This window comes from Ornithorhynchus anatinus, chromosome 11 (genome assembly GCF_004115215.2).
Source record: "Ornithorhynchus anatinus isolate Pmale09 chromosome 11, mOrnAna1.pri.v4, whole genome shotgun sequence".
In the NCBI taxonomy this organism is placed as follows: Eukaryota; Metazoa; Chordata; class Mammalia; order Monotremata; family Ornithorhynchidae; genus Ornithorhynchus; species Ornithorhynchus anatinus.
This window is the reverse complement of record NC_041738.1, coordinates 37,638,620-37,853,233: the sequence shown is the minus strand read 5'-3', so window position 1 is coordinate 37,853,233 and position 214,614 is coordinate 37,638,620. Positions and strand designations below refer to the sequence as shown.

Below are 214,614 nucleotides of genomic sequence, written 5' to 3'. Positions count from 1 at the left end.
TGACTATAATAATAATAATAATAATGATGTTGGTAGCTGGGAAGCGCTGACTAGGTGCAGAGCGTTCATGCATTCAATAGTATTGATGGAGCGCTGACTCTGCGCAGAGCGTTCATTCACTCACTAGTATTTATAGAGGGGTGACTATAATAATAATAATAATGATGATGTTGGTGGCTGGGAAGCGCTGACTAGGTGCAGAGCGTTCATTCATTCAGTAGTATTGATGGAGCCTTGACTCTGTGCAGAGCGTTCATTCACTCACTAGTATTTATAGAGGGGTGACTATAATAATAATAATAATGATGTTGGTGGCTGGGAAGCAATGTCTAGGTGCAGAGGGTTCATTCATTCAGTAGTATTGATGGAGCACTGACTCTGTGCAGAGCGTTCATTCACTCAGTAGTATTTATGGAGCGCTGACTATAATAATAATAATGATGATGTTGGTAGCTGGGAAGCGCTGACTAGGTGCAGAGCGTTCATTCATTCAGTAGTATTGATGGAGCCTTGACTCTGTGCAGAGCGTTCATTCACTCAATAGTATTTATGGAGCGCTGACTATAATAATAATAATAATAATGATGTTGGTATCTGGGAAGCGCTGACTAGGTGCAGAGTGTTCATTCATTCAGTAGTACTGATGGAGCACTGACTCTGTGCAGAGCGTTCATTCACTCACTAGTATTTATAGAGGGGTGACTATAATAATAATAATAATAATGATGTGGTGGCTGGGAAGCGCTGACTAGGTTCAGAGCGTTCATTCATTCAGTAGTACTGATGGAGCACTGACTCTGTGCAGACCGTTCATTCACTCAGTAGTATTTATGGAGCGCTGACTATAATAATAATAATAATGATGATGTTGGTAGCTGGGAAGCGCTGACTAGGTGCAGAGCGTTCATTCATTCAGTGGTATTGATGGAGCGCTGACTCTGTGCAGAGCGTTCATTCACTCACTAGTATTTATAGAGGGGTGACTATAATAATAATAATAATGATGTTGGTGGCTGGGAAGCGCTGACGAGGTGCAGAGCGTTCATTCATCCAATAATATTCGTGGAGCTCTGACTCTGTGCAGAGCGTTCATTCATCCAAAAATATTCGTGGAGCTCTGACTCTGTGCAGAACATTCATTCATTCAATAGTATTTGTGGAGCGCTGACTCTGTGCAGAGCGTTCATTCATTCAATAGTATTTGTGGAGCGCTGACTATAATAATAATAATAATAATGATGATGTCGGTATCTGGGAAGCGCTTACTCTGTGCAGAGCGTTCATTCATTCAGTAGTATTTATGGAGCACTGACTCTGTGCAGAGCGTTCATTCACTCATTAGTGTTTATAGAGGGGTGACTATAATAATAATAATAATGATGTTGGTATCTGCGAAGCGCTTACTCGGTGCAGAGCGTTCATTCATCCAATAATATTCGTGGAGCTCTGACTCAATAGTATTTATGGAGTGCTGACTATAATAATAATAATAATTATGTTAGTATCTGGGAAGCACTTACTCTGTGCAGAGCGTTCATTCAGTAGTATTGATGGAGCCTTGACTCTGTGCAGAGCGTTCATTCACTCAATAGTATTTATGGACCGCTGACTATAATAATAATAATAATGATGTTGGTATTTGGGAAGCAGTTACTAGGTGCAGAGCATTCATTCATTCAATAGTATTTATGGAGCTCTGACTCTGTGCAGAGCGTTCATTCACTCAATAGTATTTATGGACCGCTGACTATAATAATAATAATAATGATGATGTTGGTATCTGGGAAGCGCTTACTCTGTGCAGAGCATTCATTCATTCAATAGTATTTAATGAGCGCTTACTAGCTGCAGAGTGTTCATTCATCCAATAGTATTTATGGAGCGCTGACTATAATAATAATAATGTTTGTATTTGTGAAGCACTTACTCTGTGCAGAGCGTTCATTCACTCAATAGTATTTATGGAGCGCTGACTATAATAATATTAATGATTATGTTGGCATCTGGGAAGCGCTTACTCTGTGCAGAGCGTTCATTCATTCGGTAGTATTTATGGAGCGCTTACTATGTGCAGAGCGTTCATTCACTCAATAGTATTTATGGAGCACTGACTCTATGCAGAGCGTTCATTCATTCAATAGTATTTATGGACCACTGACACTGATTGTATTTATTGAGCGCTTACTGTGTGCAGAGCACTGGACTAAGTGCTTGGAATGGACAATTTGGTAACAGATAGAGACCCTCCCTGCCCATTCATTCAATAGCATTTATTGAGCTCTATGTGCAGAGCACTAGACTAAGCGCTTGGAATGCACAATTCGGCAACAGACGGAGACAATCCTTGCCCAACAACAGGCTCACGGTCTAAATGGAGGAGTCAGACAACAAAACAACACAAGGAGTCAGGCATCAGCACCATCAAGATTAATAAAATCATAGATAGATACACATCATCAACAAAATAAATAGAGTAATAACTAATATAGACAAATAGGCCCCAATGCTGTGGGGAGGGGAAGGGGGGAGAGCAGAGGGAGGGAGAAAGGGGGATGGGGAGAGGAGGAGGAGCAGAGGGAAAGGGAGGGCTCAGTGTGGGAAGGCCTCCTGGAGGAGGTGAGCTTTAAGTAGGGTTTTGAAGAGGGGAAGAGAGTTAGTCTGGCGGAGGTGAGGAGGGAGGGCATTCCAGGACAGCGGGAGGACGTGGGCCAGGGGTCGACGGCGGGACGGGCGAGAAGGAAGCCCGGTGAGGAGGTGAGCGGCGGCAGAGGAGCGGAGTGTCCGGGCCGGGCCGGAGGAGGCGAGAAGGGAGGTGAGGTAGGAGGGGGCCAGGGGATGGACAGCTTTGAAGCCAAGAGTGAGGAGTTTTTGTTGCATGTGAAGGCAGATAGGCAACCACTGGAGGATTTTGAGGAGGGGAGTGACAGGCCCTCGCCATCATCTCCCCCAACTGCAATACCCCGTCCCCGAAGGGCATTTCAATCTGCCTGACCTCTAGGTGACCTCCCCAAGCCCACCCTGCCCCGGTGCCCCGGGCCCAAATCTCACCTTACTCCATTTGATCGTATTTATAGGGCATTTACGGTGTGCAGAGCACTGTAGTAAGCGCTTATAATAATACTAACGATGGCACAAGTGCTTATTATGGGCCAAGGACTGTTCTAAGCACTGGAGGGGATCCAAGGTCACTAAGGGGTCTCACATGGGGCTCACAGTCTTCATCCCCATTTTATAGATGAGGTAGCTGAGGCACTGAGAAGTGAAGTGACTTGCCCAAAGTCACACAGCTGACCAGTGGCAGAGCCAGGATTAGAACCCATGACCTCTGACTGCCAAGTCCGGGCTCTTTCCACTGCTTCTCTTTTCCTAGGCAGTCCAAAGTGATGCCAAAATGTGAGGCGCTAAAGGACAGAGGGTGACAGCCCTGCGTGAGAATCTCTGGGTATTCCATCCTATTAATTAAGCGCTTACTATGTGCAGAGCACTGTACTAAGCTCTTGGGAAAGTACAATACAAAAATAAAGAGCAACAATATGAACTCTGCTCCAGATTCCTCACAGCACTTCTTCACTCCTTCAATTGTATTTCTTGAGTGCTTACTGTGTGCAAAGCACTGTACTAATGCTTGGGAGAATGCAATATAACAACAAACAGGCACATACCTGTCCACAATGAGCTCACAATCTACAGACTCATGCACATATCTTTAAATTATACATTATAAATGATTTATTTGAATTCATGTCTGCTTTCCCTCTAGACTGTAAGCTCATTTTGGGCAGGGAACCTGCCTGCTAATTCCACTGTACTCTCCCAAGTGCTCAGTACAGTGCTCTGCACAGAGTAAGTGCTCAATAAATACCACTGACTGAGTTTGAGTTCCCAGGTGATAGCCCCGCGATTGATCAGTGAAGCTTATTGAGTACTTCCAACATAAATGTTGGAAATCTGAAATCGGCCACGGCCACTTCCTCTCTCCAACTCAGGAAACGGAGGTGGCGGTGCAGAGGTTCCTTTAATTTGATTAAGAGGAAGGTAAAGTGCAAGGAAAGGTGAAAGTATTATTTGCCCAGTTACATCCTGAGTCATCGACAGAACCGACCGGTGCTTCCATATTTCCTGTTCAGCATTTACTCCCCCCCCCCCCCCAATCTGGCACCAAAACTGCCAGAGCAGGATTTCAGACCCTAAATGGGACCAAGGTCAGATTGTTTGCCCATAGGCAGACATGGGCACCTACCTAGCTGGTTTTCGGCCATGACTAAACGGAGTCAAATGCCACAGCGGGAACATTTTTACCTGCTATCCTTAATGCTTGTCTCTCTGAACGTGAGGTGTGTCCACTCCCACGGGGGCATTTCCTTAAGTCGCCATGCCAGCTGGTTTTCTGGTTTGTGCTCTAATCCTAAAAGGAAAGGTATATATATATATATATATCAAGGCTACTGATCTGTATCCCGGGACCCTTTCCTTATTACTTGAGGCTTGATGGCTTTTCATGGTAGGGAACTCTGTAACAGCAGACTTATTAGTATCATTAATATAGTAAAACTACTGATAATGAGAATCAATCAGTGGTATTTACTGAGCAGTTAATGAATGCAAAGCACTAAACAAAGAATGGCCCAAAGTTCCTGTAATTTAGATAACTGGCAATGATTTCAAAACAATTTTAAAACTCCCAGTTCTTTCTTAACTTCAGGAAATCTGTCTAAAATCTGTCTACCTATTCTCTCTACTGTATTTCCAATTCCCGCCTCCTTATTTGTGTCTCCCCTTCCTTTTCTATCTGCTGTATACTTTCGGTCTCTCTCACCGGTGCTCTAATTTGCTCTAAGGGATGTGAGGGAAAAGGTTCAGTGAAGAGGAATTTTGGACAAATGGGGAATTTTAGCTACAAATGTTCAAGTTAGGTTTGTTACTCCACTTTTTTTTTCCCACCCTTCAATTCTTACCGAGTTCCTGAATTTCCTTGGTCTTCACCTGGCCCTGAATGTAGGGACTTGACACCTGCTTCCTTGTTCTTGGTAAAAACTTGCTGTACTAGTTTATCTTCTCTCCAAGCACGTGAAAGTTTCTTCCCAACTCCCCGTACGATATAATTTTCCATGGGTGTTGAGTGCTTTGCTTTGTACTTTCCCAAGCGCTCGGTACGGTGCTCTGAACCCAGTAAGGGCTCGATAAACACGCTTGAATAAATTAATTTCAACTCTTTTAGCATAGGAATTCAGGCTTTTGGGGGTGTTGGAAGGCAAGCCGTGCACCCCATCACCTGGGAGACCATATGTGTTATAAAGTAGATGACACAAGTGAGTGGTGTGGAAGAAAAACTTCAGGAACTCAGCAATTTGTTTAAAAAGTGAATGTCAGAGATAAGACCAGCGCTGCTTGAGTGGCAGAGATTTCCCTGCAAGTCAAGGCCAGCTTGGTTCTGAGTAAACCAGAGCTTCCATTTATACAGTACTGCATCTAATTTAATCAAAGTACAATACATCTGGAGAAGACACTAATGCTAGGAAAAGTCCAGGGAAAATGTGGAAGAGGCAAACCAGCAGCTAGATGATTAGAGACAATAACAAGGAGAACGGAAGAACCATTAGAAAGGTTTTGGATATGGCAGAGGACAGGACCTTCTGGAGAAAGTATATCCATGGAGTTGCTATGAATCAGAAACACCTCATAATAATAATAATAACAACAACACATCAGGATGGGCAGCAACACCCCTTTGGCAGGGTTTTCTACCTTGTTCTCAAGACGATTAAACCCACCCAACCCCACTGAAGGAGTAGTTTCATCTTTTCCAGCTACTCCTTGAGAACCAGACCGGAGTATGAGTATGGCCAGATCATTCATTCAATAGTATTTATTGAGCACTTACTATGTGCAGAGCACTGTACTAAGCGCTTGGAATGGACAATTCAGCAACAGAGACAATCCCTGCCCAATGTTGGACTCACAGTCTAAACGGAGGAGACAGACAGCAAAGCAAAACAGAACAAAACAAAAACAAGACAACATCATCAAGATAAATAGAATCGAGAGAATGTACACCTCATTAACAAAATAAAAAGGGTAATAATATATAAAAGGACCACAGTGCTGAGGGGAGGGGAAGGGGGAAGGGGGAGGAGCAAAGGGTGATTAGTCACAAGACTAGTCACAGTACTCTGGACATAATAAGCACACAGTAAATACACTGAGTACAGTGCCAGGCACACAGTAAGCGCTTAACAAATACCACACATTATTAAGTTTGTGACTGAGATTAAGAAATGATGGTAGAGGATATATGAAGGTAATAATACGGACAGCAAGAAAGAGGAAATAGAAATTGGATGTCCTGACCACAGTGATAAAAAACACATGGAACAGTCAGATCCAGCAGCTTGGAATGTAATGGGCAGGAGAACAGTCAAACTTCACCCCTTCATAGCCCTACTGAAGGCTCACCTCCTTCAAGAGGCCTTCCTAGGCTAGGCCCCCTTTTCCTGAGCTCCCCTTCCCCCCACCTCACTCCGACTCGCTCCCTTTGCTCTACCTTCCCTCTGCACCCCACAGCACTTATGTATATATGTACATATCTATAATTCTTTGTATTTAATTGATGCCTATTTTACTTGTTCTGATGTATATATATGTCTCTAATTCTATTTATAATGATGCTATTGATGCCTATTTACTTGTTCTGATGTCCGTCTCCCCCCTTCTAGACTGTGAGCCCATTGTGGGCAGGGATCGTCTCTCTTTGTTGCTGAATTGTACTTTCCAAACGCTTAGTCCAGTGCTCTGCACACTGTAAGTGCTCAATGAATATGATTGAATGAATGAATAAACATTGAGAACCATTTCTCTTCTTAGAGAAGCACTGTGGTCTAGTGCAAAGAGCACAGGCCTAGGAGTCAGAGGACCTGGGCCCTAATCCTAGCTCTACCACTTGTCTACTATATAACTTTAAACGAATCAGTTATCTTCTCTGTGTCTCCATTTCCTTAAAATGTAAAATGGGGATTAAATCCTACGCCCTCTTACTTAGACTGTTAGCCCCAGGTGGGACAGGGACTATGTATCTACCCCCAGTGCTTAACAAGTATTATCATTTTATTCAGGAATAGTTGGCAGAAGATTTTCTTTTGCTGAACTCTGGGAAGAAATACATTTCTAACTGTGGAAGAAGGAAGCTCGGAGAGAACTGAGTTGGGAGACCTGTAATCGTGTGACATTTTTAGAGTTTGAGGAAGGAAAATAGAGTACTTTGAAATCTATGGTTAGAAGAATAGACTTTAGAGATGATGATCGGTTGCCATGAAAATGAGATAAGGGTGCAGTGATATTCATTCAGTTGTATTTATTGAGTGCTTACTCTGTGCAGAGAACTTTACTAAGAGCTTGGAAAGTACAGTTCGGCAATAAATAAAGACAATCCCTACCCAACAACAGGCTCACAGTCTGTTGTTACTGTTGACCCTTCAGAGATCATCTGTTCTGTACCATCGCATCTCACCCATTCTTCTCCTTACTAGCAATCTCACGGTGTGTGCCACAGCGAATAGGCTGGGGATTGTGGTTAGCTCAGTGTGGACCCATCACGGCTCTGCAAAATCAACTTAAGCCCGTGTCCTGTTGACAGTGTGACAGAGCTTTTCCCTCTTAGCTTCAGCCGTCTGAGAAATGCTCATCCCAAATGGCACGGGGCCAGAGAAAATCATGGACACAATGTACAGAGGATTCTCAGTGAGATAAATCCTCAGGGACATAATCTCATCGGCAGCATCGTCTTCAAACCAAAGGACAAGTGTAAATACTGGGGTTTGTGGGTGATTTCTGCTGTTGGACCGAGCAGCTGTGAGTCATTCCCCCCAGGATTGCTCGTCCCTTCTAACACTGTCCTCAACAGAGAGCAGGGGAATTGCACGTAAACAATTTCAGTCAAGAGGAAGGGCAACTTTGTTGAATGATTTTAATTGGAAATGTCAACCCTCAGGTAGAAGCGAGAGATCTGCTCCCTCCAACTGGAAAATATTGGAGAGCAGAAGAGGAACAAAAAAACTACACACAGGAAGGTTCTCATTTGGAAATATTGTGCTTATTGCCCTGCAAGCAGGGTGGAGGATTTGGGATATCAGTAATCAGTGGTATTTATAGAGTGCTTACTCTGTGCAGAGCGCTGCACTAAGCACTTGGAAGAATGCAATACAATAAAGTGGGTAGATGTGATTCCTCCTCACAAGAAGCTTACAGTCTAGGGACAAAGATATGTGGAAGCCCACAGGTTACAGCCACTGGGAATTTGCAACGGATGGGCTCTGAAAGCTGCAGGAGAGCCAGATTTGCTTACACTTTTTTCTGGAGATGTGCGGTAAAGTAAGGATATTCAGATACTCAGTTAGCCACGAGAGGCAGTGTGGCTTAGTGGAAAGAGCAAGGGCTTGGTAGTCAGAGGACATGGGTTCTAATTCTGGCTCTGCCACTTGTCTGCTGTGTGACCTCGGGCAAATCATTTCACTTCTCTATGCCTCAATTACCTCATCTATAAAATGAGAATTAAAAGCGTGAGCTCCACGTGGGACAACCTGATCATGCAGCGTGGCTCAGTGGAAAGAGCATGGGCTTTGGAGTCAGGGCTCATGAGTTCGAATCCCAGCTCTGCCACTTGTCGGCTGTGTGACTGTGGGCAAGTCACTTAACTTCTCTGTGCCTCTGTTCCCTCATCTGTAAAATGGGGATTAAGACTGTGAGCCCCACGTGGGACAACCTGATTTCCCTATGTCTACCCCAGCGCTTAGAACAGTGCTCGGCACATAGTAAGCGCTTAACAAATACCAACATTATCTACCCTGTAGAACAGTGCTTGGCATATCATAAGCGCTTAACAAATACCATAATAATAATAATTACTATTATTATTATTAGATGATATTGCCAAGTTTGAGTCAGCTCTTTGCTGTCCAGGCCCAAGGTCATGCAGTTCAGATGATCAGTCATTCAAATCTTCCCCGATCAATGCAATAGTTTGAGCTGTGTTGGTGTCTAGCTCAGCAACTGTTCCTGAAACCTGGATCCTGCTACCCCAGTAGGTCTCTGATTATATCAACCTCTGCCCCCAAACTGAATCTTCCCTCATAAGTAGGGTCCTCAGTTTTAAAGAAAGAAAGAAGGGTTGGTCGTAGCTGTGTACTTCCCAAGCAATTAGTTCTGTGCTCTGCAAATATGATTGAATGAATAAATGAATGAACTGGCTGAAGGATGAGACAAAATGGGACAGAGCAAAGGAGCAAATTTTGTGAAATGAGGTGGCCTGTGATCAAGTGCTTATATAGGAATCCTCAAAAAAATCAAATAACTAATGTCAAGTGCATTTAATTGATAATGCCGAAACTCACCAGTGGCTTAATGATTAGTGAGCTGTTATTATTATTTTGTTTTTACTACAAGGCTGTCAACTAATTATGGTGTATTTTAATGACCACCTACATCTGGATAGAAGGAGATGCAATGTCAGAAGAAACTTTGGTATTCTGTACTCTCCCAAGCCCTTAGTACAGTGCTCTGCACACAGTAAACACTCAATAAACAGGATTGATTGAAGTGGTGGAGCCAGGATTAGAACCCAGGTCTTTCTGACTCCCAGGCCTGCGCTCTATCCATTAGGCCTTATAACAAATACATATTTGTTAAATATATATTCTGTCATTTTCAGGCCAATAGACATAAAACATGTGACTTCTGCAGTAGTACCCGGTGTATTTTGGGCAGAAGAATGGGACGATCCTTGGTTGTCACCTGATGGCTTCATATTCTTGGATTCATTAAAGGGCAATTCTTCTATATCAGAAATGTAATGTCTTGGAAATAAAAAGAAGATGGACTCTGGATTGGAAATAGCTGAAACAAAGAGCTCAGAAAAAAGGTCAGGGAACAAGCCTCCTGACTGAGCACATTCTACTGGCACAAACTTTCCTGAAATCCCACTTAAAAGTTCACTAATAATTGGCGATAGGAAGGTATGAGGTGGGCTTTCCTCCCCAACAATAGTTTCTAAAAGTTTTTGGCAGTAACTACCTCGGGGTGATATAGTAAGCAAAGAACGGGATTGAGAAAGTTCCTTTTCTAGAATTTTCCCCAGTGATCTCTGAGCGTGTGGAGCTAAATCTAAATAAATCTAGGTAGATCCAGTGAAACTTCATTCGATTAGATGGGTGTTTGTAGGTCAGTCCTTGATTAGGGCAGTCTTCCTTAGATTATTTCAGTGAAGGAAGACAAGGGAACCATGATCTAATTGCTAGATCAATCAATCAATTGTATTTATTGAGCGCAGAGCACTGTAGTAAGCACTTGGAAGAGTTACAATATAAAACAACTGATAGACATGTTCCCTGCCCATAACGAACTTACAGTCTAGAGGGAGAAACAGACATTAAATTTAAATAAAAAACAGAGAGCAATGAGTCAGAAGTCTTGGGTTCTACGCCTGAGTCATCGTCTAACCTTAGTACTATTTCGGTCCTAAGCCTGTTTTTTTCCTCATGAAAAGAGGAATACGAAGCTGACCTTTATCACAAGGGGTTTGAATTAGATCCAATATGTAATGCATCTTGCTATTTTTGTAACAAATATGCTAAAAACCATTGAGGCATCAAGCGTAAGCATTGCACAGCAAGGAAGTTTTGAGACATAATTTTCATTTGATATGAAACATTTTAAGTGGCGCTTTGGCTGTTTCTTTCAGAATTCACTTAGCAATGTGAAACAGTGTGGGGAGCATGGATGAATCTACTACTCTCGGGTCTTGGATCTTGACAGTAAAAGCAGTGTGCCCGAGACTCCCTAACACTCATACTCCAAGGACAGTGGGAATGCTTGACTGTTGGAATTTGCACTTCCAGGGAGTTTCTGGGTTTCTTCCCCTCCCCTCCTTCCCTCTTCTGCCCTGGAACTTTGGATTAAACCAATAAACATTCTCCTCAAGCAAGTGGTAGGCTGGGTTGTTGGAACAGACTCAAAAGGAGTTCCCCCATCACTTGATAAGAGTAAATTATATGAACCACAAGGGTACGAACCGCTCTGGTTTTCAGTTTTATTTATAGAATGAGTGATTCTAGTGATAACAACCAAGTGCAGCCTCCAGCTGCGTGCCTCTGATTTGCATCATTGTCTTTTTTTAATACATTAGACTATTCCCTATTCTCCCCTTTCCATTTTCCTTGAGATTCTCATATTTATTGAGCACTTACTGTGTTCAGAGCACTGTGCTAAGCGCTTAGGAGAGTACAATATAACAGACACGTTCCTTGCCCACAGTGAGTTTACAGTCTAGATTTACTTTGATTAGCTGAGCTCCTTGGAAGTCCTGCTTAATACAGAGACTTCCCTGGAGAAAATTCTGGCAATACTCTCTGGGTAGAAACTTGCCCTATCACCCCATCTGCTAAGAGGCTATTCATCTAGTGGAATCACTCAGAAACTAAATGGCAAATCTGCATCCCAGGTGAATGGACTGGGCAAAAACAACATAAAAAAAGAAACCTCACCTATTCTTATGGCAACTCTTGAAACTCAGTTCTCAGTGGAGATTTGTTTCAGGTGAATTTTTCCCCTCCTTTCTCTCTTTAGTCATTCCTAGCTTCTTTTTGGAATAGCCACAAAAGGAGAAGTAGTGTGGCCTACTGGATAGAGCAAGGGTCTGGAAGTCAGAAAGACCTGGGCTCTAATCCCAGTTTCACCACTTGTCCGCTGTGTGACCTTGAGCAAGTCACTTCACTTGTCTATGTCTCAGTTACTTCATCTGTAAAGTGGAGATCGAGACTGTGAGCCCCATATGGGACATGGACTGGGTCCAAACTGATTAACTGTATCTTTCCCAGCACTTCATATGGTGCCTGTCACATAGTAACTGCTTAACAAATGCCTTTTTAAAAAAAAAGAGTACCACAAAATCTTCAGTAAAGTCTACTGGGAACCCAGCTCAAGAACTGTTTTAGTAAAACACTGTTATCTTCCTTGGTTTCAACAGAATCTGAGGCACCCAAAGTAGCGTCCTTGCAGAGGTTGCTTGCAAATCCCAAATACCTTCTCACTGTGCCTCATTCTCTCCTGTCCCGCTGTCGACCCCTGGCCAACGGCCTACCTCTGGCCCGGAACGCCTCTGGCCTCCTCAAACCCGCCAAACAATCACACTTCCCCCCTTCAAAGCCCTACTGAAGGCTCACCTCCTCCAAGAGGCCTTCCCAGCTCCCTTTTCCTCAGCTCCCCGCTCTGTGTCATCCCGACTCACTCCTTTTGCTCTACCCCACTCCCCACCCCACAGCACTTGTGTATATCTGTAACTTTTTTAATTGATATTGATGGCTGTTTACTTGTTTGGATGCTTCTCTCCCCGCTTCTAGACTGTAAACCCGGTATGGGCAGGGATTGTCTCTCGTTACTGCTGAATTGTACTTTCCAAGCGCTTAGTATCGTGTTCTGCACAAAGTAAGCGCTCAATAAATGTGAATGAATGAATATTTTAGTTGTATACAAAGTCATTTCACATTTCTCTAATAAATCAAACATTTATTTTAAGGGTCTGGATTTCATTCTGAGTGTTTGGAGCTCACCCCGAGAAACAGAACTTCATTTTTTTAGTAGAAATAATACTTAGGGAACAGGAACTGGGGGTGATCCGTATGATCCATTTCCCCATGCCACTGGGGGAAATCAGAAACGCATAGCGGGCCCGGTTCTGTTCAATCTATTCTACGGAGCTGTACGAGAGGTGTTTAGAACATGCTTTTGCTCTGGGAAACTGTTCTTTCCAGAAGACTTCCCTGTCTACTCCCTAATATCAATCAACCATTAAATCAACCAATCCTATTTATTGAGCAATCTGTGCAGAGCACTATACTAAGCTCATGGGAGAGTACAGCACAACATAACACACATTCCCTGCCCACAACTCAGTCCCAACCTGTCAAATCCGCCCGCAATTTCCATCACTTTTATATTTATTTATATTCCTCCTCTGCACTTGGGTATATGTTTATTCAGTTCTGCATTTGGTGATTTTTATTATTTCAGTTGCAAATGTTTTTATGTAGTATCTCTCTCCACTCGGGGGGTAAACTCAGTGGGCAGGGAAGGTGTCACTCCTTTGTTTTGCACTTAACACGGGCACTTAGTGTACTCTATTGCACCCAGTGGGTGCTCAGTAAATACCATGACAATGACTTTTCCAACTCAACAGACATTAAGCACCTCCCAAGTCCTTCAGCTAGTCATTCCAGAATTTCTGTATGCAAATGACTGCACCCTATACGTACACACAAAAGACATGGCAATTACTCTAAGTGGTTTTACCAAATCAGTCACACATTAGGAAGGGATGGTAAGTCTAAAGAGAAGCGAGAGATGTATCAATCTGCACCAGGGAAGGCGTACACTCAGTAGAAAGTCCACATGGGCAAGTAGGGGCTTGGGAGTCAAAGGTCATGAGTTCGAATCACGCCTCTGCCACTTGTCAGCTGTGTGACTGTGGGCAAGTCACTTCACTTCTCTGTGCCTCAGTTACCTCATTTGTAAAATGGGGATGAAGACTGGGAGCCCCAAGTGGGACAACCTGATTACCCTGTATCTACTCCAGCACTTAGAACAGCGCTCTGTACACAGTATGCGATTTACAAATACCAACATTATTATTATAGAGAAGCAGCGTGGCTCAGTGGAAAGAGCCCGGGCTTGGGTGTCAGAGGTCATGGGTTCAAATCCCGGCTCAGCCACTTGTCAGCTGTGTGACTTTGGGCAAGTCACTTCACTTCTATGGGCCTCAGTTTCTCCATCTGTAAAATGGGGATTAAGAGTGTGAGCCCCACGTGGGACAACCTGATCACCTTGTATCCTCCCCAGCGCTTAGAACAGTGCTTTGCATATAGTAAGCGCTTAACAAATACCAACATTATTATAGGGAAGCAGCATGGCTCAGTGGAAAAGAGCTTGGGCTTGGGAGTCAGAGGTCATGAGCTCGAATCCCAGCTCTGCCACTTGTCAGCTGAGTGACTGTGGGCAAGTCACTTAACTTCTCTGTGCCTCAGTTCCCTCATCTGTAAAATGGGGATGAAGATTGTGAGCCTCACATGGGACAACCTGATTACCCTGTATCTACCCCAGTGCTTAGAACAGTGCTCTGCACATAGTAAGCACTTAACAAATACCAACCTAAATGCTGTTATTTAATTCTATTATATAGGCAGCACTCCAACCAACAGAAGACAAGGAAGAAGAAAATTAAAAAGGCCGGCACATCCTTTGTCTTTGTTTCTCCCGTTCTCTACCTCTTGCTCACACCTTCCCCTTGCCTGGAAATCCATTACTCTCCATATCAATCAATCATTTATTGAGCACTTACTGTGTGCAGAGCACTGTCCTAAGCACTTGAGAGAGAAGCAGCGTGGCTCAGTGGAAAGAGCACGAGCTTAGGAGTCAGAGGTCACGGGTTCTAACCCTGGCTCTGCCACCTGTCAGCTGTGTGACTTTGGGTAAGCACTTAACTTCTCGGTGCCTCAGTGACCTCATCTGGAAAATGGGGATTAAGACTGTGAGGCTCACATGGGACAACGTGATTACCCTGTATCTACCCAAGCACTTAGAATAGTGCTCGGCACATAGTAAGCACTTAACCAATACCAGTATTATTATTATTACTACAATATGAGTTGGCAGACACATTCCCTGTCCTCAAGAGGCTTATGGTCTAGTCATATTTGACAGATCTCATTTTTCCCCGTCTCTTCAAAGCCCTCCTGAGATCACATCTCCCCCAGGAGGCTGTCCCCCAAGTACTCTCATCTCCCTTCCTTAAATTCTCCAAATGCCACCTTGGCCTTTTGGCACCAGCTAAACCATTAAATTATCATTGACCCCATAGGACTTATAGACATGTCTCTTATGTTTGACAACTTCTCCAATCGGTAATTTAAGTGCCGGTCTCCCCCACTAGACTGTAAGCTACTTGAGGCAAGTATTATATCTTTTAACTCCTTGGTACTCTCCCAAAGACTTAGTTCAGTGCTCTGCTACCAGTAGATTCTCAATAAATGCTACTGATGATGAAGAAGATGATGATACGGTCTTACAAAATGTGACGGCGATGGGATGGCTCCAGGCCGAACAACAGTTCTTAGCCATTAGACTTTCTTTAGGAATCTGAGCTCTCCTCTGACTCCTTGAACAGGCGCACTCGCACATTTCACTGTCAGTGAAGCCTTTTCCGTGACAAAGGGTAAGGTACACATCCAGAATATTTAGTTATTTTTAATAAACCCTTACCTTGCTGGTCGGGTTGCTCACTCGTGGCAGATAACTCATAAAAGCACTGTGAACTTTGAAACCAATAGAGAAAAAACAACTTTCAAAGTGAAAAGAAAAATGACACCCTGAAAAATTCAGTGGACCATATGTACTCTATTAAGAGAAAGAATTGCAGTTTGTGATGTATATCTATAATTCTACTTATTTATATTGATGTTTAGTTTACTTGTTTTGATGTCTGTCTCCCTCGCCCCCACCCCCAGACTGTAAGCTTGGTGTGGGCAGGGATTGTCTCTCTTTACTGCTATATTGTACGGTCCAAAAGCTTAGTACAATACAATAGTACAAACGCTCTGCAGTCAGTAAGAGGTGGAAAGAGCAAGGGCTTGGGAGTCAGAGGTCACAGGTTCTAATCCTAATTCTAATTCTAATTCTAATGCTAGCTGAGTGACTTTGGGCAAGTCACATAACTTCTCTATGCCTCCGTTACCTCATCTGTAAAAAGGGGATTAGGACTGTGAGCCCCACTTGGGATGACCTGATTACCCTGTATCTACCCCAGTGCTTAGAACAGTGCTTGGCACATGGTAAGCACTTTAATAAATACCAATATTATTATTATTACCCCAGAGCTTAGAACATTGCTCGGCACATAGTAACAAATACCACCATTATTAGAAGGGGGAGACAGACAACAAAATCAAACAAGTAGACAGGCATCAATAGCATGTCAGCTGGGTGATTCTGGGCAAGTCAAATAACTTCTCTATGCCTCAATTACCTCCTCTTTAAAATGGGGGTTAAGACTGTGAGCCCCAAGTGGGACAACCTGATGACCTTGCATCTTCCCCAGTGCTTAGAACAGTGCTTGGCACATAGTAACAAATAACAAATAGCTTAACAAATAAACCATCATCATTATTAGTATAGATATGATTGAATGACTGAATGAATGAAATTCCACTCCTTTCCCTCGTGCCATTCACAGCATTGCTCTTTTTCCCTCAGTCTCCCTTGTCTCTACCACTTGTACAGGAACGTTCTTGTACAACGTTCAAGTACATTCTTGTACTTGCCTGTCTACTTCTTTGGTTTTGCTGTCTCCCCGCTTCTAGATGGTGACCCCCCCCTTAAAAAAAAACCTCCAGTGGTTGTCTATCTACCTTTGCATGAAACAAAAACTTCTCACTCTAGGCTTCAAGGCTCTCCATCACCTTGCCCCCTCCTACCTCTCCTCCCTTCTCTCTTTCTCCAGCCCACCCCGCACGCTCCGCTCCTCTGCTGCCCACCTCCTCACCGTCCCCCGTTCTCGCCTATCGCGCCGTCGACCCCTGGGCGACGTCCTCCCGCTGTCCTGGAATACTCTCCCTCCTCACCTCTGCCAAACTCACTCTCTTCCCCTCTTCAAAGCCCTATTGAAAGCTCACCTCCTCCAAGAGGCCTTCCCACACTGAGCCCCCCTTTTCCTCTGCTCCTCCTCCCCATCGCCCCTTCTCCCTCCCTCTGCTTTTCCCCCTTCCCTTCCCCACAGCACTGGTGCAGATTTGTAGATATTATTTATTACTCTATTTTGTTAATTAAGTGCATATGTCTATGATTCTATTGATCTTGATGGTATCGATACCTACTTGTGTTGTTTTGCCCTCTGCCTCCCACTTTTAAACTGTCAGTCCGTTGTTGGGTAGGGATTATCTCTGTTGCCGAATTGTACATTCTAAGCGCTTAGCACAGTGTTCTGCACACGGTAAGTGCTCAAAAAATACGATGGAATGATTGGGCAGGGATGGTCTCTGTTGCCCAATTATCCATTCCAAGTGCTTAGCACAGTGCTCTGCACACGGTGATCGCTCAATAAATATGGTTGAATGAATGGGCAGGGTGGGTATCTATGTGTTGCCCAATTGTGCATTCCAAGCGCTTAGCACAGTGCTCTGCACATAACGCTCAATAAATATGACTGAATGAATGGGCAGGGATGGTGTCTGTTGCCCAATTGCCCATTCCAAGCGCTTAGCACAGTGCTCTGCATATAGTAAGCGCTCAATAAATACAACTGAATGAATGGGCAGGGATGGTGTCTGTTGTCCAACTGCCCATTCCAAGCACTTAGCACAGTGCTCTGCACACAGTCAGCGCTTAATAAATACGACTGAATGAATGGGCAGGGATGGTCTCTATCTGTTGCCCAGTTGTACATTCCAGGCGCTTAGCACAGTGCTCTGCACATAGTCAGCGCTCAATAAATACGATTGAATGGACAGGGATGGTGCCTGTTGCCCAATTGTCCATTCCCAGCGCTTAGCACAGTGCTCTGCACATAGTCAGCGCTCAATAAATACGATTGAATGAATGGGCAGGGATGGTCTCTATCTGTTGCCCAGTTGTGCATTCCAAGCGCTTAGCACAGTGCTCTGCACATAGTAAGCGCTCAATAAATACGACTGAATGAATGGGCAGGGATAGGGCCTGTTGCCCAATTGCCCATTCCAAGCGCTTAGCACAGTGCTCTGCACATAGTCAGCGCTCAGTAAATACCATTGAGTGAATGGGCAGGGATGGTGCCTGTTGCCCAATTGTCCATTCCCAGCGCTTAGCACAGTGCTCTGCACATAGTCAGCGCTCAGTAAATACCATTGAGTGAATGGGCAGGGATGGTGCCTGTTGCCCAGTTGTCCATTCCCAGCGCTTAGCACAGTGCTCTGCACATAGTCAGCGCTCAATAAATACGATTGAATGAATGGGCAGGGATGGTCTCTATGTGTTGCCCAGTTGTGCATTCCAAGCGCTTAGCACAGTGCTCTGCACATAGCGCTCAATAAATACGACTGAATGAATGGGCAGGGATAGCGCCTGTTGCCCAATTGTGCATTCCAAGCGCTTAGCACAGTGCTCTGCACAGCTGACTGTATTAGTCCGATGGAAGCAAAAGAGGGAGGGAGGAGGTGCTCAGGCGCCCGGGTCCGGCTTCTCCGCCCCCTCGGCGGAACCAATGTGGTGGAGGCTCCGGGCCCGGCCGGGCCTCTTTGACTGCGACTCCCCGCAGCGGTGACTCGGCAGCGGCGTCCGGCGTCACGTCGCGTCACCGCGCGTCACCCTACGTCATCACTGACAGCCCCGACGCCCCAACGCTCGGCGCCTCACGCCCGCCGCGCCGGCCCTTTCGCCGCGGAAAATAGTCCCGGGAGGGAAGCGGCGTCTCCGCCGTACAGGCGCGACGCGGAGGGACACCTCCGGTCCGAGAGGGAAAAGCGGCGCAGAGCGAGATTTATAAAGGGGCGGGTGGGGGAGGGGGCGGCGTCCCGGGTCGGTCGGCGCTTCTTTCCCTGCCCTCCCCGGGTGGATCCCTCCGCCTGCCGTAGCGGTGCTGAGGCCGAGGGAGCCGCCATTTTGGATGTTCGGTTCCCGTCGCCGCCGCCGCCCCCGGAGCTCCCGGTTGCAGTCGAGGTTTGGGGCCGGTGAGTGTCGCCGGTCGAGGCCGAGGCGGGGGCGAGGTTTCCTGGCGGCTCCGGGGAGAGGCCGGACCCAAAAATCCTGTCAGGAAGAGCCGGGGGGGGGGGCGGCCGGTCCCTGAGGAGAAGGAGGGAGGCCCCGCCGCCACCTCAGCCTCCTCCAGCCAGGCTCCTGCACTGCGCTAAGCGCTCCGAGTGGACGACGGGGCCCCGGGACCATCCCCGCCCCCTCCATTCCGTCGTAGTCGCTGAGCGCTCACTGTGTGCCGAGCGCTGCGCTGGACAGTTGGGCAACACCTGGAGACCGACCCTGCCCGTCCGGTCGTATTTATTGAGCGCCCACTGGGTGCTAAGCGCTAGGACTGGACGGTGGGGCAACACACAGACACCGACACAGTGCATTTCATCGTATTTACTGAGCGCTCACTGGGTGCTGAGCGCTTGGGCTGGGCGATCGGGCAACACGTAGAGACCAACCCTGCCCATCTCATCCTATTTACTGAGCGCTCACTGGGTGCAGAGCACTGGGCTAAGCGCTTGGGTGGCCCACTTGGACAACACGTAGAGACCATCCCCTGCCCTTTCCATCGTATTCATGGAGCGCTCACTGTGTGCTGAGCGCTGCGCTGAGCGCTTGGGCTGGACAGTTGGGCAACACATAGAGACCGACCCTGCCCATTCAGACGTATTTATTGAGCGCTCACTGTGTGCTATGCGCTGAGCGCTGCGCTGGACAGTTGGGCAACACGTAGAGACCAACCCTGCCCATTCCACTGTATTCACGGAGCGCTCACTGTGTGCCGAGCGCTGTGCTGAGCGCTTGGGCTGAACAATTGGACAACACATAGAGACTGACCCTGCCCATTCAGTCATATTTATTGAGCGCTCACTGTGGGCTGAGCGCTGCGCCGAGCGCTTGAGCTGGACAGTTGGGCAACACATAGAGACTGACCCTGCCCATTCAGTCATATTTATTGAGCGCTCACTGTGGGCCGAGCGCTGCGCTGAGCGCTTGGGCTGGACAATTGGGCAACACATAGAGACTGACCCTGCCCATTCAGTCATATTTATTGAGCACTCACTGTGGGCTGAGCGCTTGGGCTGGACAATTGGGTAACACATAGACTGACCCTGCCCATTCAGTCATATTTATTGAGCGCTCACTGTGTGCTGAGCACTGCGCTGAGCGCTTGAGCTGGACAGTTGGGCAACACATAGAGACTGACCCTGCCCATTCAGTCATATTTATTGAGCGCTCACTGTGTGCTGAGTGCTGCGCTGAGCGCTTGAGCTGGACAGTTGGGCAACACATAGAGACTGACCCTGCCCATTCAGTCATATTTATTGAGCGCTCACTGTGGGCTGAGCGCTTGAGCTGGACAATTGGGCAACACATAGAGACTGACCCTGCCCATTCAGTCATATTTATTGAGCGCTCACTGTGGGCTGAGTGCTGCGCTGAGCGCTTGAGCTGGACAGTTGGGCAACACATAGAGACTGACCCTGCCCATTCAGTCATATTTATTGAGCACTCACTGTGGGCTGAGCGCTTGGGCTGGACAATTGGGCAACACATAGACTGACCCTGCCCATTCAGTCATATTTATTGAGCGCTCACTGTGTGCTGAGCACTGCGCTGAGCGCTTGAGCTGGACAGTTGGGCAACACATAGAGACTGACCCTGCCCATTCAGTCATATTTATTGAGCGCTCACTGTGTGCTGAGCGCTGCGCCGAGCGCTTGAGCTGGACAGTTGGGCAACACATAGAGACTGACCCTGCCCATTCAGTCATATTTATTGAGCGCTCACTGTGGGCTGAGCGCTGCGCTGAGCGCTTGAGCTGGACAATTGGGCAACACATAGAGACTGACCCTGCCCATTCAGTCATATTTATTGAGCGCTCACTGTGGGCTGAGCGCTGCGCTGAGCACTTGGGCTGGACAATTGGGCAACACATACATAGAGACCGACCCTGCCCATTCCACTGTCTTCACGGAGCGCTCACTGTGTGCTGAGCGCTTGGGCTGAAGAGTTGGGCAACAGAGACCAACCCTGCCCATTCCATCGTATCTGTTGAGCTCTCACTATGTGCTGAGCGCTGGGCTAAGCACTTGGGCTAGACAACTGGCTCAGTGGAAAGAGCATGGGCTTTGGAGTCAGGGCTCATGAGTTCGAATCCCAGCTCTGCCACTTGTCGGCTGTGTGACTGTGGGCAAGTCACTTAACTTCTCTGTGCCTCAGTTCCCTCATCTGTAAAATGGGGATTAAGACTGTGAGCCCCACGTGGGACAACCTGATTCCCCTATGTCTACCCCAGCGCTTAGAACAGTGCTCGGCACATAGTAAGCGCTTAACAAATACCAACATTATTATTATTATTATTATTATTACAACTGGGCAACACATAGAGACCAACCCTGCCCATTCCATCGTATTCATTGAGCGCTCACTGTGTGCAGAGCACTGGGCTAAGCGCTTGGGTTGTACACCTGGGCAACAGATAGAGACCAACCCTGCCCGATCCACCGTATTTATTGAGCACTCACTGTGTGCAGAGCACTGTGCTAAGCGCTTGAGCTGTACAGTTGGGCAACAGATAGACCAACCCTGCCCATTCCATCGTATCCATTGAGCGCTCACTGTGTGCAGAGCACTAGGCTAAGCACTTGGCATGTGCAGTTTGGCAACAGTGATGATCCCTGCCCACTCAGTCGTATTTATTGAGCGCTTACCGTGTGCAGAACCCTGGGCTAATCGCTGGGAATGGACAGTTCAGCAACAGAGACAGTCCCTGCCCATTCAGTCGTATCTATGGAGCTCTCATTGTGTGCATAGCACTGTGCTAAGCGCTTGGAATGGACAGTGTGGCGACAGGTAGAGACCATCCCTGCCCAACAACGGGCTCCGAGTCTAAAAGGGGAGAGACAGAAAGCAAAACAACACAAGTAGACAGGTGTCAATATCATCAAGATAAATGGAATCATAGAGACACATCATTAACAAATAGAGTAATAAATAATATATACAAATAGGCCCCAGTGCTGTGGGGAGGGGAAGGGGGGATGGCAAGGGGAGGAGGAGCAGAGGCAAAGGGAGGGCTTGTCCTCGACTTACCCTTCCACCCTTAACGGAGTCTTCCCATTTCTCCCGTTTCTCTCAACCCCCGTGGCACCCAGCTGTTCTGCTTTGATTCCCTAGGAATGTGAATCCCTTATTTTCCACATTTCCTGTATTTGAGAAGCAACGTGGTTCAGTGGGAAAAGTCCGGGTGTGGGAGTAGGAGGTCATGGGTTCTAATCCCGGCTCTGCCACTTGTCAACTGTGTGACTTGAGGCAAGTCACTTCACTTCTCTGGCCCTCAGTGACCTCATCTGTAAAATGTGGATGGTGATGATGGCATTTGTTAAGCATATACTGTGTGCAAAGCACTGTTCTCAGCTCTGGAGAGTTACAAGGTGATCAGGTTGTCCCACGTGGGGCTCACAGTCTTCATCCCCATTTGACAGATGAGGGAACTGAGGCACAGAGAAGGGAAATGACTTGCCATGGTCACACAGCTGACAAGCAGAGGAGCTGGGATTAGAACCCATGACCTCTCGACTCCCAAGCCCGGGCTCTTGCCCCTAAAGCACGCTGCTTCTCAGGATTTAAACTGAGTTCCACGTGGCTCAACCTTGTATCTACCCTAGCGCTTAGAACAGTGCCTAGCACATAGGAAATGCTTAATAATAATTATGGCATTTAAGCGCTTACTATGTACAAAGGACTGTTCTAAGCGCTGGGGAGGATACAAGGTGATCAGGTTGTCCCATGTGGGACTCACAGTCTTAATCCCCGTTTTACAGATGAGGTCACTGAGGCACAGAGAAGTGAAGTGACTTGCCCAAAGTCACACAGCTGCTCACCAAATACCATCATCATTTTCTCAGGACGGTGGTGGTGCCGCCGCCGTCCCAGAGTTTGACAGGCGATTGGGAAAGACTTGGCCAGAGGTACTGGTGTCTAGTTGCTACGGATTGCTCTCTTATCAATGACCGGGTAAAGCAAGGGCAGTTTTCATGGTCATGGGTTCGAATGCTGGCTCTGCCACTTGTCAGCTGTGTGACTGTGGGCAAGTCACTTCACTTCTCTGTGCCTCAGTGACTTCATCTGTAAAATGGGGGTGAAGACTGTGAGCCTCACATGGGACAACCTGATGACCCTGTATCTACCCCAGCGCTTAGAACAGTGCTCTGCACATAGCGCTTAAATACCAACATTATTATTATTATTTTCGTAATCTTCTAGTCAGAGTGTGTTCCCTCTTCGGAATAGCCTAACACTTCTGTTCTCATAGAAAAGGCTAGTTTATGGAGGAGTTTCGTGGGCCTAAATTGAAAGCTCCAGGACTTCAGCATAAGGGAAACAAGCAAGTTGGACCTGTTAGTGGCCTGTAGTTCCTTGATTTCCTTTCCTGTTGGAAACCTGTGACCTGTTTTGAGATGTGATGAAGAGGAGCCAGAAGCTCAACCATTGAATCATTGCGGGGGAAACCACTAAGCAAAACAACTTTCCTGTTTCCATGTACTTAGAACCCCAGGCTAGGAGAGGGATGGGCATCAACAGCATTGAGTCCTCACTCTTTGACAAACAAGTCACAGAACTTTGGCGGGGAGAGTTTCGACATTCAAGCCAGTCGAAGGGAGGAAGACAAGGAGAGAGTCGGGAGATGAGCTCGGCAGTCGTTTGCCTGCTCAGGTGTTAGCGCCCTGCGATAACCCCTCGGGCTCTCAAATCCTCACATTAGTTATTTCAAAGTTGGGTGCGGCGAACCCTGTTTTCCTGGGTCGGTCATATCACTGTAGACATCACCACCCTCCTTCCCGTCTCACTAGCCCTTGACCTCGGCATTAGCCTTGATGCCTCGCTCTCATTCAACCCACATATTGAATCTTTCACTAAATCCTTTTGGTTCTATCTTCACAGCGGATAGAGCCCGGGCCTGGGAGTCAGAAGGTCCTGGGTTCCAATCCCAGCTCTGCCACTTGTCAGCTGTGTGACCGTGGGCAAGTTGCTTCACTTCTCTGGGCCTCAGTTACCTCACCTGTAAAATGGGGATTGAGCGTGTGAGCCCCATGTGGGACAGGGATTGTGTCCAATCCTGTTTGCTTGTATCCTCCCCAGCACTTAGTAGAGTGCCAGGCACATGGTAAGCACTGAACAAATACCACCTTATTATTAGTATAAAAATATATTCTGATGGTGCCTAATCCCACCACCCAAGTAGATGAGTAGCTTTCCTGACCCTCATTCAGGAGAAAAAAGTAAAGGGTGATTTCTTTGTAATCTTTACTTTCAGGACCATAGTAGTACTTGTTTAATGCTCTCCGGTGACTGATTTAGAGAATGTTCAGAATTCCCATAACAGTTTATTCTTTAGGGGAATCGTTATGTTAATGAAATAATTTGCAATAGCATATATCGTAGAAGATGTAAATTGTTGATGATTGTAGTATTTAAGAGCTCCCAATGTGCTAAACACTAAGCACTAGGATAGATACGAGGTATTCAGGTCGGCCACAGCCCCCGTCCCACATGAGGCTCACAGTCTAATTGGTGGTTCCTCATTTCTTTTGAGGCAGGTGAGTGTAATTGACTCATTGTAATTTTACAATTGGAGAAACCCAGGCCCAGAGAAGGTAAATAATTTGCCTGAGGTCATACAGCAAGCCACTTACATAAACCAAGAATTAGAATGGATGTCTATAAATTATCACTGCTGCTTTAATCTATGTGCTTCATTTTTCTTATAAAAATTGTTGCCAGATTATGATAGTCTTGTGAATTATAGTGTGTATGCCAGTCCTGTTAGAAGACTTTAGTATTTTGAGTGTGACAAATAATGAGATGCATTGTAACTTTTGGTGTGTAACTTAAACTTATGAAGTATGTAGAAAGTGATTCAAAGGTATGTTAGAATGAGGAGTGTGAGTTTTCCAGGTTTTGGAATCTTGATTCTGTTTTGGCTCATGGGAAATATGAGGACAGTTTCTTACAGATGAATGATGGAGTGCCACTATATTTTAAACAGAATAAATTATGTAAGGAGTGCTGCATAATTGGATTAATCATGCATTTAGGAAACATTTATTGAGCCCTGAATGAGGACTCATATCATTATGAACTAGATTGATTTATTATTCTCTGAAGGTTACCTCTACTGTATATCTATTTTGACAGGTGCTTTGCCTTTACCTTGAGAATGTTACTTTCATGTTCTAGTAGAAGTAGTTTGTGGTGTTAACAGCTTCTGAACTGCTGATACTAAGTTAATTTGCCCCTGGCCCATTGCCAAACTTCAAGTAACTCATGACTGTTCCATGTGTGTTTTTTTAATCACCGTGGTCAGGGCATCCAAGTTCTATTTCCTCTTTCTTGTCGTCCGTATCATTACCTTCATATATCTACCGTCATTTCTTAATCTGTCAGGAACTTAATAAGTGTGGTATTTAAGCGCTTACTGTGTCCCTGGCACTGTACTAAGTGTATTTATTGAGTGCTTATTATGTCCAGAGTACTGTGACTAGTCTTGTGACCAATCACCCTTCGCTCCTCCCCCTTCCCCTTTCCCCTCAGCACTGTGCTCCTTTGTATATATTATTTATTACCCTATTTATTTTGTTAATGAGGCTTACATCCCCTTGATTCTATTTATCCTGATGATGTCTTGTTTTTGTTTTGCTCTGTTTTGCTTTGCTGTCTGTCTCCCCCGTTCAGACTGTGAGGCCATCACTGGGCAGGGATTGTCTCTTATCTGTTGCCGGATTGTACATTCCAAGTGCTTAGTACAGTGATCTGCACATAGTAAGTGCTCAATAAATGCGACTGAATGAACAATTTAAGTCCCTAATTGCCTGTGAGCACTCAGATTTTCAGTTGATAGTCCCTGTAATTACCAAAGCTAATTTTTGATATATTTGGTGAAGGAAGTTTAAGAACTATGTCTTACCCTCTTAGCTGCCTTTGTCACACTGACCATTCTCTTCTACACCTTATCCCTTGGTTCTCTGCCTACTTTTTCAGTCTCTTTTGATGGGTTTCACCCTTTAACTGTGGAGGTTCTGTTGTGGGTTCTAGACTTTACCTCTGTAGATTGTCCTCTCCTCGTGGGCAGAGATTGTTTTTGTTGATTTGTGCTTTTCCAAGCTTAAGACACTGCTTTTGCACTACACTCATTTTTGTAACTGCTCGAATGGGCTTTAACTGTCCCCTCTGTGGAGGAGCCCCAGATCTACCTTGCTAGCCCCAACCTCATACCTGCTTTAGATTCTTTTATTTCCTTCTACCTTCAGGGTAACTTCACGCAATGACCAGCTGGTGCCTTAAACTCCGTATAACAAAAACTTAATTTTCAACTTTCCTCCTAAACCTCCTCCTACCACCATCTTTCCCGTCAGAAAAGCTCAAAACATTGGTATTATCTTTGCCTCCTCGTAGTCTCTTTCACCTCCCACATTGTCACTTTTTTACAGCCCACTAGATTTCTTCCATGGTCTTTTCTGAATCTACTCCCACCTCCCCAGCCTTCTGGCTACCGTTTTCATCCAAACCTTGGTCACCCCTAGGCTGGGCTCATAATAATTATTACGATAGTCAAGTGCTTGCTACATGCCAAGCACCATACTAAACCCTGGGGTAGGTAGAATATAATCGGACCACATACATGGCTCACAGTCAAAGTAGGAAGGAGAACCAGTATTGAATCTCCACTTTGCAGATGAAGAAACTGAGGCACAGAGAAGTTACGCAACTTGTCCAAGGCCACATAGGCAAGTGGCTGAGCTGAGATTAGAACCCAGGTCCTGATTCCCAGGCCCATGCTCTTTCCACTGGGCCACGTGACTTCGGTAAAGCATCGGCTCCTTACTGGACTCCCTCATACAGCTTTTCCCCTTACTGGTGGTTAAACTGTCTTTCTAAAATGGTGTTCAGATCACAGGTTACTTGCTTGCAGATTCCCCCCCCCCAACACATTTCAAAAAATGTAAAACTTTAGCATTTACTTATTGCTCTCCTCATCAAATAAAAACTCCTATCCATTGGATTAAAGACTCTCCATCAGCTGCCTCCTTACTTTTTGGCTCTCTTCTCTCAGCGCACCCCAGCTTGCACTCTTTGCTCCTCTAATCAATCAATAGTATTTCCTGAGTATTTTATGTTTGCAAGACACTATATTAAGCTCTCAGGAGAGTTCAGTACAATAGAGTTGGTAAGTATGATCCCTACCCACAAGGAGCCTACTATCTAGAGAGGGAGAGAGATATCAAAATAAATTACAAATAGAGCAAAATAGAGAGAGGAAGGATAGGTACAGAAGTGCTGTAGGACTGGGGATTGGGCAAATATTAAGTGCTCAAGATCTGAGCAAAGAGATGTTGCAGAAGGAAAGAAAAATACGGGAAGTGAGGGCAAGTCAGGGAAAGCTTCTTTGGAGGACATATGATTTAAGTGGAACTGCATCTTGCATTCACTCAACTGACTAGTTGCTTTTGCCTTCCCCTGCGTGGAACTCCTTTTTTCCTCAAAACTGCTAAACCGTTTATCTTTCCACTTTGAAAGCCCTTCTAAGAAGCACCATCTCTCGGAGGCATTCTCTGACTATTCCCCATCTTCCTGATCAGAAGACCTCCTGTTAACCCTGGCATTTAAGTGTATATTGTGGTGTACCAGTTATATCCGTGTTTTCCGTTGTCTGTATAATCACTCTGTCTACCTGGCTCCTCCTTTATATTGTAAGCCCCTTGAGGGCAGGGCCTGTTTTCTGTTTTTGTTGCATTCTTCCACATGCCAAGTACAATGCTCTTCACCAAGTGATAGTCATAGTATTTATGAGCACCTCTGAGTGTTTAGTGCACTGGACTAAACATTTGGGCCATACAAAGCAAGTAACCTGTTGCTTGCCCACACCAACCAATTAGTGATATTTACTGAGAGCTTACTGTATGTAGAGCACTTGTAGGCAGGGATTGTGTCTGTTGTATTGTGCTCTCAAAGTAAGTGCTCAATATGATTATAGTCAAATACGATTGATTATATGAAAGCACTTGGGAGAGGACAGCACAACGGAGTCGATAGACACTTTCCTGGCCCACCAGGAGCTTACAGTCTAGAGGGGGAGGCGGTTATTAAAATAAATTACAGTTATGTACTGAAGTGCTGTCGGGCTGAGGGTTGGGTGAATAGAGAGTATAAATCCAAGGTAAAGGTAACACAGAAGGGAGAGAGAGTAGAGTACATGAGGGCTTAGTCAGGGAAGGCCTCTTGGAGTAACTGTCATTTTAATAAGTCTTTGAAGGTGGGGAGAGCGGGGGTCCATTGTATAAGAAGGGGGAGAGAGTTCCAGGCCCGAGGGATGGTGTGGGCAAGGGGTCAGCAGCGAACTCGATGAAAAGGTGGTCCAGTGAGTAGGTTGGCATTGGAGGAGTGAAGCCTGTGGCCTGGGTTGTAGGAAATCAATGAGGTGAGAGAGGAGGCGGCGGCAAACTGACCGAGTGCCCTAAAGCTGACGGTAAGGAGTTTCTGTCGGTTGTGGAGATGGATGGACAACCATTGTGGGTTTGTGGGGAGATGTGGACTGGAATTGTTTTAGGGAAATGATCTGGGCAGCAGAATGAAGTAGGGTCTGGAGTGGGAAGAGAGAGGGAGGTCGAGGAGGGTGATCAGTAGTCAAGGAGGTTAGGATAAGTGCGCAGATCAGCATAGTAGTTGTTTGGAGGAGAGGCAAGGGTGGATATTAGCGATGTCGTGAAGGTAGAACCAACAGGATTTGGTGACAGTTTGGATATATGGGTTGAAGGAGAGGCGATCTGAGAATAATGCCAAGGTTAGGACCTGTAAGACAGGGAGGATAGTGTTGTTGTCTATAGTGATGGGCAAAGCCAATGGGAGGACGGGGTTTGGGTGTGAAGATGAGGAGTTTAGTTTTGGATATGTTCAGTATGAGGTGTTAGCAAGACATCCAAATAGAGGTGTTATGAAGGCAGAAGGAAATATGTTGCTGTAGTAGATGAGGAGAAAGATCAGGGAGAGACGAGCATAGAAGTATTTACAAACAGTAATCAAAATACGAGATTGAATGTATAATTGACTACATGTATATACCTAACTGCTGAGAGTATAAGTAGGCTCTTAATAAGCAGTGATGATACGTTAGTAGATTCAAGCCATTCAAAAAACTCCATAATGTATTTTGAATTACTTCCCAAAATGCATATCAGGAATATGTTACTTATAGAACATTTTGAATGTTCATATATAAATAAAACCCAGGTTACCGGTATATTTGTGATGATGAAAAGCTTTCATATGATGCATTTTATCTGTTCCCACTGCTGCCCTATTTGGATTGTTATATATTCTCCCACAAGGTACAACATGAGTTTTAGGATGGATTTTCAAAGAGATTGACATATGCATCTACTTCGTGTAATTTTGTTTACTCAGGGCATACCAAGAATTCAGGAAGCTGTTTAAGGTTTTATAATTGTTGAATTAAAAAGCTATTCACCTATTTTGCCAAACAGTTAAGATTGTAACCAAAAGCTTAAGCTGACCGAACTGTATTAGAAACCCAAATCAGGAAAGACTACAGTTCTCAGCTGGGGTCTACCCAACTTCATCACATTTATTATGGTGGACTAGGGTGTTTAATTTTTATGCAACAAGGTGAGTTGATATCACTATCTAAGAGGGTTTTTTGGGGTGGTTTTTTTTGCATTAAAAACATGAAGTATACTGTATGAAGTGCTGTGGTAGGTACAAGATAATCAGATTCAGACATGGACCTTGTCCCACAAGGGGTTCACAGTGTTGGTGTGAGAACAGGTATTGAATTCCCTTTTTACAGATAAGGAAACTGAGGTACAAGGAAGTTAAGTGACTTGCTGAAGGTCACAGGGCAGGGAAGTGGCAGAGTAACTTGGATTCTGAAAATCCCATCCTTCTACCTAAAACAAATTGCTCACCTGTTCCATATTCCAACATGATTTCTTTATCCTATATGCATTTCTGTTTCCAGTTTGCCTTTGATTTTTGGCTTTCCCTTAGTTCCTCTTTATTCTTTAGCTGTTCCTTGGTTGTTAGTTGCATTAGCAAGATTTTAAGGGAATGTACAGGGAACATACCTCTTAAACTGATTATAATTTCCATCTTTTCACTTGTAATTTGTCATGTACATTTATTCAGACAAAATACAAATTTGTATTTTGGAGTCTTTAATTTTTTTGTGTGTTGTTTTTTGGTGTGGAGGAGTGTTTGTTAAAAGCATGTCTGAATGGAGGACATGGGAATGGAAGATTGGGCAAATGAGTAGTTTTCGTTTCTCATCTGAACACTTGCAGACCATCCCAAATTTTAAGAGTTCAGTCCTCTTGGAGGAGCAATTTCCAGTTGAAGTTTGAAATAAAAACGTTTCAAGGTGGAGGAAAAAAATTAACTTTAGTCAGCTTCTTTTAAGGCTTTCGTAAAGACAGATAGTGTAAAGGGGTAGGGCATGGTGGTGTTGTGAAAGGCAGGCAGAAAGTGCACTTTTCTCCCTTCCAACCCTGTAAGTTTGCTGCAGCCTTTTCAGTCTATTGGAAAAGCAGAGGTAATTAGAAATCATATGTTAAGCAAAATATTTTTGAAATTTATGTTCTAATTTCTTTGTGAGTTGGATTTTGGGGGGCTAGGGATGAAGGAATGGGAACTTTGCAGGGAAGGCATCTGAAGTCTTCATTCTCATCTGCATGTCATTTAAAAACTTCTTTTAGAAGGCATGAACTTTTTGTTACAATAACAAGTAGCGTCACCTGATACATTGTTCCATAACCACCTTGTAACTAGTGTAATTGTGTTTTACAGGGTGAGTTTCTTCCGCTTTACAACTTGTTAGGGTTTGAGATTAATACTCTGAACTATGGGAATATGGAAGTGTCAATTTTTTTGAGCATTTGGGGATTTTTGTATTTTTTTCCCTATCAAGGCTTAGGGATAAAAGCTTCAATTAGGGTAGAAGGCATAGTACATTTGGCGTTCATTCAGTTACAGTTCAGATTGAAGACACTAGATATTCTGAAACTTTTGGGGGGCTGCTACTGTTGAATGAACTGTATTTTATAAGTAATGGGGGTTTCTCCAACATGATTAGTGAAGATTTTCCCCCTTGAACCTCAGTATTGAGAAATAATTTCTTGTTCATCTTGAAACAGAGCAATTTTTTTAATGCTTAGACTGTGAACCCTATGTGGGATAGGGACTGAGTCCAACCTAATTAACTTGTTCCTATCTCAGCACTTAGAACAGCGTTTGACACAACGTAAGTGCTTAACAAGTGCCATTTAAAAAAATACTCCTTTCAGAATACCCAAACACTTCCCATCCTTCTTTGAAACCACTAAAACATTTTTTTGAACTGAAATATTAGAATGACGTCTAGCTAGGATGTGGGTTCTTGTTGTAAAGGGAGCAGATATAGAAGGCTACTATTTTGAAAAGCAGTTTGAGGACCCTGCAGTATAATGAACTGAAGCTCTGTGGTTTTTACTATGATTATGAAACAAGGGCCTTTTTAAGCTTCCCTTTCCCCTTAATCTTGAAAGTGCGAAAGGAGATATCGATCATGTGCAAACTGCACCCAAATACCCAATGAGGCCACACCTGCCGATGTTCTTCATCTTCATCTACTCCCCCAGTTCTGTATTTGAATCTGGTTTCTTTTCCCAAAATGTGACATAAGCTTTAAAACATTTTAAACTCAGAAGGAATTAGCAAGGAATGCCCCTGTCTTGGTAGGAAGTAGGAAAAAGAGGAACCCAGGTTGGGAAAGTTATTGCTTTGGCCGGACTCCATCCTGGCTTGCCGAAAAGTGATTTAATTCAGAATGCGTTAGCTGGACTCAATTGTATACGAATGATTACAGTGTGCAGAGCACTTTACTAAGTTGCTTGGGAGAGTACAGTATTACTAGGTTGGTAGACACATTCCCTACCTAGGAATGCTTTGTTGATAAGCAGCACATGACCTGGGAATCAGAAGAGCTGGGTCTTATCCCAGCTCTGCCCCTTGTGTACTGTGTGACCTTGGGCAAACCACTTAACTTCTCTGGGCCTCCATTTCCTCATCTGTAAAATGGGGATTAAGACTGTGAGTCCCGTGTGGGACATGGACTGTGTCCAACTGGATTGACTTGTATCTACCCAGCACTTATTTCACTGTCTGTCACACAATAAATTAACAAATACCATTGAAATAAAAAAAAAGGAATACCTAGGTTACACATTTCCCATCTAGAGCAATGCTAATTGTTGTTTTTATGTTTGACAATTCTGGAGCATTTTTGCTCGTCTAGTTATCATCCCTTTAACTCTCAATAGTGTATCCCCAAGATTAAGGGAAAAACTCACTCAGCTGAGAGTCCTAGAGTAGGTATTTGAAGCTATTTCCCAGAGACTCTCACTAGACTGATATTCGTCATACCCACTGTAACTGTCTCCATTTGTATTGTTTATATATGTGTCCATTAGTTCTCAACCCTTTCTTACACAAAGTATAAATGCAGTTCTCATCATTCTGCTACGTCCTGAGTTTCACCTCGGAGCATTCATTCTCTCATGGAAAATATTGTTTTTGAAGTGCTTTCGTGTGCTTCTGGCTTGGGAAGCTGGACAGAGGCTATTTTCACACTAATCAGACTTGTCCTGCAGCACCCCCCACACTTTCCGGGGGGGACAGGAGATGGTAGGGGAGTTGGCGGTATGGCTCACCCTCAGTGACTCTCCAGTTGGGAACAAGATTAGCCTCTTATCCCATCACTAATCTCAGGCAGAACAAGAAAAACACTCTAAGTGTAGGGACCAGGCTGGAGACTGGAGTCTGCACAGCCTGAGACAAGTGGAGCCCTGTCACCTCTTTCAACCCTTAATTGGCTCCAAGGGACAGAGCATTGGTTACAGTTGCCCACCTTCCCTGAAAAGCTGTAGGTTAAAGCTGTCGCCTTCATCCCCCAGCCCCGGGCCAGGCATATGGGAATCGGGGGTAGCCCTCTTGCTATTTTAGTCCCAAAAGAGCCCTTAGGTAGAGCCTACCTTCCTCCTTTGCTCTCTGCTGAGGACTCCCAGTGGCTGGATGGGTCGCGTGCCGTAGCTGTGGCGTTATTCTGTGAACGAGGTGGTCACTGCAGACTGCTGTGACGCTTCAGAGGAACAGTTACAAATGTGTGAGTGAGTGTACTCTGCATTGCATTCCCAGCAGCACGGCCCTTTCTGGGGTGTTGGGCTGGACCAAATTGTCCAGTTCCAGGCTTTATTATAGGCTCTGTGGGGTTATTTTTTGTTGGGGGGGTGGGGGTGGTCTGGGCAAGCATCTTTGCTGAATATAAATCCTTTGTCTTCCCACTAGATCTTAGAATAATCCTCTGCCTACTTTAATCTTTGGCCGGGAGCCAGATATCATCTAATTCTCTTGGTCCAGTCATCACTTCTCTGCATGCCTTGGTAGTAGGAGCCCTCTACTCTTCCTCTCCATCCTAAATTGAAAAAAAAAAAAAACCCAACCTCTCACAGAGCAAGTGATCAAAAAGAAAGAAAAGAAACAAAAGCCCCTTTATTGTCTAACTCTCCACTCCTCCCCCATTTACCTCATGTTTCCAGACCAAAAGAGAAAGTTCTGGGGAGAATGGGGTTTAGGTGAGACGTTGAGTACTTCTGTTTTGAACACGTTAAATTTGAGATGTAAGTGGAACATCCAAGTAGAGAAATCCTGGATGCAGAAGGAAATACGAAACTGGGAAGAAGGGGAGAGGTCAGGGCTGGAGAGGTGGATTTGGGAATCACTTGACTTCTCTGTGCCTCAGTTACCTCATCTGTCAAATGGGGATTAAGATTGTTAGGTCCACGTGGGACAACCTGATTACCTTCTATCTACCCTAGTGCTTAGAACAGTGCTCGGCACATAGTAAGCGCTTAAATTCCATCATTATTATAACTATTAATAAATACATTTAAATAAGTAATCTTTATTTCTACGGGGACGGAAACAACCAAGAGGTGCAAATTGACAGCCGAAATAGAAATCGGAACTGCTGGAGGATAGCGTAAAACCACAATAATGTGGTACAGAAATAGAAGACAAAACAAGGAAAATGAAAATAGAGTATATATTAAAATCTCTACAGAATAACGTCAAAAGGGCCAATTTTGGGACAGTGATGCAGTAGTTCTTTGGAGAGCATTTAGAGAGTTTTGCCAGGTGGGCCAACTAATTCTAAAAACACATGGACACCGAGAGCAGTAGCAATCTTTCGATTCAGCCACCGTATCCTGCCAATCCTAGCAAGTTAGAGGGGATGTGAGATTGGAGGTTTCTATAGGAGCAGATGACTTGGGATAAATTGCGACTACCTGAGTAGTCAGGATACTGGGAGAGATTACGGAAGCACCTGGGTTGGGGAACGGGAATGGTTATAAAATTTGCTAGCCTCTTAGGTCAAGGCCTAGTTAGCCTATGGTTTAAAATCCACTATTTATTGAAGGGTTGATCTAACTCATCTGCACTTACCAGTAAAAATGCCTGCTCCACTTCTGCCGTCAGAAGTTTTACACTCCACGTTTTTATGTTGCAGGGAGGATGAAGCGGCAGCTGCTGGTGGTAGAGGTATGTCGTAGAGGTGTCTCTGTAGAGAAGGAGGGATTTTTGAATAGGTGTGAATTAGAGGACTGTGAGTACTAGATACAGTACAGAGCCCTGCTGTGGGTCCAGTGAAAAGGGTCACTGTGTTCCAGTCTAAGCTAGGTGCCTCAGGAATGCTGAGGTTTTCAGAGGAAAAGCACTGGGCGTAAAGGAGCCAAAGTTAGAATGGTATGGGTCAGGTTTGCTGAAAAAAGGCCCTCTGGGAGAAAACTGGATAAGCAGTCACCTTAATCGTGACTAATCTATTAAGTGAGATCTATTAAGATCTATTAAGTGGGTTTTAGGTGGGTGAGTGGAGCTAAGGGGAATGCCTTGGTTATGGGACTGCTGTCTCACAATGGACGGAGACGTTTTACAGCCCAGCATCCCTTGTCTCACCTCCTTCCCAATAGGACTCTTATAGAGACATCAGGGATGGGAGCAGCAGTGATCTGGGAAGCCCTCGCGTATTTCGACCTCTCCCCAGTGGTGGTCACCCCACCCCTCCTCCCAAAGTCATCAGTGTTCCTGGTTGTGGGTATAAATAGCCCTCACCGTCTCCCACCGTGGAGCCTGGTTTTATTGCTGTTGCCTGGGGTGGGCCTGGCTCTGTCACGGTGGATGAGGAGGACCCGACTTGAGGCGGAGGAAAACTTCATGTCGCTCCAGTGGCAGGTCGGAGGAAAACTTGATGCAGCTCCCGTGGCACTCCCTGGACTGCCTGCAATTCGATGACCCGCAGCTATGGGTGGGGGGCCTGTGTATATCCATATGGTAACGGCAGGAGCAGCTCAGGATCCACCTTACAGAAGTTGCTGAAGCCCAAGTGGCGCAAACTGCACAGAAGCCACTGACCCCAGGGCAGGCACAGTCTGGAGGGCCACAGCCCCGGCAGGAAGGCCTGCGGCCCCTCCGGCAGCCTTCCACCCTCATCACCCTCCCGGGAGGTCAGGCCTAAGCCCTGACAGGAGGGGGGGTAACCAGCACTGACGGCCCAAGTGCCCAAAGCCTCCTGAGGGCAGCGAGCCCTGCCGGAAATGGAGCTGCCGTTGGCAGCTCCTCGCAAATGCCGGGCTTTCCGGCTTTCCGGTATCGGTTTTCCAGAAGGTGTAGAACAGAGCTGCCTTCATCCTAGAATTGCTTTTAGTTGTAAAATAGGAATAAGTTCTTTAAAGCTTTATTGAGATCTCATCTCCTCCTAGAGGCCTTCCCAGATTAAGCCCTCTTTCTCCCCGGCTCCCTCTCCCTTCTGTCCTCTCTACGCCTGGATCTGTGACCTTTGGACACTTGATGTTTGCCCCACCCTCAGTTCCACAGCTCTTAGGTGCATATCTATAAATTATATTATTGTCTCTCCCCCTCTAAACTGAAAGCTCATTTTTTATGGTATTTAAGCCTCTGCTCTGTGCCAGGCATTGTACTAAACACTAGGGTAGATAGAGCAGGTTATCATAGTCCATGTCCAACATGGGGCTCCTAGTCTTAATCTTCACTTTGTAGATGAGGTAAATAAGTTAAGTGACTTACCCAAGGTCTCCCAGCAGACAAGTGATTGAGTCAGAATTAGAATGCAGGGCCTTCTGACTCCCAGGCCTGTGCTCTATCCTCTAGGCTACACTGCTTCTCATTTGGTCAGGGAGTGGGTTTACCAACTCTGTTATGTTGTACTGTCCCAAGCACTTAATACAGTGCTCTGCACACAGTAGAAGCTCAGCAAATGCCACTGATGAATAGGAAAAGGCAACCAACTGAATAAACAGGTTGTGCAATCAGAACATTGATAATGAAAATTGATTCGTGTCTGTACGTTTTGCCCCTGACCTCTTGTGTGGCTTGGATTGAGCAATGGTTCTCTGTGTTTGATTACTCTTCTGGGAAGGAGGGAGTCAGGAGACCCGAGTCCTAGTCCCAGTTATGCCTAAAGGTGGCTCTGAAGACTGCTCACACCCCCTTGCAGTGCCTGTGAGGATCCAGAGAAGATTTTGGATTCCCCCGGATTGAAATTAGGACTGCTTTGTGGTGTATCGTCAAACTGTGGCTAACAGATTTGACCACCCCTAGCTCACCATCATCCAAGGCAGAGGTGGACTTCAGACCTCTAACTTTGACTGAGCTACACCCACCAATAGTCCAAAGACACAGCACAGTCATCTTGTGAACCTCTCCCTCCATATTTTCTCTACAGTTCTTGCAGCGTTCTAGGACTGGTAACACGGGCTTGGGAGTCAGAGGTCATGGGTTCTCATCCCGGCTCCGCCGCTTGTCAGCTGTGTGACTTTGGGCAAGTCACTTAACTTCTCTGTGCCTCAGTTCCCTCATCTGTCAAATGAGGATGAAGACTGTGAACCCCATGTGGGACAACCCGATCACCTTGTATGTCATATCCCCCCCCCCCCCCGCGTTTAGAACAGTGCTTTGCACATAGCGCTTAACAAATACCATCATCATCACCTAGGAATCTGTCCTAATCAATAGCCTGTATCAACTCTGGCCTGAACTGAGCAATCCCTGCAGACTGAATTGAATCTAAAAATACCTACCAATGACACCTATAGCCAAGTTAACCCGCACTAGTCCTTTTTTTTTTAAAAAAAAATCCCAGAGTGAGAGAGAACTTAGTGCAAGCAATGGATCAGACTCAGACCCTAGGTCTCTGAGGACAGGATTCAGACTTCCCTGCCCAGATCCCAGCATAAAAGGGCCAAGGTGTTCAAGGTGCTATTTTTGTTTTTGTTTTTTTTTTCCTTCTTCCCTCTCCAGAGCTTGCTTCCCCTCCGCCCACGCCACCCTCCCCATAAATCGAGATGGGTGGGGCAGCTCTTCATCCTATTGGTTGATAAACCAATTCCTTTCCACATCATTCCAAAACACCCAGGAAGGGGGGATTAGGGTTAATAATTGAGGGTGGGATAGAAGGAAGGGCTGACTCCCATAATCCCAAACATAGGCCTAGTTAACACTGCCTTACTTGCTCAGTCCATTCTGTGCCTCAGTGGGAGTGACTGTCATGGGTGAGAGAATGTGTGGAGCTGCAGAAAGCACTAGAAGCACTTCCCCTGCCCAGCTTCTTGGTCTTGATGTCTTAAAGACTGTCCAGATTGTGGGGAGGAGGTCTCATCTTTGGGTTGGAGGCACTGGAAGGCCTCAAGGAGCCAAGGTCATCTGGAAGTGGCAAGGGCAGATTTCCTCCCTTACATGGGGTGGGTAGGGAAAGAAAATCACAACCCCTCCGAGAGGTCTTTCCCAACTAAGCCCTCTTTTTCCCCTACTTCCTCTCCCTTCTGCATCACCTCTGCACTTGGATCTGTACCCCTTAAGCATTTGATATTCACCCCACCCTCAGCCCCATACAGTGCTTATGTACAGATCCTTCTACTCTGCCATTTCCCCTCTCTGTAATTTGTTCTGTCTCCTCCTGTAGAGTGTGAGCTCACTGTGGGCAGGGACCATGTCTACCAACTGCACTGTATTCTTCCAGGCCCCAACTAGGCACTCAGTAAATTCCATTGGTTGATCGGCTGGTAGCCGATCTTGGGAAAATGCCAGGCCAGGGGAAGGGAGGAGGCGTTTTGGAGCACCCTGCCCCAGATACTAATCGTCCTACCTGCAGTTTTGCAGCAGGAACCCTTGGGTTGGGTCAGATAAAGGTCTTTAGTGTGAGTTACCAGTCTACCCAAGAGGTTGTTGTCCTAAAATTATAATGCAGGGGTGTCCCTTGTTTTATATGAGTTTTCTATCCACTCTGTGGCCATTGAGAGTGTATTAAAATTAAATTGCAAGCTGCATTGTCCAAGGAAAATCTTATTACAGAAAGGCTTTTGTTTAAGGAAGTTCTCTTGGGAGAGTTTTTATATTTATTCATTCTATTTTCATTGAGAAATGTTAGAAAATGCTGTCTTTTTGATAAATCTTTAGTGACTGATACATGCAGACAATTCTACTCATCTGATGTATTTGAGATAGAAAATATTTGAATATCTGTATAAGAATTTAGTGGCAATTGGGAGGATTTTCCTTCAGTTTTTGTTTGGTGATACACTCAGCTGTCTTATAAATGAAGATCTTATGTTCCTGATGAACCCTGAATTAAGGAATAGTTCCACTGTGTGCACTTGACTTGATTGACGCTCCGTGCATGTGTAGTTTCTCTAAAGACTAAAGTTCCTTCCTTTTTTGGTAAATAAAATGAGCATCGAAAAACTAGCTTTTTTCAAAAATGTATAAGGTGTTATCTGAGAAATTAGTGTATAGCACCACATTATTCTGATCTAGTAGAGAAGGAAAAAGGGTTGTAATACAGCCAGTGACTGACACTTGATTCTAGTTTTCCAGCTCTGGCTTTAGGGATTCATGAATGAAGTATCCCTGTAATTAAAAACTTTTGATGTTGGATGGAACTCTGAAGCCAACTAATGGCTTTTACTCATTCCAAATTATACCTTTTCTGGGGCACACATTCCACTTAAGGCCCACATCTTGTAATTTTTCCATAAATATTAAGTGAAGTCCTTCTTGGAAATATTCAAGAAGATCCTACTTGGAATATTAGTTATTGTAGATTAATGGTTGTCAAACTCTTTCATCTGGTGACTCTTTCCCACCCTCCAGCATTTTCTGTAGCTTTCCCCTCACCACCTTTTCACCTCCCCCTCAAAAGATGGGTAAAGATGTACTCATTAAGGGAAGCCTAGTAGCATCCCATTTTATTTTTTATTTTTCGGTCCCAGAAAGGAAATGCTAACTAAGAACGATGGGTCAGCCAAGGAATAAAGGTAAAAAGAGGGTGGGATGGAAGTAGAGCAATTGGAAAAGAAATATGATGTTTGAAAAAGTTGTTGGAACAAACTACTACTAGTATAAACCATTGGAGCTCTAAGTTGCCAATGCCCATTCAGAATTCTTGCTAGTGAAATGCTGTTGTGAGTAACCTTCAAAATTTTGGAGTGGGTCCCTGGATAATACTCAGCTCCTTGTGGGCGTGGAATTCGTCTTCGAACTCTCTTATATTGTATTCTCCCAAATGCTTAGTGCAGTGCTCTGTACACAGTGACATTTTACTGTAGTGTTGATCACTCAGGAATCCCAGTATATTGGGATAATTTTCAATTTGTGTACAATAGAAAACTTTGGTCTGGCAAATAGGTCGTGATGGGTAAGCAAAAATAATCTTGCATGCTTGAGCAAAACTGCAGATGACCTCCCATTTCTGTAAGGAGGAAAAATTGAAGCATATAGAGGATGTTCTGGATGGTGGTTCAGTAAAACTTTCCTCCTTAAGAATTATCACATCGTAGTATTGATAGGAGACTCTGTCATCATCCTGAGCAGTGTAGAGAGATTGAGGTGCTTCTAAAAATTATTTCCCCTTTCCGTTCTTTGTCTTTATTCTCAGTAGAGTTCTGCTTTGGCTAAAAGTCAGGAACCTGATCCGTTACAAATTGAGCCCCAGGAGGCCCAATCTCACTTCCCAGGTGGGTCGGCCCTTGGGGGTAAAATGCTTTATTTGCATGCATTTTTGTATGGGCTGCTAAAATTTCTCTGAGCATTTCCACCTATGTGTGATGGTGCCTTAGCTTCTGCAGGGTCCCTGCCCAGTCCCTGGAGCCTTAAAAGAATTTGGAAGCATAAGCCACCGGCCTGAGCTCAGTCCTTCCTTCCGTGACTTAACCCCCAAAGCTGGGCCAGTACTCCCTGCTCAATCCTGAACCCATACAGAACTTGAAAAAATTGCCATTTCTTTTTCTGGCTTCCTTTTGTGCTCTACCTCTCAAGTAGTTGGCCTTTATAGGTCACTGCTAACATGACAGGAGAAAAGGTATTTTGGAGAGCGAGGCAGTGAATCCCCATAAGCAGTAATGTTTAGTAATCTATCGGTAGTATTTACTGTATGCTTATTGTGTACAGAGGCCTTTGGAGAGCAGAAGTCAACCACAAGTACCCTGCTCACCGAGGAGCTCTGTTTGAGTAGGCAGACAAAAAATAATTTTTAAATAGAAGGAGGAAGTGCTCAAATAGTCTACTACGTAAGGACCACAAGAAGTATTGAGCGCAGAAGTGCTACGAGGACAGTAGAGAGATATGCTGTGAGACCTTGGGCAAGTCACATAACTTCTCTGTGCCTCATCCGTAAAATGGGGATTAAGAATGTGCGAGCCCCGTGTGGGACAACGTGATTACTTCGTATCTATCCCGGTGCTTAGAGCGGTGCTTGGCACATAAATACCATAATTATTATGATCCGGGGAGAAGAAAAATTAATATGGGGCAAAGCCTCTTGAAGGAAGGGCTTTCAGAAGGGTTTTGAAGATTAAGGACAGTTATGGTTGGGCAATTTTGAAAGGGGAGGGGGAGCTTCAGACAGAAGGAGATGTGTTAGAAGTCTTAGGAGAGTTGAGAATGAGGTACACAGGTGATTTGGAAGGAATGGAGAGTGCAAGCTGGGAAAAGAGTGGCTAGGCAAGAGGGAAAAGAGCTGATAGTGCCTTCGAGCCAGTGATCAGGAGTTGGTGTTTGATGTGAAGGTGAACGGGAAACCCGCGGATGACTTTGGAGGGGTGAGGAGATGTGTGCAGAATATTTTTAGAAAGATAATCCAGTCAGCCTGGTGAAGTATGGACTGGAAAGAGGAGGGAGCTGAAGGGAGGGAGACTTGTGAGGAAGCTGATCTTGTAGTCAAGCCCCACCAGATATGACTAGCACCTAGAACAGGTGACAGCTGTTTTGCTTTAGAGGATATGGGAAATGTTGTGTTCTTCCATGTGTGTGGTACAGTAGAAGGTGGTCAATAAATACAATCGAATGAATGAAATACTTAAAGTGCTTTTCTGTAGAAGACTCCTAAAATTGGACCCTTAATGTGGTTCATGATCTTTTTTAAAAACCTTTCTAAAAATGATATATTCATCTGTTTAATGTAAGTTTTTATTACAAGGCCTTTATATGAAAGTAGGAGTAAGTGACTTTTTAAGGCAGAAGATTGGAAACTTTTCCTGAGGGTTTTTGCATAATTGTATTTTTTTAAATCCTCAGAGGATGCCAGCCCCCATTAGACTACGGGAGCTGATCCGGACCATCCGGACAGCCCGAACCCAGGCAGAAGAACGAGAAATGATCCAGAAAGAATGCGCTGCTATCCGGTCTTCCTTCAGAGAAGAAGATAACACCTATCGCTGTCGGAACGTTGCAAAATTACTCTACATGCACATGCTGGGCTACCCTGCACACTTTGGACAGGTAAGTCTGGAATGAACTGTGTGCTTGTGGGCAGCGGAGCCATAGGTGCCCACTCCACGGGGACCAGTGCCCCCCACACCTGTTCATTAGTGCACTCACAGACTTCCTCATCCCAGATCTCTGACAGGACTTGAAAGTTTCTCATCAGGGTTGAAAAGACCCCAGAGGGTGGCTCTCTTGCCTGGGAGCTCTCGAAGTCTGTACCCTTCCTGTACCCATCTCCCCCCACCCCTCCCCAGATCTCTGCCTTCTTTTCACCTCCATGCTCAAAATGAAAAGTGAGCAATCAGGGTTGTGACATTTAATCTGCGCACTCTTCCTCTTGTTGAAGTTTCTTCTGTCCAGGCAGTAGGTGTTTGTATTTACAAATGACAGCTGGTTTATTGTAACATGTTGGCGCTCAAGTTTTTCCCACAAGGGTTCCTGCTTGACAAGAGAGAGTGGAAATGGAGGGATCTCACTCAGATCGTAGACCCGGACTAGCCAGTAAATCAGAAGTTCATAAATTCTTGTACTGGTTTTGCCACAGACTGTGCCACTGGACAGGCGTATTGATCACACTGTGCCTCAGCTTTTTTTATTCAACTGCAAAAAGAAGATGTTCTAAGTAATAGGGTTGGTTTTACATATAGGAATGCTGTAAGATGAGATATAATTGGAAATAGAGTGGCTAGGTAGTAAGGTTTCATTAACATCCCCTTGATTCTGTTTATTGCTGCTGTTCTTGTCTGTCCGTCTCCCCCGATTAGACTGTAAGCCCGTCAAAGGGCAGGGACTGTCTCTGTTACCGATTTGTACATTCCAAGTGCTTAGTACAGTGCTCTGCACATAGTAAGCGATCAATAAATACTATTGAATGAATGAATGAATGAAAATTACTTGGATTTTACCTTGGATGTCAAATTAACAAAAGGAGTCAGAAGGGTATGGGATGGCAGAGACAGTTTCCCTTCTCTTGCAAGATACTCAGGGAGAAAAGATCAGCCCCTGGCAGGAGTACAGGATAGGCAGAAGGAGCATTTTGAAAGTTTAGAAGATTGGGAAGTTTATGGCAGTTTCTTTCCAAGAACCGTTTACGCTGAGCGGTGAAAGGAGAGGAAGTTTACTAGCTTCCATATTTTACTGCTGAATTTTTTATTTTTTATGATTATTAATGTTATATTTGTTAATCCCTTTATATGTTTCAAGCACTGTTCTAAGTGCTGGGGTAGGTACAAATTAATCAGGTCAGACAGCGTCCCTGTCCCACATGGGACTTAGTCTGAGGGAGAGCAAGCACTGATTCCCCATTTTACAGATGAGGAAACTGAGGCGCAGAGAAGTGAAGTGACCTGTCACATTGTAAGCCCCACAAGGGGTAGGGGCCATGTTTAATTCCCACCTGTATATTTTCTCCCAGTGTTTACTACAGTGCTTTGTACACAGTAAGGGTTTAATACTCTTCTCACCCGAGGTTACACAGTAGACAACTAATAGAGCCTGGATTAAAACCCAAGTTTTGATTATGGAAGCTCTTCTCTCTAGACTGTAAATTCCTTGTGGGCAGGGAACATGTCTACCAACCCTATTATATTGTACTCTCCCAAGCTCTTAGTATAGTGCTCTGCACATAGTAAGCACTCAGTGAATTCCAGCGATTGGAATTGTTGATTGGATTGTACCCTTTTTTATGGCTCCTTCCTCCCCCTTCCAGTCCAGGGACCGGGTCTGAATTTAATTTCACGTATTATCCCGGTGATTAAAACAGTGCTTTGCACACTGTAAGTTCCCAGAATTGTTTGCAGTAATTACAGTTAGTGCTTGAGGGAACACCTGAGCAGGTTGAAGCTTAGGAATGAACATATTGGAGGCTTTTTTGAGGCCAGGTTACTGGTGGTTCAACTGAACAGTTGTTGGAGAGCCTGCTTTCCCCTGCATCGGGCGTGACTAGCTTACAGTTAGGAGCACAGATCTCGATGTGGAGTCTGTTTTAGTGGCTTTCCACTAAGCCCATCTCCTGAATTTAGACCTGAATCTTTCATTTCTTCCCTTGAAGTGAAGGCATGAAAATAAATCAGTTTTGATTTCTTCCATTCACAGCATTCAGAGAGAACTTCAGTTAGATTCCTTTTTTAGATTCCGATCCAGGATGAAACGGAGGTTGGAGGAAACTGCACCAGTGCATTCGTGTCCCATTGGCTGGTGGCGGAATAGAGATCAGCTTCTAATATTAGTTGGGCAACATCTCAAAGTCCTTCCCAGTTCGGTGGCAGTTCAGAGGTACCCCGGGATTACCGATTCGGGAGACAGCGTGACTCGGTGAAAAGAGAGCACGGACTTGTGAGTGAGAGGACCGGGGCTCTGATCTTGGCTCCTGCCCCACCTAACTGCTGTGTGACCTTGAGCAGGTCACTTCACTTCTCTGTGTCTCAATTTCCTTATCTGTAAAATAATAATTATGGTACTTAAGCGCTTCTAAACACTGGGGGTAGATACAGGGTAATCAGGTTGTCCCACGTGGGACTCACGCATTTTACAGATGAGGTAACTGAGGCACAGAGAAGTTGTGACTTGCCCAAAGCCACACAACAGAGAATGGGGATTCAGTACCTGTTCTCCCTCTTACTTAGACTGCGAACCCAATGAGGGACAGAGACTGTGTCCAATCTCGTTGTCTTATATCTATCCCGGTGCAAAGTACGGTGCTTGGCACGTAGTAAGCGCTTAACGGTTACCACCACCGTTATTGGTCTTATTATTACTGTGGCCTCAGTGGCTGAATTAGCTGGGGGAACCTTGCTACAGATGTCCCCTTAGGAAGTCTGGGGAGTGTGATGCTTATAATTGAGACACCTCCTGCAGGCTGGAGTAGTTCTGGGCTACTACCTCGCTTGAGCCCTCTGTTGGGTTTAGAGAGTGGAAAATACTCAGAGAAACACAGGTGGAATTGAGGTTTGGGTACTGGGGTCACCCCACCCCCATGAAAAGTCTCTCTTTCCTGACTCCTGGGATTCCATGGTGGTACTCACTTGAGTTGTAATTGTCCAGAGCTCCTCCCTGAACCCACCCCTGTTCCTGTGGCCATCCTGTGACACCACTAATTCTCTATTTTATTTATTGGGAAAAAGGGGCTATTGTTGAAATGAAGCAGCTCCCAACAGTGGGCAGAACTCAAACCAGTAAAATCTCTTTTGCAATATTTACTGAAAACGATGACCTTGAGAAATGAGCTTGTCCACTGTTTCCAACAATGGAATATGTTCATTTATTCAGTCATATTTATTGAGCACTCACTAAGTACTTGGAAGAGTACAATACAGCAGTAAACACAGCCCCTGCCCACAATGAGCTCACAGTCTAGAGGGGGAGATGTAAATAAACAGAATTACAGAAATGTATACAAGTGCCGTGGGGCTGGGAGGGAGAAGAGCGAAGGGACCAAGGGCGACACAGAAGGGAGTGGGAGATGAGGAAAGGTGGGACTTAGTCTGGGAAGGCCTCTTGAAGAAGATGTGTCTTTAATGAGGCTTTGAAGGGGGCGAGAGTAATTGTCAGATTTGCAGAGCGAGGGCATTTCAGGCCAGAGGTAGGGCATGGGTGAGAGGTAGGTGGCAAAATAGATGAGATCGGAGAGTGAGAAGGTTAGCACTATAGGAGCAGATTGTGCGGGCTGCGTTGTAGAAGAGAGGAGGAAGGTGAGGTAGGAAGGGGCAGGGTGGTGGAGTGCTTTAAAGCCAGTGGTGAGGAGTTTTTGTTGGATGCAGATGGGCAACCACTGGAGTTTTTGGAGGAGCCGCTGATACGTTCTAAAAATTTTCATAGAAAAAGTGATACTGGCAGCAGAGTGACGTCTGGACTGGAGTGGGGGGAGACAGGAGGCTGGGAGGTCAGCAAGAAGCCTGATGCAGTAATCGAGGCGGGATAGGATGAGAGATTGTATTAACGTTGTAGAAGTTTGGATTGAGAGGAAGGGGTGGATTTTAGTTAGCTAGGTTGTAAAGGATTTAATGATGGATTGAATATGTGGGATGAATGACAGAAAGGATTCAAGGGTAACGCCACGGTTAGGGGCTTGTGAGACAGGAAGGATGGTGTGCTGTCTTGGTGCCGTCTACAGTGATGGGAAAGTCGGGGAGGGCAGGGTTTAGATGGGAAGATAACGGCTCTGTTGTGCACATGGTAAGTTTGAGGTGACGGGAGGACATCCCAAAGGAGGTGTCTTGAAGGCAGGAGGAGATGCGAGACGAGAGAGACAGAGAGAGATCAGGATTGGAGATGTAGATTTGGGTATTCCATTATTATAGAGCACTCTCTGTTTCTATAGATAAATACATATGGTGGTTCTTTGTATTCAGAGATGATGCTGCTGATGGTGAGGACCTATCCCCAAAATACAACTCCTAGGCTCCTTAGTTCTTGAAGGTTAGTTCTCTAAGTAGCCAGAATTAAACTAATCTTCATGAGAGAAGGAAAATGTCACTAGATGGGTGGAAAAGTTGTCATGTTTATTCATGAACTTGTATTTTGAACTTGAACTTATATCTTAGATACACTTTATGTGTCTGTTATGCCTGTGAAGCAAATGATTATGCAATTCCAGTGTGAATTCTTTAAGTGAGGAACTAATGCCAGGGCCATGCCGTTAAGGCTAATTACCCTTTTGATAATATCTGCCCGTGATATAGTATTTGCCTGAGAGGCGAGAGATGGGATATCTGGGGATCTCAAGTCTTACACTAAGCCTGTCTTGGCCCGCAGTCCCAAAGGAAAATGATCTGGGCCTTGGACCTTTTGGATTGAGGCAGGCTGGCCTCATTCCTTGGGTTGTTTCCGAGCCCGGGAAGACCTCGGCGTAGGTCATCACTGTCAGTCATTCGTATTTATTGAGCACTTACTATGTGCAGAACACTGTAACTAGAACTTGGGAAGGTACACTATAGCAGTTGGTTACTATAGTTACTGTGTATCATGGTTACTGTGGCACAGTCCTATGTGTGGTAGTCTTCATGCATGTACTTGCCATGTATTTCCTATCCGGGGACATTTGTACACGGAGGGTTGTGAGATGGACTTTAACATATCCTTTGTCTCTTACTCCTTCCCACTGACTCCCTTCCGGAAATCCGGTCTGACCCAGTTTGGCCTAGCGAAAAGATGAGTGAGCGTCCCCTTGGATACAGAGACTAAGTTGTCCAACTTCAACATCATAAAGGTATTGCCTCAGTCAAGGCTGGATGAGGCCTGAATTTTGACCTTTAGAGGTCTGTAAAATGGGTCACTTCGTGGAGCTATCTTAATCACAATCAGTAGTACTTATTGAACACTTACTCTGCACAGAGCCCTGTATTAAACGCTTGGGAGAGTGTGCTAGAGTTAATAAATATGATCTCTGCCTTCAAGGATCTTACAGTCTAATAAGGGAGACAGATATTAAAGCAAATTATAGATGGGGGAAGCGCTAGAGACACATAACTTCAAGGAGGAGTTGAATATCCAAGTACCTAGGTGATTTTGAAATCCTAAAGTGGCAGTAGAGCGGCATTAAGATGGGTCAGTGAGAGATTAATCAGGGAAGGCCTCGACTTCAGTAAGGTCCTGACGGTAAGATGGCAAGAGCAGTGGTGTGCTGGATGTGAAGGGGGAGGGAGTTTTAGTCACAAGGCAGGGAGTCAGGTGAGGTCAGTGGGAGGAGAGATGAGGAGGAGGCCCAAGACTAGGTTGGCTTGAGAGGCCCACAGTTTGCTAACTGAGAAGGGCAGGGCGCTGCCGAGTCAGTGCCCGAAAACTGATGTTCAGGAATTTCTGCCCGAAGCGGGGAGGAATGGGCCACCGGTGGAGGTGTCTGGGGAGCAAGGGGATGAGCGGAGAAGGATGTTTGAGAGAAATGACCCAGACAGCAGAGTGAAGTAGGAGGCAGAGAGGGGAAAGGCTGGAGTCGGGGAGGCCTGGGAGGAAACTGATGGAAGGGGTCAGGTTGGGGCCTGGACCAGAGTGGCAGCAGTTTAAGTGGGTTGCGGAGATGTTGTGGTGGAAGACTCCTCAGGATTTGCTGACAGACTGAACGTTGGGGTTGAAAGAGGAGTCAGAGATAATGCCAGGATTGGACTTGAGAGGTGGGGAGGGTCACCAGGGTTGGAAAAGTTAGAGTTTGGAGAGAAGATGAGTTCATTTTTGGATATGATGAGCTAGAGTTGCCGGTGGAACAAAGAAGCAGCATAGCTTAGTGGAAAGATCGTGGGTTTGAAACCTGGCTCTGCCCCTTGTCAGCTGCGTGACTTTGGGCAAGTCCCTTAACTTCTATGTGCCTCAGTTACCTCATCTGTAAAATGGAGACTAAGACTGTGAGCCCCACATGGGACAACCTGATAATCTTGTATCTACCCCAGCATTTAGAACAGTTTTGGCACATAGTAAGCGCTTAACAAATACCATCATTAGAGAAGCAGTTTGGCTTAGTGGAAAGAGCCCGGGCTTGGGAGTCAGAGGTCGTGGGTTCTAATTCCGACTCTTCCACTTGTCAGCTGTGTGACTTTGGGCAAGTCACTTAACTTCTCTGTGCCTGTCACCTCATCTGTAAGTGCTTAGTTCAATGCTCAGCACATAGTAAGCGCTCAGTATATACTATTGAATGAATTATTATTATTAGAGATGTTTCAGAGCTGGGGGAGATGAGAGGACAGGCGTAGTGAGGTGGATTTGGTGCCCACCCATGTAAAGATTGTAGGTGAAGCTGTAACAGCAGATGAAATCCCCAGTCATTGGTATTTCCTGAGTGTTTACTATGTGCAAAGCTCTGTCCTAAGTGCTTGGGAGAGTACGGTACAAGAGAATTGGCCAATATGTTCCCTTGCCCACAATGAGGGGGAGACGGTCATTAATGTAATCTATAATATGTAATTTAAAGACTTGTTTATGTGCAGTAGGGTTGACGTCGGGGCAGATATCAAAAGCCTAAAGGTCACAGATCCAAATGCAGGGGAGTGTGTGAGAAAGGGACCTAGAACTGAGCCTTGAGAGGCCTCCCTAGTTAGGGTGTGGGAGACGAAGGAAGAGTCATCGTAAGAGGTGAAGAAGCAGCAGCTAGATAATAATGTTGGTATTTGTTAAGCGCTTACTATGTGCAGAGCACTGTTCTAAGCGCTGGGGTAGATACAGGGTAATCAGGTTGTCCCACGTGAGGCTCACAGTTAATCCCCATTTTACAGATGAGGTAACTGGGGCACCGAGAAGTTAAGTGACACAGTCACACAGCTGTCTAGTGGGAGAGCTGGGATTCGAACCCATGACCTCTGACTCCCCCGCCCGGGCTCTTTCCACTGAGCCACGCTGCTTCTCTAGAGGTAGGAGGGGAATGAGGAGAGGGCTCTGCCAGAGAAACCAAGGTTAAGTAGTGGTCCACAGGATCAGAGGCGACCAAGAGGCTGAGGAGGATTAAAATGAAGTTAGTCCATTAGATTTAGCGAGGAGGTGGTTATCAGTGACCTGAGGAAGAGCGGTGTCAGTGGTGCGGAGGGGGCAGAAGCCAGGTTGTAGATGGTCAGAGAGGCAGTTGCAAGAGACACGGAGGCAGTGGGTGTCAATCCTACTGGGTGCAGAGATTCTGTCCTGAGCACTTGGGAGACACACATTAGAGTTAGAAATAATAATTGTAGTATCTTTTAAGCGCTTACTATATGCCCAGCCCTGTTCTAAGTGCTGGGGGATACATTGTAAGCAGGTTGTCCCCTGTAAGACTCAGTCGTTATCCCCATTTTCATTCATTCAATGATATTTATTAAGCGCTTACTATGTTCAGAGCACTGTACTAAGCACTTGGAATATACAATTTGGGAACAGATAGAGACAGTCTCCCTGCCCAGTGACAGACTTACAGTCTAGGTAACTGAGGCACAGAGAAGTTGACATGATCCCCACCCTCAACGAGTTTGCAGTTTTATATTTAAAAAGCTAGTTCTTGTGCATTTTTAGTTTTATTTCTCGGTTTCTCTTTTGACTGTGAAGAGCAAGAATTCTAACAGATTTATTTGGGGGAGCATTTTAGCCTGTGTTTATTTTGTGCAACCAGTCCATCCTCAGTGTGGTCAATCTGGGAGAATAAAATAAGGTAATATTTAAGATTTTCTAAAATATTCTTTAAATTTGAATGGGCACAATTCAAGGACTTGGATGGGCATTAGGGGACTTGCTAAACAAGTATTTCTGGTATATAATCTCTGCTCTGTCCTGCAGAGCATTTTAAGACTCGATAGTCAATCTGGTGGCTACCTCCTTCTGGAGGCTTTTGATAAGGTCCTTGGAGCAGAATATTTCGGCTACTAAGAGGTTTTATTTGCCAGAAGAAAGTATTCCCTGACCATTTGTGAAATGTAAACACATTTTAAAAGTGTTTCTCCAGACCGTAAGCCCCTCGTGGGCAGGAAATGTCTACGAACTCTCTTACATTGTATTCTCCCAAACGCTTAGGTCAGTGCTCTGTACAAAGGAAGCAAGAAATTAAAACAGATTTGTGCCAATGAATTACTGACTGCAGAATTTACTATTTTAAATTGAATCTTGTTTGACCGTTTATGGAAAATTTTCTTTCCCCTGCTTTGAGTTGTCAGTGGAGGTCTTTTCTCACCAGAATCAATTCATGCATCCAGGTGATTGTGACTTTTAAGCCAAGTCGCTAGAATAGATGACTCAATAGTCCTTGGTGTTTTGAGTTGGGAGGTTTTGTTTATCACCAATGGTAAAATGGAATGGGGAACCTCAGCAAACTACATTTTGATTGTTCCAGAGTCTTAAATGTTTCTACTTATTAATCAATGTATTTCTAGTCTTTACAGTTTTGTATTTGAATTACCATTTGAGCTTTGATTTTGTGAGTATATTTTTGCTAATTTGTGTGAAATTTTTAATGAAATGGTCTGAAATTCACACAGTTGAGTGAAATCATTGGTTTGCTAATCAAATGTCTTATTCAAGATTTTGCAGGTCAAGCTTGTTTTAGTTTCCCAGCATTGACAACTTAAATTAAGGCCCAGAACTTCTGTTTTAATAATATGGTGGATGATAGTGATATGTTTTGTCATAGCAGTTCAAATGTCAGTAAAATTGAGCATATTTGCAATAATGGTAGTACTAAGTAACCCAACTTTATAGTGTATTTCTGTTGGATGTTAGTTCATTAAATAAAATTTTGCATTTGAAACGTCTGAACACAATTTGCCCAGCACCTAGGTTGACGTCTTTATAGTAAGTTAAGCACTTGAAGAAAATTAATTCTTTCACACTCTAGGGGATCATTTAAGTGCATTGTGGTAATCTATGAACCGATCTCTAGAGGATTCTGAAAGAGTTAATGTATCACTCTAAATGCCCTCATTTTTCTTTCATTCATTGTTGTATTTATTGAGCACCTAATGTGGGCAGAGCACTGGACAGCGTGGCTCAGTGGAAAGAGCACGGGCTTTGGAGTCAGAGATCATGGGTTCAAATCCCGGCTTGGCCATTTGTCAGCTGTGTGACTTTGGGCAAGTCACTTCACTTCTCGGTGCCTCAGTTACCTCATCTCTAAAATGGGGATGAAGACTGTGAGCCCCACGTGGGACAACCTGATTCCCCTGTGTCTACCCCAGTGCTTAGAACAGTGCTTGGCACATAGTAAGCGCTTAACAAATACCAACATTATTATTATTATTATTATTACTAAGCGCTTGGGAGAGTACAGTACAGCAGTAAATGTATATATGTTGCCCACAACGAGTTTACAGCCTAGAGCGGGGAGACAGATATTAATATAAATTTATAGATGCGTACATAAGTGCTTTGGGAAGGGGGAGAAAGAACAGAGGGAGCAAGTCAGGGTGACCCAGAAGGGAGTGAGAGAAGAGGAGGGGCGGCTTTAGTCAGGGAAGGCCTCTTGGAAGAGATGGGCTTTTAATAAGGCTTTTTAAGGAGGGGACAGTAAAGGAGTAAATTGAATAGTTGGAGAATTTTCATTCACTCCGTAATACCTGTTGAGCGCTAACTGTGCAGAGCTTGGGAGAGGACTGTACAGTAGAGTTGGTAGACACAATCTCTGCCCTCAACTAGCTTACAATCTAGTGGGGGAGAAAGATGTTAAATTACCGATAGGGAAAGCAACTGAGTACTATATAAGGGCAGGGAGAGTGTTTTGCTCTCCCAAATGCTTAGAGCCACGCAACTTCTCTCAGTACAGAGAAGCAGCATGGTGTGGTGGATAGAGCATGGGCCTGGAAGTCAGGAGGTCATGGGTTCAGATCCTGGCTCTGCCATTTTTCTGTTGTGTGACCTTGGACAAGTCACCTCACTTCTCTGTCCCTCAGTTACCTCATCTGTAAAGTGGGGATTGAGACTGGAAACCCCCTGCGGGACAGGGACTGTGTCCAACCTGATTTGCTTGTATCCTCCCCAGCACTTAGTACAGTGCTTGGCACATAGTAAGCACTTAACAAATACCACAGTTGTTATTACTAATTAGTAATTACTAATTGCGGTGGGAATGGGATGAGTATCAGAATGCTTAGGAGGTTCAGATCTAAGAGCATGGGTGACACAAAACAGAGGAAGACTAGCATAGAGAGATGAGAGGTTAGATGGCTTCTTGGAGATAGGATTTTAGTAGGGTTTTGAAGGGACAGTGATGTTTTATCTGATACGAAGGAGGGAGGGAGTTCCAGAGAGGAGGGAGGATGTGAACAAGGGGACAACGGCAAGAGTAGTGAGGGTCGGGTTGAAGCGAGAGAGGATCAAGATGAGGTAGGAGGGAGAGAGCTTATTGAGTGCCAGTTTGAGTGATTGAAGCCAATGGTAAGGGGTTTCTGTTCGATGTGGAGACAGAGCAACCTTGGGGGAGGAGAGATTTGAAGAGTGTGGCAATATGTGTGAAACACTTTTTTTTCCCTGAAAAAAAGAGAGAAATATTCCAGGCAATGAAATGGACTGGAGTGGGGAGAGGGAGGCGGCTGATGCAGTAGTCAAGGCAAGGTGTGATAAATGTGATCATCGTGGTAGCATTTTGGATGGAAAAGAGGGAGTGGATGCTGGAGATGCCACAAAGGCAGAACCCACAAAGGTTAGGTGACAGGGTGAATATTTGGGATAGAGGAATGATGCAAGTCAGGTGATGCCAAGGTTATGGGTGTGTGAGGCAGGGAGGATGGTTTCTACAGTGATGGGGAAAATCTGGAGGAGGAGAGAGTTTGGGACAGGACATTTTAGTCGGAATGATGAGAGTAAGCAGGTAAAAAGGTTGCGGGTGGAGAATGGAAATTGAGAGTTGGTGAGGGTTGAGATTGTACTGTGACTAGAGATGAAGAAATCAGGTGTGTGATAAAGTTGGTGAGTGGATGAGATGGAGCAGGAGATCTGTGAAGAGTTGAGGAGTGAGAGGAAGAGGATGGCTGGAGGTTGCTGGAAACCTCCATGTGAATAATGAACTCCTGGAGAACTATGTGTGTTAGACTTATTGGTGTCAGTAACATTTGTATTTAGTTATGACAAAAACCTCTTTTCCCATGATGCTGATTTGTAATGTGAAAACCCCTTTTTTAATTGATACTGATTGTCTCCACTTTTAGTTCATTCTCACTGACTTCGTTTGAGTTGTTGTCATATTAATTTTTTTTTTGTCATGGTTCCCTTGCAGTTGGAGTGTCTCAAGCTTATCGCTTCTCAAAAATTCACAGATAAACGCATTGGATATCTAGGAGCTATGCTACTGTTGGATGAAAGACAGGATGTCCATCTTCTAATGACTAACTGCATCAAGAAGTAAGTCTGGTCCTTTCCTTCCCTATTTCCACAAATATGTGGTTATTTTAGGGTCATAATTAAATCGGCCACAACAGCATGTCTCCACTTTGACAAGATTACTGATTATATCTGTAGTGCCCAGAATGAACTTGAACGATTACTGTTAAACTTGCTGTAAAGAGGAGCTCTGGGAAGTTGTGGAAGTTGGTGCCTATATGATGTTGGCCACAACGCCTTGGAGGTAACAAGAATGACTATCCCCCCAGGTTTCTGAGCTGGACTGCTAGGATTGCTTATGTCAGGTTTCTGACCAGGCCTGAGAATTTCCAGTCAGGCCTGAAAAGACCTCAAATGATGACTTGTTTTAAAGCCCTTTGCAGCCAATCCTCATTGTCACTAAAATCTCTGCCCCCATTTTGCCCCTGTGCTTAAAACAAAAACTTGGCACTCTTGACGGTGATTCCCAGTGAAGAACAGGCATCTGGTTTTGGAGCAGTAACCACTCTTGACTGCAGTTGTCCCATTCAGGCAATCAGTGGTATTAACTGAGTGCTTATTATATGCAGAACACTGTACTAAGTGCTAGATTCATTATCATTAACAGTTTTCAACCCCTTTTTCCAAGTAATGTTCATTAAGCGCTTACTGCCTTCCAGCCCTGTACTAAGCCCTGGGGTAGATGAAAACCTTTCAGTTGAACACAGTCTTTGTCTCACGTGATGCTTACAGTCTTAATCCCCTTTTTACAGATAAGGTAATAGGCACAGAGAAGTGAAGTGACTTGCCCACGGTCACCCAGTGGACAGTGGCAGAGCAGAATATGTGCAGGATATTTCTCTAGGTGCAGTGGGAAGTTAGACCAAACAAAACATGGACCCTAATAGAAGACTTAAAACACTCTAATTAATTGCAGTAAAAGAACACTAACTTCCGGCAGAGGATTCTCCCCCACAAATGAAACAAGTCGCTATAGCAGTTAGGTTGAACAGCCTACCAGTATGGAGAAAATGGATTTTACACACCAATCATTTAATGATTCATTTGACCTATGTCAAAGGCATGAAGGCTTCTGTAAGAAGCAATTTTCCAGGGCTTTTCCTTTTTAAGTCTGACTCCCCTTGGGAAATTGGTTTTCTGTAGAACATGACTATTTGTGGGAGGGGGGAGTGAAATTTACTTGGTTTTTCCCTAGGTACCACAGTGCTTCTTTAAATCGACAGATTTCAGTGTATCAGCTCAGGTTGGGGACTTGGAGAGCAGTAATGATAATAATGATGTTGGTATTTATTAAGCGCTCACTATGTGCCAAGCACTGTTCTAAGCGCTGGGGTAGATACAAGGTAATCAGGTGGTCCCATGTGGGGCTCACAGTCTTCATCCCCATTTGATAGATGAGGGAACTGAGGCTCAGAGAAGTGAAGTGACTTGCCCAAAGTCACACAGCTGGCAAGTGGCGGAGCTGGGATTGAAACCCGTGACCTCTGACTCCCAAGCCCAGGCTTTTTCCACTGAGCCACGCTGCTTCTCTAAGGGCCGTCAGCTTCACCTCTCCATTTTTTGGGGGGCAGGAAGAAAAGTTGTAGCTAGCCAGTGCCCTGGGACCTAGCCTCGCCTGACAGTGGATTTCCTGGGCCTGATTCGGATCGAGCACTCTGGGCTTTTCTGGTTTCAGCTGGGAATGTGTATTCAGGATGCTGCCCAACCCTTCCCTGAGCCAGTAATTAACTGCTAGTCCAACCTCCGCCCCTTTTCTTTTCTTTTTGTCCCTGAGCCTCCATTCTGCCGTTTTTCCCCTTCTTGCCTCCAAATCGAGTTACACCACTAGCTCAATATTAAAAGTTGGCACCCCTGCTGTGGAAAAGGAAGTGAAAAGGAAGGAAATTAAATGGAGAATGTATATTTTATCGATAGGTTAGAAGACATCTGTCATGGAAGCATGCGGGACGGGGTCCATTTTAAGTGGAGAGTGCATGACTCGTTAATTTCCACTCAGGCTGTTGTGATGGCCTCTGCATTAGAGCAAAGTCTCCATGGGAGTGTCTTTAACTGTTGTGCCTTGAATGACCTACAGCTGCCCTTCTTATTCATGTGCTCAACCATGTGGGGATCATTTGGCATTCCTGCTGGCAGTAAATTAATGCTAAGTTAAAACTAAACTTAAGTTAAGGTGCTTGGGCTGGGAAATTCCAGAAGAATTGAAAGTCTGTGCAAAGGGGAAATAGTCATTTAGTGGAGCTGTTGCTCAACCCTACCATAGTAAATAGTAAGTAAACAGTCCAGCTTTTGTCAGGGTTGAGTCAAGCTGTATAATAGAGTGGCTTTCCGATAGCGCTTTGCTAGTGAGGGCTGTAGGAGTGATCTAACTGCAGTTGGAGGAATTGCTGCTGGAGACAGATTTTTTGATGTGGACAGTAATGAGGAGAGAGGCAGCCGTTGGGCCAGAGGTAAGGGTGAGGGCAGAGATACTCAGGTACACGATGAAATGAGTATAAATTAAATTATTTTCCCCTAGAATGTAGACTGACCTAAAAGTCGAGTTCATTCCAGTGGCTAATACAAGTGGTTTGGAAGTGATTAATTCACCGATTTAATGCATTCAGCATTCTTTGACTTATTCAAAGGGTTCTAGCATTTAAACTTTTCAGATTACTATTAGAGTAATATTTTTTGAGCTTGTGCGATTTGGAATTGAATTAATGCAGTTCATATGCTTGGATAACTAAAATATTCAACCTTTGATTATTTGTTCAATGAATCAAATTCACAGATAATCCAAAGCCCTCATTTTAGTCAGTGCAGGGAAGCACAATGGCCTAATGGAAAGTGCGTGGGCTTGGAAGTCAGAAGACCTGGATTCTAAGCCAGAAGCAGAATCAGAAGAAGATTGAGAAGCAGTCTGGCTCAGTGGAAAAAGCCTGGGCTTGGGGGTCAGAGGTCATGGGTTTGAATTCCGGCTCCGCCACTTCTCAGCTGTGTGACTGTGAGCAAGTCACTTCACTTCTCTGGGCCTCAGTTACCTCATCTGTAAAATGGGGATTTACTGTGAGCCCCACGTGGGACAACCTGATGACCCTGTAGCTACCCCAGTGCTTAGAACAGTGCTCTGCACTTAGTAAGTGCTTAACAAATGCCAACATTATCATTATTATTATTATAAAACCCAGCTCTGCCACTTGCCTGCTTTGTGACCTTGGGCAAGAACTTCACTCATCAGTACCTCAGTTTCCTCATGAGGTTAAAATCCCCCTCCCTCCAATTTTTTAAATTTTTTATGTGAGCCCCATGTAGGGCAGGGATTGTGTCCAACCTGATTATCTCGTATCTACTCAAGCACCTAGTACAGCCGCTGGCACATAATGAACACTTAGTAAATACCGTAATTATTACTTCTAACCTTATATCAGGGCCGGTGACAAGAAATTTAGTGGGAGAACAAGTGATGGCTGATTAGCAAGTGAAATAATCTTTTGAATAGGCAAGAGGTGGCTATAAATTAATTTTAGATACAGATTTTTATATCTAATCCTAACCAAGAAGTTTTTCTTGGGTAATTTGGGAAGAAAATTAGAGATTATGAATGCATCGTATGATTATTGATCTATTTCATTGCAGTCATTCAGAATTGTTCCAAAATGGTTAGTTCCTCTTTTAGTCTATTTGTAGAAACCAGATATAAAAATTCAGTAGCATGACAGAAGTGCTTTTAATATTCAGCATAACAAAACTTTAACTGACTCCTATTGCAAAATCTCCCTGTCGTATGTTTTGGCTGTTGTTTTTTTCTTTGTTGTTGGGTGGTTTTTTTTTTAAATTTTGTGTGTGTGTGTGTGTGTGTGTGTGTTGCATTCCTGGGTTCCTTTTTCTAATTTTGTACTTTGTAGTGTTCTTGCTCAGTGTATGTCACCTATCCTCTTATTTTCCTTTTTGTCTGGTATCTCAGTTGAATGTAATGAGTACTTACTATGTGCAGAGCGCAGTACTAAGCACCTGGCGAAAGTCAGTATAACTAACAGACACGCTCTGCCCACAGGTAGCTTTACAGTCTAGAGGGGGAAGCAGACATTATTACAAATAAATTACAGATCTGTACATAAGTGCTGTGTATTAGGAATCTATGTTGTTTGGGGCACCGTTCTAAGCCCTGGCTTAGATATAAAAAAAAGTTTAAGGTGCAATCCCTGTCCTTGAAGGGGTTGGCAGTCTGAGTTGTGGAGGACAGACTCATAAGGAATAAATAGGCAAGAAAAATTGAAGGAGGCAGGCCCTCAGACTCCTCATTACTCTCGACCAATAGTCTGTTGATAAACTACCTCATGTAAGGTTTTTCTAGGCTTCACCCCCCACAGGGTCAGGAGGGAAGCAGCCCTGACTATTGGGTGTTTTCCCCGCGATCCCCTGTGACCCCCGAGAGTTGATTACAGGGAGGAGACTCCAGCTAAGTGGATCCTCTTTCTGCCTAATCTCTGCCGCTCTCCTTTAGGCTGTAAACTCCTTGTGGGCAAGGAACATGTCTACCAAATTTGTCATATTGGACTCTCCCAAGAGCTTAATGTAGTGCTGTGCACTCAGAAAATACAATTGCTGTCGCAGAAGTCAAGGCATCACTTCCGCAATATTGGGGAGGAAGGGGAAAAGTCCCCCCACTGTCAGGCAGCTCCTTGAGTCACACCCTCTGTGGACTCCTTACTACTGCATATAGTGAGTTATCTGAATTTTCCAAAATGAGAAACTGAGAAGAGTATTTTTAGTTCGAAACAGAGAAGTAAAATGTCACAGAGAGTATTCTAGTTTCCACCCTTGAGGTCTTTGGGTATTTGAAAATGAGTTGCCAAGAGACGGAAGACCTTCAGGGCTCCTCAATTATCTGCCGTGGTGTTACCATCTATTGGCAAGTTGGAATGAATGCCGGTTCAAGCAGTCATGGTATTTGTTGAGGCTTACTATGTGCTGAGCACTGTTCTTTGTGCTTGGGAGAGTACAGTACTAGAGAGGGTGGACACGTTCCTGCCCATTTTGAACATGCAGTCATGAGGCTGTTCGTCCTGCGTGCTACATCTCAGGTCTCTAGATCTCTCAGGTTGGAGGATCTCCAGGGCCTTTAGGTAGGACGTATTCATGTACTCTTTTTTGTGTGTGTTCTTTTGCAGTGACCTTAATCACAGCACACAGTATGTGCAGGGGCTTGCACTCTGCACCCTTGGCTGCATGGGCTCCTCAGAAATGTGCAGAGATCTTGCGGGAGAAGTAGAGAAACTCCTCAAAACCTCAAACTCATACTTAAGGAAAAAGGTAAAACCGGTAAAATCAACGCCGCATCTTCGAAGGGGGCAGCCTGGAGGGAAGAAAAAAAACCCAATCAGTCAGTAGTGTTTATGGAGCGCTTACTTTGGGCAGAGAGCATTAAGTGTTTGGGTGAGTACAGTACGGTTAGACAGGATCCTTGCCCACAGGGAGTTTACAATCTAGGGGTTGAGGCGGGCAGACAAGAAAATAAATTACAAGTAGGAGAAGCATCAGAGTGTAAGTGTCTTTTGGGTAGGGTGCAGAACTCTTTCCTTGTGCATTGGATCAACTAGTGTGTTCCCGCTAGTGGTCCCTCAATTTGTTTTTGGAGAATTGAAGGCTAAACACTTCCTAAAGAGGGTCCCCATTTCTGCCTTGCCTGTTCCAACAGGACTCCAACTTAATACTTTTTAAGAATAAGGTGGTAAACCTATTTTTTTTTTAAAAAAAAAACACCTATATAGGAAGAATTTGAATGGTACCATGTGGGCTATATATTTTTTGTGGTTCCTGCCAGTCTAAATAAATTTAAGTGGTATTTTATTGGTATCCTGAAACTCATTATAAGGTACGATTTTAAAAGTCCAAGGCACAATTACACACATTTTTTAATTTAATTTTTTTTTTCAAAGGAGTAGAATCCCCACTAAACGGCTAATGCATTATAAGCAAATCTTAGGCTCTTATGTTTCTCAGTAATAGAGCCAAAAATTTAACCAAGATTTATAGACCATTAAGCTTGTGGCTCAGTGGAAAGAGCCCGGGCTTGGGAGTCGGAGGTCATGGGTTTGAATTCCGCCTCTGCCACTTGTCAGCTGTGTGACTGTGGGCAAGTCACAACCTCTCTGTGCCTGTTACCTCATCTGTAAAATGGGGATTAACTGTGTTCCTCACGTGGGACAACCTCCCCCAGCGCTTTGAACAGTGCTCTGCACATAGTAAGCGCTTAAATACCAACATTATTATTATATTGAATAAGCCGTTTTGATTTTTTTGAACAAGTGCATTCGCTCATGTACCTCACATTTTCTAACCGAGTAACACCTAGTTTTCTTGTTCATTCAGTCTTGGCATCTTCTCTGAGGCTGCCAAAAAGTGAATCATTTATGTTGTGGTTTACTTCTGCTCATTGTTACTCAAACCAGCAGCTCATTTAATCTGTCAGCAAGCAGGATGACTGGGTACAAGAAGTCTGAGGGTGGAAAGCCTTCAAGTGTCACAGTAATCTTTTTTAACCATTTGGATCTTCAAAATGGTTATTCATTGCATGCTTTTATTTTTTTTCTTTATACCCACTACCCAGATGCATATTCAGTTGGAGTACAGCTTCCTATCCTATACGATGATGTGCAGTGAGGGGCGGTTGGAATCTGGGTGGAAGTGAAAGAAGTTTTATCTGTTATTAACATTAACTTTCAGTGCCTTGCATTGTCTGGTGACTATCCCTTTCTGTGTTCCTTCAGGCACCATTTTGTGGGAAATGTCTAGACATTGAAAAGACTAGTCATCTTGTCTACCTTTTTAGGTTGTTTTTTTTTCTCCTGTTGCTTAATATCTGATGTAGCTTGGGATGGGACAAACCTTCAGATAATACAATAATATTATGATGTTTAGTAAGCACTTACCATGTGCCAAGCACTGGGGTCTGTACAGATTAATCAGATTATGTGCAGTCCCTGCTTCACAAGGGGCCTGCTGCCAAAGAGGGAGGAGAAATGTATTTTATACCCATTTTACATATGAGGAAACTGAGGCAGAGGAAGTTAAGTGACAGTAGATGAGTAGTGGACCTGGGTCTAGAACCCAAGTCTCTTGTGTCCTCTCCACTCGGCCACATGGCTTTTATTGTAAAGTGAATGGGTGAGGATTTTACATAAGATTAGTTGCTGTGGCCAGGGGACTAATCTTGTGGTCTCTGTTTCTTTCCAGGCAGCTCTGTGTGCTGTGCATGTCATCAGAAAAGTTCCCGAACTCATGGAAATGTTCTTGCCAGCTACCAAAAATTTATTGAATGAGAAAAACCACGGTAATGTCATCTTGGGATGCATGTCATACAGGGGTTCCCAGAATTTCAGGCAAGAGGGGTCACTTAATAGTTGGGCCACAAGTGAAACTCCAGGAAGCAATAAATATCATGCGCTATATATATATATACTCTGACAAGCCACTTTCCAAACGCCTACTTTTTAACCAGTATTAGTTATTATTGACTACATTATGTGAACCGCACTTACAAGTGCAAATTTATCTTTTGTCCAAATGAAGTGCATCATTATGACCAATTTATAAAACCAATGTTTTGACATGAGAGTTGATAAAACTGTAACCGAAGTAACAAAATATTTAACATGACACTCCATCAAGTTTAAATCAGTACTTCTCGTTATTTTGGGATCTTAACGAAAATTATTACGCTTGATATTCACAACTGCTTTCATAGTGCTGCTTGTAATAAATTCACCACCATTAAATGGTTTGTTCTTGGTCACAATTTTATGAGCCAAGATGAAACTAGCCTGCCCTTGAGTTCATTGCCTTGAGTGATTTTCTTGAAAGCAGTTGGGTGGAACTGCAACTTATCTCTATAGTCCTAGTTTTTTGCTTTTGCTGATGACCCACAGGTGCATTGTAAGAACATTGGTTTCTCTCATCATGATAATTGGCACACTATTGCATATGAATCAGACCTTTTCATCTTTTTAGACAATAAATAGGAATTACTTTCCCATTGCTTTGAAATGTCCTATTCTCTTCAAGAATGTAATACCTTTTTCCCAGAAATTCCGCATTTTAAGCATAAATAAAACTCCTGATGAGGAAAGGTTATAATGGTTGAGAAATTACCGTGATTGGCCGTAGGCAGCAAGATGGGGATTTATTATGTATTTTTTCCAAAAGATCATGTTTCTTCACATTGCCTCCAAGGCATAATTGCCCCACACAGATTTCTAAGAAGGGAATACAAGATAATTCTTTTGTACCTAGGTACATAGTACTGGCCACTGGCCCGGTGAGGAGGACAGCCAATCTGGTGAGGCAAGTTGACTCTTGGGTGCCCCGGGAGGAGCAGCAGAAGAGAGAGAATGAACCAAGGACTAAAAACTAGGACTAGAGAAATAACTTGTAGTTCAACCCAACTGCTTTCAAGAAAATCACTCAAGGCAGTGAACTCTAGGCAGGCCAGTTTCATCTTGGCTCATCAAGGGCCCGTTGCGTGCAGCACTCAGGATGGGTAGCGCAGCAGAAATAAGAAACGTAGTCCCATTCAAGTATGCTCCCAACCTTCCTTTCTCAAGCAAGTGCACTCTCACCTTCCTTTTCCTTCTCCACTCCTTTAATGCTTTTTGAACTCCTTTATTGCTAGCCTTAATTCTATACGACCTGCATAATCGGCCCACTCTGCCTTGATGTTACAAAAAATCATCAAAAGTAGGTTTACAGTTAAAGTGATATACCGCTCTTCATGTCTACGTGATGATTAACACGAATATACTCGTTCTTGCACTGTTGTGGTGATGTCCCAGCGGTTACCACGTCGTATCTCAGGGACCGTTGTTGGCTCTTTGAAACTGCATTAGTACCAAAGAGTGAGAAGCAGCCTGGCCTAGGAAGGGGCCTAGGCCTGGGAGTCAGAGGACCTGTGTTCTAATCCTGCTTCTGCCTGCTCTGTGACTTTGGACAAGGCACTTAAATTCTCTGTGCTTGTTTCCTCAACTGTCAAATGTGCATTCCATACCTTCTCTCCTTCCCATTTAGACCTGTTGATTGATTGATTGAGCCCCACTTGGGACAGGGACTTTTTCTGATCTGATTGCATTCTATCTGCTTCAGCTCTTAAAAATAGTGCTTGGCACATAGTAAGCGCTTAACAAATACTAGTTATTATTACCAATTTTAAGGGCAAAGCTGACTTGCTATAGTACAAGTCAATCAGTTCTAATAAAGTATATTCCCTCAGTTCCCTTGAAATGCAAGGATTATATTCTTAACAAACCCTGCATTAAGGAAAACTTATAATAGTGTGTGTGCACACCATTTTTTCCTACATTGTTGTCATGGCCTATGTAGATAATAGAAGAATTCCTAATTCCCGAACACATTCTATCCCAAATGTGTACTGAAAATATGCATTAAGGGAGAAGTGAGTATAGATAGCGTTATAAATTGGGAGGGCACCCAAAGTGCCCTTGCAGGTCATATTTGGTTCAAAGTTTGGGAACCCTGATAGAGGGGAATGGAAGGCTGCCAAATGATTGGAGCAGACATTTGGTATTCAAACCTGACCTTTTTGTGTTCAGAAGCTTGCAATTACCTCCTTATTTCAAGAGAGGAAATGGAGAACTCATTCCATAATATAGCAAAAATGTTGTTTTTTGAATAACATGAAGTGGTAGCTGTACTTGCAGGTAACCTGCAAGAAGCCTCAGAAGAATTCCACATTTTTTTCTTTTATTTACTCAAGCCTTTGTGATTTCAGTTTTGAGATCATTGAAGCAAAAACTAAAATGCTCCCTTTTGCCCAGAGCACTGTTAAAGGAAAATGATAAAAGAACATTTCATTTCTTGGTGAGCTGATTCTCAAAATTAATATTAAAGCTGATATTGAGTTTTTCACTCTTTTCCAAAGATAGGCATTTCACTGTAGCAGTCCCAAAATTTTATGACCTGAGGTGATGTTTTGACATAAGCATCACTTGGGAATTGAAAACCCACTGCTGCTTTCCATCAAAAATGATTAATCGTGTACCACCTGAGTGGGGCAGATGTTTTTCAGTTGACTGTGTCTATTTTAAGCATATCCCACGGATGCTTCTCCTCAGGTGCTTTACCAAACAGATAGAAGTGCATTATTGTTTTTCATTTGTTAATAATTTAAGCTGATTTTTTGCAAATGATAAATGGGTAGGAAAAATAAATTCTATTAGGCCTGAAATTCACCCTGTGATCTGTTTGTGAGAGTAAGGTGACTTTGTTTGCATTTGCCAGTTTATTTTGTTTTTCTTGCAGGTGTTCTTCACACATCTGTTGTTCTCCTCACAGAGATGTGTGAGAGAAGCCCAGATATGCTGGCACATTTCCGAAAGGTAAGTGCACCTTTGCATGACTCTCTTTGTTGTCAAAACTGGAAATGCAGCTTCTGAGTCTTGGCAATTTTGCAGATGTTTCTCACCCTCGAACCCTTTGCTGAAAGCAGTTGAATCCTATCGGTGGATTTAACTAATTTTCCTGCCGGAGTTGGGCACGGAACCAGCTTGGGTGGTGAGAGCTGACTGTAGGATAATCTTTTGCTTTTTTCACGGTAGCAGAGAGTTTTTCCTTTTTGACTGCTGTTACTCATACTAACATCATAGATGTCTTGTACCTGCTGTTTCCATTTGCAAGTAGAAGGCTGTTAACATAGACTTAAGTAAGAGATCAGAAATTGGATAAACCGATAGGTTATTTTTTATTTTGTCACCCTTTTTTGTTGTTGTTTTTTTGTGTTTTTTTTTCCCACGTGAACACTTCAATTTCTAAAACTGCAAAACATTGTGTTTGACCCACGGCATACTCAGTTTTGTTGTCCCCTTTTCTTATCCCTTCTGTTCATTCTAGGATAGGATTCCCGAGGCAGTCGCCAGCATTTTGTTTCCTTTCTTTTTTAGTTTAGGTTGAGTGTAGCTTCTGTCCCCTCACTTGCAGGGAAGTTATAAGTTGGAAATGGGGGGTGCTATGGGAGGGGGAGGTATTCTGAACTTTGGCTAATTGTTTGTAAAACAGTATTTGGGGACCAAACTTATCTACAGTTGAGCTCAGGGGGTTTTAGGTTATCTCCATTGAGCAGCATCTTTTTCTTTCTGATAGCTGTTCACATCTCGATTAAATTATTGTGAAATAGCGTAGTTCAACACACCTGTCCCTAATGCTTGCCTTGTATGTTTTGTTCCTCTGTCTGTTTGGAATCCTGCTGTATGTTAGAATGAAAAGGTAAGTGTCAACCCTCTTCCAGATGGTGCATGCTGGCGTTGGGCCCTTAGAAGCTATCCATCCACCAATGTAGCCATTGTAAAATTTAATACACTAATGCTGCAGCTGTGCTTAATACCATTTCAGTTATTTGTCTGATCCGGGGTCGTTTGTTTTTTTTTTGGCTAACAGTCATTGTGGTCCAGTTTTTGTCTTGTCATTTGAACTTCTGGCTTCCAAGCCAGCTTTGGATTTCAGTTGCAGCCTATTCTGAATTGTCAAAGTACCACAAAAGTAGGTTGGCATCCGTCAAAACTTACCCAGACCCTGACTCTTCCACACCCAGTCCTTTACTGCGAGGACTGTTTGACTGTCTCCTAGAAGCTCTGCTGATGGTAATCCCTAACTATGGAGCATGGACACAATATGCTCTACTTCTTTTTGGAGGAGGCAGAGCAGTTGTGGGGAGTGGGAGTTTTTGAAGGGAAGGAGCAGTTTCTCATTGAAAAAATCCTCAGAGCTAATTTTGGACTAATTCATCCAGTTGTATTTACTGAATGAATGACTAATTAAATCAAATTTGTAACTAATCATTTCCAGTGGGTTAGGGTTGAACACTTAAGGTGGTTATGAGAAGGTAGGCATCAACTGATTTTCATGGCTGCAGCCTCTTCCTTGATTATTTGTCTTTATTAATTTTGTGTGTAAAAGAGGTTAAACTAGAAACTGGATTCCAGGCGTATAGACACTCAGTCATCTGTGTTTTAGGCCTCAGATTAATCCTAGGGTAGGTGGCCTTTGAGAAGTGGTTAGAAGCTAATGCAAAATGTCTTCAAGAATTGAGGCAGAAGAGTCGGATGGAAATAACGTGGAACTGGGAATCAGTAAACCAAGGTTCTAGTCCCGGCTCTGCTACCGGTCTGCTCTATGACTTTGAGCAAGTCATTTAACCTTTCTGGGCCTCGGTTTTCTTACCTGTAAAATGGGGGGGGGAGGATAGATGGGGTGGTTCATGTGGGAAAGGACTGTGTCCCATCTGCTAACCTTGAATCTGCCCCAGTCTTTAGCAAATAATAGTAATAGTTGAGGTATTTAAGTGCTTACTATGTGCCAGACACTGTACTAAGCCCTGCGGTAGGTCCAGGGTAATCAAGTTAGACACGGACCTTGTCCCACATGGGGTTCACAGACTTAATCCCCATTTGGCAGATGAGGAACCTGAGGCCCAGAGAAGTGAAATGACTTGCTCAAGGTGACTTGCCCACAACAGATAAGTGGCAGAGCCAGGAGTAGAACCCAGGTCCTTTTAGGCCATGCAGTTGTAACATTTATTAAGTGCTTACCATTATTATTGTTACTGAGCTTTATTTTCTCTAAGTGCAAGAAAATAAGGCTATTGGAAGGAGTTGCTGTTTATTCTGAACTGTTTATTTCTGGTATTTAATGACATCTTTCAAGAGCCTTTAAAGTTGTTTGTTATACCACACTTCCACTATAAATCCATCCACAAAACTGACAATTTTTTCTTAAGACTTTAAACTCATGTGGTTTTTTTTAAAAAATTTTATCTGTTTGGTGTTCAGATGAGCCAATTTGACAGTTAACCCCTTCTTTAGGAATCATTTAGAGCCCACCCTTTTCTGGATTATAACAGTGGCTCTAAAGGTGCGAATCTTTGAATTATTAGACAAGATTAATTGCTGGAGTAATAACAATTATGGTATTTGTTAAGCGCTTACTATGTGCCAAGCACTGTTCTAAGTTTGAGCAGAGCCTGAGATCAGTGAAAACTAGATGTAAAATTGAAGTAGTTTTGGAAGCACTCTAATTGTTTTCTTTAATACCCCTGGCCCTGAATAGAGCAAGGATTGGATTTGGCTGTTGAATAGAGGGGTGGGATGGAACGGAAATGCAATTCTGTTAAATTTAAATATTTGTCAGCCGGGGTAGGTATTCAATTTGGATCCCTAAACTTTAAAAAAAAATTTTTAAATCATTATTGTTTGTATGGTACTTGTTTGACCCTGTTGTCCATGGAGCCTAAATCCGTGGTTCTCAAAAGTTTTCAGTGTATTTTAGTGAGAACCAAGGACCTGCCAGACCACTGCTCTAGTAGCTCCCCACCCTAAAAGTACAATCAAATAAACCAGTCTTCACTTTCACTACCTCAAGTGGTGAATGTTCATTGTAGACTTGCTAATGGAGAACACCAAAGAAAACCAAATTTATACTGACTTCTTCAACTTTAAATCATTTAAATAGCAGATATATTTTGAAAGTGTTGACATTTGCAGCAGAGAGGCGCTGGCTGGGAGGGTGGGATTTAGGGAATTATTCAGGGGGCAGGATTTATGGCTGAATCAGCACGTGATGGGACTGAGAAGCTCAGCCGTATGCATATTTTCTAGCATTGGACAAGTCATATTTGATTATAGTCCCAGGTTTGGAAGATAGGTTTTCACATTGATGCTAATTTACACACTCAAAATTTTTTATTTGTGCAGATCATTGTGCTACAAGTCAGCTGACAGGGTTTACTTGATTAACTTGTATCTATCCCAGCACTTAGAACAGTGCTTGACACATAGCAAGTGCTTAACAAAAAACATGATTATCACGCTTAATATTTTCATTGAATTTTTGGACTGGTATTCCCCACTGCACATCACCACCCCTCCAATGAATTCCCTTTTTCCTCTGCCCTGGCTCCTTGGTTGGATGACTCATTGGCCCTCACTCTGGCACCATCCAACCTGGCAATTAGCAAAGTCACCACTCTTGCCACTTTAGCTGAAAAATCTAGGTTGCTTTTTAGCCAGTGGCCTTGGATGACCTTGATAATTTTGGTGCAGCCGTTGTCATTGGCTGGAAAGCACCGTTTAGGGCATTAGTAGCTTTGGGCATTTGGAATTCACTCCATCCCGGGACCCAGAGCCCTTATGTACATATCTGTAAATTATTTATATTTGTATCAATGTCTGTCTCCACCTCTAAAATGTAAGCTCATTGCGGTCAGGGAGCCTGTCTCCCAAGCTGTTAGTGCAGTGCTCTGCATAGAGTAAGCGCTCAGTAAATACGATTTATTGCTCTGCACGCAGCATTCGATAAATAGCATTGATTGATAGTGGCCTCCTCACTCATGGCCTCAAGGTGTTCTTCATCACAGTATTTATTGAGCACCTACTGTGTGCAGAACTCTTCAGTAAGGACACGGGGAACATATAATTAAAGTAGAAGATCTGGTCCCTACCTAAAGGACTTAGCCTAATGGATGCCTTCAAGAAACTGTTTTCTAGTTAAAAGCCCATCCAATGGGCTTTAAGTGAATTTATCATTAGCCATGATGAAAAATGCCTTCCTACCAGCATATCGTTACCTTCTTTTCTCCTACTGTCACTCCAAGGAGGTTTGGATTAATTTTGTTTTCCTGGGTAAATTTGGCCTCAATGTCACGCACATGCAAAATTATCAGGATAAAAATAGTTATATGATCTCTTCCCTCCCCCCCCAAAACCCACCCTAAAATTCCATCAGAGATTTTGACACGGGGATTTTCAAAATTACATGCCGGAGCTAGTAATCCTACGTTCTAAAGATGAATGGGTGGAAGTCTTTCCTTTACTGCTTTTTTCCCCTCAGTGGGAACCCATTCATGGGGACTTTTTGGCATGGAAAACGAAAACTTTATCTTCTAAATAGAGTCTCCTGATGTTGGAGAGACTGTCGTGAGACTTTTTAGAGCAATTAAAAAAAAAACCCGAACACTGAACTAGCAACATCCTAGGAATGGTGAAATTCCATACAGGGTATCTCAATTTCATGAAAAATGTTTACCTGGCACAGTAATCCAAAACCTCTGTGCTTACCTAGATATGACAGATTGACTGTGCTCTATTTGAGGCTCAGCACTGACTCATCTTTATAGTTGCTGTTCACGGTATGCGTTAGCGCCGTTGGCAACCAAAGGACAGAGAAAAGGAAGAAAAAATTCAGTTGAACTATAGTCCAGTTAATTGTACCTCCTCAAAGTGACAGAAAGCCACCTTTTTCAAGAGTTCTTTGAAGCTTGCTCTTCCTCAATTGATACTCTTGAATGGGAACTTTACTGGTAGAAAAGCTTGTCTCACATTCACTTTCTTAGCTCTTACAAGTGCTCAGAGATCTACTTTGATGCTGCAGAATAACTCCGTTGATTGATTACAGTTGCTAATAATTCACCTTTCTTTATTACAGCTTGTACCACAGTTAGTTCGTATTCTAAAGAATCTCATCATGTCTGGATATTCACCAGAGCATGACGTGTCTGGGATCAGTGACCCCTTCCTGCAGGTGAGAATGAAAAGAGGCTGTTAGATAGCTGTTGTCCAGCTTATTCACACAGGAGGCTCTGTCCATCTTTTTGCCTTTGCAAAATCTGAAAACTGGTCTGGAATAGAGGCTTGGTGAATGCTAGGGAGGCATAGATTACTTCAGCTCATTGCCGCCCTTCTGCCCTGGATACCTGTTGCTCTCTATTGCAGTTCACTCTGTGGTTTTATATCTTGCTTTCTCTCCTTTTTTTGTTTTCTCTCCTCTATCTCCCTCTCCCAGTGACCCTATGAAGTCATTGCCAATATCAATGCTTGCTTTGGCCATTTCTAATCAGTCATTATCTATCTTTCTGTGCCCCCGCTAAAGAGCAGTAAACAGTGCCAGGGAAAGCTGGCTTAGGAGATCTTTTGGAAGGAGCACTGAGGTTGGAGAGAAGCTCGGCTGTAGGGAGGCTCTGAACTCCACCCAAATCTCTCACTAGTTCTTGGGCCTTTTCTCCTCAAACTCCCCTAAACCGTCTCTCTCCTGCTACCATCCAAAACAACTTCTTCCCTTCACCTTCTGTCTTTTGACATTGCTCACTGTTTAGTGTCTTGCGACCGCTTTGTAAGGCAGCCTGCTCTAAGATATTCAGCTATTCCTTGAAATTAGATTAACAGACTCAAAGCCACTTTGTGCCTGATTAAAAAAAAAAATCCATGCAAGTGGCAACCATGACTTAGCACTTTGCATTCTGTTAGTTTTTTTTCCTGTCTTCAAGAGTTCAGGCCATCAGCCAACCTGTCATTGAAATGGGAATTTATGTTTATTCTGTAACAAGTGAGGATATATTTTGCCATCCTGACTTGAGAGCGAAGAAGTAAACAGATATAATTTTGCGGGGGGCGGGAGAAGTGCACAGGTGCACAACTTGTCTATTTTTACTGCTGATTTCTTGTGAATATAACTTTCAGCCTCTTAAGTGAAAAATTTTACACCAGAATGAGGATGCTCAGGAGATACTTTGAACCAGAAAAAGATTAATGTGTTTCTATTTTGCTATGTCAGGTGCGAATTCTACGGTTATTAAGAATTCTAGGACGAAACGATGACGACTCCAGTGAAGCGATGAATGATATATTGGCACAGGTAAGGAGATGGGGCATTTGAGAGATTTGGCGATGTTAAACCATAATAATGATGGTATTTGTTAATCGCTTAATATGTGCCAAGCGCTGTTCTAATCCTCGGGGGGGATACAAGGTAATCAGAGTGTCCCACATGGGGGTCACAGTCTTAATCCCCATTTTACAGATGAGGGAACCGAGGCACAGAGAAGATAAGTGACTTGCCCAAAGTCACACAGCTGACAAGTGGTGGAGCCGGGATTGGAGCCCATGACCTCTGAGCCCCAAGACTGTGCTCTTTCCATTGAGCCGCGCTGCCTCTCTAATAATGAGGGATTTATGGGGTGGTCACTCGGGTTTGTCTTTTGATTCCCTTTGATATTCACAAATTTCATTGTTTTTTATATACTTCTTGTGTGTTTCCAGGTTGCCACTAATACAGAAACAAGTAAAAATGTAGGAAATGCTATTCTCTATGAAACTGTCTTGACTATTATGGATATCAAGTCAGAAAGCGGATTACGAGTATGTTTTTGGTTTTTTTTAACTTTTTCAGCAAAGGTTTTGTTAAGAATTAATTATTATTAGTTGGTGGCCTAAAAGACCAAAGATTTGCCGGAATATTCTGCCAGTAGTATTTACTGAGCTCTTACTGTTTGTAGAACACTGAACTAAACACTTGGGAGAGCTCAGTATAATGAGGTTTACACAGCACTAAAATAAATTACTGATGGATATGTACATAAGTGCTGTCGGGCAGAGGGAGGGGAGCATAACACGCTTAAGGGGAACAAACTCAGGTGCATAAGCGATGCCGAAAGGAGGGTTCTGCCGGAGGGCTTAGCCAGGGAAGGCCTCTTGGAGGAGATTTTTTTTTTTTTAAACAGGATTTTGAAGATGGGGAGAGTTGTAGTCTTTTGGATATGGAGAGGGATGGAGTTCCAAGCCAAAGGGAGGATTTGGGCAAGGAGTCAGTGGTTAGATGAGCTTGAGGTACAGTGAGAAGATTGGTGTTAGAGGATTAAAGGGTGCGGGTTGGCTTATAGTAGAAAGGGAGAGCCACTTGAGTGCTTTAAAGTCACTGGTATAGAGTTTCTGTGTGTGGAAGTGGTTGGATAACCATTGGGGTTTTTTTGAAGAGAGGAGAGACATGGACTGAGTGGGGTTGTTTTTAGAAAAATGACCCAAGCAGCAGAATGGAGCTTGACCGGGAGAGGGGAGAGACAGGAGGTACGTCAGCCAGAAGGCTGATATAGTACTCCAGGTAGGCTATGATAAGTGCTTGGATCTGTACGGTAGCAGTTTGGGTGGAGAAGAAAGGAACCGACAGGGTTTGGTGACCGCCTGAATGTGTGTGGGTTGAAAGAGACAGACGAGTCGAGGATGATGCCAAGGTTATGTATGGGCTTGAGACAGGGAGAATGGCGGGGTTGTCTTCGGTAATGGAAAAGTCGGTGGACGGACAAGGTTTGGGTGGGAAGATAAGGGGTTAGGGTTTAGACTTGCCAAATTTGAGGTGGGGGGCAGGACTTCCAAGCAGAGATGTCCTGAAGGCAGGACAACGTGCGAGACTGGAGAAAAGGAGCGGGAGCTTTGGGAGTCATCTGCGTAGAGATGAAAGTTGAAGCCGTGGGAGAGAATGAGGTCTCCGGGGAAATGGGTGGATAATTGGAAGGGACCCAGAACTGAGCCATTTGAGATTGCCACAAGTTAGAGAGTGGGAGACAGAGGAGATGTCAATAAAAGGCCTTGATAAGGAATATTGACTATTAGAATACTGGCTGAGTGGTGAGGTTCTGAATAATTAGAAAATGGAGAGGCATTCCCCACCTGGAAGTTTTGAAATGATATGGTGCCATTGCCATAGTAGAGTGAAAAAAGCCCATTTAGAACTGTTCTATCCGTCCGTGATGAGCCATAGCTTTTACAGAGGATTTTCCCAACAATCATATTTTCCATTCTCATTTCATTTAAAAAATAGAATGGAGTAGTTTCTGTTTCTATCTTAGTTTTTTTTTCCTGGAAGTCCAAGAACCCTTTCAATAATCGTTAGGTCCGTGGTCATTAGTAATCAAGAGATTGAGATATTTCATTTTCCTTGTTCACTAGCTCATACTTTATCCTGTCTCTGCAGGTCTTAGCCATTAACATCCTGGGCCGGTTCTTATTAAATAATGACAAAAACATTAGGTAAGTCATATATTTTAGATGTGAGCGCTTCTTTGAGGAACTAGATTTTCATTGTTGATTCTAAAGAGGTGGTGCCATTTCTAATCCAGTTGGCAGTATTTGTAGATGTAGCTCAGAAGTTGTAAATTTTTTTAAACTACCTTTATAATCACCATTTGTCACCCAGGAAGCGGGCAGGGGACTCTCCAGTAATACTAAAAATGGAAAAAATGTACCCGGGGGCCATTGTACTACCCTAAACCACCGCTTTGAAGAGACTTACCATTCTTGACAGTGGGTCCAAATCTCCACATTCTGAGGTTCAAAGAGAACCCCGACTCCGTCCAAGGTGGAAACGCCATGGAAATGAAATAATATTGTAATATCAAGTCACTGTCGCTTCAAGTATTGCACATGTGTGGGTCGGTGCAGGGTTGCAGGTAGTCTTGGACCGGGCCCAGTGGTAGGTTCTGAGTCAGGGTTGGAATAGACACCTAAAAAGCTTAAATAATTCAGATTTCATTGGGTCACAGTGGGGCATCAGGGCCCTGGAAGGGTTGGGACCCGGAGTCCTTAACACAGCTTTTTGGAGGTGGGAAGAAGGTTCAAAGATTATTTTCTAGCTGTCCGGTGTTGTTCAGGACTCACGAATTCCGGTTCATTCCACCATCTGGCAGGCCCAGGGTCACGTAAAGGGTCCAGCTTAAAGCCCACGTACCCGTTGCGCGAGTCAAACTGTGCTGGTGGGGAAAGAGAAGAGGGATAAGTGTCCCTTTTCTTGAGATTTCTGTCCGCTGCTTTACAGGTAGCAACTGGGTTAGTGTGTGGTGTGTTGGCGGAGTGTGATGTCTTGGGTGTTTTGGTCAGAAATGTTTTCTGATTTCACCCCGACAACAAATATGAATTCATGCTTTTGGAAGAAGTTTTCCTTGATTAGGTCTTTCCTAGTTACCATTGCCTTAATACTTTCCAAAATATATCGGTTCCATCATCGCCACCTCTGATTTCCAGGTAAACGTGGAGACAGATATGCCTCTGGTGAAGTCAAAGATGGGAGCACAATTCCAGAGCCCATCTTGATCATGTCTGGCATTCATTGTTAGGAAGCAGTATAGATAGCTCATTTCTAGATTGGGGGAATAACAGTCTGTGACCTCCTGCTTCTCAGGCTTCCGAAGAAGCCCTCTGTGTAATTCTGGAGAGAAGTCAGTCCCAGCCATCCCAGACTTAATCTGCATTGCCATGAGAAGCGAATACCAAATTTTATACCTGACGCCAGTTATCTTGTGTGTAATACTGTTTCATTATTTTTAGATATGTAGCTCTGACATCTTTATTGAAGACGGTTCAGACAGATCATAATGCAGTACAGAGGCATAGAAGTACCATTGTGGACTGCTTGAAGGATCTGGATGTCTCAATTAAACGGTAATTGAACCTGAGAATTTCTGAAGCCAATCCTTTTTTTTGTTTAATTTTTATCGCTCCTGAAGAAGAAAACAGATAAGTATCAATTCACAGCATAATTCTATGTGATGTTAAAAGATATGAGCTGTGTTCTGTAATAGAATTGTGAGCTTTTTGGCATCCGGCTCTGTGATGATGATCTCTACAGGCTCAATCGCATCTGGGAAATATAATTCGGCGACGAGTGATTCCCCAGTTACATTCTGTTAAGCGTGTGCCGGGGATCGCTTCCACTGCTTAAACCAGGAGTTGGCAACACTTCTGGGCAAAAGAGCCAAACTGAATCCTTTGAGCAACTGGAAGACGAAGATCCAATCATTCTAGTTAAACATACATTAAGGTGGCATACTTTATTGTTTCAAATATCTTGTCCCCAGCCCTGCTCGTGAGCCAAATCTGCTCACCAGGGACTGGGCCGGATTACCCCTCCCAGACCTGCTCAGTTGTATGAGGCCCCCATATGAGTCATTACGTCATGTCGGGCACAGGGCAGTACGATATCATCGAGGCACTCAGCTGCTTCATAGCAGCAGCTGTCGCTAGCAGAGGGGAAGCAGAAGAAGATGAAGAAAGGATAAGGGGGGGTAGTGTGACGGGACAGTTCTGGCAGAGGTTAGTTTCCTGCCCCTTTCCTCACAAACTTCTCTCCCATCGCCTCCCTTCTTTCCTCTCCTCTCCCTTCTCTCCTCTTTCCTGGCCTCACCCCAAGGGTGCAGGAGGGCAGTGCCCATGTGGCTAGGCCTGGGCAGCCACGCCACAATCCCTGGACCCACCAACGGAGGACGGGAACCCCTCTTCTTCCCACAGGGCTGCTTCAGTGAGGTCTCTGGACCCATCGGATCCTACTCTCCCCAGCTTGTAGCCTAGCACCGTCACTTCTTGCCCCACGGGCAGCTACAGGTTTCAGTTGTGCCGTTAAGTTGGAGTGGCAGGGGAGGGCTTTCCGTCGCTGCGTGGGGGGTACCTAAAACCCGTTCCCGCTCCTTCCTCCACCCTGGTTCCTAAGAGCTGCCGGGCCTGCTGGATCCTCCAGCGTGGATGGGGATTCCCCTCCACAAAAGGTGGGAAAAATCCCTCCCTGAGAGGTACAGGGTGAGGATCCCCCAGTCTGGGGCAGTGTGGAAGGTTTAAGTGGCAAGGGATCGACTGCATCCCCAAGTTAGGGAACTGGGTCCCTAGCTCCCTGGGTGCCCATCCCAGTGAGGACTTGAGGTGGGCTACCACTCCTTGCATTCCCTCCCCTGCTCTCAGTATTAGAGGATCACTTGGGGCCCAATATCCCTTCCCCTACCCCCAGCATTGTCTGCTGCCGTTTTTAGATAAGCTGCAACAGTAATACTCTGTGCAGCAGTGGTGATTTTAAATGACTTGTGTCTGAGATCCTCATTTGGTTCCAAGAAGGGACAGATGTGACATCCTAGTCATACGTTGCAGATCCCGGTTTCGCACCTATGCTGGATAAAGTGTGAAAGGCTAGGTCCACCAGTGCTCTCGTGCATTCATTCATTGTCATATTTATCGAGTGCTTACTGTGCGCAGAGCACTGTACTAACCCAGGCTTGGGAGTCAGAGGTCATGGGTTCTAATCCTGGCTCCACCACTTGTCACCGGTGTGACTTTGGGCAAGTCACTTCACTTCTCTGTGCCTCAGTTACCTCATCTATAAAATGAGGATTAAGACCAAGAGCACCACGTGGGACAACCTGATCACCTTGTATCCCCCCAGTGCTTAGAATAGTGCTTCGCACATAGTGCTTAACAAATACCATCATTTATTATTATTATTATTGTTATTAAGTGCTTGGGAGAGTACAATTACAACAACAGACACATTCCCTGCCCACAACCAGCTTACAGTCTAGAGTGGGGGAGACAGAAATGAATACAAATAAATAAAATTCCAGGTATGTGCATAAGTGATCTCTCGCCCTCTTTCCAGTCTCACATCTCCTCCTGCCTTCAAGACATCTCCTCTTGGATGTCCTCCCGTCACCTCAGACTGAAAAGGTGCAAGACAGAGCCTCTCGTCTTCCCACCCAAACCCTGTCCTCCCTCTGACTTTCCCATCGCTGTAGACGGCACCACCATCCTTTCTGCCTCACAAGCCCGTAAACTTGGTGTATTCCTTGACTTCTCTCTCTCAATCAACCCATACGTTCAGTCCATCACCCAATCCTGTTGGTCCCACCTTCACAAAACCCCTAAAATTCACCTTTTCCTTTCAAACCAAACAGCTCCCTCATTAATCATTCATCCTACACTGCCTGGATTACCGCATCAGCCTCCTTGCTGACCTCCCAGCCTCCTGTCTTGCCCCGCTCCAGTACATACTTTTACTCTGCTGCCTGCATCATTTTTATATACAAACGTTCAGGACGTCACCACGCTCCTCAAAAAACTCCGGTGATTGTCCATCCACCTCTGTATCAAAAACTCCTCATTGATTTTAAAGCATTTCATCACTTTGCCCGCTCCTGCCTTACCTTGCTTCTTTCCTACAACCCAGCCCACACACGTCATTTCTCTAGTGCTAACCTTTTCATTGTTCCTCTATCTCGCCTGTCTCACTGCTGCCTTCTAGCCCACATCCTGCCTCTGGCCTGCAATGCCCTCCCTCCTCAAATATGACAATTACTCTTCCCCCCTTCAAAGCCTCATTGAAGGCACATCTCCTACAAGAGGCCTTCCCAGACTAAGCCCCACTTTTCCTCATCTCCCACTGCCTTCTGCATCACCCTGACTTGCTCCCTTTGCTCTTCCCCCCCCCCCTCAGCCCCACTGCACCTATGTTGTTATCTGCAATTTTATTTATTTGTAATGATGTCTGCCTCCGCCGCCCTGCCCCCACCCAAATCTATTAGCTTGTGGGCAGGGATTGTGACTGTTTACAGCTGTATTGTACTTTCCCAAGCACTTAGTACAGTGCTCTGTGCATGGTAAGTACTCAATAAATATGATTGAATGAATGCGGCGAGACGAACAAATGGAGCAATTCATGGTGATGCAGAAGGGAGTGGGGAGAAGAGGAAAGGCAGGGGGCATTAGTCAGGGACGGCTTCCTGGCGATATGCCTTCAATAAGGCTTCGAATGGGGGAAGGGTAATTGTCTGTCAGACTTGAGAAAGGAAGGCATTGCAGGCCAGTGGTAGGATGGGCTAGGGATCGGCGGCAAGAGAGCAGAGATTGAGGCACAGTGAGAAAGTTAGCACTAGAGGAGCGAAGAGTGTGGTCCGAGTTCTAGTAGGAAAGTTGCAAGGTGAGGTAGGAGGGGGCAAGGTGATTGAGTGCTTTAAAGCCAACTGTGAGGAGTTATTTGATGCGGAGGTGGATGGGCAACCACTGGAGTTTTTTGAGGAGCGTGGTGACGTGGTCTGAACGTTTGTATAGAAAAATGATCCAGGCAACAGAGTGAAGTATGGGCTGGAGCGGGGAGAGGCAGGAAGCTGGGAAGTCAATAAGGAGGTTGATACGGTAATCCCGGCAGGATAGGATGAGTCATTGTATTAAGGTGGTGGAAGTTTGGAGAGGAAAGTGCGAATTATAGGGATGTTGTGAAGGTGGGACCGACGGGATTGGGTGATGGACTGAATAGGTGGGTTGACTGAGAGAGAGGAGTCGAGGATAACACCAAGTTTAAGGGCTTGTGAGACGGGAAGGATGGTGGTGCCGTCTACCGTGATGGGAAAGTCGGGGAGGTTAGGGTTTGGTGGGAAGGTAAGTTCTATTTTGGACATGTTAAGCTTGTGGTGACTGGAGGACATCCGAGTAGGGATGTAGGGAAGGCAAGAGGAAATGCGAGACTGCAGAGAGAGAGAGAGATCAGGGATGGAGCTGGAGATTTGGGTACCATCCGCCTAGAGGTGGTAGTTGAAGGCGTAGGAGCAAAAGACTTATCCAAAGTAGTGGGTGAAGATGGAGAAGGGAATCAGACCCAGAATCGTACCTTGAGACCCCCACAGTTAGGGGGTGGGAGGCAGAGGAGGAGCCTGCAAAGGAGACTGACAATGAGCAGCCTGCGAGATAAGAGGAGAACCCAGAGAGGATAGAGTCTGTGAAGCCACGGTTGGAGTACCTTTCCAGAAGGGGGTGATCCACAGTGTGAAAGGCAGCTGAGAGGTCGAGGAGGATTAGGATGAAGTAGAGGCCATTAGATTCGGTGAGGAGGAGATCATCGGTGACCTTTGAGAGGGTGGTTTCTGTGGATTGAAGGGGACGGAAGCCAGATTAGAGGGGGTCAAGGAGAGTATTGGAGGAGAGGAATTTGAGACATCGGGCTTAGATCATTTGCTCAAGGAGTTGTGCTTAGGGGGTAAGGACAGAAAGTCTGTTTTTAGTTGTGTATTAGAGGCCAGTGGATTTGTGTGAGTGTGCTTTGTGTGTTGGAGGATGAAAACTTTGAGTGATCCATCGGCTAAGTGACCTGTCACAGTGCTGAGACTCAAAACTGCTGACAACACACTTTATCACAGTACAGATGCACAGGGATATTAGAAGCAGCTGGGTTTCTCCAAAGGTGGGTAAGGAAATTGCCAAATAATAATTCCCATATGTGCTCCCAGTTGATGTCCAGGTACCCATCTTTGTAAAGCTCCGGGGCCTGACGCCTCTGATCGCCGACCCGCTGCCCAAAAAGAAGTTGCCTGACTCTGCTGTAGTCCTGGGAAGACCAGACTTAAGTTCAGAGAACCGGTTTTTAAAGTGAAACATTTTGAAATTAATCTAGAATGGCAGTGGTGTGACATGATTTGGGGACAAAGAGGGAGGGAAATATTGGGCTTCTTTGTTTCCCCTTTCTTTACTTACCAGTTAAACCTAGGTAGGCCAGAAGTTAGCTCTCTGTGGGAACCAGATTGTGGTTTTACTCCCAGTGTCTAGAGTTAAGTTTCCAAATACTGATCACTAAATTGTAAACTGATTTTAAATTGGGACTGTGATGTTTATAACCCATGATCTATGTACCTTGTAAAGAATAATGGTAGACTGTATAGAGAGGCACATAAATTGCTATGTCTAACACTGAGGCAGATAATCTACATTTTTCTTGCCCTTGATAGGACCAAGGAAACATGAATTCCTTACCGCCTGTTTGACAGAAGGGGAAAAGAAACCGAACATTTTTTCTCTTTTCTTACAGGCGTGCAATGGAACTTAGTTTTGCCCTGGTCAATGGGAATAATATTCGTGGCATGATGAAGGAACTACTGTACTTTTTGGATTCTTGTGAGCCAGAATTTAAGGCAGATTGTGCATCTGGAATCTTCCTTGCTGCTGAAAAGTAAGACTTATTGTTTGCTTATAATGCTAATCTGATTGAAAGAAGGTATGCAGACAGACTGGGAATTAGCTATCCAGTCCTGCCTTTGGCCCACACTCCCTTTTGATCTTGTCGTGCAGCCTTAATCTCCAGCCCCTAATTATGCAGTCTTTTTATATTTTGAAGATTTATTCATATTTGTAAAGTATTATAAGAGGAAACAAAAGCACTATGCAGTTATCTCCTGCCTGTTATTTCTGCTGCCTTTGCGCTTACCTGTAAAGGTTCAAGGATCCGAGTTGGTTTTCCTTTGTAAAACTCCAGGGCTGATACATCTAGATCAGTGTAGTGAACTCATCCTTTCCACTTTGGATATAAGAATTTATGAGTTTGCAATTTTAGTGCCCCTCAGACCTCTCGATGCACCTACCATGGCACTTTCTTTGAGTTTTTTTGACAGAGTAACAAGTTTTATGATTTTATTTTTTTTTGAAACTCTGTGGAGTGAAGGTTCTTTAGCTTGCTGACTCCTCTTGAAGTATATTATATGAGTGAACTGTATTTAAACACTCTTGTCTTATGTTCTGTAGTGGAGATGTAGCTGTCAGAACTGGAGGTGAAATGGCTCAATAGAAAACTCTTGGAATGAAGGGATGTAGGGAAAAGTGAAGACACCCTGTGACTTGGCAGGGTTTGAGTTGTTCAAACTCTGTAATTCTTTTCTCAGGTATGCACCTTCTAAAAGATGGCATATAGACACAATTATGCGTGTTCTAACAACGGTAAGCAGTTTCACCTTATTACTCAACCGCTGGAATTATTAAGCACTTACTATGTGCACATCACTGTATTAAGTGCTTGGGAAGGTACAGTCCAACCAAAAGGCACGTTCCCTCTCCTCGAGCTTATTTTTGGTTTGAGGGGCAGCTAGGCCAACTCAGTGGAAGGAGGGGAGAGAATAAAGCTGCGCTCTTACTTGCTCCTTCATCCTCCCATCCCCACAGCATATATGTATATATCTGTTATTTATCGATTTATATTAATACCTGTCTCCCCGTCTAGACTGTGAACTCGCTGTAGGCAGGAATGTGCCTGTTTGTTATATTGTACTCTCCCAAATGCTTAGTACAGTACTTTGCACACAGCAAGCGCTCAATAAATACGATTGAATGAACTGATAATAATAATATATAGGACAGATAGGCCGACATTTACCGTACACCTGGATGATACAGAAGTGCTAAGGGTGGGCATAAATACTAGTATATTGTGGGACTGATAAGACTTAGGGTGGTAGGAGTTAATTAAAAACCAAAACTGGAAAGCAGTTTTTTGTTTTCCAAATCTACTAACTAGAACTATAAAGGAATCGAGGACTAATAGAATTTTAGTTGGCGTCTGTCTTCTTGAACTAAAGTTTTTGTTTGAGCTTTAAAAATTTTGACCACATTTCCTAACTTCTGCCTTTCGTTTTTCAAAACTTTCCCCAAAAGCTATCTCCTTCAGGTTGCTACTCAAGGTTTTTTTCTTCCCCTTCTCCCTGCCCGATGATCCGAGCCTCTTTTTTCTACACCCCAGGTTGTCGCCTTCCTCTCTGATTAGTGGCAGAGTTTTTTCTCATAGAACTCAGACAGTTGGGGAGCAGTCTTAGTATTTTTTCCTAAATTCGGCCTAGTACATTTGGATTTCAACAAAATTACCAATCGATAATATCTCAAAAGGTTCAAGGGGATAGTGAATTGCCAATTCAGTCAAAATTTCATTTTCATTTTCTTGTAATTTTTCTCTGTTTTTGTGTGTGTGTGGCAGGGGGTTGGCGTGTCCAATTAAGTTTAATTCAGTAGTGTCTGACACTTTAAAAAAAATGTTGTTGATCCACTGAGAGGGGGAAGGTGTGTCCCTTCTATAGTGAAATTTGACAAATGATATGTCTTGACATAAGATTGTAACCTGTCTTTTGGGTTAATCGTTGTTCCCAAGTGCCCCTTATAGTGCTGTGTACCCAAGTAAGCATTCAGTAAATTGAAATGAATGAATAAGCATTCTGTATTTCTCTTTTTGATGGAGGATGCAAACTAGCATTTAACTGAGAGACTTTTCAAGTTCCCCTTTAAATCTCTGAACAGAGATTACCTAAAGGAGAAAGGTATTTCTCAGAGGCAGAAGAGGACAAAAAGTGATCTTCTTCCTAAAGCAGTGTTTGTTCATGAAGTGTATTTTTGGCGATAAGATGTGTGGATTCCCTTTCAGGCAGGGAGTTATGTCCGAGATGACGCTGTCCCCAACCTGATTCAGCTGATAACTAATAGTGTGGAGATGCATGCCTACACTGTCCAGCGCCTTTACAAAGCCATTCTTGGTGATTATTCCCAAGTAAGTGTCTCATTTGGGGGTTTTTTTTGGTTTTCCCAGTGAATGCTTCAAGTTGACTGGCATCTGTCTCTGGGCTTGTTTTTAAAGCACCCAGTCTTTTCCCCCAAATGAGTTCTTTGTCTTTGAAGTCTAATGTATTCCCTCGAGCTTCCCGTCTCCGGTGTGTGTGTGCCCCCTCCCCAAGAGTACAATTACTGCTAAGCGTCGGTGGTCTTTGGTCCAATTGTTTTGGCATTTATGTTGATCCCTCGCCTTGCTGTCCCTCACACACTTTATCTTATTTTGTCAGCAACCTTTGGTACAAGTGGCAGCCTGGTGTATAGGAGAGTATGGCGACCTTCTGGTATCTGGTCAGTGTGAAGAGGAGGAGCCCATTCAGGTACTGCTGCCCCAGATTGAGAGAGAAAGGAACAAGAAGCAGTGTGGCTTAGTGGAAAGAGCCCGGGCCTGGGAGCCAGAGGACCTGGGTTCTGATCCTGGGTCTGCCACTTGTCTGCTCTTTGACCTGAGGCAAGGCCCTTCACTTGTCTGTGCCTCAGTTCCCTCATCTGTAAAATGGGGATTAAGACTGTGAGCCCTGTGAGGGACAGGGACGGTGTCCAATCCACTTATCTTGTCTCTTTGCCCCATCACTTGGTATCATGCCTGGATATAATAAGTGCTTAACAAATACCATAAAAAAACAAACAGTCATTGGAAAGGCCACATTTCTTCAGGGAAACACTCAGTGTAAACACTCAGTTGGAAAAAGTGCTGTTTTTCTCAGAGGAACCTTTAGTGATAGACTATTAAATCAGCATAATTTTTTTGTTCTAGCTGCCATGCCGTCCCCATGCTCTCTATTGCTCTTTTTTTAGAATAGATGAGTTGTGGGAAGCACATCACCTTTATACAGGAGCTAGATGATGGGAAGAGTGGAGAGAAGAGACATATCTATAAGTGTGCCTTTCCTTCACTAATCGTCCTCAGGAGGAGAACTAGAGTTGCAGGAGTGTCCCTGTAGCTTCAGACACCTTTCCTTCACTTGATCTGCTCCACTGCTTCCCAGCTCCTCATTGTTTCCCTTAGGTAGGTTGGCAGTCCCCGGGCTTCTTGGTTGTATTCACTGACTCCACTGGAGCGTACTGGATTATCAACTTCTTTCCTGGCAGTTACCTGTGCCCTGGAAGTAGAATCCTTTTCATCAGTAACCGTTCTGCGTGTTCTGTTCAGGTTACAGAGGATGAAGTATTGGACATTTTGGAAAGTGTTCTAATCTCTAACATGTCCACATCTGTTACACGAGGCTACGCCTTGACTGCCACGATGAAGCTCTCTACCCGATTCACCTGTACTGTCAAGTGAGTACCTCAAAGAATGGAGACCAATTAGATTACCAGTAAAAATTAATAGATGAGATTTTTTCATCGCTCCCATCAGATTTTTTTGACTGAATAAAAAGCCCTAAAATAATACCAATCACTAGTTTGTTTTTTGAAGAATCCTGATCACTATCTTTCCCTGGCTTATTTTCTTTAAACCCTGAGAGAACGTTCTTGTCTTTGCTCACTTTATTGCATGCTCTACCTTCCCTTCTCTGTCTAGCTCTCCCTTTTAATTTCCTTTCTTTCCTTACATTTCTCCTCTTCTAGATTCCTCAGCTCTTGTATTGGTCTGTTTCTACCCCTCTCATATACCTATTTCAAAATTTATTTGTTGGTACCGTTTTTTTACTCCTGACTCCTCCTTCTGAATTTCCATCTTGATGGTCTTTCCCTACCACTTGATTGGTGAATTTCAATTTAATTTTTTTTACTGTGACAAATGTCACAGATACTGTTGATAATCTCATTACACATTTCATTTTTCTTTTCCTATTTTCTCCTTCTCGCTGCTCTACTCTTCTCCCTGTCTTTTATTCCCCTCACTGTATAGTTCCCACATGCTCTCTCATTCTCTCTCCTGTCTGACCTGTCTTATTGTTCCTTTCTATTCATCTATCCTCTTTCTCCCCCATCCTTCCCCCCTGCCTTATCCACTTCAATTGTCTCTGTCCCAGTTGTGTCTTCCGCACCACGTAAGCATGTAAGTTACAACAACTCCCACAGTGCTTACCTATATGTTCTTTGTACTCTTTACCTTTCCCATCCTATAATTTATTTAAACGTCTGTCTCGCACACTAGGAATAAATCTCTTTGAGGGCAGAAACCATGCCTTTGCTTTTTTGTGTTTTCCCAAGCACTTAAAATGTATTTGGAGCTGGCAGCCCACAGATTCCTCAAGGTTCTGGGTAGACACTCATTGATCACAAACTCCTGCAAACTTCCCAACATTTTGAAAGTGGAGGCCAGGCTTGCACCTCCCAGATCCCTGGCCCACGCAGATTCCGTTGACCCCCCAATCCTGTGTGGAGGTGGAGTTCGGTTCCCCTTGATGTCAGGCAAGCGGGACCGGGCAGCCTGGAGCCTTTAGCTGTAAGATAAAACTAGTTTCGGTAATTCATCTTTGAGAGTTTGTTCGTTGTTTTATTACCACGCCTCTTGTCCATAGTTCTTTCTCTGAAGCCGAGATTTAGGACAGTTTTTGCTTGGCACAAAAATTCCCAGTTCAGGTACCCTCCATACTCATAAGTAATTAGCACATTCCACAGAGAAGCAGCGTGGCCTAGTGGAAAGAGCCCGGGCCTGGGACTCAGAGGTCATGAGTTCTAATCCCGGCCCCGCCATTCACCAGCTGTGTAACTTTGGGCAAGTCACTTCACTTCTCTGGGCCTCGGTTCCCTCATCTGTAAAATGGGGATTTTGACTGTGAGCCCCATGTGGGACACCCTGAGTCCCTTGTGCCTACCCCAGCGCTTAGAAGAGTGCTCGGCACATAGTAAGCACTTAACAGATACCACAGTTATTACCGTGAGCCCATGGGAGGGCGGGGATCGCCACCATTGTTGCACGGTTGGTTGCCGAGTTGTACTTCCCAAGCGCTTAGTACGGTGCCCTGCTCAGTAAGAGCTCAGTAAATACGGTCGAATGAATAAATGGGTACCGTCCGGTTTCCTTTGTCACCGTTCTCGTCCTCCAGCCGAATTAAGAAAGTGGTGTCCATCTATGGAAGCAGCATTGATGTGGAACTGCAGCAGAGGGCAGTAGAATATAATGCACTTTTCAAGAAATATGACCACATGAGGTAAGTAGATTGAGTGGGTACCCTTCAAGACCAGACACCCTGAGCCAAATCCGACAGATCGTTCTTTGTTTCCCTTGTGCTTGCTGCTTTATTTCCCTCTTCTTTGCTTTAGCAGAACTCAATCCTTTTAAACCTTTCAGTACCCAGACACTCTCTCTCGCTACCGCTTCGTGTCAGCTCTCACCGTTCAGCCTCCCTCTTTTTCCGTGGGGAGGGATTGCTGGTAACCACCTGCTACTGACCAGTTGTATTTACTGAGCACTTACTATGTGTAGAGCATTTACTAAGCACTTGGGAAAGTACAGTTTAACAATATAACAGTATGCTCTGTTTTAGGGGGGTTTTGGGGGTTTCGGGATTGGAATAAGATTATAAAATATGTCTGTACAAGGAAGAAAATTTCGTGTTCTCTCCTTCAGTGTTAATAAATTAAATCTGAGTTTAGAAACAGCTTTTTTCCCCCTCTTTGGCAAACGGTTTTGTACTTTGTACTCCTTCTCTGTGGGAAGTGTTTAAAAGCTCACCAGTCTTCTCCTATTATATCCAACCCAAACCCCTCTCGCAACAAAATGTGCACTTGACGATTCGGTTAGGTTCAACTAAAGCAATCCTCAATCCAGGTGTAATTTAGACTGTATATCCTCTTGTGATGCTTTTTTAATAAATTGATCAGTAGTATTGGGCGCTTACTGTGTGCAGAGCACTATACTAAGCGCTTGCTGAGTACAGTATAACATAGGCCCCAGCCCACAACAACCTTACAGTCTAGAGCAAGTAGGTGCTCATCTGCAGGTGAGCCGAGGCAGCTGGGATTGGGAAGTCAGGGAGACGGCCCAGAATTTAACCACTTCTGATCCTTCCAGGTCAGCCCTGCTTGAGAGAATGCCCATCATGGAGAAGACAACCACAAATGGTCCCACGGAGATTGTACAGACAAATGGAGAGACTGAGCCAGCCGTACTAGAGACAAAACCACCTCCTACAGGGCCTCAGCCTACTAGTCAGGTAATGGGAAATTTTTTTTGTATGTGTGTGTGCTTTGGGCTGATGAAGTTCACTTCAGAATTCCTCAAAAGGCCCGGATTAGCTATACAACTGGTTACCTTGCAGTGCTTTGGGATTACCTGCATTGGAAGGAGACTCATCAAGGGCATAGGCCATATGTACAATATGGATTTTCTTTGAGGTTTAAAATCACGGGAGTGTGGACTAGTGGAAAGAGCAAGGGTCTGCTAGTCAGAAGACCCGGGGTGTAGGCCAGCTCTGCCAGTGGCCTGCCTTGTGAGGGCAAGTTACTTAAATGCTCTACCTCAATTTCTTTAACTGTGAGGTGAGGATAGTAGTACTTGGCTCTTGCTACCTAACGTGGTGTTGCGAGGATGAAATGAGAGAACCGATGTGAAACTGCTTTGGAAAAATGAAAACACTGTTCAGATGCAAGGTGTTATCGACCACCTACTCTGTCTGATGTACTGTACTAAGTGCTTCATAGAGAACAGTAGAATCAACACAGTCCCTGCACTCAAAGGTCTTACAGTCTAAATAAATATAATAGTTTAAGTCAAATTTGTTTAAAATTTTAGTATGAAAGGTTGAAAGAATTCAAGTTTTATTTCAACTTCAATTTTTTTTTATTCTGAGTCACCAAAATCTGCATGGCAACTTGTGTGTTTGTGTTTTTTAAATATTCCTTTCTAGTGTCTTCCAATTTTGCAAATGGCTAAACAGTTATTGTATATAGCATAGCTAAGACAATTCTGTTTAAGGGCATTACATTCTATTGACAGTCAAAACTAAACAATGTGCAGCTCTTGGTTTTTGAGGTGAGGGCTCTATGTTGTAGTGATAAGATTGATTAACCTCATGCAAGAGAAAATTGTCATAGTGTCATTACCTAAGGAGACTCCAGATTCTTTATAGAATGGAGAGAAAAGAAATGGCACAGAAAAAGGCGGTATTTGATGCTTTTTAAAAAGATCAAATCTCTTAGCTATCGTATTTTCAAATTTTTATTGCTGGCACTGGAGGGGTTAATATTTTATCTCACAAGTATTCAAGTAAACTTTCCAGAATTAGAATGTTTTTATAAATTTACTTGTCACTTTTTACAATGAAAAACGTTAAAGGTGACAAAAGACGTTAAAAAATATATTGGAAAAAATATTTGAAATAGAGGTCAGATTAAATTTGTTAAAGCATTAACAATCCAAACCCTAGCTAGATCTGTCTTGAGTGACTGAGAATGAATTATAGTGTCATTTTTGGTTTTTTTGTTCTTTAGGCTAATGATTTATTGGATTTATTGGGAGGAAATGATATAACACCCGTCATTCCAACTGCACCTACAAGTAAACCAGCCTCTGCCGGTGGGGAACTTCTTGACCTGCTAGGAGACCTCAACCTCACAGGTGAGATGAGGAGGCCGTACTGCACTGGAACAAGAGGAACATTGCTCATAAAGAACATAACTTTAGATCATTCTAAATGGAAGCGACTCTCTGGGGGCAAGAGTTGAGCATTCCGGGCAGTGCAGACTATATTTTCAGGGCTTCAGTTATCGATTTGAGCCTCCATGTTGAGCAAATTAGTGGTTTGGATGCAAATACACTGGATAATTGGTTCATTCTCCACATATCGGGCTGTGCAGACTTAAACCCTGGCAATATCTGGTCAGTATCCCCCTCCTTAATAATTTGCGAGTCTTTGCAGAGATTTCCTTGTTGGTCAATTTCTGGATCTGGAAGGAGTAAATATTCATCCACTCATAGAACATGGGGCTGGAAGAGACTTTTGTACGCCGTATTTCTTCCCTTCCTGCCTTTGGGCAGGACTGTATGGAAACTATCTCAAACTGGAATCTGTCTGATATTACAAAAGATCTCCAGGAAAGGAGATTCTATAGTAGCTTTCGACTCCATTGCTTAACCCCTCCTCCCTGACAAGGAATTTCTTCCTCGTCTTTAAATACCTTATCTTGCAGTATGTCTTTCTTTTGTTCAGTCTTCAGAAATTAGGTAGCATCATATTAGTTCACTTCTCAGTCTGACCTTTTTAAGGCCAAGTTATCTTAGTTTTTTTAACTTTTCTCAGTAGATCTTATTTTCAGTTCTCTTTTGAGTTGAGGTTCTCTTCTGAACCCTATCCAGATGGAGAATCAGATATCATGGCTAAAAATCTCCTGGAAGAATTGCTTCACAATGCCCACAAAGTCTTCTCTAAGTAATGTGTCCCAGTGTCATGGTGACTCTAACTAGAGTGTTAAATTGCAGGCTTTTGTTCAACTTGTTGTCCTTTCTGACTCCTGAAGCCTTTTCTGTTGTATCTGTACATAGTAGTCCTTTACCATCTTGTATTTTTTGCAGTTTGTTTTTCCTCGCTGAGTGTGCTGTCTTACCCTTGTCTTTGTTTCATTCCGTTTCTTACCTTTCCTCTAACTTCCAAAAATCCTTTTGCTTCAGATCCAGCCTCCTGATGCTGGCCACCCCTTTCTTTCAGCTTGGAGTTTATATCTACAGATGTAACGATCAAGAGCTCCATACCACAGTACAAATCAAGTCAAAGGCTAATATGTTTGACAACACTCAGGACATGAAGACCCCTATTCTTATTCAGGGCAAACTGTGGGGCCTGAGCCCAGCATGACTCCCAACAGAGCCTGAAGAAAGCCCGTCGTCTCTGGGCCACACATGTAAAATGGATTCACCAGGCAGAAACAAATAGATTGGCAGAAAGGCAGATGGGAAAAGACATGATATCAGTATTGCTGCTATCTTACTAAGGGCCAGTCCACCCCTACTTTGGGTTCAGCGTATTTTTTCTTGGCCTGACACACAGACTGGCTCAACTACCGGCCAGAGTTCTAGGCCCAAGATTGACTTCTTGGAATACAACTTGGATTAAGGGCACCAGTGATGATATACTTTCAGAGAAAGAGAACACAGGCTCTGTTTCTTTCAAAGGTGTTTGCAAATTGATTTTTTAAAATATTTTTCCAAGGCAACAGTTAAAACTATCGTTTCCTTGTGCATGCTTTCTCCGCTTTTTTAAGTATAGGCGCACACCGACACCTTTCCTGTCTCAAGGCATTTTCCCATGAATTCTTAGTGATTCTAGAGGCCCTATATTAAGATCATTGTTAAGTTCCCTGGCAGCAAGTTCTTGAGATCTGCAGATTTGAATGCATCGAGTGCATTTAATCTTTCTCTCCGTTTTCCCTTGCTCTTGCTTTTTACGTGAAACAAAGGTATCAAAACACTAAATTCCTCTGCCTTTTGGGAACCATCTTATTTAGGGGAGATGATATTTTTTGCTTATGATTCTTTGATTATCTGTGTACCTTTTTACAAAACAGGTATCAAAACACTAAATTCCTCTGCCTTTTGGGAACCATCTAATTTAGGGGAGATTTTTTTTTGCTTATGATTCTTTATCTGTGTACCTTCTGGATCTTTTTCAAGTTTCACCTTATTTCATCTTGTAGTTTCTCCGAATGACTTTCCAGAAATCGTCATTTTTTCCTTATAGTCCGACCCTACCACCTTCCATTTTTGTGTCATTTTTATGTGTATTTCATCTCCTTTCCCAGTTCTGTGCTAGGCAGATTTGTTTCCTACTTTCCTATCCTTTTTAATGCGCAGGAGGACAAAATCTTCTTGATCCTTTAATATTTTAAGTCCCTTTACTTTTTATATGCTCTTCGCATTTTAACCTTTCAACCAGCGTCCTAATTCTTTCGAAGCCTGTGTATTTTTTTTAATTCACTCTCTGTCCTACAGATTTCTACCCCTTTTGAAATTCTGATCCGTCACAGCTTATCAGTTGCCTTCAGGTTGCCTCTCTCGCAGTTCCTCACAACACTTTCCTGTTTGCGAGTCCCAAATCAAGAAGGGCACCAGCCCCAGCCGGTGTTTCGATCCCGGCCAAAATTTACCTTCCACTGGCATGTTTCCTCTAGGTGCTCCAGCCTCTGCTCCTGCCTCCGCTCCAGTACCACAAATATCACAGCCTCCTTTCCTGTTAGATGGGCTCTCATCACAACCTCTCTTCAACGATATTGCTGCAGGTAGGAATGCTAACAGTTCTATCGTTACGTACGCTCCTCAGCATTAAGGCGAGGTGACAGCTGTGGGGAGTGGAAAATAAAACTGTCGGGAACCAAAGACCCTAAATTCTGTCCTTGTTTTCTCATCCCTCTGGACCCCCCAGGCATCCCCTCCATCACGGCGTATAGTAAAAATGGCCTGAAGATAGAATTCACCTTTGAGAGGTCCAACACTAATCCCAGTGTCACGGTCATAACGATACAAGCCTCCAACAGCACAGAACTGGACATGACAGACTTTGTTTTCCAGGCTGCAGTACCAAAGGTTAGAGCTTTTTTTGGGAGAGAGGAGAAACTTCACTTGTCGGCTATTGTTTTCCACCCCTTCCATCATTCGAAACTTTGCAAATGTAATATTTCAACAGTTGCCTTGAGGGGAAATATTTCAGGCTGAGCTTGCTAGGCAAAGGTGCGGAAGCTCTATCCGTTGCTCATTTCTTGACAACTAACTGCCTGTTTAGGGAAAGTAAAACGGGAAATTTAAAAGGGCGTAAACCTAAAGCAGAAAAGTTTTGCTTAGCTTCTGAGTTACATCTCTGGGGGGAAAATGTAGTACCATCAGTTTAGAGGCAGAATGAAGGGTAAATTCTGGCAACGGCACAGAGCTGCCTAGGTACAGTGTTGGCAGAAATGGTTCATTCATTGTCATATTTATTGAGCGCTTACTGTGCAGAGCACTGTATTGAGCACGTGGAAAGTACAATTTGACAACAGATAGGAGGTTATGCTCATGTGTGCACATGTGGCATAATGAGAGTTTTCAAAAATGAAAAGCTTTAAAAGGAGAGTGCACTCTGCCACTGGAGTGACCTATTAAAACATTGTGCCTCGTGGGAGATTTGGTAATCTGATTTGATTTAGAGAATGTATTCGATAGTTTTGATCAGATGACGGTTGAGAGAGCCATGCCTATTCTGTCCCAGGTGTGTCTTCTGTCCCAGTACTCTGCATACAGCAGGCACTCAATCCAGGGTGCGTATTGGGCACGTACTATGTGCAGAGCCCTGAACCTAAGAGCTTGGGAGAGTTCAGTAGAGTGGGTAGACACGTTCCCTGCCCACAAGGAGCGTAGAGGCTACTCTGCACAGAGTAAGCGCTCAGTAATGACTCTTACTACTGTGTAGATTTCACATAATCTGTACAGGTTTATATAAATATACTTTCCAGGATGGGCATTTTCTGTGTAGCATTTAACAGTCCAGCAGCCAAAAAGTCATATCTTCAGTGTCGGGTTTCTGACTCCTGCTTGTCAGCCTCATTATTTGTTGCTCACCTCATAACAATTCATAACTGCATTTGAAGTGGTTATTTAGTATACGTTGCTAAGGGCTGTTTGTCATATCTAAAGATTTGCCTTCCTCTCTGTAGACATTCCAGCTGCAACTCCTGTCTCCTAGTAGCAGCATCGTCCCAGCGTTTAACACAGGGACTATAACACAGGTCATTAAAGTTCTGAATCCACAGAAGGTAAGCAGGCCTTTGGGGCAGGATAATTATTGAGCAGACATCTCCATCTGGCAGCACAGTCCTCCTTGAAATAATTTCTCATTTGGTTTTTGCTTTGGGAGATTAACGAAGGGACACTGTTCTGATCGATACTGACCATGGTACCATATTTCAGTTTGGGGGGCCCAAGAGGCTAGTTTTGAGGTCTTAATCGTATTTATTAAGCGCTTACTATGTGCAGAGCGCTGTACTAAGTGCTTGGGGGAATAAAGTACAACAGAATTAGCAGACACGTTCCCTGCCCGTTAGGATCTTTCAGTCTGCTTCAGAGAGTAAATTTTGGAGTAGGGATTACATTTTAGGGATTTTTTTTTTTTTATTCTACCGTGTTGACATCATGAGGTGTAAACGGTAACTAATACTGACATTCTAGGCAAATTCATTTCAAGGTACCATTTGTTACGGCACTCCAGCCTTGGGAGACCCACTCTGAGCTTTTGTCTTCTACCACCTTCATTTAGGATTTTTAATGTTCAGAAATCAGTTACACTGGTAATAGGAAAATGTGTACTATTGTATAGATGTTTAGTCCTGCATGCTTAAGGAGCAAAATGAACTAAATTTGTTGGTGAGAGTTTGGCCCAAAAACAGTAATCAGCTCGAGTGTTGCCTGCTTCCAGAGGCAGGTGATGGGAAATGCCTTTCCTCCACCATCACTATCAAAGAAAAGAAAGAATCTCTTCTGGTTAGCTAAAGCAGAACAGTATCTTTGAGGCAATGGAAACGGACTGACTAGAGAATTAACACAAGTTCAAAAAAATCTTCATGCCTGCCAAAAAATGTAATAATCCTATAAAATTGGCATTTTCCTATCACATACCAGTGTACCAGTGTCAGCCTTTCCTCTTCACCATCACTCTGTGTTTTTTAATCACCACTTCATGAGGCTAAAAGAACACGGACATCTAGTGAGTTCACACTAACCCAGATTCCCATGAACATCTATCTAAGGGAATGCAAACAGTAATTTGACAGTGAACTAAATTTCTTTTAAATTGTCGCCTATTACCTTTTATGTCCCCCCCTCGTTTCTTTTGGCACAGGAGAACTTGAACATGTGCTTATTTTTCTAGCTCTGCAAGGAGGATGATTTTGTTGTTTCTAAGACAGTCTGTCATTAGGAGATATTTCTGGAGGTTACATTTCTCTAATCGTTACAGTTTACATTCCCTGAGCAAAAAAAAACAACTCCAAAAAACCCCAAACCAAAATGAAGCATCAGTTTCCTGACTTCATCAATACCTTCCCCCCCTCCCCCCGCCCCCCCGACTTACATGACAGTCTCCTCAAGGGGATTTTCGGGGGTTTTCAAAATCGGACCGTCTGATGGTTAATAAATGCTGCAGAACTCGCTTGAGTGGATCCTTGGGTTTGGGTTCGTGGGTGGCCTACAGTTTGGGTTTGGATGAGTGCTTTATGAAAATGGTGATTTCGTTCTCTCCCTCTCTCCTTTCTGTAGCAACAACTGCGAATGCGAATCAAGCTCACGTATAATCACAAGGGCTCAGCAATGCAGGATTTAGCAGAGGTGAACAACTTCCCCCCTCAGTCCTGGCAATGAGGCTCTGGCACCATTCTTACTCTCACCCCACCCCATCAAAAGAACTCTGGGAAGGAGGTTGTGATCCCTGGCAAATCCCCCCCAAACTGCACCATGGGCATGAGGAGCAGAAGAGAACCGTTGAGGAGGAATTTCCTAAAGTTGTTGCTGACCTTGGAGCATATCTTGTTAGAGACTAATCTCCTCCCCTCCAATGCCGAGGCTGGCCGCTTCCGGAGGCAACTGTGCACTCTTACTCTTCTCCTCCTCCCCGTCTCCCACCCTTTCCCCCCACATTCACAGCCAGAAACAACATTCCCCTTGCCCTCGAGGATATATGCAGCTTGTTTGGAGGAGAGGACTGGAGTTCGTGCAAGAAAACGTTCACCCTGTCTCTGCAGCAAGTGGTCGCCCCCCCTTCTTTCTGCTGTTGTTTCTGGGAGCGGGTGATGGGGCGGAATGGATGCCTCGCTAGCTGGGTTACCATCTTCAGGCATTTCTTACTCCTGGGATTCAGGATGGAAACCTATCAAATGGACATTAGGGAGCCCTGCCTTTTTCTTTGGTTCCCCCAATGTTTGAAAGAGGTGTTAGGCTCCCGGTAACCTTTTCTGTGCATCGCTGTATGAACACACACACACACACACACACACACGTATGTTCGTTAGCTGTATGATAACCAAGAGCAGGACAGACTTTGAGAGGTTGTCTGTGCACCCTGAACAGATTGTTAAAATGGTGTTTCGATCTGATCTGGTATGAAGGATACGGTGCCGTATTTGGGTTAGAAAATCCCAACTCTCTTCTAGCCCCTCTAGCTCACTCCACCTAGGCTGTGGTCATGTACGTTCGCCTCAGTTTTCAGACTCTCTTCCCCCCGAAAGCTCAAGGTGGACAGTTGATTAAACCGACGCCGGGCAGTTGTCGAACTCCTGCCCCCACGGATATTAAAATTCTGCCTGGGCGGTTACTTGACCGTTCGGTGGCGGAAGGCTGGTAGACCAGATAAGTTGCAGCCGATGAAAGCAATCAGACTCATAGAGAAAAAAGTCCCTCTTCCCAAATGAAGCCCGAAAACCAGACTTCTCCAAGAACATGTTGGAGAGTCTCCTCTTCCCCGTTACTCGAATCCTCCCTTTTATTTCCTGAGCCTGGCTTGGACCTTGGCATTCCGTTTTTGAATTCCTTCTTCTAACTGGAACATTTGTGTTGTATCTGTAACACTGGCACTGAAATAAAGACCATACGGTTAAAGAAATCTTTCCTATATCGTACTTGATGGTGTTGGAATGAAGCCTTGCGGCTTCCTTGCCTCCGGTGTCAGTGAAAGTCAAGTAGATGCTGTAGAGGAGGACTCTCCCCCACCCTGACCCCCAAATGTGGCTGTTTAGCTCTTCTCTTTACACCGTGGTCAATCTCACGGGCACGTGGGGCCAAAAATCTGAGCTCTGACACTCTGTGGAACGGTTAGATGTGCCGAGTGCCTTCAGAAAAGAGCCGTGCATGAACTAAAAGGTACACCTTAGGTTAGAATTCATTGGGAGAACAAGGTGGCTGAGACACCCATGTTGCCCAGCAGGTAGATTTTGTACATTGAAATATATCAGGGCTACATGCTAGTTATGTTCTTGCGAATTCTAGAAGAGGTAAAAATGGAGCCCACCTGACGCTTTTTCATCCTCGCATTCGAATACGTTTTTTGCTTGCTGTGTTCTTGCACATTCTAGAAGTCGGTAAAAGCGGGGCCCGCCAAACTCTTACATCCTCAGAAGCACGGCTTCAGCGGATACATCTCGCAAATCATGCCATTGTCTTAAAACTCGTCCCAGGTCGCATTTTTCTCTGTTCCGGAAAGCCTTTCCTGACGACGACTCTGTCCTGTCAAATCTAGCGCTGTATCAGAGGCTGGAATATCCTTAATTTGGCTGACAAAGCGGAGTCGGGCTGAGGCTCTAAGGGAACATTCTGGTCTTAACTGGCGTGTAAGAGTGAGGTCTGCTAAAGCTTATTCACTGGTTTAAAATTGAGCGACATGTCCTTGCACACAGACTTTAGTAAAGTTATTGTGAGCAAGGGACTGTTTGGAGAGCTGCTCTACCTCTGGGACTTTCAATATATGCTTCCTGAAGGTTTCTTTCCAGGCTGACTTTTCTGAATGGATACTAAATGCTGTGAAAATTGGGGATTTTAGTAAACGTGCGTCTGTTGACTGGGATTTTTGTTTCAGTACTCATTTGCGGTAGAGGCTCCCTTGGCCTTCCGGTATTTTTTAGATGACCAGCGCAGGCCTCCTTGGCCAGAGAAGACGGAAGTTTAGGTTCAGAAGGAATTGATTGGAGAGACTGTCTCTAAAGGACCGGACGTACTGTATGAGGACAGAACGTTTCTTCGGTGTCTGAAACTTTGGAGGGAGAGCAGTGCGATCTGTGTGTCATCTGTGAATCTACAAGGAATGAAATATCATGGCCTTAATACAAAGGGTGCTGTTTAAGCCAGTGTAAATTTAGATACAGAAGCTGTGGGCGCTCTACTGAAGGATTAGCAACCTCGTACCTGCCTACGATGGTTGCGGAAGTCCATTTCCCATGTTCAGATGATGGAATGCTTCAGCGTGCCTTAGTTTCCGGGACCCGAGTTAGCCCTCCTCTTCTCTCCCACAGGCTTTGCAGCTGAAGGAGAATTTACTCAGTTGCTGGGAATATGGCCGAGTTCAGTGGTTCCTTTAATTGGAAATACTCACTGGATGAGCGAAAAGAGGCGGAGTTAAAGCAGCATGGGCCATTATAGGGAACTAGTCACCCCCAAACCTATTTAATACCTCAGGTTTGGGAGCCGGACACGTACACTTCCTTGGACAATTTCTCATGCACTTTTACCTCATTCTGGTCTCTCCTCCAGAGTAGCCTGTATCTTTTCAAGTAGTGGTCTCGAGGGAGTCCCGACTGAGCAGAGTAAGCGCGTCCGAAACTCTGCGAATACGTGAAGCGCTCTCTTTGGAATGACTTCTGCCACAGGGCTCCAGTGCTGGTTTATTGATGGGATTGGGAATGTGTCGCATCGACCAAAAGGCAGAGCGTTTGAGGTCACCCTCTAACCCGAGGTCTCATCCGGAGGAAGATACCTCCACGTAAACCCGAGTGGACTCTTTCTTTCCCTCTGTTGACATAGGGTACCTTTTTGCACCCTTTGCTCATTTCATCCGTGCGTGAAAGCGGGATTCTAAATCGTCCCGCCCATGCCATCTGAATAAGGAACGAGCGACAGCTATTCGACACACTTCCCGTTTTTACATCCTCCTAGAGAGGTGGGGGTGGGACACGGTTCAAAGGGGATCCCGACTTGTGCGGTTAAGCTTCTTCCTTAACGTTCTGATTGACGAATCTTTGGGCCGTGAGAACTGTTGGGGCGACGGGAGAGGTTGAATGTCTTATATTTTTTCTAGTGAATGTATTTTAACTTAAGTGTCCTGAACCAAGAAACAGCAGGAGGAGGAGGACAGCGAAAGGAAACACAAAAGTCGTTGGTGTGCGTGTGTGTGTATGTGTGTGTGGTTGGAATTGTAATTTGGGTGAGTTGGTGAAAAGAGAGCCTGGAAAGTCCTGAAGTTTAGTCTTCTTTGCCCAACCTGGGGGGGTGGGGGGGGTGAGGGGCCGCACATGGAACTGGATGTGAACAATTTTTTTCAAGCAATAGCAAATGGGTCCCGACTACCCAGGCCCTCGAACATTTAACACAGAAGAAAATGCTGAAGCAGCTCGGGCAAGCACTTCATTCCCTTCCGTGGGGCTGGTTCTGGCTGCCAGGTGGAGCAGTGGGAATGATTTTTTTGAGAACCTGCTGTTGCGCTTTCTGTGTGTTTTGTGTTTATTTTCTATTTAGGGGCTGCGAGGGAAAGAACCAATGAACTCTTTCCTTTTGTAAACTCTCACTTTGTTCCTGTAAAGTTCCCTTTTCTTTCATGATATTGTACGTTACATTTTACATTGAGCCCCCGACTCCTTTCCTTTACTGTAAAAAACAAAACGAAAAAAATATTAAAAAGGCTGATTCCAAGAGGGGGCGGCTGATGAAGTTCTAATTATTGCAGACATATTTTTGAGATGTAAAAAAATTGAAAATTAAATAAGTCTTAGAGGTGAGTGAGGAGTATAACGGATGTAAACATTTAAATGGGATGCATTAGAATTCTGCTGTGTGTATTGTCTTTTGGTTGAAACAAATTATGAACAGTGACTAATAAAAGTCAATACTCGATGATTTAAAACCGTGCCTCGTGACTTCTTAAGTACATCAGGAGCTGTAGGATGGATTCTTACTACAGGAGATAGGAACCCGGATACTTTCAAAGGCAGGAGAGTCACTGAACTTGGGTAATCCAAGGTGAGTAAAGTAAAATAGGAAAGCCGCCAATCAATTTAAAATCATGATTAAGGTTACACCCCTGTTAATTCACAAATGAAAACAATAAAAGGTGCACACTTAGAAGGAATCTTTTCAGTTCTCAGCCAGAATTGTGTGGGACTTTGGTAACTTGGCTCTTGGCTTGTGAAATTCTCAGCTGTAGCGGTCTCAGGACTAGGGGAAGAAGGAACAAGTCAAATAAATGGTGGTATTTAAGCGCTTACACTGTTCTAAGCGCTGGGGGATACAAGGTGATCAGATTGTCCCACGTAGGGCTCACAGTTTTAATCCCCATTTTACAGATGAGGTAACTGGGGCACAGAGAAGTTAAATGACTTGCCCTAAATCACACAGCTGGCAAGCGGTGGAGCCGGGATTCGAACCCATAAACTCCCAAGCCCGGGCTCTTTCCACTGTACCATGCTGCTTGAATTGTGCATCAAGAGTCTATTAAGAATTAACCGTTTTCACTACAGGTGAGATCCGTTAATTGGGAGTTCAGATTATTATGCCGCTGTCACTAACGATTTTGGAAAGACTTGCCAGAGATGTTACTCAAAAACGTGGAAGGAGGATAGGATATTCACATAGTAGCCCCTCAAATTGTTGCCCGTGAAACACGTCTTGTAAGTCAACTGACGACTCGGTTAAAAAGCTCGTCTGGCTCACAGAGTCGCTCCTTAGAAGTGATGAATTCAGGTGAATTTTTAGAAATGGAAAATTATCCATATGTGTGTAAATAAAAAGAATGTAAAAGCCGCAATAGGTTCTCATTCCAATAATAGATGTTCAGTGAAATTCAACTTTGTCACGTGAATTTGTGCGCTTCAGACTTTCCGTCTCCTGTATCTGTATTCTAGGAATTTGACCGTGTGAAAGTCTTTAAAGGATTTATTTCTTTTTTAACATTTTTTTGGCCACAGTTCTAGAACGTAGGTCAGTATTCTCATCTCTGTTTTATAAATAAGACAACTGAGCCATGATAGAGCACGGGCCTGGGAATCAGAAGGTCATGGGTTCTAATCCCAGCTCCACCGCGTGTCTGTTGTGTGTGACCTTGAACCAAGTCACTTCACTTCTCTGTGCCTCAGTTACCACCTCCGTAAAAAGTGGGGATTGAGACTGTGCGCCCAATGTGGGACAGGGACGGTGTCCAAATTGATTAACTTGCATCTATACCAGTGCTTAGAACAGCGCTTGGCACAGATTAAGCAGCTAAGCACCATAACTATTATTATGATGAGTTTTCCAAACTAAAAAAAAAAACCACCAGAAGTTTTTGGAGGATGAGATTTGTTCTTTGAGGGCGAGGCGGAAGGGAAGAACTTAGAAATTCTTTTGAATTGGGAAGAAACTACATTTGTATCCCTAAAAATCTTTCCTTTCCAGGTAGCTGAACTGTGTCATCTGGATGGTCAGCAGTGGCTTCAAAAAACTAGTTTTATCATCTTTTGGCCAACAGGATATATTTCTCCTTGACCTAGGGAAGTGTCATTTATGTCACCTTCATAGGTAAGAGGTGAAAGTGGAGGTTCAAATTGTGCAAAGCTACTCAATCCAATTGGTGTTCAATATATCTTTGAAAGATGAAATGAGGTAGTAACTAGGACTGGTCAGAGGTCATGGGTTCTAATCCCGGCTCTGTCAACTCTGTGACTTTGGGCAAGTCACTTAACTTCTCGGTGCCTCAGTTACCTCGTCTGTAAAATGGGGATGAAGACTGTGAGCCCCACGTGGGACAACCTGATTCCCCTGTGTTTACCCCAGCGCTTAGAACAGTGCTCTGCACATAGTAAGCGCTTAACAAATACCAACATTATTATTATTATTATTAAAATGGGGATTAAGACTGTGACCCTCACGTGGGACAACCTGATTACCCTCTACATATTTATGTAACCTTAATCATAATTTTAACAGATTTTAACGCTTGGAACAGTGCTCAGCACATAGTGAGTGCTTAACAAATGCCAACATTATTATTATTATTGACCATGCCCTAAAATACTCTAAAATAGCTCAACGCAATTTGTTCTTAGTGAAATCCCAGGCAGTGTTTCCACTGCCTTTCTTAAGAACCAGCATGTCCTAATGGAAAGAGCACAGGCCTGGCAGTCGGAGTACCTGGGTTCTAATTCTGGCTCTGACCTGTGTGCTGTGTGACCTTGGGCAAGTCATTTAACTTCTCTGCGCCTGTTAACCTCATCTGAAATGGAGAGTAAATCCTACTCCCTCCTGCTTAGACTGTGAGCCCCGTGAGGGACAGGTTCGTGTTCATCCCGATTATCTTGTGTCTAACCCAGTGCTCGGCACATATTGCTTAACACGTTCCATAATTACTGTTGTTATTATTGTTAATAATATTTTTAGGAGAAGGAGAATCAAACAGCCTCATGTAGAGGACCCACTTGTATTCTGTGAGTACCTGCTGACTGCATATTTCCTGGATTTCCTGTGCTGCAGATCAATCAGTGCTATTCATTGAGTTTTTTCTGCTTGCAGAGCATTGTTCTAAGAGTCCAGTGTCACAGAATTGGTTGCCTCCTTCCCTCCCTGCGACGAGCTCACGGTCTAGCGGGGGAGACAGACGTTAATATAAATAAATAATGGATGGTTGGGCCTGGCTCAGCACTCTGCACCACTGACTTGTATCTTGTGGTAAATTTAGCAGTCAGGTAGTAGGCCTTTTCTCTGCCAAGCCTATTTTTATTACCTTTTCTTTCGCTGTTGTAACTGGGAGCTTTGGTCATTCAGACTTCAACTGTGCCCCCTTCAGTTTCTCACTCTCAATCAGTCATATTTATTGAGCACTTACTATGTGCAGAGCACTGTATCAATTGCTTGGGAGAGTAAGGTGCAACAGAATTAGCCGACGTGTTCCCTGCCCATAATAAGCTTACGGTCTAGAGGGGGAGACGGACAGTAGTACGAATCAAGTCTTGGGTAGCCCAAACGCAGAGCAAATGTCACCGGGCACCTAGTAACCTGAACACTCCTATTTGCTACCTGACAATAATCCACTATAACCACCATCAGAAAATGTTTTACCCTCCAGAGCTTCTTTACTCTCCCTACAGAGAAGCAGCGTGGTTCAGTGGAAAGAGCACGGGCTTGGGAGTCAGAGGTCATGGGTTCATTCATTCAGTAGTATTTATTGAGCGCTTCCTATGTGCAGAGCACTGTACTAAGCGCTTGGAATGGACAAATCGGCAACAGATAGAGACAGTCCCTGCCCTTTGACGGGCTCTCAGTTTAATCGGGGGAGACGGACGGACAAGAACAATGGCAATAAATAGAATCGAGGGGAAGAACATCTCATTAAAGCAATAGCAAATAAATAGAATCAAGGCGATGTACATCTCATTAACAAAATAAATAGGGTAATGAAGATATATACAGTTGAGCAGACGAGTACAGTGCTGAGGGGAGGGGACGGGAGAGGGGGAGGAGCAGAAGGAGAGGGGGGAGAAGAGGGTTTAGGGCTCAACCCTTGTCAGCTCTGTGACTTTGAGTCACAGAGAAGTTACACGATTTGCCCAGTTACCCCATCTAAAACTGTGAGCCCCACGTGGGACAACCTTGTATCCTCCCCAGCGCTTAGAACAGTGCTTTGCACATAGCGCTTAAAGGCTGCCATTATTATTATTATTACTAGCCTTGCTCAATCAAATAGTGGAATGTATTGAGCATTCACTGTGCACAGAGATCTCTGCTAAGGGCTTGGAAAAGTAATAGAGTTCAGTCAGTGGTATTTATTGAGTGCTTACTATGTGCAGAGCACTGTACTAAGTGGTCGGGAGGGCACAATACAACAGAATTAGCGGATGGGTCCCCTGCCCATATCAAGTTTACAGTCTAAGGTTGGAGGGGACAGAGAGCATAAATAATATATCATTTAGACTGTGAGCCCGTCGTTTAGACCGTTATCGGGCGGGGATTGTCTCTCTCCCTTGCCGAATTGTCCATTCCAAGCGCTTGGTACAGTGCTCTGCACATAGCAAGCGCTCAATAAATACTGTTGAACGAATATATAATTTAAGTAATTATAATACTTGGTAGCCAATATCTGCAGTTGGTAGACAAGAGGCCTGCCCCCGAGGAGCTTATAATCTACAGGGCTGGGTTTGGTCGAGGAGAAAAAGTCCGGCTCTGGGAAGCAGGAGACTGAATTCTAATCCTAGCTATGCAAGTAGAGGAAGGCCTGGTGGGATTATGCAACCCGTAGTGAAGATTTTTAGCCAAAGAGCCACCTGAGATATTCCATGAGATGGCCAAATGCTGCAGGAATCCTAAGGGACGGGGGCGGGAAAAGCCTGGCTCACACACGGGTGGAGAAGCAGCATGGCTCGGTGGAAAAAATCCGGGCTTGGGAGTCAGAGGTCATGAGTTCTAATCCCGGCTCCCCCGCTAGCCAGCTGTGTGACCTTGGGGAAGTCACTTCACTGGGCCTCAGTTCCCTCATCTGTAAAATGGGGATGAAGGCTATAAGCCCTACGTGGGACAACCTGATGACCTTGTATCTACCCCAGGGCTTAGAATAGTGCCTGGCACATAGTAAGTGCTTAACAAATACCAACATTATTATTATTGTTATTATTGAAGACCAGGGGCTAGCAAGGCTGGATTATGGCACCCCTGCACAAGAGTGGTCACTATGCTAAGGTCACCAGTGGTAAATAAGTCCTTCCCACAGAAAACCTTGGTACGCAGTTTGCAATGTGCCTACTTGCTTTTGCCCCAGTGGGAACGTGTCTGGCAGATAGATAAGGAAGTATAAGTGACCCTAGGTCAACTATCATCCCTAACTTCCTCAAGTCACAGGACTGAGGTTCCTCTGTCGACCTCAATGGCATAATCCTCATCATCACTTTCACTACCTCCGGGCTTCTGGTTTTTGCCGCCCGCCCCATAAAATAGGCCAAGCCCTCCTCCTTTGGCTCCTTCTACTCCACGCAACGCATCGTTTTCCCAACATTCATTCATTCATTCAATAGTATTTATTGAGCGCTTACTATGTGCAGAGCACTGTACTAAGCGCTTGGGATGAACAAGTCGGCAACAGATAGAGACATCCTTACACTGGGTCCTACGCGTGAACTGTCCTAACATCTCTGGGCTGCATTTTGGGGAAATGATTTGACTTGAGCCACAATTCCAACCCTGCCACTTGCTGAATGACGTTGGTCAAGACGGCTTGTATTTGCTGGCTTGACTTGCCTTTATAATATTTTATCTTGTTGAAAGGGGCAGAGTAATTTTATCCCCTTGGGTGATTGAGAAAAATGTCTAGAAATGTAGAGGGGGATGTAGACGTAGCCAGATAATACAAGGTCTGGGTGGACACTAAACGCTGAACACTGTTAAATGAAGAGGTAGATCTCCAAGTTACTGGAGGGAATGTAAAACGATGATGATGATATTTATTAAGTGCTTAATATGTGCAGAGCCCTGTTCTAAGCGCTGGGGTAGATTCAAGGTCATCAGGTTGTCCCACGTGGGACTCCCCGTCTCAATCCCCATTTTACAGATGAGGGAACTGAGGCACAGAGAAGTGAAGTGACTTGCCCAAAGTCACCCAGCTGACAAGTGGCGGAGCCGGGATTAGAACCCACTACCTCTGACTCCCAAGCCCGGGCTCTCTCCACTGAGCCACGCTGTATGGGGCGGATAAGCGCTTAGGCGATCAACTGCGAAGAGGGGATGGAAGAAGGATCTGTCAATCTCCAGTGGAAAGAATCAGGCCTCACACTTATATTGTCTTATATTGTTCACCATTCATTTATTCAATCGCATTTATTGAGCGCTTCCTGTGTACAGAGCACCGTCCTAAGCGCTTGGAAAGTACAGTTCAGCAGCAAAGAGAGACAATCCCTGCTCACACCGGGCTCCTAGTCTAGAAGGGGGGAGAAAGACATCAAAACAAGTAAACAGGCATCGGTAGTATCAATATAAATGAATAGAATTATATCAATATATACACATCAGAACAAGTAAAAGAGGCGTTAATATAAAGAAAATTATAGATCCTTATAAATACACACAAGGGCTGTGGGGTAGAGCAAAGGGAGTGAGTGGAGGTGACGCGGAAGGGAGGGGGAGCTGAGGAAAAGGGGGCTTAGTCTGGGAAGGCCTCTTGGAGGAGGTGAGGCTTGGAAGGGGGGAAGTGTGATGGTTCGGCGGGTTTGAGGAGGGAGGGCGTTCCAGGCCAGAGGAAGGACGCGGGCCGGGGGTCGACGGTGGGACGGGCGGGATGGAGGCTGCGAGAAGGTTAACGCTGAAGGGATGGAGTGTGTGGGCTGGGATGGAGAAGGAGAGAAGGGAGGTGAGGTAGGAGGGGGAAGGTGATGGAGAGCTTTGAAGCCAAGAGTGAGGAGTTTTTGTGTGATTGGCAACCATTGGAGATTTTTAAGAAGGAGGGTGACATGCCCAGTGTGTTTCTATAGAGAGATAATCCGGGCAGCAGAACGAAGTGGGGAGAAGCAGGAGGTCGGGAGGTCAGAAAGGAGGCCGATGCAGTCACCCAGTCGGGATAGGATGAGTGATCGTACTAACGTGGTAACGGGACGAGGAGGAAGAACAGACATCGAACCCCATTTTACAATGGAGGAAACCGAGGCACAGTGAAGCGACTTGCCCAAGGTCACCTGGCAGGTAAGTGACGGAGCTGGGATTACCGTCCAGGTCTTCTGACTCCCATGGGAGCCCCATGTGGGACGTGGACTGCGTCCAACCTGATTAGTTCGTACCTACCCCAGCGTTTGGCACGGTGGCTGAGCGTGTAGTAAGCGCTTAACAAACACCATTCAAAAAATCCCCTTATTACATATCTCCGGCTACCATTCCGGTACTTCTAGACCCTTGAGCACAAGGGTATTCCTGTCTCCCAGTAGCATTTGTGTACGCATCTCTATACTATTTCCTCCTCGCTGTAATTTATTTTAAACGCATGTCTCTTCTGCTAGATTGCGATCTCTGCGAGGGCAGGGATTGTGGCTACTGACCCTGTTGAACTCTCCCAGATTCCAGCCTTCTGAGCAAGGTTATAATAATAGCCTTGTTTTTGTGTAGACCTTTTATTTCCAAAAAGTGCACTCGCGTTACTTATCTCATTTTTGCCCTCCCAACAACCCCGAGAGATAGGGGAAGACAGCCATCATCACAGCTCTTTGGCGGGTGAGGAACCTGAGGTACAGAGAGGTTAAGTGGGTTGCCTAAGGTCACACAGCAGGCTGGTGGAAGAGCTCAAATTCCAACCCGGGCCCTCCGGGTTGCCGGTCGGTTCACCTCACCGCGCCGTCCTTCAATTCGTGCTATCGATTAATTGCCGGAGTCGCATCTGGATGATTAAAAAAAGTGTCTCTTCTCACTTTTAATAAGGTGGTTCTGTGGGCCGGGCCCACTGCAGTAATTAAAAAGAGGTGATTGTATCTCTCCTAATTCGAATCTCCAGAGATCATTGGTTCAGTGTTCCTAAATTCCTAAAAAACTGCTTCAGAGGACGTAAGGACTCCGTAAAAATCTCCATTTTGGGAAGGCGTAATGAAATGTAGGCATTAACGTGGGGCAGGAAGAGCATTAGAAGCCCTCCATGAGAATTTAAGGGATTTTTAAGTTTCCTCCCTGGAAACTATTTTCAGCCTTGTTCTTGTACCTACTCAAAGCTTTGAAATGCTGAAGCAGGAGGAAAATGAAGAGTACTCTGGCAAATCACCTTTTGTCAGAAACGTCTGAAATAATTACGTCGGAGGAGTGAGTACCCGAGCGTCGATTGAATTTATTTTTACTTCCCGTCTACTGTCTACCTCCCGGGCAGAGGGTGAACAAAGTGGTTCCATTTTTTGTGTTTATTGGCGACGCTGGATCGACGCGATTAAAACTTAGCGGGCTATTTCATTCAATAGTATTTATTGAGCTCTTACTAGGTGCAGAGCCCTGTACTATTTCCCACAGACAAGCAGCATGGCCTAGAGGGATGGAGGCCTAGAGGTCGAACCCATGACCTCTGACTTCATTCGAACCCATGACCTCTGACTCCCAGCCCGGGCTCTTTCCACCGTGCCACGCTGCTTCTCTGATGGAGGCCATCCCTGCCCGACAACGGGGCTCCCAGTCTAAAAGGGGGGAGACAGCAACACAACACAACACGGGTCTGGTGTCGATATCATCAAGATCAACAGAATCGTAGCTAGAGTCGCCTCATTAACAAAATAGAGTAATAAAGCATAGAAGAGAAGCAGCGGGGCTCAGTGGCAAGAGCCCGGGCTGGGGAGTCAGAGGTCATGGGTTCGAATCCCCACTCTTCCACTCGTCAGCTGTGGGACTGTTGGCAAGTCACTTCTCTGGGCCTCAGTTCCCTCATCTGCAAAATGGGGATGAAGACAGGGAGCCCCACGTGGGACAGCCTGATGACCCTGTATCTCCCCCAGCGCTCAGAACGGTGCTCTGCACATAGTAAGCGCTTAACAGATACCAACATTATTATTAGAACAGTGCTCTGCACATAGTAAGCACTTCACAGATACCAACATTATTATTATTAGAACAGTGCTCTGCACATAGTAAGCGCTTAACAGATACCAATATTATTATTATTATTATTAGAACAGCGCTCTGCACTTAGTAAGCGCTTCACAGATACCAACATTATTATTATTATTATTAGAACAGTGCTCTGCACCTAGTAAGCGCTTCACAGATACCAACATTATTATTGCTATTATTAGAACAGTGCTCTGCACCTAGTAAGCGCTTCACAAATACCAACATTATTATTATTAGAACGGTGCTCTGCACCTAGTAAGCACTTCACAGATACCATTATTATTATTATTATTAGAACAGTGCTCTGCACCTAGTAAGCGCTTCACAGATACCAACATTATTATTATTAGAACAGTGCTCTGCACCTAGTAAGCACTTCACAGATACCATTATTATTATTAGAACAGTGCTCTGCACCTAGTAAGCGCTTCACAGATACCAATATTATTATTATTATTAGAACAGTGCTCTGCACCTAGTAAGCGCTTCACAGATACCAACATTATTATTGCTATTATTAGAACAGTGCTCTGCACATAGTAAGCGCTTCACAGATACCAATATTATTATTATTATTAGAACAGTGCTCTGCACATAGTAAGCGCTTCACAAATACCAACATTATTATTATTAGAACAGTGCTCTGCCCATAGTAAGCGCTTCACAGATACCAACATTATTATTATTATTATTAGAACAGTGCTCTGCCCATAGTAAGCGCTTCACAAATACCAACATTATTATTATTAGAACAGTGCTCTGCCCATAGTAAGCGCTTCACAAATACCAACATTATTATTATTATTATTAGAACAGTGCTCTGCACATAGTAAGCGCTTCACAGATACCAACATTATTATTATTATTATTAGAACAGTGCTCTGCACATAGTAAGCGCTTAACAGACACCAACGTTATTATATGCAAATAGGCCCCAGTGCTGAGGGGGAGGGGGGAGAGGGAGGGCGCAGTCCTGGCAGGCCTCCTGGAGGAGGGGAGCTCCGAGAGCAGCTAAGGGGAGGAAACCTCGGGATCCAACGTGGAGCCGTTAAGGATTGGCGACTAGTTGGACGCAACAAGCAACATCAAGGCTGCGGAAAACGGGCTCCGCCAATGGGCAGAGAGCAGGGGCCGAGCTCCACCAATGACAAGAGAGTAGATGCGGAGCTCCGCCAATGGGCAGAGAGCTGGGGCCGAGCTCCACCAATGACAAGAGAGTAGGTGCGGAGCTCCGCCAATGGGCAGAGAGCGGGGGCCGAGCTCCACCAATGGCTACAGAGTAGATGCGGAGCTCTGCCCAATGGGCAGAGAGCGGGGGCCGAGCTCCACCAATGGCTACAGAGTAGATGCGGAGCTCCGCCAATGGGCACGGAGTAGAGGCCGAGCTCCGCCAATGGCTACAGAGTAGATGCGGAGCTCCGCCAATGGGCAGGGAGCGGGGGCCTCGCTCCGCCAACGGGCACGGAGTAGAGCCCGAGTTCCGCCAACGGGCACGGAGTAGAGCCCAAGTTCCGCCAATGGCTACAGAGTAGAACCTCGCTCCGCCAATGGGCGGGGAGCGGTGGGGGGGGGGGGCTCGGTCGGCCAATGACAAGAGAGTAGCTGCGGAGCTTGGCCAATGGACGGGGAGCGGGGGGGGGGGGTCCTCGCTCCGCCAATGACTACAGACTAGATGCGGAGCTCGGCCAATGGGCAGGGAGCAGGGGCCTCGGTGGGCCAATGAGAAGAGAGTAGCCGCGGAGCGCGGCCAATGGGCGGGGGGCGGGGGCCTCGCTCGGCCAACGGGCACGGAGTAGAGCCCGAGTGCCGCCAATGGTTACAGACTAGAGCCTCGCTCCGCCAATGGGCGGGGAGCGGGGGCCTCGCTCGGCCAATGACGAGAGAGTAGCCGGGGAGCTCGGCCAATGAGCGGGGAGCGGGGGGCCTCGCTCGGCCAATGAGAAGAGAGTAGCCGCGGAGGTCGGCCAATGGGCGGGGATCGGGGGGGGGCCTCGCTCGGCCAATGACGAGAGAGTGGATGGGGAGCTCGGCCAATGAGCGGGGAGCGGGGGGGGCCTCGCTCGGCCAATGAGAAGAGAGTAGCCGCGGAGGTCGGCCAATGGGCGGGGAGCGGGGGAGGGGGGGCCTCGCTCGGCCAATGAGAAGAGAGTAGCCGCGGAGGTCGGCCAATGGGCGGGGAGCGGGAGGGGGCCTCGCTCGGCCAATGACGAGAGAGTGGATGGGGAGCTCGGCCAATGGGCGGGGAGCGGGGGCCGGAGCCCCTTCCCTCCCTTTCGGCCGCCCATGTGTGGGGCGGGGCGGGGCGGGGCGGGTGTGCGCGCGCAGGCGCGCGGGGCTCAGTCGGGCGGCGATGGGGGAGGCGGTGTCGGCGGGGCCTCCGGGGCCCCTGGAGCCTCCCCGGCCGCCGCCGCCGCCCGCCGCCGCCGCCATCCGCGTCCTGAAGGTGAGCCCGCCGGCCTCCCCGCGCCCCCCCCCCCCCCGCCGCTTTCCTTCTAATTCAGTCCTATTTTCGGGGCGCTTACTCTGTGCAGAGCACTGTGCCCAGCATCCTCAGGGCCGGGGGGGCGGGAGGGGAATTCCCCCCTTCGCCCTCCGACACCCGTCTGTCAGCCGCCCCCTCCGGCGCATTGCCTGAGCGCCGCCTGCGCTCGTTCCGGCCTATTTCTGGAGCGCCGACGGCGTGCGGGGCGCTGCGCTAAGCGCTGGGGAGAGCCCAGTTAGGCAGCAGAGACCATCCCTGTCCATTCGGTCGGTGGGATTTACTGAGCGGCCGTCTCTGCGCGGAGCACTGGGCTAAGCGCTTGGAACGGGCAATTGGGCACCGGGGCCCCTCCCTGCCCCTTCTTTTGATATCATTTGTCGAGGACTTCCTAGGTGCGGGGCACTGGACTAAGCGCTTAGAATGGACGATTGGACCGTCCCTGTTCATTCATTCATTCAGTGGTATTTACTGAGCGCTGGCTCTGTGCAGAGCACTGGGCTAAGCGCTTGGAATCGACAATTGGACAACAGAGACCGTCCCTGCCCATTCATTCGATGGTATTTATTGAGCGCTGACGCTGTGCAGAGCACTGGGCTAAACGCTCGGAACGGGCAGTTGGGCAACAGAGACCGTCCCTGTTCATTCATTCATTCAGTGGTATTTATTGAGCGCTGGCTCTGTGCAGAGCGCTGGGCTAAGCCCTTGGAATGGACAATTGGGCAACAGGGACCGTCCCTGCCCATTCATTCATTCAGTGGTATTTATTGAGCGCTGGCTCTGTGCAGAGCGCTGGGCTAAGCGCTTGGAATCGACAGTTGGGCAACAGAGACCGTCCCTGCCCATTCATTCATTCAGTGGTATTTATTGAGCGCTGGCTCTGTGCAGAGCGCTGGGCTAAGCCCTTGGAATGGACAGTTGGGCAACAGAGACCGTCCCTGCCCATTCATTCATTCAGTGGTATTTATTGAGCGCTGGCTCTGTGCAGAGCGCTGGGCTAAGCGCTTGGAATGGACAATTGGGCAACAGAGTCCATCCCTGCCCATTCAGTGGTATTTATTGAGCTCTATGTGCAGAGCACTGGACTAAGCACTTGGAAAGGACAATTGGGCAACAGACACCGTCCCTGCCCATTCATTCATTCAGTGGTATTTATTGAGCGCTGGCTCTGTGCAGAGCACTGTACTAAGCGCTTGGAATGGACAATTGGGCAACAGAGTCCATCCCTGCCCATTCAGTGGTATTTATTGAGCTCTATGTGCAGAGCACTGGACTAAGCACTTGGAAAGGACAATTGGGCAACAGACACCGTCCCTGCCCATTCATTCATTCAGTGGTATTTATTGAGCACTCTGTGCAGAGCACTGGACTAAGCGCTTGGAATGCACAATTGGACAGAGAGAGACCATCTCGGCCCATTCGTTCGATAGCGTCTACTGAGCGCTTATTACGTGCCGAACACTGGACTAAGCGCTTGGAACGGTCAAACGGGCAACAGATAGAGACCCTCCCTGCCCATTCGTTCAGTCGTATGTATTGAGCGCTGACTATGTGCGGAGCGCTGGTCTAAGCGCTTGGAATGGACAGTTGGGCAGCAGATAGAGACCCTCCCTGCCCATTCGTTCAATATCATTTATTGAGCGCTTATTAGGTGCAGAACACTGGACTGAGCGCTTGGAATGGACAGTTCGGCGCCAGAGACCCTCTCCCTGTCCATTCGTTCGATGATATTTATTGAGCGCTCACTGTGTGCGGAGCGCTGGCCGAAGCGCTTGGAGTGGACGGTCCGGCAACAGATAGAGACCAGCCCGGCCCGTCGACGGGCTGACGGTCTAATCGGGGGAGAGAGACGGACGGAAACAAGACAACGTAATCACGATAAATAGAATCAAGGGGATGGGCACCTCATTAACAAAATAAATGGGGTAATAAATAATATATACAAATGAGCACAGTGCCGAGGGAAGGGGGAGCAGACGGGGAAGGGGAAGCTCAGTCTGGGAAGGCCTCTTGGAGGAGGTGAGCTCTCCCCTCCATCCTCATTTGCATCTATTATTTATTACCCTCTTTATTCCGTCCACGAGGTGTGCATCCCCTTCATTCCAGCGATGACGTTGTTCCGTGTAGCTTTGCCGCCTCCCCCGATCTGACGGCGAGCCCGTCACGGGGCAGGGACGGTCTCTCTCTGTGGCCCATTTGGACATGGCGAGCGCTTAGTCCATTATAATAATGTTGGTATTTAAGTGCTCACTGTGTGCAGAGCGCCGTTCTAAGCGCCGGGGGAGACGCAGGGTCATCAGGCTGTCCCACACATCGTAATAATGTTGGTATCTGTTAAGCGCTTACTATGTGCAGAGCGCCGTTCTAAGCGCCGGGGAAGACGCAGGGTCTTCAGGCTGTCCCACACATCATAATAATGATAATGTTGGTATCTGTTAAGCGCTTACTATGTGCAGAGCGCCGTTCTAAGCGCCGGGGGAGACGCAGGGTCATCAGGGTGTCCCACGTGAGGCTCGCAGTTTTCGTCCCCATTTTACAGATAAGGGAACTGAGACACAGAGAAGTGAAGTGACTTGTCCACAGTCACACAGCTAGGGCTCAATAAATACCATTGAATGAATCTGCCCCCCCAATCATTCAGTAGTATTTATTGAGCGCTTACTATGTGCAGAGCACTGGACTAAGCGCTTGGAATATACAGTTCGGCCACAGAGAGAGACAATCCCTGCCCAGTGGCGGGTTTACAGTCTAACCACCCATCTGTAAATGGGGATGAAGACCGTGAGCCTCAAGTGGGGCAATCTCATTACCCTGTATCTGCCCCAGCGCTTAGAACAGTGCCCTGCACGTAGTAAGCGCTTAACAAATACCGACATTATTATTATTATTCTTATCCAATGGGCTGCCAGCCGACCGCCTGTGGTGGCCCCCGCCTCGACCTCCTAAATCCGAAGGGATGGGGTCGAGAAGAGAGAAGAGGGAAAGGATGGAGGCTGTAGTTATGCAACAGGACACTGGCAGGGACGGGGGAGTGGGAGGAAGAAAACGAAAACAGAGGCAGGAGGGTGGGGGGGGTATGTGTGTGTGTGAAGTGGTCTGGAGCCTTGAAGGCGATTTTAAAAAGACCAAAAAATAAAAAATGTTGATATTTCTATATGCCAAGCCCTGTTCTAAGCACCGGGGTAAATACAGGGTCATCAGGTCGTCCCCCGCGGGGCTCACAGTCCTCATCCCCATTTGACGGAGGAGGGAACCGAGGCTCGGAGAAATGAAGTGACTGGCCCGAGGTCACCCAGCGGACAGGCGGCGGAGCCGGGGTTAGAACCCGTGACCTCTGACTCCCAAGCCCGGGCTCTTGCCACTGAGCCTCGCGTGTGGCCTGAAAAAAAAAAAAGCCCGGATGCAGCATTCAAAGCGCGGAGATGGAGAAGGGGAGATCACTGAAAAGATTCAAAGGGGAGGTAGCACAGAAAAAGCTCCATTTAGCAAGCCCTGATGATATCCCCTCCAGGCGAGGAAGATTCGCTCCTCTGCCGTGTTGGTCCCCCCCGGGCCCCTCACATTGAGAAGCAGCTCGGCTCAGTGGAAAGAGCCCGGGCTTTGGAGTCAGAGGTCATGGGTTCGAATGCCGGCCCGGCCACTTGTCAGCTGTGTGACTTTGGGCAAGTCACTTCACGGTGCCTCAGTTACCTCATCTGTAAAATGGGGATTAAGACTGTGAGTCCCACGTGGGACAACCTGATTCCCCTGTGTCTCCCCCAGCGCTTAGAACAGTGCTCGGCACATAGTAAGCGCTTAACAAATACCGACATTATTATTATTGTCCCTTACGTTGTCCCTCGTTTGACCCAGATGACCCGCACAAGGATGTGTCCCCCACCCCCCGGAGGTCAAGGCAAATCGATGAATCCGGAGGGGTCGGTGGAGAAGAGCGGGGCCGTGGGGTGAAAAGGGAAGGACTGGGAGAAAAAGATCCATGGCGAGTGAGTTTTCAACACCTGGTCAGCTAGCGGGTCACCTGGTCTCCCCCAGCGCTTAGAACAGTGCTCCGCACGTAGTAAGCGCTTAACAAATACCAACGTTATTAGTGCATCCTTGCGGATGAAGGAAGGTGCTTGAAGTTAGCTGGAAAAAAGGATTCAGGGTTTTGAAGGTGGATGGCGGAGACAGCCCCTTGGAGAAGGAGAATTGATAATAATAATAATGATGTTGGTATTTGTTAAGCGCCTACTATGTGCCGAGCGCTCTTCTAAGCGCTGGGATAGATACAGGGTCATCAGGTTGTCCCACGTGAGGCTCACAGTCGTACGTTTTCCAGACGAGGTCACTGAGGCACCGAGAAGTGAAGTGACTTGCCCACAGTCACCCAGCTGCCAAGTGGCAGAGCCGGGATTAGAACCCACGACCTCTGACTCCTGAGCCCGCGCTCTTTCCACTGAGCCACGCCGATACTTACCAGTGGACTCTTCCGGAGTCTGAAATCTGGAAAACGAGGGCATTTTAGATTTACTGAAACGTACAGAACTCAGTCCTCAGGCCAAAATAATAAAAGTGGTTCTTTTTCTGCTGCCTCCCAACTCTTGGAGTCCACGTTCAGGAGGGCCGCCTTCTGCCGAGTCTGACTCCGGGAGCCCCGGGAACCTTTGAAAGTTTTATCGTGAGATAGCTAAAAGGAACTTCGATCAGACACCCAGTTCTTTTATAATGGGGGAATTGGGATCTTGCAAAACCCCGTGTTTTCTTAACGTGGTCGTGTTCCTCTCGTCCAGTGCCGTGGGCGTGTGGATAAGCCATCTCTCCCAACCTCGCATTGCCCTATATCCAAACGGGCTCTTTCGATGAACAGACGGTCCTTAATTCCCTTAAATTTGTTTATTGTTGAAATGCCTACAGGGTGCAAAAATGACAAATTCACAAAAATGTTAACTAAATTCATTCAACAGTATTTATTGAGCGCTTACTATGTGCAGAGCACTGTACACTGTACACTCGGTCACAGAGACAGTCCCTGCCTGTGATCACGGCACTTCCCCAATGAAAATGGAGTAGAAGACTGCTCTAATTCATCGAACGCCGGAACTAAGCTCTAAAGCCCGATAATCTGGAGACCCGGGTTCTAATCCAGGCTCTGCCGCTTGCCTGCTTTGTGACCTCGGGCAAGTCGCTTTAACTTCTCTGGGCCTCAGTTCCCTCCTCCGTAAAATGGGGCTTAGATAGAGAAGCAGAGGTGGCTCAGTGGGACGAGCCCGAACTTGGGAGTCTGAGGTCATGGGTTCAAATGCCGGCTCTGCCGCTTGTCGGCTGTGGGACTGTGGGCAGGTCACTTCACTTCTCTGGGCCTCAGTTCCCTCATCTGTCAAATGGGGATGAAGACTGTGAGTCTCACGTGGGACAACCCGATGACCCTGTATCTCCCCCAGCGCTTAGAACAGTGCTCTGCACGTAGTAAGCGCTTAAGAAATACCAACATTATTATTATTATTATAGCTGTTTCTCCACCCCTTAGACTGCGGCCTCCTTGTGGGGTAAGGACTAGGTCTGATCTGTTTATCCTGGCTCTATCCCAGCGTTTAGCGGCGGGCTTGGCATATAGTAAGCGTTTAACAAGTTGCTACGATTATTATCATCAGGGATAATTAGTAAGGTGAAGAAATGGTTTCTTTGGAACACGGGTGGAAAGAAACTTCAGGAATGGGTACCTTTTTTTTTTTTTTTGAAAAATGCCGCTGGTTCTTCTGAAGCAAATCTGGGGACCATTAGCAAGAAACCTGCAATTTCTCTTAATTACTGGGATGGTGCTGAGGGAGGGTGCCGGTCCCAAAGGCAATCGAGAGAAGCAGCGTGGTTCAGTGGAAAGGGCCCGGGCTGGGGAGTCAGAGGTCATGGGTTCGAATCCCGGCTCCGCCGCTTGCCAGCTGTGTGACTTTGGGCCAGTCACTTCTCTGTGCCTCAGTTACCTCATCTGGAAAATGGGGATGAAAACTGTGAGCCCCACGCGGGACAACCTGAACACCTTGTGTCCCCCCAGCGCTTAGAACGGTGCTTCGCACCTAGTAAGCGCTCAACAGATGCCACCATTATTATTATTATTATTATTATTGTGCTCTACCGATTAGAGGCCATCGCTGGCATTGCTATTTGAGCTTCAACAGGCAACCGTTGTGGGCTGAGGCCAGGACCCCGCGTGAAAAGCCACCCTAAGTAGATGAATGGGGGCTACCCCAGATGCTACTCCAAAAGCATTTCTAAATATTGCGATGAAGTTGTCTTGTTTTTGTCCGTCCGTCTCCCCCGATTAGACCGCGAGCCCGTCAGTGGGCAGGGACGGTCTCTATCTGTTGCCGAATTGTCCATTCCAAGCGCTTAGTCCAGTGGTCTGCACAGAGTAAGCGCTCAATAAATACTACTGAATGAATGAATAAATGCAGTGGATTGCATTGTAATCTTCCAGGTGGGAGGTGGATGAGGCTTTGAACAAGAAGGAAGTTGCGGCCTGGAGCGTGTTAAAAGCTGCAACGAACGATTTCCCTGCCCTTAAGGATTTAGGAGCGGCTACCCGTTTACGCCTGGGTGTTGTTTAACCTACCCCGTGCGTTTTCTGGAACCTTCTACATTTAGGGTTTCCTGCGAGAGCGCACCGTTTTCTCAAGTGAATAGCTCTAATATCTTGTAATATTCTTGATTCAGGAGATGGATGTCCTGTCGTCTTAGAGTCGGTGGAGGTTGGGCTACGGAAGTTTTTAGCATTATAAGCCTACGATCTTGAGAAGGCATCTGAAACAAGTCAAGTGGTAGCCCCAGAATATCAGTTCTAGAGCCATTATAATTCAATCTGTTTTTGAGTGATCTATAGGAAGGCGTTTGATAGTGTGCTCAGTTCATTTGCCAATAACATTGAATTGGGTGCGATTGCTCATATCTTGGACTAAAGTTCAAAGTGACTCTGCTAAAAAAAAACCCAAAATGGAATTAAATTGGAACGAATCCAAGTAAATGCGAGAAAGAGCAAGTAACATGGATGCAAGCTGGGAAAAGACTAACCAGGCTCAAATATCTTATGACTTGGGGATCGTGGTGGACCACGGGCCGACATACCCTGGAGAAGCAGCCTGGTTCGGTGGCTGGGTTCTAATCCCCGCTCCGCCGCTTGTCTGCCGGGTGACCTTGGGCAAGTCGCTTTACTTCTCTGGGCCTCAGTTACCTCATCTGGAAAATGGGGATGAAGAGTGCGAGCCCCACGCGAGACAGGGACTGTGTCCAAGCTGATTAGCTTGTATCCATCCCAGCACTTAGAACAGTCCCTGGCACATAGTAGGCGCTTAACAAGTACCATAATTATTATACACCCCTGGCATATAATAGTGATGGGATTTAAGCACTTCCTAAGTGCCAAGAATCGTTCCGAGTCCTGGGGTGGATATGAGGTGATCAGATTGGCACGGTCTCTGACCCACACAGGGATCTAAAGAGCCCACTTTGAGAGGTGGAAAGCAGGGGTCTTATCCCCTTTTACAGATGAGGAAGCTGAGGCAAAATTAAGTAACTCGCCCGAGGTCTCACCGAAGGCAAATGGTAGAAACCAGGGCTGGAACCCACATCTCCTGAGTCCCAGGCCTGTGCTCTTTTCACTAGGCCTTATGGACTGATGCAAAAATAAACAGAAACCCCCAAAAACATACTGGAATGATGCAAAGGAGCCAGAAACGAATCCTCGTCAATAGTATGCATAATCAGACTCTTATTATAAAAAAGTATTTTGTCCAGTTTGGCTTAACACATTCTAAAAAAGCTGCAGAGGACTCTGGAAGAGGGTCTGGAGGAAACCAGAAGCACTTAAAAAATGGAAAATGGGTCCTCATCGATGAATCAGTTGATTGAGTGCTTACTGTGTGCGGAGCTCTGTACTCAGTGCTTGGGAAAGTGTAATACAACAGAAAAGGAAAGTTTAAAGGAATTTGAGTGGCTTAGCCTGTGGAAGAGAGAGCTACGAATGACTTTAATAACCGAATTCAGAAAGTTGATTTTGGACAGAGGCAACGTGGCCTCCTGGAAAGAGCACAGGACTAGGATTCAGGAGACCTGGGTTCTAGTTTCATTGGTCTGATGTGGGACCTTGGGCAATTCACATATCTCTCTTGGCCTTAGTTTCCCTATCTATAAAATGGGAACAGAATAGACCGAGCCCCTTATGGGACAAGGATTATATCTACCCTAGCCCTTAATCAGTAGTAAATGCCGTAATTATTTGAGCTGATTATATCCTTTTGTCTAGAATAGGCCTTGGGAAAGGCTGAGTAAATATTTCTTCAGCTTATTCTTCGGAGCCCAACCTTTTTTCTCTCCTACTCTTTTCTCCTTTCAGCTCCTCCTCAGGTTCTTTTCCTCCCCCCGACCTTTTCACCCCAGGTGCCTTCAGCGGAAAATGGGGCAGCTTTGGGGTTCATAGGCAGCTCCCTGAGCTCGGAGAGTGTTCCTAGGAGCGGGTACATGGGTTGGTGGGGTCTGAAAGTACCATCGTCAGTGCAGCTCTGCTTCTTAACTCCTCACTAGTGAACATCACGTAGACCGGCCCATCAGCATTTCACCTCACTTGCAGGGTCTTGCTGGCAAGTCATGGGTCAGATCCAATTGCTAGTGTTGGGATGCAGGTGTGGACCAGGGGTGGGTTAGTCTGGCTGGTGCTCCATTTAGTGAGTGAATGAGTGAGTAACCAACACCGTAACAGCATGTGGGTAAGAAATTATTAATAATAGCAATTATAATAATAATGTTGGCATTTGTTAAGCGCTTACTATGTGCAGAGCACTGTTCTAAGCGCTGGGGGAGATACAGGGTCATCAGGTTGTCCCACGTGATGCTCACAGTTAATCCCCATTTTACAGATGAGGTCACTGAGGCCCAGAGAAGTGAAGTGACTTGCCCACAGTCCCACAGCTGACAAGTGGCAGAGCTGGGATTCGAACCCATGGCTTCTGACTCCCAAGCCCAGGCTCTTTCCACTGACCCATGTAACAGTAGGGATCGTTAAGCGCTTACTATGGGCCAAGCACCGTTCTAAGCCCTGGGATAGATACAAGCTAATCAGGTTGGATACAGTCCCTGCCCTTCATTGGGCTCACGGCATTGATCCCCATTTTACAGATGAGGGAACTGAAGCTCAGAGGAATGAAGTGACTTACCCAAGGTCACATAGCAGACAAATGGCGGGGCCGGGATTAGAACCCAGATCCTCCCAGGCCTGTGCTCTATCCACTAGGCCACGGGGTGGGCTATGCCTCCTCCTTTCCTCCTCGTTTCCCCTCCAACCTTGGCCCTGGCCAGCTCCGTTCTGCCCCGACCTCGGCGGCCGCCTGCAGTAGGGATTAGAGACCCACGGAGATGATGCGTGTAGAGAAGCAGCGTGGCTCAGTGGAACGAGCACGGGCTTGGGAGTCAGAGGTCGCAGGTTCGAATCCCGGCTCTGCCACTTGTCAGCTGTGTGACTGTGAGCAAGTCACTTAACCTCTCTGTGCCTCAATTCCCTCAACTGTAAAATGGGGATGAAGATTGTGAGCCTCACGTGGGACAACCTGATGACCCTGTATCTTCCCCAGAGCTTAGAACAGTTGTCTGCACATAGTAAGCGCTTAACAAATACCAACATTATTATTATTATCCAGCCGTACCTGACCCCTACGTACAGGAGAAGCCTCCTCATCCAGCCCCAGAAGCCGAGTTGTGGATCGGGTCAGTTTAGAGGCAGGTAGGGCTGAGTGGTCGGCAGGCTTGGGATAGCCGCAGTACCTGGCCAGGTGTCGGTTAATTCTGTACCTTGTGGCAGTCGCAGCCATCACCGCCTCTGGCTTCTCTCAGGCTTGGTTACTGTCCCCCGTTCTGGTTTCGGCCACTTCCAGGTCTCCGTCCACTTGGAGGGCTGCTTGTTCCCTCCCTACCTCTCTCGCACCTCTCCCCGATCGGCGGAACAGTGTCAGAGCAGCGTTTTTTTCCTCTGAGGATTTCCGTTCACCTTTCCTGTATTGTAAATATGAAAGGAAAGTTGCAAATCACGCAGTGAGGTTCCTTTGAATGTCTGCTTTCTAGAAACTACTTTAAACCATCAATGGTTTCCTCTCTTTGTCACCGGTTGTCTTATTTCCTTGTAGATAGACTTGTGCGGACACCAAGTGCTCGATTTTGAAATGATCTTGGTCTCCCATGACCATGTCGAGTGGTATTTCAACTGCCCTCTGAGACGTTTTTAGTTTTAACTGGCAGCACTGGAAGCAGAGGCATTTCCAGCTGTCAGCCAGCACTTTGGACTGTGGAAGTGGAGACTCCCGAGAGGAAGAAGTGCTAGAAAATAGGGGTTCCTCCTGCAGTTTGGGAGCAGTACAAACTCCCATGCCGGCTTTTTGCTAGAAGGTTTTACTTTGCTTCACTTTTCTACACCCTCTGAACTAGTTAAATAGGACACGGTACATCCACATTCAGGCTTAGCTTAAAGATAATACTTATGTTTCTGTGATGAGTTATAATCTGTCGTATATCTCTCAACCATTCAATGGTATTTACTGAGCGCTTAATGTGTGCAAGAAATTCCAAATTGCAATCCTTACTATGTTTGAATTCCACTTTAAGTTATAGAAAACTATTTCATTGATGATCAGGTCTTAATTGATAGATCCTAAGGGCTAAACCCTGCTGCCCTTTCACTCGCTGATGACATGCATTCCTGCCCCTTTTTTCCCCCCTGGATATTTAGATCATTTGAGAAATTTTTCTTTGACTTAAGTCATATAAGCGTAAGAGGCCTTTTGTGGGCTTTTTTTAGGCCAGATGTAGATCGGATGTGTTGAGTTTTAGGGGTTTGCCTCAATTAGCTGATTTCTACCCCACCCTCGACTTGCGGTTCTGGCCTTCCAGGACCGCTAAGCCGGGGGGCAGCCAGGGCTGAACGAGGATGGGATGGGGGGGACGTGTGGGGGGTGCAGATGGTGGTGATGGAGCAGCAGGGGCAGAAGCTTTTTTAAAAATATACATAAAAGTCATAAGAACAGAACAACTGCAGGGGACTTGGGAGCACAGGGGGAACTAGTGAGGCGAGAGGGTGACAGGTTTGAAGGGAGGGGAGAAACAGAAAAGCCACGGACCAGGAACAGGGGGCGAGAGGAGGGAGGAAGGAATGGGCTAGGTTACTCACCTGGGGAATCCGCAAATGTGGAAACGTCATTTGTGATTTCTGCTAGACAATTTGGAGTCTTTTTGAAATAGGGTTAAACTTATAAGACCCCCACCTCACAAGTATAACTTTTAAAACTTCTTAAGGTTTTTTTTCTAGCACTTCCACTGCTGAAATAATTTGTTGACTTATTCAATCATTTTTATTGAGTGCTTACTATATGCGGAGCACTGTGCTAAGCACTCGGGAGAGTAGAGTACAACCATAAGCAGGTACATTCCCTGCCCACAGTGATCTTACAGCCTAGAGGGATTTACAAATCCATCATAAATCCACTGTCATCAGTAGAATTAACAGGGGCCTTGGAATGTGATAGTTGGAAGATTTGGTCATCTTCAATTTTTCCGAAAGCATACATATATCATTTTTGGCCAAAGCGAAAACAGTGGCAAGTGCCGCAGAACGTAAACTGTGACCACACAACGAGGCACAGTCTCTGCGTGTGCTTAATTCTGCCAGGACTGGAGATCCAGCATTGGGCTTTTCAGGTACTGGCACACCATGGATGAATTTCACTATGGCCAAGGGATCGGCGGCAAGACAGGCGAGGTCAGGGTATGGTGAGGAGGTTGGCGTTAGAGGAGTGAAGTGAGCAGGCTGGGCAGAACTGGCCTCCTGACAGTTTCTCGCATTATTTGCCCTTCCTGCGCTTACGTGATCGGAGATAAGCCTCTGTGAGTAGCATATGTTGAGTAGATGATAAAACGGAGACTTTTCAGGTCAAGGAGTAAACGGGTTTTTTGTTTGTGTTTTTTGGTGTTCCCTGGGCCAGATAGTAGGCGAATGACACCATCCTTTGTTTATTCAGGGAAGGGTGAGGGAGAAGACTTGCTTGCTGTGGATTTCTCTTGGCCATGAGTGATGATCCTTTGTGAACTGGAATTTGCCTGGTGGCATATTATGAGTAATCATTTAGATTATGGAGGGAAATTTTACAGCATACCTCTGGAAAAAGAATACAGCCAGTGGGAGTCTCTTTGGGTATCAGTCTCCTGTTGACGAGTGCTGATGTGTTTCTCCATCGATGACCCTCGTTAAAAGTTGAAATTGATTTTGTTTTATCTTCCCTTATTTGGTTTGGGGCTTCTGTCATCACTCTACATTTCCCAGCGTGAAGTGCGCTACTAAATGCAACCCCTAAACAGGATGGTTGATTGTATTAGTCAAAGTTGGTTAGTTTGCAAGCGTGAGCAGTTGAAACTGAGGAAGATTGGATCAAAGCTGTTATATAAGGATGATATCAGAGGAAGAGTGGTGTGATGAGCTAGCTTGGGTCCGTGCAGACCGCAGATGCTCAAACAACGTGCTGTGTCGAGTTAAATTAAATGAACGGTTTACGTGGGACCAGCTTAATGCCGGAATCCGATGGTGCCGATGATTCCGGATCTGTAAGCCAATGAACATTCGGGGTATGGAATCCTAGTGCTTTTTTGTTGTTGTTGTTATGTGGAAGGGCAGGGCAAGGCCATGCTCACCGGATATCCTTTTTGTGATTCTGTATCCTTAGGAAAATATGTAGGAATCCACCTGGTTGGTGACTGTTGCCTGGGTGTGCTGTTGTTGCTGCTCTGCGGCCCCTCCCCGCCATTTTACTTTTAACCTGCCTGAAGTCTGTTGACTACCCCAAGATCCTGGAGGGCAGGAAAAGCCCCTGAATGCTAACTGTCAGGCAGGCATATTCATTCATTCAGCAGTATTTATTGAGTGCTGACTATGTGCAGAGCACTGGACTAAGCGCTTGGAATGTACAATTCAGCAACAGATAGAGACCATCCCTGCCCAATGACAGGCTCACAGTCTAAATGGGGGAGACAGCAAAGCAAAACAGAACAAAACAAAAGCAAGACATCATCATCAGGATAAACAGAATCAAGGGGATGTACACCTCATTAACAAAATTAATAGTGTAATAAATAATATATACAAATGAGCTCAGTGCTGAGGGGAAGGGGGAAGAGCAGAGGGTGGGAGGGGAGGGAAGGGGGAGCACAGGGAAAAGGGGGCTCAGTCTGGAAAGGCCTCCTGGAGGAGGTGAGCTCTCAGTAGGGCTTTGAAGAGGGGAAGAGAGTTTGGCGGATGTGAGGAGAGAGGGCATAGTAAGGCCTGAGTTCTCAGAGCAGGCTTGGAAGCTGAGACTAGAGATAGGAGGATCCAAAAACGTTCCAACTCTGCATGACGCAATCCTCCCTCCCCCTCCCCCCTCCAGTGTTTGGGTTGCGCTAAGGAGGTTTAGGAAAAAAATAGTATTTTCTGCTGATGTTTGTAGAGATTTGCTCGAGCTGCGGGGAACCCTCCAAAGAGTTAAGCAAATGATTGTTTGCGTTTTGTGTCCTGTAGAGGAATATGAAACGCAGCGGAAGCAGAAACTGTTTGAACAGAAGAAGTAGGTTTGGCTCCCGAGAGAGAGATTGGCTGAAAGAGGACGTGAAAAGAGGCTGTGTCTACCTTTATGGCGCGGACTCTGCCTCTACGATGGCCACGGCTGCGGCCACCTCATCTGCTGACTTACATCTGGTCCTTTGCACGGTTGAAACACCAGCATCAGAGATCTGCACTGGAGAGGGGAGGGAGAGCCTCTTCTTACAGCTTCACGGAGACCTGGTCAGGTAAGAGCTAGTAATAATCTTAGCTCTGAAAATGCCATCAAGTCCTTCTTTCTGGAAGGTTAATATAGCCCAGGAGTATTTTTGATTATGGAATCACTGGGTCCCTTAGCAGCTTTTTATTCATTTGGCTGCCTGATCGTAGGATTCATGGCCCGGAACTGTGTAGGTGATGTGAAATCCTGTCAGTTCTACTTTCACAACATTTCCAGAATCTGCCCTTTCCTCTCCATCCAGACTGCTACCGTGCTGATCCAAGCACTCCTTCCCCGCCTCTACTGCATCAGCCTCCTTGCTGACCTCCCTGCGTTCAGTTTCTCTCCTCCCTAGTCTATACCTCACTCTGCTGCCCAGATCATTTTTTCCGAGAAACTTCAGTCCGGGTCTCCCCGTCCCTCAGAAACCTCCGACGGTTGCCCATCCACCTCCTCGTCAAACAGAAACACCTTACCATTGACTCATGCTCTCAATCGTCTCTCTGCTTCCTGTCTAACCTCTCTGTTCTCCTACTATAATCCAACCCACTCACTCCACTCCTCTAACCCCAGCATACTCTCTATACCTCGATCGAATCTATCCCACCGCCGACCCCTCGCCCATGGTTTCTCCTCGGGGCGGGAACTCCTTCCCCCTTCGTATTTGACGGTCCACCCCTCTCCCCGCTTTCAAAACCCTCCCCCGATCACATCTCCTCCCAAGGGACCATCCCTTACTTCGCCCCTTTTTTTATGGTATTAAGCTTCTGCTATGTGTCAATCACTGTTCTAAGTGCTGGGGTAGATAGAGGTTAATCAGAATGGAAATAATCCCTGTCCCACATGGGACCCATAGTTTAAATGGGAGGGAGAAGAGGTATTTAACCCGTTTTACGAGTGAGGAAACTGAGAGAGAGAGAAGTGACTTGCCCAAGGTCACATAGCAAACAACTGGCAGAACTTTGTATTAGGATATTTGTTAAGTGCTTACTATGTGTAGAACATGGTTCTAAGCGCTGGGGTGGAACAGAAAAGTTAAACGACTTGCCTGAAGTCAGGTAGGAAGCAGTTGGCAGACCCCAGGTTAGAATCTAGGTCCTCTGACTAGTCACCCTACCCCCACAATACGTATGTAAATATTCTTATACTCTACTATTTCCCCTATCACTAATCTATTTTAATGTCTATTTCTCCCTGTAGACTGTGAGCTCCTTGTGGGCCAGGGTTGTCTACCAACTCCGTTGTATTGTACTCTCCTAAGCTTTTAGTTAAGTGCTCTGCCCCGAATAAGTACTCGATAAATACCATTGACTGATGGTACGGAAAACTTCTGAGACATGTTTTTATTGCGCTGGAAGTGTCAATCTCTGTTAGATATATAAATTCAGAGCCTGAGGAATAAACAAACATTTTGGGGAGAAAATCATTTTTATATGATTCGATCATAAGTAGATAAATTCCTTACCTTACTAGGTTTTAATTACTGCTATTAGGTTTTTTCTCCTTTGGCGGCATATAAGGCTAAGCTTTTAAAAAATTTAACATTGATAAAAGCCTCCTTGCAAAACCTGCAGGAAGGTACATCACCTCCAAAGAAAAATCCCCTTCTCAAAAAGGTAAGAGGTAGCTCTTAAAAAAAAAAATCAGAGCCCACCTAATGGAGGTTGGGGAGAAACAGATCTGCAGGTTAAACCTGGAGAGATGGGACTGCTACAAATGCTTGCTATTTGAATGTGCCCTGATAGCGTGAGGAAAAACTTAAAGTTGTGTTTTCCTGTGAATTTAGACTATTTGTTTTAATGATGTGATGGGCTAATGGTGAACCCATTCAGGTACTCAGGCCAAGCCTTCCAAGCATCCTCAGTAATAATCGTAAAAATTATGGCATTTGTTAAGCAGTTACTGTGTGCCGAGCACCGTACGTAGTGCCGAGGCAGATAAAAGATAAGTTGAATCCAGTCCCCGTCCCACAGGGGGCTCCCATTCGAGAGGAGAAGGGAGAACAAGTTTTGAATTCCCCATTTTACAGATGAGGAAACCGAGGCACGTAAGTTTAGTGACCTGCCCAAGGTCACACGACAGGCAAGTGGAGTCGGGATGAGAACCCAGGTCTCCTCTCTTCCAGGCCCGTGCCCTTTTCTGTTAGGCCATGCTACTTCCCTAGGTTGCCTGCGAGGGTCCGATCCCACAAATACCACACTGCCTCCATGATGTATCCTCCCTGTCACCACAGCTCATCCCGTTACCAACTTTGTCCCTGCCTGATGTCACATTGGTAACTCGAATTGACTGAATACGGAGCACACCGAGTTTCATTCTAGTTTAACACGAAGCCTTTGCTGACTCACATCAGGATTGAGAGTGGCAGGTGTACTTAAGAGAGTAGAGCTGTCCCGAGTGTGATTCTTGAGGCCATTACTTACCGTTGCAATTTGGCATGGTCGATCAATGCCAGTAGTTTGACCTCTAGTCAGATTTTCATTCATTCATTCAATAGTAGTTATTGAGCGCTTACTATGTGCAGAGCACTGGACTAAGCGCTTGGAATGGACAATTCGGCAACAGATAGAGACAGTCCCTGCCCAATGACGGGCTCACAGTCTAATCGGGGTAGATGGACAAAAACAAGACAACGTAATCACGATAAATAGAATCAAGGGGATGTATACCTCATTAACAAATAGGATAATAAAAATATATACAGATGAGCACAGTGCTGAGGGGAGAAGGAGGAGCAGAGGGGAAAGGGGAAGGAGCGGAGGGGGAGCAGAGAGGGAGCAATTTTAGTCCCCCAGAAGGTGGCTAAGCAGGGGTGTAGGAGTGGTCCCTTTGGACCACTGCGGCCCCAATCCCTCTCCACTGGGAAGTGAGGCTATAACAGCTGGGAAGGGGCTATTGGAAGCGCCTACCTTGAGCACGGCGGGGTGGTCTCTGTATACCCCCAGCCCTGCCAATCAGCTGCTCTCCCCCGGGGAGCTTTCTGCGAGTCAGTCAGGGCCCTAACATCGAGTGAACCTGATGGCGACCTTTTCCCTTTCATGTGCATAAATAGGAATTTACCCAAAGAAGTAGGCATTTCTCCCACATTTCTTATTTTGAATTAGCTCTGTTCCATCTGCTTTAATGTGGACAGTTGAGAACTTGAACTCCATTCTACCTAGCCTGTTCGTGAACGTAGGCCAGATTGGGGCTTTACATTTTCTCATCTCTTTGCCCTTTTATATGTGGCGGAAAATCTCTCTGCGTAGCGGAGAGCTGCAGAAAAATAACTACTTCTTTGGGAGAGGCTAATTAGTTTGAGAACTACTATCCTTATCTATTAGAATTTCTATAGTCAGGATCTGGACCGAACAAGGGAAATTCAGTCACTTTCTTCTGCCAGAGAATAATCTCTCCTTCTAGATTCAGAGATAGTAGAATTTTTAAATAGAATTTCATTTTCCTTACTCTGCAGATGCTGATGTTGATGATCTCTCCTGGGCCAGAAGTTTCTGTTTCTGTAGAACTTATATTTGAATTAAATTTTGAAGTCACATCTTGACCAGGAGGCCTTCCCTGATTAATCTTCCATTTCACCACCCTGTTTACCTCCTCACTCTCTATAGCCATTTGAGGGCTTCTGGCACCTAAGCAATTTGGATTCTCACCCTTCCTCCTTCCCCCAGTAGCACCTACTTTAAATTCTGTTCTTTACTCTCCCAAGCACCTAGTACAGTGCTCTGCCAGGGTAATCGTTCAGTAAATACTAATGATTGAATATAATGATGACCAATTAAATTGCAACCCCTCCCCCCTGCCCGCCCCCCTTTATTTAAAGCAGGGTATAGTTAATGGCTAATAATTAAGGTTTCGGAGTTCACACACTCAACAGTTGACATTTGTGATGCCCAAATAGGTTAGTTCATTTCAGGGTGAGATGCCTATGGTACCCAGCGAGATAAACATTTCATTTTGAAAAAAAATATCCACGATTGCGTACATTGCAATAATAAGAAGATGAAGTGGAATTACTTTGGCCCTCTTGAGAGATTTAAAGCAATCTGAGAGATGAATTTGGTGGTATTTTCTCCATCACTTATCAGTGTGTATAGTAAAGTATTCCTGGAGGACCATTTTAATGGTACTGGATAGAACTAGTCTAGGATGGAACCAGTGTGCATTTTATGTTTATATATGTATTTATACATACACACACATATGTGTATATATGTATACACACACACATCTAGCCTCATCATTTCTGGATTTGGGGAGTCCTGGGTAGCTTGGTTTAGAGTACAAAAATAAATTCATATTATTATTATCATTACTACTACTACTAATAACTTTGGTTGTGTTTGCTCTGTACTAAACACTGTGCTAAGTGCTGGGGTGGATAAAAGATAATAAGATTGGAAACAGCCCTTTTCCCACATGGGGCTCACAGTCTAAGTAGGAGGGAGAACAGATAGATACTCCCCGTTTTATAAATGAGGAAACTGAGGCACAGAGAAGTAAAGTGACTTGCCTATGGTCACACAGCAGGCAAGTGACCAAGCTGGGATTAGTACCCAGGCCTGTGCCTCTTCAATTAGGTCATACTGCTCGGTAAAGCAAACTGGTGGATCCTTGTCTATTATTTTCGTAAACATTTCAAAGTGTTCCAGTTATTTGTCTCTTAAAATCCCTGAGTGGTAAACAACTGACTAATGTGGTTTACTATGATTATTACCTTTATCCCGAGAAGCTGAATCAACAACATATGATATGAAACAGAGTTGATTGCTCTTTTGGACCTACTGTAGATTTGGACTTGTGCAATGCCTTGAAATGACAACCCTCCCCCGCCACCCACCTTTAAGATGATTAGGGAGGCAGAATAGCCTGTATATCCAACAAAGGTTGGGCCTGGGTTCTCATTTTGCCCTGCCAGTTGTGTGATGACCTTGGGCAAGTTCATTGAACTTCTGTCCCCCTATTTTAAAATGAGAATGAAAAATACACCTCTATGTACGAAGGAGGTTGGGGTGATGAATAAGATAGTATCTGTAAAGTGCTTTAAATGCTCAGAACCAAAAGAAAACCTTCAAAAAGGAGAAGGCATGAATTTGGTGATTCGCATCTTCTATCCTTTTAAGATTTGGGTTTTTTCTGAGGTCAGTACAGAGAATGCAGCTGAGGTTTGGTAGACCACTGGAGGGAATTTGAGATGGCTCTATTTTTCTGATATTTAATTTTAGCCACCCAAGGTTGGGTTCTCAATTACCAACCAGGAACATTTGGCAAACAGGGAAATTTACTCTTGCCTAACTTGTATATAGCCTGCGGCAGGTATAACTTTAGAATACCTGCAGTAGGGAAAGGTGCAGCTCTTGGCTGGACTCCATGAATGCTGCTGAGAAGCATTTCTGTATTGGTTGGCTGCTTTTGTCGAAATTGCCTTGTATGCAGCATTAATGAGAGCTACACTAGATTTTCAGAGTTCATTATTCTGGGAAAGAAGCATCCTCTTTGTCAGCCTGATTATCTTGTTCAGAAGCATTTCATATGCAATTTTGACTTTTGGTACCAGTCTTTCTCTCCCTTTTCCAACTGTTTTGCCATCGTCAGTCATCAGTGGTATTTACTGAAGGCTGACTGTGTTACAGAGCACTGTACTAAGCGCTTAGGAGAATACAACAGAGTAGTAGATTCATTCCCCGTGCACAACAAGTTTGCCATCAATCTGTTACTTCCCTTTGATTTTGGGGAAATTTGTTTGTCAGGCTGTTAAGCCTTTAGAACTTTGAAACGCAAAATTGAGAAGTAAGCAGCTTACAGCATTTCCCTCCCCCACACCCCCAACACTGTTTAGGAGTTGAGTTTAATGAGTAAAGTGGAATTAGTACTCCACTGTGTTCATTTCTGGTAGGTGTTCTTGAAGTGGTACGTAGTATTTTTCATCATTTATAGTAAAGTAAGGTGAGGGTCCTCAGAATTTTTCCTAGGGGAAATACCTGACTTATCGAAGCAACCCACAAAAGAAAAGGCTGCGATACCCCAGTATTTATAGAACTTATGTAGGCCCAGGAAATTGCACATTTGAAATCTTCTTATCCTCCTGAATGTTGCGCCCCTCCTAATTCTCCAGAAGAAATTTCATTCAAATTTACTGTGGAAGGCAAATTACTGTGTGTTTTAAATCTGATGATCAGTAGAGTTTGATACATTCAGTGCCTCATTAATCCTGCTTACTGCAGCAACTGCTCTGGACTCCCCTCTTCCCCCCCATATTTGGGAGCCACAGTAGATTTGGGGAGTGTGAACTGCACCACTCTATCTCCGCTCCTCAAATCCCTTCCACCCCACATCCTGGTTTCTGCCCAGAGGATCCCAAAATACCGGCTCCGCGACATCAGCACCTTTACTCCAGCCTTTGGTAATCCAGCCTATAGTAAATCCAGATGGTGGGAGAGAGCCACATTTAATGTATGTTTTAAAATTGAGTTTGTTGTGTTCTTTCATTTTAGTAGAATTCTGTTTTTCCGGTACTTAATAATTTGAATAGAGATGGCAAGCACTCAGTGTGCTCTTCTTTTCTTTGGTCTTGCCCCTAACTTACTTTATCTCTGGCTCTTTTTCGAAAATTGTGGTTAAGACAGACTCTTGCTGTTGTCCTGTTTTGTGTCATTTACATTTCCTCAGGCCTAATGGAGGCTCAGTTCAGTTGTAATTTTATAACCCAGGTAGGTAGTGTGCATCATTTCATTTTGGACTGTGGCCTCCTATGACTAGTTAGTTGATAACTTCTGATTTAAGTGTCACTCTTTGTTTCATTAGCATTTTCCAACTCTTTAAAGCATGGACTCCCTTCCCCCTTCCCCTTGCAATAGTACAATACTTAATATTTCCTCACATTTAAAACAAACCTCTCAACTCTTAACATCGAATAAGTTTATTTTCTTAAAATTAAATCACTTTAATTGGGGCTTGTGTAAAATAATCTTATTCCGATCTGTTTCTAAAACATTAGCTTTTTCCAATTTTGGTGTCTCTGAAAATTTTCCAACTCATGAGATGTCACTGCCATTCATCATTATTAAACACGTTTCAGAATACATTGGCTTGGCTGGCTGTCCCTTTGATCACAGTTCACATCAGTTATTTCAATCTTGTCATAAATTCTCCTTTGGGATTTAGGAGTTTTAACAGTGTCCTGTGATGCAGTATCAACACTGAGGTAGAAAGAGCAACATCACATGAAGGGAGTGATATCAGGGAAAAAGAGCCACTGTGAATTCTCTCCGGTTTGTCTTCTCAGGGCAGCTTTTGGGAACTCTTTTGTGCTTTGCATTTCTGGTTTTTAGGGAAATATAGTGTTTTCTATTAATCCAGTTAACCCACCATTCTCTGGGTTCATCACTGCTGGCCAGTGGCATCAGAGGGCCCTCATCGAATGTAGATATGGTGGGCTGCTGGATCAGGAACATCATCTTCTATCCCACAGTTCCTAAATTTTTATTTAGACTCATCATATCCTATATCGGTCTTGGAAGCAGCAAATTTCTGGCAGAGGGAGAAAAAGTCTCTGTCTTTTTTTGAGTGAAAATTGGGAATAGAGGTGGACAATGTGTTTGTGCTCTGTAAATGTGCCTTAATTGTATTTTCTTCTCTGCCAAGTCAACCGCATTATTTGAATTTTGTTATCAGGAGGCTGGAACCAACTGAAAGACCCCTACAGATTGTTTATGAGTATTTGGCCAGACTGGGATTTGAGGATCCTGTGCGCATTCAAGAGGAAGCAACAAATCCTGACCTTAGTTGCATGATTCGCTTTTACAATGGTAAGAACTTGGCCCTCGAAGTAATCCGGTGGCTAAGGGAACTTGCTATTTTATAGAGGTATGCCTACTGACTTTTAAGTATATCATTTGTCAGACTTTCTCAGTTGCACTGTACTCGTTTTGAAAACGATTTTAAAGCTGTTGTCCGAAACTTTCTTTGAAAGGTGCACCAGAAAAAACTAGTTTGAGATATCAGTAATATGATAGCCACATCAGTTTCTTCCTCCTAAGATGTGGAACCCAAATAGGATAGTGATTTGCTTAGTGTCAGAATTTTAAAAGCTTTGTAGAGGTCCCATTGCACCATCAGGCATGGGTAACTACTTAATTCAAACTAGTTGATGATAGTGGGATAACTAATAGATTACTTTAGTGGCTTTCATGTAAGTTCTATAATGGAATTTCAGGCAGACATAGGTCTTGGAAGAGACTGGAATCTCTTCTTCCTAGACCAAGATTAAAAAACAACAACAATTTCCTTGTTAAATTTAGATTTTGAGCTCAAGTGGCATACTTAAATTGTTTCTTCAGACAATTGTTGAACACCGGTCCTGTTTCCCAGTTTGTCTCTTGTTCTCAAAATGAGTAACTTCCTGAATATGCAGGATATCTCTTCCACTAAATCTTGCAGCCATCTTGCCTGCTGGTCTATTGTCTTTGAGGCATGTTTTGTTTCGTGGGGTATCCAGGATTGTGCAGAGGATATAGCTGACCTGGCAGCTCAAGGGGCTGTGCTACAGGAAAAGCAGCCATGTCTTGACGGTTACTGATGCCTGCTGCCAACCTCGCACCCCACGTCTGGCACTTAAGGCTGTGTACAGACCTGAGAGATGGGGCCAACATGACCTTAGGTGGGAAAACAGTGGAAGGGAAGTGGAAATGCCTCCTTGCCATGCACTTTCTGAAGATTGGTCTGATATAATCAATCAGTTGTATTTATCGAGCCCTTACTGTGGACAGAACATTGTGTTAAGCACTTGGGAGAATACAGTATAGCAGAATTGGTAGAGTAGGTGTAACATTTCGTGCCCACACCGAGCTTTCAGGCTAGAGGGGGAGACAGACATTAATATAAATAAATGATGGATATGTACATAAGTGGTCTAGAGCTGAGGGAGGGGTGAATAAAGGGTATAAATCCAATTGGAAGGGTGATGCAGAAGGGAGTGGGAGAGGAGGAAATGAGGGCTTAGTCGGCAAAGGCCCCTCGGAGGAAATGTGCTTTTAATAAAGCTCTGAAGGTGGGAGAGAATGATAGTCTGTCAGATATGGAGAGAGAAGGGAGTTCCAGGTCAGAGGCGGGATGCGGGCAAGAGGTCGGCGACCGGAGACGAGATTGAGGTACAGTGAGTAGTTTGGCATTATAGGAGTCAAACGTGTGAGCCGGATTGTAGTAGGAAATCAGGGTGGTAAGGTTGGAGGGGTCAAAGTGATAAAGTGCTTTAAAGCCCCTGTAAGGAATTTCTGTTAGATTCAGGGGTGGATGGACAACCACTGGAGGTTCTTGAGGAGAGGAGAAATGAGGACTGAAGGGTTTTATAGAAAAATGATCGGGACAGCAGACTGAATGAAGTATGGATTGAAGTTGGGAGAGACAGGAGGCATGGAGGTCAGCAAAGAGGCTGATGCAGTAATCAAGACGGATGGATAAGTGTGTAGATTAATGTGGTTACAGTTTGGATGGAGAGGAAGCAGTGGATTTTAGCGACGTTGTGAAGGTTTAACTGACAGGATTTGGTGACAGATTGATGAGTCAAGGATAATGCCAAAGATACGGGCTTGTGAGACAAGAAGTCTGGTGATGCTGTCTACAGTGATGTTGGAAAGCCAGTGGGAGGATAGGGTTTGGATGGGAAGATAAGGATTTTTGTTTTGGATGTGTTAAGTAATAATAATAATTTTAAAATAATTTGGTATTTGTTAAGAGCTTACTATGTGCAGAGCACTGTTCTAAGCGCTGGGGTAGATACAGGGGAATCAGGTTGTCCCACGTGGGGCTCACAGTCTTAATCCCCATTTTACAGATGAGGTAACTGAGGCACAGAGAAGTTAAGTGACTTGCCCACAGTCACACAGCTGACACGTGGCAGAGCTGGGATTCGAACCCATGACCTCTGACTCCAAAGCCCGTGCTCTTTCCACTGAGCCACGGGAGGAAATAAGAAAGAGACTGCAGAGAAGCAAAGAGACCTAGAGATGTAGATTTGGGAATCATCCTCACAGAGAAGGTAGTTGAAGTCATGGGTGTGAATGAGTTATCTAAGGGAGTGGGTGAAGATGGTGAATAGAAGGGGACCCAGAACTGAACCTTGAAGGACTGTCGCCGTTGGGGCGACAGTCAGAGGAGAACCCCATGAAAGAGAGATAAGAGAATGAGCAGCCAGAGAGATGAGGAGAACCAGGAGAGGACAGTGTCAGTGAGGCCAAGGTTGGGTAGTGTTTTCAGGAGAAGGGGGGTGTTTCTGCAGGGTCGAAGATAGCTGAGTGGTGTCTTGTCTTATGCTGACAAATCGTCTCCGAGCCATGGCGACTCTGTGGATATATCTCTCCCAGAACGCCCCTCCTCCATCTGCAATTGCTCTCCGGCAGTGAATCCGGAGAGTTTTCTTGGTAAAAATATGGAGGAGGTTTACCATTGCCTCCTTCCATGCAGTAAACTTGAGTCTCCACCCTTGACTCTCTCCCATGCCGCTGCCGCCCAGCACGGGTGAGTTTTAACTGTAGCAGATTGCCTTCCACTTGCTAGCCACTGCCCAAGCTAGGAAAGGGTTGGATATGCCTCTGCTTGACTCCTCTCATAGTTGAGACCGGTAGAGTACTGGAAACTCTCCAGGTACGACTCTGAGAGGGAGGGGTGAGAGGTGTAGGATGATCAGGATGGAGTAGAGGCTGTTGGATTTGGCAAGGAGGAGGTCATTGGTGACCTTAGGGCCGTTTTGGTGTCGTGAAGGGGACAGAAGCCAGATTGGAGGGATTAAAGAAGAGAATTGCAGGAGAGGAAGTGAAGGCAATTTGCTCAAGGAGTTTGCGGGGGAGGATGGGGTGTCAAAGGAGGGTGTGTTGTTTTTTTAAGGATAGAGGATTCTTGAGCATGTTTCAGTGAGGAAGAAGCTATTGGAGGGTGAAAAATTGAAGATGGCCGTCAGGGAGGGAAAAAGGAAGGGGGCCAAGTGTTTTGATAAGCTGCGAAGAGATGGAGTCCAGGACTGCTTAAAGAGTCTTGCAAAGTATGGTTTTTTAAAGTCGGTTTAGGAATTGGTTTAATCTTATCAGATTTTGGGAATGACCTGCCCATTGTGCTCTCCCTTTTTCATTCCTTTTATCCTTTGGCAGTGTTCCTCCTAAAATTTTATCTGGCGTTGTAAATGCTGTTACAATGTTGGTGGCTCACCTGTCTGCTCACATTCAGTTGAATTCCTTGGTTTCTTGTAACTGATCTATATCTTTTTCTATCTTAGTGTTCTAGAAGGAGCATATAAAACTCTTTAAATCCATCCCAAGGGTGTTCCCATGAAAATTCCAATGGGATATTACATCTAGTAATTAGTTACTTCTGTGTGCTCTTTTGCTATTAAGGATGTCTCTGGATAAAAATCACATCCATTAACATCCAAGTAGTCATTTGGCTATTTCTGAGCTCTTATTGGGACAATGTTTGCTACTGACTCTCAGGATATTCTAACTCAGAAAATGTCACTATAGGGCACAAAAACTACCTTGTCTATTTGACCTACATTTTATTTTACTCCAGGAGTGTGATTTGATAGTGATTTACATAAAATTTTGAGGAGTCAGTTTACTCTGTCCAGTCTGTGATTTCTGGGGCTTTGCCAGGTTATTAGTATTCTTTACTTTTTAATTTTAGAGTCTAACATTATAGCATAGACGTTTTCTTTTGTCAGTTTTGTAGTTTTTTAGTTTCTCTGGGTCTCCGTGAATGTAAGGTATTCAAAACAAGGTAAATTTTTCCAAAGCTATAATCACTAAGCTATAATACCTTGAAAATTGGTGCCAGTTTTTCCTGCCATTATGTAAAATCTTATTTAATGGATAAACCATGGGCAATAAAAAATGAATTTTGAGTAAATTTTTGTTGCACTATTTTAATTAAACCGATGTATCTATTTTTATTATATCTTATTTATATATAGGCCAGTAATGTGTTTACTGCTTTTTTGATGCATTTTGTCTTAATCCACAACACTAGCACACTGTAAATTTGCTGCTGTTTTTTAGACATTGAACAACACTATGTCCTTGTAACTTCCTTTATCAGCTTTGTGCTGGTCATTTTCTGAGGCAAGAAACCCCAATGATGTTGAAGTGTAATAAACAGAATCTCCTAGTCTGAGTTATATTGTCCTGTTCATGAGACTCCCCTTACTGAACTTTGTGTATGGCAATCCTCCTATCCGGAATGTACTTCCCATTTCTCTTTGCCAAATAATTCCCCTTCCCTTTTTGAAAACTCGACTAAAGACGTACTTGGGTGCTCCATGATGGCTTTCTTGTTGAAAGCCACCTGTGTCCATTTACCCCGAGTATAATTATGGAATTTGTAAATATCTATGGCATTTATTGAATGCTTACTATTTGCTAATGGCTGGGTCGATACAAAGATATCTGACTCATTTTAAAAAAAATTAGATTTGACCCCAAACCCCCACCAACAAAATAGAATTTAAATTTTTTCTTCCATTTGACAGAGAAAACATTGTGTGGCAAATGGGATACATAAATCAACTTATGTTAGCATATTTGTCAATATCACCAGTGTCATGATAGGATACACTATCTAGAAGGTTTTCAACATTTTTAAATGACATAGTTTTGTTTTGTTTTTTCCTGGGGATTGTCCTTCTCTCTTTGTAAAGGATAGAGCTTCCTTAGGAAAACTGGTTCTTCTGGTCAGTTTTGGCTTATTCTTTGTGCAAATGTCATCGTTTTTCTCTGGTGTATAGACCTCACCTGGAAACTAAGATTTCTCTAGGGAAGAGGCCTCATGCGGAAGCCAAGAATAAGTTTCAAGTTGACAATGAAGTCCAATACCTTTAAATCGAGCAAGCTTGCCTTAACGTTGCTATGTCTACCTACAAGTAGCTGTGATGTTTGAATGTTTGTTTAGCCATTTAGGTCCATTTACAAACAGCAAAAGGAGAAAAATGACCAAAGAAAAACTTTTGTGAATCACAAATTTTTATCTGAATTTTAAGAAAGGATGATTACTGTGTTTGTGTTTATAAAATGATCTATATTTAGAAAAACTTGGAAAATATTTAAAAAATATTTATAAAACCTTGAAAAATCCTTGCACAAGGTATATTTTAAGATTCTCAAACACAAAGTCTATGACTTCCTTTTTTCTCTAGTCCCCTTGAGACTCCCACTAGTTCTACTACTACTCATACTAGAAAGCTCCTACTAGCCTAGTATCTGGAACTATCATCTTTCATGGGTCAGCAATTTTTAATGTGGTGGCCAATATTTCAAGCTTTTTTTTTTTTTTTGAAAGGCTGGGCTTTCTCACATTCAGAGATTCACCCAAACCACCCAAAGTGAAAATTACAGAAAATCAACAGTATCAGAAATCCAAGTTCAGTCATTGTCAAATCAGTAGCGAGCAAACCAAACCCAGTGCTTCAGAGTTAGTTTTTTGAAGTTTAGGATTTGGTTTAGCTGTCAATTGGTCATGTTGCAAAGCTCCTAGTAAGAGTTCTTGAAGGTATTAATAGTGACCAACTTGGATGCTTTTTTGGGTTGAATTTTACCTCCTGGAGGAAAGTGACTCATCTGCCACTTTCTTGTTCTCACCTGAGAATATGTTGAAAATAGTTTGCTGGTCATGTAGCTGGATCCTCAGTCTAGCCCCTTCTACAATACAGGTCAAGATTTTGGATTCCAATTGATGGCCCTTGTTCTCCCCTGCCTATTTCTTTGTACACTAATAATGTCCAGGATACTTAGTATAAGGCTGAAGGAAATACAAGTGATTATTTCTCTCTCACAGGGTATATAGCTCTTAATCTTAATGAATTTACTGCAACAGCCTGCATCTCATATGGAAGAGTCTCTATCCTCGTGATTACAATAATCTTTGTATAAGCTAATCAGGTTGAGTACAGTCCCTGTTCCACATGGAGCTCACAGCCTTAATCTCCATTTTACAGAGAGGCTCACAGTCTTAATCTCCATTTTACAGATGAGGTAACTGAGGCACAAAGAAGATAAGTGACTTTCCCAAGGCCACACAGAAGACAAGTGGTGGAGCTGGAGTTAAAGCCCAAGTCCTCTGACTCCCAGCCCCATGTTTTATCCACTAGGTCCCGTGACTTCTCTGGTTGCCCTTCTCTGTACGCTCTCTCACCTTGCTAGACCTTAGGATGGACGTAATAATCAGAATGACACACAGTATTCGAAGTACAGGCCTACAGTGTTTTTTAATGCCTTTTGATTTCTTTTCTGTGTTTCCCTGGACGAAACCCAGCATTCAGTTGGCCTTGTGATGATTTAAAAGAACAGCCAATAAGGATTTAAAAATTTATTTCCCAAGTCGTGACTGGTATTACTAAGCCATCATCAATCTTGTAGTTGTTATTTTAATTAATTTTACCTTGATGCATTACCTTGAATTTGCCCACATTGAGGGTCATCTACTACTTTTCTTGCCTCCTTCTCAACCATGTGAGGTCTCCTGGAGTTTATCTCCATGTTTTTGACATTTCAACACCTATAAGAGCTTACTGGCCTACCCAAACTGGGAAATTTCACTGCACACTCCTCTTGTAGATCATTTAAATTATGTTTACAAAACCCCTCTTAACATAGGTCTTTGAAGAACTGCACTGTTTACATTTCTCCAGTTTAAAAAGTGACCCTTATCCCTGCCCCTTGTATCCTAATCTTAACCAGTTTTATGACCATTTCAGAACATTCACTCCAGTCCCTTGATGATTTCATTTTTTGTAAAAGCTTTTGATATGGAAATTCCTTGAAGACCTTTTGAAAATCTCTCCGAAGATTTGTTCATCTCCTAAAAGAACTCCCTCAGTTCAGTGAGGCACTGTTTCTCCTTTTGAAATCAGTTAGCCCTTTCCCCTAAAGAGATTGGGTGTTTCTATAGATGGAATTATATTGGCAATACACCAGTCTTCTAGCCCATTGGCCATTTGTGAAGACAGGTTGCATACTCTGGCACAGAGTTCTGGAATTTCTCCTCTGCGATCCTTCAAAACTCTGAGAAAGTTTTTTGTTCCAGGGCTTGTTTTTATCAGTTTGGTCTAAAACATCCTGTATGAGCTTTGTAATGTGAATCAGTTCCTCTGATATGATGCTACAAAAACAAATAATTTCGATGTGAAAATCTCTCTAGCAGCATTCTCAGTGGAGTTCAAACTAAAGAATCTATAGTCCTTCTTAGCTCACCATCATTAAGTGACCCCATCGACTCTCTAGTCAGGTTCTGACAAATTTATTATCATTTGTCTGTTGACTGTTATTAGCTTTGGCCACCCTTCCATTGTTTCCATCAAACTCCTTTTTATCCCTCTTAATTTCTCTCATGCCCCGATCTTTTTTTGGCCTCCCAGTTAGCCATACAGTGTTTCTGTCTGATTGTGTGGTTTTTTTGTTCTGGAGCACATATTTTACCTGGGCATCTAAATTTATAATTTTTAATAGCATAGTCTGCTAAGTCATCCAATTTTTTTTAGCTTCCCTTTGTGTTTGCTTATTATTAATACCACTTTCCCATATTAAAACTGGCCCATTCAAACACTGAATAATACAAGCGACTGCTATTCCCCAGCCCATTAAATGCCATGTCATCCTTTAATAGCTTCATCCAGCTCGGTTGCTTTCAAGTCTATTTTTATGGCTTGAATTAAAGTTTCACTATATTGTTTAACAATTTGAAGATGGGGGTGGGGGAAGTCAACCCAGAATGGCTCTTTGTACCTATTTGCAGCGTCAGGTAATGTCCTGTTAAATATTTCTTTATTACTTGAGTTCCTTAAGTATTCACTTGATGAAAACACTGTCTTCACTGGCACAGAACTGGCCGGCAGAGGACAGTTTAGAACATAAGAACAAAGTGCTAAAATACAGATATTCCTTGGAGTTAGTCCTCTACCTTAAGGCATAAGGCTCAATAGGTAGAGGTTGATGGAAGTTTTCGTGGGAGAGGGGCAAATGGTCATCTGAAAAGCAACTAGACGCTGCACTCTGTCAACTCAAGAAGACGCAAGATCTGGAGACTTCGGAGAGTTTTTGATGGTAGTTCCTGGGAGAAAATCACCAAAAAGCAAATTTATATTTATTTTTACAAATTGAGTCACTCAAGCACCTACTCCACTACTTCTCCCTCAAACTTGTTTGCAGGTCGCTTTACCCTAGGCATTAAATTTCAGGCCTCCAGTTTCACTTCCTTGGAATTATCTGCTGTCATGACCAATTCATTATTCTTTAGGGCCATACTACATTTTATAAATGTAGTAGAATTCTGAACTGGGGACCAGTTTGGTCTCCATCAAAATAATTCAGAAGTGTCATCTTGGTTTTTCTTTCTTAGAAATGATAAAAGCTGTTTCTTAATTTACACATTGTAATTGCCTCCACTGTGTAATGTTCCACCTCCCCAATTTTTTGAGGTAGAAATAATTTTTTTTTTGGCATGTCACTTACCAGTAACTGTATGCAGGGGAAGCAGCACACACTGGAGTAGGAAAAAGCTCTTTAGAATGTGGTAATGCCGGAGAGAAATTTCTTCTTTGAAACATGAGCACTTGGAGGTAGGTAGAGGAAGAGAGTCAGAAAATGGTAACACTGAAGAGACAGGTTCTTCAAGGAAGGCGAGTTTCTTCTTTAATATGAGTGTGCTGCTTGAAGCAGGGGTAGGGGGCAGGGAGGAAGAGGCAGGAGGTTGGGAAGGGGGCTGTTAACACAATTTATTGAGTAGCCATTGTGTGCAGTGCTTGGGAGAGTACAACAGAAGAGAGTTTGGGTAGGCCAGTAAGCTCTTATAGGTGTTGAAATGTCAAAAACATGGAGATAAACTCCAGGAGACCTCACATGGTTGAGAAGGAGGCAAGAAAAGTAGTAGATGACCCTCAAGTGTCCTCTTATCTTTCTCTTCCTACTTTCAGTCTCACCTCCCCCTTTTTTTTCCTCCAGCCTCTGTTGCTATACTTAATTTCCCACACAGTAGCCCCTCCTCTGTTTCTGGGTGGCAAAAAGTATGCCAAAAAGTGGGACAGTTATGTGAGGAAAATGTGGTATTTGTTTCCTTTTGTATATCTTCTAATAGAAATCTGAGTTACTTCAGCCTGGTTCATCGCTATCAGCAGATCAGATAGTTGAGGCACACTTTGCTTCTGGCAAAAGAACCCCAAGCCATTTCCAAAACAGCATGTAATGTAATTAATAATTCAGCTGAACAGAATGGACTGCTCTCTTCAAAGAGATCAGTTCAGATAGATTTAGAAGTTCCTACTATGGGAAGTTTTCGATTGAAGAAGGATCTGAGAGAGGGCATCGCCACCATCGTTAGTGGAATCTGTTGAGTGCTTATTGAACACCTGGGGAAACCAAGGAAGAAAAAACACACTCCCTATTCTCAAGAAGGATACAACTTGGACACTGGCAAAGTACACAATGTGCAGGAGGCAAGAGTGAGAGAAGAGGTGTAAATAATAGAAATAAATGAGTAAATAGATCTATATGCAAGTGTGAAGATGGTTAGTGGAAGGAATGGGTTGGGAGACAAGTCAGGGATTGCACCCTGGATGTGATGACGTTTTAGAAGGGCTCTGAAGGAGGGAAGGGGTCAGGATCTGGCAGAGCTAAATGGAAAGGGAATTCCTGGCAGGGGACAGTGGACGAGCAGTGGTTTCACAGAAGGGAGAGTCTTGAGTGAAATGTAGTTAAAAGCTTTGTTTCAGGGGACCCCCAGAATGCTTCGATTAGCTTGGATTTGACTCCCAGGTGGCAATTTTGCTCCAAAGTTTAGGGCAGGGGGGCATATGCCATCCTTGTGCCCCAGTGGGCATACTGCCTACTTGGAACAAGTCTGTCTCCCAGAACAAAATGATGACAACTGGTATGGGACCCGGGCTCTTCCCTGCTGGCAAACACCAAGCCGCCAGAGCCTCATCTGACTGCCTCCAGGAGTGGGACTGAGATGCAGTCTGACAGCCATGTTGGATGTGGCCAGAGCAGCTGCGGAGAGACTCTGTTTCCCCTTCCTTGTGATCGGGGGCGGGGGTCTCTCTGTGAAGTCCGTGCGTGCGTGTGTCGTATCTATGTCAGGCGCAGGCATAAAAAATGATCAGCAGAAAAAAACCCACCATTATTGCCGGTTTAAGTAGCCTTGGTTCTGCCAGACATATGTTTCCATGACGTGATTTAGCTAGAAAGTGATGGCAGAATTTGGGAATGCTCTTCCGGCAACATGAGTCTGTGGGAATTAGTACAACATACTGTCAGAAGAAACAGATGTGCTCATGTAGGCTTGCAAACAGTAATGAACACCGTGTGTACCAAAGAGCAAGTTTTCTCTAATGCGGGGTTCTGCTAGAGTGCTACCTCCATGTTGAAAGAAAACTATCCCTAGAATGTTTTACAGAGCGTATTCGGAAGCAGTCTGTGAGGCATTTATCATTTTAGCTATTCATTTAAAGCCAGGAGACTCCCTTTCTGGGAAGTCTAAGTTCTCCAAAAATTTACTTTTTAATTTAGTTAATTTTGAACAGAACGAGTCACACCCTAATTGAGATAGAAAATATTTTACTAGTTTTTATGCAGATCAATTTTTAAATTCATTTTCTTCGACCAGAATATTTCACCTTCAATTTAGAACAGGTCTAGAAAATTCCATCCTCAAAGGATTACACTACTCACATGAGAGTGAGTGAAAACAGAGTTCTCATGGAAGCTTCACTGCAGGCTCAGCTGTGGTTCATGGTAGTTCACTCTAGTGTAATTGCATTCCAGAGTCCAGTTTTAACCCTAATGTTGCTAAAATCAGTTTTTGATTTCCCTCTGTATTTGATATAGTTCAGAACTTTTCCAAGATTCTTCTTTGTTAGGCACATGGTGCTTGCAGCATAATTCTACCACTGGGCTTTTGGACTGATGCACTCTTTTTTTGTGTGTGTGAGGGGTGGGGTTGGCTTCTTTTGCCAAATCAGCTAAAGAAAATAAAATTCTTTCTGACCAGAATCTTTTTTCCCAGGCTAATCGCATTCAGCTTCTTTATCCTGCTCTACTAGCGTTTTACCTAATTGCTGTAAAGACCATTTCTAAGGGATTAATGAAACACAAGCTATGTCCCTGTGGCTAACATATTTTAACTGATCATCGCTTCTTTGTTGAAAATATCTAAATTGATTATATATCCATTTCTCTTCCAGCTCTATGTGGCAAACACCTATTTTCATAGGAAGTTGCCAAAACTTTTTAACTTTTATGAATATTGAGAAGCAGCGTGACTCAGTGGAAAGAGCATGGGCTTGGGAGTCAGAGGTCATGGGTTACAATTCCAGCTCTGCCACTTGTCAGCTGTGTGGCTGTGGGCAAGTCACTTAACTTTTCTGTGCCTCAGTTACCTCATCTGTAAAATGAGGATTAAGACGTGGGACAACCTGATTTCCCTGTATCTACCCCAGCGCTTAGAACAGTGCTCTGCACATAGTAAGTGCTTAACAAATACCAAAATTATTATTATTATTATATAGCCCAGTGCTTCTTGTGGAATCTCTTGAAACTTCTATCCTCTGTCTTCTGATTGTGGTGTATAAGTGCTCCCTGTGTGCCAAAGAGTGTATTAAGCTCTGGGATAAATAAAAGATAACTAAGCTGGCAGTAGATTTGACATATAGTCATGATCCTTGTCCACCTGGAATTTACAGACCGGAGAGAGAAACAGACATTAAAATACATTACAGAAAGGGAAAATGGCAGAGTATAAATTTATGTGCCTAAATACTGTAGGGCTGAAGGTGGGGTATATCGAGTGCCTAAAGGGTACAGACCCAAGGCTGTGCAGCGGGAAAGGTGGGTAGGGAAAACAAGGGCTTAGGAAAGGCCTCTTGGAGATGTGATTTTAGAAGGACTTCGAAGTTGGGGAGAGTGGTGGTCTTCAGATATGAAAGGGGAGTGGGGGAAAGTTCCAGGCCAATGGGAGGGCATGGGCAAGAGGTCAACGGTGAGATAGATGGCATTGAGGTACAGTGTTAGAGGAGAAAAGTGTGTGGGTTGAGTTCTTATAGGAGGTCATCGAGGTAAGGTATTGGGGGAAAGCTGACTTAAAGCTCCTAAAGTTTCCATTTGTTACGTAGGTGGATGGACGACCATTGGGGTTTTTTGATGAATGGAGAAATATGGAATAAATGTGCTTTAGAAAAATAATCTGGTCACCAGAGCGAAGTATGGCCTGGAGAGAGACAGGAGGCAGGGAGGGCAGGGAGGAGGATGATGCAGTAGTCAAAACCGGATATAAGTGCTTGAATCAACGTGGCAGTAGTTTGAATGAAGAGGAAAGGGTGGGTTCTAGAGCTGTGGAGAAGGTAGAAGCCACGGGATTTGGTGACAGATTGAATACGTGATCTGAATGGGAGAGATGAGTCAGGGGTAATGCCAAGGTTACAGGCTTGTGAGATAGTGAATGGTGGCGGTGTTTTCAGCGATATAGGAAAGACACTTGGAGAACGGGGTTGAAGGCTTGTGTGGAATGATGAGTTCCGTGGAGGACAAGGACTCCCAGGCCTATGCTTGCTCCACTCTGCTGCTTCTGAAACTGCGGTTGGGTTTTTTAATTTCATGATTAACAAAGTATCGTTTGGGCACAGTGATTCTTAATGTATCTTATGCTAAACATTTGGAGCCTTGGGATACGAGAAAGGGTGTTTTTTTGACATTCGCTTCTCAGCCCTACTCCCTGCACTATTTTGGCCATTCTTGGTTTTAGAAAACTGTTTGTTTTGTAGGAATTTCTTGTCAAATGAATTGTCCTCTTCAAAAGAAAGGTGCATGTTCCCCCAAAGAGAGAAAAATATGAAGAGATACATCTATTGTTTGGTAACACAATAGTTTTATAGTGTAATTATAAAGGGGAAAAGATATCAAGATACATCTTTAAATTAGCGTTTCCTCATTTATGGCATCTTTTTTTTATTGAATAGAGCTTAATGTTGTCCTTGTGTTGTTTGCTTGAGTGGCTGATAGTTTGTAGGTTTGTTGTTATAAGTATACGTTCTCTTTTACCAAAAACTGTTTCCTGCATATCAAACCATGCCGATGTTTGTTATGATTGTCATGCAAAAAATCAACCTCCTCCCGTGATTGTACAGAAGTTTACTTTCCACCTCCGGAGGAGAGTAGTAAGCTTCAAAAACCTCAAGGTACAGTCAGTTGTCCTGTAACTTGGGGTTTGTGATCTTGACATACCCTGCGGTGGAGATAATTAGTGCTGCATCTTTACAATCTCTCTACAATCTGCCCTTTCCTCTACAACCCAACTGCTACCACGCTGATTCAAGCACGCATGGCTCTGTGGAAAGAGCCTGGGCTTGGGAGTCAGAGGTCATGGGTTCAAATCCTGGCTTTGTCACTTGTCAGCTGTGTGACTGTGGGCAAGTCACTTAACTTCTCTGTGCCTCAGTTACCTCATCTGTAAAATGGGGATTAACTGTGAGCCTCACGTGGGACAACCTGATGACCCTGTATCTACCCCAGCACTTAGAACAGTGCTCTGCACATAGTAAGCGCTTAACAAATACCAACATCATTATTATTATTATTATTATCCTATCCTGCCTTGATTACTGCATCAGCCTCCTTGCTGACCTCCCTGCCTCTTTTTTTAATGGTACTTGTTCATTCATTCATTCAATTGTATGTATTGAGTACTTAATGTGCACTAAGCACTTGGAAGAGTACAGTATGTCAATAAACAGACACATTCCCTGCCAAGAGTGAGCCTACAGTGTGCTTTCTGTGTGCCAGGCAGTAAATTAAGCGCTGGGGTAGATTTAGGTCAGTCAGGTTGAGCACTCTCCTCGTCCCACATGGGGCTTACAGTCCTAATCCTCGTTTTACAGATGAGGGAATTGAGACACAGAGAAGTTAAGTGTCTTGCCCAAGGTCACACAGCAGACAAGTGGCAGAGTCAGGATTAGAACCCAGGTCCTTCTGACTCTCAGGCCCGTGCTCTGTCCAGGAGGCCACACTCTCCCTACTCCAGTCCATATTTCAATCTGCTGCTGGGATCATTTTTTAAAACTGTTGGGTTCATATCTCCCCACTCCTCAAAAACCTCCGAAGACTGCCCCTCTACCTCCTCATCAAATGGAAATATCATACCACCAGCTTCAAGGCGCTCAGTCGGCTCCCCGACTCTTACCTTACCTCGCTGTTCTACAACCCAACCCACACACTTGAGTCTTCTAATGCCAACCTACTCACTGAACCTCCATCTCATCGATCTCACCACCTACTCCTTGCCCACATGCTTCCTCTGACCTGGGACTCCTTCCCTGTTAATATCCAACAGGCAACCTCTCTCCCCACCTCAAACCCCAACTAAAATCACATCTCCTCCAAGAAGCCTTCCCCAACTAAGCCGTAATTTGTCCTCTCCTCCGTGCACTCCCATCTGGGTCACCTTTACTCTTGGATCTGTATCCTTTCCTTGATATCCAGTCCACCCCCATGGGATTTATGTGTCCTTATATCCAGCCATTTCCCCTATCTGTATTGTCTTGAAATGTCTGTCACCCCCTCTAGACTGTAAACTCTTTGTGGGCAGGTGTTGTGCCTACTAACTCTATTGCTTTTTACTTTCCCAAGCACTTTTTAAAATTGTATTTAAACTCTTACTGTGTGTAAAACACCCTTCTAAACGCTGGGGTAGATACAAGTTAATTAGGTTGGTTACTATCCCTGCCCCACATGGGGCTCATAATCTAGACAGAGGGAGAAGAGGAGAATTGAGGCACAGAGAAGTTAAGTGGCTTGCCCAAGTTCACACAGCAAGCATCGGGTAGAGCCGGGATTGGAGCCAAGGTCTTCTGACATCCAGGCCTGAGCTCTTTCTACTAGGCCGTGCTGCTTCCCATTCAGTTCAGTATACTTAGCACACTCAGAGATACGATTGATTGATTTACTACTCATCCTGTGCCTGATGCCATTCACAGGTGCATGACTGTCTTTTCCAACAACGTATACTGTGTGTAGGCAGATGTGCATTGTTGAAAGACTGTTCCCTAAATTTTTCTGGCAGTTCTCCCCCAAAACTCACAACGAAACTGTGTTACGGGACAACTGCCTACATCGAGAGGGCAGGAGGATTGCGAAGTGTGAAAAGAACTGGAGGAGCAGATCAAGTGCATGTGAAAAGCCTCATTGGCAGCAAAATGGCAGCCTTGGCATCCCCAAAAAGAATCCTACCGTCCTAATGAGAAGTCATAGTTGCCTTATTGACAAGAATCAGTTTGTATAGTAACTACGGTTGAGAGGAATGATTTGATCCTCCTAAGCAGCGTGGTTTAGTGGAAAGAGCTCCGGCTTGGGAGTTAGAGGTTGTGGATCCTAATCCCAGCTCCGCCACTTGCCAGCTGTGCGATTTTGGGCAAGTCACTTAACTTCTCTGTGCCGCAGTTACCTCGTCTGTAAAATGGGGATTAAGACTGTGAGCCCCATGTGGGATAACCTGATAATCTCATCTCTCCCCCAGCGCTTAGAACGGTGCATGGCACATAGTAAGTGCTTAACAAATACCATCATCATCATCATCATTATTATTATAATTCTTGTTTCTTGCTCGCCTTCCAAGCTGAGACAGGTAATAGTGACAGATTATAACTGTTTATAAGGGAGTGCATGGTGGGTGTCATTTTTTTAAAAAAAGATCAATGATAAAGGAGTTTGAAATGCTGTTTTCTTTTCAGAAAAGCCCTGTCAGGTGGATCAATTAGACAGAATCCTGCTCTCTGGGATCTATAATGTGCGCAAGGGGAAGACCCAGCTGCATAAGTGGGCAGAACGTGTGGTTGTCCTCTGTGGCACCTGTCTGATCGTGTCCTCGGTGAAAGACTGCCAGACCGGAAAGATGCATATTCTGCCTCTTGTTGGAGGAAAGGTGAGGGGACCCCCCTCCGGCCACCCACCCAAGTAGTCACTTTTCGGAAGATGCTTCTAGGCATCGAAGAGCCGATCACACTTCCTGCTTCACAGTCACCGTGACTATTTTTAAAAGACTACATTACTGAGCTGTTTGTGTGCAGCTGTATAATTTTGATCCTCATACTTACTAGTTAAGCTTGAGTATCATAAAATAGGGAAGATTGTGGGTTCTGCATTTCAGTAATAACTTCTATTTTTGCACATCCTCATTCTAGGCAGTAGTTTGCCACTATCAAGGAGTAATTACATTCTGAAGTTTCTATTTCAACGGAACGATTATGAAAGGCAGTCATTACTGAACGTCAGCTTAGTGGGTCTTATTAAATGAGACGCTTCTCTGAATGAAGGATCCTGTATTTCTACCCCTGATAGAACCACCTGTAGACACCAAAGAACTCCCTTTTGACTCTTGAGGCCGTTAACTAGAATTTGGGGCCGTGGCCATGTCGGTGATTACTTTTTCTTCCTGTTCCAGGTAGAAGAAGTGAAAAGGAGGCAGCATTCCCTGGCTTTCAGTTCAGCTGGAGCACAGGCCCAGACGTATCACATCTGCTTTGAGTCATTGGCAGAATACCAGAGATGGCACCGGCAAGCATCAAAGGTGAGGTTTTAGATATTAATGTGTCTGCATAATTTGAGAGAAGCAGCGAGGCCTGGGAGTCAAGAGACCACCCTTCTGTTGGGTGACCTTGGATGAGTCATTTAAGGTCTCTGGGCCTCAGGTTCCTCATCTGTTAAATGGGGATGAAATTCCTGTTCTCCCTTCTCTTTAGACTGTGGGCCCTGTATGGGACAGGGACTGAACCCAGTCTAATGATCCGGTATCTACCTGAGCACTTAACACAGTGCTTGGCTCATAGTAATCACTTTACAGATATATTTATTTTTAGTAGTAGTATTCTCAGAGTCCTTTTGCATGTCGTACGTGCAGCAGTTGACTCCCAGTTTTCAGCTGCGGTGCAGTATTGTCTGAGGTTTTGTTTTACTGTCTCCTCAAAACTTTTCCTCTGTCCTCCTTGCTTTCAGTTTCCCTTCTACTGTACACCCTAAAGCACAAAGGGTGCTGTCGTCGCGGCCCTTTTTCCAATGTTAAATCATGTTCTATTCAGATGGATTCATGCTTATTTTCTGAGATTCTCTGATAACACTGTTGCAAAACATGTAGTTAAAATGTATGTTCTCAAAAGACTGAGTGTATTCACTTTCATTTTGTAATGTCCATAAAGTGTTTATTGCTTCTCATTCTATGGGATTAGTTGTACTGTTGAGTACTGCTTTGGGAAATTTGAAATAGTTATTTTTAAAATTGGTAGTAGCACAATATCTCTAACAGGTCTTCGGTATCATGACACTGTTGCAATCTTATGTCATTGTATTGTATCATCAGCTTGTAAAAGAGCAGGTATCATTTTCATCTTCTACTTTTTTTAGGTGGTGTCTCAGCGAATTAGTACCGTCGATCTCTCGTGTTATAGCCTCGAGGAGGTTCCTGAGCACCTCTTCTATAGTCAAGACATCACCTACCTCAATTTGCGACACAACTTCATGCAGCTAGAAAGACCAGGAGGCCTTGACTGTCTCCACAGGTGTGTGATCTCTTTTCCCTAGTCTAGTCTGTGGGATAATATTTTAGAAAATGCAGTAGTTTGTAACAAAATGGTTTGAGTTAGGTCTATGAGTACAATTTGGAGATCTCAACTTGGCTCAGAGCAATAGGTGTTGAGAGACTGGTTAATGGTAGTGCTCTTTAGATATTTTGACCCAAATTACCTATCTCGTTTTCTTCAAAGTAATTTGAAGATCTTTATCATTTAATAATAATAATCATAATAATAATGATGTTGGTATTTGTTAAGCACTTACTATGTGCAGAGCACTGAGCGCTGAGGTAGATAGAGGGTAATCAGATTGTTCCACAAAAGACTCACAGTTAATCCCCATTTTACAGATGAGGTCACTGAGGCACAGAGAAGTTAGTGACTTGCCCACAGTCACACAGCTGACAGTGGCATTCGAACCCAAGACCTCTGGCTCCCAAGCCTGGGCTCTTTCCACTGAGCCACATGCTTTGCCACCAGGAGTACCAGCAACATGGAATTGACACTGTTTTCATCCCTTTCATAGCGTTTTGGAGTGGGCAAACAGTCATAGACTAGCTCACCCTTGCCCTTTGCAGCCTTAAGAGGCAAGAAGAGGATCCAAGATGTTGACTCCATTTTTTTTTTCCCCTGCCGGGGGACCGTGGTTCCCTAGTGCTGACATGGAACCCGGTGGGATGGTTCTTACCTTCTTGGCCTCTGGAGCCAGCCTAGAAGTTGCTTTCACCCCCTTCTGGCATCCAAGTCCAGGAGGGACAAGCCAAGGTTTATCTTCACTCTAGCCTGTCTGACCAGCCCTAGTGGGTGCTCTAGGAATAAGGCAGATACCCGGGCTCGGGAACTTCTCTGACAGCTTCGTAAATTCAGTGGAGCCAGTCTGCAGAGCTGTTTGCGAGCTCCTGAGACCAGGGATGCTGTAGTCACTGCTTATTGGGGGGCAGAAGCAGGACGTGGTAGAAAAGAGAGCAGCAGTAATTACCCTCCACCCTTCCTTTCCCTTTTCCGTCTCTCTGTTCTCCCCCCTCTTCCTATCCCCTTCCCTTTCCCCCGCTTTTTCTTGGTCCCTGGACCCCCTCTTCCCTTCTTCCTTTTTCTTCCCTCCTTCTTTACCCTTTTCTTCTCCCCTTTCCTAGGCTCTGGGATCATCTGGGGATTTTTTGAGCCTTCTCAGGGTTCTAAAGTGGGTGCTTTCACCCATTGAAGACACACCCTCTCAAAACTCCACTGCAGTTTCACCCATTGCCCTCAAAAATAAAAGTTGCTATTTCTGTAGGTCATGGAAAACAGAGTATTCAAGTAAATTTATTTGTGTATAATGCTATATGGAAATGAGAAAATGTCTATGTCTTACAAAGGATGAGTACCTAGAGTGCTTTATACATGGCGTCAGAGAGAATTTTAATATCTGTCTCCCCTTCTAGTCTGTAGTCTTAACTTGCGAAATAATGTCTACTGCCTCTCTTGTATTGTGCCCTCCCCAGCGCTTAGGTCAATGCTCTGCACACATAAGCACTCAATAAATGCCACTGATTGATTGATTGAGAAACTAATAGGTCATATAGTCTTTATATAGAAGGACTCATAATAGCCATATGTCTTTCCTGACTTGTAACTTCCAAACAGCCAAATTCTGGAGAGGATATCACAGCACTCGGTACAAATAGAACACCTAATGAAGGCCAATTCAGAGAGAGGTATCAGAGACCCTTTTTTTGGTGAGGCCTTCCTTTTTCGAACAGCAACTATAAACTGTTGATCTTACCATTGGACAAAACTCATGGTAAAACCTTCCAAATCAGTCAAGGTGTATAAATGAGCGTGATGACACCATCTGCCCCCAAAACAAAAGAGCTTTGTTACATCATTACTACATCTGTAATCAATCAGTCATATTTATTGAGCGCTTGCCAATTGCAGAGGAGTGTACTAAGCACTAGGGAGGGTAATAATTGTGGAATTTGTTAAGCTCTTACTATGTGCCAGGCACTGTACTAAGCACTGGAGTGGTTACAAGCAAATCGGGTTGGACACATTCCCTGTCACCCGTGGGGCTCACAGTCTCAATCCCCCATTTTACAGATAAGGTAACTGAGGCCCAGAGAAGTGAAGTGACTTGCTCAAGGTCCCACAGCAGACAAGTGGTGAAGCAGGAATCACAACCCATCAAATTTTGACTCCCAGGCCGTGCTCTATCCATTACACCATGCTGCTTCTCCGAGTACCGTGTATTTCCTCCCACAAGGAAAGATGAAATGCAGTGGAGGGAAACAACAAATCTTCAAGATTTGGACTCTTCTCTGGAGTACCAGCATTTAAGCAAGTCATTAGAATGAATGATTTTAGTGCTTAAGTTAATGTCAAAATGTAGAAGTGAGTACTTAGGCTAAATAGAATCGACAAACTAAACAGCAGTGGTCCTCATTTGCTCCTTAAAAGAACCAAACACCTTGTGATCACCAGCACCATCTTCGGCCTGCGAAACAAGGAAAATACCCTGTAACAATTCCACAGTCTAAGCAGTAGTACCTCACTAATGAAAGCAGCGTGGCCTAGTGGACAGAGAATAATAATAATTGTGGTATTTTTTAAGTGCTTACTATGTGGCAGGCTCTGTATTTGGCGCTAGGGTAGATATGAGGTAATTGGGTTGGACGCAGTCCCTGTCCCAGTCCCTGTCCCTCATAGGGCTCAGAGTCTTAATCTCCATTTTCCAGATGAGGTAACAGAGGCACAGAGTAGTTAAGTGGTTTGCCCAAGGTCACACAGCAGATGAGTGGCTGAGCCAGGATTAGAACCTAGGTCCTTCTGACTCTCAGACCCCGTGCTGTATCGACTAAACCAGGGTTTCTAATCCTGGCTCTCCCACTTGCCTGCCGTGTGACCTCAGGCAAACCACTTAACTGTTCTGTGTCTGTTTCCCCATCTGTAAAATAGAGATTCAGTACTTATTCTCTCTCTTCCTTAATCTGTGAGCCCCATGAGGAACACAGTCCAACCTGCTTGTTTTGTATTATGCCATACAGTGCTTGTCACAGAGTATTATTATTATTATCATCTTTAATAGCAGAGGAAGCTTAAGAATCACAGCAGTCATGCATAGAGCAGAGCATCACCTGGTGCACTCCAAACTCACACAACCGTTGCACTGAAAAGTAGCCTGCAAACTGCCAAGGTAGCTTAAGGTTAGGTTTCTGGAGAACAAGGGTGTCTAAGAGCAAGATGGATTCAGTCTTGATGGAACAGAAAACCCCAAATACAATCTCCAACTGAACAGGTGAATGGACATTGCCTTGTCATGCCATCTGCTAGGCTGCAGTCAAGCCAAGGGATGTGGCCAGGTATAGGAGACAAAACTGGCTCAATGACAAGACTCCAATATAAAAAATGTACATGCAGCAAACCAAAATATTTTATGGTATTCAAATCAAGTTAAGGAACACGGGCAACAGATGGTGGGGTCCCAAAGCAGAAGAAAGAAAAAGCTATGAGAACTATCACCAAACCAAGAACTTTTACACATCATTAATAATAATAATAATAATAATAATGTTGGTATTTGTTAAGCACTTACTATGTGCAGAGCACTGTTCTAAGCGGTGGGGTAGATACAGGGTAATCAGGATGTCCCATGTGAGGCTCAGAGGCTCTGAAGCACAGAGAAGTGAAGTGATTTGCCCACAGTCACACAGCTGACAAGTGGCAGAGCTGGGATTCGAACCCATGACCTCTGACTCCCAAGCCCGGGCTTTTTCCAGTTCCCTGACCCGGCTATCACAGTATCTCTATAAAGAGTGAAAAAAGTTCCAGCTTCACCATGGACAAGGAGGGAATCATTTTGGCAACAACACTTCAGCGTTTTCCTAAACATACCCTAATGTGCATTTTCCTAAACAGACCCTAATGTTGAAGATGAGGCCCCGCAAAACCCTCCATCACACCTGGAACTCCCTTCCCCCTCTTAACCGACAGTCCACGATTCTTCCTATCTTCTCAGCCCTTGTAAACGTCCGATTTTCTCCACTCAGCATTCCCTTACAACTCCCTCATATCCTCACACTATTTTCTCTCCCTACTGTGTCACCTATGTACCTAGGTCGGATGTTTAAGTTCTTAGGTACTCATCCCACCCCCGCCCACGGCACTTACATACTCCTTCGCTCCCCTCATGTGTCATTTAATGTCTGTCTCTCCCACTAGAGATCTGAGTCTGCATTTTAGCCTAATTCTAACTTGTATTCTCCCAAGAGCTTAACACAGTGCTCTGCCCTCAGTAAGCACTCAAATAGCAAAGAGGATTGGTAGCGACCTATCAGCATCCGAAGACAATACATGTCCCACTCCTGAGGAATTCCCGTAACAGAGCCGTGAAGAATGGGAAATCACCTGGATCCAGTGGCATACCTGCTGAAATCTAGCAAGCGTGGGAAGACACTCTGCTTAAACACTTCCACAAGCATATGATATGGCACACTGAGGAGATGCCAGTACCATCGGTATCTTAAAGCAGAAAAGTGAAAAGTCAGACTGCAGCATGCATCTGGCTATTTCATTACTCTTTGTTGCTGGCAGACTCGTAGAGTCCTGGATCGGTTACTGAAGGATTTCACTGACCACCTGCCCCCAGAATCGCTACGTTGCATCGTACCACAACTTGCAGACGTGATTTTCACAGCACATCAAATGCAGAGAGCAACTTCATCTTGTATTCCTAGGCTTTACGAAAGCATTCGACTCAATCAGCTGATGTGCCTCCGTTAAAACTTTGAGATTGCTTCTCGATGGCAGAGCTGGTCTTGTCTGCTTGGCCTGCAACATAGGCAGTGGACACAGGTGTTAGGATTTGCATCTCATTCTCAGAAACTCTGAGCAAACCATCAGCCCCAGTCGTAAGGACAGTCATACAAGAATTTCAACGGGCCCATGTCCAAAATGACATACAAATGGTTATAAAATGCTTCCCCAAATCTTCTAAGTGCCACAGGTTCTTAGAAGAAATGTGAAGTCATGGTCACCCTGGGCCAGTGAAATCCTATATATCATCAAAGATTTACCTGGGCCACAGCAAGATAAGGTGCTATCAGAGAATTCTGTTTACCTAGGCAACACCCTGATGAAAGACAATAGACAAGGAAAAAGAAAGTCACCTTAAAAAGGCTAGCACATCCTAGGGGTGACTGTCATACAGAATGTTTTCAGACTAACCTGAAGATCTGAAGCACTGTAGTGCTGTCCAGCCTTCTTTATAGTTGTGAGACCTGGACCTCTCTGTCCCCACTTCTGATTCCTTAAACAGTTCCATAACATCACTAATGGATCACACTCCCCACACAAATGACAAGACAGGGAATTCAAGCAGTGAAGCCTGGGAATACCTTTAGACTCAGCACTGAAGCTATACTTTCCCCCACACAGCTTCACTGGGTGAGATACATGAGAAGATTGGATGACAGAAGGATAGTCAAACAACATGACGTCTCAGCTGAAAACTAGGGAAGACTCTGGCAGGCCAGCAAGGCATACTGCAGTCAGAAAAGGAACAACTGTCTTTGAGCAGAAGCTCTTAGAATCATGAGACAGAGAAGCAAAAGAGAAGATAGTCCCAGGTGCTGCAAAGAAATGCAACAGCAAAGGACAGGCGATGCTCGTTCATGGCTTTTCAGTCATGCACTGATGCATCGGTGGTGGCTGATTATATTGGACAGTATATATGACAAGCACCTGCATATTTTGCAGGTGGAGGGTCTCAAATATTATTCAGAAAAAAAGGAACGTTGGTATACATGATCTCTTGTTGATAAAGGGATCAAAGTCAGGATTTATGTCGGGAGAGAGTGGGTGACTTTCCATTTTAAAAGCAACGTAGGGTCCTTACAGTAAATGAAAATGACTATTTTGGAAAATATGTGCTAAGTTTTGATGACTTCGTAACGGAAGTAGTTGACTCATTGGTCCATGATAATTGTACAGTGTAGAGTCAAAAGAAAATGGTTTCATAGCCCTGAAACAGCTCACAGTTTGCTGAAAATGGGTTGTTTAGATACTCTGCTCCCAAAGATTCATTGTTATGTAGCATAGAGATGAATGGCTAGGATTTTCACCAGTTGAAACTGTTTTATGTAAATCTTTAATCAGCACTCAAATCACTGAAGTTAATTATTTATGCTTTTACTCTTCAGGTTTTCTCAGCTCAAGGGCCTGAATCTGTCCCACAATAGACTCGGGCAGTTTCCCGTACTGCTGTGTGAGATCTCCACTCTGCTGGAACTCAATCTTTCCTGTAATGGACTTTACGAACTGCCAGCTCAGATCGGCAATCTGCTCAAGTGAGTTTGTGACTTTTACCTAGACCTCTCGACTTTGAAGAGGAGAAGTCAAGCCTGACAGAGAGAGCAGAATTATGTGTGAGGAGCTACCCTGTCCCAGGGCCAATTTGGAGCAATTGCTCTTGGGTCTTTGGGTCCTAAGAGGCCCTGTCACTCCCAGCAGTCGGGAGTCCAGATCGCAGCAACCGCAAGACCCAGCATGCTATGATGGGGTGGAAATAGTCATGTGAGTGCCCAAGGCACCAGTTCTCCAACCAACTGCCTCTCTCTACTTCGTCGTCAGGCACAGCAGCGATTCTCTCCTGACCCTCTCTCCGGGAAGTGCAGGGAAGAGATTGGGGAGTGTTGACCTATGAGAGGTCAGAGGTGGAACTTTTCTTCTGACCCTCCCCTCTCAGGACTCACACTAAATTAAGTTCTTCCAGGCCCTACACCTGTCTAGGGATGGCCCAGAAAGTGTATAGCAAAAAGTAAGGGACTTTGCTTATGGTTTTGACCATATATGAAAAAGCAAGTGCCTCTCAAAGGAGTACTATAAATGGAGTCTCTCTACCAATCCAACCACATTCAAGAAGATAATCTAATGTCTCTTGGTACATTATGAAATGTAATAGTATTAAACACTTACTATATGCAGAGCACTGGCCTAAGCACTGGTGGGAATTAGACATGGTCATCAATCTTCATAAAGGCTGAAAGAAAAAACATGTCATATTTGTCAGCTATCTACTAGTGACTAGGACTGTTATGACACTGCTGGTTTCAGCAGAGGAACAACCCTGTTCTGATAGAGGTTATATTAGTTGTCTTATTCCAGAGGTGGAGGATTAGGAGGCTTTCACCCTGCAAGTATCATTCCTTTTTTTCCCCCTTTTTACTTCCTATAGTCTTCAGACTCTCTGTCTTGACGGCAACTTTCTCACTACTTTACCTGACGAATTGGGAAACCTGCAGCAACTTTCGTCCCTTGGGCTTTCCTTCAATAACTTCAGCCAAGTTCCTGGAGTCTACGAGAAACTCACTACATTAGATAAACTGGCTCTGGCAGGGAACCAACTGGAGAGCCTAGATCTGGGGATACTGAACAGGTTGAGCCATTTGAAACATGTTGATCTAAGGTAAGTACACCCTATTCATCGCTGTGCTTCATTCCACACAGATTGATCTCTTAGTGAGTTGTATGAGTGCTTTTAAAAAAAAAAAAGAAAAGTGGTATGTTAAGCATTTCCTATGTGCAGGGCCCTGCATTAAACACTTGGGTAGACACAAGCTGATCAATTTGGACACAGTCCGTGTCCCATATGGGGCTCCCATTCTTAATCCCCATTTCACAGATGGGGTAACTGAGGCACAGAGAAGTTGAATGACTTGCCTAAAGTCACACAGCAGACAAGTGGCAGAGCCTGGATTAGAACCCAGATTCTTTTGACTCCAGCCCCATGCCTTATCTATTAGGCTACGTTGCTTCTCCAAAGGAAATGAAATTTCATCTCATTAAATGACTTAAAAGAAGAGATGGTTGATAGACCTCTGAATAGGGCAGAATCCTGGTTATAAAATGGGTTAGGCTGGTCATCCCCCAAATCTGACTGGCTTCCTATACCCTGGGGGTACCCTCTCCCTCTGCCTTCGGTCTAGGTCTACCTTCAGTGGCTGGAATATATGGTATATTTAGATGTTGATCCCAAATCTCTCTTTGTTTTGCTTGTACCTAGCAAGTGTTTCCCTGTTCTTTTTTTTGTGGTAGCTCTTTTTTGTTCCTCCGTGTACTGCCTCAATCAATATAATTATTATTATAATAATGGGATTAAGCACTTACTAGGTCCCGAGCGTACTTTGCTAAGCCCTGGGGCAGATTCAGGATAATCAAAATGGGCACGGTCCCAGTCCTACATGGAATCAACAAGCTAAGCGGTAGGGTGAGCTGGTATCTCATCCCCATTTTACCAGGAATATTCCTTTTTTCCTCTTTGAAGGCAGGAAGATTTGTCTTCTTCCAGTCCTTGGGGACTCCTGTCCTCCATAAAATCTCAAAAATAATAGCCACTGTCTCCTCAGGAATGTCTTTTTCTTATGTATCCTAGAACACACTGATTGAAGTATATCCAGCTTATAAAATAAACCTTAGCAGTTTCCCAATTTAGTTCATCTTTCCAACTTTCCATCACTTGTGGGAACATTCCTTGATCAGTTGTTCACAATGTGTTCGTTTTTTTATAAAGACAGAATGGAAAAAAAGGAAAAAGCCTTTGCTTTTTCAGTCAAATGTTATTAAAAGGATAACATATATTTACCAGATCTGGTTAAAAATACTTTATATACTGTTCAAACAAAAGTAGCAGACAAGAGCTTATACTTCTTTCTCCCTCTCATCCTCTCTTGTTTGCCTTCTTAGTGTCGCTTTATTCTCATTTTTTTTTTGTATCTGAATTTATAGAATGAACCATTTGAGAAGGATAGTTGCCGACAACCTGGAGGGGAATAAGCATATTACCCACGTGGACTTGCGTGACAATCAGTTAACTGACCTGGATCTCAGCTCCTTGGGCAGCTTGGACCAGCTGCATTGTGAACGGAACCAGCTGCGGGAGCTGACATTGAGTGGTTACTCCCTCCGGGCCCTCTATGCCAGTTCTAACAGTATGTCGTACCCACCCCTTTCCTCCTTTACTTGCTTCTTCTTTCCCAGCTCCTGGGAGGACTTTCTAAGAAATTGATTCTTGCTGTGCTAATCAAGCAGCCTGGCTAAGTGGTACTTGAGAGTTAGGCGAATTTAGCATGCTTTTGACCGGGGCTTTATTTGCGAGAGGTGGGTTAGCATCATCATCCTCGTTAACACCTGAGTCCGCAATACCTCGAATGGAAAATTTGATTCACGGTGTCTATCATTCAGAGACACCCGTGAGTAGTTGGAGATTTGGGGAAAACCAAAGGATGTTGACAAGTAGTTTCAATCCTTAATTCCTCCCGAGTCAGGAGTATAAAGGTCCCCCTTCCATTAGTGTTCCTGGAATCTCTGATTGTTGCTTACTATCCCTCTCCCTCCATTTGTGCCAGATAACCACTCTCCTCACCTTCAAAGCATTATTATGGTCATATCTTCTCCAGGAGGCCTTCCCCAATTAAGCCCTCTCTTCCCCACCTCCCTTTCCTTTCTGTGTTGTCCATGTACTTGGATCGGTGACCTTTGGGCATTTGATATTTGCTCAACCCCCAGCACTTATGTACATATCTTTAAACTGCATATTATAAATTACTCATTCATATTAATATCAGTCTCCCCAATGCATGGTTTCACTATGGAGTTTGGCTAGAACACTGTTAGGAATCAGGGGACATTTATCTGACTGGATGCAGCATGCCACAGTGGCCATCAACCCGTCTTATTTATTGAGCTCCAACTGTGTGCAGAACTCTCCCGTAAGCGCTTAGGAAAGAACACTATAACAGAGTGGGTAGACACATTTCCTGCCCGCCAGTGAGCTTGCAACCTAGAAGGGGAGACAGACGTTAATAGAGATAAAGAAATTATGGATCGTAATTGTCATGGGGTTGAGGGATGGGTGAATAATGGATGCAAATTCAAGTGCAAGGAAAGGAGTGGGAGAAGAGGATATTGAAGAACTGTTGGTTTGTATGTGCCTGTGTGGATAGGTGCGGAACTGGGCACACTGTGTACTAGAAGTACTACTACTAAGACCTGTGGCTTAAGAGTGCAACAGCTGCGTTGTAAGACAACCGGATGTATGTAAAAAGGAGGAAGAGCTGTTGGCTCATGCTGGAGTCTTTGTTTTGAATGAGTGTTACCATTGAAAATCCTTTTTTCTTTGCTGGAGGTAGTAATGACGGTCCGTTAACCCAGCATTATCCTGACCGTTCAAACAGCGTGTGGTCTTATCGACGCAAAACTGTGAGCCGATGAGAGTTGACTGAGAGACGGCAGTGTTGAGAAAAATAGCGACTCCGTGGTTTCCTAGTGGACCTAAAAGTCTTATTGAAGAAGCTCCCCTGGAGATTTTCACAGCCATTCATCTAGTTCCAACTTCCTGGGCAGAATCATTCAGTATTAGCCAGTGGACCAAAACACAGAGATTTGTGCTCATCTCCTTATTTCATAAAAAGTTTAGAACGCTTTAGATTGCACTAAATCCATTTCTGTTCTGTGTAGTGGTGGAGACTTGTGAGAGGACTCTGGGAAAGGCATAGCAGGACATAGTCTTACATGGGTATTCCAAGAAGGAGCTACTTTCCCTTTGCCCTTACACTAATCCCAGGAGTGCTCTGTAGCGTCTCTGCGTGTGAGTGCAAACCACTGTGTTGTGGGGTAGGGCTAGGGATAAACTGGGAATAAGGCAGGAGAGGGAGCTGACATAGCAGTAGCTATTAAACTGCCCCGTATTACCTCCTGAATGCAATTTCTTTAAATACGTATTCATGCTGTGTTTTCTTGCCTGGACGAGGATACTGTTAGTTCCCGGGCAGAGATTATTATTGTTGTTATTATTATTGTTATTATAGTGCCGGCTACTGTACTAAATACCGGGGAAGGTACAAGTAAAATACCCACAGGGCTCACAATCTAAGCCGGGAAAGACAGATTCATTCATTCATTCATAGAGAAATAGGAGTAAATTAAATATCAAAGCCCAATTTTAGAATTCAGTCCTTATAAGACAGCGGTCCTCAAGCTGCTCACTGATCCAGGCAAAGTCATTGGTTCTAACTGATGCGGGTTTCCCAGGGTCCTAAATGTTGGGAAGGCAGGCTTTACTCCCGCAGTGTTGTGGGGTGGGGAGCAAGCCGTCTTGGCCCTCAGACAGCACTCTTGGGTCCCATCGCTCACAGTGATGAGGGGGCTAGGTATTGTCCCAACCCCCTCTGCTCCTGTGGTGGGTAGGGGGCTTCACTCCCATGGTGTCAGGTGCAAATAGAAAGGTTCAAGGGTTAGCCTGGCTCCGGAAAACCTCCCGTAAACCCTGGAGCTCCCGTGGGGTTTCATGGACACTCATCCATCCACAGGGGTTTGGGGGTTTCGGCTTCTGCCCACCCTTCATTCATCTGGGTACAGGGAACCCAAAAGAGGGAGAGCAGAGGACATACTCTCCCTTTCCTGGCTCTGGTGGGAGTGGGAATGCCCTCTGGAACCAAAAGGAAAGAATATGGATCAGTTGTCCATTTTTTGTACTTCCTTGCAACCCAAGAGCTGGACCCAAAATAGTTTGGGACACTAATGCATGCCCACACAAACTGTTCCAGGCCTTGCTCCCACACTCCTGGCTGGAGCTGGGCAGCAGCAGTGGCCAGGACAGCCGCCCCCACCCCCTTGGCCAGCTTGATGGAGTTGTCCCTTCCGGGAAAGAATTCTGTCCACGGCACTGCCCAAAACGGGTTCGGGACAGGGAGGCAGGTGACCCCAACAGCGGAGTCTCGGCTCTTCCGTTCCCCCAGTTAGAGAGAAGAAGCTTTCGGTAAGAAATATCCCCAGCAGTGCAAAGAGCATTTTCTTTTGGAACTTGAATGAGAGCTGCAGGACTGGTATTTGCATAATTGGCTTAATTGCCTGGGAGTAGGGAAAGGGAGTAGTTTCCACTCCTTCTTCTCCTCCCAACTGACAGGTGGGGACCCAATTGTGTAAACATTCAATTATCTGAAGGACCCTAAGACCCAATTGATTGAGATAATCAATGCAGTACTGCAGTAAATGGAAAAGCTCCTTAATTACATAACTTGGAAGAACTCATGTAGACCCATGCAATTTTGACGCCTAAAAAGAAAAGCAAATTATACTCCCCGTTGGGGCCCTGCTAGTCAGTTAACATTTGCGAAATACTCACTGTGTATATTAAGTAGTGCTGTTAGATTTTTCCTTTGTTTCCCCAGACTAATTTGGTCAGGCCAGGGAAACCAACCAAAAAGAAGTTACTCAAAATGCTCATCGTCATCTCGTGGGCTAGCATCCTTACTCCCTGGTTTCACTTTTGACTAGTTCCTGCACTAAAAATTCTGTTGACTTTTTGATTAGGGCTGACAGCAGTGAATGTTTATCCAGTTCCTAGCCTGCTGACCTGTCTAGAACTCTCTCGGTAAGTGAGCAACTACTTACTATTTGGTTTTTGGTATAATCCTTATATGTAAACAGCTTCTTAGGAAGAGAGGTGCTAAATCCAAATAGCCAGAGATATTTGTTATTTCGGGAGACCATAAAGGACAACTATCTCATTGAAAACTTAGACACCCAAAGACTACTAGCCTTGCAGAAACCTAAGGGCTTGCTTGGATGAGACTCCTTAAGGCAGACAGGATCAGCCTCCTCAAATTATAACAAAATGTAGCGGAAGGGCTCTCCCATTTCCCCAATTACTGTGGAAGCGGAGGATATTGTATATACTGAGAATTTCAGGGAATCAACAGCTGCTGCAGTGTGGAAGCCGGTGCCTGCAACGGGAGGCTGATGGTGATGGTCGGGAACCATCGCTGACCTTTAATACCGCAGGCAGCCTAGAGCTGGCCCTGAAGGTAGGGTGGCCATTTGTCGGAGCATCAGCTGGTCTGTCCCCCCCCCCGACCTGTACTGTAGCTACACCAGTCGTCTCTCTTCATAAATGCCTAACAACTATATAGGTTCTGCAAATTTCTGCAGAGAAGTTTTTCTTGTGTCTCCTTATGACTCCCTTATGTAACGTAAGCTACATTACATCTGTTCTAGCACTGCAATTCATATGAGCAGTTGCCTTCTAAGTTTCACAGTAAAAACTTATGGAAATGGACAGCAGTTCAGCCACCAGTCATTCCCCCAGAGTAATTATGTATTCATTTTTATTTTTTATATTAGTTAATTCTTTAAATAAGAATGCTTTGGGGTGGGGGTGGGGGTGGGGGTCAACAAAAGGGAGTATGCAATTCTTTAGTGTTGTCAGCAGCCACCCTACCTGGAGACAAGGAGAGTGCACTATTAGACATTTTTCTGAACCTACAAGTCCAGGAGGACCCAAGAAGTTTCTTTGAGATTGACTTGGGAGTACTCATTTCCATTGTATGTGGTAATTTTCCCTTTTGCCTGGGGGAAGTTTTGGAATTCCTTTTTTATGACTCTGAAAAAGTTTCTTTTAACTCTTGCAAACATACTTGCTATTTACAATTAGCTTTCCACTGTCAGTGGTAGTGGGGGACAGGAGGAAGGAGAGTCCTCATTATATCTATTAACAGCTCTGATACAAAGGTGGAAACTATCAAGTGGCTTTATGGTCTGGTTTGAATCTTGAATCTTACCTCCTCTCTGTCAGTGTTTGATAGATGTTTGAGATGCTAAGGAGTGAGAAATGGCCAAAAGCCAATCAATGGGAGGAAGAAAGGAAAAGCAAGAGGCTTCAGGAATCTAAAATTAGTTATGTGTACATAAGCTTTGAAAGAACAAAATGGTTTCCCAATGACATTGTTAAGGGGGGTAGCCATAAAACCCATCTCCCATTGAGATGAGAGATCCTGATTTTATTGGATAGTACCAGGTCCCCTTCTCCCAAAATACTCCCAACTGTGATATTGAGATATAAAGCTCTTATCCAGGCTTAATGCAAGATGTTTTACCTCCATTTTGTCTTCCAAATTGAGATTGTAAATTCTCATTTTACTGCAAAAGAACAGGGTGCAAGGGCAGGTTAAGCATATGGCCGAGCCAGCATCATAACTCACAACTCTGGTTTTCAGGGTATTGGGCAACCAGTAAGCCTTGCCATCTCCAGGGCATAAAGAATTTCCAGACAAATAATATGACATCTGCCTGTTCTGATTTGTTGTTTCTGGTGACTGCAACAATTCAGACGATCAGTTACTTAAGTTCAGCTAAGTGCCCAGAACAAAGCTGTGCACAGAAGGTAGTTAGTGAATGTTTGTTCCCTAGAGTGCAGTGCTTCACATTTTATTTCTCATTCATCTGCATTTCTCCCTGTAAGGTGAAGTCATTTAAAAGCTGGGGGAAGTGAGGTTTAAAAGGGACTCTTTTAAAGTTACGTAGTCATTAAAAGGACTGAGACTAGAACTCAACAACTCTCACTTCCCAGCCCAGTGTTCTTTCCCGTGGAAGGCCGTTATCCACATTCTGATTATTTTTTAATCCACTCTCCCTAGTCACTCTCTCGAATATATGTCTCTATTGTGTTTAAAATGTTTCAATGTGTATTTGCCTAAGGAACCTCCTTGAGTGTGTCCCTGACTGGGCCTGTGAAGCAAAGAAGATTGAGATATTAGATGTGAGCTATAATCTCCTCACCGAGATCCCTGTGAGGTAAAGAGAACTCCATTGCCTTGAGAATGATCCCAGTTTAACCTTTACAAGGAAACGCAGCTTTTGGTGCACCTTCTTTCCAAGCCTCCAAATGAAGGAGGCACGCGTCTGTCGCATTTGCAGGATTGCCAGCCCCGATGGGGAGTGTTCCCTAGGGACACAACCAGCTCAGCTGAGTCCCCGAGCCACATGGCAACTTGGGTCACTGTGGGCTACCCCAAGACCTAAGGCGCCTGAGGGGATTTGTGCTGGGTATGTTCCAGGGTCTCCAGGGGGAAGATGGGATGATGAGCTCTTCGTGCGGGGTGCTCAATGCCAGAAGGAACCGAGCCAAACCATGCTGGTTCTAGTCGGGCACCTGTGCCCCAGGGAGGATCTGGGACTGCTTAGAAAAGAGCCTTGAACCAGAGCATAAGAGTTCTTGTTTGTGGACTGGGATTGTGTCTGCCTGTTCTGGTGTTTTGTACTATCCTGAGTGCTCTGCACTCAGTAATCACTCAGTAAATACCACTGATCAAGTCCAGTCAGTCGTATTTATTGAACACTTACTATGTCCTAAGCACTTGGGAGAGTACAATATAACAGACACATTCCCTGCCCACAGTGAGCTTAATAATAAGAATAATGATGGTATTTGTTAAGTGCTTACTATATGCCAGATATTGTACTAAGCGCTGGGGTAGACCCAAGCAAATTGAGTTGGACACAATCCCTGTCCCATCTGGGGCTCACCATCTCAATCCCCATTTTACAGATGGGGTAAGTGAGGCGCAGAGAAGTGAAGTTACTTACCCAAGGACACACAGTAGACAAATGGCACAGCTGGGATTAGAACCCATGACCTTTTGGTTCCCTGGACTGGGCTCTGTCCACTCTGCCATGCTGCTTCTCTAGCTTACATCCTAGAGGAGGAGATGGACGTTGATATAAATAAACTACAGATAAGTACGTAAGTGCCATGGAGCTGGGAGGGGAGGACGAATCAAAGGGAGCAAGTCAGGGTGACGCAGAAGGGAGTTGAAGAAAAGGAAGAAGATGGCTTAGTCAGGGAAGACCTCTTGGAGGAGATGTGCCCTCAGTAAGACTTCTGCTAGCCTCAAAACGGCTATCTAATAATAATAATAATAATGTTGGTATTTGTTAAGCGCTTACTATGTGCCGAGCACTGTTCTAAGCGCTGGGGTAGACACAGGGGAATCAGGTTGTCCCACGTGGGGCTCACAGTCTTAATCCCCATTTTACAGATGAGGTAACTGAGGCACAGAGAAGTTAAGTGACTTGCCCATAGTCACACAGCTGACAAGTGGCAGAGCTGGGATTTGAACTCATGACCTCTGACTCCAAAGCCCATGCTCTTTCCACTGAGCCACGCTGCTTCTCCCATGTAAGTTCTATCTGTACTTTCCGAGTCGAGCCTACGCTTTTCTTTTCATTCATTCATTCAGTCGTATTTATTGAGGGCTTACTGTGCGCGGAGCACTGTAGTAAGCGCTTGGGAAAGTCCAACATGACCATAAACAGACACATTCCCTGCCCACAACAAGCTCACAGTCTAGTAGAGATTTGCTTGAAGATACTGACTGCCTGGCACCCAAGTGAAGGGCCCCCAGTGCTTCCACCTCTCCAATAAACCCACAGATTTATTTAGGGTTAGTTAACATCTCTCCTGCATACCAGGGAGAATTCCGCATTCCGACCTCTGAAGAATGGTATCAGATATGCGAGGAGCTATGCACAGAAGGTAGTTAGTGAATTTGCTCTTTTAATAAGTTCTCTTCTAGATTTACAAAGTGAGCAAGTTTTCCACTCAAGATAAGATTACCTATGTTCAGTCCGTGGTAGTCTGATTGTTTTATTAATGGTAGTCTGATTGTTTTATTAATCATTTTTCTCATTAAGCTCCTTCTCCTCCCCCTCCTGATAGGTAGTAAAGTAGATGTAGTCAGAGACGTTTTCTTGGCTTGCTCATTCATAGATAAATACAGATAGATACATCGGTCACTGAGCACTTACTGTGTGCAGAACACTATACAAAGCACTGAGAAGCAGTGTGGTCTAGTGGATAGAGCACAGGCCTGGGAGTCAAAAGGACCTGAGTTCTACCACCTGTCTGCTGTGTGAGCTTGGGCAAGTCACTTCACTTCTCTGTGCCTCTTATTTCATCTGTAAAATGGGGATTAAAACTGTGAGCCTTATGTGGAATAGGGACTGTGTCCAACCTGATTACCTTGTTTTTACCACAACTCTTAGAACAGTGACTGACTCATAGTAAGCACTTTTCAAATACCACAAAAAAAGGGGGAAAAAGGCACTTGGAAGAGTATGGTATAACAGAATAGGTAGATTTGTTCCCTGCCCTCAGCAACCTTCTAGTCTAAAGAGCGAGATTAAGTTTACAGTCTACAGATAGAACATTGAGTCAGATAGTAGTTTGCTTCCATTTGCTGATTTTGTGTAATCATTGGTTTATTAGCGTCTCCATAATAGAAAATAAGATTCTTATTGGTGCTTTAACTTCTTTCCCCTAGACTCCTCACTAGCCTGAGTCTCAGGAAGCTGATGGTGGGACACAACCATATTCAGAACCTTCCAGCCCTGCTGGAGCACATTCCTCTAGAGGTGCTGGATCTTCAGCATAACTTGCTTACCCGGCTTCCAGAAGCCCTCTTCACCAAGGCCCTAAAGTAAGTAAGAGCAGGACTTTTCTCTTCTAAAAACGACCTTTGGATGGTCAAAGATTATGACTACGTGACACTCTGCCTGGTTGGGAGGGCTTTATTATCTCTTGTGAGATAGAGAACAGGATCCTGGATTTTATGAGGCAAGATAAGTATGGTAAAGCCCAGTAGTGGAAGAAATTTGATTAGTGCCCGGCGGTACTCAACTTATTCTTGTAGGTTTGGGTGAGTGACTCTAAGGAGCAGATTAGGAGGTTTTGATCCCCCTGGAAGGCAGCTGTGTCCTTGGGTGCAAGAGTCATGCCATTCTTTCATCTGTGTCCTTGTCAGTGCCTTTAGAGGTAGGACACGTCAGTTAGTTTGGATTTATGATGTCATCCCTGGAAGATTACAGATTGACAGATTATTTTCTAGACTTTTGTTTCCTTCTCATAAGCTTTGTCAGTGTCCCCTAGAGACCTGGGACAGGCTAGGGCTTCAATACAAAAAAAAAATCAGCCCCTTCTTCCGCCATTTATTTTGGGGAACCAAATCGTCATTTTACACCAACTTTTTCTACAATCTCCTTCAAAAAAAACTTAGCCTCATTTACAAAAAATGGAGAAACTGAACACATTAGAGGTTACGGAGTTTACCTAAAGCTGAAAAAAGGGTTAGGGAAAGCATTTACCACTTTTGTCCCTGACTTCTCTTAAACTTAGCCCTGGTAATACTTCAGCACCTGGGCCAAAGGAGCAGCTCCCCCAGGCTTATTAATTTTAAGAAGACTTTCACAACTGTACTCCCTCCCCTTGCTGTCCCTCTACTGTGGATTTTCAGTTAGGCTAAATAGAGTTCAAGCTGAAGTGTATGAGGATCGGGGGACTGTGTGTTCTAGGAAAGGTGAGAGAACAGCAAACTTTAGCTTCAGGGGCCCCAGGTTTCCACTGCAGCATGCCCAGCAGACACTTAATTTGTCCTTGCTTAACCCCATTCCTCTTTCTAAGTACAGTCAGTTCTACTGGAACACTTCTTTTCATTGAATGATTTGGGTAGAGCCATAGACGCCCCCAACTCTGTGAAGGTGAAGAGAGCATGAAGCCATAGCTGGAATGGGACCAGAGGTGGAGTTAAAAATGTCCGGTCGCATCTCCCTTAAAACTCCTCTAGGTGACACAAACATGGAAAACTTGAAAAATATAAATGGGTTGGTGACGTAGGGACCCCCGAGTTCTAGCATGGAATTATTTGGAGAGTGCTTTATGTATTTTTTATGTAATGGAGGTAACAGATACTTCTGAAAAAGGTGAATATTTGTTTGACCAGCCTACCTTTTTCATTAGTCTCAGGTTCTTGAATGCGTCTGCAAATAGTCTAGAGTTCTTGCCGTCGGCTTGCAGTGGGGAGGAAAGTCTGAGTATGCTGCAACTTCTGTATCTGACCAATAATAACCTGACAGATCAATGCATCCCTGCACTGGTGGGGCACCCACACCTCCGCATCTTGCACCTCGCTAACAACCAATTACAGACCTTCCCAGCAAGGTAAGTGCCACGAACCTTATATCAGTCCAAATGGGCAATTTAAAAACTTTAGAGTCTTGGGTTATCAATCAGTATCTTCCTTGTACTTTATACTAGAATGGCTGTGTCACTGACCCCTCACCACCTGAATCGAGAATGTCCTACTTCCTACCTGGACTATTGAACATTAGCAACCCAGGAGATTCTGAGTGATCTCAGGTTTAATCCTTAGGCGCCTCATGGTTTTATTTCTTGCTGGCATTCTGAGGACACTGAACCGAGAACATTTCGGGGTGGATTGGAGAAGTTTTGTAAATCATTTTATTCCTTCTCCTCTGAATTGTCTTCTAGCATTCTGTTCTTTGGAAACTTCTAGTAGTGATATGAGAGAGTTTTTAACTTTTTTCTGCCAGTGTCCAGATCTGAAAGAGCTTTTTAATGCCCCTTGACTCTAAAGCCGCAAGGTAAAAAGAGTTAATTGGATACTCTGTGCTAGAAAAGAATCAAATTGATAAAGAATACGGAGAATGAAGCGACCTGGATTATCAGCGTGTTAACCAGACTGTGAACAAATGTGATTTTAAAAGCCCTTCTGCCCACTTTTGACTGTAGCTACAAACTCATGACTTGGAATGTGTTCAGTGTCCTCAGTATCTCTGGGGGATTCTCAGGCCCAACAAAGATCACATTCTGTTTAAAAGTATCATTTCTAGTTGATGAGGATTCGACGCACTGTAATTCTAACCGTGTTAAAATTCTGCTGCAGATTTTGCTCTGGGACTAAATACTAACTGATAGAGACAGCTTTATAAAAAAATCTTTTCCAATCAAAGCAGCCACTAAAAAGTTTCTGATGACTCCGGTGAGATTGTACCAGGAATCGAGGAATGATATATGGTGAAGATCATGGATTACGATTTCTAAAATTACTCAACTCAGATCTTCTGACAGTATAATATCAATGTCCTGGATTCTACGTCTCTTTGCCTTAGAGCTTAATACGTAACTGCTCTTGACTTTCATCTTCTCTGGTATTTTGGTGTTTTCTCTTCAGCAAACTCAATAAACTGGAGCAGTTGGAGGAGCTGAACTTGAGTGGCAACAAGCTAAAAACTATTCCCACAACAATAGCAAACTGTAAACAGCTGCACACACTTGTTGCACACTCCAACAACATCAGCATATTCCCAGAGATCCTACATTTGCCCCAGATCCAGGTAGGTCCAAGGATTCAAGAAAATACCCTATAGACGGGAAAAATGGGATGAGAGTTAGGGGCCCTAGATAGTAATAGTAGCAGTAATGATATTTCTTGAATGTCCACTGAGGGTCACGCACTGTACTAAGCATTTGGAAAAGAACAACGGAAAGAAGACTCACACTCCCTGCCCACCAAGAGCTTGCCCTCTTTCGAAGGAGACAAACATAAAAGTCTGGTTTCAGACTTTCAGACTGGTTTCAGAGATACAGTAGTCAAAAGGAAATGGATGGAACAGTCTCCGATTAGGCCCAAAGATGTAGTTTTAGATTTCTGAGCAGAGGTGTACTTACTAAATGAATTCCTGAGGGAATCGGTAACCTTTTACAGCTCTAGGGGAAAATGGAGGGCCTCCAGAGCGGTGAAGAAAATGTTCTCCCTCCTTGGTTTTCTTTTTGGTCAGTTTGTAGATTTGAGCTGCAATGACTTGACTGAAATCCTGATTCCTGAGGCTCTTCCTGCCACTCTCCAGGACCTAGATCTGACTGGAAATACCAATCTGGTTCTGGAACACAAAACACTAGACATCTTCAGGTAGGTTGAAGGTATACGGGAACCATAGGACAGATTCCGAGGAAAAATTATGCAACCTTTCAACAGTATTTCTTCTCAGTGCTCTCGGATGACCGAGTTAGAACATTGCAAACTAATAATGTATAAGTATTATTTGTTTTATAGGTTCATTAGAGATGAGCTGAACTCATCTCCTCTTTTCAGTATTAATTTCCACAGTATTTAGGACTGTACAAAGTACTTAATGTACAGAAGTAAAAGCCACTATCCTTGTCCTTGAGGATGTTACTTGCTAACAAAGGGAGACAGTAGATATAAATTAGCCGACCATTCAAAGAGGGACCAGGTTTAAATAACAAGCATGAGTAAATTAATAAACTAAAAAAATGAAAGGACTATGAGTGGTGAGAAGTTTGGGGGAGGCATGACTGGGAAGGGGGGCTTAATCGGGGAATGCCCTCTGGAGGAAACGACTTTCAGAAGGGCTTTGAAAGGTAGGGGAGAGAGATGTTTCGAGTGAGCTGAATAGGAAAGGTGTGAGCATAATCTTCTTCATAATCAGTAGCATTTGCTGAAGACCTACTGGGCACAAGGCACCATTCTGAAGGCCTGGTAACGAAACAAAACACACAGTCCCTGGCCTCGAGGAGTTACCGTATGATGAGTGAGAAAGGAGGGCACAAATCGCCAAATATGCAATATGTAAAAAAGCGGTAGAATAGAGGTGGGAGAGTCAAGAGTCAAGTGAAAGGAGCAAAATGCCTGAGTGAACAGGGAAGAAGGAACCGCCTTACAGTAGCCTTGAAGATGATGCTTAGAGGTTTCAGTTTTATGTGAGAAGCAATAGGAAGAGTGTTTGGCCATTCGTATATGTTAGATGGACTGAAGGAGGGGAGAGATTGAACATGGACAGCAATAGGGAGGCTCTTACAGTAGTCAGGCCAGAAGGTGTAAGAACCTGCTTTAGTGTGATGATTGTAAAAAAGGGCTGATTCTGTGGGATCCAAATGAAGATCCAGTGGGGCTGCTCTGCACCCAGTAAGCACTCAACAAATGCCAATGATGGAGTGACTGAATGTGGGAGTTAAGCGAGATTTTAAAAAATGGCTCTTTGGGAGTCTGGCTCCATGCCTGGTTCAGGGTAACCATAGTTTTGTCTACCATTTCCCTTTTCTCTTGTTTTGACTCTGAAGGTGGGGTTTACACAATTATATCCATATCTCTGCCTCCCACAGGCAATATACCTCATATCTTCTAAGACATATGATTATACATCAATACAAGTATATTCACCTACACCATTCACACACATACTTATGCCAACCCACAGTGTATATATTCTTCCCCATCCTCACCACATATAGATCTATACATTCCTCCCTGCCTCCAAATCCTCCTCTACAGAAAAAAGCCACTTGTCTTTCAGTCCTAGCCAAGATTGTCCCTGGTAGCAGATGACAGCTCCGGGGAGTCAGTGTAATGAAGGAGGGAAAGGTGGAACTGTTCGGCTATGCTTTAGGGCAGCTTTTGTGTTGCGAACACAGACGTGCGTTGTAGCGGTGGTCGCTTGCAAGGCTGGATGCCATGTTGTGAACTTTTTGGGCCCTATGTTATTCCTGGGCCCTGGACTTTGGTCCCGTTAGCCTCTGTTTAATTCAGTCCCCCTTAGAAGGGAAAACAAGGCGTTACATTTTGGCCATATCAAGTTTAAAATGCCACATGGTCATTTGGATTGAGAAATCAAGATTGTGGAACACTCAGATCAGGACTGGAGGTGAAGATGTGAGAGTCATCCGCATTGAAGTGGTAGTTGAAGGCCAGTTGAAAATTTATGACTAATCCTTTTCCCCAGCGTCATGGATGCTCTAGTAACACCAGAAGAAAACATTACATGAAAGCATGCGTATTTTCAGCCAGACTTTTTTTTTTTCTTGTTCAGGGTTCAAAAGTATCCCAGATGATCAGTTTGGGAACTCCGAACTTATGAGGTACAATTCTGTGAGCTGTGAGTTCCCTCCGAGTTAGCATTCTGGGAGGATGTTTCTGTGACAAGTAGCTTGTTTTCAGGGTATCCATATAAATATTGACGTTTTTGGAAATAGGAACTCATTCCCTTTCAAGGGGGTATATAAATGGAATTTGGGAGATAGCCTACCCCTTCTTAAAGTGATAACATTGCACTTTCAACCTGTATGGGAAAATCAAACTGGAAATAAAAAGGCTATCCTTGTGTGACTGCTGTATTCTACGCCTAGAAGTCTCTAGCTTGTCCGTCAGCTTTACGCTTCTGTCTGGATAGATGCATTAAAGGAAAAGAGGCTAAGAAAATGCCAGTAGGATTAACTTCCCAATGGTCTGGCCTTTTTCTGTAGCCATATCACAACTCTGAAAATTGATCAGAAACCCTTGCCAACAGCTGATTCTTCAGTCGGATCAACCTTCTGGAGTCATGGACTGGCAGAGATGGCTGGTCAGAGGAATAAGTAAGTATATTAAGCTTCGTAAATGCCAAGAGAGAACGTATATTTCACCCATCCAGCTTCACATAGATATGTAAAGTTAATTAGCAGCTTGTAAAGGCTTTATATGCCCATGAATTTAGAGAGCTGAATTTATTCACTTTTTCTTTATGGCATTACTAACTTCTTCAAAGTCAGCACTATTTCTTTATCCACAGGGATCACTTTCATTTGGAGAGTAGGATTTACAGCCTTTGCATTGTGCCCCTCCATGTGGATAATTGACTTTGTTTTCATTAATAGCCTCATGATCATTTGTGATTTTGTACTCTGTGGTCCATGGTAGCAGGAAGATTCAGGGCAAAAGAATATTGAGGGGTGAGACTTTCCACTCTAAAAGGGTTAAAGTTGCTTTTGGGGATTTTTTTCCCAAGGATTTTCCATGGGGCAATTCCCCATAGAAAATCTCTAAGGAGTAACTGCACTTGTAAGCTAGCGGTAGTGCCCTTTTCCGCAGTGTTGTCGATAGAAGCAGCATAGCGTAGTGGATAGAACCACGGGCCTGGGAGTCGGAAGGTCATGGGTTCTAATGCCAGCTCCGCCACGTGTCCGCTGTGTGACCTTGGACAAGTGACTCAGCGACCTCATCTGTAAAATGGGGATTGAGACTGTGAGCCCCATTCGGGACAAGGACTGTGTCCCACCCAATTTGTTTGCATCCACCCCAGCGCTTAGTAAGATGCTTGGCACAGAGTGAGTGCTTAACAAATACCACAGTTCTTATTTTATTATTACCTGCTGGTAGCAGTGTATACCACTCGTCCAGCGAAGAACTCTCTGGGTTCCGGCAGCCCTGAGTGATAGCCGTAATTTGTGGTCATCTCCCCGCTTCCACAATCTTTCCACTGTAGGCTTTGTGTATCTGCCCTTGCTGTGGATAACTTTGCAGAGGGTGTGGAGGCCGTGTATGCCATGTTTGATGGGGACCGAAATGAGGAATTGCCCCGCCTCCTGCAGTGTACGATGGCGGATGTGCTCTTAGAAGAAGTGCAGCAGTCAACAACTGATACAGTTTTCATGACGAATACGTTTTTGGTGTCTCACAGGTAAGCCTGGGGCGTGTAGTTCTCCTTATCTCAAGATTCCTCTACAAAATGCATGGGGTTACGCTTTCGGGGATTGGGAAGGGGTCTAGATTATTGGAAGTGAATCAAGGGAGAAGCTGTTTCTGCCCCTGTTATCTCTTTTGAGTATCCCTGGTAATGGAGTCCATTCCATATTGGCAGTAAAAGAAGTTGTCTGAAACATGTAAGACTTCCAGTTGTGCCATTTGCTTTTATCTATGTTTGTACCTAAGCAATCAGTGACATTTTCTAAATCCTTTCTGTGGGCAAAGCACTGTTCTGAGCACTTATCTTGGTACCTCTTTCCACTGGATTGAAAACTCCTACTGGGAGCAATTGCAGCCAACCAAAGCTATATAAATTTAAATCATATACAGAGTCCTGAATCCTCTGGGCACTCGATACATGTTTATTATGGTGATCATGATGATAAGAGCCTGAAGATCAATTGGTAGGATGAGAATTTACAAAATTGATCCTGAAGTACATAAATACTGTCCTGGGGGCTGTGAGTTAGTCTCATTCACCATTATTACCTAAATTAGGCTGTCAGTTTTATTTATTAAGCATCTTCTGAATGTAGAGCACTGATTAAGTGTTTGGAAGAGTACAGTAAAAGCAAAATACCTGTTGTGTGCCTTCAGGGAGCTTACAGTCCGATGGAGGAGACAGACAAAAATGATTTGCAGGGAGAGGGAGGAGGAGGATGAAGACCAGGAATAAAATGGGTGTTAGAGGGGGTGTTGGGGTGAGAAACGGAGTAATTGAATATACATGTACATACACTTACATACATGCACACACTCCTGTATACATATGCAAGTTCTGAATGGAAGTGTTGGGGCTAAATCTGAAAGACATCCTGGAAAAGTGAAGATCTGGGGAGAGCTTTATAAAGTGGGGACAGAGGTGGACTGGTGGATTTGTTGTCATTCCAGGGGAACATCTTGAGCAAAAAATCAGAGGTGGGAGAACCGAATAGTGAGGTGCTGTTAGGTGAGCTTGTGAAGAGTGAGGAGTGTGTGCTGTAGAGTAGTGAGTGAAGAGAACTCATAGGTAAGATAAGGAAAGGCTGTGGAGAGCCTCGAAGCCAGTGATGTCTTTCCTGGTGTGGAGGGAGGTGAGAGGTTTTTGGGGAGTGGAGAGAGATGTCAAACATTCCAGAAAGATGATCCAGACATCATTGTATAGTAAAGACTGAAGGGGAAAGCCTGCAGACTAGGAGGTTAGTCAGAAACAGCATGGCCTAGTGGAAGAGCACAGACTCGGGAATCTGAGGACCGAAGCTTTGATCCTGACTTCGCCACTTTCTAGCTGGATGTCCTTGGGCAAATCACTTAGCCTCTCTAGGTTTTGATTTCCTCATCTGTACAGTGGGGGTTAAATGCCATTCTTCTTGCCACTTACTCCGTGAGCCCCAGGTGGGACGAGGACTGTGTCCAAGCTGATTATTTTATATCTACCCTAGTGCTTAGTATAGTGCTTGATGCGTAGTAACTGCCAAACAAATATTACTGTCAATAGTGAGGCGGTTAAAACAATAATCTCACCGTTTTATGGTGAGAGCGAGTTCCAGAATGATGTCAGTTTGGGTGGAGAGGGTGAGAAGTTCAGTTTTTTACATTTTGAGTGTGAGTGACTGTGGAACATTTGTGTTAGCTGTCCCGAAGGAAGAGGAAAAGGTTGGAGAGAGACTGAGGCTAGAGGGAGATATGGGAATCATCCACCGAGAGTGGTAGCTGAAGCCATGGGAGGAGATGAGCTCCCCGAAAGAGTGTAGAGTGAAAAGAGTAGGGGAACCAGGACAGAACTCTGCAGGGCACCCACAGTTAGGGGATGAGGTGGAAGAGTAGCCAACGAACAAATTGGAGAGAGTAGTCAGAGAGGACGGAGAGTCAGGCAAGCACCCTGTTGGAAAGTATTTCCAGGAATAAATAAGGCCTGGGCTGAGCTGGGTCTGTGACACCCATATGTGGGGAGGATCCTGAGTCCCATTATAAAAGAAATGGGGGGAAGTCAATTTGTTTCCACATTATTTGACTGCAGTATTAACTCAAAATATCTATTTGCTTGCCGGGCTATTTGCCAAGCTGATTTGAAGTTCTCCCTTCCTTCTAAAGCAGGTTGGTCACTTTCTTCTCTCTCTCTCTGAGTAGAAAACTGGGTATGGCTGGCCAGAAGCTGGGCTCCTCTGCTCTCCTGTGTTACATTCGACACGACGCTACCGATCCAGCAAGTGGCTTCACCCTGACGCTGGCCAACGTGGGCTCGTGTCAGGCAGTTCTGTGCCGCAATGGGCAACCGCTGCCCCTCTCCAAAGTCTTCAGTTTGGAACAGTGCCCAGAGGAGGCCAGAAGAGTTAAGGACCAAAAAGCCATCATAACTGAGGTTGGTCCTGCTATTTCCAGAGCTATTTTCTTGCTGCTTGGGGCTATGTGATGATTGGAGCTTGAGAAACATAGAAAATAGAGCCCTTTCCTAATCTCATTAGACCATTTTGAGGGATGGTCTAATGGTTCCGCTGGACATTTTGCGGGGGCCGTCCTTGCTTTTTGAGTTCCAAAGCTATTAGTGGTTGCTAATCCCAGGGGAGGCGTACCTCAAAGTAGCAGGGCTGGAAAGAAATATTCAGGTAATAGAGAACGTTGACTTAACAGGAAAATGCCAAGCTCATTTGAAATGGATAATGCATTCTTATTTCCAGTCCTTTCCTACCCATTTGTTTCCAGCTATAAGCTGCCATGTCCATAAAAATCTCCTTTGGTTGATTGCCAGTTCATTTGACTCTTTTATCCAGGCCAAAACGACAAATACTCTGAAAAGGGAGAGAATTTGTCCTTGCATATGTCTTCTCTCAGCTTGGTTCTGGCACTCTGATGTTCAAAACCATCCACTTTTTCCTGTCTTTACACCGCCACGTCACGATGCTTCGACACAGCATCGGCAATATGCTGCAGTCACTTCGATCCTAAGCGGGTCCTTGCATGTAAAACCTTCATGTGTCCTTGGCAGTGTGCCTTACCCCTGCTGAATACTGTCTTACCGCACTCCTTGCCCCAACAAGAACGTGACTGGCAAGCCATTATCATAACCATCAGTTCCTTCACACGAGTTCTCGATCCTGAAATCTCACGTTCATCCATTGTTCCCGATGAGAGACTCTTTATAGTACACAAAGTGGATTTTTCACAGGGAGGGAGGGATTATTGAAAGCATCGAGTGCTAGCATCTCAATAATTGTATGGAGCCTCTCTCATAGTCAGTAGTATTTATTGAGTGGTTATTGTTATGCACAGCACTGTAAACCTGAAAAGCAGAGTCCCTGACCTTGGAGTGTATGATCAAGTTGACATCAGAAAGGAGCAGCATGACGTAGTGACAAGAGCACGGGCTTGGGAGTCAGAGGTCGTGGGTTCTAATCCTGTCTTCGCCACTTGTCTGCTGTGTGACCTTGGGCAAATCACTTAACTTCTCTGTGCCTCAGTTGCCTCATCTCTAAAATGAGGATTGAGACTATGAGCCCACGTGGGACAACCTGCTCACCTTGTATCTACCCCAGCACTTAGAACAGTGCTTGGCATATAGTATGCACTTAACAAAAACCATCATTATTATTATTATTATTATCAAATGATATGCATATAGGAAGAAAAATATGGATGTAACAGTTTATCACAAGCATATGGAGAAATGGATGAGTAAATGGAGTATGTAAACCAGTATATCTATAAGAGTTAAGAATGTCGTTAAATTACATAAGTACTATCTTGGAAGATAACTTTCTCTTAAGAAATTTTAGGACTACCCTTTCTGTCATAAATCCTTTAGCATAGTAAAAGGGCCTCAGTTTATTACAGGTAAGGCCCGAGCACTTAGGAGAAGGTAGAGCGACTCCATCACTGCTAGCTTCAATCCCCTGAAACCTATGGCTTGACAACTCTATAGCTCTCCCAGAGTCCAAGACCTTTCTTTTCAGATGATTCAGCTCAGAGGCCCTAAAGGTCTTCTCGTAGACGGTTTCAGACAGGGGCACCCAGGTAAATCCCGAGAATCTGGACTCGGGGTCTACTAACCCAGGATCTCTGTTTGCTTTTAGGACAATAAAGTAAATGGAGTGACCTGCTGTACCCGGATGTTGGGTTGTACGTACCTGTACCCCTGGATCCTCCCCAAGCCCCACATCTATTCCATCCCCCTCACGGTGCAAGATGAGCTGTTGGTCTTGGGGAACAGAGCCCTGTGGGAGCATCTGTCGTTCGCGGAAGCCGTCGCGGCCGTGCGCCACGTGCACGACCCGTTGGCGGCCGCCAAGAAGGTGTGCACCCTGGCCCAGAGTTACGGTTGTCAGGATAACGTCGGGGCGATGGTGATCTGCTTGAACATCGGGGAGGATGGCTGCACCTGTGAAGCGAATGGACTCCCCCTCCCGGGCCCCGGGGGGTTCGCCCCCACCCCCGCCGCCGTCAAGGACCCTCCCAAGCCGACCACCCCTTCCTCCAGCAGCGGCATCGCCTCGGAGTTTAGCAGTGAAATGTCCGCCTCCGAGGTGAGCAGCGAGGTGGGCTCCACCGCCTCCGACGAGCACAACGCCACCGGCCTAGAGGCGGGCTTGCTGATGAGGCCAGAGAGACGTTGCAGCCTCCATCCTGTGCCCACCTCTGGGCTCTTTCAGCGCCAGCCTTCTTGCGCCACTTTCTCGAGTAACCAGTCGGACAACGGCTTGGACAGCGATGACGACCAGCCGGTCGAAGGGGTCATAACGAATGGCAGCAAGGTGGAGGTGGAAGTGGATATCCATTGCTGTAAAGGAAAGGGTCTCGAACCGTCCTCGCCCACGGTTGAAGAGGGGTCTCCTGCTCTGGGCCCAGGCCTAGAGGAAGATTCTGGAGGTGGGGGGAGGCTGCTTGGGATCAGGAGGCAGAATAGCGTCAACAGTGCCAGTCACCTCCTGCCAGTCACCAAGGAGAAGACTGAATTACAGAAATCGCCCTCCACTTCCTGTCTGTACGGGAAGAAGCTCTCCAACGGCTCCATAGTGCCCCTGGAAGATAGCCTCAACCTAATCGAGGTGGCTACAGAAGCTCCTAAAAAGAGAACTGGCTACTTTGCCGCTCCCTCCCAGCTGGAGCCCGAAGATCAATTCGTGGTCCCCCATGACCTGGAGGAGGAAGTGAAGGAACAAATGAAACATCACCCGGAAAACAGACCCGAGACAGAACCCCACGAAGAGGATCGGACTGACCGTCGTGAAGAATTTGACACCGCTTTATAATTCCCCTAGGAGAGTTGTCGCGGCATCTCTCTCCTCTGTAATGTAGGGACCGGCGGCCCCCTTGAAGGAATCAGACTCTGTAGTGAGTGATCTTAGCGGAATAGGAGAAGGCACCCAGAGCGGCCAAGTGAGAGCTGCTTGGTTCCTGCTCTGGGGACCAAGTAACTTCGCTCAGTAGTGGGTTTCACGCTTACCTGACACTGGGATTCCCAGTGATGCTGGGCAGAAGACAGGCCCCGTTCGGCCTCCGGCCGGCCACCCACCGTTAACTTTTTCTTTCTTGGGATAATTTTGAGAATTCGCCCGCCGGGGCGGGGAAAAGTATTTGTCTCTGTGGAGGAAGTGGCTAAAGGTTGATTCTCTTAATGATCACTCCTAAAGGATCTTTTGTGACACACAGCTCTTACCGGGTAAAGTGTCAGGACTCAGCCTAACTCCGATGCGATGTGACTAGTCACATGGCTTTATTATTCTTCTCTAAGAGAACACAGCCTAGCAAAATGAAGCTTACTGGAAATGCAGAGCCAATCGAACTGATTTCTGTATGTACTGTAAAGGAAGCACTTTTCATTGACTGTGAAATTTTATTTTTGAATCTGCACTCGAGCCAATCTTCTTAGAAGCAGCCCGACCCCTCTGTTCTTTGAATTGGGCCCAGCCGACGGTGTGGGCGCCTTCACGTGGGCACCCGGGCACTGGAGTCCGAACTCCCTTCCCGACAGTCCCAGCAAGAGCTGGAAGGAGTCGGGCATCAGTGCCCGCCAGGCAGGAGAGGAGTAGAGGCTGGTCTTATTGGGGGATAAAGAGTGTGGGATGGGAGCTGGGGGAGGGGAGCTGGGGGGAAGGAGTGTTCCAAAAAACAGGAGGGGTGGGGAGGGGGTCAGAGACCTCTAGTGAGTCTGGCTAGGAATATTTGAGATAGAGCAGTTCCCGGCATGCTTCCAGGGGAGCATCTGGGGGTTGGAGTCATTCAGGCATATAGCGTAGGCCAGGGAAGTAGCCGTCCCCCTCTCTAGGGGCCGGGGCCAGGGACTGCCTGCTCACACCCAGGAAATCGGAGCCATCGGAGCCGTCTCTTACAGATGGAGGCAGAGTAGCTCGATCGGGTTCCCTGGGTTGAAGTGCTTTGTTTTCTTCCCGACTAGGTCAGAGAGATTTTTCTCTCCCCTCTCACCCTCAAAAAAAAAAAACCCACCAAAAAACCCCCAATAACCGGGATTGGGTTTTGTCTCGATTCTTTTTCTTTTTCTCTTTTCTAGATCACAAAAACTTAATAAGGATAATAATGAAGTTTGCTATTCTGAAATCAGTACTGATCTGCCAAACATGTTCTCGATGAGTCCTGGACTCCTTTACGGATACGGGATTTTTATTTAATTACAGACATTTCCAGGCAAACAGAAACTCCAGTTTTCTGTGTGTTTGCACATCCCTTCTCGCTACATGGCCCTGTCAAAATGCGTTTCCTTGCACATTCTGCTTTGTGGCCTTTTTAAAGGTAGTAGAGTTGTCCTTCAGTTTGAGAGTTTACTTGGAAGAGTTAAATCCTTGAAGTTCATTCAAAAGCTTTCTCTGGTTTAATCTTCTGGGGAATGTGCTTTATATTCTTTGAGCAAGGGTGCAGTCCCAAAAGAAAACTGGGTGGAATCATGAAGCATTCGCTTGATCGGGACACAAGTATTAGAGATCAGTTTGCCAAATACGAAACTCATGCGTCAGATTTTTTTCATCAAAAACAAAAGAGAAATGGGAGCAAACCAGTGAACCAAATGACTGAAAGTCTTGTTGCCAAACTCCACATTTTAGATTCTAGTCTGAGGCCCTCCACAAGGATGTGGCAGGTCTTAAGGTCTTCGGGGATCCTGTACCAGTTCAGGGATTGTCTAATGTAAATCTCCTCAGGAGTCTAAATTTGAGTCCTTGCACTGTTAGGAGAATTTCAAATTCTCTGTCGAACTACTAGCCTGCTTGCCGAGCAGGTTGCCGGCTCCGGCCTTTGATCCGAAGCTTCGGGGCTTGTGGAGAATCACGGAGAGACGTGTCCGGATGAGGTGCAGTTAGACGGCAATTCGCCAGTGTGAGGGGGTGCCAGTTTCAGAAATCAGAGCGTAAATATGGGAAAGGGACGGAAAACAGGGTGGTGAGGAGCAGCTTCAGTTCATGCCTCAGCGCATTTTAGAAGATTGGCATCAGAGAACAAAGTGGTTTAACTGGGGAAGGTTAACTACTGTACTATATTGTGTGAATAAGGCTAACTCACCCGTAACCCTTCTTCCCCAGGGATGTGTGGCTTACCGATTCACCCACTTAAATATCCTTTCCGGGTTTCCTTTTTCCAAATCCTCCAGCATCCAGAGAAAAGGCAACTCCTTTCATGTGCTAACTAAACCTGTCTACTGACAATTGAACTCCCGTTTTTTGTTGTTGTTGTTTTTTCCACCGAGCTTCTTGTCCATTTGATTGTACGGCTGAAATCTATCGGACCGGCTGCGGCGGCCGGGAGAAGGCTCTCGCTAAGTGAGATCCTGGTGGAAACTTACAGACTGTGGTGTGATCCCACAGGAGTTGTCATATGAGATCAGGCAGTTGGGTTAGCCCGGCCTCCAGCGGTCCCTGCTGCCTTACTCCAAGAGGAAGAGAACACTCCCCTTGGCCCGCGTCTCACCCTTTAGCCCATCCTTGCTCTGAGTCCCAGGTCTGCCGGGCCATCTTATCTGTGTGGTTGTAAAGGAGGTGGAAGTCGAATGTTGCTGAGCTTGAGGTTCTGGATGTAGGAGACACCCCAACAAGATGAAAGTGCTTAACCCCGGGCGGCCGTTGTATTCGTTCCCCCGCTTTGACCCACAATCGGAATTCGAATTGATGTGGAGTTGGCCTGCAGTGGGCGGGCATAAAGCTAACAGTGCTGCTAAAGGGTCAGTATATTACCACTTACACAGTTGGGGGGTGGAAGGAGGGGCAGGGGTGTGCGTGCATGAGAGCGATAGAGTGGTGTATTCATTTCCTCTGTCTATGAGGTGGTGCAGATAGGAGCAGCTTGATGAGCACTGGTGCTATTAGGGTAGTCCGAATGCAGTTGCTGCTATTTTCCAGAAAGCGGGGGCCTGTTAGGAGTCAATCTAGGGCCAATTTAACAACTCTCTTTTCTCTTCTCGGAGTCACTCAGCAAAGAAAGGTACTCATCAGCCCTGTGCTTATCTTTCTCTGTTCAATGATTCTCCCAACGGAAGAAACCTCGGTGAGTGACTAGGTGAAATCCGTGATGTCGGAAACTGATAAATATATCAAGTGTTAAACAGCCTCTGAGTCGTCGGTGCTCGGAACAGGCCGAGACTTGCCTCACCCACCAAACCCCAACCCCAACTGGATTCTTTCAGCCTCCCGAGGGCACGGAGGTGAGTGGAGTTTTCATTGCAGTCGGTGGCTTTGGCCCACAAATAAATTAACTTCCTGCTTGGGAAGAGAGGCTACACCAAGAACTGCACCGATTCTCTCGTTTGCCGAACGTCGTCCCGTACGAGCTCCTGGACCCTAGAACTTTTATGCACTTCTGCTGGATTCTGTAGGGTTTTCCCTCTCTCTCTCTCTCTCTCTCTCTCTCTCTTTCTTTCTGTTGCCAACGGACATCACCCGAGCAATGGGTTCACATCTTATGGTTTTGTGCAATCATTGTCCTAGTCTTAAGACTCATAGTGTATTTTTGATATTTTTGAAATGTGTTAAATTTTTTAACTCAATAATTACATGAGCCAGAGCATGTTGCCGCAGATTTATTGTTTGTAATAAAATAAAATAAACTAAAATAAAATGTAGTATCTTTTTCACCCTTTTGTTTCCCAATGGATTATACGATATTTTAGCGATACCAGATTAGTTTAGCATGCAGCTGTGTGCCCTTCCTTCAGAGTAAATTGAAGCAGATTCTTCAATGCGCCTTCTGGATTTTCCTTTGTTTCTTGCTCTGTGGAGGCATGCGCCATCCTGAGGTGAAAGAAGCGCTAGGCCGTGATGCTTTATTAATATTCACCGATGAGTTGAGGCAAGAATATTCTTTTTATCAACTTTTCCAGATGAAGTAGCAATAAAGATGTTTACCCGGAGATTATGATTTTGTTTTTATGTATGAGGAATTTCAAGGCCAGGAAACACAAACGTCCATAGTTACAGTCATGTTTGGTATGTCATCCAAACGCAGGCCGATTTTACTACATCTTACTGTGTGGAAGTACTGAAGCGCCTCTGTCTTTCTGGTTTCCTTAAGAACCCAGATAAAGATGAATTGTAGTATGTGTTTTGGGGTTTTTTTGTTGGGTTTTTTTGGTGGGAGAGGAGCACAGGAAATGTAGGTGACTGGGGTGAGGAGCCTGCAAGGGAACCTGGAAAAGCTGGAGAACCAGAAACATCCAAATTTCATAAGGACAGACGTTGATCATGACCCAGAGGCAAAACTCTTAGCTAAGGGACCAATGTGTCACTTCAGGTAAGCAGACGACTCAGATGTGGGAGTGGATCTGCTCCAAAGAACGAAGCAGGGTAAGCACTTCTACGGTGTTGTCAGATTTCCGAAATGTCTGCCTCTCATCTGAAAACCTTTTGACTTAGCAGCATTCAGCTTGCTCCTCAAAGATAAAGGCACTGGATTAAGGTTTCACCCTCCCAGTGTGGAATAATATGAAAACTCTGGGTCAGTGTTTTAGCCTAACAGGGTCATTTCCTGATCATTTTTGCTTCGCTGTTGGAAAAAAAAACCCAAAAAACAAAATAGGCCGAGCCATGGCAGGCACTTCCTTCAGGCAGGCCTCAGACTTAGGAAACGACTGGTTCCCGAACAACTCTGAAGTTGAAACTTTATGAGTCAGACCCAACTTTCCCATGAGGAAAAGTGTTGAAAGTGGGATATTTGGTTTCTGAAGAAATGCCTGGTAGCCTATTTTTAACCCAAATTGCTCAGAATGGTATAATCATCCAATTAAAGATGAGAAAGCTGTGAGGAAAGAGCATGGACCTGGGTTCTAATCCCAACTCTGCCACTTGTCTGCTGTGTGACCTTGGGCAAGCCACTTAACTTCTCTGTGCCTCCATTTCCTCATCTGAAAATCGGGGATTCAATACCTATTCTCCCTCCTACTTAAGCCTGTACGTTTTATATGGGACGGGGACTCCGTCCGACCTGATTACTTTGTTTCTACTCCAGCGTTTAACAGGTAGTATTTAACCATAATTATTATTATTATTATTGTGGCATTTGTTAAGCATTTACTGTATGTCAAGTTCTTAGGATAGTTTGTGCAGAAAGAAGAAAAGGTATTTAACCCCCATTTTACAGAAGAGGAAACTGAAGCCTCAGAGTTGTGACCTGCCTGTGGTCACACACTGCTGTTATTAAAATAGCTACATTAACGTATCTGTATTGTAAACGGCAATCACGGCGATAGAGAAAGTTAAGAATACAGTGCCGAACGGCCTGAGCTTTGAGCTGGTTGGGGAACGAGGGGATCCGGAATGGTGCTGTGGTAGAGTCCCCTTCGGTGGGTCCCTGCTGCAGCTACCACCACCGGCTTTGCCGTCCGAGGGAGAAGGAGAAGAGGAGGAGGCCGTGTGTTAGCCGTGGTGAGGAACGGGGCGAAGGGGAGAACAACTGCTGTAGCCCCTTCCTTCCTTGAGGAGCAGCGAGACCTTGTGGAAAACAGGCCCAGGAGTCTGAGGACCTGGGTTCTCATCCCAGCTTCCCACTTTCCTGCTGAGTGGCCTCGGGCAAGTCACTTCACCTCTCTGTGCCTCGGTTTTCTCACCGGTAAAATGGGCGTTCAATACCTGTTCTCCCTCCTCCGATTGCGAACCCAGAGGAACCCGAATCTATCTCAGTGCTAGAATGGTGCCTGGTATATAATAAGCCTTGAACAACTACCATGATTATTTTTATTTCCAACACATTGGGAGTGGCCCCTAGCATTTGTGGACCCAGAAGGTGGGAGCTGTGAGCTGAAGAGGGGGCAGAAAGTGGCAGCAGGAATAAATGAGAAGAGAGAGTAGGAGACAGAGGCTAGAGGCTATTGTTGTAATGCCGGATCCAATATGAAAATTCTGAAAAGAGTGTGAATTAAGTGCCATCTGTAGTAGCTAGAGGGTCCCACCTTCTCTGCAGATTCTTCATCCCAAGATTCAGATCTGGAAAGGGCCATTTCACTGTGACTGATAATGCAAGAACCAGCTAAGAAAACATTATGGATAAGCAAGTAAAGACTTTATTTTGAGAGTTCAGTGAGTGATCTCATTAGTGACAGGGTAAAAAGAAAAGTTAGTGTACTATGAAGAAATAACATTGTAATGGTTAAGAAGGAATTTACTAAAGCTGGGCTAATTATGTGAAGTGTCTCAACATATCTATGATATGCTCTAGGACGTGGTCAGGTGTAAGGTAGGTGGAAAGAAGCAACATAAGGCAAGTCTCTGGTGCCAAACAATAGATGGAAGAGTCCTACAGATGTACTGCATCTGGAATTCACCTTCCCATCCTCCCTGTTTGATTTATTCCTGAAAAATGTTGTTTCTGTGATTTACAGTTCATTTGGAATTTGACCAGGACCTTGACCTAAAATCTTTGGCTTTGACTGCAGGAGGAGAAAATGGTAGGACCTGGGATCTGGCAATTCATCAATAAACCGTGGTTGCTGTAGGGTTCCAGCCCTCACCATTCAGCTTCAAGGAATACGCCGGCCCTTTGAGACCAGCAATGGCATGTGGTGATAGGTCGATGACAATGACGGTTTTTGTCAAGCATGGTTCTAAGTGCTGGAAAAAAGATCAGGTTGGACATAGTCTCTGTGCCCCACATGGCGCTCAGAATCTTAAATCTCCATTTTATAGATAAGGTAACTGGGACCCAGAGAAATTAAGTGACTTGCCCAAGATCACATGGCAGTCATGCGGCGCAGCTGGGATTCAAACCCAGGTCCTTCTGACTCCCAAGCCCGTGCTCTATCCACTGAGCCATGCCTGTTTTGGGGTAAGGGCATCTCTGGGATTACCATCCCCAACCGAGCCTTTACTCTTTTAGAGCAGGATGACAAATCAAGTCACCGCTTCTGATCATAAAAAGGGGACCTGACCTCAGTTCTGGGGAAGGGGAGCCCTAGGACCCGGCAAACCCGTGGATCGCCCACTGAGGCACCACAGGACTGGGCCGAGGCGCAGGACGGCACAGGGGCCGAGAGGAGGCCTGAGGATCGGAACCCCTGACCGGGACCAGTAACTCTGCTCCCTAAACCGCCTTTCCTTCCCCACCCTGAGCCTGAGGTACTGGTACCGGGGGTTGCATGCCCATCAGCGTACTAAGAACTGGGGGCATTTAAGTGCTTACTGTGTGCCAAGCACTGGGGCAGATACAAAACAATCAAGTCGGATTCAGATCCTGTCCCCTATGGGGTTCAGTCTAAGGGGGAGGGAGAACAGGTATTGAATCCCCATTTTCCAGACGAGGAAACCGAAGCCCAGAGAAGGGCTGTCTTGACTTGCCCGAGGTCGCACGGCAGGCAAGTGGCAGAGCCTAGAATAGAACCCAGGTCCCCTGCCCCCCACATCTGTGTTCTGCTCCCCTGCTGGTGTTTGAAGACCCCCCCCAGCCCCTCCCAGCCAGCCAGGTCCGACTACCCCTAAACCGACTCTGAAGGAGAGCAGCGCTCCGTCTAGTGTGTGTGACCGAAGGCCAACTGGTTCAGGGAGGGGCCGGAAGCCGGGCAAGGACGGGCGGAGGCCACCTCGGGGGAAGGCCTCTCACAGCGTCCCGGACCACAGGTATTCGGGGGACTGCTCGCCGGACGTCCTGACGTTCTTCCAGTGGTCTCTGTAGGCCCGCTGCTCTCGGTAGCCCCGTAACTCACGGTAGCGCCGAACGGCCAGCACCACGCTGGCCCCGTACATCAGAACCAGCAGACAGGCAAAGGCGGCTGCGGCCCCGTCGGTCCCCGAGAGCTGACAGTTCATCCACGTGAGCCCGTTCCTCGCGTACAGCCTCTCTCTCATTCTGCACGTCTCCGTGGCATTGATGCGCAGGGCCGTGTGGAGGTAGATCCCGATGGCCGCACAGTAACCCGCCCCCGTCAGGAGGCTGAAGACCACTTCGGTGATCAGCCATTTCTCCGTCAGGCGGGCCGGGCTCTTGGCTCCTCGGACGAGGACCCCCAGAGTGAGGACCCCGACCCCCAGGGCCACGGCCAAGCCGCCGTATACGAGGGGCGAGCGGAGAACCGTGAACTGTTGATCTAGCTGCCGCACCTGCTCCAGCTCCTTCCCCTCGAAGGGCGGGTAGTAACTGTTGACCCAGCCGCCGCTCCCGAACCCGGCACTGAACCCGGCAAGGACGAAGTAGGAGGAGATCACGCACATGAGAACCATCCCATTCAACAGCACCTCCACTATCTGCACCACACCTGGGGAGAGAGAAACCTCAGTAGTTACACATGCAGGTAAACCAAGGCACAGTGCTCACCGAGCACCAACTGCCCACACAGCCCTGAGCAACTGTCAGGCGTAACGACGCTAAGCGGGCTTCTCTGGGGAGTTAAGATTTAATGGAAGAAGTCGAGGAACACAGTCATACAGAGTCGCAGAGCAAGTGGCAGGAACCGTGACCATAACGGACTCGAGTCTGTGAACATACAACAATCCCACGCGAATTCGGTCCCATGCCATTTGTGCACTTGAACAATCTGGTTCTAAGGAAATGATGGGGGGTGGGGGGACAGACAATATCTCGAATTGCTCAAAGTCCCCAAACCCAGTGGTGGCCAGGCCCCGGACAAGCTACCCAAGCTCTATTAAGGTAGCAGAGAAACGCCCATCGTGCCCCATCAACCTAGCCCGGTTAAGGCCCATCGGCTTGCCGGTCGTGTCCGCGGCCCAACCCACACGCATTCCAAAGAAGCTCTGGAGGAGGTGGACGCGGGCCTGGGCTGGGGCCTTGCCTTTCAGTCTGGGCGGTGCTTGCTGAGAATCGCTGCATTCTTTGCGCTTGAAATGTTCGAGCCAAAAGCCGCTCCCCAAAAATCACCAGACACAGACACGATTCTTCATGAGTGGGGGACCTGCCCCGGCCCCTTTCTTTCAAAAATGGCAAAGCATTCATGGTCTCTCCATCCACCTCCTCTGGTTCTTTCATTTTCTGCTGCACCCAGGCGACCCTTACTATGCCTCGTTTTTTATAAAGGATTTTTATGGCCACTAAACTGTTAATTGAGGGAGGAGCAGTAGGTCCTATTTTTAAGCTTCTATACAATTCCGCCTCCCCCAAGTGGCTTTCTCCAGTTGATTTTCTCCTCCCCAGGCCGTGCCCTTCCCAACAACGACCTCAGATGCCATTCCAGGCTTACCTTCTCCCAATCCCCGCAGCATCCCTGGACATCGCCTTACCCACACTACTGATTTGGTTAAGCACTTACTCGAACACCTCTATCCATTCTCTTCCTTCTACTTTATTTAATCTTTCCCCTGCTAGACGGTAAACTCCTTGAGGGCATGGCTCAAGTCTAACTGACCTGTACTCTCTCCCCCACCGTTTAGTTCAGTGCTCGGCACACAGTAGACAGTCGATATCGACTGTCTTCCTAGCTAAAGGACGAGACGTGTTCGGGAACACACAAAATCGGAGCTTTGAGGGGATGAGAGGCTTGTGGGGTAGTTCTTTGGCGTTAAGAGATTCTACTCTTACCAGCCCACCAAACTCTTAACGCCTCACTCCCGCACCTTCATTTCTCCATGATTAAATTCTGGCGTCATTCACGTGGTGTTTTGTTTTTCATTTCTCCGGCCGAAAGTATAGCGTTCGGGGACCATTATAGGATTCTGAGGCTAGCGTAGGTTCCAGACTGGATCTGCTTAAGGCAGCTGTGATTAGAAAGAAGTAAGCAGACAGGAGGATTCCCTTGGGGGTGTAGCTTTCAGTGGACCTCAGAAGACACCAACCGGAAGTGAGCACAGTCTCCCTTGAGCTCACCGAGAACCGTGCACCACCGCAGACAGACTTTCTCCTTATTAGTCGGTAAGACGGGTCTCTCGAGCCCCAGGTACAGGGGTCTCTAAAGACGGCCAACAACCTTCCACTACAAAAAAGTACGCCTCTCTGTGCCTTAATTCAGTCCGGCGTCCCTCAGCCGACGATCCCACCCGTGTCGGCTTCAAGAGCCTGGGGTTCTCACGGAGAAGAGAGGCAGAGTGAGAGAGCTCTTCCGGAGCCGGTACCCCCGACAGGAAGATCGTACAACTCGGGCATTTCCACTGGCCGCTTCTTCTTCAGCCCTCGGACTTTTCGGTATCCCCTGACGGCCAAGACGGCGCTGAGGACGAAGGCCACGATGCTTACGGCAGCAAAGAGTCCGGCTCCGATGTCTCCCCCGTGCAAGCTGCAATTGAAGCCATTGTAGCCTTTGCTCTGATAGAGCTGTTCCCGCTCTCTGCACACGGGAGAATCGTAGGCCGCCGCGAGGTGGCGGAAATAGAAATACAAAGCCGGCACGTAGCCCACGGCGATGAGCCCGTCCAGCAGGGCTTCCAGCACCAACCACGCCGGGCAGTGCCAGGGCACCCGCAGGACGCCCAGCAGAAGCAGGAGGCAGCAGAAAGTCATGAGCGCCCCTCCGACGGCCATGGCGACCGTGACCGTGGGCAGCTTCAGCTGGTAGAACTGGATGTCCAGCTGTTGGGCTTTCTCCCCATCGGCGCCATGGAAACCACTGTAAGCCCCTCCGTACTGGTAGTAGTAAATGCCCCCCAAGCTGGTGATGCCCGTGTAGCCCCCCGTCGAATTGTAAGACATGGCGCCGCAGGACAGGATCAGCAAATTCAGCAGAACTTCCACCATCTGGCAGCAAGCTGCAAAGATCAAGAAGCGAAGGGCGTGTTACGGTTTTCAGGTGACTGCATTTTGCCCTTCGCTTCTCTTGCGGCTTTCCCGTGCGGCTCACATCCCATGCCCCCTCTCCTTCACCCATCTTCCCCTGGGAATGCCGGAGTAGCCAAAGGTTCATCAAGAGCGATCCCTGAGGTGGCGAGGTGGCTGACCGCTGACCGCAGGGTAGCCTCAGTGGCTCTGCCGTCTTAAGAGAGGAACCGTGGAAGAGCAAAGCAGCCTAGAGCCCCACAAGACGTCCTGAGAGCCAGCAGGGGAGGAAGGACTGGGCCAGTCAACTGAAAGCCACAGACCCGAGGCAGAACGGGAGCCGGTGCCCGGGATGCAACGGGACGACAGGCAGTCTCACTTCTAGAATGGCTGGCCAGCCTGAGGGTTAGAGTTCAGTCGGTCTCCAATCCCGCGGGGGTTACGCTGCAGACTAACCAACCCCACGTGAAGGAAGACTCGCAATGTAGCGCGTTCCTTGGATCGCTAACGGTTTCTGCTGACACCGCCTCGCGTTCTATCCGGACAGACACTCACCATCTGAAGGCCGTTCCTAAATTCCTCAACAAAATTCTATCCAAAACGCAAAGTGAGGACATGTGCCATCACATAGGTGTATTTCACTGCTACGTGAGCGATTCACTTAACTTACCTCTGATAATTACGGTACTCGGTAAGCGCTTACTTTGTGCTAAGCACTGTTCTAAGCACTGGGGTAGATAACAAATTAATCAGGTTGGACACGGTCCCTTGTCCCACACGGGGGTCACAGTCTAAGTAGGATGGAGGAGGATTTAATCCCCATTTTACGGATGAGGTAACCTAGGTGCTTAGAAGGTAAGTGACTTGTCCAAGGTCACTCAGCAGACATGAGGCAGAGCCAGGAAAATAATAATAATGATGATGGCATTTGTTAAGCGCTTACTATGTGCAAAGCACTGTTCTAAGCACTGGGGAGGATACAAGGTGATCAGGTTGTCCCATGTGGGGTTCACAGTCTCCAACCCCATTTTACAGTTGAGGGAACTGAGGCCCAGAGAAGTTAAGTGACTTGCCCAAAGTCACACAGCTGACAAGCAGCGGAGCTGGGATTTGAACCCATGACCTCTGACTCTCCAGGCCGTACTCTTTCCACTAAGCCACGCCGCTTCTCAGGTCCTTTGGCTCCCAGGTTCGTGCTCCTTCCACAAGGCCATGTATGCTTCTCCACGAAGCAGTGAAACAGCGTAGCCTAATGGATAGAGCAAGGGCCTGGGAGTCAGAAGGACCTGGGTTCTAACTCGAGCTCTGACACTTGTCTGCTGTGTGACCTTGGGCAAGTCATCTCACTTCTCTGGGCCACAGTTAGTGGTAAAATGGGGATGAAGACTGTGAGCCCCATTTGGGACAGGGACCGTGTCCAACCCGATGTGCTTGTATCCAGGCCAGCTCTCAGTAAAGTGCCTGGCACAGAGTAAGCGCTTAAATACCACAATTATTAGTACTATTATTACGACTCGGTTTCCTCATTTGTAAAAGGGGGGTTCATTTTACAGATCTCTTCTCCGTCCCCCTTAGAATGTGAGTCCCAAGTCAGGCAGGGACAGTGTCCGACCTGATAATCTTGTATCTACTCCAGTGCTTAGTACAGCATCTCCTGACACAAAGTAAGCGCTTATTTACCATAGTGATTATTACTGTTTAAGCCTCAGGCAAATTGAATCAGTTTCTCACAGGGTCTCACACCTTGCCTAGCAGACCCAGCCAGAAAACTCAGGGGCCTCTGTCTCCAAAGCTCCCTAGGCCACAACTGCTTTATACTTAAGGAGGATGGGAAGGACTGGGGATGGAGACAGAATCAGGAGTAAAGCAGTGAAGTAGCCCGAGAAGGGCCGAGCCCGGGGCCAAGGAGTCAGAGGGCCTGCGTTCTAATCCCGGCTCTGCCGGTTGCCTTCTATGTCACCTTAGGCAACTCGCTTCATCTCTCTGTGTCTCAGTTTCCTCATCTACAAAATGGGGATTCAATATCACTCTCCCTCTCTCCTTTAGACGCTAACCAGATAGGATATAGTCCCTGCCTCAAATGGGGCTCACAGTCTACCCCATGCTTAGTACAGCGCTAGACATAGATTAAGCACCTGAATTTTACAAGAGGGGAGGCATCAAGGTCCCCGGAGCTGTGAGGAACTCCCCTCCTCCCCATAGCGTGGATCCCTCCCCACAAGTGGGGTTGGCAGGGGGAGAGGGGGCGAGGGGTTGGGGAAACGGAGGATTGGACCTCCTTCCCTGACCTCAGGGTTCCCGCTCCTGCCAACCCCTCTGGCGCTGTTCAAACCAGGCTGTCAAAGTGGCCCAAGGCAGGGAGGGCTTAGGCCCGTCCCACACACCCCTCCTCTGGACACACCTCCCCACTCCCAGCTGCCACAAAGGAGTTCTGCAAGGGAGCATCACCTGCTCATTTTAACATAAAAGATCCTCCTACAGTCCTGAAGGACACACCCGAACACAGACACAGATGGACCTTTCCTCACCGCTGAGGGAGGCTGTCAACAGGAACCTGGCTTTTCCCTCCTCTGAGACCTCCCAAGATCGGGAGAGTTCTTGTACCAGATTCCCTGCTCTGAGGACGGTGACCGCACCTCTCTATTAGACCGGTAAGTCCTGGGGTATTCGCTCCGTCTAGATAGACTGAGAGCCCCGGCCCATTTGTGTAGGACATCTAGAGGAAAATCAAGACTTCATCATACGGGTCGGAGTTCTCAGACAGTTCTCTTACCTGGTCCCAGACAGAGGGTAGGGCACGGGAAGCAATGGGAAACCTACCGGCTCCTGCCGCCCCGGCCAAGACAGCAGGCACCTCCAGGGGCCAAGGGGAACCCTGCCTCCAAATCCTAACAGCTTAAAATCCCTAAAGACCTGCATCCCACGGGGCTCTAGGAGGGTAGGACGCCGCAGCGCAGGCCCTAATTTGTAGAGCCCGTGCCTGGGAATCAGAGGGCCTGGGTTCCAATCCCCCTCTGCCACTTGCCTGCTGGGTGACCTGGGGCAAGATGCTTCACTTCTCTGTGCCTCAGGTAACTCACCTGGAAAATGGGGATTCGACACCTGCCCTCCCTCCTCCCCAGACTGTGAACCCCAGGTGGGACAGGGACTGTGTCCAACCTGATAATCTTGTATCTACCCCAGAGCTCAGTACAGTGCTTGGCCGAGAGTAGGCGCTTAACAAATGCCCCCACTATTACAGTGCTCTGCATACGGTTGGGATTTAATAGATGCTACTCCTCCTCTCAGAAGCTGCCTCAAGTGCCCCACTACAGCAGTGCGGAGCAAGAAAACTTGCACTGACCCTATTCTTTTCTAGGCATTCTAGGCATTCTTTTCTCACGTCTTCATTGAGGCTTGCTTCTCCCTAGGCTCCCTGGGGTTCCCCTTATCCACCCCCCTGCCATAAAGCTGTAAAATGAGTCACAGTTTCAAAGGAAGATCCGAGCCCCTGCGGGTATCCGCATTCCCCAGTTCCGACTTCTGCCCTAAATGACCAAGTCCCCGCTTCCCTAGCCTCCAGTCCTCACCACTCCCTCGGCTCAAGGCTACAGTGCAGTTGGCACACCTGTGCCCCGCGTCTAGTAACTGAGTCAGGAAGGAAAGAAGGGGCAGAGGGCAGGGATACGAACCTTCCCTTTGTCCCGCAAACTGCTCCGAAGCCCTTGTGGGGCGGGGGTGTTCAGGTGATCCGAAGCCCGCGTCGGAGCCCAGAGGTTCCGGGTCCTTCATTCTTCCTGCCCGAGGGGCAGCGACAGTCCCCACCTGGCAGGCCCCTGAGTCAGGCACAAACCACCCGGCCGGGTTCTTGGCAAGGCACACGAGGAAGGAGCTCACCCTATTAAACCTGATCTTCCACCCGGGAGGCTTTGCTGGGCCAGAACTAGGTGGGGATCCTGGTTTCTGAGCCTCCTGGGCAGGGGCAGGAGGTAGAGGGGTCCGGCCTGCATGTCTGCTCCCTCCGTCTCCCCCATCTCACTGTGTCGAGCCACTGCTGCTCAGAGAAGATTCTGTTTGCGCCACTGAGCCCCAGTGGTCTCGGCTAGCTTAGCTGGGCTTCCCGGGGGGGCCCAAGCCACTCCGAATGGGCATCTGTTGCAAGCTGATGGGATTGACGGGCAGTTCTGCCCCGGGGGGCCAAGTCACACCCTGTTCAGGAAGAAGAAAAGCCTTAGGCCCTCCAGGTGCACCTGGCCCTGCCCCAAGAGCCCCAACTTGGTAGGAAGCGTGAAAATGAGACCCTCGAAAGGGCCAGCCAGTCCCAATCCGGACTCCCTGGACCAGAATTGACACCACAGAAAAATAATCAGTTGGCAGTTTCTCACCTCTCCCAGTGCAAAGGTATTGGCATCTGTGGCAATCGAGCAGTCCTTCTGCCTCAGACTCTTCCTCCAGGCCGTAGTACTCCACCTCCTCCAGGCCGGGATGGGGACTTGAGGGAAGATATCTGGCCTCAGGGGGGCCACTGAAACCAAACGCACACACAAGACAGTTAGAGAGGAAGGCAGGAGGTCAGAGACTCAGCAGATGCTGACTTGGTCCGGGACCCAGTTTTTTGTTTCTTTTCCCTATCCATTAAGTGCTTACTATGTGCCAGGTACGGTACCAAGTTGATGGGAGAAATACAAGTTAAACAGACTGGACCCAGCCCATGTCTCAGATTTTACAGGTGGAGTAGCCTCAGAGAAGTGGATCGACTTGCCCAAGATCACACAGCAGACCCGATTTGCTTGCATCACCCTAGCTCTTAGTACAGTCCCTGGCACATAGTAAGGGCTTAACAAATACTGCAATTATTATCGTTACAAGTGGCGGGGCCAGAATTTGAACTCAGGTCCCCTGATTATCCACTAGGCCACACTACTGGGTAGTTGTAACCCAGGGGCTAACCTGCTCCCTCATATTCTTCCTCAACAACAACCAAGCGGAGGTGAGCTGGCCAAAAAAGAGTTAAACTAAAAGGGAAGGGGGAGGGGGGGAGGCTGGGCCACAGGACAACAGGTTAATTAGGTGGCCCACAGGGTGAAAGAATCAAGAATCTGAATGTGAAAAGGGGGCCAGCTCGGGGGCTTAGAAGTGGTGACTGGGGGATAGATTAGCCAGGGACCCAGCAGGGGAAGGAGCCGATTCTACCCCCACTTCACCTGCCCCCTGAAGACACATGGGGCAGGGAAGCTCGTTCTGGTGGAAGGGGAAATTCAGGTTTCCAGAAAACATCTCATTCGGAGAGAGACAGTGGATGACTTGGAGGTTGAGAGCTTCTGGGGTGGGAAGGATGACGGTGGTGGGGGTGGTGGCGTTGACTGAGATGGGAAGTTTAGGGAGGAGTGAGTTTAGGAGGACAGATGAGGAATTCTCTTTTGGATATCTTGTGTCTGAGGGACCAGCAGGTTATCGGAGTTCTGAGCTGCTCAGCCTCCCAGGCGGCTATCAAATCCAACGGCGGGGACTACGCACCACTGTTTGCTATTTGCCCATTTCTGTGTGCACTTGGTATTTTTGCAGTTAATTTAGAAAGCAAGGTTCACATTTTCTTCCCCATTACTTAGTACGATATTTGAATTAATGGTTCTGAACAATCTCAGCATCTGGCTAAACCTTTGTGACTCCCTTTGGATTCAGGTACTTATTTTGACCTCTCAGGGAGGCACCTGGAGAGTTTCCAGTCCTCTACCAGTCTCGACTACGGGAGGGAGAGTCAAGCAGAGGCCTGTCCATTCCCTTCCTAGCTTGGGCAGTGGTTAGAATGTGAAAGGCCATCTGCTATAAGTCAAAACTCACCCGTGCCGGGCAGCAGCGGTGGGGAAGAGAATCGGGGGCGGAGGCTCGAGTTTACTACGCGGAAGGAGGGAATGGTAAGCCACTTCCATATTTTTGCCAAGAAAACTCTATGGATACACTACCAGAACTATTACACATAGAGAGCGGGATGTTCCAGGAGAGATGTGTCCATGATGCCGCTATGGGTCGGAGACGGCATAAGACGAGACTTACTTTGGAAATAAAGGTATCCCCCCACCCCACAATATCACACTGTCTGTCCTCCATTATTTCCCACCAACCTCTGCTCCCTTTCCTTTAGTCTGTTTCCTGATCTCCTTCCCTCTTCACCGCCAACTCGGCAGCCCCTTCTAGCCCTGCAGTTATTCACCGGCCCGAGTGAGCCCCTTAAAGCCCACTGACACCCTCCCACCCATTCTGGAAAAAGTCACTGGACGCTGAGAACAAGTGCTGAGCTGGATGAAGATGAAGGTGGCAGTAGCTAATGCTAGGCCAAGTGTGAAGGAAGGGTTGAGAAGCAGCATGGCCTAGGAAACTGGACTTGGACTTGGACTTGGAAACTGGAATGAATGGGGACAGAAGAAGCCAGCAGGGCCCCACAGGCAGTCGATCAGATATTTTGAGACAAAAAGGAAATCAATTGCACCGAATGAACTGTGTTCCAGGGTTACGGTCAGTCCCTGTCCCTTCCCCTGGTTGTTCCCTAAGGCTTTGCCAACATCTGGCTCCAACTGAGCCCTGCCAATCCTTCTAGGGAGACAAGCTGTCTTTTCTGAACCGAGCCGGGAGGTGTTTGTTCATTCATTCTATCGTATTTATTGAACCCTGTATGGAAAGCGCTATACTATGCGCTTGGGAGAGTACAATAAACAACAGACACACATTCCTGCCCGCAAGGAGCTCACAGTCTAGTGTGGCCCCTCTCCCACAGAACAAGCTCCCTCAGGGTCAGAAAGTACACTTTGGGGGAGGAGGACCACTCTGCCTAACCGACCCCTCACCCACCTACTCTGAGGCTCCTAACTCAGGGGAACACAGTCATCATGTCTAGTGACCTCGGTTGGGCAAATTCTCTGTGCCTCAGTTCCCTCATCTGTAAAGTGGGAGTTCGATACCTGTTCTCTCTCCTACCTAGCCTGTGAGTCCCATGTGGGTAAGGGACGATTTCCAATCTGAACGATTTCCAACCTGATTGTCTTGTATCTACCTCAGCGATTAGTACAGAGCTTGGTACATAGAAAGCACTTATATACGGTTATTAATATGGTCTCCTTTTCTCATCATGAGGTACCACCTCATTCTCACAGTCTGCTGACTGTGTTGCTCCTATTTGGTGAATACCAGGAGGTGGTCACAGTGAACACAGTTTAGAAAATAAAAATAAACACACCGCTAAGACCACCTAGAAACTCTGAGCACTCTAAAAACATCTGCCTCAGTCATCTTTCACCATGAGAAGCAAAGATGGGCAGGAAGGTAGATCCCTGCCCGGACTGAGAGTTTTTAGTCAACCTCGGCCTGAGCTGAGCCCCCAGTACTGAGCGGGGAAAGGGGGAGGCCTGGCCCAGTGCCCAGTCTGTCCTGATGCACGGCTAGATTGATGCCAAGAGGGGACCACGGTAAGTAAGGAAGCTTTTCAGGAACCCACTAGTCCAAAATTCACCCCCTCTGGCCCAAGATGGGGCATATGTGGGCGAGCGTATTAGCCTTCCTGACACGGCTGGAAATGTGTTTTGCCTAATAGAGAAGCAGCAGCCATATGAGCAGAGTTGCGGGCCGGGAGGGTGATAACGCTATTGACCGTTCCTAGACCACCCCGGCCCTGAGCATTGTAGAGCCTAGAGCTAAAGCCCCCAAATCAATGCTATGTAGGCCTGGAGTTGTAACCCCCAAATGCTATGGACAGTCCCCCGTGACCCCGCTGAGGATCGTAGGCCTGGAGCTGTAGCCCTCAAACGCTACGGACAATCCCCTTCCCCGGGCAGTATGGACCTAGGGCCGTTGCCCCCTAAATCTGTGCCCAAATCTCACCAGACCTAATTTCTAAACACAGTTGACCCTGGGCACTACTTTAGGGTGTCCACTCTACTCTTTCTCCTTGCTGTCTATCCACTCTTCTCCCACTCTCCGGGTCAATCAATCAATTGCATGCATTGAGTGCTTTTTGTGTGCAGAGCATTGTTTTAAGCGCTTGAGGGAGTGAACGATAACAAGAGTTGATAGACACATTCCCCACCCACAACACGCTTACAGTCTGGGGGGGGGACAGGACACTAAAATAAATGACAAGTATGTACACGAATGCCGTGGCTAACACTCTTCATTCCTTTCAAGTTAAACTACTCCGTGTGCCTCGGTCTCATCTCTCCTTCACCCTCCCCGCCGCCTGGAATTCCTTCCCTCTTCAAATTTGACAGACCACAGCTCAACCCGTAACGTCCACCTGAAATCATAATCCCTTCAGGAGGCCTTCACTATTCAATCTCTACTCTCCCCAGGACTTTCACACCATCTTTGCAGTATAGTATTCTCCACCTCCATTAGCACTTTTGTGTATTTCTTACAAACCCTATTTCTTAAACACTAACCCAGGTACCTATCCCCCTTTCCTTCTTCCTCCTACCTCCAATTTATTTTAAGCCCCTGTAGATTGTAAATCCATCAGTGGTATTTACTGAGCCCTTCTTGTGTTCAGAGTACCGTACTACACTCTTGGGAAAGCATAGAGTTGAGTCTACTACAGAGACACTATCCCTGCCCACAAGGAGCTTGGAGTCCAGTAAAACAGTGTGATCTGGTGGAAAGAGCACGGGCCTGGGAGTCAGAAGGACCTGCGTTTTAATCCTGGCTCTGCCACTTTGTTTATGGTATTTGTTAAAGTTTATGTGCCAAGCACTGTACTGAGTGCTGGGTTAGATACAAGCTAATCAGGTTGGGCACAGTCAATGTCCTACATGGGGCTCACAATCTCAATCCCCATTTTACAGATGAGGTAACTGAGGCCCAGAGTAGTTAAGCCACTTGTGGTCTCACAGCGGACGAATGGCAGATCTGGGATTAGAACCCGGGTCCTTCTGACTCCCAGGCCCGACTCTCTCTATCCATTAGGCCGTGCTCTTTCTAGACACGGACACAGCACTTGTCTGCTGTGTGACTTTGGGCAAGCCACTTAACTTTTCTGTGCCTCAGTTTCCTCATCTGCAAAATGGGGATTCAATCCCCGTCCTCCCTGCCGCTTAGACTGTGAGTCCCGTGAGGGACAGCAACTGTGTTCGACCTGATTACCCCAACACTTAGAACGGTGCTCGACATAGTAAGTGCTTAACGAATACAATTATTATCATTGTAGAGGGGAGACGGTAATTAAATATAGGGGAAACCGTAGAATATAAGGATATGTACATCTGTGGACTGGGGTGAATATCTACCTAGTATTCATTCATTCAATAGTATTTATTGAGCGCTTACTATGTGCAGAGCACTGGACTAAGCGCTTGGAATGTACAAATCGGCAACAGATAGAGACAGTCCCTGCCCACTGACGGGCTTACAGTCTAATCGGGGGAGACGGACAAAAACAATAGCAGTAAATAGAATCAAGGGGATGAACATCTCATTAAAACAATAGCAATAAATGGAATCAAGGTGATGTACCTCTCGTTAACAAAATAAATAGGGTAATGAAAATATATACAATTGAGCGAATTAACCCCTAGTAGTTAAGGGGTACACGGCCAAGTGCAAAGGCGAGGCAGTGGGGAGGGCAGGTAGGGGAAATGAGAGCTTTGTCAGGAAGGCCTCGTCAGGGAAACAGTAAATTGTTGGAGGGATCTGGGGAGACCGGTGGACTGTCGGGCAAGAATGGAGAAGGCATTCCAGGACAGAGGGAGGATTTAGGCAAGGGGGTCTGTGATAGAGATCTGGGTAGAGCAGGTTGGTGTTAGAGGAGTGAACCGCGCATTGTAGGGGGAGATCAGCGAAGCAGGGTAGGAGGGAGAGAGCTGATTGAGTGCCTCAAAGCCAGCGGCAATAAGTCTGATGGGGAGGTGGATGGGTAAGCAATGGAGGTTTTTTGAGAAGTGGGAAGAGATGGACCGGATGGTTTTTCAAAAAAATGATCTGGGCAGCAGTGGAAATTCCCCGAGGGCAGGGATCACGTCCAATAATTCCACTGATCTCTCTGAGACTTTTTTGCAGCGCTCTGCGCAGCCGGCTCTCGACGGACTATCGACAGATCGACTGATTGACTGTCATCATAGGGACAGGAACTATGGGAACCCAAAACAGAGTAAGTGAAGATTACCACACCCTAACTCAGACCAACGACCCATCATTCTGTCTGGGGACGGGTCTACTGGCGTGGCTCTGTGGGACAGACTGTACCGACTCAAAGATGTGGAAAATGGGGCTTGGTGTGGGTCCAAGGTTCAAGCAGAGGTCAACTCCTGCCCATGTGGGCAGGGATCAGGTCTACCAAGTCTGTTGCATTGTAATAATGATAATAAATGTGGTATTTGTTAAGCGCTCACTATGTGTCAGGCACCGTAGTAAGCACTGGGGTAGATACAAGCAAATGGGGTCGGACGCAGTCCCCGTCCCACGTGGGGTTCACAGTCTTGATCCCCACTTTACAGATGAGGGAACTGAGGCTCACAGAATAGACCAGCCCAAGGTCCCACAGCAGATAAATGGCAGATCTGGGATTAGAACCCACGACCTTCAGACTCCCAGGCCGCCGCTCTATCCACTAGACTATGCTGCTTCTCCCTGTATTCATTCATTCCATCGTATTTATTGAGCTTTTACTGTGTGCAGAGCACCGTACCAAGCGCTTGGAAAGTACGATTGGGTAATAGAGACGATCACAGTCTAGGAGGGGCAGTCTACAAGTCGTACTCTCCGGAGCGCTCGGTACAGTGCTCTGCGTAAGGTCAGGGCTCTGCAAACGAATAACTGCCCCGATGGTACGACAGGTGTGCTGGGAGGCCCACGGTCCAGCCCGCTCCGGGCCCCAGTCACCGGACCCCTTCTTGCACAGAGAAGCAGCGTGGCTCAGTGGAAAGAGCACGGGCTTTGGAGTCAGGGCTCATGAGTTCGAATCCCAGCTCTGCCACTTGTCGGCTGTGTGTCTGTGGGCAAGTCACTTCACTTCTCTGTGCCTCAGTTCCCTCATCTGTAAAATGGGTATTAAGACTGTGAGCCCCACGTGGGACAACCTGATTCCCCTGTGTCTACCCCAGCGCTTAGAACAGTGCTCGGCACATAGTAAGCGCTTAACAAATACCAACATTATTATTATTATTATTGCTCCACCTGGAGGGTCACGGCCGGTTTGGATGGGGCCAGGCCCCCCGGCCCCTCCGGGACCCCTGACCTCCCCGGGGCCCCTGACTTCCATCCCCCTGACTCCCCCCAGGACTCCTGACCCCCGACCCCCTGATCCATCCCCCAGGACTCCTGACCCCCAGCCCCCTGACTCCCCAGGACCCCTGAACTCCAGCCCCCTGACTCCCCAGGACCCCTGAACTCCAGCCCCCTGACTCCCCAGGACCCCTGAACTCCAGCCCCCTGACTCCCCAGGACCCCTGAACTCCAGCCCCCTGACTCCCCAGGACCCCTGAACTCCAGCCCCCTGCCTCCCCTAGGACCTCTGGCCCCAGCCCCTTGATCTCCCCCAGGACCATTGTCCCCCAATCCCCTGACCTCCCCAGGACCCCTGACCTCCCCAGGACCCCTGACCTCCAGCCCCCTGATCCCCTAGGACCTCTGACCTCCAGCCCCCCGATCCCCTAGGACCTCTGACCTCCATCCCCCCGACTCCCCCCAGGACCCCAGACCTCCAGCCCCCCGATCCCCTAGGACCTCTGACCTCCAGCCCCCCGATCCCCTAGGGCCTCTGACCTCCAGCCCCCTGACTCCCCCCAGGCCCCCTGACCTCCATCCCCGACTGTCCCCCCCGGACCCCCGACCTCCAGCCCTCGGCCCCCCGCCCCTCTCACCTGGCGGGGCCTAGGCTTGGCGGGTTCCCGTGGGGCGGGGCGGGGGAGCGGGGGCCAGAGGGTCCGGGGTGCCTCGGGGCTTGGTGGCGCCGGTCCGGGGCCCGGTCCCGCTCCCGGTCCCGCGGGCCGTGCGGGCCGTGCGGGCCGTGGGTCCTCTCGGCGGGGCCGCCCCTTTGGCCCGGGCCGGACCTCTGTCCGTCCGTCCGGCCGGTCCTTTCGGTGGTCCGGTCCCCGCGGCCGGCCGGCCTCCCCTGGCCGTCGGCCCGCCGCTCTCGCTCCCTCCTCGGCGGGCCGGGGACCCGCTCCCTTCCCCGCTCCCGCTCCCGCTCCCGGGGCCTGTGCGGGTCCCGGCCGTCCCGTGCCCGCGGGGCCTCGGCCGCCTCCATGCCCCGCTTCCTCCGACAGAGGGACAGGTGCCCGCCCCGTCCCGCCCCGCCCCGCCCAGGTAAGAGGGGGAGGACCCGAGGGAGGAGGGAAAGAGGAGGAAATAATAATAACAATAATAATAATGTTGCTATTTGTTAAGCGCTTACTAGGTGCCGAGCACGCTTCTAAGCGCTGGGGTAGACACAGGGGAAGCAGCTTGTCCCACGTGGGGCTCACAGTCGTAATCCCCATTTTCCAGATGAGGGAACTGAGGCACCGAGAAGTGAAGTGACTTGCCCAAAGTCACACAGCTGACGAGTGGTAGGGCCGGGGTTCGAACCCATGACCTCTGACTCCAAAGCCCGGGCTCTTTCCAGTGAGCCACGCTGCTTCCCTAATCATGGTACTTGTTTCATATATATATATATATGTTACGTACATATAACAACTACCAAAATAATGATGGTAGTTGTTTTATATATAATTTACATATATATATATATAATTCCCACAGTCCCACAGCTGACGAGTGGCAGAGCTGGGATTCAAAGTCATGACCTCTGACTCCCAAGCCCGAGCTCATTTCCACTGAGCCACGCTGCTCATTATTATTGTTATATAGTAACTATTTATATACGTATAGGTATTTGTTAAGCGCTTGCTATGTGCAGAGCACCCTTCTGAGCGCTGGGAGAGACACAGGGTCATCAGGTGGTCCCAAGGGAGGCTCCCAGTCTTCATCCCCATTTGACAGATGAGGGAACTGAGGCCCAGAGAGGTGAAGTGACTGGCCCACAGTCACCCAGCTGACAGGGGGCAGAGTCGGGATTGGAACCCATGACCTCTGACTCCCCAGCCCGGGCTCTTGCCACTGAGCCACGCCACTTACTATAGCGCGTACTATGGGCAAAGCACTGTTCTCCAACGCTGGGTGGGATCCCGACTCTGCCACTTGTCAGCTGGGTGACTGTGGGCCAGTCGCTTCACTTCTCTGGGCCTCAGTTCCCTCATCTGTAAAATGGGGATTAACTCTGAGCCTCAGGTGGGATGACCTGATGACCCTGTAAGTCCCCCAGCGCTTAGAACAGTGTTCTGCCCATAGTAAACCCCAGCTCTGCCACTCGCCAGCTGTGTGACTTTGGGCAAGTCACTTAACTTCTCGGTGCCTCAGTTCCCTCATCTGTAAAATGGGGATTAAGACTGTGAGCCCCACGTGGGACAACCTGATTCCCCTGTGTCTACCCCAGCTCTTAGAACAGTGCTCGGCACATAGTAAGCGCTTAACAAATACCAACATTATTATTAACAAATCCCAATCTTATTATGCCGGCTCATCGGGTGGTCCCACCTGGGGCTCCCAGGCTTCGTCCCCGTTGGACAGAAGAGGGAACTGAGGCCCAGAGAAGTGAAGTGACCGGCCCAGAGTCACCCAGCCGGCAAGCGGCGGAGTCGGGATTAGAACCCACGACCTCTGACTTCGAGCCGCCGTCAGTGTGGCTCGATGATGTCTGATCCCCTGGGGGCGGGGTGCCGGGTGACCTGTTGGGTTTTTGTGCACGGCTTCATGCCTAGTTTTTCTCGCCACTCAACCCTGTGCGAGTACGCACCCAAATGGGGCCCGATGGCCCGGTGACTGGCGAGGCCGATGTTGGGTTTGCCGCCCGCGAGGACGCAGTGGCCTCTATGTCGAAGGACAATCCGGGCTCCGGCCACCGGGCCGCGCTGCTTGGGGAGGGGAAAAGGGAGGAGGGGAGGAGGAAATGAAGAGGGAAAGGGGAGGAGGGGGAAAGTAAGGGGAGGAGGGAGAGGGAAGGGGAGGAGGGGGGCGGGGAGAGGAGGAGGAGGGAAGGAGGAGGGGAGAGGGGAGGGGAAAAGGGAGGAGGGAAGGAGGAGAGAAGGAGAAGAGGGGAGGAGGGAAGGAGGAGGAGGGAAGGAGGCGGGGGTGGGGGGGGGGAAGGGAAGGAGGAGGGGAGGGGGAAGGAAGAGGAGGGGAGGAGGAGAGGAGGGAAGGAGGAGGGGAGGGGAAGGTAGGGTAGAGGAAGGAAGAGGAGGGGAAGGGGAAGAAGGAGGAGAGGAAGGGGAAGAAGGAGGAGGGGAGGGGAAGGAGGAGGAGGGGAAGGAAAAGGAAGAGGGGAAGGGGAGTGGAATGAAGAGGAGGAGGGGAGGGGAAGGAAGAGGAGGAGGGGAGGGGAAGGAAGAGGAGGAGGGGAGGGGAAGGAAGAGAAGGGGAGGAGAAGGAAGAGGAGGGGATGGAGGAAGAGGGAAGGAGGAGGGGAAGGGGAAGGAGGAGGGGAGGGGAAGGAGGAGGAGGGAGCAGGTGTGGGGAGGAGTCCGGGCCCGCACCCACTGGGCCTCGTCGCGGGGGAAGGGGGAGGGGTGTCCCGCCCCCCTTTTCCCCAAGCAGCCCGGCTGAGGGGGGAGCCCGGGCCTGGGAGTCACAGCTCGGGGCTTCTCATCCCCGCGCTCTGCCATTTCTCTGCTGGGTGGGTGACCTCGGCCAAGTCGCTTCACTTCTCCGGGCCTCAGTGACCTCACCTGGAAAAGGGGGATGAAGACCGGGAGCCCCACGGGAGACCACCTGATCGCCCTGCATCTCCCCCCAGCCTTTAGAACGGTGCTTGGCACATGGTAAGGGCTGAACAAATGCCATCATCATCATTATTATTATTATTAAAGTACAATAGAGCAATGAAGACAGACAATCCCTGCCCACAAGGGGCTTCCAATCTACAGAACTGTATTGTACTTTCCCAAGTGCTGAGTAGAGTGCTCTGCACACAGTAAGCGCTTAATAAGTTCGATTGAATGAAATGAACGAATGAGTCCAAGGTGCACCCGTGACACGCACACCGCCGGGCCCGCGAGGAGCCCCGAACGCGCTGCCCCGCCGTCACTGCTCTCCGTCGCTTTATACGCTGCCTTTTACCCCATCGGCACTTGTTATTAATGTCTGTCTCCCTCACCGCCACTGATAATGATGGTATTTATTATGTGCTTCCTAGGGGCCAGGCACCGTGCTGAAGGCTGGGGTGGATACCAGCAAACCGGGCAGGACCCGGTCCCTTATCCCACCTGGGGCTCACAGTCCCCATCCCCACTTTACAGATGAGGGAACTGAGGCTCAGAGAAGTGAAGCGACTTGCCCGGGGTCACACAGCAGACAAGCGGCAGGGCCGGGATTGGACCTTCTGACTCCCAGGCCCGTGCTCTCGCCCCTACGCCGTGCCGCTTCTGGACTGGAAACTCCTCGTGGGCAGGGATCCGGTCTACTAATTCTGCTGTACCGTACTCTCCCGATCAAAGAGTCGATTAATCGACGGTATTTATTGAGCGGATGGATTGGAGAACGCCCCTCTCCCGTCCGGGCCGCAGTTCGGGATCCAAGCCCTTGCACCGGCCCGCAGAAAGGACTTGGCGGGTCAGAGCTACTGTCGAAGCGCCCCAGGTCCGTGGGACTCGGCTCGTCTTATGCCCACGAGGGCCGGCAATGGGGTCGGGGCAGTAGCCGGACCGCTCGGGCTCCTCGCGAAGAGCCGCCGAACTCATAAACCCGAAACCTCTGGCAGCCAGAGGCAGTGACCGCTGGGATCCGGGGGCTCTCCGCTCCCATACCCGCCTCCTAGCCCCAGCTCCGATCTCAACTCCAAACCCAGCCCCAAACTTTAGCCCCCTCACCCATTCCCCAGCCTCACTCACACCCCCTTCCCCAAAGGCTCAGTCCCTTAGTGAACTAAGCGGGACAAAGCCCTCAAGGCCTGGCTGATTCCCCTCCTTGTTTTGGAGCCCTCCTCCTCCTCTATGAAAGCACCTGGCCATGGGCCCTTGAGTCATCATGATCCACCTGCAGGAAATTCAATCCACTTGTTGCATAAATGCTCACTCTCTGCTTTAGCCAAGTTACATCGCAGACTACTGAAGAAAAACAGCCAGGGAAATCTGGAAGCGGAAAGGGGAGTGGAGCCGAGATCAGAGAAAGTGGGCCCAGCAGGGACCCCGTCAGGGATTCTCAGGGATCTCCGAGAGTTGTGGTCACTGTCCCATTCCTAAACCTGCCCAACATTAAACGGCAGCCCGGTCTAGTGGAGAGAGCACGGGCCTGGGAGTCAGAGGACGTGGGTTTTAATCTCAGCACTGCCACTTGCCTGCTCCATGACCTTAGGCAAGTCACTTCACTGACTGTAAACCCGTCAAACGGCAGGGACTGTCTCTATCTGTTGCCGACTTGTTCATCCCAAGCGCTTAGTACAGTGCTCTGCACATAGTAAGCGCTCAATAAATACTATTGAATGAATACTCTGTGCCTCGCTTCTCTCATCTGCAAAATGGAAATTCCCTACCTGTTCTCTGACTTCCCTTAGTCTTCACTGCTTCCCCACTGTAGGATGACGGCTGAGTTTTAGCTAATTTCCATGTAACCACCCCAGTGCTCAATCCGATGCTTTGGACCACATAATCATTGAACAAACATTACTGACGATAATAATAGTAATAATAATAATACATGGACAATGTGGGGTTTTTCAGAGTTCTTTGGAGAGAAAGGGGGTTACTTTGGAGCTGCTTCGGTGGTGCATTTTCCACACTGGGCTGTGACCCTACCCCATCCTGCTCCTTTCTCACCCTAACACACCCTTGTTTTCCATCAGAAGTGTCAGATTAAGACTCTTAATTAAGACAGATCAGATTAAGTCCCTGCAGACAGCCCAAGAGAACCATAACATCGAGCTATAACCAACGGGGAAACCCAGCAGACTGTTTTTTTGTTTTATCCAGCAGCAGGCCATTTACTTAGAATAACTAGGCCCAGGTCTCGGCCGGTGACTTTGGATGCTCCTTATTTCCCTGGTTACAGCACAGAGAGTTCCCAGGGGCTCCTCGCTGATCTCCTGCGGTCACCAGGATCCAAATGCTTCAGGCGGGAGCTGCTGGGATGAAGTTGCCAGTCAGAGCAATAGTCAGCTGAGAAGCAGCGTGGCCTAGTGGATAGTGTACAGGCCTGGGAGTCAGAAGGATGTGGTTTCCAATCCTGGCCCTGCTACTTGTCTGTTATGTGACCTTGGCCAAGTCACTTAATTTCTCTCGGCCTCCGTTACCTCATCTGCAAAATAGAGGTTAATAGCCAATCATATTTATTGAGCGCTTACTGGGGGCAGAGCATTGTTGAGAAAGTACGATGTAGCGATAAACAGATATTCCCGGACAGCGCCATGTGGGACATGGACTGGGCCCAACCCGATTAGCTTGTTCGGAACACAGTAAGTGCTTACCAAATACCGTAAAAATAATAGAGTCGAGGGGTTGTCAGAAGTAGTCGCTGGTGTCGATTCTGAAATCTGACCCTGGTTACAGCACATTCATGACATCTTTTATTTATGAAACAGTTTTCTCCCGAAAAGCTTCCAGGAATTGCTTATTAAGCCGCATGAGCAGAGGCTTGGATTGTTTTCTAAGAACTCTAAATGGGGAACATTTTATCTTAAAATAGAGAAACAGGTTCAGATCTTAAAAGAAGGAAAGGCTCTGAAGAATCCGTGTCTAGACACGGTTGCTGGAATTGGTAATCCTTAAGGTCGAGAGGTGAGATCTGGGATCTCAAAATTTTGACGTTTCTTGATGCAGCTAGTTGGATGTAACAACCGTTCTTCTTCTGCGGTCTGCAGGGACATTCCCAATGGTCTATATAGCGCCCTTGTCTTCGAATGTAGGGAGAATGGTCTCAAAAATGTAGCGTCGGAGGAGATAAATCAGTGAATATGACCGATTGATTGGAAAGCATCCCGCCTCTCTCCTCCATTCCACCCAGCTGTTTATCCGTTTAAACCCTAGATTAGTGGAGAAGTTGGAAGCCTTCTGAATTTTTTTTGTTCCTCCAAGTTTGAGAAATCGATTAAACATATATTGTATTTATTATTCTTTTACCGGAGTCGGTTGGGATCGGGTAGGGATGAAGGGAGGATTGGGCCGAGCCAGAAGAGGGCAGTGGTGCCCCAGAAATGGGCAGAGATTGGGGCAACCGAGCACGGGAAGGCCTAGCCAGAGCAGCTTGTTGGACACCTCTGGGCAAACCTGGTTCCAGGCATTTTATGCATTCATTCAATGGTATTTATTGAGCGCTTACTGCGTGCAGAGCATTGTACTAAGCACTTGGGAGAGTACACTATAACAACAGACTCATGGCTGCCCGCCACGAGTCTAGAGGGAGGGATGGACATTAATATAAATAAATACATAAATGACAGATGATATATACAGATCTAGCAGCGTGGTTCAGTGGAAAGAGCCCGGGCTTGGGAGTCAGAGGTCATGGGTTCGACTCCTGGCTGTACCACTTGTCAGCTGTGTGACTGTAGGCAAGTCACTTAACTTCTCTGTGCCTCAGTTACCTCATCTGTAAAATGGGGATTAACTGTGAGCCTCACGTGGGACAACCTGATTACCCTGTATCTACCCCAGCGCTTAGAACAGTGCTCTGCATATAGTAAGCGCTTAACAAATACCAACATTATTATCTATCTATATCTATATCTATCTATCTATCTATCTATCTATCTATCTATCTATCTACAGATCTATCCATATATACAGATCTCTCCATATGTTCTATGGGGATTCATTCATTCATTCAATAGTATTTATTGAGCACTTACTATGTGCAGACCACTGTACCTAAGCGCTTGGAATGGACAATTCGGCAACAGATAGAGACAATCCCTGCCCACTGACGGGCTTACAGTCTAATAGGGGGAGAGAGGGGATGGGAGGGAGGATGAATGAAGGAGCAAGTAAGAGCGGAGCAGAAGGGAGTGGGAGAAGAGAGGAGGTCTTAGTCAGGAAAAGCTTCTTGGAGAAGAAGACTCGAGACCGTAAGCTCGTTGCAAGCAGGGAATGTGTCCGATTATTGTGGTACTGAACTCTCCCAATTGCTTAGTACAGTACTCTGCACACAGTAAGCGCTCAATAAATACGATTAAATGGGTGAACGAATACCCATGGGAGTTCCACAAGATGGTGCTGCTTTACTGGCAACTCTGGGCTCCCAGGTCCCAGTAGTCAGTCCTTTCTCGGCTGAGGTCGGGTCCTGCAATGGGCCCAAACCCATCTTAATTCATTAAATCATTCATTCAATCGTACTTACTGAGGGCTTACTATGTGCAGAGCACTGTACTAAGCGCTTGGAGTGTACAATTCGGCAACAGATAGAGACAATCCCTGCCCAACAAGGGGCTCACAAGCAGAGGAAGAACCTATTGAGCCGATCTCCATCTGCCATCTTTGTGTTTTCCCATTAGGACAAGGCCTGGGAACGCTGGGGTGTCTCCCTTCCCCCCTTTCCCCTAGAATGCTTTTCCTTTTGTATTAATAACAATAATAATGATAATAATAATGATATTTGCTAAGTGCTTACTCTGTGCCAAGCACAAGGTAGATATAAGATCATTAGGTTGGATACAGTCACATAGTAAGCGCTTAATAAATACCATTATAATTATTACAGTCCCTTTCCCACATCAGGCTCCCTTCTTGGTCAAATGGGCTGTTTCTTCTCAGAGCAGATATTGCTCTCTCTAGATGGTAAACTCGTTGTGGGCAGGTAATATGTCTTCCAACTCTGTAGTATTATACTCTCTGAAGGGTTTAGTTCAGAGCTCTATGCCCAGTAAGTGCTCAATAAGTACAATTGATTGATTGATAGATTTTGCCCAAAGTGTTTTTCCTCTCTGGTTCTGTCTCCATACTCATTTTCTAAAAATAAACTTGACTCAGTCCTTCGACTCTTGGAGGGGGGCAAAATTCACACCCCAACCCCTTAGGACCTAAACCGATTTTCAGGAGTGCCGCTGCCAATCCCACTTTCGACAGCAGAATATTCATTCGGTCTTATTTATGCCTGGCCCAGTGAATCAGTCAATCAGTGGTATTTCCTGAGCATTTATTGGGTGCAGAGCCCTGTACTAAGCACTTGGGAGAGTACGGTACAGTAGAGTGGGTAAACACAATCCCTGCCCTTAACGATTTTACAATCTAGTGGGAGGAGACAAACATTAAAATTAATCTCAGTTAGGGGAAGCGTCCAGGTCTAAGGATACATTCATAAGTGCCGTGGTGGGGCGAGGGAGTATCAGAGTGCTTTAAGGGGTGCAGACTCGAATGCACAGGTGATTCAGAAGGAAGGCCGGATAGGGTGGGGAAATGAAAACTTAGCCAAGTGGGATTCTTGGAGGAGATATGATTTTTGTAGGACTTTGAAGATGCGGAGAGTCGTGATCCACTTGAGCACCGGTTATTCTTTTAGCTACCCATTTTGGGACAGAACTGGTGTGTTTAATATTCATGTGGGGCCAAAGGTGTTACGGTATAGAGCCTCCAACGCGCAGCCAGGTGCAAATAGCTATATTGCTTGATCAACTTGCCTTGTCCCCAGTAAAACCTCAGCAAATCGAAGACTCGAAACCTCACTCCCTGGGCCCTTTCACTCCCGCCCTCACTGCTCGCGTCTCTTTCTCTCTCTCCCTGTCTCTCCCTCCCTCCCCCCAAAGGCCCCAGCGTTCTCGGAACCCGACCTTTCCCCACTGTCAACCGATCTACCTAATCTCCTGCATTCCTCTGACCCAACTGTCTCCTCTTTCTAAAGCGCCTACCATTGTCGGTCCAAGTAACCTGGATGCCTTCACAATGCTCCTTTGACTGCCTTCATTTGCATTGCAGGCCGGCAGTCCTAAAACCGACTCCTCTGGTTTTCCGAGTCCCCCAAACTCTCCCCATTCCGTGTGGCAATTTGAGGGCCAAGCCGTTTACTGAGCTATAAATCAAGGTAACACCAATGTGTTCATTCATTCATTCATTCAATCGTATTTATTGAACGCTGACTGTGGGCAGAGCCCTGTATTAAGCGCTTGGAAAGTACAATTCGGCAACAGATGGCGACAATCCCTGCCCAACAACGGGCTCACAAGCGGAGGAAGAACCTATTGACCTGATCTCCATCCTGCCATCTTTGTATTTTCTCATTAGGGGGCCAGGACAGGGCCTGGGAGCACTGGGGAGTCTCCCTTCCCCATTTTCCCCTAGAACACTTTTCCCTGCCCAACAACAGGCTCACAGTCTAGAAGGGGGAGATGGACAACAAAACAAAACAAGTAGGCATGAATAGCATCAAAAGAGATGTAGATAGAATTATATATTTATATATATATATACACACCATTAATAAAATAAAAAGAATAATAAATATGTACAAATATACACAAGTGCTGCGGGGCAGGGGTAGAGCAGAGGGAGGGAGTAGGGGTGAAGAGGAGGGGAGGAGGAGCAGAGGGAAAGGGAGGGCTCAGTGTGGGAAGGCCTCCTGGAGGAGGCGAGCTCTCAGTAAGATTTTGAAGAGGGGAAGAGAGCTAGTTTGGGGGATGTGAGGAGGGAGGGCGTTCCAGGCCAGACGTAGGACGTGGGCCAGGGGTTGATGGTGGGACAGGTGAGAACGAGGCTGGGTCCTTGCTTCACACCGACTGATAATTTTTAAAGAAGCAGTTAGGTTTGAGAAGAAGCGTAGCCTAATGGATAGAACACGGGCCTGGGAGTCAGAAGGACATGGGCTCTAATCCCTGCTCTGCCATTTGTCTGCTGTGTGACTTTGGGTGTGTCACTTAGTTTCTCTGGGCCTCAGTTAGCTCATCTGTACAATGGGGATTAAGAGTATGAGCCCCATGTGGGACAGCGACAGTGTCCAATCTGATTAACATATCCACCCCAGAGCTCAGAACAGTGCTTGGCACATAGTAAGCGCTTAACAAGTGCCATAATAATTATTATTATTAGACGGGCCCAACGACAGCCGGGTCAGTAGAAGCTTTATTTATTTAACAAGTACCACGATTATTGTTATTGTCCATCACTCAACCGGTAGGATTGATTGAGCTCTTACTCTGCGCAGAGCACTGTAATTAAACACTCCGCAGGGAATAACAGGAGACCGTAGACACAAGATTTGCTTATGTCCCTCTGCTCCCCCTCTACCCCCGCCTTCACCTCCCCTCAGCTAAGCCCTCTTTTCCCCCCTTTCCCTCTGCTCCTCCCCCTCTCCCTTCCCCTCAGCACTGTACTCGTCCATTCAACTGTATATATTTTCATTACCCTATAAATTTTATTAATGAGATGTACATCACCTTGATTCTATTTATTTGCTATTGTTTTAATGAGATGTTCATCCCCTTTATTCTATTTATTGCTATTGTTTTCGTCTGTCCGTCTCTCCCGATTAGACTGTAAGCCCGTCGAAGGGCAGGGATGGTCTCTGTTACCGATTTGTACATTCCAAGCGCTTAGTACAGTGCTCTGCACATAGTAAGCACTCAATAAATACTATTGAATGAATGAATGAATGAAAGATTTGCCACAAATCTGTTTCAGAACCAAAAAAGCTTCTGACTGCCACCAGGAATAGGCAGAGAGACCACCACTAATCCTTCCCACCAGTAAATGTGTCCTGAAGTTTTCAGTAGTTATTTATTGAAATGAAAAGGGTCAGCAAAAGGTCGTCTGTAATCCTTTAGCGCCGGTGCGCGCACCCTACTTCCGGCCGTTCACCCTCTCTGGCAGCCTCTGCTCAGTTCCTTGACAAGAGTGCCTCTCCGGGGAAGTCTCCGTGGTGCCCTCTGCCTCGATCTCCCTCTATTCCTTCCTCCCCATTTCTCTCCTCCCCAGTTGTTCGGCTGTTAGCCCCACCCTCGGCCCCACTTTGAGCTGATTCAGCCCTACTCCCTTTACCTCATAATTCTTCAGCTCAGAACCTTAAAAGAGACTTCAGGCCATCTCTTTTCAAGCACGGAGCTTAAAACTCTTTCGTTTTCCCCCTTTAGTTTTATTTCTGTCGATTTGGTTGTTTCAGGTGGGGTAGTCGGTATCTGAAGGCGGCCCGATGAGTCAATCGATGGATCGTATTTCTTGAGCTCTTACTATGTGCAGAGCACTGTACAACTCTTCCCGAATGTTGGAGAGGCTCGAAAGTCCGGGGTGTGACCGCCCATCCACCCTTACTGGCGTGCGTGGGCACAGCCACGTGTCCAACCCTTCCAGCGTGTGCATGTTCACGGCCACCCGTCCATCACCGCCAGCGTGCGCGTGACCACCCATCCGCCCAACGCCAGTGTACGTGCGCGTGACCACCCCTTCGGCCCCATCGGCGTGTGCAACCACCCCTCTAGCTTGTGTGCGCACGCCCACCCGTCCATCCTTGCTGCCGTGCACGTGTGCAGGAAGATTGTCTAATGCCGAGGCGTTTCCTGCTAGCCCAGATGCCTCTTCTTTCCATGCTAACCCGCCTTGATGAAGCACTTGGTTCAGTGCTCTGCACAAAGTAACCCTCAATTAAATGCCGTCAATTAATTAATTGCCAACATGGGGACCTTTGGAAGGGTCAGTTTCTTGGGGGGTTTCCAGGCATCCTTGGTCTGTCTGCTTCTTGGCTGAGCACAAATCACAGTCCCTGAAGGAAGAGGACGTGTCTACCAGCTCCGTTATATTGTCTGCCCCTAAATGCTTAGTGTTGGAAGGTGCTCCGCGCTCAGTAAGTGCTAGATAAATACCAACCGGGTGATTGAAGAATGACCATACATGGTTGCCAGCTGGAAGAGAAGCCCTGCATTTCATTTTCACCAGGTTGAGTTTCTTTGGAAGAAATAAAGCTTCTACTGACCCGGCCGTCGATCGGCCTGCCTAGTAATAATAATTATGGTACTTGTTAAGCGCTTACTATGTGCCAAGCACCGTTCCAAGCTCTGGGGTAGATACAAGTTAATCAGGTTGGACACAGTCGCCGTCCCACATGGGATTCATACTCTTAATCCCCATTGTACAGATGAGGGAATTGAGACCCAGAGGAGTTAAGTTGACTCACCCAAGGTCACATAGCAGATATGTGGCGGAGTCAGGATTAGAACCCGGGTCCTTCTGACTCTCTGACCCGTGCTCTATCCACTGGGCCCCACCGCTTCGCTCGGCCTGCGCGGCGAACCGGGATTTAGATACTTCAACCTTCTTTCAATAACAATCACGAGCCTCATCCCATAATATTTTGTCAACCATCACTGAGCCAAGAGCTGTTCTGAGCACTGTAAAAAGGAGGTTAAACAAGACTCGGTCCCTGCCCTCTCTAAGGTCCCTGCCCTCTAAAACTGGCAAACATAAAAAGACATATAGACATACATATGACTGTGCAAACAAGAGCCAACAGTATGGCAAGGGCACAAGTTAAAAACAAATCAATAAAATATTTCCATTTCGCCCAAGCTGTAGGGCTGGGGACTGGTACGTGAAAATGTGAGTTGAGAGAAAAAGGAGAGGTGGAGGGAGGGGTACCACCCTCTTCCTCCCCTGCCTCTTAGGCGGGAAAGTGGTCGTGGAGGCAGTGGGATTTCAGCGACTGCCTGAGCAAAGGAAAATTAGGTCCTGTGGCAAAGCAGAGGCCGGGATGGAGAAGGAGCGGGATAGAGGGGATGGCGTTCCGGCTGGGGATAGACCCGGCAACGTGGGATAATGAGATTTGTCGGGAGGAGTGGAGCCATGATCTGGGAAGAGAGGGCAGAACCCAGGATAAGTAAACAAGGCTGCAGAAGAGTTTTAGGCCTCTAGCTGGAGCGGGGGTTTTAAGCCGGGTTCAACCTGAAGTCAGGGCAGGGGACTCCCTGATTCCCGGCATTGGCACCTCCGAGCACCCCGAGTTGGAAAGTTGATCAAGAGTTGAGGTACAGGGGGTTGTTCTGGGACCTCGAGGCCTGAAAGCACCTGGATTTTTTTGTTTTTTTTTAAAATGGTATTTGTTGAGCATTCAGCATGTGTCAGGCACTGTACTAATTGCCAGGGTAGATACAAAGCTACAGTCCGCACCCCACATGGGGCTCACATTCTCGACCTCCATTTTACAGATGAGGCCCAGAGAAGTTAAGTGACGTGCTTAGGGTCCCGCAGCAGACGAGTGGCAGAGCCCGGATTAGAACCCAGGTTCTTCCGATGACCAGGCCCGGGCTCCATCCACTAGACTACACCGATTCCCTCTGGGGTTGAGGTTGCTGCAGTGTTAGAAAGGGCCCTGGCCCAGCTGCCAACTTCTCAGAAGGGACTGGAAACTGGTGGGATGGATATCCGTCGGCCTCGGAACGGAAACCCCGCAGGGCCTCTGAGGCAGAAAAGTCCCACTGGATTTTCGCTGAAGAGGTTTTGCTTCTTCGCCGGAAGAGCAAAGGGATACCTACTTGATTGGGGTCTGAAGGCAGAAGGAGAGTCAGGTGGAAAGAATAGGGAATGGACTGAGGATGATGATGATGATAATGGTATTTGTAAGCGCTATGTGCCCAACACTGGACTAAACACTGGAATAGATACACTATAATCGGGTCGGACACAAACCTCGTCCCACATGGGGCTCACAGTCTAAGTAGGAAGGAGGGCAGGTATTGAATCCCCATTTTACAGATGAGGAAAATGAAGCCCAGAGAAGTGAAGTGACACGTTTAAGGTCACGGAGCAGCAGGTGGGAGAGCCGGCTTTCGATCCCAGGTCCTCCGACTCCCAGGCCCGGGCTCTTCTCGCAGAGAGGTTCACACGTGGGTTCGTGTACGAGGCAACGTTCCTCGGATGAGCGTCCCCTTTGGTACGCAACGGCCAGGGGTCACCGTGTGTAATGGCCCCTCGTTTTTCACTGCGATCGATCAGCTGTATTTATTGAGCCCTCACTGCGTGCAGAGCGCTGCACTAACCTCTGGGGAGAGCGCGATACAACAGAATTAGCAGACACGTTCCCGTAACGAGCTTGTTTTCCTTACTGTTTCTGCTGGCCTTTATTCTTCCCCATTCGTTAGGACTCAGGCCTGACTAAGCTGTCCAAACCCCGTCCAGAGAAGATGAAAAGAGCCCTCGCTGTGGACCACGCAAAGGCGATGAGACTCTGAAGTCACACCCAAGTCAAACAAACGGGTCTGACATTTCTCAATGTTTGCTTTGGCCCAAACCCAGAACTAGCACAGATCTTTTACCCCAAAGAAACATAGGTTGGTGAATTTGGTGGGGCGTTTTGTTGTTAAATATTCCTATCTCAGGTCTGGAGGGCAGAAGGTTTTCAGGGCAGGAGGTTTCGCTGGAGAATAAATAACTCGGACCAACTTCTCCACTTAGAAGAGGCACCGGTTGGTGTTGGCAAATATGGGGCCTCTCTCAGCCTAAAGGGGCAGTGGGCCCGTCGCCCTCTGACTTCTCTCTCGCTGCCTGGCACGTCTCTGCCAGGAGACTTGAGAGCCCCAGTTGGCTGGGGAGAACGAAACCCAGGTCCTTCCCTAACAGCCGCTGGTCCAAGGGCTCATCTCTAGCTGGCAGACCTAGGGAGGCCGTGACCTGCCGGAACGGTTCACTGTCAGACTGCCCCTGCTGCTCCCCTGATCGCCAGGGCCAGCTAAAACGTCAGAAACCGGTAATGCGACAACCATAGCCTTGGGCTCCGGCAAACGGCAAGCCAAGCCGCCGGTGTTCTTCGCCCACCTCCACCCGGTCCGGGGGTCTGGAGAACTTTCTGAGCCGCTCTGGCTACGAAGCAGCGTGACGTAATGAAAAGAGCACCGGCCTGCAAGTCGAAGGACTAGGGTTCGGATACTGGTTCTGTCACTCGTCCGCTGTGTGGCCTTGGATAAGTCACTTCACTTCTCAGGGCCTCAGTTACCTCATCCGTCAAATGAGGATTAAGACCGTAAACCTCCCGTGGGAT

At 46.0% G+C, this 214,614-nt stretch overlaps 3 protein-coding genes and 1 non-coding gene across 7 annotated transcripts; 3 read left to right on the top strand and 1 right to left on the bottom strand.

Annotated features, from left to right (window-relative positions):
* Positions 1–18,614: 18,614 nt before the first annotated feature.
* AP1G1 (adaptor related protein complex 1 subunit gamma 1) lies at positions 18,615–96,871 on the top strand. 3 transcript variants are annotated; one of them, XM_007672279.3, is made up of 25 exons: positions 18,615–18,737; positions 34,370–34,401; positions 41,446–41,649; positions 53,282–53,406; positions 58,536–58,677; positions 60,601–60,697; positions 63,679–63,755; positions 64,630–64,638; positions 68,851–68,946; positions 69,976–70,056; positions 70,461–70,559; positions 72,169–72,224; positions 73,518–73,631; positions 78,805–78,945; positions 79,652–79,706; positions 81,175–81,297; positions 81,587–81,676; positions 82,510–82,637; positions 84,356–84,460; positions 85,324–85,465; positions 86,742–86,868; positions 89,415–89,522; positions 89,666–89,826; positions 90,930–91,028; positions 92,527–96,871. In XM_007672279.3, the coding sequence occupies exons 1-25, from the start codon at positions 18,674–18,676 to the stop codon at positions 92,626–92,628; spliced, it is 2,577 nt and encodes an 858-aa protein (XP_007670469.2). In that variant the 5' UTR covers positions 18,615–18,673; the 3' UTR covers positions 92,629–96,871. The 3 variants fall into 3 exon arrangements, with proteins under 3 accessions (XP_007670469.2, XP_007670474.2, XP_001509404.1); XM_007672284.3 differs by lacking the exon at positions 64,630–64,638; XM_001509354.3 differs by lacking the exon at positions 34,370–34,401 and having other exon boundaries at positions 18,639–18,737.
* On the top strand, positions 78,044–78,130 carry LOC114815366. Its single transcript, XR_003763129.1, has one exon. It is a non-coding gene; the product is annotated as a small nucleolar RNA SNORD71 (small nucleolar RNA).
* Positions 96,872–107,925: 11,054 nt separating the features above from the next.
* Positions 107,926–180,634, top strand: PHLPP2 (PH domain and leucine rich repeat protein phosphatase 2). 2 transcript variants are annotated; one of them, XM_029074904.1, is made up of 19 exons: positions 107,926–107,992; positions 121,584–121,852; positions 129,493–129,626; positions 145,568–145,758; positions 146,278–146,403; positions 147,234–147,388; positions 153,577–153,723; positions 154,611–154,841; positions 156,161–156,363; positions 159,746–159,806; positions 161,909–162,004; positions 164,533–164,688; positions 166,005–166,205; positions 167,239–167,401; positions 167,846–167,976; positions 170,328–170,438; positions 171,326–171,520; positions 173,695–173,926; positions 175,635–180,634. In XM_029074904.1, the coding sequence occupies exons 2-19, from the start codon at positions 121,590–121,592 to the stop codon at positions 176,808–176,810; spliced, it is 3,972 nt and encodes a 1,323-aa protein (XP_028930737.1). In that variant the 5' UTR covers positions 107,926–107,992; positions 121,584–121,589; the 3' UTR covers positions 176,811–180,634. The 2 variants fall into 2 exon arrangements, with proteins under 2 accessions (XP_028930737.1, XP_039769356.1); XM_039913422.1 differs by lacking the exon at positions 107,926–107,992 and adding an exon at positions 120,719–120,776.
* Positions 180,635–186,552: 5,918 nt separating this feature from the next.
* Positions 186,553–199,888, bottom strand: MARVELD3 (MARVEL domain containing 3). The gene is made up of 3 exons (XM_029076090.1): positions 199,503–199,888; positions 192,048–192,187; positions 186,553–187,676 (listed from the first exon to the last, which is right to left on the bottom strand). Exons 1-3 carry the CDS (start codon positions 199,886–199,888, stop codon positions 187,000–187,002), a joined length of 1,203 nt encoding a protein of 400 aa, XP_028931923.1. The 3' UTR covers positions 186,553–186,999.
* Between the last annotated feature and the right edge of the window lie 14,726 nt (positions 199,889–214,614).

Excerpts from the sequence above, each read along its gene's own strand:
- AP1G1 (XM_007672279.3), top strand. The coding sequence starts at position 18,674 with ATGTTCGGTTCCCGTCGCCGCCGCCGCCCCCGGAGCTCCCGGTTGCAG. Across the intron at positions 84,461-85,323 it reads AAGAAATATGACCACATGAG|GTCAGCCCTGCTTGAGAGAA; the intron begins GTAAGTAGATTG and ends TGATCCTTCCAG. Across the intron at positions 89,827-90,929 it reads TCCAGGCTGCAGTACCAAAG|ACATTCCAGCTGCAACTCCT; the intron begins GTTAGAGCTTTT and ends TCCTCTCTGTAG.
- PHLPP2 (XM_029074904.1), top strand. The coding sequence starts at position 121,590 with ATGAAACGCAGCGGAAGCAGAAACTGTTTGAACAGAAGAAGTAGGTTT. Across the intron at positions 145,759-146,277 it reads TGCCTCTTGTTGGAGGAAAG|GTAGAAGAAGTGAAAAGGAG; the intron begins GTGAGGGGACCC and ends TTCCTGTTCCAG. Across the intron at positions 167,977-170,327 it reads AAAACACTAGACATCTTCAG|CCATATCACAACTCTGAAAA; the intron begins GTAGGTTGAAGG and ends CTTTTTCTGTAG.
- MARVELD3 (XM_029076090.1), bottom strand. The coding sequence starts at position 199,888 with ATGGAGGCGGCCGAGGCCCCGCGGGCACGGGACGGCCGGGACCCGCAC. Across the intron at positions 192,188-199,502 it reads CCAAGCCTAGGCCCCGCCAG|TGGCCCCCCTGAGGCCAGAT; the intron begins GTGAGAGGGGCG and ends GTTTGGTTTCAG. Across the intron at positions 187,677-192,047 it reads ATACCTTTGCACTGGGAGAG|CTTGCTGCCAGATGGTGGAA; the intron begins GTGAGAAACTGC and ends TGATCTTTGCAG.